Source organism: Lampetra planeri, chromosome 16 (genome assembly GCF_965212315.1).
Source record: "Lampetra planeri chromosome 16, kcLamPlan1.2.h2, whole genome shotgun sequence".
Lineage (NCBI taxonomy): Eukaryota > Metazoa > Chordata > Hyperoartia > Petromyzontiformes > Petromyzontidae > Lampetra > Lampetra planeri.
In genome coordinates, this window is record NC_136122.1 from 2230012 (window position 1) to 2518369 (window position 288358).

Sequence of the window (288358 nt, forward strand, 5' to 3'; positions counted from 1 at the left end):
GAAGGTATAACCGGCTGCTAGAAACTAAACCTTAGGGCAGCACGGCCCCTCAAGCAGAACAGCAACAACAAAAAACAAGACAAATAGACCCCGAAGGCCTCATCCGCCGGATAGCGCCGAACGGGCGCCAGGGGCTGGGCCCGCTGAACGGCCATCAGGGCCGTCACCGGAGCCGCATCCCCCTCGAGCGGGTATGCGCTGCTGGCCCGCTCCCCCGTATGATGTCCGTCTCCCATGCAGGTGGCCCGTCAGCGGGCAACAGGCCCACCGCCGTGGCCTCCGGTGACCGGGGGGTTTCTGTCGGCCTCACTCGGGAGGGGCCTGGGGGCACACACACAGGTCGGACGTCACCTCCGTCAGCGAGACCCGGCCGGTCAGGCACGCCGGACACATCATCAGCCGGCCGCTCCGGAATTGGGGGTGGATCCCCCAGGGTAGATGGAACATAACGTTTGAGCCGGGACGGGTGCACTATCCACTGCCGGCGACCGAACCGAATCCGGACGCATTGCGGCCGGCGGACCTCCACAACCTCCACGGGGCCCTGCCAAGGGCGATGCAATTTGGCCGATGTGCCAACGGGGACCTGGGGACAATGCAGCCACGCTTTTTGACCCGCTATCCACGGGAGGCCAGCTGCCTGGTGTTTGGGCAGCCGCTCATTAGCCGCCTGCCGGCTTGCGGAATTCTCGGCAGCGGCCTGTCGCGCCTCGCGCAGCCGGTCAAGCGCGACCTTCAAAGGGGTCGGCACCGCCGACCCCTTCTTGGAGGAGCCAACGTCTATCTGGACGTGCACCGGGGGCTCCGGTTCCCTACCGTACATCAAATAAAAAGGCGAAAATCCCGTGGAGGCATGAGGGGCCAACCGATACGCCGCCAAGACCCCCGGGACGAACAGGTCCCAGTCTGACTGGGACGTGTTCACCTGGTGGCACAGCATGGACGTAAGGGTGCGGTTCAAGCGCTCTACCATCCCGTCTGACTGGGGGTGGTAGGGCGAGGTGCGGATTTTCTTGGTGCCAAGGAGGTCACACACCTCCTTGAGCAACCTAGACGAGAAATTCCGCCCCTGGTCAGTCAACAATTGTTCCGGCGCGCCCTTGTCAAACACGTACCCCTGGACGAAGGCCTCGGTGATAGAAGAGGCCAACTGATCGACCAAAGGCCATGCCATGGGCCAACGTGTGAGGTACTCAACGCCCACCAAGAGGTATTTGTGGCCCCGTTGGGATGCAGGGAATGGCCCCAAAATGTCGAGCGCCACGAGCTCATTAACGCGAGAAACCCGGATGGACTGCAGCGGGGCCCGGTCCCGGACAACTGGGGCCTTCCTCCGCGCGCAGTCGTGGCAACCCTTTAAAATCAGTGCCACGTCACCTTCAACACCCGGCCAGTAATAGTCCCGCTTAAGGGTCAATAAGGTCTTGTGGTAGCCAAGGTGCATAAGCTTCTCGTGAATGGCTCGGGTTAATTTACCACGCAGGCTAGTGGGCACAACCACACAATAGCGTTCCAATTGGGCATCCCAACGCATGAGTAGTCCGTCATGCACGGCGATCTCCGGGGCTGCCGACGAAGCTGAGCTCCGGGCCTTATGTCCGACACGGCGCCGTAGCTTCAGCAGAGAGGAATCCTCCATCTGCAAGCCGGACCATACCTCCCGGGGAAGTCCAAGGCCGAAATCCGCGGGCGACGCCGCACCTGGAGGGGTGTCCGCCTCGGCCGACGCGACCAACTGGGCCGCGGCGTCCCCTGGGGCCTTGCAACGGCTAGAGCCCAGGGCGCAAGCACACCCACCGCCTGCCGGCAATCGGGATAAACCGTCCGCATTTCCATGCTGTGTCCCCTTCCTGTGGATTACATCAAAGGGGTAATCCTGGAGCACTTCGAGCCAGCGAGACAGCTGACTCGAGGGCTGACTAATCTTCAGCGAATATTGCAGGGCCGCGTGGTCGGTTCGGACCGTAAACAGCCTACCGTACAAATATGGTCTATACAACTGAACAAAATAAACTATGGCCAAAAGTTCCCTCCGGGTCACACAATATCGCTGTTCCGTCGAGGACAGAACGCGACTGCCATAGGCTACCACCCTCTCAACCCCGTCGACCACCTGGGCCAGGACAGCCCCAATTCCCGTGTCGCTGGCATCGGTATCGAGCAGGAAGGGTTTCGTAAAATCCGGGTACCCCAAGGGCGGCGCATCCGCCAAGGCCGTGCGAAGCGCCGCAAAAGCCGCCTCCTCCTCCGCGCCCCAGTGAAACCTTTGGCCTTTGGCGGAAAGGGCGTGCAGTGGCTTCGCAATGGTCGCAAAATCGCGGACAAACCGGCGATAGTACGATGCGAAGCCAACGAAGCTACGCACCTCCGCGACAGATGTGGGAGTCGGCCACGTCCGGACACAAGCCGTTTTATCCGGGTCCGTGGCGACACCTGACGTGCTAACAATGTGTCCCAAATACCTCACCGATGGTTGTAGCAAGTGGCATTTCTGGGGTTTGAATTTCAAGCCAGCAGCACGCACTTTGACGAACACCGCCTCAAGGCGTTGCAAGTGCTCGCCAAACGTACGGCCAAAAACAATAACGTCATCCAAGTAGATTAGACAAGACTCCCACTGCAGCCCCGCCAAGACCATCTCCATGAGACGCTGGAAGGTGGCCGGGGCCGAATGGAGACCCATAGGAAGCCGATTGAACTCGAACAACCCCTGGGGTGTGCGGAACGCTGTTTTGGGTCTAGAGGCCTCATCCAGTGGCAATTGCCAGAAGCCGGAGAGCAAATCTAAAGTCGAAAAGAACTGCGCGCCCGAGAGGGCGTCCAGGGAATCATCCATGCGAGGCAATGGATATGCATCAGCCACCGAGATCTTGTTCAATCTACGAAAATCGACGCAGAACCGGAGACTCCCGTCCCGTTTCTTGACTAGCACAATGGGGGCACCCCAAGGGCTAGTAGATGGGGAGATGATGTCCGCCGCCAACATTTCCTCGACAGCCGAGCGGACATGATCTTTTTCTGCTGGGCTAAAGCGGTGGGAATTAAGTCGAATAGGGGCCGCGTCGCCCGTGTCTATGTGGTGGTCCAAAAGAGTAGTGCGACCCAGATCAAACTTACTTTGGCTGAATACATCGGTGAACCGCTCGATGAGGTCGCGGAGTTGCCGACGTTCCCCGGAGGACAACGAGGCATTCTCGTCGCACAACGTGGCAATCCATGATGCGTCGGGGTCCCCCGTGCGCATCACGCCCGCCACGACCCCTCCATCCGGGGCAGCGCTCTCGGGTGGAGGAGCCGGGGTCGCGTGTGCCAAAACGGCGCCGGCCGGGACTACGACCGGCAAGGGTCCCGAATTGAGGACCTGCAAAAAAAGGTCCTGGCCCCCCGACACGGCTGTCAAGGCGCCCACCAACTCCTTCGTCCTTGAAAAGTAGCTTGACGGGGACAGGAGGATACCCGTCTCCGTGGAGCCCATTTCGAGCGGTTTGCGCAACCTAAGGGGTATCAGGATTTGTGACGCCGGTGGTACGGTCACCGGCACTTTATTCAAGGCCCGTACACCGGCGACCAAGGGAGACAGGACGGTAGGCGATTGTAGGAATTTCAGCCGCCTCCCTGACGGCATTTCCACACAGCCCTGGTCAACGAGAATTCGGATGGGCATCCTAGACAAACGGTCCCCAAGAGGCATGGCACTGCCAAGGTCCTGGAGACCAAAATCGGCCCGGCCAACTCAATCTCGTCAACCCGAACCGACGCTACAACGTGGCCCAAGATGCCCAAACTGCCGCCGTTCGCGGCGACACAAGCCCCGCGAACCGGCCTTAACGGACCCACGCTGCGGGGTAGCAGCCCAAAAATGGCCTCCGAAATAATGGTGGCCGATGCCCCCGTATCCACCAGGAGGCGAACGTGCACCCCTTGCACATATCCTGCCACCGCTGAGGAGCCGGCAGCTGCCGCCACCATCCTATGCGCAAGCGCATCCCAGTGGCGGGTCTGTCTGGGCCATTGAGGGGGTGATGACGATGGTGCACCCGACCCTTCGAGGACAACCCCATGACGATGGGTCCTAGCCCCGCTAGATGCATGAGGTGAAGGGAGCGGCCGCGCAGATGATGCGTCGCGACTCGCCTGGGGCCCCGGACCCGATGCCAAGGAGGGTCTAGGAGAAGGTGGAGTCCCTTTTCCAAAGGCCCCCGGGGCATTCCGGCAGCCCCGCTCAATGTGGCCCCGCTGACCACAGCGGAAGCAGGCCACCGTGTCCGCCTCCTGTGGACGGGAAGGTCCCGGCCGCCCCCGCTGCTCCGGACGGCGACCACCCGCCCCCCTTCCTCGACGATCGGCCACCGCCAGGGCCGCGAGGGTGTCCACCCCCTGAGAGGTGACCCCCCCGTCCGGCGCCGGGACCCCCGCACACGCCGCCATCTGAGGCCGTTGGCGGAGGGAGAGGTGCGCCTGAATGTTTTCGGCGACCGCCAAGGATGTGATCTGCCGATCATTGTTGATCGACAGAGCAATTCCTAGCTCCCTTGCCAGGTCAAGCAGCTTCCCCAAGGCCATAGAATCAAGTGCCCAGCCGTACAGGTCAGGGTATGCAGCCTGTGCCAGGGCCAGGAACGAGCAGCGGAAGGCCAGCGGCAGTTCCCCCTCCTCCCGCCGCCGCAATGAAAACTTTAGCTGCGCGGTGGACGGCGGCTCAAAAACGTTGGCCATTTGGATATAGGCCGCCGGGAGTGTAGCCCGATTGGCCGGATGGATGGACTTGAAGGCCTGCAGAGCCCTTTCGTCCAAGCAGGTCGGAAGCGCTGGCAAGGCCTCCTCCATGGACCAGCCGACCGACATGTATGCCGCGTCGAACCGGTCCTGGAAGGCCGACCAGTCGCCCCCTTGCGCGACAAACGGCGCAACGTCGGGTAACCGGCGCTGCCATTGGCCGCGCGGCGCCGCGAGGTATGGAAGCCAAGCGGCACCTGCGGGCCACCCGGCGGACACGACGTGGTGCGGCGGTGGCAGCATTGCGGCTCCCGCGGGCCACGCCGAAGACGCGGAAAGGTGCGGTGGTGCTGCGGCTCCCATGGGCCACGCCGTAGGCGCAGCGAATTGTGGCTGAGTTGCGGCCCCCATGGGCCACGCCGTAGATGCAGCGAGGTGTGAAGGCACCTGCGCTTTCGCGACCCACCTGTCAGCGGCGGCGTACGAAGCCACGGCGTCGTCCCGCGACGCGGCGAGGGACCACGGAGTTGCCGAAGACGCGGCGGTATAAATCGGGCCTGCAGCGGCCCCCGCGGCCCACCCCGCCGGCGCAGCGAGGTGCGGGACAGCGGCCGTAGCCGCGGCAACCTCTCGCGACGCAGCGAGGCACCACGGAGTTGCGGCCTCCCCGGGCCACGCCGAAGACGCGGCGGTATAACACGGAGCTGCGGCGGCCCCCGCGGCCCACCCCGCCGGCGCAGCGAGGTGCGGGACAGCGGCCGCAGCCGCCGCAACCTCTCGCGACGCGGCGAGGCACCACGGCGTTGCAGCCTCCATGGGCCACGCCGAAGACGCGGCGGTATAACACGGAGCCGCGGCGTCATCCATGACAAGGGACGCAGGCACGGCGAGGTGCAGAGCCGCGGCATCGCCGGTGGCCGGCCCCGTGAGCGCAGCGACAGGTGGAGCCGCGGCAGCACCCGCGGCCCATTCCGGCGGCACGGCGATGTACGGGGCAGCGGCAGCCGCCGCTGCCCACCCCGGCGGCCCGGCGAGGACGGCACGCGCGTACTTACCCGGGGCCCCCCCCGGCGGGCGCAGCTTGATGTAGGGCCGCATCGTCGCCGGCGGCTGGTCCCGCAGGAGCGGCGTGCCGAGAAACCCCGGCCGCGTCGGTGGAGAGACGCGGCGTCGCGGTCGCCATGGCAGCCATGTCCGCCGGCCGCCGCGTCGCAGCCGTAGTAGCGGCCGCATACGTCTCCCGAGCCAACATGGCCGCCGCGGATTGCGTCGCAGCCAACATGACGGCCATTTCCGGTGGAGCGGTCGCTGGGAAAACGGCGGCGCTTTCAACGTTGGCAGTTGACAGTTGCTCCCGTCTCAAGTGCGGGGCGGTTGGCTGCGTCCGTGCCTCCACCTCGGCCAACCTGACGGTCAGCTGCCCCACCGCCTGCAGGAGCTGGTGCAGCAGAGCTGTGGGGACGCTTTCCGTCTCTGGCGGCGGCGGTGAGCTGGCACTCCCCGCAGCCGAATCCTCCCGCTCCGGCCCGCTCGTTTCCATGGGGACCGTCACCGGGGTCCCGGGCTCCGGGGTCACTGCTGGAGCCTCCTCTCCGCCTTCGGCACCCTCCAAGTCATGTGCCGGTGGGTTCTTACGCCGTGCGCCCGCTTTTGACATGTTGGCGACGGTGTAAACTTCTGACACCAGTTGTTAAGTAGTTGTTGCTGTTGTAGACGGAGGTACTCGGAGACGGAGGTGAGTTAGGGGCTTCCGCCAGGGTTTATTAACAGGTATCACTATAAGGGTTCCCTCTTCACCCCTTCCACTATCCCCGTTCCTCCAGTGACCCCGCTTACGTCACGGGGTCTCCCTTAAATACCCTCTGAGGCGAGACGTCACGTGCACTGCCCGGCGCGTGCGACCCCACGTCCCGTGATGTCACAGCACCGGACAGCGCACGCGACGCCACCACTCTCCTCTACTCCTCTACATAGGTTTGAGATGGGTCTAGCCCAAGGGTAAGATGGCGGGTCTAGAGATGGAATTGGCGTGTAAATGTAAAATCGTAAAGCTGATATACCTCCACGACAACGAAGCTGTGGATGTGGCCATTGTATTGTGAGAGATTAGCATGTCAATCTGTTAATGTAAGATTAGCATGTCATTGTAATAAAACCGGGCGCCACCGAAGCTGTGGAGGTGACCATTGTATTGTGAGAGATTAGCAGTTGTTGGAGTGAAGAAGCGGGACCACGTTGGGTGGCCGCCGCGCCATCAGCCACGTGGCAGATGGGGCTTCGGCACACCGTCGGCCAGCGGTGTGCGGAGCGGGGAGGAGCGGAGCGACTGACGGGAGAGCGCGTGCGAGGCGCGCGCGAGGCGCGCGCGAGGAGGAGCTAACGGAGGAGCGTGCGCGGCACGCGGGAGGAGCGTGCGCGGCACGCGAGAGAAGACGCTGGTCGGAGCTAACGAAGGAGTGTGCGCGGCACGCGAGAGGAGCGTGCGCGGCACGCGAGAGGAGACACTGGTCCCTTGTCAGGACCAGCGGTGTGTGAGGACGAGTGGAGGAGCTGAGGAGGAAGCGAGTGCAGGGCGCGCGAGAGACGACGCTGTTCCGCGGAGGAGACCAGCGGGGTGCGGAGAAAGAACTTGAATAAAAGACCAACGGAGACCATCAGTGCTGAAGGAGTCTTTTATTACACATTGACATGCTATTCTCTCACAATACAATGGCCACCCCCACAGCTTCGTTTGTCAAGATTTCTCCGATCTTACATTTACATGCAAATTTCATCTCTAGCCCCGCCCACTGACCCTTGGGCTACACCCATCTCAAACCTTTATAACACCCTGCCTCAGCAGGTCTCCCGCTATATTTTTCACCTGATGACGATTGCTTGTGTTGCGATCAAAACGTCGTGATATTGTTATTATATTCTTAATTTTCTTATTTTTCTATCTACGTGGCTTTATCTAAAGACCCAAAGAATATGTTTTCCAGGTAATTCGCAGCAACCGAGTAGCGTATTGATACAAATTAACGTACATTTATCATGGCCATAATTACCTCCAAAGTCCAGTGTTAGATGGAAATATACATTTATAAATAACTAACAGGAAGTACCCGGCGTTGCCCGGGTGAAAAAGACATACACACACATCGACTTAGACACACACAGATGGCGGCGGCGAGTTGAGCTGCGTAAGTGTGAGCTGTGCGTGAGAATGAGTGAGAATGAGCTGCGTGTGAGCTGCGTGTGAGTGAGCTGTGTGTGTGTTTAAATTGAGATTGGCGGGTGCAGGTGGGTTTAATCGTTTAATTGTTTAGTCGGGTTTAATCGTGTGTTCTTTCTCCATTTGTCCATCATCTCTTTCCTTCATCTCTCTCGTGAGTGTAAATATAAATGTACGTGTCTATATTCATTACAGTATGCATTACAATACAAATGAATTTATCCTATTTGAAGGTTTATTAACTACGTTTATTTAGTGTTCATGAGTTTGAATTTGATTAAGGCCTACTCCGTTAGCGCCTCGCCTAAAGCCCACGGCTTTTTGTATATTATTTTAAAGAGTTTGTTAATTTGTGTAAATTTATGCACTTTCAGATATAAATGTACGTGTCTGTATTTATTCAAATACATCGAACTCGGGTCACCAGGTTCATAATGCAGCAACAAGATACAAATACACGTATATTTATACTGGTAGGAACTTCCTGGTTACACCAGCCCACAGGTGATTATTGTGTCCGTCGTGCAGGGAGGGGCTGGGTGGGGAGGGAGGGGCTGGGTGGGGAGGGGAGGGTGGGGAGGGGCTGGGAAGTTGGGGAGGGTGGGGCTGGGTGATTGAGGGGAGGGGGTGGAGGTGCTGGATGGGGAGGGTGGGGAGGGGCTGGGTGGGGGGTGGGAGGGGTGGGGCTGGGTGGAGTGGGGCTGGGTGGGGAGGGGCTGGTTACCCCGTGGTGCCCTTATAAAACTCAACGTTTAACCTACTCACGCCGGCTTGTGCCCACCCTTATAGTCGGGCATAGTTGCGGAATACACCACGCCGCCGTTGACCCTGGCCATTGACCGAGCAACACAACGTTCCTACCAGCTCCCTTCGCAGGAATGTGTTTCTAATTTAAGATTTATTCGCTTTGTTTATCGAGTTTAAATGTGATAAAGGTCTAGTCTGTCAGCACCTCGCCTAAAGCCCTCCGATTTTTGTATTGTATTTTTTTTGTTTCTGTTAATTTGTGTACATTGATAAACTTTCAAATATAAATGTACGTTTCGATTTAAAGCTTTCGTGACTGCAGGGATTCATCTTCTTGGTTCTTTCGGTAAAGTCACGTAGAAGGGAAGTAATAAAATAATACAAATAAAACATAATAAAATTAAATAAATAATTTACTTTTATTATGTTTCATTTTTATTATTTTATTACTTCCCTTCTACGTGACTTTACCGAAAGAACCAAGAAGATAAATGTACGTGTCTATATTTATAATGTGAGGATATATCCGGGGGGTTGATTGATCACACCTCGTTATGATGATGGCTCTACCGGTCCTGGCCCATAGCCAATGGGGAGAAGTCTAGGGGCGTAGCCCTGACGTAATGGGAAAGTGACATCTGTAAGTAGATGATTGGATCTGCTGGCTTTAGCCACAGCCAATGGGGGGACGAGTCAGGGGCGTGGTCCTGGGATCGTACGATGGAGTCTGGAAGATTCCATGGAGGTTAACCAGGACTGGTGGAAAGGTACCACGTGACCCGAGTATTAAAAGGGGTGGAGAAGGACAACTCGTGGTCAGATCTGGAACGGACGAAGGGTGAGGCCACGCTGGAGCGGGGGTCAGGCCTGCCACGTGGCAGCGCGAGTCTCTCTCTCTCTCCCTCTCACGCTGTCTGTTAGCAGCGTGAAGGAGTAAGACAGGAGTGTTGTGAACGAAAGACAAATAAAGACCGGATTCCAGAAGTCGCTTCCACGACCTTTATTACATATTTATTATAATACAAATGTAAGGATATTTATTCAAATGTAGGGTTTATTTACTTTGTTTATTGACTTATAAATTATCAAGGCCTAGTTAGCCAGCGCCTCCTCTCATGCCTTAGGCTTCAGGCTTTTCACATTGTGTATTTATTATCCAATTAAGGTTTATTAATGAATATGAGGAAGCCACTGGGGCAGATAGAAAAATACTTTCTTTAGAACAGTTCTTTTGGGTGTTTAGTTTGTTGTCCTTCCCCCACACCTCCGATTATCGCAGTCGGCTGTGTATGGTGCGAAAGAAGTTCAACGTAGGTCTGCGAGCTGCTCACACGAGACGGCCTGGTGACACCCAGGACAGGTCGTAGGCAGGCCTCCCGGGACGTTTAAAATCGCGCAGAAACATAACTCAATACTCACAAACACGCACACACAAACAGTAACAACAACAACTGCAATTTGCCGCTAAGTGGCGGTGACGTCACCACGATGCTTGTGCCAGGCTATGTGCACGACCCAGGTGCCACGGGTCGACTGACACGCAACCACACTCAGACGAAGACCTCATTTAGCCTTAACGTGCTTTTGGGGCAAGTGCTGTTCCCGAGCAGCATAAATGGGGGCCGGCATGGCACAGGAGGAGGTGTGTGGGTAGCACCAGGCCCGGCCGCCTTTGTCTCCCGAAGTCACAGGGAGCAGCACCCAGGGCCCTGCGGACCGTCGTGGTGGTGAGAAGTGACGCATCGCTCATGCTCGTGTGAAGTGCATGGAGAGTCTGTGGCGGAGTGCTTGAGCAGACCGAGAGAGCCACGGCAGAAGGACTACGACGCCAAGGTGGAGGTGATGGTGGTGAAGGAGGGCTGGCTCTACAAGCATGCTACAAGCATGCAAGCATATGACTCGGGCGATGAGAAATCAGGCACACAGGCCAACAAAGAGGGAACTGCAGACCACGCTCCGCTCGCTGTCCTCCAAGCTCGAGGATATGAGCACATGCAATGACCTGATCGGCAAGCACGGAGCCGCCCTACAGCGCTTGCTCAATGACCTGGAAAACCTTAAGCTGCCGCTCGAGTGCAGCGAGAAGCTAAAGGCCGTCAATGAGCGCGCCACAATCTTCTGCGTCACCGACAATGCTATGATCAATAGTGATCTCTTGCTCTGATGTCACATTGAGGGCGGTGCTCATCTCCAAAAACTCAAGCACACGGGCGAGAAGCCACGCATATGTGACTGAGTGCGGCAAGACGTTTCTTGTGCTCGGCCTACAAGTATTTTTTTTTCTCTTGTTTGTTAAACTGTATGTACCCTTGATATTTTAAAGATGGCAATTCTCCTGCTGTGTATCCTACTGCTGTCCCTCCCGGCCATATCTAGTGCCACTCAATTCTACCACCGGCAACCCTTGTTACTTCGTTCCTTCCCGTCCATACTTGTTGCTCAATTTGCCACTACACCTGCTAATTAAACAGATTATAGACACTTCTACACCCCATCATTGTATCCTTTTAAACCCTATCTCTGTCCCATTACTTCACCAGCACTCCTTCTAAACTTAATTCTGCTCTTTAAAAAATAAGTAATATTAAGTAATACTTTTTTTTAAAACACGTATTTAATTAAATGTACCGTACGAGTAATGGCAGAACTCCATAACGTAAGGGACCATGGTGATTTACAGCCAACGCCAGTTGAGCGTGGACAATTAGAGCCAAGACGAAACATAATGGTTTAAAAATATAGTTTTTTTTATTTTCAATGATATAATATAGTATTGTCATCAGTATGACATAAGTATACCAAGTTTGCAATCGATACCATATTGGGAAATGGGTTAAAATTGAGTTACAAGATTTGAGGATACGACAACGCCAACAACGACAACAACGACAACAACAACAGGCAGAGTGAGTTAAATAAAAGTGTGTAGTAAAATATCGCCATCTGTGAGCTGCTACTATTCATCCAAGGTTTGCCGCTCTTCATCCTTTCACAGAAAATACATGTGCAAACTATTAATTTTACTTTTGCTATTTCTGGGAGGTATTGAGCTTCTTGAGGGCCTCCCTAAAGGTGAAATAGTTTTAGTGGGTGATCTAAATTGGAATTGGCTAATCCCGCCGGCCGTGGCCACAAATTTTGCAGATGAGTTTAACCTATTTCAATTAATAAATATCCCCACAAGACCCAACCTAAAATATCCGGGACAGTCATCTCTGCTTGACGTCCTATTGACAAATGCCCCTCACAATTTCGCACTGACTGGTGTTCTGGGTAATAACCTTAGTGATCACTCCTTCATATTTGGGGTGAGATCATCAGCCAGACCTAAAGCCCCCCCTAAATTGGTTGAAAAGCACTTCATGAGACACTTCAGCATACAGGCATTTATTAATGATGTGCTTCATTCGGATATTGACAAGGTCTGTGATATCCCCAACCTGACTACGGCTTGGGAGACCTTCAGGTACACGTTTCTCCAAATTCTTAACAAACATGCTCCGTTGGTTAGATTTAAAACTAAAGGCAACTGCCCACCATGGTTTGATCCTTTGATTACTAAGCTCATGAACACTAGGGACAAGGCTTGGGCATGTGCTCAGAAAGGTAATTTGGTCAATGACTGGCTAGAATACAGGATTTTAAGGAATAGATGCGTCAAAAAAATACGGCATGCAAAAAATGCTTACTTTTCCTCCACTCTCCTGGAATCACATGGCAATGCCAGGATCTTCTGGAAAACAATCAAATGTATCGAAAAGGCATCAAGCACAGATAATATGCCTGTTGCGCTTAACCGAAATGGGGACTATTTTTCAGAGCCCCAAAAAATAGTCGACATTTTTAACCTTCATTTTTCTGAAGCTGGTGACCTTTTTGATAATGTATTGTTAGTCACCCCTGCTCATGCAATTTCCTACCCCCTGTCCAAACATTAAACGAATTTAGTTTCCAGCCTATCCACGAAAGTAATGTTCTGAAACAACTGTCCTACCTCAAAGGGTCCTCCTCTACCGGAGCGGATAGTATTCCCGTCTTTGCTCTGCTAACTGTTGGTCACCTAATATACAAACCTGCAGCCCATATTTTCAACCTGTCCATCAAAGAAGCATCAGTACCTCTAGAATGGAAACATTCCTATGTTCATCCACTTCACAAAGTGGGCTCTTAAAGATGATCCAAATAACTACCGAGCTGTCTCAATTTTTTCCCCGTTGATGAAAAAAAAAATTAACTACCAAATTAGCAGTTTTCTGTCCGACAATCTCTTACATCGAAACCAATCTGGGTTCCGAAAAAAATACAGCACCACATCTGCTGCATTAGACTCTCTGAATCACATTTACAGTAGCCTTGATAATAAGCAGTACTGCGCCAGTCTTTTTCTTGACTTATCCAAAGCCTTTGATACAGTGGACCACAACACCCTGCTTAGTAAACTAAGTTGCCTCTATTTCTCCAAACACGCAGTAGAATGGTTAAAAAATTACCTCTTTTCTCACACCCAAACTGTATTCACAGATGGTTGGAGGTCAAACAGTGTTAAGATAACAAAAGGGGTTCCACAGGGTTCCATCCTCGGCCCCCTCTTGTTCTCTCTTTATGTCATTGAAGTGGGCACTGACCTGGATCATTCCAGGGTAAATCTGTTTCCAGATAACATGATACTGATTACTGCTGGCCGCTCTCTGGATGACTTGATTGCTAAGCTCCAGGGTGATTTCAACAAACTACAACATCAGCTAGTTGCTCTTAAACTAGTCCTGAATACCTCCAAAACCAAGGTGCTATGCTTCTCACCAGGACTAAAGCAGGAAGTTATTTTCCCCCAAATTATATTCCTTAAATAATCATCAAATAGAGCGAGTCAAGATCTATAAGTATCTTGGGGTCATCTTTGATTCAAAACTGAATTTTCAAGATCACATTGACTATATTGGTAAAAAGACAAAATTACAAATTGGTTTTCTGTATCGACACAAGCACTGCTTCCCCGCAATGTTCCGCTTGGAATTGATACAAGCTACTATACTGCCTCTACTTGATTACTGTGACATCGTATATAAATCAGCCCCCAGTACTTTACTGAAGAAGCTTGACTCAATTTATCACTCGGCCTTAAGATTTGCATTGAACTGCCCATATAGGACCCACCACTGCGATCTCTGCATTGGGTCAAACTTAACTTCTCTTAATGATCGACGGCTTGTGCATCAGATCTTATTTATTCACGATGTACGTATAAGAAAATCAGCAAACTACCTGCTGGATCTCCTCACTGTTTCGAAGAACAAATGTGACCTAAGGTATTCACTCATTTACCAGCTTCATATTCCTCATTGCCTTGCAAATGTAGTGACAGAGAAAGGTCACTACTGTGTCGGCCCGTACGAAGGCTGGGGGCCCCAAGGGGGTGCCTGGGGGGTCACGTGGTGGAGGGATCCGGACCCTCCCAGAGGTGGGGGAAGTGAGGCGTGTCCTGGGAAGGGAGGCGTGGCCTGAAGAGAGCCAGCCACGCCGGGGCGGAGCCAGCCACGCCAAACCAAATATAAGCGTGGTGTGAACGCAGAGCGAGGCGGCTGTTGTACTGTACTCCAAGGTGAAGACATCTTCGGTCGTCAAGTCCCGAGTCGTCGTTCTGGGCCAGGCAGGCCGTTGCCTGCCTGGTCCAGTCTGTGTCGTGTTCCAGAGTGTTAGTGAGTTGAGGAAGGTGGTCACCACCTCATGTAGAGTGTTATATTATTTACCGTTTAATAAATAGTGTTGCCTCCAAGTTGCGTGTGTGTGCACCTAATTCGGTCTTACTACACAAATACTGGAGTAAGGGCCTTTTCTATTGATGCCCCCAGGGTCTGGAATGCTATCGCCAATAAACTGCAACTTGGATCACTACCTGTGAGATCTTCACTCAAAACTGCTCTCGAGGAGTTGTACACCCCTAGCTGCCACTGCTATTCAGAATGGCCTGAAATCGAATGTATCATTCCGGATGACCGCTGCAAAGTATGATCTTGAGTTTTGATTATAGTCTGCTCATCTTTAAAGGTGTATTGAATTTGTTTTATTCTGCTACTGATACTCGTGCTGTTATGAAGTGACTCATGCAGCCAACTATGGCTGCAAAGTTTGGTCATACATGTTATGTATATCGTTAATTGTTAAATTTTAATTATAGTTCCTATGATCACTGTTACATTGTTTTTATAGCTTTATTTTTGTGATTGTGAAAACTTTTGGTTTAGCCATGTTTGTTTGTTGTAGTACAGAGTTAGCCTGATAACTTTAATCAACATTGTCTTATGGTTGTTATTGTTTGACTTGCATCCCACTAAGATTTTTGCACACAGCGTTGATATACGGTGTTTTTTCTGGAAAACTTTGCTGTTTTTTCCAGGAGTTTTCTGTTGCGTGTAGCCACTTTAAGATGTTTCTTTTTCGATTTAAAGCTTAATGCTTTCGTAAGACAGAGAAATTTGTGACTGACGCCATCCAGACTGCCACTCTACGCCCGACCTTATGGAAGAGGTACGTAGATGACACTTTTGTCATCTGGCCCCATGGCCGGCCTGCTCTAGACCAATTCCTCGACCACATCAATTCCATACACCCAGCCATCAGATTCACCATGGAAGTCGAAAAAGATGGCAAGCTACCCTTTTTGGATGTCCTAATTAAAAGGAGACCTGATGGTTCAATGAGCCACTCTGTCTACAGGAAAGCCACCGATACGGATGCTTACCTAAAACCGGATTCCCACCACCATCCATCCCAGAAGAATTCCCTCATCATAACTCTATACCATAGAGCCCAATGCATCTCCGACCAGGAACACATTGCCAGTGAACTCAAACACGTACGCCAAGCTCTTAAGGCTAATGGTTACTCCGACTACACAATCCGCAAAGCCATCATTCCAACCATCAAGAAGGATCCTGTTGAGGAGCCTTTCAAAACCATCACCTTACCCTACATTGCTGTGGTCACAAAAAAGATCTCGAAAATCCTGATAAAACACAAGATCCAGGTCCGATTCAACACAGTACATAGAATCCGTGATCTGGTCCCGTCTGTAAAAGATGTGGTTCCAGCCATACAGTACCCTGGCATCTACAAACTAAGTTGCCTCTGTGGTAGCAGTTACATTGGAGAAACCAAACGACATGTCTCGGACCGCATCCGTGAACATAAAGCAGACTTGAAACATGGTAGGACAAACACCTCAGCCGTGGCAGATCACTGTTACAATTCAGTGGGCTCACATGATCTTGACTTCTCCAAGACAGAGGTTCTCTGCAAGCCATCTGGCTACCATGAGAGATTCGTTCATGAGGCGACCCACATATACAAACACAGAGACAATTTCAACCAAGAAGATGGATTCTGGCTCAGCAATCATTGGAAGGACGTAATAAACCATTTCGGATCTTAACAGATTGTGTTCACGTTTACGGTCATTTCAGACCGCGTGCCACTCACTGGCATTGACTATATATCTTGTATTCTCCGCAGGGAATGGATTCTTTGCTCCGCTGCAAGTCTCCAACACCACTCTCCCATTGACATATTTAGTTGCTTCCTCTTAGTATCTTTCACGCGACGGTCAATGGTATAGTGTATAGCGGATTGTATAATAATAAATAGTATAAAATTGTAATGTTTAATACAATGTACAAAGTAATACATAGTATCGTAATTGTATAGTGAATATACAGCAGTGTGATATACAGTGGGGTGGGTAGAATAATACATAGTGTAATATTACAATGTATAGTCGAAGGTATAGGGTGGTGTATAGTAATACAGTATATAATTTAATGTAGGGTTTGTCTATGGCAGTATATAGTACGGTGTAGACTCGTGTGATGTAAGAGAATAAAGTTTAGCTGGAAGCATATTATATTTTTTGCGACATAGAATTGTAATGTATTACTTACTGTTAGTAGCTCAGCTTATTGGAGAGTATATTTAGTATACTGATGATACTATGTAGTTTATACTTTAGTTGTTTACGTGGTGGTTTAGTTACTGCAGCTACATGCTATTAACATTCCTTCCCTTTATTAATGCTTCCCCCTATCCCCTCCCTTTGATGCTGCTAATCCTGCATAATACACGGGCAAAACATGACTTTAAACCCCCCGCCAAACCTCCTATGCATTTCACAAGTAGTACTAATCGCATATCTGCATTTTCCATAAATATGCTAAAATTACTCTTGATATGCAAATTCCTTTGTCAAGGTGCTCTTCCTCCCCCCTCCCAGCTTAAATAGACACTCCAAGCCTGGAGTGTGTCATTCAGACTGTCTTATCGACAGACCTGTTCTTCACCTGAGGACGGCTGCTTGCGTTGTGGCCGAAAGGTCGTGAGAATGATTGTATTATGTTTTATTGTTTATTACTTTATTATTTCCATTCTACGTGACTTTACCGAAAGAACCAAGAAGATGAAGATGTTTCTTGTTCATGTTTTTGTTTTGTTGCGGTTGCACCCGAGTCAAGAGCAGTATGGCTCACAGGGTTATACCTAATAAATGAAACTGAACTGACACACACACACATCGACTTACACACACACACATAGCGACTGACACACACATCCACTTACACACACACACACACATGGGCTTACACAACAACAACTGCCATTTGCCACTAAATGGCGGTGATGTCACCACGACGCTTGTGCCAGGTTATGTGCACCTTGAGGCCACGTGAAGTGTCGAACGCCCGCTGGCAGGTCACGGGGTAGACCCTGGTGCCACGGGTCGACTGACTGGGATGACTGGCTGATCCACCACCTGTGCCTCCTACTGTTCCAATTTGCTGTGCTTTAGCCACCAGGCGCTCCGCTCGTTGTTGTGAGCGTCACTCCTCTGCCCTCCGTTGTTGTTGGTGGGCGACTGTCTCCAACTGCCCAGTAGCGTCCTTCACAAGCCTCCTCCACAGAGGCCGATCTTGACACCGCTGGTACCAGTCATCGGCAAGTCCTCTCAGCTCCACATCCTCCTGTACCACATCACTCCATCTCTTCTCCAACCCGTGCCGCGCCAATTTATCCCCCTCGATCTGGCTGAACAAAAGCTGTTTAGGCATGCGGTGACTAGGCATGCGGGCTACATGGCCCAGCCAATGCAGCCTTGCCTGCGGGAGCTCACCGATGGGACTTTGTCCAGATCTTTCAAGGATTTGTGAGCTGCTCACACAATCCAGCCTGGTTAAACCCAGGATGGATCGTAGGCAGGCCAGCCTAAATGTTTCCAACCGGTGAAGATGTGCCATTAGGGGGGTCCACATTCACAAGCGTAGAGAAGGGAGGGAATGACTGTGGCCGAGAAAACCTGAAGCTTCATGCGGAGCGACAGACCAGGTCGCTTCCACACAGCGTTACGCAACCGATGAAAAGATAATGCTGCTTGACTGATTCGGAGCAAGACCTCTACTGTCAAACCGGAGCCGGTCATAAGCACACTGCCCATATATGGGAAACTCTCCACTCTCTCCACAACTGCCCCATCACCAATTGGAAGCTGTGGGGGTGGAGTGGTCGATGGTACAAAATACCCAGGCAGGTGCTTAGTTTTGGTGGGGCTGATGGTAAGGCCCCACCTCTTAGTGGCAAGCTCCAGGCTCAGTAGCAGCGCCTCCAACTCCTCCTCTGAGTGAGCAACGATTACCAGATCGGCATGCATAATATGGTTGAGCAATAGGGAGCCATCCCTTGACCGCACCCGGGCATCGATCGGCCTCCCATTGTATCTGTACTAGATGAAAATTCCTCCGGTACAGCTATTGAAGGCTTCACGAACTACGTGGTCGAAATAGATGTTAAATAATGTGGGAGCCAGAGGACATCCCTGTCGCACCCAAAGGTGTACAGCGAATGGCTCCGACTCCCGGCCACGTAGTTTTACCCGGGCCCACTCACCATCATGAAGGTCCTTAATGATCGTGAGAAGAGGGTCAGGGACTCCGAAAGCACGAAGAACAACCCAGAGCCCAGGCCTACTGGTGGAATTCCCTACACATCTGCTGTAGCAGACGGACAGAAAATATGGCATCCATGCAGGACTGCCCTTTCCTGAAACCACATTGGGGCTCCGCAAGCCTCTCCTCAGCCTGCCTAGCAAGGCGATGTTGAATAATCACACACAGACAGACCAAAAAAATTACTTTTATATATAAGAAGAAAAGAAACAAGAATAGAAAGATCGTATATTTATTTTTCTGTTTGTTTTTAAACAATAAAATAGCACAGTATTTCTGGAATTACAAGGCATTGTGTTAACATTATTATGCCAAACCCCGACCAGACATTGCTTGTATTAGAATCAATATTGATGAAATTATACACTCCTAGAATGCCATACAGCTGATAATTTGGGTAAGAAATACCTTTATTTGTTTAATGTGGAGAGATGGACATCTGAAGGAGATATATTGTTTGCCTATTTATTTAGTTATAAATATTAAAAATGCTTCTGGGATTCAGATACTGATATGATACCTACAGGTATTGCACATCCCAACAGTAAATATGTGCAAGTATGGTCCACATGTCTGGCGAGTGCATTCGGGCCAGCATGTGGTGTCTTTGGGACTGGTGTAGTCTATGGGAATGTGGTGTCGTCCATGGGAATGTGGTATCATTTATGGGAGTGTGATGTCCGTGGGAATGTGATGTCCGTGGGAATGTGGTGTGCGTGGGAATGTGGTGTGCGTGGGAATGTGGTGTCCGTGGAAATGTGGTGTCCGTGGGAATGTGGTGTCCGTGGGAATGTGGTGTCCGTGGGAATGTGGTGTCGTCTATGGAAATGTAGTATCATCTATGGGAATGTGGTGTCATCTATGGGAATGTGGTGTCATCTATGGGAATGTGGTGTCATCTATGGGAATATTGTCGTCTATGTGAATGTGATGTCTTGGGGCCATGTTCTTAGTCATACTCTTAGTTCTTTCGGTAAAGTCACGTAGGTAAAAAATGAAATTAAAATTAATAAAAATAAAACAATAAAATCACGACGTTTCGGAGGCAACACAAGTCTCCGTCATCAGGTGGGACCGTCACAGCCAGATTTGCTGCATCAAGTGAGGGAGGGATTCAAGATGCAAGCTCTTAAGTACCAGTTAAGGGGGAGAGGAGAGGGGGGGAGGGGCTTATCAGAATGTGGTAGCCAATGAATGGAACGTATCGGGAGGGGGGGGCGGGGCTAAAGGAGGGACGGGGTACTCGTGGTCGTGGACGTGTTTGTGCGCAAGTCACTGTGGATGTACATAATAGAAAAGGAAATAAAATGCCCATGTTTATACCAGTGTTGGCTGACAATAAAGAGAGTACTGTTAAACGCTAGGGATTCATCTTCTTGGTTCTTTCGGTAAAGTCACTTAGAAGGGAAGTAATAAAATAATAATAAAAAATAAAACATAATAAAATAATTCTCACGTTTCGGCCACAACGCAAGCAGCCGTCCTCAGGTGAAAACCAGGTCTGTCGAGGCGACAGCGTCTGAATGAAACAGCACACGTGCTTGGAGCATATATATAAGCTGGGTTGCAAGGGGGGGAAAGGGCGCCTTGACAAAAGAATATGCATATCAAGAGGAATTTAGCATATTTATGGGAAATGCAGGTATGTGATTAGTACTACTGTAATAAAAGACTCGGACGCTTCTCTCTGTCCTGTGTCCTTTATTTGGGTTCGATCTCTTTTCCCTCACGGCACTCCCCTATATACTCTCTGCTCTGCAGCCCCAGGCTGCTGTCGCTCACGTAGCCCAACTCCCTCCTAGCAGACCCGCTGCTGTCTCGTCGCGCAGACCCCTGCTGCCCAACTCCTCCCTTGCAGACCCGCTGCTCTCTGCAGCCTCCTCGCTGCTCCTGCTGCCCGGGGGTCGGTCACCGTTGGCCGACGGTGCCGATCCTCGTGGCCCGGGTGTGTGGCGATCTCGCCACTCTCTCTCTCACCCTTCGCCCCGCGTGGCCTCACACTTTCCCAGTCTCCGATCACTCCCCACTGCTTCCGGTTACCCCCTTATAGACCTCTACCCTCTCCCCCACGTGACGTAACTCCTCCCCCCATGATGTCACTTCCGGGAGGTCGTTTACGCCCCCATTACACCACTGTAATAACAGCCATAGAGGGTTCACGTGGGGATTGGCTTGCCGGTCCTGCTTTGTAGCCAATAAGGGATGAGCCAGGGAGCATGGCCTCGGCGTGATCGCGGTGTGTTAGCAGGGGTGATTGGCCTGGCCAATCGGGGCCTCAGCTAATGGAGAGCCGGATCAGAGGCGTGGTCCCAGGATTGACAGGGAATCATCGGGAACGGTCAACGCTGTCTATAGATGATTGGCTGGGGGGTACCACGTGACGAAGGGATTAAGAGAGAGGGAGAGAGGACAGTCGTGAGCAGACTTGGGGACGACAAGAGCAAGAGTCACGCCCGTACGGGGCTCTGGGTGCCACGTGCGCGGTGGGGACTTGGCGAGAAGTCTGCCCTCTCTCCGTTGTCTGCCAGCAACGGGGAGTGTGTGTAAAGTGTAACTGTGGAAGTTGAAAATAAAAAGGACTGATTCCGGAAGCCGTCTCAAGGAGGTTTATTACACTACTTATGCCCGTGCATTATGCAGGATTAGCAGCATCAAAGGGAGGGGATATGGAAAATGCAGGTATGTGAATAGTACTACTTATGCCCGTGCATTATGCAGGATTAGTAGCATCAAAGGGAGGGGATAGGGGTAGCATTAATAAAGGGAAGGAGTATTAATAGTATGTAGCTGCAGTAACTAAAACCACCACGTAAACAACTAAAGTATAAACTACATAGTATCGCGAACACGATCAGAGACATGACGTTTCGTTTCCCCAATGTAACAGTCACCACAGCTGCAACTCAGTTTATAGACTCCAGGGTATTGCAAGTCAGGGATGACATCCTTCACAGATGGAATTAGATCACGGATTTTATGTACTGTACTGAATCGGACTTGGATCTTATGTTTGTTTAGAATTTTGGAGATCTTTTTGGTCACGCCTGCTATGTATGGTAACGTGATAGTTTTGATTGGAGTTTCAAGTGGCTGTTTCTGTATGGTGATGGTGGGAGAAACAGCTTGGCGGATGGTGCGTTCAGAGTATCCGTTCATCCTGAGGGCCCGATGTACATGTCTCAATTCACTGGCCAGGTGGTGTTGGTCAGAAATGCCATGAGCTCTGTGGTATAGCGTTTTGATGAGAGAATTCTTCAAATCTAGAAGCCATGTTCTTAGCTTGACTCTGACTTGGCCTCGAACACAGTTCAAGCTATTCATTTGCTTCCAAAGACACATGAGTGAGTGGCTTAGCCATGGCTTGGCTTCGGGTCAGCTCATGGAATCCCGAGCATGGCTGGGACCATGCTGAGAGCCAGTGGCTTTGAGCTGGCTCTCTTGAGCCAGAGCCAAGCCTGCACCAAGCCGAGACAATAGAACAAAGGTATTTGGTGTGTGTCTGTGTGTGCATCGTGCCAGCTTCCTCAATGCCCCGTCGGCAGCTGTGCCTTGCTGGGCAACAAGGGGGTGAGTCTTGCACCCCCCAGCCTGAACACGCGCTGCCCAGGTGGATGTGGGGGGTCGCCTGTACGCACACGAGCGTCTCCCCGTGACTCCTGTCCACCTCCTCGCACCACTGGTCGATGCGTTCCCCGTACAGCGGCAAGTGGGGTATAGACACTGGAAAGAGACCTGTGCTCAAGCACACACAAAGACAAAGATCCATGTCTACCTATCTAGACTGCTGAGGCAAGTTACTAGCGAACATCTATTAAGTTACACATGGCTGATGTCAGAATCAGAATATTCATTTATCCTGGAAGAATCTGATGAGCTATGAAGCTCTTTTTCATGGCTGATGGTGTATGTATGTTGAACTTCTTTTGCACCGTACGTAGCCAACTGTCCTAATCGGACGTGCGGATTAACATGGTTGTTTACGTTTGAATTTTAACCAAAATACCAAAGCAGAAAAAGCAGAAAACTGACCAAACAAGAACATAATAAAAACGGAGTGTAAAGTAAATTAAACCGTAAAATCCAGAAAACTTCACATGAAGCTAAACTGAAAAAACAACTGCAAGTCACGTAATGTATACATTGCAGACCTCAGAGCTGGGCTGGCTGAAGAAAAACTCTACATTTTGTATGAAGTTTGTGCTTTGTGATTGGGCTGAGACTTTCAACTACTTTGAGAACTTAGTTTAATCAGGGGTGATTGAATGGTGGACTCGCACGCAACATCACAGCAGTGCTAGTTCAGGACTCGGACACGAGCACCTGACATGTATTTCTAAAACAACTGAATATCACATGTTCTACCTCTTACACCTGAAGAATTCCTTTACACTTACTCCACACCTCACCCTGTGGTTACTGAACACTGCAATGTGGCTTTCTCAAGCAGTGCTCGCGAACCTGATAGTGTGCGTGCTGCGTGTTCCAGAGCCCACCAGGGTGAGCGGCTCCCCTGTATGCCTGGGCACAACGACGCCAAATTGCTTCGACGGTGGCGATGTTGATAGTGGCGACGTCGACGGTTGCAATGGCAGTGCCGATAGTGATTGTGGTTGCGGTGCTCTTGGGAAAGCCGTGCCAGCTTGAGTAGTTGATGTCACCCGGCACTTGTCAGAAACCGTCACCCGACCTACAGACACAATCCCAGCACCGAAAACGCAAGCCTGTGAGCCAGCATCTGGAGGTGTTGGTGAATCGTACAGGCATGAAGCCGTTTTGTGACACCCGCCAGCATGGGAAAGAGGTGCCTATAGGGGGCAGCAGATAAAATAGGTGTCCGACATACATGCCAAAAGGATTTTTATAACATGGGCTGGGTAACACACCATGAAAAGTAATTGGCTTCTGACCGAGAGTTATCTCAGTTGGTAGAGCAACAGGACTCCCAATCATCAAGAGGAACGATGCCAACCCCAGCTGCAAGCGATGATTAAATTCTTGCTTGTAACTTTCCTCAGCTAGCCTAGAATAGGCTATTGTGGGTTTTGAATGGAAACCTCGGTGGATGCCCACCACCGTCATGTGCAGCTTACAGATATCAAGCCGATGGTCAGTGGGCAGATCAGTTGCAGGGTAGGTCCTGGTTTCAAGAATTTGGGCCCGCGTTTGTTTCGTCGCTATATCGTACAGAAGATATTCTTGCTTGGACCCGGTGTACATCCATTATGTTGTGTGGATGCACCAATGCAGGAAGAGTGTGTTTATGATTACAAGCCCACGGGGTTGCACAGAAGTCTAGCAGCCTTATATCGTTATTAAGCTGATCTGGCTCAATAACAGGTGCGTGCTTCATGACCTACTTGGGCATTAAAGTCACCCAACAAGATGACTATCTCAAGGGGCCACTTTAGCCAAAACCTGGGATACAGTAGGTAATAGAAGGCATTTCACTCATCAGCCTTGCCTGCATTCCTTCAAACACACACAGACACAAATAGGGACATTGGGAGACAGATTACAGAGGCTCACAGACACGAATACACTCAGTTATGAAAATTCTTGTCACGAATGTTGATAGTATCCCTTGATTTCCTTGTTCTTAGTAAGATACACATAAACGAGGGATTGGGAATTTTCTCTCAGCTACAATGCATTCTCACCCACCCACCCGGATCCACAATGAATTTTTGGTTTGGTGTGCTTCGAAGATCGAGCAAGTTCAAAGTATGCTTTGAAATGAAAAATATTGTCACACCACGACCAGCATAACTACCACTCACACAGTCCAGTTGGAGCACGTGATAGCTCTCGCCCAGATGATTTTGCACATGGTTGGGGGACTGCATTATTGTAATTAATTGATAATCAATTCAAGTCTAGTATTGTTCTTTTTTTAGAATTAGAAAATATAAAGTTTTATTGTATTTTGTTTTCTGATCCACCTGGAAACCTCTTGCAACCCACCAATGGGTGCAGCTTCAACCCATCGGTGGGAATTCTACAAAGCTATGATGGAGGCCAGTCATCAATAAGCTGACCACTGCCAAAGGAACACACTGAGACCCAAGAGAGAACCACCTTTGGCATATCAAGGTGGCTGCAGGAGGTAGAAGGGTTATTAAACTGAGTGAGCATTACAGTTTAATAACCATTGCTACAGTCTACATCAAGGCCGTAATTATAATATATTGGGGGGGATACATATTCAAAAATGCTTAAAATGTCCCCCCCCCAATATATTGCTATAAAATAGATTTCTGTTTATATTATTGTGGTTATGGTTGTACTTTATTAATCCCTAATCTCTGCCATTTCATACAATGAAACAAGAAAAGGTAAAAAAAGAAAAAACAGCAATGTAATACAATACACTATTAGACATTATTGTAAACAATAAATAAAAAGTCCATCCTATGTGCTAGTGAATTTTTAAATATTTAAGGCAGGAAATTATTTTCAAATTTAGATTTTTTTTCTGGGGAGGCACCCCCAGACTCCCTGGATGATTTGGTCCCCCCCAATGTTGATTCCATGGCTACGGCCTTGGTCTACATTATAGACTGCCAGTACACTCACCGAGGTGAAGAACCAGGCTACAGTCTACATTATAAACTGCCACTACGCTCAGCGAGGTGAAGAACCAGGCTACAGTCTACATTATAGACTGCCAGTATATTCACCCAGCTTAATAACCATTGATACAGTCTATATAATAGACTGCCAGTACACTCACCAAACTTAATAAACAGGCTACAGTCTACATTATAGACTGCCAGTACAATCACTCCGATTTAGAACCAGGCTACAGTCTATATTCGTTTTATTATTATTTTAATTTCATTTGTATTCACTTTATTTTTATTATTTTCTATCTACGTGACTTTACCGAAAGAACAAAAAAATATGAATTCCTGCAGTCACGAAAGTTTTAAGTCAAAATGTAAGTACATACACACAGTAGACAGTGTATATTGAACACAAATATTATTGGCCCGTCTAGACATGCCAGCTGCGATGACCTGTGGCAGAAGGTGCGTTCTTGGCAACATCATTGGGGATGCTTGCGTCCCTGCTGGAGCTGCGCCGGGCCCCTGGCATATGGAGCGCCACGAGCTTGCGATTTGGTGGCAGCCGGGGATGCTGGTGAAGCGTGGGAGGGGAGGGGGACTTGGAGGTTCCCACAGAGACGCGGGCTGCCAAGGAAGATGTGGGGCTGGGATCAGAACCTGTAAAGGGCAAATTGGGGATCGATGGAGAATACAGAGATGGGAAGAGAGGGTACATACATTTTTGTCCAACACATTGAAAACAGACATTTCTTATATTAATTATCGATTAGTTTTCATTATTACACTTCTGCAAACTGTGCTTTTAGAACTCACAAAAATTGTCAGTATTTCGGCATTGCCAATAGAAATGCGTATGAACACAGTGACGCTGTTGAATGCACACCACCGAGAGGGCACAGGGGGGCTGGGGAGACGCCCCGATGAGAGCCGCCCTCCGAGACGCTGTCCCCTGAGACGCTGTCCCGCCGATCGCCCTCAGCCTCCCCAACGCTGCTTCTGTTGCTTCTGCTGCTGCTGCACTTCACGTCCCCACCGTACGTAATGCTCAGCACCTGGGGTTTGTGCTTCTGTGCAAATGTCTTCATGTTCCTGTGTGAGGCACGTGCAGCGGTGGTGAGGAGTGAAGAGTGCGGGGGGAGGGTGAAATGTGAGCGTGTGAATTAGGCATAAGTAGTATAAGTGTGTGTATGGGGGTTGATAATTATTTTGTATTCCGTTTTTATACATAATTCATGACAGAGCAACACCCTTGAAAAGTTGTGATGTCATCCTCGTGTCAATTTGAACGAATTTGTTCTGAATGTTTTAACAACCTCAATCCACTGTCATCTCCTTGTACACCACACAAAAGCTGGCGTTATACACGCTCTCGTGCACTCAGCCCATCTTCTCTGGAATGCCATAACCTATACGTTTCTGCAGGCTCCCTTTCTCTTTTTACAAAATACACACTTTTTAGGGATCGACATACAAATCTAAACACACTCCATATATTCCTGGGTCTTCTCTATTAGTTGTCTGCATTTCACATGAATCACCACAACCCCTCCCTATTTAAACCAACAATGGTTTTCCCTTAAGTGCACGTGTATCTGCTTTCGTATTGTATTCAGCAAAATTCTGGTAAACACCTTTAAAATGTTGACTTAAAGCTTTCGTGACTTCAGGAATTCATATTCTTTGGGTCTTTGGATAAAGTCACGTAGATAGGTTCAAAGAAAATAACAAAACAATAACAAAAAACCACGACGTTTCGATCGCAACACAAGCGTTTGCCATCAGAAAGAGGCCCCTATTCCTGACCGCTTGTGTTGCGAACGAAACGTCATAGTTTTTGTTATTTTCTTTGAACATATCTACCTGACTTTACCGAAAGACCCAAAGAATATCTAGAACTTCCTGTATTTCTGAACATGTGCTAACCACTGCCCTCCATAATGTGTACATGTATACATAAATGTTATTGGTGCACTTTTATCTCTGCTCGGGATTTAATAGCATTACTACAAATAAATCACTGCGTGGGGTGTTGGTATCAGCCCTAAGGAGACAGGCAGGTAGTAGGTATGCCTGGCAGTGCCCTCCTCACATGCTGCATGAGATTCACTGCCCTAAGTGATCTTTCGCCTCAACCGTATTTAATTCCGATCCCAGTGCAACTAGGGCGGTGGGGGTGAAGGTGCTGTAGAATGTGAGCATATGGGCACATTGGACATTGTTTATGCGAGCGTTAAAACACTCTATTGCGTACATTATAGTGCACCAGGGGGAGGCCTGTGTGCCACATGCTGCATATGCAGTGTGATGCAATTACTGTTGCAGTGCAGAGCGACCAAAACTACCTGCTGTATTCCTCCCTCCAAGCACTCAGTGCCAGCAGCACATCCTGCTCAAGCTCAAACGTGCAGAGTGGTGAGGGTGGGCTGTCGGGGGGGTCCGGGGTGTGGCAGAGAGCTGGGAGGGCCCCTGCCATCGTGACCGAGTCGCCGGAGCTGCAGGTTCCATCCCGAGAGGGTGGCTCCGCCGTTTCTTGTTTGAACGCAGCCTCCGAGCTGGTTGTCTGACAGCACGGTGTGCCGCACGCTTGTGTTATAATTATTACTACTATGCCTGTTCACCCACGAAATCCTCACTGAGTCTCAAGACTCTGCAGGTCACAGTAGGAGGCGATGTTGCTGTATTCCACTTGAGTAAGTTGCAGGTAATTTTTTAGCATTGGGATGTTTTGTGTTGGTTCACCAAAGTTAAAAAATCCTTCCGGTGGCAAGCATATTCCAGTGCTTGCAGGTTGCCTGCTGCAAAATTTTGCACAGTGCAGGGCACTTCCTCAAGCAGTGTGCAGACCAAGAGATGTTGCATGGTCAGCATTTTGCTGCAGTTGCAGCTCTGGTTTTGGCCAATGCCAGTTGCATTGTTTCGTTGTTTAGCTGTGGGAGGAAACCAGATAACCTATGCAGAACAGGGGAAAACATACAAACTCCACCCAGAAAGATGCTCGAGTGGGGAATCTAGCTCAAGACCTTCTTGCTGTGAGGCACAAGTGTTACCAATGCCCCACCCTGCCATCCAAAGCAGTCGTTGTAGGCAGTCTATAAAGTACCGGGAGCTATGAGCTCAACCCATGCTGGTGGTCTACACATGGTAGTCGTGATGTAAGTTAGTTATGAATGATAGCTATAACTCCCAGTTCACCCAGGATAGTCATGCTTTTTACTTAAAATGCTCTTGAGCCAATATTTACTCTAAAATATGACATCAAATTACCTCTTAAAGGATGAGCATTTATCAGGCGCTTCAATGCCCCAGCGTCTCAAAAACACCTTACACCTCAGTCATTCCAATGCACAATGGTAGTTTTTGTTATTTTTAACCTGATGACAGCTGTCCCTGTATGGCACAAGGTAACACAGGGCCAGCCTGAAAGTGAGCATTAGCCTGTCAGTCAGGGGAAATTGGTTATTACAATTAAGTACCTCACAGCAACAATTTAAATTTCTGACTTGGCCACCTTTCTGTGTGGCATTTGTTCTTCCCTTGTTCTGCGTTTCCTCCAGGTTCTCCGGTTTCCTCCCATAGCTAAACACATACAATGTAACCGGTATCTATGAGAGACACCTTGTGCAAGTATTAAGATGATAATTAAAAATAAGAAAAGGCATTATCCTTTCTGGCAATAATGCAGGTGTGAAGATGTGCAAACACCAATTAAGACACCTATTACAAGGCATAAAATCTACTTTGACCACGCATAAAATGTAAAACATGCCAACAAATACACCAAAACCTTACCTATTGCAAGGGTTCCACGATTGAAAATCACAGCAATCAGAAAATACGAGATCCGCAAACTCAACGGCAAATGGGAAAACTAGGGTTTGGTTCCCAGTACGTAACCCGAACATGAGACAGTAATAAATGTTCACGTAATGTATCAATATTCTCTTTCGTATTATATATAACGTGTACAGTAAATGTATAGAATGCTAAATATTAATGTAGCATACTGTACTGTACACATAAACCTGAAAATAAAGATAAGGTTAATGACATGTATAGTAAATATGCAGTTTAAAAAAATAACAAACTGAAAGTAGTTTGATTTACTATAAATGATGATGGTGTGTATTCTTCCGTGGGAGAATCATTGTGAGCAGTGTACAGTACTTCTTTACGATGTGTACTGTATAGGAATCTTGCGGTCAAAGCCACATATGGTCGAGTCACGGGCGCAATCGGCCAACTGTACCTCAAATTTGGAGCGAATGATCAAATTCGCGATGGGAAAACCCACAATGAGGCAAGGTTTTGGTGTATCCTTTGCTAATGTATTTGTAGTGTAACAGCACCGGCTGTTGGACAACAGCGGCAACTGTGGTGGACAGATAGTACACACGTCGGTGAGCGTGGGCGCGGGTGTGTTGGCAGAGCGGAGGAACTAGGGCAAGGGCACAGAGGACCCCATCTGGAGGTTCCTGGAACCTGTAAGCGGGTTTGAGAAGGGAGGCGCGGTCAGGGCAGAGCCAGGCAGCGCTGGTAGCATAAAAGGAGCCGAGAGCGAAAGCTTGAGGCTGCCCGTTCTGGGAGTGGACTCATCTCGTCATTGCTGTCGTCTCGTCGCCGTCGTCGCTAATCATCTCCGCTAGATATTGCGTTATGAAGGATAGTAGTTGGCTATCTCAGTCAGCACCGTCAGTGTTAGACAGCTAGTGTTGTGTACAGGCTAGGCTAAGCTACTGTGGAGAGTGGACAAGACCATAAAAGTTGTTAATAAAGAAGGTGCCTCCTAGAAACTATGTCTCTGAATCGTTGACACTACATATGCATTCTATTTTTTTGAATTTCAATGTTACTAATATTGACCAAAAATTCCACTGCTAAAACAATACCTGCAGCTGACTCAATCACACATAGCACACAGCAACATTTCCCCGACTATGAAAATGTGGCAGGACACTCCTGAGAAAAAGTCTTGAGACTCGAGGCTTTCCTGGATAAACAAGCATCACAATAACAATAATAAAGATACACTGCATGGAGCTTGAAACTGTGTGTGGGTGTGTGGGTGCACGTGGGAGTTTCATACATTGAGCTTATTTCGCCGTGCTCTGAGGGCCTTCACAGGATTACCACAGATGACGCCGCTGCCTCCTGAAAATAAAAACATTAACACACATACATTAAAATTATTGTGTGAGCACTCAATTCCACAATTTTACATTTTCATGTGTGTATCATGACATTGATAAGGGGTACAGGTACCATTATTTACAATGGCAATGATATTCATGAAATATGTGCATTTCATCTTTTACCGTATCACTCTGAGTGCACCCAATCTCGTCGGAGGGTCAAGCTAAGGAGAGTCAAGCCTGGTTAGTGTCTGAATTGGTGACTCATATGTATGTGTAGTGTAATAGCGCCTGCTGGTAGACAGCAGCGGCGACTGTGGTGGACAGACAGTACACACGCCGGTGAGCTGTGCACGGGTGTGTTGGCAGGGCGGAGGAACTGGGGCAAGGGTCACGGAGGACCCTGTCTGGAAGAACCTGGAACCTGCTAGTGGGTTCCAGAAGGGAGGGGCGGCCAGGGCGGAGCCAGGCCACGCTGGGTAAGATAAAAGGAGCCGAGAGCGGGAGCTCAAGGCTGCCGGTTCTGGGATTTGATTCGTCTCGGCGTTGCTGTCGTCTCGTCGCTGTCATCGCTGCCGTCTTCGCTTGATATTGCGCTGCCAGATAGTAGTTGCCTGTCTCAATCAGCACCGTCAGTGTTAAACGACTAGTGTTGTGTATAGGCTAGGCTAAGCAACTATAGAGAGTGTGTGGATGAGACCGTGAATGTTCTAAATAAAAGGTACCTCCTACAAACCTCATCTTGGAATCACTCACAAGACACATGCATGTATGTTAAACTTCGATTTAAAGCTTTCGTGACTGCAGGGATTCATCTTCTTGGTTCTTTCGGTAAAGTCACGTAGAAGGGAAGTAATAAAATAATAAAAATAAAACATAATAAAACAATTCTCACGACGTTTCGGCCACAACGCAAGCAGCCGTCCTCAGGCGAAGAATGAGAACATTATCAAGCTAGGAGCTTATATAGGTGTAGCGAGGAGGAGCGCCTTAACAAAAGAATGTGCATATGAAGAGGAATTTAGCATACCAATGGGCAATGAGTAGGAGGTGGGTGGAGGGGTTTCAAAGTCCCATTATGCCCATGCATTATGCAGGATCAACAGCACCACGGGGGGGCGCAAGGAACAGCGTTAATAAAGGAAAAGAATGTTAATGATATGTAGCTGCATTTACCAAACAACCACGTAGAAAACCAAAGTAAAAACTACATAAAAAACTAAAATATAAACTGATACTTACTATACTCTACAATAAGCTGAGTTACTAACAACAAATAATAAATTACAATTCTACGTCGTAAGAAGTATATAATATACTTCCATCTAAACTTTATTCTCTTAGCATATACAGTACTATATACTGCCATAGATAAACCCAACATTAAATTATATACTGTATTGCTGTAAACCACCCTATACTTTATACATTTTAATATAACACTATGTATTATTCAACTCACCCTAATGTGTATCGAAATGGTTTATTACGTCCTTCCAATGATTGCTAAGCCTGAATCCATCTTCTCGGTTAAAATTGTCTCTGTGTTTGTATATGTGGATCGCCTCATGAACGAATCTCTCATGATAGCCAGATGGCTTGCAGAGAACCTCCGTCTTGGAGAAGTCAATGTCATGTGTTTAATCAGGATTTTGGAGATCTTTTTTGTGACCCCAGCAATGTAGCCAAGCTCTTAAGGCTAATGGTTACTCCGACTACACAATCCGCAAAGCCATCACTCCAACCATCAAGAAAGATCCTGTTGAGGAGCCTTTCAAGACCATCACCTTACCCTACATTGCTGGGGTCACAAAAAAGATCTCCAAAATCCTGATTAAACACAAGATCCAGGTCCGATTCAACACAGTACATAAAATCCGTGATCTGGTACCGTCTGTAAAAGATGTGATTCCAGACATACAGTACCCTGGCGTCTACAAACTAAGTTGCCTCTGTGGTAGCAGTTACATTGGGGAAACCAAACGACACGTCTCAGACCGCATTCGTGAACATAAAGCTGATCTAAAACACGGTAGGACAAACACCTCAGCCGTGGCAGACCACTGTTACAACTCAGTGGGCTCACATGACATTGACTTCTCCAAGACGGAGGTTCTCTGCAAGCCATCTGGCTATCATGAGAGATTCGTTCATGAGGCGATCCACATATACAAACACAGAGACAATTTTAACCGAGAAGATGGATTCAGGCTTAGCAATCATTGGAAGGACGTAATAAACCATTTCGATACACATTAGGGTGAGTTGAATAATACATAGTGTTATATTAAAATGTATAAAGTATAGGGTGGTTTACAGCAATACAGTATATAATTTAATGTTGGGTTTATCTATGGCAGTATATAGTACTGTATATGCTAAGAGAATAAAGTTTAGATGGAAGTATATTATATACTTCTTACGACGTAGAATTGTAATTTATTATTTGTTGTTAGTAACTCAGCTTATTGTAGAGTATAGTAAGTATCAGTTTATATTTTAGTTTTTTATGTAGTTTTTACTTTGGTTTTCTACGTGGTTGTTTGGTAAATGCAGCTACATATCATTAACATTCCTTTCCTTTATTAACGCTGTTCCTTGCGCCCCCCCGTGGTGCTGTTGATCCTGCATAATGCATGGGCATAATGGGACTTTGAAACCCCTCCGCCCACCTCCTACTCATTGCCCATTGGTATGCTAAATTCCTCTTCATATGCACATTCTTTTGTTAAGGCGCTCCTCCTCGCTACACCTATATAAGCTCCTAGCTTGATAATGTTCTCATTCTTCGCCTGAGGACGGCTGCTTGCGTTGTGGCCGAAACGTCGTGAGAATTGTTTTATTATGTTTTATTTTTATTATTTTATTACTTCCCTTCTACGTGACTTTACCGAAAGAACCAAGAAGATATGTTAAACTTCTTTCACACCGTACATAGAAAACCGTGCTAATCGGAGGTGCGGACTCCAGTGCACATCAGGTGTTGTGGCTGCGAGGCCTGAGCGGTGCTAGGAGATGTCAGTGCAGCAAAGTGGATGCGGTCCACAGATAGATTTGATCCCTATTGAGTCTGTGGATTGGATTTATCCATGTATATCTTTGCAAAATATCCCTTTTTATGAGTGCAGTTTATCCAGGAATTTTAGTTTTACCCAGAAGCCGAACACTCTTTAATGGACGGTAGGAGACAGCAGCCTTCTCGCGGATCACCAGTTAAGTGTTTTCCTGTTACCGTACACATATCTAATACCATCATTTCGGCTCATTAAGGGCCAGAAACTGATCGGACGATGTCTTTGAGTGTAATAACTAAATATTGAAGATCTCTCAAGACCTACATGTGATTTTCTGGCCAAGAACCGACGATAACATTTCTTTGGCATTGCCTTACAGGAGATGTACATTGAGGACAGGAAGAGGATGGCAAGTTCCAGAATAAATGGATACTGTATATCCTCTTCAGCACCGTAGTCGTGAGGAATATCAGGCTCTCCGATCTTACATTTACATGCAAATTACATCTCTAGCCCCGCCCACTTACCCTTGGGTTGCACCCATCTCAAACCTATATAACCTCTTGTTGCAGCAGCTCTCCCGCTATATTTCTCCTGCCTCAGCAGTTTGCCTGCTGTATTTTTTAGCCTGAAGACGATTGCTCGTGTTGTGATCGAAACGTCGTGATTTTTTTTTTATCTGAAAGACCCAAAGAGTATATATATCCTTGTTTTGCAGTCTACCACCCTAAACATGGCTTCACCACCTTCATCAGGCAAGGCTTAAAAAGGACTATGCTTTCAAGTCCACTACAAGGGATGGCAACATCATCAATAACCATCACAGCTGGTCATGTGATAATAATCAGTGTATATGTATATCAGCCCCCATATAAGGAATGGCCATGACCACCTCTGCCGACAGCACAAGACAAATTCTTTATATACGCCTCTAAACACCCAAGCACATTTCACAAAGCCCGATGGAAAAAGCATGATAATCCAGACTTATGCTTCTTCTCAAAGGACAAAAGTGGACGGCCACTTATTGCTTCATGAACAATTACAGGCAATCATCTGAAAAGCAAAAAGATTGACAGACAAGCACATTTCATTACTAATCCTGGGCATAACCTCTACAACCACGGCCGTGTTGGGACTTTCAGTAGGCCAACTGGCCCGGCTACAAAAACGAAATCTTATTAAAGAAACTGGAGCCAAAGTGTAAAAAAATGGGATAGATTAATTAAAATTCAACATGCCACGATGATAAATAGAAACAGAGAGTGTAAATTAAATCTGGTGACCAAGATAAGGTCACTGCACTGTTGGAGTCCCTGAACTCTGCATGAAGAAAACGTTGGGAAGATGTCAGATTTGGACGTCACTCACTCTAGTTGTAAAGCCTGGAACCTAGGTGCCTCAATACCAACAGAGCACAGATTGCCAAAAACCACAGCGAATGCCCTGGCTTCCCACATGCTACCCTCTTCAAAGGCACCAATGTACGAGCTCATCAAACAAGCTGTCCGGAAACAACTCGCCATCGCTTTGAGCCAACTTACCGCAAATAACAGCTCTAACAAGATCATACGTTGTCACTAAAGTGTAAATGGCCCTCAGAGCCACACAATACAGCACGGCACTGGGATATGATGATCTGTATCCTGATTTCCTAAGGAACCTGGAACTATATGGACAACAATGGCATTGCAAACCTCATCACTGTCATGCACAAGACGGGCAAAATTCTGAAAGTAAAACAGCAAGCCAATGTCACCGCCATTCTTAAACCCAGAACGCCGCAAGACTCACCCTCCAGGTACACGCCAATATTCGTATTGCCTTCCACCTCCAAGCTGATGGAACGTGCCATGCTTGCCAGATCCTCATCTGCCATTATCGACCCCCAACTGCCTCCCAAACAAAATGGATATCGAACTGCCCGTAGCTGCTGCGAACAGATCGTTACCTTCACCACCCTCATAGAAGCTGGTTTCCAGCATCAACAGAAAACCGGCAAATAAATAATTGACCTCTCTGCTGACTATGGCACCGATGTGTCATAGCCTGCTACTGAAGATGACTAATGAACAATGGCCTCCTTCAGGGTTCGTTACTCGTACCAAGTTCATATATGCAGATGATGTAGCCCGTACTGCACACGGTACAAACCTTGTGAACATCGCACCTCTGATTAGCACGGTTGGCAACGTACGGTGCAAGAGAAGTTCAACATACATACATTCCAAGTACTCTAACAGCTGATTTCATGTTATTTGAGGAATATATCTGCCACTGGAGACTCTGACCAAATCCCTAGAAAACCACTACAAACGCTTTCCACCTGCCCAATCAGGCAGCAAAAGCTACCCTTCATGTATCCTTCTGCGGTATCCCAGTGCACTATGACCCCACTCCAAAATATCTAGGGGTTATCATGGATAAAAGCCTGACCGTCAAGCTCCACATAAAGCAGATCGGTGAAAAACCAAATCAAGAATTTGCCCTGCCATAGAAACTTGACCTGGGGCACTTCAGCTGAGGTGCTGTTAACCGCTGCCCTCTCACCGATCTATGCCGTGGTAATAGTATTCCACTTCAGCTCCATCTGGGAGCTTATATACAAAACTGCTAGATGCATAAATAACACAATGCACACAATAACCGGAATACTGAAATTGACAACAATCCCCTGATTCCTTGTTATAGCGAACATTCTACAACCAAATATCCACAGAGACATGAAAACTGCAAAGGAGTTTCCACGTTTTATTGCCAACAATAACCTACGAATTAATCAAGACCTAAACAATGCACCTCAGTAATGACTCAAGTCCCAATCCCCCTTCCGGGATTGTAATGTCACCATTCTAGAATATAACCCAGATACAGAAGAATGCTGGCAAACAGAGTGGAACAATGCAGATATCCAGAATAAATACATCATTGGAAACCCAAACTTCACATCTCCTGGCTTTGACATTCTGCGAAGACACGAATGTACCATCAAACGCATCATAACGTCAACAGGCGAATGTGCACATCTTCATTAATATAAAACTCAAGACAAGCCACAGGAGTATGATTGTAGCCATGCAACCCAAACTATTGACAATATATTTAACCACTGTAGTCTGCGCTTCCGGAACAGAGAAATATAAAATTACAATCTTCTTGTTGAATCCCTCTCGTGGATAGCAGACCTCGATATTTAGCCCCTTGAACATATAGCCATAGGAAATAATAGAATTGAATTAATGTAGAACTTTCCTGAAAAAGGCTTGAGGGTCAGTGCATCTGTCATGGATATGTAATAAAAGACTTGACCACGATCTCTGGCTCAGTGTCCTTTATTTGGTCCGTACTGTATTACCCACACGGCTGTCTCCTCTTTGCTCAGTCCCCACAGTACTGACTCCGATGTCTCTCTCTTCTCCACCAGCAGCCCCTCTGTTGGCCTCTGGCGCTCCTGTAGCCCCCACAGCAGCTCCGCTGCTGTTACTCACTCTCAGCCCCCCTGGCTGTATCGCTGCTGCTCTTCTCCCTCTTGCTTACTCCGCAGCGCTGACAGCCTCGTGCTGTCTCTCTCTCTCTTCGTCGCTCCTGCGACTCTCTGCAGCCACACCGCTGCCTCTAACACACAGCCTTCCTGGCTGTACTCTCCGCAGCTTCTCACCACCCTTTAGCTCCCTGCTATTCTCCGGGGTTGGCTCCCGCTGGCCAACGGTGCCCCCTCCTCACGTTCGCCCGCGCGGCCCCACTCTTTTCCATTCACACCCCGACTGACTTCTCTTTCCGGTTTACCCACTTAAGGACCCCAACCTTTCACCCACGTCACCTGGCTCCACCTCCCCGTGACGTCACATCCGGAAGGTCGCTCACGCCCGCATTACACCACCCTCCCCCGTAGAAAAAACCCAGCCGACCTCGGCTGAACAATACCAAAGCGTAATGCGGTGAACCGACCTTCCGCGCTAAAGGACACCAAGCATGCAATATAACAACAGAACAATAACAACAAGTAACATCACGGACGTACAGAAAGCATGCAATAAATACAAGGGTAAGAACAAGAACAACAACACAACATACAATCAACGAAACGTAAGTGATTTAGAGGGTGTGCGGGTCGCCGGCCCGTCCCGGACGGTCGGCGGCCCGCTCGCAGAACGGGAACGCGATGGAACTCGATGAATGACAGGGGGTAATTCTCCTGTTGCGGTTGGAAGTCCACCAACGTCCCGTGTTCCCGAAGAATCAGTCTTGGCCGTGTCCTTTGAATGTGCCTGCGGCGGGGTCGGAAGGGCTGCAGGGCTCGAAGGTCTCGCAGACCTGGCAGGCGCCCTCCGAGCAGGGCCCCTCGTCCCCCTCGGTGTCACGGCCGATCTGTCTGGAACAGGTACGACAGGCGCTCGAGCAAGATCAGTGGACGCAGGCAGGGGAGAGTCGGCAGCAACAGACCCCGGCAAGGCAACATTGGGAGATGACGCATCACGTAGGGGAGCAACATATGGTTTCAACCGCGACGTATGAACAAACCAACGGCGAGAACCAATCTGAACGCGCGCCGACTGTGGATTGGGAACCTCAATGAGGCGCACAGGACCATGCCAAGGTTTGTGCAATTTAGGAGAGGTCCCCGGCCGCACCTGCGGGCAATGGAGCCAGGCCAGGTCACCAACCTTCCAGGGGCACTCCCCCTCGGACCGCCGAGCATACCGCTCGTTCCGGGCCTGGGCTTTGGCCGTAGCTACGCGGGCATTTTCACGCGCCTCCGTGACCCGGCGAACCGTGTCCTGAATGTATTCAGGAAGTGGTTTACGAGGTCCCTTCACCCCAGTACCCAATTGCACATCCACCGGAGGCACGTTTTCCCGACCATACATAAGGTAAAACGGCGAATACCCTGTAGCCGCATGAGGCGTCATCCTGTACGCCGAAAGCACTCCGGGGATGTGCAGATCCCAATCTGATTGCTGTTCACTCACAGTATGGCAAAGCATGGCAGACAATGTCCTGTTCAGCCGCTCGACCATACCATCCGTCTGCGGATGGTATGGGGATGTCCGTATTTTCTTAGTCCCAAGGCCCGCGCACACTTCCGCCAATAATTTAGAAGAGAAATTTCGGCCCTGGTCCGTGAGGAGTCTCTCAGGCGCCCCCTTGTCCATAATATACCCAAACAAAAAGGCGTCGGTGATGGCTGCGGCCGACTGATCGGGCAACGGCCAGGCCATCGGCCAACGGGAGAGATACTCAACCCCTACCAGCAAATATTTATTTCCCCTCGCCGATGGCGGGAAGGGTCCTAATATGTCCAGTGCCACCAATTCATTGACTCGAGACACCTGAATCGACTGGAGAGGCGGCACGTAAGGATGTTTAGGCGGCTTACGTCGGGCGCACTCAGGGCACGCGCGCACGTGCCCTACGACATCTGTCGCCATGCCGTGCCAAAAATAATGACGTTGCAACGTCAACAAAGTCTTCTGCACCCCTAAATGTAAGAGTGTCTCACAATGGAGAGTCCTAATCAACTCGAATCGCAAGGACGTCGGTACCACCACACGCCAGCTTTCCTGGACCCCTTCTCGCCACATAAGCAGACCATCTCGGAGAGCGGTTCGCGGCCCCACAGCCGAACTCGGACTCCCATTGTCCCTCGTAGACCGCTTCCGCATGGACAACAACGACTCATCCATCATCTGTTCCCGAATCCAGACAGACCGCGGCAGATTCAAAACCCCGTCAGTCGGTCCCGGTTCCATCGGAGTATCCGACTTCTCGACGGCCAACGTAAGCGGCTGAGGGGGGTTCAGAATCGGCGAACACCTATGCGTCCCCGACTCACATTTGCAAGGGGCTCGCCGCGGTAATCTGGAAAGTGCGTCAGCGTTCGCATGGCGCACCCCCTTCCGATGTTGAATTTGGAAGGAAAATTCCTGTAGCGTGTCCAACCAACGTGCCCACTGTCCGGATGGCTGGTCCATTTTAAGTGCATATTGCAAGGCCGCATGATCCGTTCGCACAACAAAGGAACGACCGTAAAGGTACGGTCGAAATTGCCGTAGGAAAAAAACAACCGCCAAAAGTTCTCTACGAGTGACACAGTAGCGAGTTTCCGCAGGAGACAAGACTCGGCTACCATACGCCACGACGCGCTCTACACCCCCTTTAGATTGTGATAACACCGCCCCAATACCTGTGTCACTCGCGTCCGTATCAAGAATGAATGGGCGATCAAAATCGGGATAATCCAATGTTGGGGCCGTTGCCAATAGATCACGCAGACTCCGAAAGGCCGCCTCTTCCGGCTGTCCCCAAACAAACTTCCGTCCTTTACCCATAAGGAGATGCAAGGGCCTCGCAATCGTCGCAAACCCCGGCACAAATCTTCGATAATACGAGGCAAATCCCAAAAACCGCCGAACATCCCCCACGGTGGCCGGAGTCGGCCAATCCCGGACGCACGCCGTCTTTTCCGGATCCGTGGACACCCCCTCAGCACTCACAATGTGCCCCAGATAACGGACGGACCGTTGCAGTAGGTGGCATTTCTTTGGTTTAAATTTTAAATTCGCAGAGCGCATCCTCGTGAACACTGTCTCCAGCCGTGTTAAATGTTCCTCAAATGTGCGGCTGAAGACAATGATATCGTCCAAATATATAAGACACGTCTCCCACTGCAACCCCGTCAAAACGAGCTCCATCAATCTTTGAAATGTGGCAGGGGCCGCATTCAATCCCATCGGGAGGCAGTTAAATTGAAATAACCCCTGCGGCGTACGGAAAGCGGTTTTCTCCCGTGAGGACTCGTCAAGGGGGAGCTGCCAAAATCCCGAAGAGAGGTCCAGTGTGGAAAAGAACTTAGCCCCCGACAATGCGTCAAGGGAGTCGTCCATACGCGGCAGGGGGTACGCATCTGCCACCAATATCTTATTCAATTTCCGGAAATCAACACAAAATCGCAAGTTGCCATCCTTTTTCTTAACCAAGACCACAGGAGCTGTTAGATAGCGATATGATGTCCGCAGCCAACATGCCTTCTACTGCCCCCCGAATGTGTTCTCGCTCCGCAGGACTCATCCGATGCGAATTTAATCGAATAGGGGCAACGTCGCCCGTCTCAATGTGATGGGAAAGCAACGATGTGCGGCCCAGATCCAAATCATCGGAGCTGAACACATCCGAATACGTCAACAACAATTTACGCAGCGCATCACGTTGCTCCACGGACAGGGAAGAATTTTCGTCACATAAGTTAGCAATCCAACGATTATCCGAACCCCTCGGCTCGGAAACACCAGCGACCACTCCCCGGCTATGCGGACAATCGTGCGTCGCAAACGCCGTAGTGGCATGTGCCACAACCGTACCGGCCGGAACACGGATGTTTTCCACCCCCGCGTTAAGCACCTGTAAAAACGGTAATTGATCCGGCCGGACAATGGTCTGTGCCCCAACTAACGCCAATCCTGTTGTTATCGTGGCGGATGGCGACAACAAGACCCCTACTGCTCCCAGACGATTAGGCAGGGGCTTCCGATACCGCAAGGGTATAAGCATCTGTGAACCAGGTGGGATGTCCACAGATGCGACGGACAGCGCCTGCACCTGTACGGCCGAAGCAGGTCGCCCCCAGGGCGACGGCAGAAACGATATTTGACGGCCACCCGGCAATTCAATACAATTCTCATTGATTTTGATCAAAATGGGCATTTTAGCCAAAAAATCGGTGCCTAATAAGCAAGGAACCGCCAAAGATCTTGATATTAACACAACACCCGAAGCCGACACATCCCCAATAGAAATCTTAGCATCCACCTGGCCCACGATACCCATGCTACCCCCATTCGCAGCGACGCACGACCCATAAACCGGGCGCACAGCCCCCGGCGGGACGCCCAACAGATGGAAAATGACATCCGATATAATAGTCGCAGACGCTCCGGAGTCGACCAAAATGCGCACGTCCACCCCTTGTATAGACCCCGGTACAGTGGACGAACCCGTAGCGGCCGCGACAACTCTCCGTGCCAATTTGCGCCACTGCGTCACCGAGCGACAAGGCCCCGTCGATGGCCTATCATGAATAACAACAATAGGGTCGCGCAACGAAGGTGATGGGTGAGGTGCAAAGCCTTGCCGGGTGTCTGGTGTGTGCCGACATGCCTGTTTCGGAGGGTCTTTGGGCGGCTTGTCCGGTACTGAAACCTCCCGCTGCGGCGGACCCGGGAAGCGGGCCCAGCAATCCTTGGCGTAATGGCCCCTACGGCCGCAGCGGAAGCAATCGGCATCGTTGCGCCGAAGCGCAGGCCTTGCATTCCGACGGCCCCGTTCCGATGGCGTAGCGCGCGGCCCCGGGCCTCCGCGTCCCGACCATGGAGAGGAGGCGGCCGTCAGCTCCCGAGGACCCCGCTCATCCGGCACATAGACCGCCTTTGTGGGGTCCCACCCCATCGCGCCTCCTTCCTTGACGGGCCCACCCGTCCATGCCGCCACTTGCTTCCAGCGACGGAGATTAAACTGCGCATCCAGACACTTTGCTGCCGCCCGGGAAGTGAGCTTCTCATGCCCACACACAGGCATGGGGATCCCCAGATCCCGAGACAGCTCCAGCATTTTGCCTAATATGAGAGGCTCGAGCAGGTCCTGTGGCGTCTCCGGATAAGCTGCCATGGCCAGCTCCAGCACCGCACCTCTGAACGCCACGGGCGATTCCTCGGGTGCTCGTTGTCGTTGAGCGAATCGCCGATGCGCATCGTCAGGTGGCTCATAAGCGTCGGCCATTTCTTCAAAAACTCCGCGTAAAGTCTTCTTCTTATCGGCCGTTATGGAACGAAAAAATCGAACCGATTCGTCGTCCAGTAGAGTCGGCAACACTTCCAAGGCCTCAGCATCGGTCCATCTTGCTGAACGTACCGCCGCCAAGAATCGGCAGGCGAAAGCGCTCCAATCGCCCCCGATGGAGAATTCCTTAACTGTGGTGAGGTGGCGACTCCGACTCCTCTTCACGTTCTCTTCAATTGTTGGTTGTTCTGGAGGCAAATTCAAAAAGGCGTCGGCCCGCGGCGTGTCCAAGATGGCGGTTTGGCGCCGCGGGACGCGCAAGATGGCGGCTTCTTGCCGCGTGGCTAATGGCGGCGGCAGGGCAGGCAACGTGGCGGCCCGTGGAGCACCTTCAGCTTCCTCCGTCGTCCTCGGCGTGACAAGTTGACATAGCTGCGCCAGGACGTCCTTGAGTGCCTCCAGTTGCACCGCCATCTGTTGCCATCTCTGATCAGCGTCCGATGATGTTGACGGCCCCGCCATCGCGCCGACATCTTCCACACCCATCCCCATGCTCGCTTCAGCAGAGCTCTCCTCCACCACCCCAGCAGGATCCATGGTTGGAGGGAATTCGTCGTCGTCGGACGATGAAGCTGATGCTGGCGGCGGAGTAATCTTCTTCCTCACTTGCTTCGACATGCCGATTCACTTCTGGCACCAGTGTAATAAAAGACTTGACCACGATCTCTGGCTCAGTGTCCTTTATTTGGTCCGTACTGTATTACCCACACGGCTGTCTCCTCTTTGCTCAGTCCCCACAGTACTGACTCCGATGTCTCTCTCTTCTCCACCAGCAGCCCCTCTGTTGGCCTCTGTCGCTCCTGTAGCCCCCACAGCAGCTCCGCTGCTGTTACTCACTCTCAGCCCCCCTGGCTGTATCGCTGCTGCTCTTCTCCCTCTTGCTTACTCCGCAGCGCTGACAGCCTCGTGCTGTCTCTCTCTCTCTCTCTCTTCGTCGCTCCTGCGACTCTCTGCAGCCACACCGCTGCCTCTAACACACAGCCTTCCTGGCTGTACTCTCCGCAGCTTCTCACCACCCTTTAGCTCCCTGCTATTCTCCGGGGTTGGCTCCCGCTGGCCAACGGTGCCCCCTCCTCACGTTCGCCCGCGCGGCCCCACTCTTTTCCATTCACACCCCGACTGACTTCTCTTTCCGGTTTACCCACTTAAGGACCCCAACCTTTCACCCACGTCACCTGGCTCCACCTCCCCGTGACGTCACATCCGGAAGGTCGCTCACGCCCGCATTACAGATATATAAATGTCAAAAAAGCTGTATCATCTCCAGATTGTCTTCTGTCATTCAGAATCATAGATTCCACATGTAACTTGTCAATGCCAGCCATTTTTGATTGTTTTTCTTTGAATGCTATAGGAAAACAAATTAGCCTATACCAAAGAGACATATAGTCTGTTAACTTCTAAGAACATACGTGACAATCCAGTTTTATTTAACAATCAAATAAGTCATGCATGTCTCGTTGTGGCCAAAGAACACGTTGCATGTTCAGCAAAGTATACTGCAACAAAAGCATTTCCACTGCATTACCATGAGTGAGGTCACTGGCATCATCACTGTGCGGCGAGGAGACTCTGGACGCCGGCGTTTGTGCCCGTGAGCCCACACTGTCCTGCAGGATGGCCGTGCGGGGTCGTGTGGGGCCACCTTCATTCCTCCAGGGGAGTGACGCGCAGGCCGAGCGGGGCCGTGCAGAACGGGGCCTTGCTGTGCCTGGCCGTCCCAGCGGAGAGACGGGACTATCTCTGCCACCTGTACACAACACATTATAAGATCGCATTCATAACACACAAATTGTTTGCCACAAATTAACAACAATACCATGCTGATCTCGTCAAGGAGCATAAACCATCACGCGAACATCCGGTCATCTAAGCACACTTTCGGATGCGTTTCTGTGACCATCTGGAAGGCTCTTATATTCGTTATTAGGAAGTCACTCGAACTATAATCTAAATTTTAAATCTGGATTGAAAACCCACTTCTTTGAAACTGCCTTTTCTATCTTGATTTGAAGCTTTCGTGACTGCAGGAATCCATACTCTTTGGTTCTTTTGGTAAAGTCACGTAGGTATAAATTAAAATAAATCACGACATTTCGATTGCAACACAAGCGGTCGTCCTCAGGCGGTAAAAATATAATCCAGCAGTGGAACTGCTAAACTAGCGAGAGAGCAGTTACAACAAGGTTATATATGTGGCGATGGGCAAGCAAGCGGGGTCTGAGCTGGAAAGCAATTCCACCCCCAGACGAAAGCACCTCAGTTGTGTTAATGGGGGAGATTAGGGAGAGAGGGATTAGGGAGGGAGATTAGCATGAATGAGCTTCCGTCGCCACATAAGAGTATCGTGCCCGCATATGCGCACAACAGCAGTGTTAATGAGAGATTAGCACCATGAGAGTGCAATCCAAAGGAAGTGAGCATAAAAGTGCAATCCAAAGGGCATGTGAGCCTGGGAGGTGCAATCCAAAGGACATGTGAGCATGAGAGGTGCAATCCAAAGGACGTGAGCATGAGAGGTGCAATCCAAAGGACATGTGAGGATGAGAGTGCAATCCAAAGGACATGTGAGCATGAGAGTGCAATCCAAAAGACATGCGAGCATGAGAGTGCAATCCAAAGGACATGTGAGCATGAGAGTGCAATCCAAAAGACATGCGAGCATGAGAGTGCAATCCAAAGGACGTGTGAGCATGAGAGTGCAATCCAAAGGACATGTGAGCATGAGAGTGCAATCCAAAGGGCATGTGAGCATGAGAGGGCAATCCACAGGGCATGTAAGCATGAGAGTGTAATCCAAAGGGCATGTGAGCATGAGAGTGCAATCCAAAGGGCATGTGAGCATGAGTGTAATCCAAAGGACATGTGAGAGATCTAAGAGAGAGACACCGAGAGTCGGAAATAACAGCTGACATAGGCAGGTAGGATGGAAACATCACAGTCAGTTAAGACTTTACCTGGTTAATAACGTCCTTCCAATGATTGCTCAGTTTGTACCCATCATCTCGGTTGAAGTTGTGTCTGTGTTTATATATCTGGATGGCTTCATGAACAAATCTCTGAAGGTAGCCGGTAGGTTTGCAGAGTACCTCCGTCTTGGAAAAATCTATTTCGTATGAGCCCACAGCGTTAAAACAATGATCAGCAACATCAGAAGTATTGGTCCTACCGTGTTTCAGATCCGCCTTGTGTTCAAGAACGCGGTCCGAGACATGTCGTTTCGTTTCCCCAATGTAACTGCTGCCGCAACCACAACTCAGTTTGTAGACACCAGGGTATTGCATGTCAGGAATCACATCCTTTACATATGGGATTAAATCACGGATTTTGTGTACTGTGTTGAAACGAACCTGGATCCTGTGTTTGTTTAAGATTTTGGAAATCTTTTTGGTAACCACTGCTATGTATGGCAAAGTGATGGTTTTGGTTGGATCCTCAGAAGGTTGTCTCGCCATGGCTGGGGAGGCAGCTTTGCGGATTGTACGGTCCGAGTATCCGTTCATCCTGAGGGCTTGGTGTGCGTGCTCCAACTCACTAGCTCCAGTGAGGGAAAACAAGTATTTGATCCCCTGCTGATTTTGTACGTTTGCCCACTGACAAAGAAATGATCAGTCTATAATTTTAATGGTAGGTTAATTTGAACAGTGAGAGACAGAATAACAACAAAAAATCCAGAAAAACGCATGTCAAAAATGTTATAAATTGATTTGCATTTGAATGAGGGATATAAGTATTTGACCTCTCTGCAAAACATGACTTAGTACTTGGTGGCAAAACCCTTGTTGGCAATCACAGAGGTCAGACGTTTCTTGTAGTTGGCCACCAGGTTTGCACACATCTCAGGAGCGATTATGTCCCACTCCTCTTTGCAGATCTTTTCCAAGTCATTAAGGTTTCGAGGCTGACGTTTGGCAACTCGAACATTCAGCTCCCTCCACAAATTTTCTATGGGATTAAGGTCTGGAGAATGGCTAGGCCACTCCAGGACCTTAATGTGCTTCTTCTTGAGCCACTCCTTTGTTGCCTTGGCCGTGTGTTTTGGGTCATTGTCATGCTAGAATACCCATCCACGACCCATTTTCAATGCCCTGGCTGAGGGAAGGAGGTTCTCACCCAAGATTTGACGGTACATGGCCCCGTCCATAGTCCCTTTGATGCGGTGAAGTTGTCCTGTCCCCTTAGCAGAAAAACACCCCCAAAACATGTTTCCACCTCCATGTTTGATGGTGGGGATGGTGTTCTTGGGGTCATAGGCAGCATTCCTCCTCCTCTAAACACGGTGAGTTGAGTTGATGCCAAAGAGCTCCATTTTGGTCTCATCTGACCACAACACTTTCACCCAGTTGTCCTCTGAATCATTCAGATGTTCATTGGCAAACTTCAGACGGGCATGTATATGTGCTTTCTTGAGCAGGGGGACCTTGCGGGCGCTGCAGGATTTCAGTCCTTCACGGCGTAGTGTGTTACCAACTGTTTTCTTGGTGACTATGGTCCCAGCTGCCTTGAGATAATTGACAAGATCCTCCCGTGTAGTTCTGGGCTGATTCCTCACCATTCTCATGATCATTGCCACTCCACGAGGTGAGATCTTGCATGGAGCACCAGGCCGAGGGAGATTGACAGTTCTTTTGTGTTTCTTCCATTTGCGAATAATCGCACCAACTGTTGTCACCTTCTCACCAAGCTGCTTGGCGATGGTCTTGTAGCCCATTCCAGCCTTGTGTAGGTCTACAATCTTGTCCCTGACATCCTTGGAGAGCTCTTTGGTCTTGGCCATGGTGGAGAGTTTGGTTTCTGATTGAATGATTGCTTCTGTGAACAGGTGTCTTTTATGCGGTAACAAGCTGAGATTAGGAGCACTCCCTTTAAGAGTGTGCTCCTAATCTCAGCTCGTTACCTGTATAAAAGACACCTGGGAGCCAGAAATCTTTCTGATTGAGAGGGGTCAAATACTTATTTCACTCATTAAAATGCAAATCAATTTATAACATTTTTGACATGCGTTTTTCTGGATTTTGTTGTTGTTATTCTGTCTCTCACTGTTCAAATAAACCTACCATTAAATTATAGACTGATCATTTCTTTGTCAGTGGGCAAACGTAGAAAATCATCAGGGGATCAAATACTTTTTTCCCTCACTGTAGGTGGTGCTGTTCGGAGATGCAATGGGCCCTATGGTGTAGTGTTTTGATGAGGGAATTCTTCTGGGCTGGATGGTGGTGGGAGTCAGGCTTTAGATAGGCATCCATGTGGGCGGCTTTCCTGTAGACCGAATGTCCCAACGAGCCATCAGGTCTCTTCTCGATCAAAACATCCAGGAATGGTAGCTTGCCATCCTTTTCCACTTCCGTGGTGAATTTGATAGACGGGTGTATGGAATTGATGTGGTTGAGAAATTCGTTCAGTGCTGGCAGGCCATGTGGCCAGATGACGAACGTGTCATCTACTTATCTCTTCCACAAGGAAGGACGTAGGGTGGATGTCTGTATGGCATCTGTTTCAAATTTCTCCATGAACACATTCACTACCACTGGCAATAAGGGAGAACCCATTGGGGTAGCCTCATTTTGTTTGTAGAATGTATCATTCTAGGTAAAGTATGTGTTGGTAAGACAGAGCTTTACCAAGTTCAGCAGTTCCACTGCTGGATTATATTTTTTCCGCCTGAGGATGACCGCTTGTGTTGCGATCGAAACGTCGTGATTAATTTTATTTTATACCTACGTGACTTTACCAAAAGAACCAAAGAGTATGCTTTTTTTATTTAGTTTATTGTCCTTCTCCCGCACCTCCGATTAGTGCGGATGGCTACATACGGCGGAAAAGAGGTTCAACATACATACTTCCTAATCGCCTTTGAAACCATTAACTAACAAGACTTTAAAAACATTAACTCACTACTACTGGTATCATTTTTTTTCTGATCTCATGAAGCGGTGTTGGTTCCACAGTCCCACAGCTCACCAATGCAAACTTGAAAATATGAATGCAAAAGCTCTCAGTGTTGGCTAATAGCTCAAGGCAAAGGAACAGCTCACCCAGCCCGTGCCCCAGGCACAGGGTGGCCGCATCGTCCACGATTGCATCTCGTACTAGCAGCCAGTCGGTGCCAGTAGTGGCAGCTGCGGGCAAGGCGTGGCGCTCGTTCGCTGGGCGATCGTCCAGCACAGAGAGCTGGGGCAGGAGGTCGAGCACTGCGCGGCGGTACTCATAGCTGGGGTCCTGCGGCGGACAGCAGGGACAAACGCATGTAAAAAGATCTCATATTTAGCCTTCAACAAATTTGGGGCAAGTGTGGCTTCCCAGCACCTATAAACTAGAAACTCAACTTTTTATATTACCAGGTAAGGCCCACAGAGCTGTATAGCTCTTTTTTAGAAGCGACCTGGCCACAAATGATATCTGAACGAAGTGGCTTATCACGTGGAAATTTATATCAGCCAAATACTCTAAAACGCATGTTTCTAAATGTGGAGGGAAAAAATGGAGGACCAGTAGAAAAGCCACGCAACCACGGGGAGAACATGCAAACTCCAAATACACAGGCATCAGGGACGGGATAGAACCCACAACCTCCTGTATACCAGGCGAGATAGTAACATTTTGCCACTGTGGCACCCACCTACGAAGGCCGACACAGCACACAACATGCCCGGCCACCTTTATACTCCATAGATGATGTTTCTACAGCACACAAGGTACTCATAAAAAACATGCTTTTAAGAGTATTTGGCTGCTTTCGATTTCCCCATGATACGCCACTTTGTTGAGCTATCATTTGCGACCAAGTCGCTTCTAAAATAGAGCTATATAGCTGAGTGGGTTTTCCCTGGTAAAATAACAAATAGTTTAGTTGAATTGTTATAGTAAATTTTTTTTTTTCGATTTAAAGCTTTCGTGACTGCAGGGATTCATCATCTTGGTTCTTTCGGTAAAGTCACGTAGAAGGGAAGTAATGAAATAATAAAAATAAAACATAATAAAATAATTTTCACGACGTTTCGGCCACAATGCAAGCAGCCGTCCTCAGGTGAAGACCAGGTCTGTCGGGGAGACAGCGTCTGAATGAAACACCACCACGCTTGGAGCGTATATTTAAGCTGGGTTGGAAGGGGGGAAGGGCGCCTTGAAAAAAAAATTGCATATCAAGAGGAATTTAGCATATTTATGGGAAATGCAGGAATGTGATTAGTACTACTTGTGAAATGCGTAGGAGGTGGGCGGGGGGTTTCAAAGTCATATTATGCCCGTGCATTATGCAGGATTAGCAGCATCAAAGGGAGGGGGTAGGGGTAGCATTAATAAAGGGAAGGAATGTTAATAGTATGTAGCTGCAGTAACTAAACAACCACGTAAAAAAACTAAAGTATAAACTACATAGTATCATCAGTATACTAAATATACTCTCCAATAAGCTGAGCTACTAACAGTAAGTAATACATTACAATTCTATGTCGCAAAATATATAATATGCTTCCAGCTAAACTTTTTTCCTTAACATCACACGGGTCTATCCCGTACTATATGCTGCCATAGACAAACCCACCATTAAATTACGCACTGTATTACTATACACCACCCTATACCTGTTATAAATCAGTGGGCTCACATGACATTGACTTCTCCAAGACAGAGGTTCTCTGCAAGCCATCTGGCTACCATGAGAGATTCGTTCATGAGGTGATCCACATATACAAACACAGAGACAATTTCAACCGAGAAGATGGATTCTGGCTCAGCAATCATTGGAAGGACGTAATAAACCATTTCGGATCTTAACTGATTGTGTTCACGTTTACGGTGACTTTCAGACCGCGTTCCACTCACTGGCATTGACTATATATCTTGTTTTCTCCGCAGGGAATGGATTCTTTGCTCCTATGGCAGCATATAGTACGGGATAGACCCGTGTGATGTTAAGGAAAAAAGTTTAGGTGGAAGCATATAATATTTTTGGCGACATAGAATTGTAATGTATTACTTACTGTTAGTAGCCCAGCTTATTGGAGAGTATATTTAGTATACTGATGATACTATGTAGTTTATACTTTAGTTTTTTTACGTGGTTGTTTAGTTACTGCAGCTACATACTATTAACATTCCTTACCTTTATTAATGCTACCCCTATCCCCTCCCTTTGATGCTGCTAATCCTGCATAATGCACGGGCATAATATGACTTTGAAACCCCCCGCCCACCTCCTACACATTTCACAAGTAATACTAATCACATTCCTGCATTTCCCATAAATATGCTAAATTCCTCTTGATATGCAAATTTGTTTGTCAAGGCGCCGAGCCCCCCTTCCAACCCAGCTTAAATATACGCTCCAAGCGTGGTGGTGTTTCATTCAGACGCTGTCTCCCCGACAGACCTGGTCTTCACCTGAGGACGGCTGCTTGCGTTGTGGCCGAAACGTCGTGAGAATTATTTTATTATGTTTTATTTTTATTATTTTATTACTTCCCTTCTACGTGACTTTACCGAAAGAACCAAGAAGATGTTATAGTTTAATTTAAGGCAGGGTCAACCAAGGGAAGGCTCAAGACCGTTTTCGGATATCCAGCAGTGATGTTAGCCATGAGTGCGACTCAAACTTGGGTCGCAAGGTTCACAGTGCACAAACCCCTACCCCGTGTAACCACGGTGTCAAGTAGTGGTTAGTGCACTGACATAGCCGAGCACTCATGCTGGGCCACGACACCACCCCAATACAAAATGTTAAGTGAGCATTATGATGATGCAGTGGAGCAAGTCGGCACCTGCGGGGCATTAGGGGAGGCGCGGGAGCAGACAGGGTTTCCCTCGAGCGTGAGGCAGGCGAGGTGTGGGCAGAGTGCCAGCGCGTGCACCTGTGCCATATCCTCCACACCATTCCCCTCCAGATCCAACACCTCCAGCTCCTCCAGCAGGCTCAGGGGGCCCAGCTCATGTGCTCCATTATAGGCAATGTATAGCTCCTGGTACCGGGACAAAAGGAAAGTGTGGGTGAAGTGGGGGGGGCAAAACTTCTTCTATCGTATGGCTGATGTAAATGAAGAGCAACAACTACGATTTCACATTCAGGTGGTCAAGCCAGATAGCCTCGTCAGGAGTATTAGCAGAGTGTATCACTATAATGTCGGCTTCATATTTGTGGATCGGGCACTGCATCGTTCCATGTTCTATGGTCTGTTCTGGATGACCAGTGTGTGAAGTCCAGGCCTTCAACGCACTCAATCCATCGCTGACATCTGGCTGGGTTTAACCAGGCTGGATTGTGTGAGGAGCTCACAAATCCTTGAAAGATCTGGACAAGGTCCCATCGGTGAGCTCTTCTAGCAGGCAAGGTTGCGTTGGCTGGGTCATGTAGCCCACATGCCCAGCCACCACATGGTTAAACAGCTTTTGTTCGGCCAGAAAGAACGAGCTAAACGGGCGCGGCACGGGGTAGAGAAGAGATTGAGTGATGTGGTACAAGAGCATGTGGAGCTGAGTGGACTTGCCGATGACTGGTACCAGTGGTGTCATAATCGGCCTCTGTGGAAGGACGCTATTGGGCACTTAGAGGCAGTCGCCCTCCAGCAACATCGGAGGGCAGAGAAGCGATGCTCACAACAACGAGCGGAGTGCCGGGTGACTAAAACAAAGGGGGCACAGGTGGTGCATTGACTAGTCATCTCAGTCGGCCAACCCATGGCACCTGGGTCTGTCCCGTGACCTCCTGCCAGCAGGCGTTCGACACGCCTTAACGTGCACATAGTGGCGAATGGCGTCACTTAGTGGCAAATGGCGGTTATTGTGTGTAGACTAGTCCACCTTTGTTTTTGTGTGCGTGTGTGTATGTTTGTGGGGAGGGGTAGTGCAGCGGTTAGCACGCTGCGCTACAAACCTGATGATCCGAGTTTGATTCCCGCTCACGGCCAACATCAGTGATGATTATCTGAACCGGTCCTGGACCTCCTGTATATCGACTGAGCCTCAAATAAGTATCTGGTGTGATATGTAAACATCACCATTGGGGAGACAAAGGCGACCGGGCGTGGTGCTGGCCACCCACCCCCTCGTGTGCTGTTCTGGCCTTCATAGGTGTTCGCTAACAGCACTTGCCCAAACAGTCTGTTAAGACAATACAGGGGATCTTTGTCTTTGTGCGTATGTCAAGTTCAGGCCTAGCCTAATGCACGGGAAACAAACATTAGGAAGTGACTGCTTTCTATTCACAATTCATGTTAAAACGTTTCGTAGTATTCATAAACAATTGGATACAGTATATGTTATATTAGTCTAATAATGGGTAGTGCTATGGTAGATATTCTATGAAATAATCATCGGAAGTGGAGAGTGTATATACAGCGATAAGATACAGGTAACGATAGAAAATGGATGATAGCACGATACAGTACTAAAATAAAAAGGTAGGGGAGGCACAACTATTTCTGGCTATGGGAGTTTATCTTGATTTTGGGGGAAAATTGTTCAGTTTCCGACATATGGAAAATTCGGGTTAGGGATTGTTCTCTGAAACCTAACCCTTCTGTAACCCGGGGACTGTCTGTAGTTTGTCACAGACACTGAAGTGGGAAACTGGGTGGTAGTTTTTATTATCCGATGCATCTCTGCTGGGTTTAAGATTGGCTATAATCTTAGCTGCTTTCCACTCTTTTGGTACCACACCTAAGGAAAGTGGCTAGCCATTTTCATGCTCATGCTCCAAAGTTATTGATGAATTCTGGATAAATCCCATCGAAACATACGGCTTTCCCAGGTTTCATTTAAGCAATATGAGCGTTTACTTCCCTCCATTGAGACAAGACCCGAGAATGTGGATGTTTGTTGGCAACAGCCGAGTCTGATAGAGTTATTTTATAAACATACCATCTTGTTTTTTGTTTATCAGTGGACATTAATTGCTGATTAGCTGTCTGGCAATGCTGTCAGGGTTGACTTGGGGAGATTTGTAAGTTGGCGTCACTACTGCTCCCAGCAGCCTTAGTAGGCGCCAAGCTTTTCAGCTCATTTATGTAGAATCAAGCGCCTCTACTGTTTCACGCCTGTCTTCTTGGCGAATTCAGTGACCCAAGCAAGGTGTTTGTGATCTCCTGTTTCTGGTCAGCATTACATTGGCGGAAAAGTTGTCCGCTTCCTGCATCACAGAGCAGGTGCTGGCCTTCTGTCGCTGTCCCTGATTTCAGTTGTTCACCTGCTCGATCATTGGCATTGTAGTCCCACAGGGTGCTATTGAAGTCGCCAGTATAGATGGTAGGGTGGCTTGGTGGTGGTCGCATTGGACACGGCCATTCCATACATTCAGGCTTGTAGATGTTGACCACTATTAAGTCGTGAATTTGTATGGCGATATAGTGTGGTGACTTTTTGGGCACGACCTATACCGAGTACTTCAGGTTAGTCTTTACGCGTGTAGCAAGGCCATCTTTCGGATGATGGCTTGCGGAAATGAGGGTGCAACCATTTAAATTAATCACTCAATAAAACACCGTGTAATTGAACACTGCTATGATCCAAGCTTCCAGCCCTGGGTATGTGTATCTCTTGTTCTGGGGGCTCACAATGGCCATGTCAGAGATGTTGAGGATGCACCATTAAGATTCAACATTACTGCCCCCTAAACATTTACAATACTTGGTCAAAAAAAAATACCAGTATTAAGTCTCTTTTTTTGCTTGCTGGACATTCGAGATAAAAAATATATTGATGTTGACCCGAGTCAGACAGCTTCTCTTAAAAAGTCCACAATATTCTTGGGATATGTCTAGAGAACATTTGGAGTGTAGCTTTCGACGAAGACTCCTGTCAGTTGGCTACTCTAGTAAGTAGTGCCTGTGGCTTTTCTGACTGAGTCTCATCTTAGTAGTAGCTCATGTTGCTTGCAGTTGTGTATTAAACAGTTGGAGACAGGTGCTCTCCGGAAATGAGCTGAGAGGTTCTGTGGTTGTGGTAAAACTCTTTTGCAACATGGATCTACTGCCAGCAGCGATGTTATTTGAGTCTACTGGCAGAATATATATACGCTAGCAGAGCAGATGCTTTGACTTTGTGGTCTGGCACGATTGTTCTGCACAGCTGGCCACTAATTGTCTGATGTCCAGGGGTGTGATGCCAGCCAAGAGGTAGAGATTGTTTACATTGGTAGGCTTGAGACAGCCATTGATGCTTCTGCAGCATTCATTTAACACTAGATACATTTATTTTTCATGTACAAACCTCTCTCACGTAGGGCAAACATTATCTGATGCTGAGTAGTAGAGCCAGCATGGCTGACCTGAATGTAGATGCATTTGCTCCTCATTATGTGTTGGCCGGTTTCCAGATGATATTGTGTGAGCTTGTCTTCGCCGTGGATTTTTGGGCCTTCAAGCTGACAAGATGTCATGACTGCGTCTGGAGCCTAAAACAGGCTATGTTACTGTGAGCAATCTTGTTTGAACAGTGAACTAAGGGGGAATATGGAAAAATCGAAAATGCACACTCAAGGTATCGCGCATCACATCATTATTCCCACCCTGAGGTTGGGGAGGGAGGAGAGTCCATGGAGGTCGACGAGACTACAGCGGCACATCCACAGCACCTGCAGGTGTCTCAGGGAGCCTCCCAAATCCCTGCAACAGCACAACCACACACCAGCACCAACATACAGAAAAAAACGAACGCGGTTTAATTTAAGGTGTGTTTCAACCATACACTCTTTACTTGATGAGGTCTGTTTTCCAAAACACGGGGGTGATGTTTCAGCTATGTGCAGTTTGACGTTGCTAAGATTGTTGTTAGATAGGCTTGTGAGAGGTGAGAGTGCTGCATCCATTGGAAGGTACTATGGTGTGAATGAATCGACTGTGAGAACTATTGACCATGTATGTTTTATATTTTTTGTGTATATTTTTTTCGTGTAAAAATGTAACACATTCCTAATATGCTCACGCGCAATGCAAATGTTCACACACATTGTCGCATACATCTAGCCAACCACTCGTTCAGGACGTCAGTCATACGGAAGCCTAGATGGCAAATCATTAAAGTTCAAGTGACAGTGGTATCAGTGGTATGGGTGAGCGTCTGGCTGGTAATTCAGTGTCAGGGGGCGAGCATTGGGTGTGAGTGCCGCGGTGCGGCAAGAGTAATGGAGATGGGGATTTTGTGTTAAAGTGAAATTGAAAGGGTGTACACACAAAATAAATTGGGAGTGAATCAGCATCCTTAATAACAATTAAGGTAGAAATCATATAGAATTAGTTAGGGGCTGATATTTTTGTACCCAGAAACACAACGCCTAATTTTCCCATGAGGTCTATTATTTAGTGAATGTGATTTTGTCCAACATGGAATATTCCAGGAATGTAACCCCGTATTTGACAAAGTTTTCCTGTAATGGTTAACACAACAATGCATTGTTGAATCATATTGGTACAAGCTTGATTACCATTGCAACTAAAAAAAGTATTGCAAGTCTTGTGTTGATGAATAATGTAGTGTTTTGAAGTGATATACCACTTCAATTACCCTATCTGACTTTAATATTTTTAGAAGGCTTAACATTATTCATTGATTTTTCCGAGGATTTTTTTTTCATCTTAGTTGAGCCTTAGGAATGTGAAACTTTCATCACTGGTTCAGCATCATTCGAATACCATCCTACACTTGAGCAGGAAGAAATTTAGAATGCAGTTGTCAAGTCAAGATATGTTGGATTGTGCCCAGTCTAGTCAATAGTCAAGTTAGTGTAGTGGGTGTTGATAGCGTTATACGCGGTCACCGCTACTTACCTGGTGTAGCGCCAGCCATGGGTCAACAGGGGGCGAGAGCGAGTACGGTCTGTATTAAGTAACGACGTTAGGCCAGGGAACCAGAGGTCGCAAACGGGTTTTGATTCCTTACCCGTACCCGTACCCGGCTGCACCAGGGTCGCAAACGGGTACCCGTACCCGTACCCGGCCGTACCCGTACCCTACCCGTACCCGGCCGGGTATGGATATCGGGTACCTGATTGCGACCTCTGGGATGAAGCCATGTTGCAGGCGCGGGTGGGTTGATTCTAGGAACTTGAATTGTGAGAAGAAACAAGACGTTGGGAAATGAGTGACAAACAGTTACTCACCAGTGACTCACGGTCTACCCGTACCCATACCCGGCCGCACCAGGGTCACAAACGGGTAGCCGGGTATCGGGTAGGGTACGGGTATCGGGTACCCGGTTGCGACCTCTGCAGGGAACCCAGAGGGCGGTTGGGAACCGGAGGTATACACCCCAGGCCCCCAGTGGGGGCTGGGGGATTACACAATAGTCAAGGTCCCTCCAGAAGGTTCCAGAGAGTAGGCGTGGCCAGGGGCGGAGTGACCCTGGGAGCTGTATATAAGGCGGACCCCCCTGAATGGGTTTGCCAGTCGTCGTCAAGCTGAAGACCCAAAGAGCCAGCCTAGAATAGGACCCTGGGAACCCCCGGACCCGCCGTCCTTCTAAGGGCCGGAACTGAGTGGGCGAGTGGTCGGACCCTGGGAACCCCCGGACCCGACGTTCTTCTAAGGACCGGGACCGAGCGGGCCAGTGGCCGGGACCCGAGGACCTTGGCTGGGTCGGGTCAGCTAGCCTCCCCTAGGTCCCCTTAGCCGGAGGGCTGATATAGAGGAAGTGGTCCCAGTGAGTAGCACACACTAGCCCGGAGGCTATACCTTCCCAGGGTATCGGGTGGAGGGGCCGATACCCCTTGTGCTAGGGACCTCGTGTTATAGTCTTTACTGTTACATAAACGTGTTGCCTCCAGAAGAAGACTGTGTTTCCATCATTACCACTACAATAGCAAGAGAGTTTATGTGAACAGCCTGGTTGGTGCAGCATAGTGGGTGTGATGTTCGTGTACCTCATGCAGCTGATGGTGCTGTTGTTGAGCTTGAGGTGCAGTAGCCCAGGCAGATGAGCACCTGAGCAAGATGACATTGGGGATCAGTCTCAGGTATGAGTGAGCAATACTGGGACTAAAAGCTGTATAGTCCCAGAGAGTTAGCCCTCAAGACATTAAGGCTTTTCACATGGGTAAAGAAAGGTCAATCTGATGCATAAGTGGTGATTAAAATACAATCCACACTGCAACGATGGCAAACTTCAATCAACAGTAGACAGTCAACAGTCGCCCCTTATATTCACCTTCTGGCCAGGCAACAACATTTCATTCTGCATCCAATGATGTTCTTTGACTGAATAGGAAATCTCTTTTCTCATGACAGAAGAATATCAACTAATGTCGTAGAAATTGTGATCTTTTCTTAGGTGTGACACTAGTAATAGCAAATTGAATTTGCTGACAAACATCATGTTTGCTGACATGGTGATGATTTTGTTTATTTGGTTGTGTGAATGTGGATTTTGTGTCTATCTCAGCACAGCCAATGCAAAATAGCAACCTGTTATATAGGTGTGTGCTATTAATGTACTGTAATGTGTTTTCATTATCAAGTTTAGTTTTACAAAAGCAGTCCAACCAGTTCTCATCTACCACTTAATTTAATCATTTTGCTCTTGGCTTGCCTTCAGTAACTGCCCTATAAATACATTATCTAATGTGTTTTCCAGCTGCGTCCCTTTTGACAGCTACCTTAAATTGTTTATAAAAAAAATCCACATATCAATGTACCAAGAGAAAATGTTTCAACCAATGTATATTGCCTATGATAAATGGATTAAAAAGATGGACATTGAATATGAAACAAAAGCCAAAAGTGCACAGTGAATCATGGAGAAGTGCATTCTTGGAATCACACTGAGCCACAGAAAGAGCAAAACTTGGAAAAGAGTGCATACATGTTTGAGATTATGTTTGGCTACAGTAATGTAGAAAATGTTGACCAAGTTGGTGCAACGGGGGGTTTCTTAATATAAGGATGCTTTTGATGGTGCGAAAGCTATGAAGACATATGTAGTGACTGTGATTGTCACGGTGTGGTGCCGGACTTACGAAGCCACGACGGATAACGTGTTGGCATTATGTGTAGCCCGCTTACTGGGGGAAGTACCAGCCCAAGCGGGGCTTGGGTGAGCACTGGTCAGGGCGGAGGCACCACGTACAGTGTGCGGTGCGGGCTCCCGGTGAGGGAGCGAGAGGGAGTGTCAGCCAGCCAGGGTTACGTTGGGGCATGATACGCTGGTTACCTGCCGACACGTGACCGGATGATATTGGAGGGGGGCACTGGTAGACGGGGGCCACTGGCCGGTTACGTGGTATAAAAGAGCTCTCGGGGAGCCTTCGGGAAAGAGTTCGACACATCTAGCAGGCAGGCGGGGTGAGGGGCGGAGCCAGCCCCAGCCCAGGCCAATATAACGGGGGCCCCGTGAGCGGCTCGGCGTTCTTCGTGTTGCGGGTGATGAAGATCCACATCGGGTAAAACAAGCCTCTAGCCACGAGGTCCGGGACCCAGCTTGTGGTCCGGGCCGGGATAGCGAACCGTGTCTAGTTCTGCCGTAGCGTGACTAGATGAGCATTCAACACCCAAGTGTAGGTTGTGTTATGTTATTTTGAGTTACTGAATAAATAGTGTTGCTCCAAGACAACGTCTGGAACTCAATTGGACTCACTTCACATACATAGGAAAGATGCTTTTCAATCTTGACCAAAAGGAGTTATAGACCAATAATGGTGTCTAAAATAACTTTGTTCAAATAAGAGAAACTCTGGATCGGTTTTATTTCTTCGTCCCATCATGTGGGTGTGGACCATTAGACGAACGGTATTACATTGCCTGGCATTGTAGGCAAGGACCATTATTCATGAATGCTGTGGGTCCCAAATCACATTCAGCATAACACAGATTTTTTTTTTACAAAATGCACTACTGGGAACATTGGTCGAGAACGCAGATTGGCTGATGGACTCTATATTGGAGGACAAAGAATGGTTTCCTGTTTTATTTATTTTCATTTTATTACTTCCCATAAACTCCCCAAGATGGTAATGCTTTCTCGATGGTGTTGTTGGATGTGCATTTGTGATGGATGCACCAACCAAAGTTCCCCAGGCTGCTCTCACGTATGTCCACACACATCTCCAGAGTGGACACCTCCTGCAGATTCTCCTGTCCCGTCAATGCTTTCTGCAGAAGACAAATTTCAGTTAGCTCACGTTATGATTTCCATTTAATTAGGTGTGTAAGCAATGACTGTCATCAATAACCATTGAGGTCTGGTTCGTGAATGAAGCAGGTCAAAGCTGAGATGCGCATGAGACACACATCCCTTTGTGGCAATTGTGTCTGTATATAAGACATACTATTACTAATGTACATTTTTATTATTTATTATGATGTTTGTTTACCAAGAAAGCCTCACTTGAGTTGCACGATTCTTTTTCAAGAGGGTCCTGCCAAATGTTTTCAGTAGGGGGCGATGTTGCTACCGTGTGTAATCTCAATTGAGTAATTTGCAGGTCATTTTTAGCATTGCAATATTTGTCCAATACCAGTTACATTGTGTGTTTTTTAGCTACCCACAAATTGCTTTTGAGGCCTTCCATCATGTGATATGATGTCCTGCTGAGGGAACTCTGGAAGAATGTGACATGACTCACCCGCTGTGCATTCGCTGCTTGTTTGTAGAGGTTCGTGGTTCTAGACCAGACATGGGTCGTATACGGCCCGTTGGGCTTTTTAATCCGGCCCGCCGAACTTGTCCAAATATTACTATTGAATAAAATTTTACCTTCCTCCTGTAATGCCCCCATTTCCCCCAATAGATGGCGCACTTTGACTGGGAGTGTGGTGTACAGTAGAACATCTGGTCACGACCATAATTCGTTCCATAACTTTGGTCGCAACCGGTTTGGTCGTGACTCGAACCTAATTTCCCCAATGGATTGTATGTAAATACGATTAATCCATTCCAGACTCCTACGAACTGTATATAAATATTGTTTTCTCAAGATTATTAAGCACAAAAATAGTTAATTATGCCATAGAATTCAGTGTAATAGTATACTAAATGTAAAAACATTGAATAACACTGAGAAAACCTTGAACAACAGAGAAAACTAACATTGCCGCATCAAGGTTTAGAATCGTTCAATAAGATGATTGTTTCGTCTGCTACATCAGTCGGTCGATTTTGAGAGAGAGAGAATATTCGTATGAGCAATTCATGTTTCTATTGAAAGTAAGTTAACAGTAATATTTGGGTATAGTATTGTTTTTGGAAGCATTCACCGTAATATCGTATGAACGTTTACTTCACCGCATCATCGTATGAATGATGCGAGAAGAGATTAACGGGTTCTTATGTTAGCGATTTACGTACTCGGCGCTTTCGCTCTCTAAATTACGGCTTGAATGAGGGGGAGGGGTATGACTACACTCACAAAATTAATATCTTACTAGGAATTTTATATAACAAAAGTTATATATCTTCTTGGTTCTTTCGGTAAAGTCACGTAGAAGGGAAGTAATAAAATAATAAAAATAAAACAATAAAATAATTCTCACGACGTTTCGGCTACAACGCAAGCACCTGAAGACGGCTGCTTGCGTTGTAGCCGAAACGTCGTGAGAATTATTTTATTTTTTTATTTTTATTATTTTATTACTTCCCTTCTACGTGACTTTACCGAAAGAACCAAGAAGATGAATCCCTGCAGTCACGAAAGCTTTAAATCGAAAAGTTATATACATAACTGTTACGCTTTGTGTAATTCAACAAAACAAACAAAACTTAACTCCGAGTTCTCTCCGAGTTTCACGAGTCCGTTCTAGACCCCACAGTTTTTTAAAGAGTTTTAAGCACAGAAAACATAATTAAAGTTTGAAAAATCATTAATTATACAAACTTTTCAATAATTTCCTTCTTCACTTCGATTTAAATTTTCTTTAAAACCTTCTCACCAACATTACCATTCATTACCACTTTCTTCGAAGGCAAGTTTGCAAAAGAATGCATGGTACAGACAGCAGACATCTTGTGTCCGGAGATCAAAAGCAAATTTGAAAAAGTCAGTTTATCACGCAGGACTGTGACTCGCCGTGTGGAACTGATTGATAAAAATATAGCCAGTCAATTAAACTAAAAGTCTGATTCCTTTGAATAATATTCACTAGCACTGGATGAAAGTACGGACGTAAAAGACACTGCTCAGCTCCTCATTTTTATCCGAGGCATTGACGACAGTTTTGCGATAACAGAGGAGTGTTTGACCATGGAGTCCCTGAAAGGAACAACGCGGGGAGAGGACTTGTATAACCAGGTATCTGCTGTCATCGAAAGAATGACGCTACTTGGAGTAAACTTGTCAATGTCACAACGAATGGATCGCCAAATTAAACTGGAAAAAATGTTGGGCTGCTGAAAAGAATCCAGGATAAAGTGAAAGAGGAAAAGCCTGTCCAGGATCTTATTTTCCTTCACTGCATCATCCATCAGGAATCCCTGTGTAAGTCTGTATTGCAGCTTAATCATGTCGTGAATCCAGTCGTAAAACTTGTGAACTTTATACGAGCAAGGGGACTTCAGCACCGTCAGTTTATTACGTTCCTGGAGGAAACTGATGCGGATCATCAGGACTTGCTGTACCACTCTCGTGTCCGCTGGTTAAGTTTGGGGAAAGAGTTACAACGAGTGTGGGGGCTAAAAGAGGACATCATCACATTTTTGGAGTTGATGGGGAAATCTGACGAATTCCCTGAGCTAAGCGACAAGAACTGGCATAGTGACTTTGCGTTTGCTGTGGACATATTTTCACACATGAATGAGCTGAATGTGAAACTGCAGGGGAAAGATCAGTTTGTTCACGACATGTACAAACATGTGAAAGCCTTCAAATCCAAGCTCACTTTGTTCTCCGGACAAATTGCGAACAAATCTTTTGCTCATTTCCCCACACTTGCCATGCAGGAAGAGGCACCGCGAAACGCAAAAAAAATATAGCAAATCACTTGAGGACCTGCATGGAGAATTCTGCCGTAGGTTCTCTAATTTCGAAAACATTGAAGTCACTTCAGTTGGTGTCCTGTCCCCTGTCACAAGACCCCGAAACAGCACCACAGGAGCTGCAGTTGGAACTGATAGATCTTCAGTCTGACTCTGTCCTAAAGGAGAAGTTAAACTGAATGACTTTTATGCTTCACTTAACAGAGCCACGTTTCCAAACCTCCGGAGGACTGCACAGAAGATACTGACTTTGTTTGGCTCGACTTATGTGTGTGAGCAGACAATTAGCGTCATGAACGCCAACAAAGCCCGTCACAGATCAAAGTTAACGGATCAGCACCTCAGATCTATCCTGAGAATTGCCACAACCAAAATAACTCCAGACTTGGATGCACTGGCAAAAATGGGAGACCAACAACACTGTTCCCACTGAAACGGAAAGTGATGATGTGTTGCTGCAGCGAGGTTGGAGCCAAATCTCCGACACACAGCCTACGTGGCTGCTGTAACCTGTTCATGTAGATAATAAAGAAGTTCAAGTGAGGTAATTGGTTTGGCGCAGGCCTCAGATGTTTTCATGATGTTTGATCAGTCACGTTACGACATGTTTTTGTATTGTTCATGTTCGTGCAATTTGTTAAATTGCCTTGCAAATAAATGCTTTGCTACCTGTTAAAGGCCAAATCCTTTCATGTAATGATTTTTACATGTCCTTTATATTAGTTCACACAAACACTCCATCCATATGTTCCTGGCCCGGCCCCTCTGTTAAATTTCAGAACCCATTGTGGCCCGCGAGTCAAAAAGTTTGCCCACCCCTGTTCTAGACCAATGTCCAGCTGGGTTGTAACTTCTACGGATGTATCAGAGGTCGCAAACAGGTTTTGATTCCCTACCCGTACCCGGCTGCACCAGGATCGCAAACGGCTATCCGTACCCGGCCGGGTACGGGTAGCCGGGTATCGGGTAGGGTACGGGTATCGGGTACCCGGTTGCGACCTCTGGGATGTATTGACCATGGCATATATGCAATATGCTTCACAGTGGACATTACAGTTTCCCATTCATTATTATTATAAATTAGGCCATTGTGTGGTGTAAAATTACCCATCGTAATCATCGCCCCCTGTTGGCAGACTCATGCCCACTTGCAGATGGGGTGCCCTTTTAAATGTGCCGAGATGAGATATGAAGATAAGTTGCTTGTCTTGTGTAAAGCACTCAGTGACGCTCCGACATAAAGCGTGCTTAATCAAACACAAATCATGATAATTTTTTACGCATATCTGCCACTTGACAACTTCATTGGCAGTATATAGTCATAATTTTTTTCACTATTTACAGCAAACACCGAATACTGCTTAGCCAACTCAGTAGTAATGACACGAAGGCACCAGAGCCTCGAATTCGGCTGAAACAAACAGGCCTCATGCCAGACCTTGTTTATGTTTCATTTGTCAATGGTGTTGTGCATCATGGCCATAATTTAAACCTGGATAGCACGGACAGCTGAGTAGTACCGCTACTCCCCATAACACAATCCCATTAATCGTACAAAACGGCACGTGACATTGTGCCACACTGTAAATGAGACATTGCATCGCATAACCATTAAGAGCTTTCCAAAGATTAACTAAATACGTCAATAAAGAAATTAAAGAATGAGCAAGAATCAATGCACTAGTCTTCATTTTCTCAGAAACCCCTTTAATGCATGCGCGAGACAGCCCATATTGCATTAAAACTCTGGCACAAACTGAGCAATCATTTTTCTCAGAAAGGAATGCACCATTGTGCACGCTAAGTGAATTATGTCTCCAGGGCATGGAGGAACCTGCAGCACCAGGCCACTTTCGTCACTAATCTCCCTGCTGCAACACATCCATTCTCTACCCTCAGCTTACAGCTCGCGAGTTTCCCATGTTTCTATTGTTTCAACAGGCTCAGCTGGAAGATGAAGTTTACATAACTACCATATGTGTATTCAATGCTAAAAAAAGGTTTTACCGTTTCAGGTGGAAATGCAGTGTTAATATGCTCAAACACAAAATAGACACCAATTACAAGGCATCGTAATAACTTTGAACCAGAATTATATTGCGTTGGTGTTTGCATTTGCCTTGTTCTACTCACCTTTTGGTGGCCTTTGGTCTATCACGAGTGAGACAAGCAATAAAGTAGGATTGTCTCTGGTGGAGACCAATCAGTTTCAAGGACGATGCATTCATTATTACAGAATATTAATTCGCATTTTTTACCACGTGTGGTTTCGCAGACTCGATGCCTTATAATTGGTGATATTTGGTGTTTGAACATCATTCATGAAAATTACACGTAAATGTAACTAGTAAATGAGACAATACAAACTAGACAAATAGCAATTCATTTCCTCTTCTTAGGTTTTTTCTGTATTGAATCATGACCCATAATTATGAAAATCCATCAAATCACAGGGAGAAAGGTGAAGTGTGAGATGTGAAATGTGCTGTGCTCCCTAGACACATTTGTCCCATCAGTCTAAAAGGATAATCAGGAGATCTGCGACCGAATTGTGTTGTATTAAAACAGCAAACATCACTTGGCGATAATGCAAAAAAAACACTCTTCAGCTTTTGTTGCATTCTCTTTGTCCATGTTTACAATCCATACATCGTAGCAGGTGTTATAAAAAGATTTTTCTCTTCATGAATGCTTTCATTGACAAATAAAATGAAACAGCTGAAAAATGCACAAAGATGCATGCTTGGAATTAAGAGACAGAAAGAGGAACACATGAAATAAGAGAAAACATGCAGGTTAGAGATATCATAAACATGCATTGAGATTTTTTACATTATCTTGCTGCTGTAAATTTCCACAAACGCCACTTTGTTGAGTTATCATTGATGGCCAGGTCGCTTCTGAAAAATAAGTTAATACCTTAGTGGGCTTTACCTGGTAAGATACAAAATAATTTCGTTTTATTTGTATATTGATTTGTTTACCTTTCCTATATTTTTTTATTGCTTGTTATTACACCACCCTACTCGACATTTGTGAAAAAGAGCTTGAAAGCTCATCAGATTCCTCCAGGATATATATTCTGATTCTGAATGTGAAAATAGCAGTCATCCCTCGCAAAAATTTCGCTAAAACGCAACTTATAAATTAGGGAAATAATTCGATATACGTTAATTTAAATTCGCATTTACGAAATTTAGAATCTCTCAGTTATACATTTTTTGGGGAAAAAGTCGAACCATGTCTGTCGTTTCTCCTTGCGCGCATTTCACACTGCTCCATGTGGTGTGCGTGGCCATTAAGTGAAAGTGGTAGCGGAAGAGCAAAAAGAGACCGTGAAGCAATTACCTTGGATGTAAGTACTGTGCAGTATTTTTAGTTTACAATTTCTTTTGAGAAGTATTAATAATGTATCGATTGTGTTTTGTGACTTTCTGACCTGCCCTGACTGGACATCTGTGAAAAAAGAGCTTTACAGCTCATCAGATTCCTCCAGTATAAATAAATATTATGATTCTGAAAAAAAATCTCGATGTGCTTAAAAAAGGTTTGCTGCATTCTTAAGTGTGATTTTATTACATCTTGGGGGCTAATTTCTTTTCAGTAGGTAAGCAACTCCAATAATATAATGGAAGTCAATGGGAAAATAGGGTTCAATATATGGAATTTCACTTTATGGACAACAATCCCTCCCTTCCCTGGCCTTATTAAACTCCTTCATTAATTTTAAGCTATCCCTTTTCTTGAACGTGTGGTTAGTGTACCCCATGCAATTTGATGTTATATTTCTGTGTTACTTGCCAGTGTTACTTGAATGGTGCATGCAATGAATGTTGTTTTCCTCAAATGTGTCTGCAATTTCGATTTAAAGCTTTCGTGACTGCAGGGATTCATCTTCTTGGTTTTTTCGGTAAAGTTACGTAGAAGGGAAGTAATAAAATAATAAAAATAAAACATAATAAAATAATTCTCACGACGTTTCGGCCACAACGCAAGCAGCCGTCCTCAGGTGAAACCAGGTCTGTCGAGGCGACAGCGTCTGAATGAAACAGCACACGTGCTTGGAGCATATATATAAGCTGGGTTGGAAGGGGGGGGGGGATCGTATTCTCAGCAGGGAATGGATTCTTTGCTCCGCTGCATTGACATATTTTGTTTCTTCCTCTTAGTATCTTTCACACGACGGTCAACGGTACAATGTATAATAACAAATAGTATAAAAATGTATATGCTTAATACAAATTACAAAGTAATATATAGTATCGTAATTGTATAGTGAATATACAGCAGTGTGATATACATTAGGGTGGGTAGAATAATAGATAGTGTAATATTACAATGTATAAGATTTATATTAATACAGTATGTAATTTAATGTTGGGTTTGTCTCTGGCAGTATATAGTACGGTGTAGACTCGTGTGATGTAAGAGAATAAAGTTTAGATGGAAGCATATTATATTTTTTACGACGTAGAATTGTAATGTATTACTTACTGTTAGTAACTCAGCTTAATGTAGAGTATATTTAGTATAATGATGATACTATGTAGTTTATACTTTAGTTGTTTACGTGGTGGTTTTAGTTACTGCAGCTACATACTATTAACACTTCTTCCCTTTGATAATTGGTTCTTTACCCTTCTATCTGGCAACAAAACTGACACCTTTTTACAAGGAGTCATGTTTGCATAGACCGCAATACCTGCAGTCATAATACAAACAAAAGAACATAACTCTGATAATGTGCACTGTCCTTAAAGTTGATTGATCCACACCCGAGACAGCTTTCCTTAGAGCCTAGTCTCATATGGGTTGGACCAGATGACGCCAAAAGGCGCACAACTCAAAGACAATGCACCATCAGAGTATGAGAGCTCGGGGCAAGCATCTACACTATGGTAACCCCTTTATTAATGCTATCCCTATCCCCTCCCTGTGATGCTGCTAATCCTGCATAATGCATGGGCAAAGTAGCACTAATTCACATACCTGCATTTTCCATATCCCCTCCCTTGGATGCTGCTAATCCTGCATAATGCACGGACAAAAGTAGTTCTAATCACATACCTGCATTTCCCATAAATATGCAAATTCCTCTTGATATGCAAATTATTTTGTCAATGCGCCCTTTCGCCACCCCCTTCCAACCCAGCTTATATATATGCTCCAAGCACGTGTACTGTTTCATTCAGATGCTGTCGCCTCGACAGACCTGGTTTCACCTGAGGACGGCTGCTTGCGTTGTGGCCGAAACGTCGTGAGAATTATTTTATTATGTTTTATTTTTATTATTTTATTACTTCCCTTCTACGTGACTTTACCGAAAGAACCAAGATGTGTCTGCAATATTATGATTTATCTGGTGTAAATTATCTTTTTTTCACAAAGGTCCCCCATGGTCATTCATGGAAATCAGCTTAAGGCTGAATGTTTCTTACACGCGTAAACAAATAACATACATCTTTTCAGGAATGTATCTGTTCCATATATCGAGGGATGCACGTAAATTTACTTGGGCAGGACGTGTCGCTATATGGGATGATAGCCAACTGCCGAGCCTAACGATGGAATGGCAGCTAAAGGATGAAACATACCTGAGAGGACAGCCACTGCTGAGCTAGAGCGATGAGATCGGTTTTGGTATAAAAGCTAGGTGGATCGTTACATTCAGAGACCATGAAGTGTGGCAATGGGATAAGCTTCATTGAGCATGTTAGACTTGCATGTTGCTTTTACGTGTGCAGTTATTAGTGTTGTGGGCAAGGTCATCCATGCTAGGAATGCAATGATACATTGACTAAAAAAGTTAAATTGATTAATACGCTCACAATATATGCTTTGAACTGTGGGTGTGATAATAAATAAACAAATTATGAAAATTACATACAAATGATGTGCTCATGTTACATTTGTAGTGAGTCCAACTGAGTCGCAGACGTAACACGAACTACCCTCGGGTCTCGAATGCTCATCTAACCACGCTACGGCAGAACTAGACACGGTTTGCTATCCCGGTCCGGACCACAAGCTGGGTCCCGGACCGTGTGGCTAGAGGCTTCTTCTCCCTGACGTGGATCGTCCAACACCAACACTTGAAGAACCCCGAGCTCCTCACAAAGCACTCATTATTTGCTCCCGGGCTGGGGCTGGCTCCGCCATCAGCCCCGCCCACCTTCCAGGCTTCTCGAGCTCCTTCTCGAATGTTCCCGAGAGCCCCTCGGAACCACGTGACTGCCCCTCGGCCCCCGTCCACAGGTGGCCCCCCTCCAGTATCGTCCAGTCACGTGACAACAGGTCAGCCAGTGTCATGCCCCAGAGTAACCCTGGCTGGCTGACGCTCCCTCTCGGTCCCTCACTGGGAGCCAGCACCGCACACTGCTCGCCGGTGCCTCCGCGCTAACCAGCGCTCACTCAACCACTGCTAGATTTGGTACTGCAGCCCATAACCCGGGCTGCCCGTAATGACGTTACCGGCCGTGACTTCGCAAGCCCGGCACCATACAATGACAAGTACAGTCACTACACATTATGCCAATGAAGCATGCAACACTCTACAAATAGAGAGAAAAATGTGAACACAATCGACATAGTAAACATGATACTATAAAAAAAATTATTGACTCAAATCATGAAGCTGAATCATGACTTCTGGAGGAAGGTGCGGGGGGGCACCTTTATGGAGACAACAGGGCTGCAGGTTCTCACATAGTAGTTGCTTTTGGTTGTACATAGAGGACTGATGCAGGGGTTGAACCAATGCACCAGGGGCTGAGAGTAAGGGCGCTGAACCTCCAGGCAATTCTTCAACATCACACCGTTTCCATAAATCCCTGAGGTCATGCCTACAATTACCGGGTCAAGGAGTGTCCGGATATAGAGAGGACACCCTTCTAAATTACTAGGACAATAACCCACACCATGCTGAATAATTGATGCGGGGGGGGGGCTGCGGTAGGATGAGGTAAGAGATATAACAATATGCTCTCATTGGCTGATGTAGAGCACATTGCGTTAGGGCTTTTAAGGCTGCTCCCTGCGTACTTCGCCCAGGGAGCAACATAAATCCGAGTGCTTTTTAACACTTGGCTCTTTGAGCATCGAGACATTATAAAGCATTTAAAATGCTGTAATAACACTTTGATAATTGCTGCAGAATTCCTGTTTAAGTTTGTTTTGGTGAGCTAAACTGAGAGGGCATGTTTCGAGTGTATCTCAGCATTTCTACATCTAGTGCTGTAAAATACTGGTGTAATCAACTAAGAACATTTGGATTTTCATAATTATTTTAATAGTCCCCCTTCTAAAATCATTGGTTGCTCACCTCCATTGCCAATCCTGAATCAGTGGGGCCAATGATGGAAATTCCATTTTCATACACGTTCCTACATTGGTGAGCAGGTTATGTGCAACGCATGGCTGTACACATATTCTCAAACATTGGGAAGATATTCGTCATTTTTGTTTCATCGATTCAGGGAAGCACTGTTGAAAATGAAGTGTGGTGTTGAAGGTGTTCAACAAAGAAATGGTACAGATAACCTTCTGTGTTGGCAGCCCTGAAGCAATTTTGGAAATTAAGTAACTATTAACATTTTTTTTTATTTTACCAGGTAAGGCCCACTGAACTATATAGCTCTTTTTAAGAAGCGACCTGGCCACAAATGATAGCCCAATGAAGTGGCTTATCATGTGGACATTTATAGCAGCCAAATACTCAAAATGCATGTTTCTAAATGTGTAAGGAAAAACCGGAGAACCAGGAGAAAAATCGATGCAACCACAGGAAGACCATGCAAACTTAAAATATACAGACGTCAGGGTCGGAATCGAACCCACGATCTCCTGGAAATGTGGCAAGATGTTAACACATTCTCATGGCAGAGGCTAGTTTATCCATATGGCTTGCGATGCCAGCCAGTGCCTCTTTATTAAAGCCATCACAACAGAAAGGTGAGGCCAGCATCAGATTTGCAAGACTATGTTTTACCTATTGTTGACGCGGACACATTGCTACTTCACTGATTTAAAATTGCATTAAGTGGGGGGGCATGGTCACCTACAGACACCAATTGACAGTTGTTTCTCATGACCAAGAATTAAACTTGGTTATCAAAGATGTCAGCACAGTGTGTAAACTACTGAGCCAGTGCTCTCCATACACACAGACTCGCACACACATACACGACACAGAACTAGGGCACATAAGTTATAGAAGATTATATTCATGGTGTATAAACCATTTTCTGCAAAGATAGCGTTAACCAATTAATATACTTATCTGTTTAACTAATGAGAACTATTCCTTAAAAACTAAATATTGTTTTTGTGGGAAATAAATTAATATAAATAATGACTGGACTTCCCAACAGGAACTCCACTTAAAACAAGAGAGGCGGCTATCAACAATACCGTATTTTCTCACATATAACCCGCAGGGTATACCACTTTTACAAATAAAACAAGATCCTGCTGGGTAAATGGAGGTACGGGCTATCCCAAAAATATTTTACACGTGTGACATGTCATAACTCGTTTAATTTGTTCATGGTAGGACTATCCACTATGCAACAGTAAACTTTGACTAAAGCACTGCTGAATAAACCACTAATACAAACATTGCAAATGTTATCAGGGTTTTAAATGATTCGAATTGTTTGTACAATGTTTACATTTGCCCGTAAACTACGGTAATACTTTCAGTGGCTGTAGGGGTGTGCGAAAGTTTCAGCTGAGGCTATGGATTGCACAATGGAAATGGCCTTAACAAGCGTCTACCAGACGCGGAATCATAATTGCTGAGTCCCTTAGGCCGCTGCTTACAGCTGAGCACTATACAGTCGTGACCATGAGCTTTGTTTCAAACTTCCAATGGCTTTGTTGCCAAGAGGCAATAGCGTTACCGTAGTGCCGCTATTGTCTGCGCAGTGCACAATCTACCAGTGCTAAAACTGTACAGGGGTAACTACCGGTCCAGTAGCTGAAATATGATGAGCTCAAATGCTGGTAAGCCTAACAGTACGCTTACTTAACTACCAGTTATGTGTTACTTATTTATTGCATATTTACTTGTTACTTATTTACGTTTTTAAGTTCACTCGTTTCCGGTTAGTTTGTTTTCTTTGTGCACATTATGCTTTTAATGTTAACAATTGATAGTGGAATGTATTACAAATGTAAACTTTGTATTAATATTAAGCTGCGGTAACGACGTTAAAGATATGAATGCATGCGTGGTATATGGAGGTGCGGGCTATCCGAAATGTTTTACACAAAACACTATTTTTGCAGAGTATATGCGTCTGCGGGTTATATGCGTATGCGGGCTATATGCGGGAAAATACGGTACTTTGCAAAACTACAACAAAACTGGGAGTAGGGCAGTGCAGTGGTGACGAGTATGCCTCACAGTAAAATTAACCTGGGTTCACATTCCCACTCAGGCGAATTTCTGTATGGAGTTTTTATGTTCTCTCCCTGTTCTTCATAATTTTTTTCCAGGGTCTCCAGTTCCTTCCCAAACCTAAAGAAACACCCCGAGGCTGAAAATATTCCTACAAATTACCCAATTTCAATTACACATAGCAACTTTGCCATCTGCTGAGAAAACTTGGTAGGAATGTCCTGAAAAAGTATTGAGGCTCAATGGGGCCTCCCTGGGTAAATACGTAGAATAATAAGTGCTGAGCACTAAATTGGAGTGGTTTATTAAGCCTGTGAAAGGGACAGCGATAAATACGCGTGACCGGGCACCTTCTCACCAGGTGTGTAGGCGTAAGGCACTCCACGGCCGCCTCCACGGGCTCCAGTGACGCAGCACAGAGTGGATCTGGATTCACCTCCCCAGCGCTCCCGCTACGGTCATCCACAATCCACACACGAGCTGATCCAGGCTGCCTGGAAAGCGGGGCACTCCTGCTGCTTGCATCCATGCTGAACATAAAAACGCCATCAACATCAGAAGGTCACATCTCTGTGTATATAAGGGCCTGGAGTCCTGCATGCTCAATATTATACCTAATTGCATGGAAGCAATGGTTGGATCACTCCAGCAATGAGCTGCAGCACGGGGTCTGCATGCTCTCCCAGTATGGCTACTATCTGCATTGTTTTACCAATCAGCCTCAATGATTAAATGAATCAGGTTAAGACAGTAGTTGCTACAACTATGACTGCTCTATACACCTCTCTAATAATTATTACTACAAAAGCGATATTGAAGGATGGTGTAAATTATTTAATATTTACGTATGTATGTTGAACTTAATTCGCACTGTACGTAGCCAACCGTTCTAATCGGTGCAGGTCAACAAACTAAACACATATTCCAGTAAAAATAAATTTAAAAAAATAAACATGTAAAATATTGGTTCACCCAAATTATTATTGCTATACTGTATATTAGCCGTGAAATTAAATATTTTCCCCTCCATTGCTCTTTATCAATAAGATAATGCAACAATGTTTGGCCAAATATGAAAGGACTAAAAAAGATTGCTCGCCAAGTGTCATTTGTTACACTGCAGGTTAAATAGACATAACCAGAACCGGCCCTAGACCTTTGGGGGCCCTAAGCAAAATTTGGTTTGAGGCCCCTTTGATGTATGATTTTTTTCACCCACGAGCTAGCAGTGACTCTAGGGGGCCCTCTGCTGGCCACGGGGCCCTTTGCAATTGCAAGGATCGCTTAGTGGCTCTGGACATAACACATATATAATTATATATATATATAATTATATATATATAATTATCGTAACAAGGACCTGGCTAACCTCCAGTGTCAGACTCAACAACAATACATTGGGTAGAGTCAGGCATATCTTACGGATGACAAGCCAATGGTCAGTAGGCAGATCAGCTTCCATCAATGCAGATGTTCTTGATTGGACCCTGCGTGCATCCATGATGTTGTGTGGATGCGCCGATTCCGGAACAGCGTATTTGTGATTACAAGCCTATGGGCTGCACATAAGTCTAGCAACCTCCTAGGGTTGTTAATGAGCTTGCCTTCCAATTACTCGAGCCCACTCCCAAAAACAATCGCCGTTCGCCACTAAGTGGCGGTGACGCACTATATCGCTTGTGCCAGGCTACATACACTTTGAGGCCACCTGGAGTGTCTAAGACTCGCTGACAGAGCACGGGACAAACCCAGATGCATAATCTGCGCTCCCTACTGTGCCAACTTGCTGTATTTTAGTCGCCCGGCGCTTCGCTCGTCGCTGTGAGCGTCGCTCCTCTGCCCTCCGCTGTTGTTTGTAGGGCGACTGCCTCTAACTGCCCAGTAGGTTCCTTCACGAGCCTCCTCACCCACGCTCATCCCTGATGCTCAATCACTCCTTCACCCTCACTCTCTTACACTCCCTCCACTCACGCTCCCTCACGCGTACTCATTCTTTCACAAGACCTCACTCACTCATTCACGCTCACCCACCCTCTCACTGACTCACTCCCTATCACTCTCTCACTCCCTCACGCTCTCCCACTCCCTCACGCTCTCTCACTCCCTCACGCTCACCCACTCCCTCACTCTCCCTCACGCCCTCTCACTCTCCCACTCCCCGAGGTAATGTAAACGCCGTCCGTTACCATAGCAACGGCGCGGCGGCTACACCACCACGACACCAAACTCGAGTACAGACAACGCACATCTCCCCCGCAGCGCCACAGCGAGCGGGGCAGCTCACGCGTGCGAGGACAGCGGCGCAGGGAGCGGGAACAGCAACGGGTGGGAGGGAGCAGCGGCAGCAGCAAGGAGACGAGGGGAGGAAAAAGCGGAGCCCGATCCCTCAAGCGCGGCCATCGCGTCCTTACCTCGCACCGCGTGATGACGGCACGCCACCGCGTGATGACGTCACGTCATCGCGCCCGCGAGAGAGGGGGGGGCTGGGCACGTGGTCACGATAAAACCGAGCAGTTGTGAACTCGAGTTTCAAAGTTGATTACCGGTTTCCAGAACCAAAGTAATGTTTACACTGGAGGAATCCGATGAGCTTTAAAGCTATTTTCATAGATGTCCAGGAGGGGCAGAGCAGAACGTTACAACACAAAAACATAATGAGTGCAAAGTAGAGAAAAGGTAAACAAAGCACTTAAATATATACAAATAAAACTAAGCTATTTTTATTATCAGATAAAGCTTTTTCAGTTCCAAAAGTCAAGAACCGGTGGTTGCCCTGCAGTTCCCTCGCCGATGAGCACGGTTGGCTACGTACGGTGCGAAATAAATTCAACATGTACGTACATACTGTTCAGTTCAAAGTTGAAGGCAATTTTTTCATTCGCACCACTGCTGGCGGAGGGAGCTCTCGAGGGAATTGGTCTCCTTCCCTGGAATTGGTCGTATTGTAATACCCACTCTGTCTCACCGCGGCTGTGGTGCACCCAATACAAGTGGTCACGCCATGTTGACATGCACAGCGTGCTGACATTCGTGTTGTCTTTTGCGATTTGATTACACATTTTGCGTGTGTATTGTACAAGTATAAGCACGGCGTAATATACTACATATGCAAATACTATGCGCAAATAACTACTTTCGAATTTCCTATGTGTTGTTGACGGCTTATTGAAAGTGTTTGGCTGCTATGAATTTCCACAAGAGAATCCACTTCGTTCAGTTATCATTTGTTGCCAGGTCGCTTCTGAAAAAAAGTATATCTCTGGGCTTTGCCTGATAAAATACATCCAGTTGTTTATTTTAGATTTATTTCTTTACCTTTCTTATATTTTTCACTTCTATCGTGTTTTGTATTGTAACTTTCTGACCCGCCCCTACTGGACATCTTTGAAAAAGAGCTGCACATCTCATCGGATTCCCCCCAGTTCTGTATCAACAAAGATTCTAATTAAAAAGCGTTTCTCCCCCAGATAAGATGGCCGCTGTGTTTACACGTCGGTTGCGCGGGGCGGGGTCCCGGTGGCCATGTTTCTAGGGGAAGGCTGCCTCTCGCACACGTCACCAACCCGCAACGCGCGACTGGTGAACGCTGGCGGCTTCCCCTCGGCAAGATGGCGCCCCTCGTGTCCGCCCGCAGCACGTGACCCCGCCCGCGGCCTCTCTCCACTCACTACCTGCTGCGATACGGCGCGGCGACAGGCGAGAAGGCGGCGGCGGCGATTGGCGTGAGAAGGAGGAGGCGGAGGAGACTGTGGCGTGAGAGGCAACGGCGTGAGAGGTGAGCGCTCTGCGCGGCGGCTCCAGAGGCGGAGCGCGGTTCTACAAGCCTCTCGTTCGCGCCTGAAAAGGAGCTCGCGCGTCGCGCTGCTGTAAGACAGTCGCCAGGGCTGGCGAGGCGACTTCCAACGCCGCCTGACGTGGGCCGCAGGTGGCAAAGGGAGCGGCGGCTGCGTTATCACCTCTCCCTGCGTGACGCGTACACCCGCGTCTCAACACCCCCACAACCATCACCACTACCGCATCACATAATTACCGCAACACCATGAACACAATCATTACCACCAACACCGCCACATCATCGCCGCCACATCTCCACTTTACCACATCACGATAATCATCACAACTACATTACTGCCACATGACCACCAATACCGTCAATTACACCACCAAGATCTCCATCACCAAATCCTATCTGGCTGAGGGGCCACTTGGCCGCCTCGTGTCTATGGAGTGGGGGGAGTTCCGGGAAGACGCGAGGCGACTCGGCTCCTCACCCTCGCTGACATGCGGGGTTCCTTACAGCCAGCACAGATAAGAGACATGCGTAGAGACAAGCAGACAAAGACAACCATATAGACATACCAACAGCCATCTAAAATACAGACATGGAGGTATACAAAACATTAACTTACGGATAGAAAGACGAAGATGTACAAATATACACGTAAACAGACATGGATAGATGTATGGACATATAAAGACGTATAGACAGATATCTAAACATGCAGGAATATACAACAACGTAAAGATACGAGGCATGGACCTATAGATATACATATACTGTACTTTAATTTATATCTATAGGCTGTAACATTTTCGTCAGTGGAGCCGTATGATATTGCACAAGGATACAATTTGGAAAAAACCTTAGGGCTCATAAAGGTTACACATGTCATCTTGGTCGCATTAAGCAAGTCTTAGGGATATAAAAGCCTCTTCAATGATATTGAAATCCAATTGTATTGTGTTTGCATTTAATTAACAAATGGTGCGGAGATATGATAAATCACGTCATGGGGCAACAGTATATCAAGAGTGAGTTTTGAACCAATTTTGCAATGGAATTGCTGTGCATCTCTGATGTGAGTGGCACTTTTGGTGGATGATACAATTTGAGTAAGAGAGAAGTTCTCATCATATGAGCGACTATAACTTATTTTGTCTGTGATAGTATCCACAGGTAATATGATGAGTTTGCCTGGTAATCTTTAAAAACCCACAGATACTGGGCTGAAGTATTGCTCACAGTGATTTTTATTCGTGGAAGAAATGCGGACGAGGTTTGGTGTCGTGGTACAGCTGCGCAGCTGAAGCAGTATCGGCAGGAACTGAATGAAGCATCGATGTGATAAATGTCCGGGTCGTGAAGCTTTCTGTGACGACCTGATGTCCAGATCCACACAAGCTGACTTGGGGATGAGGACATCGGCACACTTAACCAGTGGGATCATTCTGACCGTGGGTGCAACCTGGTCATGATAAGTCAAAATGTCGCAAGCCACCCTTCCTCTGTTCTTGCGAGGTCAGTCGTACAGATGCCACAGCCTTAGTGAAAACTACTGATTCATTGTCCAAGATGTAATCGAGGGACCTCACTGGAACAACTGATAGGTCACCCTTCACCCATTTACAGGCCAATATCTCAAATAGGACAAAGTCCAGTACATGAGTATCTCTCTTGTCAGTGACTCGTTGTGGCATGTTCCTATCACTGTTCATGCTTTTATCAAAGTTGTAATCGGCTACATTTACGAGAGCCTCCCAGGTATGAGGCTGGTCAGTCACTTTAGTGATGTTGCTGCTAGCCAATGCAAGAACTTCGGCCTGCTAAAGGTGAGTGCTGAGTGAAAATTCTTCACTGAGCTTAATTATTTGATCTGCCTCAGAAGCAGACCATGCTTTCCCACCTGATGACGGATGCTTGTGTTGCGCCCGAAACGTGATTTATTAAATTTTATACCTACGTGACTTTACCGAAAGAACCGAAGAGTATCTTAATTATTTGGTATAGTATATCTTATCCGTATCTTCCACTACAACAACATAAAATCCAAAGCTTGATGTGGGAATCTCCCAGAATTTTGTTGGAGTTGACGTAGAATGATCCAATAGTATTTAAGGTGTTCACGGAGGCTGGGGCGGCTCAGTGGTGTGAATAGCGGCAGTGCGTTCTCGGAGATCCACGAGGTTAAGCGGGCATGGTCTGAATTCACGAGGAGACAATCTTGAAAGGGCGCAATATGAATCCTAAATAGAAGATAATCTCCTAAAAAGGGCAGTATCAGTTGTATGGCCTTAGCAGAGACCAGGTTGGACTTGGTCATGAACACCTTGAAGAAAAATTGGTTGTTTTGGCAACTGTTGGCACACTGCTATTCAAGCTGGCCTCTCTTCTTCCAGGGTGTTATATAGTCCAACATGGACCCCTGCTCGCAGTTTGTCACGAAAATACATTCTCACAACCAACTGCGTTATCCATATTACTACATGCAAAGTCTTCCAGCATCCTTACATTCACACTTCCTACTGACACCTGTGCTAAAGAGGCATTAGCCCTGTTCTTAACAGCTACCATCGGCTTGATTTACACACATTAATTCTCCAATATGCATTCTCACCAAAAACAAAATCTGCAGTGCACCAGCTAAAGTTATATTGTACAAACCTGCCTTCCCCACGTACTCGTCTTTCAAGATTAATTGACCTATTGTGATTGCCGAATGTTTTGCTGTCTTTTACCTTTTACAGTTTTAGAAAATACGATCAAGAATGACATTAAATGAAGTAGCCAACAAACTACACCTTTGCAAATCGCTACTCAACTAAAAATCCTGATACCTCTCACTTAAAGTATCACACAAGTCTGAAGCTCATCGCAAACATAGCTATAAAATAAAGAACAACAATATCAGAGCAGAGCCAGAACAGCAATACGGAGTGGGCTGAGTGGCACAATTTGCCTCATAGCAAGGGTAATTTTCTCCAGTAAAATAATTTTGGCCACTGCAAAAATGGTATGTGTGTATTGAAAACAGTTTTTTCACTCACCAGGTATTTTTTGTAATTATTCTGCTTGTTTACCGAGGAAGGCCTCATTCAGTCGATAGACTCTTTTTCTGGAGGATCCTGCCCAGTTTTTTCGCATTAGTGGACAATGTTGCTACAGTGTGTAGTCCCAATTAAATAATTTGCAGGTAATTTTCCAGCATTGAGATGTTTGGCCAATACCAGTTCCAATGGGCTTTTTTTTAGCTATGGAAGGAAACTGGAGAATCCATAGGAAATCCATGTAAAATAGTGGGTGAACATACAAACGCTCAGGAATCTGACCCAGGGGCTTCCTGCTGCAAGGTCCGAGTGTTACCAATGCACACCCTTAATTAAACACAAGTTTACTTCCCTGCCATGGTTAACATCAACGGTGAATGATATCTGAACAGGCCATGGGTCCATCTTCCTTAAACTAACCCGCACTGACTACCGTGTTGAAGTGTGGTCACGTAACCACCACAACCCACACAATATAAGGAGGCCCTCGTCCGGCAGGGGATTTATGAAGCATGTAGAATAATTGAAGTTGCCATGCTAGGAATACACGTGCAGGTTGCAGGAGGGCAGGCCACCAAGAAGGGCACTGGAGGGGGCAGACATTATCGCCAGATGGTAAGATACTCTTGAGAGTGGACCTTGGGGAGCAGCTGTCAACTTTACAACTGTCCTATAAAGCAAGAGGGAAGAAGGCAATGGTGACGTGTGGTGGCATCAACCGCATTAGCCTTGATCACCTCCCGATCGTAACATTTTTAAGGAGCATTTATTCACCCAGGGAAGTACTCTTCAATACTTTTTTATCTTTTACTGATTGGCTCGGCCATGGCTTGGCTCAGGCCTGGCTCAGACCCGGCTCATGGATATTCTGAGCTTGGCTCGGATTATGCTCAGATCCATAGTGATTCAACTTAACCATAGTTTTGAGCCTGCTCACTTGAGCCAAAGCCAAGCCATTGCTTAAATAAGAGGGTAACGTGTATGCTGTACATACCCGAACTCTGAAATCCTCTGCATCGGCACAGCTCGTGAACTCAGACCTGCTCATGTGAACCCACAGTGTGGGCACGACACAGTAACTTGTGCTTGTCGGGGGCGCCAGCACACCGCAGGACTCAATGGCAGGCAGGCGATTGCCCGCACCATCATTAAGGGGAAGTCACGTGACCGGCTACTAAAAATACTTTAACAGATTGGCATTGCGGTCGAGCCAAGGAGAGGAACTGCGTTCATTTTCTTGCTCCTTACATCAGAGTTGTGGCTGATGCTGTTGGCACCATCGTGGAAATTTAAGACGACTCTGGTACGTTTTTGTTGTGCGCCAAATTCACTTCTTTGATACAGTTTTAAATCGCCATGTCTTCTTTTTTTCTATGGCCTATATAGAGCAACCATCAGATGATCATTTGTGAATGATTTTGCCATTCAATTAATGGTTTGAGAGTTGGTAGAATTGCAGAATCACCCACTGCCATCACATGTATACTTGGGGCAGTGTGGAGTTATAGTCAATGGTTTGGAGTTTAGCACCAGAGTTGCACACAGGTGAGTCTTTGATTTTTTTTTTTACCACTTGTGCATTGGTTGTTTGTGCTGGTTCGGTTAAGCGTTGCCTATCGAAGTTGGAAGCCAGGCAGTGTGGTGGTGGGGTTGGGGATCAGACATTTTGTGGGACTTGTTGCTTGAAGCCCACGTGCTCGTGTCATGCAGAGTTTGCGCGTGGTTCTACAACGGCTTTCAGGATCCCAGACGTGGCCGCGGGATGCAGTTTAGATCGTCCTTGATCGACAGGTTTGGGTCGACCGCCATTTATGCACATTGCCAAAATATAGCCATGGTTGCACAACGCAGGGAAGTGATGTGATCCTTCCGCAGGTGTGATGGATGCACTTGCAAAACGGACACACAAGAAGTAATTGACGTATTTGTATTACAACTACTTTCAGAGAGACAATATTTTTTTAATGAAATGCATGCAGACCATTGCCGTGTGAACAGTGGGCAGCATTTTTTACTGGAGTGAAATTATCCTTGGCAGTGCTGTCAAACTCAAGGTGAAATGCACCCAATAGCAGAACTGTCGCACGTGCAACATTCCTCACCTTCAAGATGTGTTGATAACAATGTGACCAGTTTGTGACTGGAATCCAGCAGACTGCCCTTGTCATTAATCCGATATGTAGTGTCATGGTCCATGTTGCCAAATGTTATAAATTACACGATGATTACTCATTTGGGATGACACGTGCAATATCGCCTCCTACTGTGAAACTGCTTCAGTTTGTCTCAAAAAGTGCCTTAGGGCTGTCCTTGCGCTATAAGCATGGCGCGAATCCGAAATCGTACTAAATCACAATTCTAACAATGTTTCCCATGAGCTGCAAAATCAAAGCGGACATCACTCCCAGTCCTTGGTAACCGAGCCGCTATGAATATGTGGCTTAAATATGAGATGCTACGGCCAATGTGGAACCAGCAGTCGTGGTGGGGTTGTGTCAAACAGCAAGGACCCCACATGCCAAGCTGAACACAGGTGTCTGTCAGCGGTTTTCAGGGGAAATTCGTTAACGTCTGAAAGCAGTTACAGGAGCTATCACTTTTTCACAAATCCAAAGAGCAATGAAAATGAGAAGAACAACAATATCCTTCCAAAAACATTTGAAATCGCATCCATGCCAAACACAACACTGCCAAGTTTCATGTACAGATGCAGTAGAAAGTGAATCTTGTTTCTGTCTATTCACATTCATCACTTGACAGTGAGCAAGCACATATACGTGTTTTTATTTATAATATTAATAACAATGATTGTTTATCTATGGAAACCCCACAGTTTCCAAGCCTTTTTCTCAAAGGTACAGCTTTTGGATGTTATCGTCCTTTAGTATTTTTTAGTGAGAGGGCAAACTAGGATGTCCAGAGAAACCCAATCGTGCAAAGTGATGACGTTCAAACGACGCTGCGCAGAGACGTCGACTGGCTTGCTGTGGCTGTTCTCTGTGCGCACCCCCTCGGTGTCTTTTGCACATAGCAGTCCCATCTAAACAAAAGCTGCTGTCAACGTTGCTTGCAAGTAACTTGGTCGCAGCAATGTGTGATTGTGCGTACGTTTCACTCGCCATGCTGCCTACTATAATTTGTGAAAAATAACCTCAGTGGGCTTTACCTGATAAGAAAGAAAATAGTTCAGTTTTACTTGTATATATTTTAAATCAGTTATTTACCTTTCCTATACTTTGCACTCCTATCGTCTTTATTTATTGTTTGTTGTAACATTCTGACTCGCCCCTAGTGGACATCTTTGAAGAAAGAGCTTTATCACTCATCGAAATCCTCCAGTATAAATAAATATTCTTATACTGGAACGTTCAGCCTTCAGACACGAGCGGGCTTTGGTACTTCCAGTCCTTTGTTACAGAATCCCAAAAGCGCAGTGCCTTCTCATTTCCATGTAAAAGAGACGGCATGTTTACAGTGTTCTGCTGTGATCTGTGGAGAGAATGCGAGCACTGGAGAAACACTTGCTGGAGTATTCTCCGCTGCTTGACACTTGCTCTGCGATCTGCGGTGAGGCCCTGGCCGAGTGAGACGCCGTGTGCTCTCCAAGTGTGGCCCCTGTTCCTGCAGATACTTGGCACACTTGCCAGTTCCTTCTGCGTCGGCACCACTAAACCACCCTGGCAGAGTAAATTTGTAAACAGGTATGGCTTCTTCACATCTGGCCTGCTACATCTGGAATTCCATCCCTGCTTCAAGTCAATATGCTTTTACGCATCCCATCAGCCACAAGGCCATCTGAGAGTGCACAATTTCAGAAGCATTTGTTCAACACTTGCAAAACTCTGGACTGGTTTGGACATTCAGTGTCTTATCAGCAGTCAGGCTTTGCTTGGAACTGATGCTGGTACTGCCAGAGGTTGTAGGCAAGGAACTGAGTCTAATCCACTGCTGTATAATCGTATTTGTTGGATTACATGCCTGTGTGTGTGTGCGGGGCCTCCACCCGCTATTAACTACCTTGCCTGGTATACAGCAGGTCGTGGGTTCGATCCCGACCCTGACGCCTGTATATTTGGAGTTTGCATGTTCTCCCCGTGGTTGCGTGGATTTTTATCCGGGTCCTCCGGTGTTTCCTTCCACATTTAGAATCAACGTGCGTTTAGAGTATTTCGAGTATTTAGCTCCTTTCCACACATGATGAGTCGCTTCGTTGAGCTATCATTTGTGGCCAGATCGCTTCTAAAAAATATCTTTCTAGCTCAGTGGGCCTTACCTGATGAAGTGAAAAATATTTAGTTTAGTTTAGATACCCATGTATCGATGGTATTGATAGTTCAATTGGAATGTGCAATTTTATTGAGGGACTGCATGTTGTCTCCGTGTGGTCTGGCACTGTCTTTGTTTTACTGCCTTGCCCAAGCTTGCATTTAGTGTTGAAAATTCGGCAGGAATTGTACTTTTGCAATTTGTACCAATATACGTTATTCCTATTAATTTATTTTTAGTGACTTATCTTTCCTATACTTTGCACTCCTATCGTATTTTTGTATTGTTGTAATGTTCTGACCCACCCCTACTGGACACATGTGAAATAGAGCTTCATAGCTCATCAGATGCTCCACGATAAATAAATATTCTGATTCTATGGATAACGGTACATAGGACAGATGGGTTAATCATGCAGTCGTACAGATTGCTTGAGTGTTTTTTCATGCGTTTGGTAATTAACTGTCCCAACAATAACTGTCGATTCAATGCCTAGAGAGAGGTTTCATCAATAAAATTTCCAGTGTTTAGCGTCTACATTTATAAAGCATCTTAAAATGCCACACATGTCATTGTATGTAGCATAAATAAAAACGAGGAACATTTAAAATAATTCTAACAAAAAATAACATCACACGTCAGGTAGATGGTACAGTGAAAAGCCGCCCTGACAACCACAAGCTCGCATTGACTGTGAGTGTACTGTGGTGATACATTACTATAAGAACCACAACCTCGCATTAACAGTGAGTGTACTGTGGTGATACACTACTGCAACTACCACAACCTCACATTGACGGTGAGTGTAATGTGGTGATACATTACTACAACAACCATAACCTCGTTTTGACAGTGTACTGCGGTAATACACTACTGCAACAATCACAACCTTGCATTGACAGTGAGTGTACTGTAGTGATAGATTACTACAACAATCACAACCACTCTACATTTACTGCAACGTTGGTTGGACATAAATCCAGGGAAGAGAATAAAGGATTGACTGAGGTGTGAGGCTAGAGAGGTAGGGACGTTGGGGAGAGTGCTACAGTTGTAGGTAAGTATGTGGTATAATTTTTCTTGTTTGCTCAGGAAAGTGTCACCTAGTTTCAAGATTTTCAGGGGGGTACTGCCAAGTTTTTGCAATAGGGGGCGGCGCTTGCTGTGTGTAATCATAATTGAGTAATTTTTTTTATCATTGTTTCGCTTTGGGATGTTTGGCCAATACCAGTTACCTTGTGTGGGTTATTTTAGCTATGGGAGGAAACCAGAGGAAACACATGTAGAAGAGGGGGGATACCATACAGACTTCCCACGGAAAAACGCGTAAGTCAGGCATCGAACCCAGGCCCCTTTTTGCTGCGAGGCACAAGTGTTACCACTGGTGCACCCTGCTGCTGCTACCGTGCGTCTGCGTCCGACGCCCCTCCCCACATGGCGGTTCCATCTTTGGTATTGATCCACCTCCCAGTATTCTCTTACAGACTTCTGATATTACGCTCACTAAGAACATCTGTAACCTTGGTGTTATTATTGATCTAGGGCTGTCTCTCTGCTTCTCTTTAAACTTTGCAGGATCTCTTACCTGCATCTGCATATTCTCTCAAATGCGCAATGTCCTTACCCCATATGTTGCCGAGACTCCAAATCATGCTTTTGTCACTTCTCAGGCTGACCCCACCTACTTCGTCATCTGTGGCTGCCCCAAATCCGGCAATACCTTAGATCCGTGTTCAACCGGTGACATGTCAAACTTTTGCAGAGAGCTCAAGATGCAAGAAGATGACAGAATGGATGTACACAAGCAATACAGATTTAGTGAGATGAGGCAAGAAAGATAAGGACAAGAGCTAGATATGTAATCATAGAGATGGAGATGTAGTACGATTCGATGAGATATACACATACAAGTGATATGTTGTGAGATGAGATTAGAAGGTAATAAACAGAAATGAAGAGTGATGAGATGGCTACATGCGAGATGAGAGAAGATAGATAGTTGAACTAAAGTTGTAGAGATATAAGACCGAGAATAAGATATATAAAGAGATGGCGACAGATACAATTAGGAGACAAAAGAGATAAGGGGTGCATTTAAAAGAGATAGAGATTTTCCGATGAAATAGAGCTGCATTGAGACAAAACAGAATAGATAGGAATATATATGTTCACGATAGGAGAGTGCTGGTCGAATCATTCGGATGCTAGAGGAGCGATGTAGACATATGCCATCATAAGCGAGAGAAGAGAGATTTACTCATAAGGTATTTACGAATAATCTGAGTGAAGAGACATGCACAGGGAGGAGCGCTTGTGGGTGATGGACTCACTGGAGGCTGCAGCCCCCCAGGGTTCCACCTCCACTGCCCCCACAAGTCATGCCGACACAGACCAAGATAAATTAATTATTTTACAGTAATTTGATGTATTTAATTATTATTTTAAATGTATTTACCCAGGAAAGCTTCACTGAGTTTCGCGACTCATTCTCAGGAGGGATCTGCAAAGTTTTCACAGCAGGGGCGATATTTCTTACGTGTGTAATCCCAATTGAGTGATTTGCAGGTGATTTATAGCATCGGGAGGTTTGGCCAACACCAGTTACATTGTGGGATTTTTTTCGCTGTGGTCGGAAACAAACGTATCAACATCGCCTGCACTATCAGGGCATTTCGTTTGGCCTGTTATGATCAATTCCCGGCCATTCCTTTTGCACCCATTATAAATTATCTTTCCTGGTCACAAAAACTTTCCCCAGGATTCTCCTACCCAGCCAGGGCCAGCAAGCATTGTGCTTTTAGAGTTGCAATACTGGTTTTTATATTTCTAACGCCTCTTTCCAGTCCCATATTTTCCCTCCTAGTGCTTAAATTTCGCCAAGTGACACCTCTATTAAAGCAACCTGCCTCTGCCCCCAGAGACCCTGCAAACGACTGCCTCATCAACCATCTCCATAGTGTCATGAGTATGTATCCATGTATATACATACATAAAACCATCTCCAAAGTGTCTTTGAGTGCTTCATCCTTATCAGAAACAAAGATGACTTCGCTTAATACCCCATTGTCTGCCCTCGTGAGTCTGTCGACCACCTGGCCCACTCTACCGAGACTTGACTTTCAAGATCGCTGACGACATCCCGGTCTTTATCGACTCTGGTTCCACCGTCGCTGTCGTCTGCCTCGACATGTTTGCCGCCTTCGTCACTTTAATTCAGAAGACTTTGATTGAGCTCTTGGAATCCGATTTTGACATCAGTTCTTTAGTGGCTCACATCGTATCTCTGTGACAGATGCCTAGACAAGGTCAGCAAGTCCTCAACTATCACATCCACTGCCGGCATCCATCAGGATCCATCCTGGGTCCTTTACTTGGTTCGGGCTATATCTCCCTAAGTGGTCACCTGACCAACAGTCACGGCATTAACTCTCACACCGACACCGGTGACATGCAATTAGACTCCACTTGAACCTCCACTCAGAGCCCACTCAACTTTACCAGTGGTACATCAACATTACATTACTGGTTTTCGTGAAATCAACTATTACACCCTGAGAAATTAATATATTTTTTATGTAGGCACCAACATCTCATTGCTGGCACCACCATTAGTCAAATCAAACCCTTGGTATCACCTTGCATTCTACGTTCTCACTCGACAATCACATCCTCAACACAATTAAGATGTGGAAATTATCATCTCAGGGATTTTTATCACATTCACACAATGTTGACCACAGACACTGCAAACTCTGCGGTTTTCAGCATAGTCGACACTCAACTTCATTATTGTAATGCGTTCCTTACTGGAACATCATAAAAACACCTCAACAAACTACAGCGGCTTCAAAACAACCTGTCAAGTGCAGTTCTGGTAATTAGGCACGGCAATATGGCTTCCACGGCTTCACTAAAAGCGTTTCACTGGCTCCCCATCCAATCACGGATACATTACAACATCGCTATGCTGTGCCACAGAGCTCCCTTTCAAGGTGTCTCTCCACACCTCCCCACCCTTCTCCACCAACTACAACAAACTGCCGCATCTTACAGAGCACGTTTACACATCTACACATCTGCTCCTTGACGCCAGCACCAGGACCGTTCTGGCAGAGAGTTCCAGATAGCTGCTGCAGCTAGCTGCTGCAGCTCTCTGGAACTCTGCCAGAATGGTAGATACACAGCACATCGCACATACACAGCATCCAATCACCACCCAAAGCAACAGGTCAAGCCTCACCTGTTCAGCTTCTCACCAGTTCAGTGCCTCACCAGTTCAGGCTCTCACAGGTTCAGACTTGTTTTACAAGGGATTGTGAGCTCCGTCCCTTCGCCTCCACATTCTCAATGAAACAATGTGTCCGATTTGTGAAATTTGTGCACGTTTAAATTGTGTTATAAGATAGTTATTAAAGGTGATATAGCAAGTAGGGGTTTGCCCTAGCTTTGCTGAATTCGGGTACTCAACCAACAGGCACACCTGAATATGTATGTTGAACTTTTTTTGCACCGTACGTAGCCAACCGTGCTAATCTATGTAATTAGAGGTGAGCTTCAAAACTTCCCTGCCACATTCCAGAATCAAACTGCAAATACTTATCAGAGAAGTGTGTTCATTGGTTTAGCTTCAGGGCGAGATACAGCATCTGATCTGAGGTTAATTTTAATCTCGTTTCTATTTTTTGTAATACATTTAATTTGTGACTAACTTTGCTGGATTTTTTAAAAAGCAAAATACATTTGAGTTTTTTTGGTTTAGGTCGTGTAAATAAAATGTGTGTCGTAAAGACTCTACGACCCCATACAGCCAATTCATATTTGTTTTCAGCACCACTAGTGTGGTTGCTGGAGAGTGATCTCCGGCATCATCTGGTTGTTTACAGAAACTCACATCTCGAGATCTGACCTGTTAAGCAGTAATAATAAAACTGGTATGCTGAAGCAGTAATGAAATAGAAATACATTTGGGCACGTCTTTACGTCACACTTATTAATTGACTGTGTTCGGGTGAAGGAGAGTTTATGACAACATTTTATTTACAAGACCTACCTCAAATTACGTATAATATTGGTGATAAAAGCCTAAGTAAAGCACAATTCTTGCATTTAATCAAAATATTTTTTGAAATATCAACACATTCCAAATGTTTCGTTACATTTTACGCAGCGAGATGCATTATCTCTACGAGCTTTCACCTGTTGAAATCAAGGACGTGATGGCCAATGGAAGGGGGCATGCATGGGGGCATTGAGAGTAAAATTGGGGGGAGGGGGTGCTTTGGAGCGGTGCTGGCTGCCTTGTATGGGAAAGGAATTCTGAATGCAGTGGGCTCATTAGTACCGGGTAATCACTGCAGGGCCTAGTGGCTGTGCTTGCCTATGAACCATCGGCAACTGCTCGTGTCCACAAGTGGAAGAGCCTTGCCCGAGTCGAGGCTCTTGTCAGGCGTGTCTCGCCAAGTTTTGTTTGCTGTAGGGGGCAATATTGCTACGTGCAATGCCAATTGAGTGATTTGCCAGTCTTAGCAGAATTTTCTAGCGTCTTAACCCAGGTTTATATGAATGTAATGGTGGAGATGAGGTGAATACAATAGATGACAGAAAGCAATGGGCAAATCTGTGATGCGTGAATTCGGTGAAAGCGAAATTGACAGTAAATGATGATGAATGGTTTGAATGAATGGGGAATGAGTAATAGCCATATAATGAGAATATGAAGAGGGAACTGTAACGGTGGTGATTGAGGGGGAGATTAAAGGGTTGTGGGGTAAGCTCGACGTAACAATAAGTGAATTTTGAGTGAGGAGTGGAAACTAGTGGGTGGAGAGGTGACTTAATTTGGAGGGGAAGTTTGTTCCAGTGAAGGGCGGTGAGACGAGAGGGGTGAAAGCGTGATTGAGCACAAAGAGGTGGAACAGAGAGACAGCCAATACCGGTTACATTCTTCTTACCGGTTACATTGTGCGTTGTTTTATTTAGCTGTGGGAGGAAACCAAAGAACCCTGTGGAAACAAATGCAGAACAGAGGGAGACCATACAAACTCCACACAGAAAGCCACACGAGTTTGGAATCAAACCCAGGTACTCCATGCTGTGAGGCACAAGTGTTACCACTGCCAAGTTTGTAGGTTTGGTGTCACCTGTACATATTAGGCAGAAGTTATAACATCAATGACAATTTCCATATTTAGCTCTTGATACTGGTTTGGCCTTTCAACATTTTATTTACAGATGTGTATACGACATTGGAACCAAATCCCATTAATTTCTAAGTTGTGACTTATTTTTTTCAAACATCTATCCATTCAAGCTACAAGTGTTTTATTTTTTAAATAGCAAAAAAGAGAATTTGGGATCGAACTATGGTGAAGTGAGGGATGGAGGGGCGTGTTCTAGGAGATCGTATGTCTGCTTGCATCTTGGAGTCTTTTCGGGTGTTTCCTCTTACATGTCTACATTCAATGTCAGAGCGTGGCTCCGTCTGAGCTCCATCAGAGTAAATAGCTTAAGGAAAAGAACCCCATATTTTTTGTAATTCGCCAGTTTTCATCTTGGGATATCAGATGTTAACTACCTCACTTAGTATACAGGAGATCGTGGGTTCGATGCCAACCATGACGCCTGTATATTTGGAGTTTGTATGTTCTCCCCGTGGTAGCATGGATTTTTCTCTGGTTACTCTGGTTTTTTTTCTCCACATTTAGAATAAATATGCATTTCGAGTATTTGGCTGCTACAGTGAGGGAAAAAAGTATTTGATCCCCTGCTGGTTGTGTACGTTTGCCCACTGACAAAGAAATGATCAGTCTATAATTTTAATGGTAGGTTTATTTGAACAGTGAGAGACAGAATAACAACAAAAAATCCATAAAAACGCATGTCAAAAATGTTATAAATTGATTTGCATTTTAATGAGGGACATGAGTATTTGACCCCTCTGCAAAACATGACTTAGTACTTGGTGGCAAAACCCTTGTTGGCAATCACAGACGTCAGACGTTTCTTGTAGTTGGCCACCAGGTTTGCACACATCTCAGGAGGGATTTTGTCCCACTCCTCTTTGCAGATCTTCTCCAAGTCATTAAGGTTTCGAGGCTGACGTTTGGCAACTCAAACCTTCAGCTCCCTCCACAGATTGTCTATGGGATTAAGGTCTGGAGACTGGCTAGGCCACTCCAGGACCTTAATGTGCTTCTTCTTGAGCCACTCCTTTGTTGCCTTGGACGTGTGTTTTGGGTCATTGTCATGCTGGAATACCCATCTACGACCCATTTTCAATGCCCTGGCTGAGGGAAGGAGGTTCTCACCCAAGATTTGACGGTGCATGGCCCTGTCCATCGTCCCTTTGATGCGGTGAAGTTGTCCTGTCCCCTTAGCAGAAAAACACCCCCAAAGCATGTTTCCACCTCTATGTTTGACAGTGGGGATGGTGTTCTTGGGGTCATAGGCAGCATTCCTCCTCCTCCAAACACGGTGAGTTGAGTTGATGCCAAAGAGCTCCATTTTGGTCTCATCTGACCACAACACTTTCACCCAGTTGTCCTCTGAATCATTCAGTTGTTCATTGGCAAACTTCATACGGGCATGTATATGTGCTTTCTTGAGCAGGGGGCCTTGCGGGCGCTGCAGGATTTCAGTCCTTCACGGCGTTTTGTGTTACCAACTGTTTTCTTGGTGACTATGGTCCCAGCTGCCTTGAGATAATTGACAAGATCCTCCCGTGTAGTTCTGGGCTGAATCCTCACCGTTCTCATGATCATTGCAACTCCACGAGGTGAAAACTTGCATGGAGCCCCAAATCGAGGGAGATTGACAGTTCTTTTGTGTTTCTTCCATTTGCGAATAATCGAACCAACTGTTGTCACCTTCTCACCAAGCTGCTTGGCGATGGTCTTGTAGCCCTTTCCAGCCTTGTGTAGGTCTACAATCTTGTCCCTGACATCTTTGGAAAGCTCTTTGGTCTTGGCCATGGTGGAGAGTTTGGAATCTGATTGATTGATTGCTTCTGTGAACAGGTGTCTTTTATACAGGTAACAAGCTGAGATTAAGAGCACTCCCTTTAAGTGTGTGCACCTAATCTTAGCTCGATACCTGTGTAAAAGACACCTAGGAGCCAGAAATCTTTCTGATTGAGAGGGGGTCAAATACTTATTTCCCTCATTCAAATGCAAATCAATTTATTACATTTTTGAAATGCTTTTTTCTGGATTTTGTTGTTGTTATTCTGTCTCTCACTGTTCAAATAAACCTACCATTAAAATTATAGACTGATCATTTCTTTGTCAGTGGGGAAACGTACAAAATCAGCAGGGGATCAAATACTTTTTTCCCTCACTGTATAAATTTCCACATGATAAGCCACTTCATTGAACTATCATTTGTGGCTAGGTCGCTTCTGAAAAAGAGCTATATAGCTCAGTGGGCCTTACCTGGTAAAATACTAAAATAGTATAGTTTAAAATGGTTTAGTTGCTGCAGGATATTATGCCAACATTTCAAGGATGGAAATTAGCATTCTTTCAAGGTGTTTAGGATCGTTTTCCTTGCTGTGATGTATTTTTAACAAGAATCTTTTGCTGTTATTTTTTTCGGTTTTATAGCCCGAAAGGATAGGTTCCTGCCATTTATCCTTTTGAAATGAGATGTTATTTTTGAGAGGAAACTCTTATGTGTGGGTGAGTGAGAAACACACATTCTTCTTTTTGAATAGTGCCTGGAGGTCATCTTGGACAGTCTAGTGAGAACTCGTTGATAAGTTTTGCACTTCTCTGATTTGTTCGGTATGTTCCATGAAGTCATTGTATGGTCCACCAGAGGGCTGAGTATTTGCCTCTACAGATTGAATTCCAAATCTTCCCCATTGCAACTCTGTAAGGGCTGGGTGTGCGACCCCTTCCCAATTTGTATTGGTTGTTCATCTTATTGGGTTGTTGCATGCTAATAATATTTCGTAGACTTTGGATATGTTGTAATGGAGATCTCATAACCTTGTTATAAGCGGTGGCGTTTTTGCTGTTAAGTCTTTTCCCATTAAGTTATAGTATCTCGAACCTGTAAAAAGAACTGTAAAAAGCTAAGAAAATGCGTATTTGGGATATCAGACCTGGATTTTATGTTCTGCAATATATAAAAGTTTCCATTTTTTGTTAACTATTCTTGGTTATATTGAATGCCCACATCTCTCCAGGAGGGACACTCTATCCCTTATTTGATGTATACATCTTGATGGATGTTTTCCAAATGGATGATAAAGGTTGAATGTGTAGTGTCAGTCCAGTTAGTTTTTGGGCAGTTCACCAATGACCACACACTGCATCCTACAGTCCAGACAGGCTTAATCTTCGAGGGTTTGAGACGAAAGTAAACCCTCCAAATTCCATGGCTCTATCCAGGAGTTTTTCTTTTTTCTTTGTCCTGGAGACAGTTTTTACAAGAAAATCAAGAGATCTATAAAGCACTCACGAGTGAGAACACGCAGTGCTGGCCGAGGAGACATACCCACCCCCATGATTCGCTCAGTCACTGAGAGTGACGCACGCTCTGAATTAACCAGACCCCACCCCCTGCGATTCGATTATCACGATTCAATGTCATGATTACATAAACAATTATTATTTCCTTTTTTTTCCCAATGTTAGCTAGGTCAGAACTCATGAGATCCAGGATAGAGTCTCTGGCTCCACTTTTTTTTTTAAAGTTACCCTGTGTATTCAAATATTTGACTGTTATTTTGTCTGATAGATAACGGTTCGGTTCATCTTCTTGGTTCTTTCGGTAAAGTCACGTAGAAGGGAAGTAATAAAATAATAAAAATAAAACATAATAAAATGAAATAATTCTCACGACGTTTCGGCTACAACGCAAGCAGCCGTCTTCAGGTGAAGAATGAGACACTACCAAGCTAGGAGCTTATATATAAACTGGGTTGGAGGTGGAAGAGCGCCTTAACAAAAAAGAATGTGCATATGAAGAGGAATTTAGCATATTCATGGGAAATGCGTAGGAGGTGGGCGGGGGGGGGGTTTCAAAGGCATATTATGCCCATGCATTATGCAGGATCAACAGCACCAAGGGGGGGTGCAGGGAGTAGCATTAACAAAGGAAAGGAATGTTGTTGATATGTAGCTGCAGTTACTAAACAACCACGTAGAAAACTAAAGTATAAACTACATAAAAAACTAAAGTATAAACTGCATAGCACCATCAGTATACTTACTATACTCTACTATAAGCTGAGTTACTAACAGCAAGTAATACATTACAATTCTACGTCGTAAAAATTATATAATATGCTTCCATCTAAACTTTATTCTCTTACATAACACGAGCATATACCGTACTATATACTGCCATAGATAAACCCAACATTAAATTATATACTGTATTACTATAAACCACCCTATACCTTATACATTTCAACATAACACTATGTATTATTCTACCCACCCTAATGTGTATCGAAATGGTTTATTACGTCCTTCCAATGATTGCTGAGCCAGAATCCATCTTCTCGGTTAAAATTGTCTCTGTGTTTGTATATGTGGATCGCCTCATGAACGAATCTCTCATGATAGCCAGATGGCTTGCAGAGAACCTCTGTCTTGGAGAAGTCAATGTCATGTGAGCCCACTGAGTTGTAACAGTGATCTGCCACGGCTGAGGTGTTTGTCCTACCGTGTTTCAGGTCAGCTTTATGTTCACGGATGCGGTCCGAGACATGTCGTTTGGTTTCCCCAATGTAACTGCTACCACAGAGGCAACTTAGTTTGTAGACACCAGGGTACTGTATGTCTGGAACCACATCTTTTACAGACGGTACCAGATCACGGATTTTATGTACTGTATTGAATCGGACCTGGATCTTGTGTTTAATCAGGATTTTGGAGATCTTTTTTGTGACCCCAGCAATGTAGGGTAAGGTGATGGTCTTGAAAGGCTCCTCAACAGGATCCTTCTTGATGGTTGGAGTGATGGCTTTGCGGATTGTGTAGTCGGAGTAACCATTAGCCTTAAGAGCTTGGCGTACGTGTTTGAGTTCACTGGAAATGTGTTCATGGTCGGAGATGCATTGGGCTCTATGATATAGAGTCTTGATGAGAGAATTCTTCTGGGATGGATGGTGGTGGGAATCCGGTTTTAGATAAGCATCCGTATGGGTGGTTTTCCTGTAGACAGAGTGGCTCATTGAACCATCAGGTCTCCTTTTGATTAGGACATCCAAAAAGGGTAGCTTGCCATCATTTTCGACTTCCATGGTGAATCTGATGGCTGGGTGTATGGAATTGATGTGGTCGAGAAATTGGTCTAGAGCAGGCCGGCCATGTGGCCAGATGACAAAAGTGTCGTCTACGTACCTCTTCCATAAGGTCGGACGTAGAGTGGCAGTCTGGATGGCGTCCGTCTCAAATTTCTCCATGAAGATGTTGGCTACAACCGGAGATAGGGGGGAGCCCATTGGGGTGCCCTCAATTTGCTTGTAGAAAGTTTCATTCCAAGTGAAGTATGTATTGGTTAAGCAGTGTCTCACCAGGGGGGGTACCCCAGCATTCAGTCCTTGATGAACCAAGTCTTCAATGATTGCGATGGTGTCAGGTACAGGAACCTTGGTGAATAAGGAAACCACATCAAAACTGACAAGCAGGTCGTCTGGGGACAGGGCAATCCCCTTGATTGTCGATACCAGGTCAGTAGAGTTTAGTACTGCAGAGGTGGTTTTTCCAGTGAAAGGCCGTAGAATTTCAGACAAAAAACGAGCCAATTTATAGGTGGGGGAGTTGATAGTAGAAACAATGGGACGAAGAGGTGTATCTTCTTTATGTATCTTTGGCAAGCCGTATAATCTTGGTGGCCTGGCTGCAGAAGGTTTCAACGAGAACTGTTTGGTCTGATCAAATAATGCGGTTGAATCAGAAATGATTTTGTTGGTTTTAGTGACGAGGCTGTTGGTGGGGTCTCTTTTTATTTTTGTATAGCTGCCATCGTTGAGTAGTTCTTGAATTTTGTTGTTGTATTCTATTTTGTCCATGATGACAGTGGCATTGCCTTTGTCGGCTGAGAGGATGACAATGTCATCCCTCTTTTTTAATTGAGCTAATTCAAAACGCTCATCTTTGCTGATGTTGCTAGCTGGCATCTTAGCGTTTTTGAGGGTTGCAGAGATTTCGGATCTTGCTACGTCTGCAGCGATGTGACTCAAGCCCTTGAGAGCTACATCTACTCGAGCAATTATATCATTAACTGGTATGTGTCTAGGTGTGACTGCAAAGTTTAGTCCTTTAGCTAAAACGGATTTCAAACCTTCAGAAATAGAACTGTTACTGCGATTAATTACGACTTTGTTAACATCTAGCTTTTCAATGTGTGGGTCCGGTTTCTTGTTTGAGAGGCGGTTGAATTTGGAAATCAAGTTGTCCTTACATTTAGTCGACATAGCGGCAGCTGAAGAGGCAGTCATTTTTTCCACATGTTCCCAATCCGATGTGGACATTGTTGCACTCAAAGATCTCCAAAATCCTGATTAAACACAAGATCCAGGTCCGATTCAATACAGTACATAAAATCCGTGATCTGGTACCGTCTGTAAAAGATGTGGTTCCAGACATACAGTACCCTGGTGTCTACAAACTAAGTTGCCTCTGTGGTAGCAGTTACATTGGGGAAACCAAACGACATGTCTCGGACCGCATCCGTGAACATAAAGCTGACCTGAAACACGGTAGGACAAACACCTCAGCCGTGGCAGATCACTGTTACAACTCAGTGGGCTCACATGACATTGACTTCTCCAAGACAGAGGTTCTCTGCAAGCCATCTGGCTATCATGAGAGATTCGTTCATGAGGCGATCCACATATACAAACACAGAGACAATTTTAACCGAGAAGATGGATTCTGGCTCAGCAATCATTGGAAGGACGTAATAAACCATTTCGATACACATTAGGGTGGGTAGAATAATACATAGTGTTATGTTGAAATGTATAAGGTATAGGGTGGTTTATAGTAATACAGTATATAATTTAATGTTGGGTTTATCTATGGCAGTATATAGTACGGTATATGCTCGTGTTATGTAAGAGAATAAAGTTTAGATGGAAGCATATTATATAATTTTTACGACGTAGAATTGTAATGTATTACTTGCTGTTAGTAACTCAGCTTATAGTAGAGTATAGTAAGTATACTGATGGTGCTATGCAGTTTATACTTTAGTTTTTTATGTAGTTTATACTTTAGTTTTCTACGTGGTTGTTTAGTAACTGCAGCTACATATCAACAACATTCCTTTCCTTTGTTAATGCTACTCCCTGCACCCCCCCTTGGTGCTGTTGATCCTGCATAATGCATGGGCATAATATGCCTTTGAAACCCCCCCCCCCGCCCACCTCCTACGCATTTCCCATGAATATGCTAAATTCCTCTTCATATGCACATTCTTTTTTGTTAAGGCGCTCTTCCACCTCCAACCCAGTTTATATATAAGCTCCTAGCTTGGTAGTGTCTCATTCTTCACCTGAAGACGGCTGCTTGCGTTGTAGCCGAAACGTCGTGAGAATTATTTCATTTTATTATGTTTTATTTTTATTATTTTATTACTTCCCTTCTACGTGACTTTACCGAAAGAACCAAGAAGATGAATCCCTGCAGTCACGAAAGCTTTAAATCGAAATTTAACGGTTCGGTTGTTACTGCGTATAGGAGTGGAGAAAGTGGGCAGCCCTGTCTGGCACCTCATTGTAGTTTAACTCTGCCTGATAACACTACTCAATTTGTAGTAACTGTTGCGTACGGATAAATAATTAGTATTTTACCAGGTTAGGCCCACTGAGCTGAATAGCCCTTTTTCAGAAGCGACCAGGCCACAAATGATAACTGAACGAAGTGGCTTATCACGTGGAAATTTATATCAGCCAATACTTTAAAATGCATGTTTCTAAATGTGGTGGGAAACAACTGAAGAACTCGAAGAAAAATCCACACGACCACGGTGAGAACATGCATACTCAAAATATGCAGGCGTCAGGGTCGGGATTGAAGCCATGACCTGAATACAAGGTGAGATAGTTAACATCTCCCCATCGTGGATCATTATACAAGAGTTTACAAATATCTATAAAACATTCGTGTAGACAAAATGTTCCCATTGTTTTAAACAAAAACAGCCTTTTAACTCTGTCAAAGGTTTTATTATCTCCATCTAGCATAATGGCATGCATGGCTTCCTGTCCTCTCTTTGCTAGGTCCAGTGCATTAATCACAGTTCTCATGGGTTGAATCTCTCTGCTTGATGAATCCTATCGTTGCTCTGCCAATGATGGATCACACTTTCTCCATCTTTGAGGAAAAATTTCAGTGAGTATTTTGTAATTGTAGTATTTTGTAATTTCGATTGAGTAAAGATATAGTTCTATTCTAGATTTGAAGCTTTCGTGACTGCAAGGATTCATACTCTTAGGTTTTTTCGGTAAAGTCACGTAGGTAAAAAATAAAATTAAAATTAATAAAAGTTAAATAAAAATCACGACGTTTCAGAGGCAACACAAGCTTCCATCTTCAGGGGGAACCGTCACAGCACGATTTCTGTATCAAGTAAAGATAAATTCTAAGAGACTCGTCCTTGTAAATATACTGTTTGAGGGGGGGAGGAGCCAAGGTAGGCACCTGGATCGAAGTTTTGTATTATTGTGAGGTTGGTGCGGCTGAGGCTGCTGCTAGGAATGAGCCTTTGTTGTGTAGACTGGTTGAACTGGGAGGTGCCAGATTTGTTAAGGTGCGGCTGCTGTAAATGGGACTGAGCCTTGTCTAATAATAGTAAACAATGAACCAGAGTTGTTAGTTGTTATGTGCAGACAAAGATAAATATAGTAATATCTGGCAACGTTTTTTTTTCATAATAGTAAGCAATGAAGCTGATTTTTTTTATCAGCACACAAACATTATTATTGTAATGTTTGTCAACGGATGTGTTTAACAATATTTAACAATGGACTTGAGTTAGCGTAAGAAGCAAGGAAGTTTGTACTTACAATAGCCGTGTTGAGGCCTTGTGCCATGCGTAGCCCCCGTCACGTTGCCAGGCTAGGGGCTGGGCCATTACCCCCCCCCCCCCAGCATCCCCCACCCATGCAAGAATAATGCTATGTAAGCAGTAAAATATTATAATCTACGGAGTCTGTAGTATAAACTGGACGCATCGTGTTGGAGGGGGGGGCGAAGAGAACATGACACTGTGAAGAAATATCGGCAGCGTTATATGTGTATGTATTGCCTGTTAAACGCATAAAGGAAATATCCCCCGTGAGCTCGAGCGAACGCGCATCACTTGGCAGGGTCCGCCCCCCCCCCACGCAATTGTGTCAGTTGGTACGGTCGATGTCGAGCAATAAGTAAATAATTAATAATAGAAACAGGTCAAATGTGTTAATTAAACTGCTTTAAAGTTTGCGGATGGGAAAACGGAATAGCCTATTCCCACCGTGGAGCTTAGGGCGTGCCGCCTGGCAAAAAAAATTCTACATGAAGGCCACTGTCCGAGAGCCAAATCCCCCGCAAGCGTGAGCGTGCGGAGACTTTTATATATTAGAAAGAAAAAATAAAAGAACTAGCGGTAAGTACCCGGCGTTGCCCGGGTGAAAACTATCTTTCAAAACTTCTCTTAAAAACCTTACATATACACACACAGATACTAAGGTATTGTGAAAGCCCGGTGGGCCGTTTGTACATTTCTCCACCAACAAAATTATAAGATGCTTGCAAAAGTCCAAAAAGTTGTAGAAATTGTGGAGTAAATAGTTGATGTAAAAGGTTTCCGAAAATTGTGGACACCCCCCCTCAAAAAATTCTCTTTACCCCCACGTAGGTATATATACCTACACACCCTACATACAACAGAGGAAGTAGAATCCATTAACTCTGTAGTTGTATCTACTGACTGTACAGTAGTATCTACTGAGCCAGTAGTAGCTACTGACTGTGGATTATTTTTTACTGATTGTAGTAACGACTGACCGTAGTAGTATCTACTGGGCCTACACAGTAGTATCTACCGACTCTATAGTAGTAACAACTAACTGTATAGTAGTATCCACTGACTATAGTAGTATCCACTGATTATAGTAGTAACTACTAACTCTATAGCAGTATCTACTCACTCTATATTAGTATCTACTGGCTCTAGTAGCTACTCACAGTAGTAGTATGTACTGACTGTATAGTAGTATATACTGACTGTAGCAGTATTGACTGACTGTAGTGGTATATACTGACTGTTTTAGTATCTACTAACACTATATAGCAGTATCTACCAACTCGATAGCAGTATCTACTATCACTACAGCAGTGCATACCGACTGAGGTGGTACCTGCTTTGATAACAGCAGTGCATACTGACTGTGGTGGTACCTGCTATGATTACAACAGTGCATGTTGTGGTGGAACTTGCTTTCATGAACAGCAGTGCATACTGTGGTGGAACGTGCTATGATTATAGCAGTGCATACTGACTGTGGTGGTACCTGCTATGATTACAGCAGTGCATACTGACTGTGGTGGTACCTGCTATGATTACAGCAGTGGAAACAGCTATGCTGGTACCGGCTATGATTACAGCAGTGCATACTGACTGTGGTGGTACCTGCTATGATCCCATCAGTGCATACTGACTGTGGTGGTAGCTGCTATGATTACAGCAGTGCATACTGACTGTGGTGGTACCTGCTATGATTACAGCAGTGCATACTGACTGTGGTGGTACCTGCTATGATTACAGCAGTGGAAACAGCTATGGTGGTACCGGCTATGATTACAGCAGTGCATACTGACTGTGGTGGTACCTGCTATGATCCCATCAGTGCATACTGACTGTGGTGGTAGCTGCTATGATTACAGCAGTGCATACTGACTGTGGTGGTACCTGCTATGATAACAGCAGTGCATAGTGACTGGTGGTACATGCTATGATCACAGCAGTGCATACTGACTGGGGTGCTACATGCTATGATTACAGCAGTGCATACTGCTGTGGTGGTACCTGCTATGATTACAGCAGTGCATATTGTGGTCCTACCTGCTATGATTACAGCAGTGCATATTGTGGTGGTACCTGTTATGTCTACAGCAGTGCATACTGACTGTGGTGGTACCTGCTATGATTACAGCAGTGCATACTGACTGGTGGTACCTGCTATGATAACAGCAGTGCATCTTGACTGGTGGTACTTGCTATGATCACAGCAGTGCATACTGACTGTGGTGCTACATGCTATGATTACAGCAGTGCATACTGCTGTGGTGGTACCTGCTATGATAACAGCAGTGCATATTGTGGTCCTACCTGCAATGATTACAGCAGTACATATTGTGGTGGTACCTGTTATGTCTACAGCAGTGCATACTGACTGGTGGTACCTGCTATGATTACAGCAGTGCATGCTGTGGTGGTACCTGCTATGATTACAACAGTGGATACTGACTGGTGATACCTGCTATGATTACATCAGTGCATACTGACTGTGGTGGTACCTGCTATGACTACAGCAGTGCATACTGTGTTGGTACCTGCTATGATCACAGCAGTGTATACCATTATAGCAGTGCATACTGCTGTGGTGGTACCTGCTATGATTACAGCAGTGCATACTGTGGTGGTGCCTGCTATGATTACAGCAGTGCATACTGACTGGTAGTACCTGCTATGATTACAGCAGTGCATACTGCTGTGGTAGTACCTGCTATGATTACAGCAATGCATGTTGTGGTGGTACCTGCAATGATTACAGCAGTGCATACTGCTGTGGTGATACCTGCTATGATTACAGCAGTGCGTACTGCTGTGGTGGTACCTCCTATTACAGCAGTGCATACTGCTGTGGTGGTACCTGCTATGATTACAGTAGTGGAAACAGCTATGTTGGTACCTGTTATGCTTACAGCAGTGCATACTGACTGTGGTGGTACCTGCTATGATCCCAGCAGTGCATAATGACTGTGGTGGTAGCTGCTATGATTACAGCAGTGCATACTGATTGGTGGTAGCTGGTATGATTACAGCAGTGCATACTGACTGTGGTGGTACCTGCTATGATTACAGCAGTGGAAACAGCTATGGTGGTACCTGCTATGATTACAGCAGTGCATACTGACTGGTGGTACCTGCTATGATCCCAGGAGTGCATACTGACTGTGGTGGTAGCTGCTATGATTACAGCAGTGCATACTGACTGTGGTGGTACCTGCTATGATTACAGCAGTGCATACTGACTGTGGTGGTATCTGCTATGATAACAGCAGTGCATACTGACTGGTGGTACATGCTATGATAACAGCAGTACATACTGACTGGTGGTACATGCTATGATCATAGCAGTGCATACTGCTGTGGAGGTACCTGCTATGATTACAGCAGTGCATACTGACTGTATTGGTACCTGCTATGATTACAGCAGTGGAAACAGCTATGGTGGTACCTGCTATGATTACAGCAGTGCATACTGACTGTGGTGGTATCCGCTATGATCCCAGCAGTGCATACTGACTGGTGGTAGCTGCTATGATTACAGCAGTGCATACTGACTGTGGTGCTACCTGCTATGATTACAGCAGTGCATAATGACTGTGGTGGTACCTGCTATGATTACAGCAGTGGAAAAATCTATGGTGGTACCTGCTATGATTACAGCAGTGCATACTGACTGGTGGTACCTGCTATGATCCCAGGAGTGCATACTGACTGTGGTGGTAGCTGCTATGATTACAGCAGTGCATACTGACTGTGGTGGTACCTGCTATGATTACAGCAGTGCATACTGACTGTGGTGATATCTGCTATGATAACAGCAGTGCATACTGACTGGTGGTACATGCTATGATAACAGCAGTACATACTGACTGGTGGTACATGCTATGATCATAGCAGTGCATACTGCTGTGGAGGTACCTGCTATGATTGCAGCAGTGCATATTGTGGTCCTACCTGCTATGATTACAGCAGTACATATTGTGGTGGTACCTGTTATGTCTACAGCAGTGCATACTGACAGTGGTGGTACCTGCTATGATTACAGCAGTGCATACTGACTGGTGGTACCTGCTATGATTACAGCAGTGCATGCTGTGGTGGTACCTGCTATGATTACAACAGTGGATACTGACTGGTGATACCTGCTATGATTACATCAGTGCATACTGACTGTGGTGGTACCTGCTATGACTACAGCAGTGCATACTGTGTTGGTACCTGCTATGATCACAGCAGTGTATACCATTATAGCAGTGCATACTGCTGTGGTGGTACCTGCTATGATTACAGCAGTGCATACTGTGGTGGTGCCTGCTATGATTACAGCAGTGCATACTGACTGTGGTAGTACCTGCTATGATTACAGCAGTGCATACTGCTGTGGTAGTACCTGCTATGATTACAGCAGTGCATGTTGTGGTGGTACCTGCAATGATTACAGCAGTGCATACTGCTGTGGTGATACCTGCTATGATTACAGCATTGCGTACTGCTGTGGTGGTACCTGCTATTACAGCAGTGCATACTGCTGTGGTGGTACCTGCTATGATTACAGTAGTGGAAACAGCTATGTTGGTACCTGCTATGCTTACAGCAGTGCATACTGACTGTGGTGGTATCTGCTATAATCCCAGCAGTGCATAATGACTGTGGTGGTAGCTGCTATGATTACAGCAGTGCATACTGACTGGTGGTACCTGCTATGATTACAGCAGTGCATACTGACTGTATTGGTACCTGCTATGATTACAGCAGTGGAAACAGCTATGGTGGTACCTGCTATGATTACAGCAGTGCATACTGACTGTGGTGGTATCCGCTATGATCCCAGCAGTGCATACTGACTGGTGGTAGCTGCTATGATTACAGCAGTGCATACTGACTGTGGTGGTACCTGCTATGATTACAGCAGTGCATAATGACTGTGGTGGTACCTGCTATGATTACAGCAGTGGAAACAGCTATGGTGGTACCTGCTATGATTACAGCAGTGCATACTGACTGGTGGTACCTGCTATGATCCCAGGAGTGCATACTGACTGTGGTGGTACCTGCTATGATTACAGCAGTGCATACTGACTGTGGTGGTATCTGCTATGATAACAGCAGTGCATACTGACTGGTGGTACATGCTATGATAACAGCAGTACATACTGACTGGTGGTACATGCTATGATCATAGCAGTGCATACTGCTGTGGAGGTACCTGCTATGATTACAGCAGTGCATATTGTGGTCCTACCTGCTATGATTACAGCAGTACATATTGTGGTGGTGCCTGTTATGTCTACAGCAGTGCATACTGACTGGTGGTACCTGCTATGATTACATCAGTGCATACTGACTGTGGTGGTACCTGCTATGAATACAGCAGTGCATACTGTGTTGGTACCTGCTATGATCACAGCAGTGTATACCATTATAGCATTGCATACTGCTGTGGTGGTACCTGCTATGATTACAGCAGTGCATACTGTGGTGGTGCCTGCTATGATTACAGCAGTGCATACTGACTGTGGTGGTACCTGCTATGATTACAGTAGTGGAAACAGCTATGTTGGTACCTGCTATGCTTACAGCAGTGCATACTGACTGTGGTGGTACCTGCTATGATTACAGCAGTGCATACTGCTGTGGTGATACCTGCTATGATTACAGCAGTGCGTACTGCTGTGGTGGTACCTGCTATTACACCAGTGCATACTGCTGTGGTGGTACCTGCTATGATTACAGTAGTGGAAACAGCTATGTTGGTACCTGCTATGATTACAGCAGTGCATACGGACTGTGGTGGTACCTGCTATGATCCCAGCAGTGCATACTGACTGGTGGTAGCTGCTATGATTACAGCAGTGCATACTGACTGTGGTGGTACCTGCTATGATTACAGCAGTGCATAATGACTGTGGTGGTACCTGCTATGATTACAGCAGTGGAAACAGCTATGGTGGTACCTGCTATGATTACAGCAGTGCATGCTGACTGGTGGTACCTGCTATGACTACAGCAGTGCATACTGTGTTGGTACCTGCTATGATTACAGCAGTGCATATTGTGGTCCTACCCGCTATGATTACAGCAGTGCATATTGTGGTGGTACCTGTTATGTCTACAGCAGTGCATACTGCTGTGGTGGTACCTGCTATGATTACAGCAGTGCATATTCTGGTCCTACCTGCTATGTCTACAGCAGTGCATACTGACTGTGGTGGTACCTGCTATGATTACAGCAGTGCATACTGACTGTGGTGGTACCTGCTATGATTACAGCAGTGCATGCTGTGGTGGTACCTGCTATGATTACAACAGTGGATACTCACTGTGGTGATACCTGCTATGATTACATCAGTGCATACTGACTGTGGTGATACCTGCTATGACTACAGCAGTGCATACTGTGTTGGTACCTGCTATTATCACAGCAGTGTATACCATTACAGCAGCCCATACTGTGTTGGTACCTGCTATGATCACAGCAGTGTATACCATTACAGCAGTGCATACTGCTGTGGTGGCACCTGCTATGATTACAGCAGTGCATACTGCTGTGGTGATGCCTGCTATGATTACAGCAGTGCGTACTGCTGTGGTGCTACCTGCTATTACAGCAGTGCATACTGCTATAGTGGTACCTGCTATGATTACAGCAGTGCATACTGACTGTGGTGGTACCTGCTATGATCCCAGCAGTGCATACTGACTGGTGGTAGCTGCTATGATTACAGCAGTGCATACTGCTGTGGTGGTACCTGCTATGATTACAGCAGTGCGTACTGCTGTGGTGGTACCTGCTATTACAGCAGTGCATACTGCTGTGGTGGTACCTGCTATGATTACATCAATACATACTGACTGTGGTGGTACCTGCTATGATTACAGTAGTGGAAAAGCTATGGTGATACCTGCTATGATTACAGCAGTGCATACTGACTGTGGTGGTACCTACTATGATCCCTGCAGTGCATACTGACTGGTGGTAGCTGCTATGATTACATCAGTGCATACTGACTGTGGTGGTACCTGTGTTAAGTAGTTGTTGCTGTTGTAGACGGAGGTACTCGGAGACGGAGGTGAGTTAGGGGCTTCCGCCAGGGTTTATTAACAGGTATCACTATAAGGGTTCCCTCTTCACCCCTTCCACTATCCCCGTTCCTCCAGTGACCCCGCTTACGTCACGGGGTCTCCCTTAAATACCCTCTGAGGCGAGACGTCACGTGCACTGCCCGGCGCGTGCGACCCCACGTCCCGTGATGTCACAGCACCGGACAGCGCACGCGACGCCACCACTCTCCTCTACTCCTCTACATCACCCCCCCCCCGTGAAAAAAAACAGCCGACCCGGCTGCAAGCACCCCGCAAGCGGAGCCCCACACCGGACCGAAGACCGAATATTCACGAGTTCGTGTGCCTGAAGGTATAACCGGCTGCTAGAAACTAAACCTTAGGGCAGCACGGCCCCTCAAGCAGAACAGCAACAACAAAAAACAAAGACAAATAGACCCCGAAGGCCTCATCCGCCGGATAGCGCCGAACGGGCGCCAGGGGCTGGGCCCACTGAACGGCCATCAGGGCCGTCACCGGAGCCGCATCCCCCTCGAGCGGGTATGCGCTGCTGGCCCGCTCCCCCGTATGATGTCCGTCTCCCATGCAGGTGGCCCGTCAGCGGGCAACAGGCCCACCGCCGTGGCCTCCGGTGACCGGGGGGTCTCTGTCGGCCTCACTCGGGAGGGGCCTGGGGGCACACACACAGGTCGGACGTCACCTCCGTCAGCGAGACCCGGCCGGTCAGGCACGCCGGACACATCATCAGCCGGCCGCTCCGGAATTGGGGGTGGATCTTCCAGGGTAGATGGAACATAACGTTTGAGCCGGGACGGGTGCACTATCCACTGCCGGCGACCGAACCGAATCCGGACGCATTGCGGCCGGCGGACCTCCACAACCTCCACGGGGCCCTGCCAAGGGCGATGCAATTTGGCCGATGTGCCAACGGGGACCTGGGGACAATGCAGCCACGCTTTTTGACCCGCTATCCACGGGAGGCCAGCTGCCTGGTGTTTGGGCAGCCGCTCATTAGCCGCCTGCCGGCTTGCGGAATTCTCGGCAGCGGCCTGTCGCGCCTCGCGCAGCCGGTCAAGCGCGACCTTCAAAGGGGTCGACATCAAATAAAAAGGCGAAAATCCCGTGGAGGCATGAGGGGCCAACCGATACGCCGCCAAGACCCCCGGGACGAACAGGTCCCAGTCTGACTGGGACGTGTTCACCTGGTGGCACAGCATGGACGTAAGGGTGCGGTTCAAGCGCTCTACCATCCCGTCTGACTGGGGGTGGTAGGGCGAGGTGCGGATTTTCTTGGTGCCAAGGAGGTCACACACCTCCTTGAGCAACCTAGACGAGAAATTCCGCCCCTGGTCAGTCAACAATTGTTCCGGCGCGCCCTTGTCAAACACGTACCCCTGGACGAAGGCCTCGGTGATAGAAGAGGCCAACTGATCGACCAAAGGCCATGCCATGGGCCAACGTGTGAGGTACTCAACGCCCACCAAGAGGTATTTGTGGCCCCGTTGGGATGCAGGGAATGGCCCCAAAATGTCGAGCGCCACGAGCTCATTAACGCGAGAAACCCGGATGGACTGCAGCGGGGCCCGGTCCCGGACAACTGGGGCCTTCCTCCGCGCGCAGTCGTGGCAACCCTTTAAAATCAGTGCCACGTCACCTTCAACACCCGGCCAGTAATAGTCCCGCTTAAGGATCAATAAGGTCTTGTGGTAGCCAAGGTGCATAAGCTTCTCGTGAATGGCTCGGGTTAATTTACCACGCAGGCTAGTGGGCACAACCACACAATAGCGTTCCAATTGGGCATCCCAACGCATGAGTAGTCCGTCATGCACGGCGATCTCCGGGGCAGCCGACGAAGCTGAGCTCCGGGCCTTATGTCCGACACGGCGCCGTAGCTTCAGCAGAGAGGAATCCTCCATCTGCAAGCCAGACCATACCTCCCGGGGAAGTCCAAGGCCGAAATCCGCGGGCGACGCCGCACCTGGAGGGGTGTCCGCCTCGGCCGACGCGACCAACTGGGCCGCGGCGTCCCCTGGGGCCTTGCAACGGCTAGAGCCCAGGGCGCAAGCACACCCACCGCCTGCCGGCAATCGGGATAAACCGTCCGCATTTCCATGCTGTGTCCCCTTCCTGTGGATTACATCAAAGGGGTAATCCTGGAGCACTTCGAGCCAGCGAGACAGCTGACTCGAGGGCTGACTAATCTTCAGCGAATATTGCAGGGCCGCGTGGTCGGTTCGGACCGTAAACAGCCTACCGTACAAATATGGTCTATACAACTGAACAAAATAAACTATGGCCAAAAGTTCCCTCCGGGTCACACAATATCGCTGTTCCGTCGAGGACAGAACGCGACTGCCATAGGCTACCACCCTCTCAACCCCGTCGACCACCTGGGCCAGGACAGCCCCAATTCCCGTGTCGCTGGCATCGGTATCGAGCAGGAAGGGTTTCGTAAAATCCGGGTACCCCAAGGGCGGCGCATCCGCCAAGGCCGTGCGAAGCGCCGCAAAAGCCGCCTCCTCCTCCGCGCCCCAGTGAAACCTTTGGCCTTTGGCGGAAAGGGCGTGCAGTGGCTTCGCAATGGTCGCAAAATCGCGGACAAACCGGCGATAGTACGATGCGAAGCCAACGAAGCTACGCACCTCCGCGACAGATGTGGGAGTCGGCCACGTCCGGACACAAGCCGTTTTATCCGGGTCCGTGGCGACACCTGACGTGCTAACAATGTGTCCCAAATACCTCACCGATGGTTGTAGCAAGTGGCATTTCTGGGGTTTGAATTTCAAGCCAGCAGCACGCACTTTGACGAACACCGCCTCAAGGCGTTGCAAGTGCTCGCCAAACGTACGGCCAAAAACAATAACGTCATCCAAGTAGATTAGACAAGACTCCCACTGCAGCCCCGCCAAGACCATCTCTATGAGACGCTGGAAGGTGGCCGGGGCCGAATGGAGACCCATAGGAAGCCGATTGAACTCGAACAACCCCTGGGGTGTGCGGAACGCTGTTTTGGGTCTAGAGGCCTCATCCAGTGGCAATTGCCAGAAGCCGGAGAGCAAATCTAAAGTCGAAAAGAACCGCGCGCCCGAGAGGGCGTCCAGGGAATCATCCATGCGAGGCAATGGATATGCATCAGCCACCGAGATCTTGTTCAATCTACGAAAATCGACGCAGAACCGGAGACTCCCGTCCCGTTTCTTGACTAGCACAATGGGGGCACCCCAAGGGCTAGTAGATGGGGAGATGATGTCCGCCGCCAACATTTCCTCGACAGCCGAGCGGACATGATCTTTTTCCGCTGGGCTAAAGCGGTGGGAATTAAGTCGAATAGGGGCCGCGTCGCCCGTGTCTATGTGGTGGTCCAAAAGAGTAGTGCGACCCACATCAAACTTACTTTGGCTGAATACATCGGTGAACCGCTCGATGAGGTCGCGGAGTTGCCGACGTTCCCCGGAGGACAACGAGGCATTCTCGTCGCACAACGTGGCAATCCATGATGCGTCGGGGTCCCCCGTGCGCATCACGCCCGCCACGACCCCTCCATCCGGGGCAGCGCTCTCGGGTGGAGGAGCCGGGGTCGCGTGTGCCAAAACGGCGCCGGCCGGGACTACGACCGGCAAGGGTCCCGATTTGAGGACCTGCAAAAAAAGGTCCTGGCCCCCCGACACGGCTGTCAAGGCGCCCACCAACTCCTTCGTCCTTGAAAAGTAGCTTGACGGGGACAGGAGGATACCCGTCTCCGTGGAGCCCATTTCGAGCGGTTTGCGCAACCTAAGGGGTATCAGGATTTGTGACGCCGGTGGTACGGTCACCGGCACTTTATTCAAGGCCCGTACACCGGCGACCAAGGGAGACAGGACGGTAGGCGATTGTAGGAATTTCAACCGCCTCCCTGACGGCATTTCCACACAGCCCTGGTCAACGAGAATTCGGATGGGCATCCTAGACAAACGGTCCCCAAGAGGCATGGCACTGCCAAGGTCCTGGAGACCAAAATCGGCCCGGCCAACTCAATCTCGTCAACCCGAACCGACGCTACAACGTGGCCCAAGATGCCCAAACTGCCGCCGTTCGCGGCGACACAAGCCCCGCGAACCGGCCTTAACGGACCCACGCTGCGGGGTAGCAGCCCAAAAATGGCCTCCGAAATAATGGTGGCCGATGCCCCCGTATCCACCAGGAGGCGAACGTGCACCCCTTGCACATATCCTGCCACCGCTGAGGAGCCGGCAGCTGCCGCCACCATCCTATGCGCAAGCGCATCCCAGTGGCGGGTCTGTCTGGGCCATTGAGGGGGTGATGACGATGGTGCACCCGACCCTTCGAGGACAACCCCATGACGATGGGTCCTAGCCCCGCTAGATGCATGAGGTGAAGGGAGCGGCCGCGCAGATGATGCATCGCGACTCGCCTGGGGCCCCGGACCCGATGCCAAGGAGGGTCTAGGAGAAGGTGGAGTCCCTTTTCCAAAGGCCCCCGGGGCATTCCGGCAGCCCCGCTCAATGTGGCCCCGCTGACCACAGCGGAAGCAGGCCACCGTGTCCGCCTCCTGTGGACGGGAAGGTCCCGGCCGCCCCCGCTGCTCCGGACGGCGACCACCCGCCCCCCTTCCTCGACGATCGGCCACCGCCAGGGCCGCGAGGGTGTCCACCCCCTGAGAGGTGACCCCCCCGTCCGGCGCCGGGACCCCCGCACACGCCGCCATCTGAGGCCGTTGGCGGAGGGAGAGGTGCGCCTGAATGTTTTCGGCGACCGCCAAGGATGTGATCTGCCGATCATTGTTGATCGACAGAGCAATTCCTAGCTCCCTTGCCAGGTCAAGCAGCTTCCCCAAGGCCATAGAATCAAGTGCCCTGCCGTACAGGTCAGGGTATGCAGCCTGTGCCAGGGCCAGGAGCGAGCAGCGGAAGGCCAGCGGCAGTTCCCCCTCCTCCCGCCGCCGCAATGAAAACTTTAGCTGCGCGGTGGACGGCGGCTCAAAAACGTTGGCCATTTGGATATAGGCCGCCGGGAGTGTAGCCCGATTGGCCGGATGGATGGACTTGAAGGCCTGCAGAGCCCTTTCGTCCAAGCAGGTCGGAAGCGCCGGCAAGGCCTCCTCCATGGACCAGCCGACCGACATGTATGCCGCGTCGAACCGGTCCTGGAAGGCCGACCAGTCGCCCCCTTGCGCGACAAACGGCGCAACGTCGGGTAACCGGCGCTGCCATTGGCCGCGCGGCGCCGCGAGGTGTGGAAGCCAAGCGGCACCTGCAGGCCACCCGGCGGACGCGACGTGGTGCGGCGGTGGCAGCATTGCGGCTCCCGCGGGCCACGCCGAAGACGCGGAAAGGTGCGGTGGTGCTGCGGCTCCCATGGGCCACGCCGTAGGCGCAGCGAATTGTGGCTGAGTTGCGGCCCCCATGGGCCACGCCGTAGACGCAGTAAAGTGCGGCTGAGTTGCGGCCCCCATGGGCCACGCCGTAGACGCAGCGAAGTGCGGCTGAGTTGCGGCCCCCATGGGCCACGCCGTAGATGCAGCGAGGTGTGAAGGCACCTGCGCTTTCGCGACCCACCTGTCAGCGGCGGCGTACGAAGCCACGGCGTCGTCCCGCGACGCGGCGAGGGACCACGGCGTTGCCGAAGACGCGGCGGTATAAATCGGGCCTGCAGCAGCCCCCGCGGCCCACCCCGCCGGCGCAGCGAGGTGCGGGACAGCGGCCGTAGCCGCGGCAACCTCTCGCGACGCAGCGAGGCACCACGGAGTTGCGGCCTCCCCGGGCCACGCCGAAGACGCGGCGGTATAACACGGAGCTGCGGCGGCCCCCGCGGCCCACCTCGCCGGCGCAGCGAGGTGCGGGACAGCGGCCGCAGCCGCCGCAACCTCTCGCGACGCGGCGAGGCACCACGGCGTTGCAGCCTCCATGGGCCACGCCGAAGACGCGGCGGTATAACACGGAGCCGCGGCGTCATCCATGACAAGGGACGCAGGCACGGCGAGGTGCAGAGCCGCGGCATCGCCGGTGGCCGGCCCCGTGAGCGCAGCGACAGGTGGAGCCGCGGCAGCACCCGCGGCCCATTCCGGCGGCACGGCGATGTACGGGGCAGCGGCAGCTGCCGCTGCCCACCCCGGCGGCCCGGCGAGGACGGCACGCGCGTACTTACCCGGGGCCCCCCCCGGCGGGCGCAGCTTGATGTAGAGCCGCGTCGTCGCCGGCGGCTGGTCCCGCAGGAGCGGCGTGCCGAGAAACCCCGGCCGCGTCAGTGTAGAGACGCGGCGTCGCGGTCGCCATGGCAGCACCCGCGGCCCATTCCGGCGGCACGGCGATGTACGGGGCAGCGGCAGCCGCCGCTGCCCACCCCGGCGGCCCGGCGAGGACGGCACGCGCGTACTTACCCGGGGCCCCCCCGGCGGGCGCAGCTTGATGTAGAGCCGCGTCGTCGCCGGCGGCTGGTCCCGCAGGAGCGGCGTGCCGAGAAACCCCGGCCGCGTCAGTGTAGAGACGCGGCGTCGCGGTCGCCATGGCAGCACCCGCGGCCCATTCCGGCGGCACGGCGATGTACGGGGCAGCGGCAGCCGCCGCTGCCCACCCCGGCGGCCCGGCGAGGACGGCACGCGCGTACTTACCCGCGGCCCCCCCGGCGGGCGCAGCTTGATGTAGAGCCGCGTCGTCGCCGGCGGCTGGTCCCGCAGGAGCGGCGTGCCGAGAAACCCCGGCCGCGTCGGTGGAGAGACGCGGCGTCGCGGTCGCCATGGCAGCCATGTCCGCCGGCCGCCGCGTCGCAGCCGTAGTAGCGGCCGCATACGTCTCCCGAGCCAACATGGCCGCCGCGGATTGCGTCGCAGCCAACATGACGGCCATTTCCGGTGGAGCGGTCGCTGGGAAAAAGGCAGCGCTTTCAACGTTGGCAGTTGACAGTTGCTCCCGTCTCAAGTGCGGGGCGGTTGGCTGCGTCCGTGCCTCCACCTCGGCCAACCTGACGGTCAGCTGCCCCACCGCCTGCAGGAGCTGGTGCAGCAGAGCTGCGGGGACGCTTTCCGTCTCTGGCGGCGGCGGTGAGCTGGCACTCCCCGCAGCCGAATCCTCCCGCTCCGGCCCGCTCGTTTCCATGGGGACCGTCACCGGGGTCCCGTGCTCCGGGGTCACTGCTGGAGCCTCCTCTCCGCCTTCGGCACCCTCCAAGTCATGTGCCGGTGGGTTCTTACGCCGTGCGCCCGCTTTTGACATGTTGGCGACGGTGTAAACTTCTGACACCAGTTGTTAAGTAGTTGTTGCTGTTGTAGACGGAGGTACTCGGAGACGGAGGTGAGTTAGGGGCTTCCGCCAGGGTTTATTAACAGGTATCACTATAAGGGTTCCCTCTTCACCCCTTCCACTATCCCCGTTCCTCCAGTGACCCCGCTTACGTCACGGGGTCTCCCTTAAATACCCTCTGAGGCGAGACGTCACGTGCACTGCCCGGCGCGTGCGACCCCACGTCCCGTGATGTCACAGCACCGGACAGCGCACGCGACGCCACCACTCTCCTCTACTCCTCTACACCTGCTATGATTACAGCAGTGCATACTGACTGTGGTGGTCCCTGCTATGATTACAGCAGTGGAAACAGCTATGGTTGTACCTGCTATGATTACAGCAGTGCATACTGACTGTGATGGTATCTGCTATGATCCCAGCAGTGCATACTGACTGGTGGTAGCTGCTATGATTACAGCAGTGCATACTGACTGGTGGTACCTGCTATGATTACAGCAGTGCATACTGACTGTGATGGTACCTGCTATGATTACAGCAGTGGAAACAGCTATGGTGGTGCCTGCTATGATTACAGCAATGCATACTGACTGTGGTGGTACCTGCTATGATCCCAGCAGTACATACTGACTGTGGTGGTAGCTGCTATGATTACAGCAGTGCATACTGACTGTGGTGGTACCTGCTATGATTACAGCAGTGCATACTGACTGGTGGTACCTGCTATGATCCCAGCAGTGCATACTGACTGTGGTGGTAGCTGCTATGATTACAGCAGTGCATACTGACTGGTGGAACCTGCTATGATTACAGCAGTGCATACTGACTGTGGTGGTGCCTGCTATGATTACAGCAGTGCATACTGAATGTGGTCGTGCCTGCTATGATTACACCAGTACATATTGTGGTGGTTCCTGCTATGATTACAGCAGTGCATACTGACTTGGTACCTGCTATGATTACAGCAGTGCATACTGACTGTGGTGGTACCTGCTATGATTTCAGCAGTGCATGCTGTGGTGGTATCTGCTATGATTACAACAGTGGATACTCACTGTGGTGATACCTGCTATGATTACATCAGTGCATACTGACTGTGGTGGTACCTGCTATGACTACAGCAGTGGATACTGACTGTGGTGATACCTGCTATGATTACAGCACTGCATACTGTGTTGGTACCTGCTATGATCACAGCAGTGTATACCATTACAGCAGTGCATACTGCTGTGGTGGTACCTGATATTACAGCAGTGCATACTGTTATGTTGGTACCTGCTATGATTACAGCAGTGCATACTGCTGTGGTGGTACCTGCTATTACAGCAGTGCATACTGCTGTGGTGTTACCTGCTATGATTACAGCAGTACATATTGTGGTGGTACCTGCTATGATTACAGCAGTGCATACTGACTGGTGGTACCTGCTATGATTACAACAGTGGATACTGACTGGCGATACCTGCTATGATTACATCAGTGCATACTGACTGGTGGTACCTGCTATGACTACAGCAGTGCATACTGTGTTGGTACCTGCTATGATTACAGCAGTGCATAGTGTGGTCCTACCTGCTATGTCTACAGCAGTGCATACTGACTGTGGTGGTACCTGCTATGATTACAGCAGTGCATACTGACTGTGGTGGTACCTGCTATGATTACAGCAGTGCATACTGTGTTGGTTCCTGCTATGATCACAGCAGTGTATACCATTAAAGCAGTGCATACTGTGTTGGTACCTGCTATGATCACAGCAGTGTATACCATTACAGCAGTGCATACTGCTGTCGTGGTACCTGCTATGATTACAGCAGTGCATACTGCTGTGGTGATACCTGCTATGATTACAGCAATGCATACTGACTGTGGTGGTACCTGCTATGATCCCAGCTAGTGCATACTGACTGTGGTGGTAGCTGCTATGATTACAGCAGTGCATACTGACTGTGGTGGTGCCTGCTATGATTACAGCATTGCATTCTGACTGTGGTGGTGCCTGCTATGATTACAGCAGTGCATACTGACTGTGGTCGTGCCTGCTATGATTACAGCAGTACATATTGTGGTGGTACCTGCTATGATTACAGCAGTGCATACTGACTGTGTTGATATCTGCTATTATTACAGCAGTGCATACTGACTGGTGGTACCTGCTATGATTACAACAGTGGATACTGACTGTGGTGATACCTGCTATGATTACATCAGTGCATACTGACTGTGGTGGTACCTGCTATGACTACAGCTGTGCATACTGTGTTGGTACCTGCTATGATCACAGCAGTGTATACCATTACAGCAGTGCATACTGCTGTGGTGGTACCTGATATTACAGCAGTGCATACTGCTGTGGTGTTACCTGCTATGATTACAGCAGTACATATTGTGGTGGTACCTGCTATGATTACAGCAGTGCATACTGACTGGTGGTACCTGCTATGAGTACAGCAGTGCATATTGTGGTGGTTCCTGCTATGATTACAGCAGTGCATACTGACTGGTGGTAGCTGCTATGATTACAGCAGTGGAAACAGCTGTGGTTGCACCTGCTATGATTACAGCAGTGTTTATTGTGGTGGTACCTGCTATGATTAAGGCAGTACATACTGACTGTGGTGGTACCTGCTATGATTACAGCAGTGCATACTGACTGGGGGTAGCTGCTATGATTACAGCAGTGCATACTGACTGTGGTGGTACCTGCTATGATCCCAGCAGTGCATACTGACTGTGGTGGTAGCTGCTATGATTACAGCAGTGCATTCTGATTGTGGTGGTACCTGCTATGACTACAGCAGTGCATACTGTGTTGGTACCTGCTATGATCACAGCAGTGTATACCATTACAGCAGTGCATACTGCTGTGGTGGTACCTGATATTACAGCAGTGCATACTGCTGTGGTGGTACCTGATAATACAGCAGTGCATACTGCTGTGGTGGTACCTGCTATGATTACAGCAGTGCATATTGACTGGTGGTACCTGCTATGATTACAACAGTGGATACTGACTGGTGATACCTGCTATGATTACGTCAGTGCATACTGACTGGTGGTACCTGCTTTGACTACAGCAGTGCATACTGTGTTGGTACCTGCTATGATTACAGCAGTGCATGTTGTGGTCCTACCTGCTATGATTACAGCAGTGCATATTGTGGTCCTACCTGTTATGTCTACAGCAGTGCATACTGACTGTGGTGGTACCTGCTATGATTACAGCAGTGCATACTGACTGTGGTGGTACCTGCTATGATTACAGCAGTGCATGCTGTGGTGGTATCTGCTATGATTACAACAGTGGATACTCACTGTGGTGATACCTGCTATGATTACATCAGTGCATACTGACTGTGGTGGTACCTGCTATGACTACAGCAGTGCATACTGTGTTGGTACCTGCTATGATCACAGCAGTGTATACCATTACAGCAGTGCATACTGTGTTGGTACCTGCTATGATCACAGCAGTGTATACCATTACAGCAGTGCATACTGCTGTGGTGGTACCTGCTATGATTACAGCAGTGCATACTGCTGTGGTGGTACCTGCTATTACAGCAGTGCATACTGCTGTGGTGGTACCTGCTATGATTACAGCAGTACATACTGACTGGTCGTACCTGCTATGATTACAGTAGTGGAAACAGCTATGGTGGTACCTGCTATGATTAAAGCAGTGCATACTGACTGTGGTGGTACCTGCTATGATCCCAGCAGTGCATACTGACTGGTGGTAGCTGCTATGATTACAGCAGTGCATACTGACTGTGGTGGTACCTGCTATGATTACAGCAGTGCATACTGACTGTGGTGGTCCCCGCTATGATTACAGCAATGGAAACAGCTATGGTTGTACCTGCTATGATTACAGCAGTGCATACTGACTGTGATGGTATCTGCTATAATCCCAGCAGTGCATACTGACTGGTGGTAGCTGCTATGATTATAGCAGTGCATAATGACTGTGGTGGTACCTGCTATGATTACAGCAGTGCATACTGACTGTGGTGGTACCTGCTATGATTAGAGCAGTGGAAACAGCTATGGTGGTACCTGCTATGATCCCAGCAGTGCATTCTGACTGGTGGTAGCTGCTATGATTACAGCAGTGCATACTGACTGTGGTGGTAGCTGCTATGATTACAGCAGTGCATACTGACTGTGGTGGTACCTGCTATGATTACAGCAGTGCATTCTGATTGTGGTGGTGCCTGCTATGATTACAGCAGTGCATACTTATTGTGGTCGTGCCTGCTATTATTACAGCAGTGCATACTGACTGGTGGTACCTGCTATGATTACAACAGTGGATACTGACTGTGGTGATACCTGCTATGATTACATCAGTGCATACTGACTGTGGTGGTACCTGCTATGACTACAGCTGTGCATACTGTGTTGGTACCTGCTATGATCACAGCAGTGTATACCATTACAGCAGTGCATACTGCTGTGGTGGTACCTGATATTACAGCAGTGCATACTGCTGTGGTGTTACCTGCTATGATTACAGCAGTACATATTGTGGTGGTACCTGCTATGATTACAGCAGTGCATACTGACTGGTGGTACCTGCTATGAGTACAGCAGTGCATATTGTGGTGGTTCCTGCTATGATTACAGCAGTGCATACTGACTGGTGGTAGCTGCTATGATTACAGCAGTGGAAACAGCTGTGGTTGCACCTGCTATGATTACAGCAGTGTTTATTGTGGTGGTACCTGCTATGATTAAGGCAGTACATACTGACTGTGGTGGTACCTGCTATGATTACAGCAGTGCATACTGACTGGGGGTAGCTGCTATGATTACAGCAGTGCATACTGACTGTGGTGGTACCTGCTATGATCCCAGCAGTGCATACTGACTGTGGTGGTAGCTGCTATGATTACAGCAGTGCATTCTGATTGTGGTGGTACCTGCTATGACTACAGCAGTGCATACTGTGTTGGTACCTGCTATGATCACAGCAGTGTATACCATTACAGCAGTGCATACTGCTGTGGTGGTACCTGATATTACAGCAGTGCATACTGCTGTGGTGGTACCTGATAATACAGCAGTGCATACTGCTGTGGTGGTACCTGCTATGATTACAGCAGTGCATATTGACTGGTGGTACCTGCTATGATTACAACAGTGGATACTGACTGGTGATACCTGCTATGATTACGTCAGTGCATACTGACTGGTGGTACCTGCTATGACTACAGCAGTGCATACTGTGTTGGTACCTGCTATGATTACAGCAGTGCATGTTGTGGTCCTACCTGCTATGATTACAGCAGTGCATATTGTGGTCCTACCTGTTATGTCTACAGCAGTGCATACTGACTGTGGTGGTACCTGCTATGATTACAGCAGTGCATACTGACTGTGGTGGTACCTGCTATGATTACAGCAGTGCATGCTGTGGTGGTATCTGCTATGATTACAACAGTGGATACTCACTGTGGTGATACCTGCTATGATTACATCAGTGCATACTGACTGTGGTGGTACCTGCTATGACTACAGCAGTGCATACTGTGTTGGTACCTGCTATGATCACAGCAGTGTATACCATTACAGCAGTGCATACTGTGTTGGTACCTGCTATGATCACAGCAGTGTATACCATTACAGCAGTGCATACTGCTGTGGTGGTACCTGCTATGATTACAGCAGTGCATACTGCTGTGGTGGTACCTGCTATTACAGCAGTGCATACTGCTGTGGTGGTACCTGCTATGATTACAGCAGTACATACTGACTGGTCGTACCTGCTATGATTACAGTAGTGGAAACAGCTATGGTGGTACCTGCTATGATTAAAGCAGTGCATACTGACTGTGGTGGTACCTGCTATGATCCCAGCAGTGCATACTGACTGGTGGTAGCTGCTATGATTACAGCAAGGCATACTGACTGTGGTGGTACCTGCTATGATTACAGCAGTGCATACTGACTGTGGTGGTCCCCGCTATGATTACAGCAATGGAAACAGCTATGGTTGTACCTGCTATGATTACAGCAGTGCATACTGACTGTGATGGTATCTGCTATAATCCCAGCAGTGCATACTGACTGGTGGTAGCTGCTATGATTATAGCAGTGCATAATGACTGTGGTGGTACCTGCTATGATTACAGCAGTGCATACTGACTGTGGTGGTACCTGCTATGATTAGAGCAGTGGAAACAGCTATGGTGGTACCTGCTATGATCCCAGCAGTGCATTCTGACTGGTGGTAGCTGCTATGATTACAGCAGTGCATACTGACTGTGGTGGTAGCTGCTATGATTACAGCAGTGCATACTGACTGTGGTGGTACCTGCTATGATTACAGCAGTGCATTCTGATTGTGGTGGTGCCTGCTATGATTACAGCAGTGCATACTTATTGTGGTCGTGCCTGCTATTATTACAGCAGTGCATACTGACTGGTGGTACCTGCTATGATTACAACAGTGGATACTGACTGTGGTGATACCTGCTATGATTACATCAGTGCATACTGACTGTGGTGGTACCTGCTATGACTACAGCTGTGCATACTGTGTTGGTACCTGCTATGATCACAGCAGTGTATACCATTACAGCAGTGCATACTGCTGTGGTGGTACCTGATATTACAGCAGTGCATACTGCTGTGGTGTTACCTGCTATGATTACAGCAGTACATATTGTGGTGGTACCTGCTATGATTACAGCAGTGCATACTGACTGGTGGTACCTGCTATGAGTACAGCAGTGCATATTGTGGTGGTTCCTGCTATGATTACAGCAGTGCATACTGACTGGTGGTAGCTGCTATGATTACAGCAGTGGAAACAGCTGTGGTTGCACCTGCTATGATTACAGCAGTGTTTATTGTGGTGGTACCTGCTATGATTAAGGCAGTACATACTGACTGTGGTGGTACCTGCTATGATTACAGCAGTGCATACTGACTGGGGGTAGCTGCTATGATTACAGCAGTGCATACTGACTGTGGTGGTACCTGCTATGATCCCAGCAGTGCATACTGACTGTGGTGGTAGCTGCTATGATTACAGCAGTGCATTCTGATTGTGGTGGTACCTGCTATGACTACAGCAGTGCATACTGTGTTGGTACCTGCTATGATCACAGCAGTGTATACCATTACAGCAGTGCATACTGCTGTGGTGGTACCTGATATTACAGCAGTGCATACTGCTGTGGTGGTACCTGATAATACAGCAGTGCATACTGCTGTGGTGGTACCTGCTATGATTACAGCAGTGCATATTGACTGGTGGTACCTGCTATGATTACAACAGTGGATACTGACTGGTGATACCTGCTATGATTACGTCAGTGCATACTGACTGGTGGTACCTGCTATGACTACAGCAGTGCATATTGTGTTGGTACCTGCTATGATTACAGCAGTGCATGTTGTGGTCCTACCTGCTATGATTACAGCAGTGCATATTGTGGTCCTACCTGTTATGTCTACAGCAGTGCATACTGACTGTGGTGGTACCTGCTATGATTACAGCAGTGCATACTGACTGTGGTGGTACCTGCTATGATTACAGCAGTGCATGCTGTGGTGGTATCTGCTATGATTACAACAGTGGATACTCACTGTGGTGATACCTGCTATGATTACATCAGTGCATACTGACTGTGGTGGTACCTGCTATGACTACAGCAGTGCATACTGTGTTGGTACCTGCTATGATCACAGCAGTGTATACCATTACAGCAGTGCATACTGTGTTGGTACCTGCTATGATCACAGCAGTGTATACCATTACAGCAGTGCATACCGCTGTGGTGGTACCTGCTATGATTACAGCAGTGCATACTGCTGTGGTGGTACCTGCTATTACAGCAGTGCATACTGCTGTGGTGGTACCTGCTATGATTACAGCAGTACATACTGACTGGTCGTACCTGCTATGATTACAGTAGTGGAAACAGCTATGGTGGTACCTGCTATGATTAAAGCAGTGCATACTGACTGTGGTGGTACCTGCTATGATCCCAGCAGTGCATACTGACTGGTGGTAGCTGCTATGATTACAGCAAGGCATACTGACTGTGGTGGTACCTGCTATGATTACAGCAGTGCATACTGACTGTGGTGGTCCCCGCTATGATTACAGCAATGGAAACAGCTATGGTTGTACCTGCTATGATTACAGCAGTGCATACTGACTGTGATGGTATCTGCTATAATCCCAGCAGTGCATACTGACTGGTGGTAGCTGCTATGATTATAGCAGTGCATAATGACTGTGGTGGTACCTGCTATGATTACAGCAGTGCATACTGACTGTGGTGGTACCTGCTATGATTACAGCAGTGGAAACAGCTATGGTGGTACCTGCTATGATCCCAGCAGTGCATTCTGACTGGTGGTAGCTGCTATGATTACAGCAGTGCATACTGACTGTGGTGGTAGCTGCTATGATTACAGCAGTGCATACTGACTGTGGTGGTACCTGCTATGATTACAGCAGTGCATTCTGATTGTGGTGGTGCCTGCTATGATTACAGCAGTGCATACTTATTGTGGTCGTGCCTGCTATTATTACAGCAGTGCATACTCACTGGTGGTACCTGCTATGATTACAACAGTGGATACTGACTGTGGTGATACCTGCTATGATTACATCAGTGCATACTGACTGTGGTGGTACCTGCTATGACTACAGCTGTGCATACTGTGTTGGTACCTGCTATGATCACAGCAGTGTATACCATTACAGCAGTGCATACTGCTGTGGTGGTACCTGATATTACAGCAGTGCATACTGCTGTGGTGGTACCTGCTATGATTACAGCAGTGCATACTGCTGTGGTGGTACCTTCTATTACAGCAGTGCATACTGCTGTGGTGTTACCTGCTATGATTACAGCAGTGCATATTGTGGTCCTACCTGCTATGATTACAGCAGTGCATACTGACTGGTGGTACCTGCTTTGATTACAGCAGTGCATATTGTGGTGGTACCTGCTATGATTACAGCAGTGCATACTGACTGTGTTGATATCTGCTATTATTACAGCAGTGCATACTCACTGGTGGTACCTGCTATGATTACAACAGTGGATACTGACTGTGGTGATACCTGCTATGATTACATCAGTGCATACTGACTGTGGTGGTACCTGCTATGACTACAGCTGTGCATACTGTGTTGGTACCTGCTATGATCACAGCAGTGTATACCATTACAGCAGTGCATACTGCTGTGGTGGTACCTGATATTACAGCAGTGCATACTGCTGTGGTGGTACCTGCTATGATTACAGCAGTGCATACTGCTGTGGTGGTACCTTCTATTACAGCAGTGCATACTGCTGTGGTGTTACCTGCTATGATTACAGCAGTGCATATTGTGGTCCTACCTGCTATGATTACAGCAGTGCATACTGACTGGTGGTACCTGCTTTGATTACAGCAGTGCATATTGTGGTGGTACCTGCTATGATTACAGCAGTGCACACTGACTGGTGGTAGCTGCTATGATTACAGCAGTGGAAACAGCTGTGGTTGCACCTGCTATGATTACAGCAGTGCATATTGTGGTGGTACCTGCTATGATTAAAGCAGTACATACTGACTGTGGTGGTACCTGCTATGATTACAGCAGTGCATACTGACTGTGGTGGTACCTGCTTTGATTACAGCAGTGCATACTGACTGTGGTGGTACCTGCTATGATTACAGCAGTGGAAACAGCTTTGGTGGTACCTGCTATGATTACAGTATTGCATACTGACTGTGATGGTACCTGCTATGATTACAGCAGTGCATATTGTGGTGGTACCTGCTATGATCCCAGCAGTGCATACTGACTGTGGTGGTAGCTGCTATGATAACAGCAGTTTCTACTGACTGTGGTGGTACCTGCTAAGATAACAGCAGTGGAAACAGCTATGGTGGTACCTGCTATGATTACAGCAGTGCATACTGACTGGTGGTACATGCTATGATTACAGCAGTGCATACTGACTGTGGTGGTACCTGCTATGATTACAGCAGTGGAAACAGCTATGGTGGTGCCTGCTATGATTACAGCAGTGCATACTGACTGTGGTGGTACCTGCTATGATCCCAGCAGTGCATACTGACTGTGGTGGTAGCTGCTATGATTACAGCAGTGCATACTGGCTGTGGTGGTACCTGCTATGATCCCAGCAGTGCATTCTGACTGTGGTGGTAGCTGCTATGATCCCAGCAGTGCATTCTGACTGTGGTGGTAGCTTCTATGATTACAGCAGTGCATACTGACTGTGGTGGTACCTGCTATGATTACAGCAGTGCATACTGACTGTGTTGGTGCCTGATATGATTACATCAGTGCATACTGACTGTGGTCGTGCCTGCTATGATTACAGCAATACATATTGTGGTGGTTCCTGCTATGATTACAGCAGTGCATACTGACTGTGGTGGTCCCCGCTATGATTACAGCAGTGGAAACAGCTATGGTTGTACCTGCTATGATTACAGCAGTGCATACTGACTGTGATGGTATCTGCTATAATCCCAGCAGTGCATACTGACTGGTGGTAGCTGCTATGATTATAGCAGTGCATAATGACTGTGGTGGTACCTGCTATGATTACAGCGGTGCATACTGACTGTGGTGGTACCTGCTATGATTACAGCAGTGGAAACAGCTATGGTGGTACCTGCTATGATTACAGCAGTGCATACTGACTGTGGTGGTACCTGCTATGATCCCAGCAGTGCATTCTGACTGGTGGTAGCTGCTATGATTACAGCAGTGCATTCTGACTGTGGTGGTAGCTGCTATGATTACAGCAGTGCATACTGACTGTGGTGGTACCTGCTATGATTACAGCAGTGCATTCTGATTGTGGTGGTGCCTGCTATGATTACAGCAGCACATATTGTGGTGGTACCTGCTATGATTACAGCAGTGCATACTGACTGTGGTGATACCTGCTATGATTACATCAGTGCATACTGACTGTGGTGGTACCTGCTATGACTACAGCTGTGCATACTGTGTTGGTACCTGCAATGATCACAGCAGTGTATACCATTACAGCAGTGCATACTGCTGTGGTGGTACCTGATATTACAGCAGTGCATGCTGCTGTGGTGGTACCTGCTATGATTACAGCAGTGCATACTGCTGTGGTGGTACCTGCTATGATTACAGCAGTGCATACTGCTGTGGTGGTACCTTCTATTACAGCAGTGCATGCTGCTGTGGTGTTACCTGCTATGATTACTGCAGTATATATTGTGGTGGTACCTGCTATGATTACAGCAGTGCATACTGACTGGTGGTACCTGCTATGATTACAGCAATTCATATTGTGGTGGTACCTGCTATGATTACAGCAGTGCATACTGACTGGTGGTAGCTGTTATGATTACAGCAGTGGAAACTGCTGTGGTTGCACCTGCTATGATTACAGCAGTGCATATTGTGGTGGTACCTGCTATGATTAAAGCAGTACATACTGACTGTGGTGGTACCTGCTATGATTACAGCAGTGCATACTGACTGTGGTGGTACCTGCTATGATTACAGCAGTGCATACTGACTGTGGTGGTACCTGCTATGATTACAGCAGTGCATATTGTGGTGGTACCTGCTATGATCCCAGCAGTGCATACTGACTGTGGTGGTAGCTGCTATGATAACAGCAGTTTCTACTGACTGTGGTGGTACCTGCTAAGATAACAGCAGTGGAAACAGCTATGGTTGTACCTGCTATGATTACAGCAGTGCATACTGACTTTGATGGTATCTGCTATGATCCCAGCAGTGCATACTGACTGGTGGTAACTGCTATGATTACAGCAGTGCATACTGACTGTGGTGGTACCTGCTATGATTACAGCAGTGGAAACAGCTATGGTGGTACCTGCTATGATTACATCAGTGCATACTGACTGTGGTGGTACCTGCTTTGACTACAGCTGTGCATACTGTGTTGGTACCTGCAATGATCACAGCAGTGTATACCATTACAGCAGTGCATACTGCTGTGGTGGTACCTGATATTACAGCAGTGCATACTGCTGTGGTGGTACCTGATATTACAGCAGTGCATACTGCTGTGGTGGTACCTGCTATGATTACCGCAGTGCATACTGCTGTGGTGGTACCTTCTATTACAGCAGTGCATGCTGCTGTGGTGTTACCTGCTATGATTACAGCAGTATATATTGTGGTGGTACCTGCTATGATTACAGCAGTGCATACTGACTGGTGGTACCTGCTATGATTACAGCAGTTCATATTGTGGTGGTACCTGCTATGATTACAGCAGTGCATACTGACTGGTGGTAGCTGTTATGATTACAGCAGTGGAAACAGCTGTGGTTGCACCTGCTATGATTACAGCAGTGCATATTGTGGTGGTACCTGCTATGATTAAAGCAGTACATACTGACTGTGGTGGTACCTGCTATGATTACAGCAGTGCATACTGACTGTGGTGGTACCTGCTATGATTACAGCAGTGGAGACAGCTTTGGTGGTACCTGCTATGATTACAGTAGTGCATACTGACTGTGGTGGTACCTGCTATGATTACAGCAGTGCATATTGTGGTGGTACCTGCTATGAGCCCAGCAGTGCATACTGACTGTGGTGGTAGCTGCTATGATAACAGCAGTTTCTACTGACTGTGGTGGTACCTGCTAAGATAACAGCAGTGCATTCTGACTGGTGGTAGCTGCTATGATTACAGCAGTGCATACTGACTGTGGTGGTAACTGCTATGATTACAGCAGTGCATACTGACTGTGGTGGTACCTGCTATGATCCCAGCAGTGCATACATACTGACTGTGGTGGTACCTGCTATGATTACAGCAGTGCATTCTGACTGGTGGTGCCTGCTATGATTACAGCAGTGCATACTGACTGTGGTCGTGCCTGCTATGATTACAGCAGTAGATATTGTGGTGGTACCTGCTATGATTACTGCAGTGCATACTGACTGTGTTGATATCTGCTATTATTACAGCAGTGCATACTGACTGGTGGTACCTGCTATGATTACAACAGTGGATACTGACTGGTGATACCTGCTATGATTACATCAGTGCATACTGACTGGTGGTACCTGCTATGACTACAGCAGTGCATACTGTGTTGGTACCTGCTATGATTACAGCAGTGCATATTTTGGTCCTACCTGCTATGATTACAGCAGTGCATATTGTGGTCCTACCTGCTATGTCTACAGCATTGCATACTGACTGTGGTGGGACCTGCTATGATTACAGCAGTGCATACTGACTGTGGTGGTACCTGCTATGATTACAGCAGTGCATGCTGTGGTGGTACCTGCTATGATTACAACAGTGGATACTCACTGTGGATATACCTGCTATGATTACATCAGTGCATACTGACTGTGGTGGTACCTGCTATGACTACAGCAGTGCATACTGTGTTGGTACCTGCTATGATCACAGCAGTGGATACCATTACAGCAGTGCATACTGTGTTGGTACCTGCTATGATCACAGCAGTGTATACCATTACAGCAGTGCATACTCCTGTGGTGGTACCTGCTATGATTACAGCAGTGCATACTGCTGTGGTGATACCTGCTATGATTACAGCAGTGCGTACTGCTGTGGTGGTACCTGCTATTACATCAGTGCATACTGCTGTGGTGGTACCTGCTATGATTGCATCAGTACATACTGACTGTGGTGGTACCTGCTATGATTACAGTAGTGGAAACAGCTATGGTGGTACCTGCTATGATTACAGCAGTGCATACTGACTGTGGTGGTACCTGCTATGATCCCAGCAGTGCATACTGACTGGTGGTAGCTGCTATGATTACAGCAGTGCATACTGACTGTGGTGGTACCTGCTATGATTATATCAGTGCATAATGACTGTGGTGGTCCCTGCTATGATTACAGCAGTGGAAACAGCTATGGTTGTACCTGCTATGATTACAGCAGTGCATACTGACTGTGATGGTATCTGCTATGATCCCAGCAGTGCATACTGACTGGTGGTAGCTGCTATGATTAAAGCAGTGCATACTGACTGTGGTGGTACCTGCTATGATTACAGCAGTGCATACTGACTGTGGTGGTACCTGCTATGATTACAGCAGTGCATATTGTGGTGGTACCTGCTATGATCCCAGCAGTGCATACTGACTGTGGTGGTAGCTGCTATGATAACAGCAGTTTCTACTGACTGTGGTGGTACCTGCTAAGATAACAGCAGTGGAAACAGCTATGGTTGTACCTGCTATGATTACAGCAGTGCATACTGACTTTGATGGTATCTGCTATGATCCCAGCAGTGCATACTGACTGGTGGTAACTGCTATGATTACAGCAGTGCATACTGACTGTGGCGGTACCTGCTATGATTACAGCAGTGGAAACAGCTATGGTGGTACCTGCTATGATTACATCAGTGCATACTGACTGTGGTGGTACCTGCTTTGACTACAGCTGTGCATACTGTGTTGGTACCTGCAATGATCACAGCAGTGTATACCATTACAGCAGTGCATACTGCTGTGGTGGTACCTGATATTACAGCAGTGCATACTGCTGTGGTGGTACCTGATATTACAGCAGTGCATACTGCTGTGGTGGTACCTGCTATGATTACCGCAGTGCATACTGCTGTGGTGGTACCTTCTATTACAGCAGTGCATGCTGCTGTGGTGTTACCTGCTATGATTACAGCAGTATATATTGTGGTGGTACCTGCTATGATTACACCAGTGCATACTGACTGGTGGTACCTGCTATGATTACAGCAGTTCATATTGTGGTGGTACCTGCTATGATTACAGCAGTGCATACTGACTGGTGGTAGCTGTTATGATTACAGCAGTGGAAACAGCTGTGGTTGCACCTGCTATGATTACAGCAGTGCATATTGTGGTGGTACCTGCTATGATTAAAGCAGTACATACTGACTGTGGTGGTACCTGCTATGATTACAGCAGTGCATACTGACTGTGGTGGTACCTGCTATGATTACAGCAGTGGAGACAGCTTTGGTGGTACCTGCTATGATTACAGTAGTGCATACTGACTGTGGTGGTACCTGCTATGATTACAGCAGTGCATATTGTGGTGGTACCTGCTATGATCCCAGCAGTGCATACTGACTGTGGTGGTAGCTGCTATGATAACAGCAGTTTCTACTGACTGTGGTGGTACCTGCTAAGATAACAGCAGTGGAAACAGCTATGGTTGTACCTGCTATGATTACAGCAGTGCATACTGACTTTGATGGTATCTGCTATGATCCCAGCAGTGCATACTGACTGGTGGTAACTGCTATGATTACAGCAGTGCATACTGACTGTGGTGGTACCTGCTATGATTACAGCAGTGGAAACAGCTATGGTGGTACCTGCTATGATTACAGCAGTGCATACTGACTGTGGTGGTACCTGCTATGATCCCAGCAGTGCATTCTGACTGGTGGTAGCTGCTATGATTACAGCAGTGCATACTGACTGTGGTGGTAACTGCTATGATTACAGCAGTGCATACTGACTGTGGTGGTACCTGCTATGATCCCAGCAGTGCATACTGACTGTGGTGGTACCTGCTATGATTACAGCAGTGCATTCTGACTGGTGGTGCCTGCTATGATTACAGCAGTGCATACTGACTGTGGTCGTGCCTGCTATGATTACAGCAGTACATATTGTGGTGGTACCTGCTATGATTACTGCAGTGCATACTGACTGTGTTGATATCTGCTATTATTACAGCAGTGCATACTGACTGGTGGTACCTGCTATGATTACAACAGTGGATACTGACTGGTGATACCTGCTATGATTACATCAGTGCATACTGACTGGTGGTACCTGCTATGACTACAGCAGTGCATACTGTGTTGGTACCTGCTAAGATTACAGCAGTGCATATTTTGGTCCTACCTGCTATGATTACAGCAGTGCATATTGTGGTCCTACCTGCTATGTCTACAGCAGTGCATACTGACTGTGGTGGGACCTGCTATGATTACAGCAGTGCATACTGACTGGTGGTACCTGCTATGATTACAGCAGTGCATGCTGTGGTGGTACCTGCTATGATTACAACAGTGGATACTCACTGTGGATATACCTGCTATGATTACATCAGTGCATACTGACTGTGGTGGTACCTGCTATGACTACAGCAGTGCATACTGTGTTGGTACCTGCTATGATCACAGCAGTGGATACCATTACAGCAGTGCATACTGTGTTGGTACCTGCTATGATCACAGCAGTGTATACCATTACAGCAGTGCATACTCCTGTGGTGGTACCTGCTATGATTACAGCAGTGCATACTGCTGTGGTGATACCTGCTATGATTACAGCAGTGCGTACTGCTGTGGTGGTACCTGCTATTACAGCAGTGCATACTGCTGTGGTGGTACCTGCTATGATTGCATCAGTACATACTGACTGTGGTGGTACCTGCTATGATTACAGTAGTGGAAACAGCTATGGTGGTACCTGCTATGATTACAGCAGTGCATACTGACTGTGGTGGTACCTGCTATGATCCCAGCAGTGCATACTGACTGGTGGTAGCTGCTATGATTACAGCAGTGCATACTGACTGTGGTGGTACCTGCTATGATTATAGCAGTGCATAATGACTGTGGTGGTCCCTGCTATGATTACAGCAGTGGAAACAGCTATGGTTGTACCTGCTATGATTACAGCAGTGCATACTGACTGTGGTGGTACCTGCTATGATCCCAGCAGTGCATTCTGACTGGTGGTAGCTGCTATGATTACAGCAGTGCATTCTGACTGTGGTGGTAGCTGCTATGATTACAGCAGTGCATACTGACTGTGGTGGTACCTGCTATGATTACAGCAGTGCATACTGACTGTGGTCGTTCCTGCTATGATTACAGCAGTACATATTGTGGTGGTACCTGCTATGATTACAGCAGTGCATACTGACTGTGTTGATATCTGCTATTATTACAGCAGTGCATACTCACTGGTGGTACCTGCTATGATTACAACAGTGGATACTGACTGTGGTGGTACCTGCTATGACTACAGCTGTGCATACTGTGTTGGTACCTGCTATGATCACAGCAGTGTATACCATTACAGCAGTGCATACTGCTGTGGTGGTACCTGATATTACAGCAGTGCATACTGCTGTGGTGGTACCTGCTATGATTACAGCAGTGCATACTGCTCTGGTGGTACCTGCTATTACAGCAGTGCATACTGCTGTGGTGTTACCTGCTATGATTACAGCAGTGCATATTGTGGTGGTACCTGCTATGATTAAAGCAGTACATTCTGACTGTGGTGGTACCTGCTATGATTACAGCAGTGGAAACAGCTGTGGTTGCACCTGCTATGATTACAGCAGTGCATATTGTGGTGGTACCTGCTATGATTAATGCAGTACATTCTGACTGTGGTGGTACCTGCTATGATTACAGCAGTGCATACTGACTGTGTTGGTACCTGCTATGATCCCAGCTATGCATTCTGACTGGTGGTAGCTGCTATGATTACAGCAGTGCATACTGACTGTGGTGGTAACTGCTATGATTACAGCAGTGCATACTGACTGGTGGTACCTGCTTTGATTACAGCAGTGCATACTGACTGGTGGTACATGCTATGATAACAGCAGCTATGATTACAGCAGTGCATACTGACTGTGGTGGTACCTGCTATGATTACAGCAGTGGAAACAGCTTTGGTGGTACCTGCTATGATTACAGTAGTGCATACTGACTGTGGTGGTACCTGCTATGATTACTTCAGTGCATATTGTGGTGGTACCTGCTATGATCCCAGCAGTGCATACTGACTGTGGTGGTAGCTGCTATGATTACAGCAGTTTCTACTGACTGTGGTGGTACCTGCTATGATAACAGCAGTGGAAACAGCTATGGTGGTACCTGCTATGATTACAGCAGTGCATACTGACTGGTGGTACCTGCTATGATTACAGCAGTGCATTCTGACTGTGGTGGTCCCCGCTATGATTACAGCAGTGGAAACAGCTATGGTTGTACCTCCTATGATTACAGCAGTGCATACTGACTGTGGTGGTACCTGCTATAATCCCAGCAGTGCATTCTGACTGGTGGTAGCTGCTATGATTATAGCAGTGCATACTGACTGTGGTGGTAACTGCTATGATTACAGCAGTGCATATTGACTGTGGTGGTACCTGCTATGATCCCAGCAGTGCATACTGACTGTGGTGGTAGCTGCTATGATTACAGCAGTGCATACTGACTGTGGTGGTACCTGCTATGATTACAGCAGTGCATACTGACTGTGGTCGTGCCTGCTATGATTACAGCAGTACATATTGTGGTGGTACCTGCTATGATTACAGCAGTGCATACTGACTGTGTTGATATCTGCTATTATTACAGCAGTGCATACTGACTGGTGGTACCTGCTATGATTACAACAGTGGATACTGACTGTGGTGATACCTGCTATGATTACATCAGTGCATACTGACTGTGGTGGTACCTGCTATGACTAAAGCTGTGCATACTGTGTTGGTACCTGCTATGATCACAGCAGTGTATACCATTACAGCAGTGCATACTGCTGTGGTGGTACCTGGTATTACAGCAGTGCATACTGCTGTGGTGGTACCTGCTATGATTACAGCAGTGCATACTGCTGTGGTGGTACCTGCTATTACAGCAGTGCATACTGCTGTGGTGTTACCTGCTATTATTACAGCAGTACATATTGTGGTGGTACCTGCTATGATTACAGCAGTGCATACTGACTGGTGGTACCTGCTATGATTACAGCAGTGCATATTGTGGTGGTACCTGCTATGATTACAGCAGTGCATACTGACTGGTGGTAGCTGCTATGATTACAGCAGTGGAAACAGCTGTGGTTGCACCTGCTATGATTACAGCAGTGCATATTGTGGTGGTACCTGCTATGATTAAAGCAGTACATACTGACTGTGGTGGTACCTGCTATGATTACAGCAGTGCATACTGACTGTAGTGGTACCTCCTTTGATTACAGCAGTGCATACTGACTGGTGGTACTTGCTATGATAACAGCAGCTATGATAACAGCAGTGCATACTGACTGTGGTGGTACCTGCTATGATTACAGCAGTGGAAACAGCTTTGGTGGTACCTGCTATGATTACAGTAGTGCATACTGACTGTGGTGGTACCTGCTATGATTACAGCAGTGCATATTGTGGTGGTACCTGCTATGATCCCAGCAGTGCATACTGACTGTGGTGGTAGCTGCTATGATTACAGCAGTTTCTACTGAATGTGGTGGTACCTGCTATGATAACAGCAGTGGGAACAGCTATGGTGGTACCTGCTATGATTACAGCAGTGCATACTGACTGTGGTGGTACCTGCTATGATTACAGCAGTGCATTCTGACTGTGGTGGTACCTGCTATGATGACAGCAGTACATACTTTGGTGGACCTATGATGACAGCAGTACATATCGTGGTGGTACCTGCTATGATGACAGCAGTACATACTGTGTTTGTACCTGCTTTCACGACAGCAGTGCATACGGACTGTGGTGGGTTCCTGCTATGACTACAGCAGTGCATATTGCTGTGGTGGTACCTGCTATTACAGCAGTGCATACTGCTGTGGTGGTACCTGCTATGATTACAGCAGTACATATTGTGGTGGTACCTGCTATGATTACAGCAGTGCATACTGACTGTGGTGGTACCTGCTATGAATACAGCAGTGCATACTGACTGTGGTGTTACCTGCTATGATTACAGCAGTGCATACTGCTGTGGTGGTACCCGCTATGATTACAGCAGTGCATACTGACTGTGGTGGTACCTGCTGCTTTACTTAATAACCAGGCTACAGTCTGCATTATAGACTGCCAGTACACTCACCCAGCTTAATAGCAATTTCTACAGTCTACGTTATTGACTACCAGTACACTCACCCAGCTTAATAATTATTTGTACAGTCTACATTCTAGACTGCCAGTATGCTCACTTTACTTAACCAGGCTACAGTTTACATTATAGACTGCCAGTACACTCACCCCGCTTAATAACCATGCTACAGTCTGCATTATAGACTGCCAGTATACTCACCCAGCTTAATAACTGTTTGTACAGTCTACGTTCTAGACTGCCAGTACACTCAGCTTAATAAGCAGGCTAACGTCTACATTACTGACTGCCAGTACACTCACCCAGCTTAATAACCAGGCTACAGTCTGCATTATAGACTGCCAGTAAGCTCACCCAGCTTAATAACCATACTACATTCTGCATTATAGTCTGCCAGTACGCTCACCCATCTTAATAACAATTTGTACAGTCTACATTATAGACTGCCAGTACACTCACTTTACTTAATAACCAGGCAACAGTTTACATTATAGACTGCCAGTACGCTCACCCAGCTTAATAACCAGGCTACAGTCTGCATTGTAGACTGCCAGTACACTCACCCAGCTTAAAAACAAATTGTACAGTCTACATTATAGACTGCCAGTACACTTACTTTACTTAATAACCAGGCTACAGTCTACATTATAGACTGCCAGTACACTCACCCAGCTTATAACCAGGTTATAGTCTACATTATTGACTGCCAGTACAGTCACCCAGCTTAATAACCAGGTTACAATCTACATTATAGACTGTCAGTACACTCACCCAGCTTAATAACTATTTGTACAGTCTACATTATAGACTGTCAGTACACTCAGCAAACTTAACCAGGCTACAGTCTACATTACTGACTGCCAGTACACTCACCCATCTTAACAACTATTTGTACAGTCTACATTTAAAGAATCGAATCTTGGCGCGCATGGGTTTCATTTTAAGTAATGAGTTTACTTTTCATTTGTATATGTATTTTTCCCCCGGTCAACGTCGGATATTTCCCGTTAGTAGCAGTTTATATCAACTCTATAACCAAATTATAGTAAACGGGAATCGGCTGATTCTAAAGGAATCTACAACCTTCGATTCCTTTGCGCGATCAAATAATCGATTCTTGGCGCGCTGGGGGTTTAATTTTTAATTACATAGTTTTATTTTCATTGGTATGTTATGTTTGAAAGTTTTCAGAAGATTTTAAATGTATTCCCCCCCCCCCCCCCCCCCCGGGCAACGCTGGGTATATCGACTCTAGAGCACAAAATTTTCGCCTGATTGCCTGCCTCGCCTAGATTGCCCAGCCGGCCGAAGCTGGGGGCTGGGCCGCTACCCCCCCCCCCCCCCCGCGCGCTACAATAATACTGTCTAATAGCTGTCTACTGACTCTATAATAGTAATTGCACACATTGGGGTGGGGGGGGAGAGAAGAGGACGTGAAACTTTGATGAATTTACCTTAGCGTCGTGTGTTAATGCGTGCGCATATTTTTAACGCGAGTGAGAAATCGCGTCCGCCCTCCAGCGACAGCTTGCCAGGGGCAACTACATGTCAGCGTTTCGCGCATGCGCAACGGCGTGCTTTGTCACGCGCCGGTCGGCAAAAGTAAGTAAATAAATCAAGATAAATCGCACTAAATCGATCATCAAACCGCTTTAACGTTTAGGGACGAAGAAACGGAAATGTATATTCCCACCGCGGGGCTCGGGGCGTGCCTCCCGGCAAAAAAAATTCTCGGTACACCCCACGGTCCGAGAGCCAAATCCCCTGCAAGCGAGCGTACGCAGACAGACAGACGGACAAAAATGCCTTTTATAGGTTAGATAATAATTATACATTAATGGGGTTGTATAAAATAATTTAGACACTAATTACTCAAATGCATACAGAAGCCATGTGACCGCGCTGCTGCCAGCTGCGCTGGTCACGTGGCGTGCCTCAACCCGCACGTCGCGCGCGCCTCGACCCGTGGCTCCACCCTCCAGGGGGTCAGCCCCCCACGCCCCCTGCCCCTCTCCCCCACGCCCCCCGCCCCTCTCCCCCAAGTCCCCCGCCCCTCTCCCCCACGCCACCCCGCCCCTCTCGCTTTGTTTCAGTCATGAACGGGGCATACACGGGTACTGTACGCTGTGGCTCATCCCAACCCATACAAGTTCTAGCAAACGCGTCGTATCCCAAGCAAGACGTCGTATCCCAAGACATTTTTTCTCGAAAAAACACGACGTATACCAAATTCTACGTATTCCCAAGCGGTCGTATACCGAGGTTCCACTGTATAGGCTTTGAGACAAACAGATATACTCACTGACTGAGACCAAAAGTAAGACAGCCCCCCAGATCGTTATGTAATTACAGGCGTCCCTCACGTAACGCGTTCCTGAAAAACCGCACGTAAGTCGAACGGCGCTGTATGAAGCCTATTTTCCTATAGACAATGTACATGTTATACAGGGGGTACGTTACCAAAGAGCTCTGTATTTCCGACCATGAACACCTGACCGGTGAACTCAAACACGTGTAGGGGATCTGCGAGCCACGCACACGCACCACGCAAACATAACGTCACCCGGACCAAGGCGTGCCAGACGGGAATGTGTATTGGAGATGGTTTAAAGGGCGCAGTGGGACTGTATTCGGGGGTTGGTTGTGGAACGAGTGTAGCTGTGCATTGGTGAATGAAAGAGGTGCTTCAAACCATTCTCGACTCCTCTTCATCTGGTGGCAGCGGTGGGATGTCTCACCTCACCCGAAGCAAGAATCTAAGGGGGGAGACACAGCAAGAAGACGTTCTGGGTGCCCAGGACGAGATCTGCTCCGAAACGGAACGGACGAGTCGGGATTCGTCTCCCGGCTCATCGACGAGATCCGTCGCAGCTGCTCGTCCCGTGTGGCCACCTTCCTCCACCAACCCGGCGGTGCAGACACAGCGCCGTCGCCGCCGCAGATCATCCTTGAGGAATCGGAGGATGGATCTGCTGCTGGAGGCAGTCACCGCGCTGCTTAGTCGGCTGGGTCCTGAGCTCGAACGAGCGGGGGGAACTTCAGCCGCAACACCTCCTCAGGGAGGAACCGGGGGTGTCGGGTCAGCCTTCCCGACCAGGCACTCCTCAGCATCTCTCCAGGGATGGAGCAGCATCAACGAGGCTGCTGACCGTGCGTCCCGCGTGGGACCTGGGAGAACACTCGAGTCAGTCCTCCCGAGATCCTCCGATAGCAGCGACAACCGGGGGCGAGATGCAGCCAGAACCTCAGCCGAGGCCCGCGGAGGAAGGATCAGGATGGGAGCCGCCAGCTGGGCGCGATACAGAAGTTCGCATCCAGATCGGGAGAATGGCGCGCTTTCGTCTGCCGGTTTGAAACTGCCGCCCGGGCAATGAGGTGGACGGAGGAGCAAGCCCTGACGATGCTGCCCACCGTGTTGGACGACCCCGCACTGGTGGTGTGCAACCGGATTCCGGATGAAAAACGAGGAACCCTGCAGGGTGTCTACAAGGAGATGGCTGACGTGTTCGATCCTCCGTCTGGAGTGCGCCAGAGGTTTCAAGACCGCCAGCGTGAAGCATCCGAATCGTTCCTGGTCTTCAGGACGGAACTGTTGGCGATGGCAGAAGCCGCATTCCCGCGGTTCAACGAGCCGGCCCTGGACTCGCTGGTGGCGGAGCGGCTCCTTGCCATGGCACGGAAGGTGGGAGCGATGCTGTCGGTGGTGGAGGAGGAAGTCCGCACCTCGCTATGGGTCACACACCATCTCTGCGCATACGAGGAGATGGCGGGACCCGCGCGAGCTGTGGCACATGTCGCATTTGATTGCGGTGACGTCGAGGAGCGGCCACGGCCTCCAACTCGAGACGCTCCACCGGCGGAGGAGGACGAGGGAGAGACGGTGGCGGCCCTGCGGCAGTCCCCGAGGATCCCGCGGGAAGCGGAGCGCCGACCCCGGCGATGGGCACCTCGCGAGGCAGGAGATCATCCTCGGGTCAACGACGACATCATCTGCCACCGCTGCGGCCGGGAGGGACACATCGCCCGCGAATGCCGCAGCAGGATGAGTGCGCCGGGGACGACTACCCGGGGTTGTCAGCCTCGGTCTGCGGCCGTTCCGACTCAGGCGAGTGCTGACACCTCGAACAACCGGCCAGAACCATACACGCCATGTTCACCCCATCACGCATCTCATCACTCGGGGGCGCAGGCTAGGATTTCTGCTGACGGTCCGGGCCTGTGGCCGGACACGGTTAAAAAGTGGCGTCGGTTGGCCAGAAGGATGGTGGCGGCCACGGGGGGGACGTCCGTGTTAGTAGGCTCGGTGGCAGGGGTTAGCGTCCGTGTGTGGGTCGACACGGGTGCGTTGGCCAGCATCATATCCCTGCGTATCTTTGACTTGTTACCGGAGGGACAGCGTTGTCTCGCGCCGGTGCAGGCCAGATACATAGCCGCAAATGGGGGAAGTATGGGGATTGTGGGCCAAGTGGTAGTGCCGGTCCGCATCGGGGAGCTGGAGGTACGTGCTCCGGTACTGGTCTCCAGTGTGCTCACGGTTCCCTGCTTGCTGGGCACGGACCTGTTGGGGCTCATGCCCCTTCGCATTCTGACAGACGAAGGCTGCGTCGAGACCCCGTCGGGGGGTCGCTTGTATTTCTTGCGCCCAGACGGGGAATCAAAGCAGCTTCCGCGAGTTCAGGTGCTGGTCAGGACTACAGTCTTGATCCCGCCTGGTGCACAGGTCTTGGTGCCGCTCCAATATTGCACCCCGCTCGTCACTTCCCGGTCAGATGCGTCGGTGGTGGGTCGCCATTGTTTAGCAGCAGCTGACACGCTTGTGCGCAGGAATCGGCCTCTGTTCATGCAGGTCCTCAACACGGCCGACACCCCCGTAACAATTCAGGAAGGGACCTTGTTCGCAAATGTCAGTCCCATGCATTCGAACCCTGAGGCGCACACCATCAACAATGTGCAATTGGATGGTCCGTCGGTCGGCGCAGAGGACAAGGCATGGATAGACCGATCTGTTGGCAAGGGAATCGGGAGAGCTCAGAACCTTGTTGAGTGACTTCGCAGACGTGTTCAGTCAGGGTCCCTACGATGTTGGTCGCACGACGCTCGTGGAGCACCACATCGGCAGGCAGTGCAGGAGATGATGGAGGCAGACATCATATCGCCATCGACGAGTCCGTTGGGGGCGCCGGTTGTATTGGTTAAGAAATCAGACGGATCCTTGCGTTTTATGCATAGACTTCAGGCGGCTGAACAAAGTTACCTTGGCGGATGCCATTGGATGCCCTCGCAGGAGCAAACATTTTCTCCACATTAGACCTTTTGGCAGGATTCTGGCAGCTACCACTAGATGCCGAATCGAGACCGAAAACGGCTTTCAGAATGCCTCAAGGTCTCTCATTTCAACTGTTTGCCGATGGGTCTGGAGACGGCTCCTGCCACTTTCCAGCAATTGATGGAGCTGGTGCTCGCTGGATTGCCTCATCTATCTCGACGATGTGATCGTGTTCGCTCGCACATTTGAGTAGCACTTAACCCGTTTGCGACAGGTGTTATAGAAAATCCGGGACGCCAAGCTAAAATTAAAACCCTCCAAGTGCTATTTGGTTCGCTCCTCCATTAAATACCTGGGGCATGTCGTAAATGCGTCGGGGGTCGCGACAGATCCCGACAAAACGGCGTGCGTCCGTCATTGGCCAACACCCACGTCCGTGCCTGAAGTCCGCAGATTCGTAGGGTTTGTTTCTTATTATCGCCGTTTCTTTGACAACTTTGCAACCATCTCTAAGCCCTTGCATGCGCTCACGGCAAAGGGACAGTTGTTTCATTGGGGTCAGCCAGAAACCGACGCGTTCTTGACATTGCGCCAGCGGTTGACAGAAGCGCCGCCCCTGGCATACCCCGATTTTTCGATTTCCTTCTTGCTGGAAACGGATACGAGCGACGTGGGCATCGGGGCCGTTCTCTCCCAGATTCATGAGGGGAGAGAGATTGTCATTGCCTACGGAAGTCGCGTCTTGTCGCAGGCCGAGCAGCGATATTGCGTCACGTGCCGCGAGCTGCTTGCCGTCGTCCACTTTGTGCAGCAGTTTTGGCCCTACCTGTACGGCTGCGAATTCACTGTTCGGACGGATCATGCGGCATTGCAGTACTCGCTCCGCATTGACCAAGCGACCGGTCAGATGGCCGATGATTGGAGCGGCTGCAAGAGTACACATATCGAGTGGTGCACCGGAAAGGAGTCAGGCATACAAACGCCGATGCTTTGTCCAGACTCGCAGCCCCCGAGAAGTGCGCTTGCGGCGACGGATCTGCGCGCTGTAGACCGCCGGCCGCGACGCAACCCGAGATTGTGGCGTCGATTTCCGCCAGGGACACGGACTGGCCGACGGTATCGCTGGATAGCGACTTGGGGCTCAACATGCGGGAATGGAGGGAACGGCAGCAGGCAGACGCGTTTTTGGCACCGTTTCGCCGGCTGGCAGAGACGGCACGCGCTGACGATCTCCCCACGTCAGGGAAGTTTTTCCTCATGTGGGAGGGGTTGTTGATGCGCTGGGACGCGACGGTGAACCATAAAGTTCTGGTGGTGCCCTCTTCCCTGCGGGGTCAGCTATGCTCCGATGTTCATGTCCAACAGTTGCTCCATCTAGGTAGCCTACGCTATTTTTGGCCGGGCATGTCCGCCGATATCCGCCGCCGGGTATCGGCGTGCGTGGACTGTGCACGCAGGAAGCCCCGCCGGTTGTGCAAACCACTCCCCTGCAGTCAATTAAAGTTTCCCGGGTAAACGAGCTCGTGGGCCTCTATCTTGGGCCCCTTCCCCGCCACCCCTCGAGGGTGTAGATACATACTGGTGGGGATGGAATACTTTACATGATGGCCCTTTGCCTGCCCGTTGCCCGACCAGACGGCGTCGTCCATAACGGACGCCTTTGTAAATGGCTATGTCGCTGACAAGGGGGCTCCAGAGCGGCTGCTGACGTACCAGGGCAGGAACTTTTCATCCAAACTGTTGCAGGAGGTGTATGCCATGCTGGGCATCAAATGTGCGAACGTCCCCTTACCACCCACAAACGGACGGGATGGTGGAATGCTTTAACTGCACCATCTCGGAGATGCTGTGTCACTTGGTCAGTGACCAGCAAACGGACTGGGATTTACACATCCCTGGGGTTTTGACGACCTATCGCTTGGCTCCACATGTATCAACGGGATATTCACCATTTTTCTTGATGTATGGACGCGAGCCGAGCCCTCCAATTGAGGCACATTTGCGCCCTATCCCGTCGTCAGCGGGAGATTGGCCAGTCGCGTTCCGCCACTCGCTCAAGTATTTGCGCAAGGCTCGCGAGGCGGCCTCGGCAGCATCCGCGTCGGCACAAGCTGCGAACGTGCGCTTGCAGGCTAAGCCGCCGGTCGCGGATCCCTTTGCAGTGGGTGACTTGGCTTGGCTGCACTGCCTGCAGGTACAGTTGCGGACGTCAGCGAAGCTGCACCGGCCCTGGCAGGGCCCGGTCACAGTGCTGCAGGTATTGCGACCTCGGTGTGTTCGCATTCAGATGGGAAAGCGTAGGTGGTATGTTCACCCTTCGAGGCTCAAACGTTACGTCGCGGCCGAGCCGCCCCTAACAGCATCATCACCTTCACCACCTTCATCGTCAGTTCGGCCGGGTGGGAAGAGGTTGTCACACTCACGGCCTACTACGCGACCAACTGACAATGCAGACACTGTCCATCCTGCAGGACTACAGGTGACCGGAACGCCAGCATGGGTCCCGTCGCCATCCGTGGCTAAAGACACAGCCGCAGCAGAGGACTTGGCCACAGGACGGGAGCCCGTGACCCGCTCACGCCTTGTCGCAGCCGTGGACACGGACATCCCTGCAACCCTGTTGTGTTCGGTCGAGGGATCAGATCGTGGGGGAGGTCGGCGACAGTGGCGGCACTCGTGTTAACAAGGAGACAGAGGGCAAATTGTGTTGTGTTTCTTTTGCTTATTGCACTATTATTTTTGTTGTTGGATTGCACGCGCCCAGTCGCAGTTGGCTTTGAACGGCCGAGGCATACATTTATTGAGCCGAGAACGGCTTGGTCTCAAGGGAAGGGGGGGGGGATGATGTAGGGGATCTGCGAGCCACGCACACGCACCATGCAAACACGACGTCACCCGGACCAAGGTGTGCCAGACGGGAATGTGTATTGGAGATGGTTTAAAGGGTGCTGTGAGACGGGTGTTCGGGGGTTGGTTGTGGATCGAGTGTAAAGAAGTGCTTCAAACCATTCTCGACTCCTCTTCACACGTACACCAGGCTCTCAAAGCGAATGGATATTCTGACTACACAATCCGCAAAGCCATCACCCCAACCGTGAGGAAGGAGCCATCTTAAGATAAAATCAAAACCATCACCTTAAGTTACATAGCAGGGATAACCAAAAAGATTTCCAAAATCTTGAATAAACACAAGATCTAGGTCCGATTTAACATAGTGCATAAAATTCATGATCTGATCCCATGTGTGAAGGACAAGATTCCTGACATGCAATATCCCAGCGTCTACAAACTAAGCTGTATCTGCGGCAGCAGTTACATTGGGGAAACCAAATGACATGTCTTGGACCGTGTTCGTGAACATAAGGCATATCTGAAACACGGCAGGACAAATGCTTCTGCCGTGGCTGATCATTACTTTAATGCGACTGGCTCACGTGAAATTGCTTTCTCTAAGACGATGGTACTTTGCAAGCCGACTGGCTATCAACAAAGATTTGTTCGCGAAGTCATCCATATATACAGACACAGACACAATTTCAACCGAGACGACGGTTTTAAACTCGGCAATCATTGGAAAGATGTCATCAACCACTTTGGGTCATGACTTGATTTGTGTTTTCTTGTCAACCTCCACCGTCAGCAGTGTGTGGGTGTGTGGAGCGAGACGCAATGCTTTGATTGATGTAGACCTACTGCCGGTGTCGAAGCCCTCTCCCACATTAACATTAGCTGCCCCGCCCATCTCTAAACCTTTGTAATAAACCTAATGTAATAAACCTTCTCGAGACGGCTCTTGGAATCAGTCCTTTATTTTCACTTCCACAGTTACACACACTCCCCGTTGCTGACAGGCAACAGGAAGCGGGCAGACAACCAGCTAAGTCGCTTGCGCACGTGGCACCCCGAGCCCCGTACGCCCGTGGCTCCTGCTCTCTTCGTTCCTAGGTCTGCTCCCGACCCCTTCGTCTCTCCCCCTCTTCATCCCTCGGTCACGTGGTACCCCTAAGCCAATCCTCCGTAGTCAGCTTAGCCCGTTCCAGATCATTCCCCATCAATCCCGGGACCACGCCTCTGATCCGGCTTCCCATTAGCTGAGGCCCAGATTGGCCAAGCCAATGACCCTAGCTAACATGCCGTGATCACGCCGAGGCCATGCTCCCTGGCTCTCCCCTTATTGGCTACAAAGCGGGACCGGCAAGCCAATCGCCACGTGAGCCATATATGGCTCTTATTACATCTTTATAAACAGCTTGCGCTCAGAGGCTAACCTCCCTGTTCCTGATCACGACCGCTTGTGTTGTGATCGAAACGTCGTGATATTTTTATTATTTTTACCATAGAAAAATAAAAGTTAAGATTAAAAAAATTACTCGGACACAGATATAATTAATAAAGAGTAACTTCAGGCCCTATTTTATACAGGTAGGAACAACAGTTCCACACTGCCCACCAGGGATTATTCGTTGGTTCTTTTGGTGAAGTCACGTATAAAGATAAAATAGTAAATTAAATTAAATACTAGCATACGACGTTTCGATTGCAATACAAGCAATCATCATCAGGTATAAATTAAATATAAACACAAATCTAGTATACTTTAGAAATGTAATGTAATACAACAGAGAGTCGGATAACATAACAGTCAACACCCTATCTGGTTGATTACGTTCTTCCTGAGAATGCTAAAATTTTAGAGAGAGATAAAACACAGAACCAGAAACATATAGACAGACATGTAAGCAGACAGATATCACAGAGATACATAGAGAGAGCACAAACATAGGAATACAGAAACTACGCCTCTGTGTCGAGGCCTTAAATAGAGAGAGCGGGGGCGGAGAGAGAGGGAGGGGTTAGATAAATTAACATGTCCATGAGTGGCAACGGTGAGTGGCAAGGTGTAAAAGCTTGAGAGAGGGGGGCGGGGGCGGAGAGAGATGGAGGGGGTAGAGAAATTAGCATGTCAATGAGTAGCACGATGAGTGGTACGGTGCGCGAAAGCTTGAAAAAATTAGGAGCGAGGGAGAGAGAGACACTGAATTAAATAACCTAGCAAAAATTTCGAAATGTAATGCAATGCAACACAGAGGGTCGGTCAACACACCATTAACCCATAGCCTGGTTGATTACGTTATTCCAATGATTGCTCAATTAGAAGTTAAGTGTTAAATTTGAAAAATCACAGACACGAAGACCGATACACAGGCAGAGAGAGACAACGAAAAACCCAGAGAGAGAGAAAACAAACTTAAAACTTCTCTGTAGAAGTGGTTCAAACTTTATTCACCAGGGATTATTTGTCTGTCATGCAATCGCCCCTCCCAAACATGTACGCTCCCGGATTGGTTGAAGTGCGTCATGTGACCGCGAGCTTTCTATCGTGCACGAATGCTCTGTCCAACCAAGTTCCTACCTGCCCACTCCGAAGGAACGTGTTGCTTCCGTGGGCTTCTTGCAGCAGCAGCATCAGCACGCGTAATGCAAGCAAAGGTGGCAGATTTACGACGGCTACGCCCAGCCCGTGACGCTGGGCCCTGCCATGATGCGGTGACCCCATCAGAAATATTTTAAATCTTGACTTAAAGCTTTCGTGACTGCAGGAATTCATATTTTTTGGGTCTTTCGGTAAAGTCACGTAGATAGGTTCAAAGAAAATAACAAAAAAATAACAAAAAAACGACGTTTCGATCACAACACAAGCGATCGTCATCAGGAGGAAAAAAGATGACGATTGCTTGTGTTGTGATCGAAATGTCGTAGTTTTTTGTTATTTTTTTGTTATTTTCTTGGAACCTATCTACGAGACTTTACTGAAAGACCCAAAGAATATAATATTTGACTTAGAATTTGTATTTTTTTGGGGAAAAATTTGACAATTATTAAAGTTTTTTTTCTTGCGTGGGTAACTGAAACGCAGAGCATAAGTGTGAAGTATGCCCCTAAAAGATTACGGTAATCGCGTTGCTGAGAATTCGTGCTATGGGGGAGGGAGGGGGGGTCATGGGGGCAGGCGCGTTACACGAGGGATGCCTATACATCGTGGTCATCATTGAGTTTATGTATGTATGTTGAACTTCTTTCGCACCTCCGTAGCCAATTGTACTCATTGGAAGTATGGAGGAAGGATAACAAACTAAACACAAAATGCAATTCTAAAGAAATTGCATTTCAATCTAGATTTAAAAGTGCATAGCTCACTTGGCTTCCTAATATCAGAAGGAAGAGCATTCCAGATGGCCATGGAAGCGCATATGAAGGCGCGTGATGCAGGCACCATTTTTGTTTGATGGCTTGCCAAAAGTCGCTGAGAGGATGAATGGCCTTTCTGTCATGGTTTATGCTCCTTGACAAGATCGGCAAGATATTGTGGTTCATTTGTGGCAAGCACTTTGTATGTGAAGAGTGCAATCTTAGAATGTATTCGTTCAGCAACTGGAACCCAATTCAACTCAGCGAGCACCAGGACATGGTCGGATTTTACAGTACCCGTCATGACTCATGCCAAAGCAGTTTGTACTTGCTGCAGCTTGCTAATATTTTTTCCAGACGTCCCGTAGAGTAGTGAGTTGCAATAATTGAGCCTTGTCCATTTAAGTCCTTGAGGAGCCCCTTGCTGTCATGTGGATATGATGCAGCAGCACATTCAGTGTTTTGCCAGCAGCAAGGCAACCCCAGGGTGGGCAAGGAGGTTCCTGTGTGGACGTGTGCCTGCGTGTGTGCGCATGCCTGTGTGTGCATGTCTCCGAGTGTGGTGGAGTGCAGCGCTGGTCACACTGCCTCATCTGCCATGCCAGCCTTCGGTGCTACCTAACAGCACTTGCCTCAACAGTAGAGTACAAGGGGGATCTTTGTTTTTGGTGGTGCGTAGGCTGTCCGCAACGGAGTGACTGAGCACACGCAGGCCGGCGGGCACGATGACGGAGTACAAGTTGGTGGTGGTTGGCGCAGGAGGCGTGGGCAAGAGTGCCCTCACCATCCAGCTCATCCAGAACCACTTTGTGGACGAATACGACCCCACCATCGAGGTGACGTCCCCCCCGCTCCCTGCCTCCGCTGCTGCAGCAACACACGATGTCCACAAGGGAGGAGCTCCGAGTGCTCACTGCCGTGACTGCTGAGGTCATGGGATTCATCTGGCAGGGTGGCGCAGCAGTCAAGAGGCAGAGTGGTGGTGCAGTGGTCTAGTCACACGTGCCTCACAGCAAGAAGGTTCTGGATCAGAATAATGACTTGGGTGCCTTTCTGTGTGACGTTTGTATGTTCACCCCCTGTTCTGCATGGATTTCCCTCTGGGTTCTGCAGTTCCTGTCAAAGCTAAACAACGATTTAAATTTCTATTTAAAGCTTTCGTGACTGCAGGGATTCATCTTCTTGGTTCTTTCGGTAAAGTCACGTAGAATGGAAATAATAAAATAATAAAATTTAAACATAATAAAATAATTCTCACGACGTTTTGGCCACAACGCAAGCTGCCGTCCTCGGGTGGAGAACAGGTCTGTCGAGAAGACAGTCTGAATGACACACCCCAGGCTTGGAGCGACTATTTAAGCTGGGATGGAGGGGGGAAGAGCGCCTTGACAAAATAAATTGCATATCAAGAGGAATTTAGCATATTTATGGGAAATGCAGAGATGCGATTAGTACTACTTGTGAAATGCGTAGGAGGTTTGGCGGGGGGTTTATAGTCATGCCCGTGCATTGTACAGGATTAGCAGCATCAAAGGGAGGGGATAGGGGTAACATTAATAAAGGGAAGGAATGTTAATAGTATGTAGCTGCAGTAACTAAACCACCACGTAAACAACTAAAGTATAAACTACATAGTATCATCAGTATACTAAATATACTCTCCAATAAGCTGAGCTACTAACAGTAAGTAATACATTACAATTCTACGTCGCAAAAAATATAATATGCTTCCAGCTAAACTTTATTCTCTTACATCACACGAGTCTACACCGTACTATATACTGCCATAGACAAACCCAACATTAAATTATATACTGTATTACTATACACCACCCTATACCTTATACATTGTAATATTACACTATGTATTATTCTACCCACCCTAATGTATATCACACTGCTGTATATTCACTATACAATTACGATACTATATATTACTTTCTACATTGTATTAAACATTACAAATTTATACTATTTATTATTATACAATCCGCTATACACTGTACCATTGACTGTCACGTGAAAGATACTAAGAGGAAGCAACGAAATATGTCAATGGGAGAGTAGTGATAGGAGACTTGCAGCGGAACAAAGAATCCATTCCCTGCGGAGAATACAAGATATATAGTCAATGCCAGTGAGTGGAACGCGGTCTGAAAGTCACCGTAAACGTGAACACAATCAGTTAAGATCCGAAATGGTTTATTACGTCCTTCCAATGATTGCCGAGCCAGAATCAATCTTCTCGGTTGAAATTGTTTCTGTGCTTGTATATGTGGATCGCCTCATGAACGAATCTCTCACGGTAGCCAGATGGTTTGCAGAGAACCTCTGTCTTGGAGAAGTCAATATCATGTGAGCCCACTGAATTGTAACAGTGATCTGCCACGGCTGAGGTGTTTGTCCTACCGTGTTTCAAGTCTGCTTTATGTTCACGGATGCGGTCCGAGACATGTAGTTTGGTTTCTCCAATGTAACTGCTACCACAGAGGCAACTTAGTTTGTAGACGCTAGGGTACTGTATGTCTGGAACCACATCTTTTACAGACGGGACCAGATCACGGATTGTATGTACTGTGTTGAATCGGACCTAGATCTTGTGTTTTATCAGGATTTTCGAGATCTTTTTTGTGACCCCAGCAATGTAGGGTAAGGTGATGGTTTTGAAAGGCTCCTCAACAGGATCCTTCTTGATGGTTGGAGTGATGGCTTTGCGGATTGTGTAGTCGGAGTAACCATTAGCCTTAAGAGCTTGGCGTACGTGTTTGAGTTCACTGGCAATGTGATCCTGGTCGGAGATGCATTGGGCTCTATGGTATAGAGTCTTGATGAGGGAATTCTTCTGGGATGGATGGTGGTGGGAATCCGGTTTTAGGTAAGCATCCGTATGGGTGGTTTTCCTGTAGACAGAGTGGCTCATTGAACCATCAGGTCTCCTTTTAATTAGGACATCCAAAAAGGGTAGCTTGCCAAACGTTGGCTATCTCCGGTTGTAGCCAACGTTTTCATGGAGCAATTTGAGACTTACGCCATCCAGACTGCCACTCTATGCCCGACCTTATGGAAGAGGTACGTAGATGACACTTTTGTCATCTGGCCACATGGCCGGCCTGCTCTAGACCAATTCCTCGACCACATCAATTCCATACACCCAGCCATCAGATTCACCATGGAAGTCGAAAAAGATGGCAAGCTACCCTTTTTGGATGTCCTAATTAAAAGGAGACCTAATGGTTCAATGAGCCACTCTGTCTACAGGAAAGCCACCCATACGGATGCTTACCTAAAACCGGATTCCCACCACCATCCATCCCAGAAGAATTCCCTCATCAAGACTTTATACCATAGAGCCCAATGCATCTCCGACCAGGATCACATTGCCAGTGAACTCAAACACGTACGCCAAGCTCTTAAGGCTAATGGTTACTCCGACTACACAATCCGCAAAGCCATCACTCCAACCATCAAGAAGGATCTTGTTGAGGAGCCTTTCAAAACCATCACCTTACCCTACATTGCTGGGGTCACAAAAAAGATCTACAAAATCCTGATAAAACACAAGATCCAGGTCCGATTCAACACAGTACATAAAATCCGTGATCTGGTCCCGTCTGTAAAAGATGTGGTTCCAGACATACAGTACCCTGGCATCTACAAACTAAGTTGCCTCTGTGGTAGCAGTTACATTGGAGAAACCAAACGACATGTCTCGGACCGCATCCGTGAACATATAGCAGACTTGAAACACGGTAGGACAAACACCTCAGCCGTGGCAGATCACTGTTACAATTCAGTGGGCTCACGTGATATTGACTTCTCCAAGACAGAGGTTCTCTGCAAGCCATCTGGCTACCGTGAGAGATTCGTTCATGAGGCGATCCACATATACAAACACAGAAACAATTTCAACCGAGAAGATGGATTCTGGCTCAGCAATCATTGGAAGGACGTAATAAACCATTTCGGATCTTAACTGATTGTGTTCACGTTTACGGTGACTTTAAGACCGCGTTCCACTCACTGGCATTGACTATATATCTTGTTTTCTCCGCAGGGAATGGATTCTTTGCTCCGCTGCAAGTCTCCTACTACTACTCTCCCATTGACATATTTCGTTGCTTCCTCTTAGTATCTTTCACGTGACGGGCAATGGTACAGTGTATAGCGGATTGTATAATAATTAATAGTATAAAATTGTAATGTTTAATACAATGTAGAAAGTAATATATAGTATCGTAATTGTATAGTGAATATACAGCAGTGTGATATACATTAGGGTGGGTAGAATAATACATAGTGTAATATTACAATGTATAAGGTGGTATATAGTAATACAGTATATAATTTAATGTTGGGTTTGTCTATGGCAGTATATAGTACGGTGTAGACTCGTGTGATGTAAGAGAATAAAGTTTAGCTGGAAGCATATTATATTTTTTGCGACATAGAATTGTAATGTATTACTTACTGTTAGTATCTCAGCTTATTGGAGAGTATATTTAGTATACTGATGATACTATGTAGTTTATACTTTAGTTGTTTACGTGGTTGTTTAGTTACTGCAGCTACATACTATTAACATTCCTTCCCTTTATTAATGTTACCCCTATCCCCTCCCTTTGATGCTGCTAATCCTGCACAATGCACGGGCATAATGACTTTAAACCCCCCACCAAACCTCCTACGCATTTCACAAGTAGTACTAATCGCATATCTGCATTTCCCATAAATATGCAAAATTCCTCTTGATATGCAAATCTTTTGTCAAGGCGCTCTTCCCCCCCTCCATCCCAGCTTAAATAGTCGCTCCAAGCCTGGGGTGTGTCATTCAGACTCTGTCTTCTCGACAGACCTGTTCTCCACCTGAGGACGGCTGCTTGCGTTGTGGCCGAAACGTCGTGAGAATTATTTTATTATGTTTTATTTTGATTATTTTATTATTTCCATTCTACGTGACTAAACAACAATGTAACTCGTATTGACCAAACATCCCAGTGCTGAAAAATTACATGATGTACCATCACACCCTGCTGAAAAATCTTGTCAGGATCCAACTGAAAAACGGTCTTTAGACTCGGGATGGCTTTCCTGGGCAATTAAGCCATAATTGGACACCTGGTGACACATTTTGTACTTTTAACAACATTGGATTCTGACAATACATTCATCCAAAATGTAAATAATAACCCCTAATTGGACTAGGCAAAACTTATTATGAGAAGCATTTTTACATGATGGGTTTTATTCAGCCCATTGGTGACCAAGCTGACAGTGCCTCAATACACTTTGAGACCCTAGTTCATTCATAGAAAGGATTTCCATGCTGTATTTAATCGGCACTGTTTTTGTCATCTCAGGACTCGTACCGCAAGCAGGTGGTGATTGACAGCGAGACGTGTCTGCTGGACATCCTGGACACGGCCGGGCAGGAGGAGTACAGCGCCATGCGCGACCAGTACATGCGCACGGGTGAGGGCTTCCTCTGCGTCTTCGCCATCAACAACTCTAAGTCCTTCGAGGACATCCACCAGTACAGGTGCGGGTGGCTCACTGCATGGGGGTCCTGTCCGCCCGATCTGCTGTACAATTATATGAGTAAATGGCTGTCCGAGCTGATGATTGAGTGTGTGTCTGACTTTGAATGGAAATATAATGCCTCACTTCAGTGTTGTCATAAAGTGGGGGGGTTGTATGTGGTTATGTGTTTATTGTCAGCAAGGCAAACTATCATATGCTGAGAATAAACAAGGGGTTCTTTGCATACTTTTTTTTACTTAAAGAAAACATTTGGATATGTTTGGAGAAAATGGTTGTGGGAATCCTGGTAAGAAATGCCAACAGCTTAAAATGTAGGGTTGTTAAAATTGCTTTCTTTAATGCATATTTGCTACTCATGAAGAATGTCTCAAAAAACTGCATGGGTAACACTGGACTTGCTCTCCAGAGGCCACCGGTTCCATTCTGTCCCTCAACGCAGCAGTCGATTTATGGTCCAAGTTTCCTGAATCCCTTCGCCTATGTCCACCCTTTGGTATATATCGGGACACCGCGTTCGATGGGCAGGTCACGTGTGGTGGGGTGAAATGCGAGTATGCCCACCCCTTTCGAGACGTCTGGTCTGCATTGAAGAGTTGATCAAATACCCTTTGGAGCTGCACGTCGTGAAGGCCTCTCCACCGCCAGTGGTGTGAGAGATTGCAGGGTTAACTGAGGTATGGGGCACAGGTACCACGCAGGCTGCCATGCTGTTTGTACGTTCGCACACATTAAATGGTGCAATTATGAGTCAAGCTGCACTGGAAACGATTACTGAGTCCTCACTTTCTGCACCGGTAATCGAGTGTGGAAATGGTTACTGGTTTTTACTATTCTTGGGGGATTGACCATGCTTCACCACTTATGTTAGCCGGGCACTATGGAACAAACCACTAGCTTCAATTCGCAGCCATGGTTAACTGCAGTGGCGAGCGATATCAGAAATGGTCCTGGGGATCCCTTTCACCAACCTGCACTGACCAGCGTGAAGTATGGTCAAACAAACACTGAGATCACCGTGGTGGTTAGAGCTCTTAACCCAGCCATTGGCTTGGTAAAGGGCTGGATGACGATGATGTAGGTGTACCTTTGCCTGTTGAGTTTCATACTGCCATCGATCGGCTGCCCACCCTCCACCCCCACCGCACACTGCAGGGAGCAGATCAAGCGTGTCAAGGACTCGGACGACGTGCCCATGGTGCTGGTGGGAAACAAGTGTGACCTCCCAGCACGCACAGTCGACACCAAACAGGCGCAGGACCTGGCGCGCAGCTACGGGATCCCTTACGTTGAGACATCCGCCAAGACGCGGCAGGTACGGCCCTCGGCCACCCCTGGGGTCATGGGCATAGAGAGCTGTGCTGGGACCGGCGTGCGAGAGTCTACAGCCCAGCAGTCATGGCAGCTTGAGTGTGGTGCCACCCACTGGAAAGTTCGAGTAGTGAGGCCACTTCGAGCAGCAACCGTCATCCATTGTTCACGCAGAAAAAAAGCCTCACCGTCTCAAGACTGTACTGTCTAGTCTTACATAGTAGGGGGCTATGTGTGCTTGATTTGTGTAAAACTGATGCAGTCATTCATGGTTTCACAAACTAATCTTCTTTGGTATGGCAGGAGGGAAAAGAAACAGTTTTTAAATGTGGTATAGTTGAATGCCAATTTCCTTTAACCAATCCAAGGAAGCAGGAGCCGCTTATTTATTGCAGCAACACAGCCAGGATGCGCATGGATGGTGCATAAATCGGTAGCCGGGTTGATGGTTCTGACTTCACCACAGTTGCAGTTTGGCAATTCTTTGATTATTACTTTGTGGAAGGTGTACGCATATCTCCCATGTTGCATTCGAGCATGGTTTGGCGAGTTCCATCATTGTCGTGGGAGAGAGAAGCCCGGTACTTCCACAGTCGGGTCCTCAACAAAGTTCGTGTTTATTGCAAAATCCATAGCCACCCACGATTCTCCATCCAGCGAGTGCCGATGTCTTGATTCTTGGCCGCAAGAGTAGAGGCGTAGATCCAGAAAGTTTTGCTAGATTTTAGCATATTGTTTGGGAGTTCTTTTCGGTCTTGATGAAGCAGCAGAGCGATGTCCATAAGATTGTGGTTCTCCCGAGTCATCGCAGCACAGGAGCGAAGTTGACTTCAGCGTGTCGCTGATAATATGAAATGCGGTGTTTATTTCGGTATCGATAAGATTTGTGTGTGAGGGCTGGCACCCCACATTTGTGCACCTACATACGACTCTGTGGTAGAATGGACCAGAGCTTGCATTGATATCAACGTGTGGGTTTCGCTTTCCCACGTTTTTCATGCAAGTTTCTGAATAATGTTCACTCGTGTTTTTGTTTTCCTCTTGGCTTGTTCAAGGTGGTGGTGGTCAGTACCAGGGCTAGTGGTCATGTGTTATAGATATTCCAGTGAAGTTGACATTTAATGTTTTTGTGGCTTAGCTGTTGTTCAGGTGGAAGACAGATGACACTAGTAAATGTTTTTTACCCTTTTATCTGGCACCAAAACTGACACCTTTATGCAAGGGATCATGTTTGCAATAACCACAACACAAGTAGTCAAAATGCAAACAAAAAGAGATAACTCTGATAATGATATGCACTGTCCTTTAAATTGATTGGTCCACACCCGAGACGGCTTTTCGTAGAGCCTAGTCTCCACTGGTATTGGACCAGATGACGCCAAAAGGCGTACAACTCAAAAACAGCGCACTATCAGAGTATTGAGAGCTCGGGGTAAGTATTTACATTATGGGACCTCCTTTGCCAGTCGCAAGATATAGTAATAGGTTTTTTACCCTTTTATCTGGCACCAAAACTGACACCTTTATACAAGGGATCATGTTTGCAATAACCAAATGACACTCTTGGAGGGGTTTGGCTGAAGGCGCCAATTCTTGAAGTTCACCTCTAGGGCCTTCAGATGGGGCTTGGGTTGCCAGCACGATGTCATCCGAGTACATGAACTTGCGGGAGGGTGTCGCCGGTGTAAATATTGCAAAGCACTGGAGCAAGAACGGATCCAGCGGAAGTCCATTGTAAAATTTCCATGGGCAGCTGGCAGCTTCACCAAGGTGGAGGTTGAATCATCGGTATTTTAGCGACGAGACGGATTGTTGGGCAGCAAGGTATTGCTGCCACAAGCTTTAGCAGGAAACCATTCAACCGTACAGTATCGTATGTCGAGGAGACGTCGATAAATGCTGTTTTTAGCTGGCATTTGAAGTCGGCCTCAATGTGGCTCATTAAAGCAAACACTGATCGCAGCTATTTTGGCCGATTCTTAACCCGGAATGTTCCTTGGCGACTATATCCTCAAGTGTAGGTATCAGCTTTTTGGAGTTGGAGTGGCTCCATCAGCTTGTAGCAGACACTGACTGGGGAAATCAGGCAGTAGTTTTTAACATTTGATGCATCCTTGTCGAGTTTAACAACCACGATAATCTTAGCTGCTTTCCATTAGTTGGTTCCTTGCCTACGCAGTGGATATCGATGAGGAAGGTGGCGAGACATTTTGCTCGTGATCTCAAGTTCTTAATTAATTCCGGATAAATCCTATTGAGACCTCCGGATTTCATCTGGGAAATACGAGTGTCTACTTCCCCCCCCCCCCCATTGAGAAAGGGCTGGAGAATGTGGAGGCATGTTGGCAGCAGTTGAGATTGCGGTCGAGTTTTTTTTTGTTGGCCATCCAATGTTGTTTGATCGGTGCTTGTGAATTGCTGATTTACTTGTCCGGCAATGTTTTTGGGTTTAACTTGCGGAGGTTTATTAGTTGGTGTCGCTGTTGCTTCCGGCAGCCTTAGAAGGTGCCAGGTTTTTCGGCTCATTTTTGTAAAGTCAAGAGCCTCTGCTGCTTCAGTCTACCTTTTTTCTTCTTTGCCGAGTTCAGTGACTCAAGCAATGCTTTTGCGGTCTTTTCCGATCGGCATTGAATTGTCACAAAATTAGTATTTTATTTTTGGAGACCAATAGGGAGTGAAGGCTTTTCTAAAGCCTCTTGCGACATTGGCCTTTGTAGCTGCCTGGATGAAGCCAATGAAGTGATTGAAGCTGGTAATTCGTGGGGGAATCATTCCAATAGATTTCTCCATAGTTGCAGTAATTCGGCAATCCAGTCGTTCGCAGGTGTACGAGTGGAATCTGAAGGCCAATAGGATCACTACATGTCTACGTTGCCTATTTGGAAAATCGTCGAGGAAATTTCTCATTGACTTCATATAATTACCATTCTTTTCTCATGAAACAAAACAAATCGGGCGTGTAACATTTTTCCACCGAGCTGACTTGAAAGTACCGTTGTCTTTTGGTCTTCTGCCGCTGTCCCCGATGTCAGTTGTTCACCTGCTTAATCGTTGGCATCATAGGCCCCACAGGGTGTGGTGGGTATTGAAGTCGCCAGCATGGATGGATGTTCGGGTGGTTTGGCAGTGGTAGCAATAGACACGACCATTCCATATATGGAGGCTTGTAAACGATGACAACTGTTAAGTCGTTGATTTTGATGGCGACGTAGTGGGGTGAATTGTTGAGCACGACCAGGTCAATCTTTTCATGTGTTGCGAGGCGTGTCTCAGATGGTGGCTTTAGGAGACGAGGGTGTAGCCGTTTATATTCGAGTGAAGGCATTCGTGGGCCAGATGGATTTCTTACAGCACGAGGACATCAGTGTCTTAAAACTTGAGCATCTTCACGATATAATCACATTTTGCACCAGAGATGCCCTCTGGTCAGTTGCATTATTCACGACGGCAGCCGACGTTCACCTTTCTTTGGCCTTGAGAAGAAGGGCCATTTCTCCCGTTACTTGTCAGGCCGGGATACCTTTGTCGGGCATTCGGCTGCCAATTTGATGACATTTGTTTTGCTTTCGCACGTGGAGTGGAAGTGGAGACGGCCAGCAGGCTGTCATCTCAACAAACCATTCGTTCTGCTCAATTGAAAAAGCATATGAAACCGAATTGGCCACGTACATCATCAGTAACAGGTGGTGTTTGAACCAGGACTTGGCTTCCTTATGTAAACTCAGCCTTCAATTAAGTGCCTTCTGCAATGTCTAAGTATCAGCAGTGGGGAGACATGGGTGGTGGGTCTTGCACTTGCCATACCATTCCTCCTGTCCTGCACTACCCTCAGTACGCACTCATTAAACTGCCACGACGTACAAGGAGGCTAAGCGGGGAATGTGTGCACGCGTACCAGGGCGTGGAAGATGCGTTCTACACCCTGGTGCGTGAGATCCGGGACCACAAACTGCGCAAGATGAACAACGCCAACAACAAGGACGAGTGCAGCGTGTGCAGCTGCGTGCTCTCCTGACCCCTGGTGAGGGCATGGTGCGCGTCGAAGCAGCCACAGCAGCAAGCACAGCAGCAGCTACAGCAGCAGGCGCAGCAGCATGCCAGCATTGGGAAGCACCGAGCCCTGGGCACGGAGCTGTATGCGCAGGGCATGTGCCATTGGGTTCCCTGATATCCTCCTCTGCTGTACTGGCACTTTGCAATGTCTCTAAACCGTAGCTTGTCTACAATAATCCTTTCAACCGCTGGTACAAGCTTTGTCACATACTCTCGCTATCCTGTTGCTAATGACATTCCCTGTTGCCTGATGCTTCCCATCGTTCCTCCCACTGTACCACAGAGCCTGACCTGTCAAGCCATATTTTATTATTATTCCTCTTATTTACCCAAGAAATCCTCACTGGATCTGATGACTTTTTCAGGAAGTTCCTGCCAAGTTTGGCATAGTAGGTGGGCGATGTTGCTGTGTGTAATCCCACTTGAGTAATTTTCAGGTAAAATGTTTTGCATTGGCATAATTTGGCCAAAACCAGTTACATTGTATGGTGGGGTTTTTTTGGCTATGGCAGGGAACTGGAAAAAACCCATGTAGAACAGGGGGAAATTATACAAACCCAGGCATATCTTTCTGCGAGGCATTCGCCTTACCACTGCACCACTCTGCCACCCACCTAGTTTCACTTCTACAAAGTGGAATATTATAACGTGTCAAATCAGCGGCAAGGTTGGTGCATGTCCTGACATTTCAATGTTCATGTTTTGCTGTTTCTACTCCAGCTTTCCCCATGGGTCTACTTCCTCCTTCGGTTACCTTCAGTAGCCATGCCACCCTCCAGCAGTGGTCCTAAAGCTCGGGAGGCACAGGACCCGCTAGCCAGCTTCTCGCAGCTACCACGGTTGGTGCCAATGGCACAAACATTTAGGCGAAGGTTAGGCTGGCATGTAAGTTTATTGTGTGCTGATTCTTGGCCAACATACCAGATTGTTCCAACTCCTTCCCAGAAAGCTCATCTGCATTTAGCCATCAGCAGGTTTTCAGACATGGCATTGCACTGAAATATCTGCACCATCCCTGATTTGCTAATTAAACAATCACAGCATGACAGTCCCTCGTGAAATAATCTGCTGTGTGTGTGTGTGCGTGTTGCAAGGTGCTTGTGCATGCGGAGATGCCGTAGAGTGCCACTATGCGGCCGCCGCCTGCATTCGAGCCCCGAGGTGCTGGTCTCCGCCGACATCCCGGGGCTGCGAGACCTTCCCGAGGGGCCGGGGGGAGCTGCAGGCGGCCAGTCCAACCCAGCCTCTCCCTCCCTCATCTCCCACAGCCATGACCACTCACTCTTTAATGCTGGCCATGTTTATCAACGGGCGGCAGTGCACAGCGGCCCGCGGGCTCGGAGTGCCGAACTCTTAACGCTGCCGTCGACGCCGCCACCACCACCACCACCACAGCTACGCTGACGCGCTCTCCCTCTGGGGCCGGGACCCCCGTCTTGTTGCTGCTGTAGGAACGTGACACACTGCTCCACGTCTGTCCCGCTGTAGGAACGTGGCGCGCTGCCCAGCACCTCTGGTGTGCAGGGACGGCGGGCGCAGCCAGGGCAGTTGGTTGGTTTCTAGTGGCATGAGCCGTGAACTCGAAAGGGAAATGCCTAACAGGTTGTACCACGTGCGGAGTTGCGATGATTTCACTGCACATTTGAATTTTGAAAATTATTTTGTTTTTATTTAGTCCTGTTGTCTAACACAGTTGTTTTGAGTAGATGTGCGGAAGTGTGTTTTACTGCGTATAACTGCATGTGTGTGCATGTGTGTGCGCATGTGGGGAGTGGTGGTGGAGTGGTTCACACACTGATTTTTGGCCATGCTCATGTAAATGGGTACTGGAACCGTGCCTGTGCCTCCTCTAGGTTGACTCGGTCTAAACACGAGTACCTTGTGCGGTGATGTGTCAACATCAATACTGGAGAGATGGGTATGCGTGGCGCTAGCCAGACAACCCCCTCTTGTGCTGTGCCAGCCTGCATAGGTGCTCACCAACAGCGTTTGCCCCGCAGTCTATAAGGCTGACCTATATGTATATAAATGTAAACGCAGTATATAATTGTGCGTGTGTGTATAAAGTACTCATCGAGAAACCATTTCAGAAAACCTAAAGCCAAAAATGTGGCGATGTGAATCTCACGTTAGAGCAGTTGTGTGTTATTTGTTCATCGCACTTCACTTCGATCCCCTCTTTCCCATTTAGCTGGCTCATGACTGGCACCTCTATGACAGGGCTGTGTGACAGAAGGAGCTTCCGCCGTGTCGAGACGGCAGTGGGAGGGAGCTCGTGCTCCCAGCCGCGGGTGCAACCGCTTTGTCACTACAGACACTGGGACATTCTTGGATTGGTAAATAACCGGTAACCATTTGAGAATTGGTTACCAGTCCGGAGAGTCAGGAGCCGGTAACCGTTTCAAACAAAATGTTAGCATTGAATGCGCTGATTGGCACGGTGCAAGCATACAAACGGCACGTTTACCCTCGTAACTCGGCTAGACAGAGCTCTCGAGGGTATTTGGTCGACCACGCTGATTAGACATCTCAGAAGAGATGGGCATACCCACACTTTACCCCACTGCATGCGACCTGCCGATCAACTATGGTCAACCGATATATTCTGCCAGGTGGACAGACGATGGCAAAATTTTGGACACTTGCCCCATTTTATCAGCTGCCACGTCAAGAGATTTAATCAAACCACCAGCGAACTCTGGATTGCAAGGCTAGTGTGCTCACCATTACAACGTGGCAACGGCATGCGTTGCTCAGTTAAAAAAGGTAAACGTTTCATGTATGTGGCACACAGGTGACTGGTGTTTTTTTCCAGATTTATTTGAATGTGGTTACCGGCAATACAAATTGATTTTCACGACCCTGGAACGTCCCCCTCGCAGGGCACAGAAGCCGCGAGTGGCGGGGTGGGCACACCTTGCCTTGCCAGCCCCACTCGGCGCGCTTGGCTGGCGAACCCACGTGTGAAGAAACGTAACGCTGCCTTTTTGACTCGTAAGGCGGGCCTTCATAGTGCAGAGCTTGTCCTCAGCCAATTCACTTGGTCGTGACATTTTATGCATTTGCAGCCAGGTGGTGTGTGACTTGCCACCGTGCGCCCATTGCACAGGAAAATAGGGCTCGGCAGAAGTCGACCCAAAGCCACCGATTCTGCACAGGCTGCCACCCTCTTCAGAATCGCCACTGTTGTACAGTGACCAGCGCAGTGGGATGGTAAGAGGATATGTTCATCTCCGTAGGCTAGAATGCTCGATGAGGGTACTTTTTTATCCATTTTCTGATCAGTAGCTGCCTAAAACATTAACTTAATTAATGTATAACTTGTAGGTGCGGTGGTAATGTGGTCCCGTAAATCGGCGGTGTGGAGACGGCTTGTGGCTTGCGCAGGAATCTGAGCCATGATTATCAGCATGAGACAACCACCTGAGCAACTTGATGGTGCCTGCCAAAGGCAGTATAGCAAGTCGGTTGCAGCTAGTTTCATCTTTTTAGTCGAGATTTGAGTGTTCTCTTGTATGCCTTGGTTTTCTCCAGTCTCTGGTTTCCTCCCATGTGTAAAAATACTCGACAACAGACTTAACACCACTGGAAGAGGTCATTCTTGAAACTGCCTTCAAGACTTGCTGATGCTTTCCTGGGTGGAGACTTTCCATTGTTGCTTTGGTTATTTAAGGCCATGTGCAAGGCCTTGCAATTTAAGTGTTTTGCTTCGTAAATTACCTATACTCGAGTCAAGTTCAACGTGCGATGTTTTAAACGTGGAGACACTGGAGAGCCGATCTTGGTGGAGTCCGAGTGTTATTACTGTTTTTGAATGAAACACCCTTCGTGTTCAGGCTTGCCTCGTATGAGGCTTATTTGAATCACTGCTGGATAAGCAGGGCTTTCATTTTGTGTTTGAAAGGCAGTGGTGAATCTCTGCAATCCATGGAAATGAATAATTGGTCGTTGAACGCCTCTGCTCTGGTTGTGGTTATCCAGAACTACATTTTTACTGTAAGTGGCTTCACAATTGCAATGCACACAAGGAATGTGATGTGTTTGTAGATGTGGCTCACAAACATTGCTCATCACAGCAGGACATTGATAGAAGTACCCGAGGTTGTAGTGATTGACTTTAGTTCTGCAAGGGAGGTGATTGCAGTGTATTGGGCTCCATATGGCAGGGTGGTGGCAAAGGGGTAACACTCGTGCCTCACAGCAAGAAAAACCTCCGATGAATTTCCAACTCGGGTGCCTAAATGTGTGCAGTTCGTATGTTCTCCGGTTCTACATGGGTTTCCTCTGGGTTCTGTGGGTTCCTCCCATAGTTGAAAAAGAGTGTCACTGATATTAGCTGAAAATGTACCTGCAAGTTACTCAATTGAGATTCCACATAGCAACATCGCAAAAACTTGGAAGAACCCTTCTGAAAAAGGCATAAGACTCTACAATGCTTTCCTGGTTAAATAAGCAAGATACTAATTCATAACATGTTGCTCTGTACCTCGATAAGCTTTGCAACAGTCCGCAATTTCCAATGTAATGTTGCTAACTTAAATCAACTCAAGGATTTTCATACACGTGCCATGACCCAAAATTAACTCCTGGCAGCAATGACGAATACGCAGCCCCAGAATAATGTGCAGGCCCCGAGCCACGTGCGGGCCACGTGCGTGCGGGCCACGTGCGTGCTATGCGAGGGGTGGGACGTTAAAACGGCTGTTGGGACTCTGCCACGAGCTTGTTCGTTCATGATGCCACATGGCCATGGAGTGTGAATTAATGAGCTTCCATACATAGTGTTATATATATTCAGTACTCTATAACAATATATTGTAAATGTTATTCTCATTACTAAAATCACGTAATGATGGAAAAGAATTTGCAAATGTAACTGGGTAAATTATCCAAGACTTGGGCGCCAAACTAAGGCATATAATGTTTAGGGTTCATTGAAAATCAAATCTGTAAATTACAAAAAAATCCAATCGCCACAAATATTACTGGAGGTTGGAAATGAGTTCAACAACACACACGGGTGTGTGCAGCATTACAGGTACAAAAGCTCCTGGCCATATTCAGACCACCAGCTCGAAAGAACTGGCCATTTTGCTCCGAGGTAGTAATCTCCATATATATAAAAGGCAAAGTTGTGAATACGTGTGTCTGCTCCAAATGTTTAGCGTACTTCCCGACATGCAACAAACTGGAAATTTGCCATGTGGGTACTATCCAGACTGTCCACCATGCAAAAATTATAAAAATATACTTTTTTTTTTTTGGGGGGGGGAGTTCAATAATGCAATTATTTTTTGCACGGCAAGTGAGCTGTGACATCAAATCTTTCACGTGACCCGCGCATGTGGAAGCGTAACGCATTGTAGTGTAGTGGTTAGCGCACTGCGCTACGAACCCGGCGAGCCGAGTTCGATTCCCGCTCACGGCCACCACCGGTGACGATTATTTTAACCGGTCCTGGGCCTCCCCTAGGTCGACTCAGCCTCAAACGACTAACTGCTGTGGTGTGTGAACATCGCCACTGGGGAGACAAAGGCGGCCGGGCGTGGTGGATCCAAGTCCCGGGCGAAGCCGGGTAGTACAGCTAGTCTAAATGATAATTTCCACAATTATTTTGAGCTGGTAATATAGATAAGACTTTTGTACATTCAATGCAGCGCACTGTTGTATGTTTTAAAATCAATTTGTTCATTAAAATGCTTGAAACACAGCCAAACTGATATTTAAGATTTAGTTTTCAGTCAAAGTGTTGCATACACAACCAGCCAAAAGCAAGTTATACGTAACTGCCGAAATGTCCAGAAAATCATCGCGTGCTGGCTTTAACAGCTGTCCTGTTGGTCCTTGCATAATCACTTTTAATCTTTTGTGCTGCAGCCACTCGATCTTGTGTGTTTTACGGCAGGTGGAGCCAGTGCTTGTAAAAATAACTTGGCAAAACGTGGATAATGAAAATGGTGGAAATGTGAAGTAGTGTTTGTGTGTGACACGAAGTTCAGGAAATACTACGTGCACCATGGTTTAGCCAATTGGGGCAGCAGTCTTACCTGGACCTCCAAAACTCGCATGCAAGAAATGTAACCAATTTCTAACATGAAATGAAGTTTCATAATTATTTAGGTTGAACATCATTCATTTCTACTTCATCACATTGGACCAGTTGCAATGGGAATTTCATATAACCAATGTGGAAACAGATACTTGATTTTGAGACTGTAGACTGGTTCATTCAACAAGAACCCCGTGTACATTTGTAGAGTATTTTTTTCGTGGAATCTTGGGAGAAATTTTCAAAGAGTTACTACTGTGTGCATATTGTTCACCTTGTAACCCTATTCACCAGGTCATGAAAGCAACCAGCGCTGACTTGGATCTATAACTTTGGTTTAAAAATCATTTCACATTGTGTTTTTGTGTAAATAAAATACGGTATGTATTAAATGTCTTTAATTAGGGGTTACATAGAGTACCTGTGTAAAAAATATATATGAATCTTGAACTCGTGAAATCAGGAACATGGTTTTCCTGTGCTTTCTTTGAACATGGAATGGAGTATTGTGTGCCCAGTTGTTGATTCATGTCGGTGGCATTTAGACAATTTTAGGTACAAGGAATGGAATGTAAACTCATATATAGCTTTTGTTTCTTGTTCTGAGGTTCAGAGACTCAAATCTGAGTTTGACAAATGCCAAATATTTACCAGGAAAGCCTCATTGAGTCTCAAGACCTTTTTTTCAGGAGGGTTCTGCATTGGGATGTTTGGCTTATGCCATTAACTATGTTTGATTTTACCGAGGGACAACATATATCCCAGTTGGCAGCCGGTTGAACTGGATGTGATCCACCACAAGTTCGGTGGAAGCGTGCTCTGCTCCTATGCAGGCCCATCCAAAGTTATCCTCAATTTCACTCATTGTGATCACGTCCTCCGTGAATGTTTTTTCACCGACGGGTTAACGAGCAATTTGGAGGTGGGGTTGACATAATGCAGGAATGAGAGTCACCCGCTGCTGGGCAATAGGCCTATAGTGACATTGAGTGTTCTATTGTGTGCCTAGACTCGAGCCGTACCGCTGTGTTCCTGAACATAAACAAAACAATACTTTATTAGCCTGAGCAAAACCCTCCTGAAAAAAAAAATGTTCACTGATAATCTATGTTTTCATTGAGGCCATGGGACTGGTGAATCGTGAATTGTTTAGGGAAAGTGCATTGCAGGAGGTAAGTAGAACAATGGAAGGACCTGGGCATTGAGGACGTGATGGTGGGATTGGATGAGGTTAATAACGGTCTTTTTGAAAACATCTGTTGGGGTGCATTTTGTTGTAATGGAGTTTTCGCTCAAAGCCCCACTCCCCCACATGGGGTCTCGTTTAGCTGCTTTATCCCAGATGACCAAGGGCCCCCGACATAGCCCCCATGTCCGAGTCATTTTCATTATGACTTAAGGATTTTTTTTAAACTACCCTGTGTGGGAATCGTATAGTATAGATATGAATGCATTTTGAGCTTTCAATTATGCAACTCCAAATTGTGTTTCATTGACACATTTCACAGAAAATATGATTCATTATTGATGTTTGGCTCCGGCCACGTAATGATCTGACCAAATCTTTGTTGGTCAAACCCCCTTCAACGGACATGGCCAAACAAAGCAACCGGCACGTGTAGGACCGTTTAGCACACCAATTATTGTTTCAGTTCACTCCGCATTGAGTTGAAAAACAATCCTCACAGCCACATTTGGTATCAAATAGACGTAACTATCTGATTGATAAATATGCGTCTTTAAGTTCCTCCACCAGATACTAGTCTCATTGTAAGTTTGGATGAAGATTGTTCAACTTACCGTTGAGCAGAAACAATCATTTGTACGTTAAACGCAGAACACGTGCCAATTTGGCTCTTGGGTGGTGGAGGGTAATAAGGACGCATTCGGTCAGACCGTTGTGGCCTAACCAGAAATATATTATGAATCAAATGTGTTGTGAATTTGGATGGCATTTAAGGCAAGACCATTCACATCTGCATCTTTTCTTTGTCAATATTTTAATCCCGATTCGTGGCGTCGTCCCTCCGTTATATTGGATTTGGAGAGACATCTGCCTCTAGGAGCCCAGTTCTCTGTTACAGGAATCAATGCCTAATTTACTTTCATATTATATCTGGCACAATTTTATTCGTTAGGATTGGATAAAAAGTAAGGATTTTAAGTGCTTGCTAGCTTTTTACTCAGCGGGCAAAATCAATGGGCTAGTGCCTTGTCTACTTGGCCGTTAATAACGGTGATGAATATAGTTGATAGGGGCCCACATTAATCGTGTAAGATGGGGCCCTGGCAGTCAATAGCTGTGGCAACCACTCCAGTAGCATCTCGGTGCTAGAGAGCTTTGTCAACATTTTTGCAGGAGAGGCTAATTCATATTTTCACTGTGGTACATCACATTTGGCTTATTTCACCATAGGTGGTGTCATTAGGTTCTATTCAACACATTGGAATATGGGGTGTGGTGGTGCCGCACACATGTCACATGAAGTTAAAGACTGGATTGATGGACTGTGCAGAGAGGCGCATGAGGTTGCCACCTGTTGGGCAATGAGGTGGCCATATCTCTCAAGATGGCAAATCAAAGTTTTGACCTGTGTGGAGATTCTACTACTTTTGTATGAGGTGGGGTTTGTCCAATCATTGCAAACAGTAATTGGACATTATCCAAAACTAGGACCCCCGTGAGAAAGTATTCATCTTCAATAACATTTGATAAGAGGAAATATCTACATTATATTGTTATCGAAGTTATTTGTTGATTTACAAAATTCACTGTTCATACAATGTCACTTTTGTGAGCCAAGTCAGTGCCTCTTGTTAACATTTCCCAAAATGGTGGCTCAAGCTGTTGCAGGACTGACCCTGTCATCACAAGCTTGAGGATTGTACTGAGAAGATACAAGCCGTTTCAATGAAGATTAATTCGCTGTATAAACTGTCTCGTGTTTAAAAAAACACATTTGCAGGGATACATCAGTCGCTCCCTAAAAAACCTTAGTTTGTGTGATACCACAGTAATGCTCATTGACAGCACCGGTACCATGGTGAGCAAAACAATGGATTATTGTGAATACATGAACTGAACTCTACTAACCCCACTGGTGTCGCCTGTCTTTCAGAAATGGTACTGCAAATAAGACTGGAGGGCTTCAAATGTACCTTTTATTAAGGTATACTAGTATGTCATTGTTACGTTTAAATAAATGTAGAGGATGCATGGAACTTGGCATCGTCTTCTTTTTATTAGAACGATTATTTCTGTTCTCCCAGCATCAGGTGGATCAAAAGGGTTCATCGTTGTGGCAATGGGGAATGGATTGTGCTGGGTTATGTGGAGTCAGTTCTGCTCAGCCATAAATAAGTATAACCCGTAAAAACAAAGTTTTTCACTATAAATCCTTTATATGCGTGGCAGCGAACTTAATATAAAAGATTTAAAAATATATTCGCCTGTGGAGGACGCGGGGATCGATCCCGCGACCTTTGGCATGGGAAGCAAGGGCACTACCAACTGCGCTACTCCACGGCCTGTGGAAGGGTTACGCTCTGGGCTCTTATACTGTGACGTTCAGCCAAAGCCATGAATGAGTTCTATTTGAATATATGTAAAATAATCACGAACATTAATTGTCTCGCACAACGAGTCTGTGGAAATGTCAGCTCGATTGGATCACGGGAAGTGGGTTAAAAAACGACCGAAAGATTTGCACGGTCGTAGGCAAGCAAGCACGCAAGCACGCAAGCAAGCGAACTTAATATAAAGGATTTAAAAATTAACCACCTCTTTCTGTTGTCTCCGAATAATCTGACGAGTGGCGTCATTGTTTGATAATTTTCCTTAGCTGGAGGCAGGTTGATATTTCTATAAAATAAAATGTGTTTTGTTAAAATGAGTTATTTACGCAACCAAAGCAAAGCCATGGCTATCTCACACTGATATTCTTAGGTTTTTTCGGTAAAGTCACGTAGGTAAAAAAATTAAATTAATAAAATAAAAATCACGACGTTTCGATTGCAACACAAGCAATCATCATCAGGTATAAATGAAATAGCAACAAAAAATTCTAACCAGAAAAACTATAGACAGACATATAAGCAGACAGATATCACCAAGATACATAGAGAGAGAGTAACACAGGTACAGAGAGGGAGATCGTCTCTGTTGAGTGGCCTTAAATAGGCAGAGGGGGCGGGGGCAGAGAGATGGAGGGGGTTAGATAAAAAATTTACATGTCAATGAGTGCGGAAAACGCGTAACAAATTAACATGTCAATGAGTGCGGACAACGCGTAGTAAAGAAAGCAAGTTTGAACATTAGGAGAGAGGGAGAAAGAACACACTAAATTAAATAACCTAGCAAAATATCGAAATGTTATGTAATACAACACAGAGAGTCGGTCAACACACAACGCATAGCCTGGTCGATTACGTATTTCAAAGATTGCTAAGTTAGAATTTAAGTGTGAACATTCAAAAGAGAGACAAAACATGAAACAAAATAAACGGAGACACAGACAGAGCAGAACATAAGAACGACAAAAAACGAGTGTAGAAAGAAAAAAGTACACTAAATACATAGGCAGATAGAGAAAACAAAAACCCAGAGAGAGAGAGAAAAAAAGGTAAACTTGGAACTTCACCATAGACATGGTTCAATTCTAGATTTGAAGCTTTCGTGACTGCAAGGATTCATATTCTTAGGTTTTTTCCGGTAAAGTCACGTAGGTAAAAAAATAAAATTAAAATTAATAAAATAAAAATCACGACGTTTCGATTGCAACACAAGCAATCATCATCGGGTATAAATGAAATAGGAACAAAAAATTCTAACCAGAAAAACTATAGACAGACGTATAAGCAGACAGATATCACCAAGATACATAGAGAGAGTAACACAGGTACAGAGAGGGAGATCGTCTCTGTTGAGTGGCCTTAAATAGGCAGAGGGGGCGGGGGCAGAGAGATGGAGGGGGTTAGATAAAAAAAAATTAACATGTCAATGAGTGCGGAAAACGCGTAACAAATTAACATGTTAATGAGTGCGGAAAACGCGTAGTAAAGAAAGCAAGTTTGAACATTAGGAGAGAGGGAGAAAGAACACACTAAATTAAATAACCTAGCAAAATATCGAAATGTTATGTAATACAACACAGAGAGTCGGTCAACACACAATTAACGCATAGCCTGGTCGATTACGTATTTCAAAGATTGCTAAGTTAGAATTTAATTGTGAAAATTCCAAAGAAAGACAAAACATAAAACAAAAGGAACGGAGACACACAGACAGAGCAGAACATAAGAACGACAAAAAACGAGTGTATAGAGAGAAAAAAGTACACTAAATACATTGGCAGATAGAGAAAACAAAAACCCAGAGTGAGAGAAAAAAGGTAAACTTAGAACTTCCCCGTAGAAGTGGTTCAATTCTAGATTTGAAGCTTTCGTGACTGCAAGGATTAATATTCTTAGGTTTTTTCGGTAAAGTCACGTAGGTAAAAAATTAAAATTAATAAAAGTAAAATAAAATAAAAATCACGACTTTTCGATTGCAACACAAGCAATCATCATCAGGTATACATGAAATAGCAACAAACAATTCTAACCAGAAAAACTATAGACAGACATATAAGCAGACAGATATCACCAAGATACATAGAGAGAGTAACACAGGTACAGAGAGGGAGATCGTCTCTGTTGAGTGGCCTTAAATAGGCAGAGGGGGCGGGGGCAGAGAGATGGAGTGGGTTAGATTAAAAATTAACATGTCAATGAGTGCGGAAAACGCGTAACAAATTAACATGTCAATGAGTGTGGACAACGCGTAGTAAAGAAAACAAGTTTGAACATTAGGAGAGAGGGAGAAAGAACACACTAAATTAAATAGCCTAGCAAAATATCGAAATGTTATGTAATACAACACAGAGAGTCGGTCAACACACAATTAACGCATAGCCTTGTCGATTACGTATTTCAAAGATTGCTAAGTTAGAATTTAAGTGTGAAAATTTCAAAGAAAGACCAAACATAAAACAAAAGGAACGGAGACACACAGACAGAGCAGAACATAAGAACGACAAAAAACGAGTGTAGACAGAAAAAAGTACACTAAATACATAGGAAGATAGAGAAAACAAAAACCGAGAGAGAGAGAAAAAAAGGTAAACTTGGAACTTCCCCGTAGAAGTGGTTCAATTCTAGATTTGAAGCTTTCGTGACTGCAAGGATTCATATTCTTAGGTTTTTTCGGTAAAGTCACGTAGGTAAAAAATTTAAAATTCAAATTAATAAAAGTTAAATGAAATAAAAAATTAAAATAAAAATCACGACGTTTCGATTGCAACACAAGCAATCATCATCAGGTATACATTAAATAGGAACAAAAAATTCTAACCAGAAAAACTATAGACAGACGTATAAGCAGACAGATATCACCAAGATACATAGAGAGAGTAACACAGGTACAGAGAGGGAGATCGTCTCTGTTGAGTGGCCTTAAATAGGCAGAGGGGGCAGGGGCAGAGAGATGGAGGGGATTAGATAAAAAAAACTTAACATGTCAATGAGTGCGGAAAACGCGTAACAAATTAACATGTCAATGAGTGCGGAAACGCGTAGTAAAGAAAGCAAGTTTGAACATTAGGAGAGAGGGAGAAAGAACACACTAAATTAAATAACCTAGCAAAATATCGAAATGTTACGTAATACAACACAGAGAGTCGGTCAACACACATTTAACGCATAGCCTGGTCGATTACGTATTTCAAAGATTGCTAAGTTAGAATTTAATTGTGAAAATTCCAAAGAAAGACAAAACATAAAACAAAAGGAACGGAGACACACAGACAGAGCAGAACATAAGAACGACAAAAAACGAGTGTAGACAGAAAAAAGTACACTAAATACATTGGCAGATAGAGAAAACAAAAACCCAGAGTGAGAGAAAAAAGGTAAACTTGGAACTTCCCCGTAGAAGTGGTTCAATTCTAGATTTGAAGCTTTCGTGACTGCAAGGATTCATATTCTTAGGTTTTTTCGGTAAAGTCACGTAGGCACAAAATAAAAATTAATAAAAGTAAAATAAAATAAAAATAAAAATCACGACTTTTCGATTGCAACACAAGCAATCATCATCAGGTATAAATGAAATAGCAACAAAAAATTATAACCAGAAAAACTATAGACAGACATATAAGCAGACAGATATCACCAAGATACATAGAGAGAGTAACACAGGTACAGAGAGGGAGATCGTCTTTGTTGAGTGGCCTTAAATAGGCAGAGGGGGCGGGGGCAGAGAGATGGAGTGGGTTAGATAAAAAATTAACATGTCAATGAGTGCGGAAAACGCGTAACAAATTAACATGTCAATGAGTGTGGACAACGCGTAGTAAAGAAAGCAAGTTTGAACATTAGGAGAGAGGGAGAAAGAACACACTAAATTAAATAACCTAGCAAAATATCGAAATGTTATGTAATACAACACAGAGAGTCGGTCAACACACATTTAACGCATAGCCTGGTCGATTACGTATTTCAAAGATTGCTAAGTTAGAATTTAAGTGTGAAAATTCCAAAGAAAGACAAAACATAAAACAAAATGAACGGAGACACACAGACAGAGCAGAACATAAGAACGACAAAAAACGAGTGTGGACAGAAAAAAGTACACTAAATACATAGGCAGATAGAGAAAACAAAAACCCAGATTGAGAGAAAAAAGGTAAACTTGGAACTTCACCGTAGAAATGGTTCAATTCTAGATTTGAAGCTTTCGTGACTGCAAGGATTCATATTCTTAGGTTTTTTCGGTAAAGTCACGTAGGTAAAAAATTAAAATTAATAAAAGTAAAATAAAATAAAAATAAAAATCACGACTTTTCGATTGCAACACAAGCAATCATCATCAGGTATAAATGAAATAGCAACTAAAAATTCTAACCAGAAAAACTATAGACAGACATATAAGCAGACAGATATCACCAAGATACATAGAGAGAGAGTAACACAGGTACAGAGAGGGAGATCGTCTCTGTTGAGTGGCCTTAAATAGGCAGAGGGGGCGGGGGCAGAGAGATGGAGGGGGTTAGATAAAAAATGTACATGTCAATGAGTGCGGAAAACGCGTAACAAATTAACATGTCAATGAGTGCGGACAACGCGTAGTAAAGAAAGCAAGTTTGAACATTAGGAGAGAGGGAGAAAGAACACACTAAATTAAATAACCTAGCAAAATATCGAAATGTTATGTAATACAACACAGAGAGTCGGTCAACACACAACGCATAGCCTGGTCGATTACGTATTTCAAAGATTGCTAAGTTAGAATTTAAGTGTGAAAATTCAAAAGAGAGACAAAACATGAAACAAAATAAACGGAGACACACAGACAGAGCAGAACATAAGAACGACAAAAAACGAGTGTAGAAAGAAAAAAGTACACTAAATACATAGACAGATAGAGAAAACAAAAACCCAGAGAGAGAGAGAAAAAAAGGTAAACTTGGAACTTCACCATAGACATGGTTCAATTCTAGATTTGAAGCTTTCGTGACTGCAAGGATTCATATTCTTAGGTTTTTTCCGGTAAAGTCACGTAGGTAAAAAAATAAAATTAAAATTAATAATATAAAAATCACGACGTTTCGATTGCAACACAAGCAATCATCATCAGGTATAAATGAAATAGCAACAAAAACTTCTAACCAGAAAAACTATAGACAGACATATAAGCAGACAGATATCACCAAGATACATAGAGAGAGAGTAACACAGGTACAGAGAGGGAGATCGTCTCTGTTGAGTGGCCTTAAATAGGCAGAGGGGGCGGGGGCGGGGGCAGAGAGATGGAGGGGGTTAGATAAAAAATGTACATGTCAATGAGTGCTGAAAACGCGTAACAAATCAACATGTCAATGAGTGCGGAAAACGCGTAGTAAAGAAAGCAAGTTTGAACATTAGGAGAGAGGGAGAAAGAACACACTAAATTAAATAACCTAGCAAAATATCGAAATGTTATGTAATACAACACAGAGAGTCGGTCAACACACAATTAACGCATAGCCTGGTCGATTACGTATTTCAAAGATTGCTAAGTTAGAATTTAAGAGTGAAAATTCCAAAGAAAGACAAAACATAAAACAAAAGGAACGGAGACACACAGACAGAGCAGAACATAAGAACGACAAAAAACGAGTGTAGACAGAAAAAAGTACACTAAATACATAGGCAGATAGCGAAAACAAAAACCCAGAGAGAGAGAAAAAAAGGTCAACTTGGAACTTCCCCGTAGAAGTGGTTCAATTCTAGATTTGAAGCTTTCGTGACTGCAAGGATTCATATTCTTAGGTTTTGTCGGTAAAGTCACGTAGGTGAAAAATTTAAAATTAAAATTAATAAAAGTTAAATAAAAATAAAAATCACGACGTTTCGATTGCAACACAAGCAATCATCATCAGGTATAAATGAAATAGGAACAAAAAATTCTAACCAGAAAAACTATAGACAGACGTATAAGCAGACAGATATCACCAAGATACATAGAGAGAGTAACACAGGTACAGAGAGGGAGATCGTCTCTGTTGAGTGGCCTTAAATAGGCAAAGGGGGCGGGGGCAGAGAGATGGAGGGGGTTAGATAAAAAAAAATTAACATGTCAATGAGTGCGGAAAACGCGTAACAAATTAACATGTCAATGAGTGCGTAAAACGCGTAGTAAAGAAAGCAAGTTTGAACATTAGGAGAGAGGGAGAAAGAACACACTAAATTAAATAACCTAGCAAAATATCGAAATGTTATGTAATACAACACAGAGAGTCGGTCAACACACAATTAACGCATAGCCTGGTCGATTACGTATTTCAAAGATTGCTAAGTTAGAATTTAATTGTGAAAATTCCAAAGAAAGACAAAACATAAAACAAAAGGAACGGAGACACACAGACAGAGCAGAACATAAGAACGACAAAAAACGAGTGTATAGAGAGAAAAAAGTACACTAAATACATTGGCAGATAGAGAAAACAAAAACCCAGAGTGAGAGAAAAAAGGTAAACTTAGAACTTCCCCGTAGAAGTGGTTCAATTCTAGATTTGAAGCTTTCGTGACTGCAAGGATTCATATTCTTAGGTTTTTTCGGTAAAGTCACGTAGGTAAAAAATTAAAATTAATAAAAGTAAAATAAAAGAAAAATCACGACTTTTCGATTGCAACACAAGCAATCATCATCAGGTATAAATGAAATAGCAACAAACAATTCTAACCAGAAAAACTATAGACAGACATATAAGCAGACAGATATCACCAAGATACATAGAGAGAGAGTAACACAGGTACAGAGAGGGAGATCGTCTCTGTTGAGTGGCCTTAAATAGGCAGAGGGGGCGGGGGCAGAGAGATGGAGTGGGTTAGATTAAAAATTAACATGTCAATGAGTGCGGAAAACGCGTAACAAATTAACATGTCAATGAGTGTGGACAACGCGTAGTAAAGAAAACAAGTTTGAACATTAGGAGAGAGGGAGAAAGAACACACTAAATTAAATAGCCTAGCAAAATATCGAAATGTTATGTAATACAACACAGAGAGTCGGTCAACACACAATTAACGCATAGCCTGGTCGATTACGTATTTCAAAGATTGCTAAGTTAGAATTTAAGTGTGAAAATTTCAAAGAAAGACCAAACATAAAACAAAAGGAACGGAGACACACAGACAGAGCAGAACATAAGAACGACAAAAAACGAGTGTAGACAGAAAAAAGTACACTAAATACATAGGCAGATAGAGAAAACAAAAACCGAGAGAGAGAGAAAAAAAGGTAAACTTGGAACTTCCCCGTAGAAGTGGTTCAATTCTAGATTTGAAGCTTTCGTGACTGCAAGGATTCATATTCTTAGGTTTTTTCGGTAAAGTCACGTAGGTAAAAAATTAAAAATTCAAATTAATAAAAGTTAAATGAAATAAAAAATAAAAATAAAAATCACGACGTTTCGATTGCAACACAAGCAATCATCATCAGGTATACATTAAATAGGAACAAAAAATTCTAACCAGAAAAACTATAGACAGACGTATAAGCAGACAGATATCACCAAGATACATAGAGAGAGTAACACAGGTACAGAGAGGGAGATCGTCTCTGTTGAGTGGCCTTAAATAGGCAGAGGGGGCAGGGGCAGAGAGATGGAGGGGATTAGATAAAAAAAACTTAACATGTCAATGAGTGCGGAAAACGCGTAACAAATTAACATGTCAATGAGTGCGGAAACGCGTAGTAAAGAAAGCAAGTTTGAACATTAGGAGAGAGGGAGAAAGAACACACTAAATTAAATAACCTAGCAAAATATCGAAATGTTACGTAATACAACACAGAGAGTCGGTCAACACACATTTAACGCATAGCCTGGTCGATTACGTATTTCAAAGATTGCTAAGTTAGAATTTAATTGTGAAAATTCCAAAGAAAGACAAAACATAAAACAAAAGGAACGGAGACACACAGACAGAGCAGAACATAAGAACGACAAAAAACGAGTGTAGACAGAAAAAAGTACACTAAATACATTGGCAGATAGAGAAAACAAAAACCCAGAGTGAGAGAAAAAAGGTAAACTTGGAACTTCCCCGTAGAAGTGGTTCAATTCTAGATTTGAAGCTTTCGTGACTGCAAGGATTCATATTCTTAGGTTTTTTCGGTAAAGTCACGTAGGCACAAAATAAAAATTAATAAAAGTAAAATAAAATTAAAATAAAAATCACGACTTTTCGATTGCAACACAAGCAATCATCATCAGGTATAAATGAAATAGCAACAAAAAATTATAACCAGAAAAACTATAGACAGACATATAAGCAGACAGATATCACCAAGATACATAGAGAGAGTAACACAGGTACAGAGAGGGAGATCGTCTTTGTTGAGTGGCCTTAAATAGGCAGAGGGGGCGGGGGCAGAGAGATGGAGTGGGTTAGATAAAAAATTAACATGTCAATGAGTGCGGAAAACGCGTAACAAATTAACATGTCAATGAGTGTGGACAACGCGTAGTAAAGAAAGCAAGTTTAAACATTAGGAGAGAGGGAGAAAGAACACACTAAATTAAATAACCTAGCAAAATATCGAAATGTTATGTAATACAACACAGAGAGTCGGTCAACACACATTTAACGCATAGCCTGGTCGATTACGTATTTCAAAGATTGCTAAGTTAGAATTTAAGTGTGAAAATTCCAAAGAAAGACAAAACATAAAACAAAATGAACGGAGACACACAGACAGAGCAGAACATAAGAACGACAAAAAACGAGTGTGGACAGAAAAAAGTACACTAAATACATAGGCAGATAGAGAAAACAAAAACCCAGATTGAGAGAAAAAAGGTAAACTTGGAACTTCACCGTAGAAATGGTTCAATTCTAGATTTGAAGCTTTCGTGACTGCAAGGATTCATATTCTTAGGTTTTTTCGGTAAAGTCACGTAGGTAAAAATTTAAAATTAATAAAAGTAAAATAAAATAAAAATAAAAATCACGACTTTTCGATTGCAACACAAGCAATCATCATCAGGTATAAATGAAATAGCAACTAAAAATTCTAACCAGAAAAACTATAGACAGACATATAAGCAGACAGATATCACCAAGATACATAGAGAGAGAGTAACACAGGTACAGAGAGGGAGATCGTCTATGTTGAGTGGCCTTAAATAGGCAGAGGGGGCGGGGCAGAGAGATGGAGGGGGTTAGATAAAAAATTTACATGTCAATGAGTGCGGAAAACGCGTAACAAATTAACATGTCAATGAGTGCGGACAACGCGTAGTAAAGAAAGCAAGTTTAAACATTAGGAGAGAGGGAGAAAGAACACACTAAATTAAATAACCTAGCAAAATATCGAAATGTTATGTAATACAACACAGAGAGTCGGTCAACACACAACGCATAGCCTGGTCGATTACGTATTTCAAAGATTGCTAAGTTAGAATTTAAGTGTGAAAATTCAAAAGAGAGACAAAACATGAAACAAAATAAACGGAGACACACAGACAGAGCAGAACATAAGAACGACAAAAAAAGAGTGTAGAAAGAAAAAAGTACACTAAATACATAGACAGATAGAGAAAACAAAAACCCAGAGAGAGAGAGAAAAAAGGTAAACTTGGAACTTCACCATAGACATGGTTCAATTCTAGATTTGAAGCTTTCGTGACTGCAAGGATTCATATTCTTAGGTTTTTTCCGGTAAAGTCACGTAGGTAAAAAAATAAAATTAAAATTAATAATATAAAAATCACGACGTTTCGATTGCAACACAAGCAATCATCATCAGATATAAATGAAATAGCAACAAAAACTTCTAACCAGAAAAACTATAGACAGACATATAAGCAGACATATCACCAAGATACATAGAGAGAGAGTAACACAGGTACAGAGAGGGAGATCGTCTCTGTTGAGTGGCCTTAAATAGGCAGAGGGGGTGGGGGCAGAGAGATGGAGGGGGTTAGATAAAAAAATAACATGTCAATGAGTGCGGAAAACGCGTAAGAAATTAACATGTCAATGAGTGCGGAAAACGCGTAGTAAAGTAAGCAAGTTTGAACATTTGGAAAGAGGGAGAAAGAACACACTAAATTAAATAACCTAGCAAAATATCGAAATGTTATGTAATACAACACAGAGAGTCGGTCAACACACAATTAACGCATAGCCTGGTCGATTACGTATTTCAAAGATTGCTAAGTAAGAATTTAAGTGTGAAAATTCCAAAGAAAGACAAAACATAAAACAAAAGGAACGGAGACACACAGACAGAGCAGAACATAAGAACGACAAAAAACGAGTGGACAGAAAAAGTACACTAAATACATAGGCAGATAGAGAAAACAAAAACCCAGAGAGAGAGAAAAAAAGGTAAACTTGGAACTTCACCGTAGAAATGGTTCAATTCTAGATTTGAAGCTTTCGTGACTGCAAGGATTCATATTCTTAGGTTTTTCCCGGTAAAGTCACGTAGGTAAAAAATTAAAATTAATAAAGTAAAATAAAATAAAAATCACGACGTTTCGATTGCAACACAAGCAATCATCATCAGGTATAAATGAAATAGGAACAAAAAATTCTAACCAGAAAAACTATAGACAGACATATAAGCAGACAGATATCACCAAGATACATAGAGAGAGAGTAACACAGGTACAGAGAGGGAGATCGTCTCTGTTGAGTGGCCTTAAATAGGCAGAGGGGGCGGGGGCGGGGGCAGAGAGATGGAGGGGGTTAGATAAAAAATGTACATGTCAATGAGTGCTGAAAACGCGTAACAAATCAACATGTCAATGAGTGCGGAAAACGCGTAGTAAAGAAAGCAAGTTTGAACATTAGGAGAGAGGGAGAAAGAACACACTAAATTAAATAACCTAGCAAAATATCGAAATGTTATGTAATACAACACAGAAAGTCGGTCAACACACAATTAACGCATAGCCTGGTCGATTACGTATTTCAAAGATTGCTAAGTTAGAATTTAAGAGTGAAAATTCCAAAGAAAGACAAAACATAAAACAAAAGGAACGGAGACACACAGACAGAGCAGAACATAAGAACGACAAAAAACGAGTGTAGACAGAAAAAAGTACACTAAATACATAGGCAGATAGCGAAAACAAAAACCCAGAGAGAGAGAAAAAAAGGTCAACTTGGAACTTCCCCGTAGAAGTGGTTCAATTCTAGATTTGAAGCTTTCGTGACTGCAAGGATTCATATTCTTAGGTTTTGTCGGTAAAGTCACGTAGGTGAAAAATTTAAAATTAAAATTAATAAAAGTTAAATAAAAATAAAAATCACGACGTTTCGATTGCAACACAAGCAATCATCATCAGGTATAAATGAAATAGGAACAAAAAATTCTAACCAGAAAAACTATAGACAGACGTATAAGCAGACAGATATCACCAAGATACATAGAGAGAGTAACACAGGTACAGAGAGGGAGATCGTCTCTGTTGAGTGGCCTTAAATAGGCAGAGGGGGCGGGGGCAGAGAGATGGAGGGGGTTAGATAAAAAAAAATTAACATGTCAATGAGTGCGGAAAACGCGTAACAAATTAACATGTCAATGAGTGCGGAAAACGCGTAGTAAAGAAAGCAAGTTTGAACATTAGGAGAGAGAGAGAAAGAACACACTAAATTAAATAACCTAGCAAAATATCGAAATGTTATGTAATACAACACAGAGAGTCGGTCAACACACAATTAACGCATAGCCTGGTCGATTACGTATTTCAAAGATTGCTAAGTTAGAATTTAATTGTGAAAATTCCAAAGAAAGACAAAACATAAAACAAAAGGAACGGAGACACACAGACAGAGCAGAACATAAGAACGACAAAAAACGAGTGTATAGAGAGAAAAAAGTACACTAAATACATTGGCAGATAGAGAAAACAAAAACCCAGAGTGAGAGAAAAAAGGTAAACTTAGAACTTCCCCGTAGAAGTGGTTCAATTCTAGATTTGAAGCTTTCGTGACTGCAAGGATTCATATTCTTAGGTTTTTTCGGTAAAGTCACGTAGGTAAAAAATTAAAATTAATAAAAGTAAAAGAAAAGAAAAATCACGACTTTTCGATTGCAACACAAGCAATCATCATCAGGTATAAATGAAATAGCAACAAACAATTCTAACCAGAAAAACTATAGACAGACATATAAGCAGACAGATATCACCAAGATACATAGAGAGAGAGTAACACAGGTACAGAGAGGGAGATCGTCTCTGTTGAGTGGCCTTAAATAGGCAGAGGGGGCGGGGGCAGAGAGATGGAGTGGGTTAGATTAAAAATTAACATGTCAATGAGTGCGGAAAACGCGTAACAAATTAACATGTCAATGAGTGTGGACAACGCGTAGTAAAGAAAACAAGTTTGAACATTAGGAGAGAGGGAGAAAGAACACACTAAATTAAATAGCCTAGCAAAATATCGAAATGTTATGTAATACAACACAGAGAGTCGGTCAACACACAATTAACGCATAGCCTGGTCGATTACGTATTTCAAAGATTGCTAAGTTAGAATTTAAGTGTGAAAATTTCAAAGAAAGACAAAACATAACACAAAAGGAAAGGAGACACACAGACAGAGCAGAACATAAGAACGACAAAAAACGAGTGTAGACAGAAAAAAGTACACTAAATACATAGGCAGATAGAGAAAACAAAAACCGAGAGAGAGAGAAAAAAAGGTAAACTTGGAACTTCCCCGTAGAAGTGGTTCAATTCTAGATTTGAAGCTTTCGTGACTGCAAGGATTCATATTCTTAGGTTTTTTCGGTAAAGTCACGTAGGTAAAAAATTTAAAATTAAAAATAATAAAAGTTAAATGAAATAAAAAAATAAAATTAAAATCACGACGTTTCGATTGCAACACAAGCAATCATCATCAGGTATACATTAAATAGGAGCAAAAAATTCTAACCAGAAAAACTATAGACAGACGTATAAGCAGACAGATATCACCAAGATACATAGAGAGAGTAACACAGGTACAGAGAGGGAGATCGTCTCTGTTGAGTGGCCTTAAATAGGCAGAGGGGGCAGGGGCAGAGAGATGGAGGGGATTAGATAAAAAAACTTAACATGTCAATGAGTGCGGAAAACGCGTAACAAATTAACATGTCAATGAGTGCGGAAACGCGTAGTAAAGAAAGCAAGTTTGAACATTAGGAGAGAGGGAGAAAGAACACACTAAATTAAATAACCTAGCAAAATATCGAAATGTTATGTAATACAACACAGAGAGTCGGTCAACACACATTTAACGCATAGCCTGGTCGATTACGTATTTCAAAGATTGCTAAGTTAGAATTTAAGTGTGAAAATTCCAAAGAAAGACAAAACATAAAACAAAATGAACGGAGACACACAGACAGAGCAGAACATAAGAACGACAAAAAACGAGTGTGGACAGAAAAAAGTACACTAAATACATAGGCAGATAGAGAAAACAAAAACCCAGAGTGAGAGAAAAAAGGTAAACTTGGAACTTCACCGTAGAAATGGTTCAATTCTAGATTTGAAGCTTTCGTGACTGCAAGGATTCATATTCTTAGGTTTTTTCGGTAAAGTCACGTAGGTAAAAAATTAAAATTAATAAAAGTAAAATAAAATAAAAATAAAAATCACGACTTTTCGATTGCAACACAAGCAATCATCATCAGGTATAAATGAAATAGCAACTAAAAATTCTAACCAGAAAAACTATAGACAGACATATAAGCAGACAGATATCACCAAGATACATAGAGAGAGTAACACAGGTACAGAGAGGGAGATCGTCTCTGTTGAGTGGCCTTAAATAGGCAGAGGTGGCGGGGGCAGAGAGATGGAGTGGGTTAGATAAAAAATTAACATGTCAATGAGTGCGGAAAACGCGTAACAAATTAACATGTCAATGAGTGTGGACAACGCGTAGTAAAGAAAACAAGTTTGAATATTAGGAGAGAGGGAGAAAGAACACACTAAATTAAATAGCCTAGCAAAATATCGAAATGTTATGTAATACAACACAGAGAGTCGGTCAACACACAATTAACGCATAGCCTGGTCGATTACGTATTTCAAAGATTGCTAAGTTAGAATTTAAGTGTGAAAATTTCAAAGAAAGACAAAACATAAAACAAAAGGAACAGAGACACACAGACAGAGCAGAACATAAGAACGACAAAAAACGAGTGTAGACAGAAAAAAGTACACTAAATACATAGGCAGATAGAGAAAACAAAAACCGAGAGAGAGAGAAAAAAAGGTAAACTTGGAACTTCCCCGTAGAAGTGGTTCAATTCTAGATTTGAAGCTTTCGTGACTGCAAGGATTCATATTCTTAGGTTTTTTCGGTAAAGTCACGTAGGCACAAAATTAAAATTAATAAAAGTAAAATAAAATAAAAATAAAAATCACGACTTTTTGATTGCAACACAAGCAATCATCATCAGGTATAAATGAAATAGCAACAACAAATTATAACCAGAAAAAACTATAGACAGACATATAAGCAGACAGATATCACCAAGATACATAGAGAGAGTAACACAGGTAAAGAGAGGGAGATCGTCTTTGTTGAGTGGCCTTAAATAGGCAGAGGGGGCGGGGGCAGATAGATGGAGTGGGTTAGATAAAAAATTAACATGTCAATGAGTGCGGAAAACGCGTAACAAATTAACATGTCAATGAGTGTGGACAACGCGTAGTAAAGAAAGCAAGTTTGAACATTAGGAGAGAGGGAGAAAGAACACACTAAATTAAATAACCTAGCAAAATATCGAAATGTTATGTAATACAACACAGAGAGTCGGTCAACACACATTTAACGCATAGCCTGGTCGATTACGTATTTCAAAGATTGCTAAGTTAGAATTTAAGTGTGAAAATTCCAAAGAAAGACAAAACATAAAACAAAATGAACGGAGACACACAGACAGAGCAGAACATAAGAACGACAAAAAACGAGTGTGGACAGAAAAAAGTACACTAAATACATAGGCAGATAGAGAAAACAAAAACCCAGAGTGAGAGAAAAAAGGTAAACTTGGAACTTCACCGTAGAAATGGTTCAATTCTAGATTTGAAGCTTTCGTGACTGCAAGGATTCATATTCTTAGGTTTTTTCGGTAAAGTCACGTAGGTAAAAAATTAAAATTAATAAAAGTAAAATAAAATAAAAATAAAAATCACGACTTTTCGATTGCAACACAAGCAATCATCATCAGGTATAAATGAAATAGCAACTAAAAATTCTAACCAGAAAAACTATAGACAGACATATAAGCAGACAGATATCACCAAGATACATAGAGAGAGTAACACAGGTACAGAGAGGGAGATCGTCTCTGTTGAGTGGCCTTAAATAGGCAGAGGTGGCGGGGGCAGAGAGATGGAGTGGGTTAGATAAAAAATTAACATGTCAATGAGTGCGGAAAACGCGTAACAAATTAACATGTCAATGAGTGTGGACAACGCGTAGTAAAGAAAGCAAGTTTGAACATTAGGAGAGAGGGAGAAAGAACACACTAAATTAAATAACCTAGCAAAATATCGAAATGTTATGTAATACAACACAGAGAGTCGGTCAACACACAATTAACGCATAGCCTGGTCGATTACGTATTTCAAAGATTGCTAAGTTAGAATTTAAGTGTGAAAATTCCAAAGAAAGACAAAACATAAAACAAAAGGAACGGAGACACACAGACAGAGCAGAACAATAGAACGACAAAAAACGAGTGTAGAGAGAAAAAAGTACACTAAATACATTGGCAGATATAGAAAACAAAAACCCAGAGTGAGAGAAAAAAGGTAAACTTGGAACTTCCCCGTAGAAGTGGTTCAATTCTAGATTTGAAGCTTTCGTGACTGCAAGGATTCATATTCTTAGGTTTTTTCGGTAAAGTCACGTAGGCACAAAATTAAAATTAATAAAAGTAAAATAAAATAAAAATAAAAATCACGACTTTTTGATTGCAACACAAGCAATCATCATCAGGTATAAATGAAATAGCAACAAACAATTCTAACCAGACAAACTATAGACAGACATATAAGCAGACAGATATCACCAAGATACATAGAGAGAGAGTAACACAGGTACAGAGAGGGAGATCGTCTCTGTTGAGTGGCCTTAAATAGGCAGAGGGGGCGGGGCAGAGAGATGGAGTGGGTTAGATTAAAAATTAAGATGTCAATGAGTGCGGAAAACGCGTAACAAATTAACATGTCAATGAGTGCGGAAAACGCGTAGTAAAGAAAGCAAGTTTGAACATTAGGAGAGAGGGAGAAAGAACACACTAAATTAAATAACCTAGCAAAATATCGAAATGTTACGTAATACAACACAGAGAGTCGGTCAACACACAATTAACGCATAGCCTAAGAATATGAATCATTGCAGTCACGAAAGCTTCAAATCTAGAATTGAACCACTTCTACGGGAAAGTTCTAAGTTTACCTTTTTTTCTCTCTCTCTGGGTTTTTGTTTTCTGTATCTGCCTATGTATTTAGTGTACTTTTTTCTGTCTACACTCGTTTTTTGTCGTTCTTATGTTCTGCTCTGTATGTGTGTCTCCGTTCCTTTTGTTTTATGTTTTGTCTTTCTTTGGAATTTTCACTCTTAAATTCTAACTTAGCAATCTTTGAAATACGTAATCGACCAGGCTATGCGTTAATTGTGTGTTGACTGACTCTCTGTGTTGTATTACATAACATTTCGATATTTTGCTAGGTTATTTAATTTAGTGTGTTCTTTCTCCATCTCTCCTAATGTTCAAACTTGCTTTCTTTACTACGCGTTTTCCGCACTCATTGACATGTTAATGTTTTTATCTAACCCCCTCCATCTCTCTGACCCCGCCCCCTCTGCCTATTTAAGGCCACTCAACAGAGACGATCTCCCTCTCTGTACCTGTGTTACTCTCTCTCTATGTATCTTGGTGATATCTGTCTGCTTATATGGCTGTCTATAAATTTTCTGGTTAGAATTTTTTGTTGCTATTTCATTTATACCTGATGATGATTGCTTGTGTTGCAATCGAAACGTCGTGATTTTTATTTTTATTTTATTTTGCTTTTATTAATTTCAATTTTAATTTTTTACCTACGCGACTTTACCGAAAAAAACCTAAGAATATGAATCCTTGCAGTCACGAAAGCTTCAAATCTAGAATTATCTCACACTGAATTCAATAGTAAAAAAACGTGAATATTTGGCTTAACTTTACATTTACTGGTCCTTGAATTCTGCATTTGATATTACTCGCTGTGTTTAGCCACTGGAATTGTTTAAATAGTCGGGTTTTTCAAGATTAAAAGGTGTCTATATGGTCAATTTCTCCTGCCATAAAATGTGGCATCATCCAGATGTACCTATATTCTCAGGCCAGAATCTATTTTATTGTTGCTTTGTCAATCTGACACTTGTACTCGTACACTATTAGACTTCACTCTGGCCTCTTGTAAAATGTGTTATACAGACCATCAAAAATTCCCCATGCCAATGCAACAACAACACCTTACAGTTGCAATGTGCCCATAATGTAAGAAAATGTCTCGAAGCACAGCATTACAAACGAACAGTAAAATGTGAGCACGAAAGGAAGCAATTAAGTGGTCGAAAGGTTCGAAGGGGAGCATTTTCAGGAGAAACTGCTGCTGTCATGTAAATACCAACATATACAAGGCTAGTTCGAGTTTAGATAGCGAGCCAAGAACATTGGATGTAGAATGATCGTTTGTTGTGTCGCCAGGAAACAATATGAAGTTGCATATGAACTGTTCATATTGAACTGTCCATATGCAACTTCATATTGAACTGTTCATATGCAACTGTTCATATGCAACTGTCCATTAGCAACTTCGTATTGCACTGTTCATATGCAACTGCTCATATGCAACCGTTTATATTGAACTGTTCATATGCAACTTCATATTGAACTGTTCATATGCAACTGTTCATATGCAACTGTTCATATGCAACTGTTAATATGCAACTGTTCATATGCAACTTCGTATTGCACTGTTCATATGCAACTGCTCATATGCAACTGTTTATATTGAACTGTTCATATGTTCACCGCAGCTGCAGTGCGGAGGTTAGGCCGTTGGATTAGCATCGGGATCCTGTTTTTGAGGTCTTGTGCTGCTCTACTCGTTCCACCACTTTTCTTCAGGAGTGGCGTTCGATTCCAGTGGCCATCGGCATGCCACCCTACCTAAATATTTGCTTTGAACAAAAACAAGTTTTGAACTTGATTTCAAAAACATTTAAAGGTAAAAACAAATATTTTAAGTATTCTTAAAAAACCTAACATGGCAAATTTATGTCAATTGTTTATGCTTTGTAAACAACTTGGATATACAGAAATCCCTGGCAAACCTTTTTTCGCATCCGCGGTATTTATGTATCCACGGATTTTTTTCGGCATACCAAGTTTTGTGTATCTGTGGTTTAGCACGGCTCATCTCCCAGCTACCAACCACCGCTCTCTTCCCGCCATCAACGCTCTCTCGCATCGTGACTCTTGTAGTTTGTGGACGTTGTCGTATTGCTACGCATTATTCCACGTTTATTGGCCTTTAATTATTGTTTGCATTAATTGTGCCTAAGTGTGTAGCCGGTGTGAGCTTGCCTGTGATGAATCGCACGTATAATTGTGCAGTCTGTCACGTGTTACTGTAATTGGTACGGAGGGCCAGGTGCGCTTTTTATTTAAATATTATAATGTGTAGGCAATGATGTTTAGAGATCGGACCCCAAGCCTCATGTGCACAACAGGCCATGTCCAACAGTGTGTCGCCTATTCAGAGGACAGGGCATGCCCCCCCAATGTAGATTTGGGGTGGACTGCGCACTGAGGGATTGAGCTGAGGTGTTGTTGTGTGACGTGGAAGGCGATAGGGGTGCGTCTGGTCATGATTGCAGGTACCAAATGCTCCTCAGAAGAAGACTTTGAAATAAAGCATTGCTATTTCACAAGCCTTTGGTGCTCATCTGTTCTGAAGTTGCCCACTTCTCGTTACGATTCACGGGAGGAGAGTGGCAGGGCAGGCCGGCTACACGTGCAACCAAGAGGGTGGGAAAAGTCCCTCTTCTGTTATAAGGTGGTGAGACTCAGTTAATTGAATCGGCCACAGCAGGTTCGGTATCCACTTTTTTATGTTAAAGGTCTAAAGCAGCTCAAAATATAGCAGCGCGCTACCTCTCGGCACCGAAGGCACCAGCTCGCCCATCCCCTAAAAGCTTTTTGGTCTTTGGCTGAGCTCCCTTATACAGTGATACCTCGGTTCACGAACTTAATTCGTGAACTGACTCTGGTCGCGAACCGAATTGGTCGCGAACCGAATTGGTCGTGAACCGAGGCACATTTTCCCACAGGGTTCAATGTAAATCCGGTTAATCCGTTCTGACATTTTTTTTTGGTTTTTGAAGCACAAAAATATGAAACAAATTACAATACACATTATTACTGTACAGTATAGTAATGTATAAAGAGAGAACACTAACCTTGCTTGAGATGACTTCAGTAAGCACTCAATCGGGTGAACTGTACAATACAGTAAGTACAGTATTGTACAGTACAGTAGTACAGTACAGTACTGTATGTGCTAAAAAGCACACCAAAAAGCAAAAAGTCACTGAAAGTGTCTTCACAGTACTTCACAGTACTTCTTTCTGTGTCTCTTCTTCTCTCCACGATCTTCCTACAGGAAGTCACGACCATGTGACAGCCTGGAAATAGCATTAAAATGGCCGCGGCTCCTGTTCGTGAACCGAAGCGGAGTTCGTGAACCGGAGCATATTTTTATGAATTTTTATGTTCGTGAACCGAGTTGTTCGTGAACAGAAGCGTTCGTGAACCGAGGTATCACTGTATAGGCGGAGAGCTCTAAATTCAATATTCCATTATTAAATCCAGCTGTTCCCCAATTACCTCACTCCCAGATGAGTCATCACACAACCCAAGCAATCATACTGGGTGTGCATCCACATACCCAACAAACTGTCTCGCCCCTCCAACCCCATACAATATATCCCACCCTCAGCCATCTCCACACAGGCGTGGGCACATCACAACACTTCTAAACCACTTCCCCCATTACTTCATCCTCATCAACGTCATCACCATGGACTTCAACCATCAGTATTAAAGTTGAATAACATTTTTTTAATGTTATTTGAAGATTTGTGTTTTTATTGTAATTCCTGCCGGGGAGTCGACAATTTTTGGAAACTTGTTAGATCAACTTTGTGCCCCCACATCAGGGGAGGGGAGGGGCACTTGTGATGCCGCCGCCACGAAGCCGTTCAGCAGGCGCCCCATCCCCGACCTCGCCACCACCAAGCAATGGAGCCAACCCCTCGTCCCCCTCACCTCACCTCACATGAACACACCCGCGCGCATTTCCCCCCCCCCCCCCCCCATAGAGCTGGAAGGGGAGGACACCTGATCGACCGGTTTTTATCCGAGAAACCCTTATCGGGATTAACTCACACGGTTTCCGGCGATCAGGGAATTGGATGACCTCCCCCGACGCTACGTTGCACCGCGGCGCTGCGACCGACCTTAAGATGGTATGGTTGCGGCGTGGGGCATTCGGCCACCGCGGTTGAGGCGCATTTCCCCCCACACACACCCCCACGGGTCGACGGGGCAAGCAGGGGAGGGACGGGACAGCATGAATAGCGGGGCCGCAGGGGCTCTTGCGCATAGTCATGGAGGGTTGGGATAATTACGCTTGAGCGCGCAGGCCCCATTGTTAGGGAGGGTAAGGGATTAATTAGGATTTACGCCGCGCATGCCGCACACTGATTAGCATATCAAAAGTGCCCGGAACCGCCGTGCGCGTGCCAGAGGGGCGCGAGCCCATTGTTCAGAGCCGCATCCCTTTGAGGTAGGGAGGATAAATAGGGGGCGCAAAGGGGAAATCGGCCCCTTGTCTCCAGCGCCAGAGGACCAGCAGCAGCTCCAGCCAGCGACCCGGACGTCCGTGCGACGCACCGAGGTACGCTGTTAGCACAAGGATCAGCGGACCGCCGTGGACACTTGACGGTGAGTGGGGAGGTGAAGTAGGATAATAGCCGATAGATAGGGAATAGGTACAGGTTTAGTGGAACAGGCCAGCCTCGTCGACTCACTGATTTAACATCAATTACCAGGTAACAGATAATAAATCATTAATAGCGAAGCGTGGCCTCGCGTGATCTTGTCGAGCAGTGTGAGCGTGTGGGTGCGCGGGTGTACACAGTGGTTCGCCACGTGAGTGAGCGCTGCGCGGAGCTGAGCGCGCGGGTGCGCGTGTGTACACAGTGGTTCGCCACGTGAGTGAGCGCTGCGCGGAGCTGAGCGCGTGGGTGAGCGTGTGTACACAGTGGTTCTGTAGTGCTGCGGCTCGCCTCGGGGGAGCGCTGCGCAGAGCGGTGCGAGAGTGGGTGTCGCGTGTGTTCACTCCGTGTGTGATACAGGTGCGCGATCATAACGCGAGTATTCAGTGGTGAGTGAGTGCCGCGGAGAGCTGTGTGCGTGAGTGCGCATACGTTCGGTACGTGTCGGATACGGATGCGCATTGGTAACGTGGTTATTCGACGTGGAGGCGAGTGCCGCACAGGGCTATAGACGGGCACACACTCGCAGTGTGCGAGAGCTGTACGTAGCGGTGTAAAGAGGGGGAGTGTGGCGTTTGATTGATGATGCTGTGCGCACGTATGCTCGCAGCGTGGGAGCGCGGCGCGAGGCTATAACAGTAGGGGCGTCGCGTTCGAATGCCGGCGAAACCCTAGTGGGTATTAGGGAGGTGGGGTAACATAAGCGGAATAGGGGATGATGGCGGGGGGGATCCCGGGGGTCAACGGCCTCCACATATTGGTGTCAGAAACGGGACGATCCCCCGCGCCCCCAAGGGAGAGAGGCCCCCTAACCCAAGTTTAAGTAAAATGCACATTTACGGGCAAAGGAATTCCATCATGGAAATCGTTTGCCCGCAGCATCAGGGGGGCTAAAACGGTTAATGGGTGGTCAGATGAGGAGGCGTTGCAGCAGTTAGAGCTACATTTAGATGGGCGGGCAGCTGACTTTGTGGAAGCTTTGCCCGCAAGCGCACAAACTCAGTGGGAAGAATTAATGTGCGAACTCGAACGACGCTTCGGCGCCTATGACGAGGAGGAGGCGCAGGCAGCATTAGAGGCACGCCGTCGCCAACCCGGCGAGGATTTGGAAGATTACGCTGAGGACGTGCGCACGCTGACCCAGCTCGCGTACCCGGAGTACGAGTCAAAAATAATTGAGGGCCTCGCCGCCGGGAAGGTCCAGCGATATTTGGCACAAACCCCGTGGTGGCAGCCAAATGTCGACGGTGCACGCCTCTCCTTTAACACCCTCGTCAAGCGCACGCGCAAATGCGAGAAACTCTCGGGTGAGCGCGCGCAGCCTCGAGGGAGGGGACGAGAGTGCGCCGTAGCGAGCCTACTCTCCGACAATGAGGAAGAGCCCGCATTCGCAGTAAGGGGACGGGAAAGGGAGCCCCAGAGACCCAGCGAGACCACCCCGGGGTGGGTAGCCGAGTTACAGGCCGGTATGGGAGATATGATGAATCAAGTAGGTGAGAGGGTAACCCAAGTACGCGAGGAAGCGAATAAAAGACCATCCAGTCTGAGATGGGTGAACTACACTCCACAGTAGGGGGACTGGCCGGGAAGGTATCTCAATTAGAGTCCGAGTTGGAACAACTGCGTACAGGGAGAGGGAGCGGGCAGGGGCCCCACTACGGAGCCGCCACCCCTCCCAGGACGTGTTATGTGTGCGACCGTCGAGGGCATCTCATGAGGGACTGCCCTCAGCTCGCCCGTGCGAGGCCGATGCATAGGTCAAACACTAAGGGCCCCCTAGAGAGGGGACCACCGGGGGGTGAAATCGACGTCGCCCCGACACAAACAATCTGTAGTGATAATGGCGAGCGAGTGATCTCCACACAGGTTCCAGCAACAACGCCCACGGAAACGGTGACTCCTGGCGACTGGCTACGGGAGCTGGTGGCGGGGATCACGGGGGCCACGTCGCTGGTGGAAGGGGAGGTAAACGGAGTGCGTACCCGAATTCTGCTGAACACGGGGGCGGTTGCCTCGCTCGTGAGTGCAGCGCACTGCAGCGCGATCGGGGTCGACGTGCGTCACCTGCAGGCCCCGGACCGCGCGCTGCACACGGCGAGCGGAGCCGGAATGGGGTTGCTGGGGAGAGCCACCCTAGAGGTCCGCATAGGCAGTCAGGTGTGCACCCAGGAGTTCTACGTGTTGAGTGCGTTGTGTCACGAGTGTATCGCAGGTACCGACCTCTTAGAACGGCTGGGACTCAACGTGCAACCCCGCCAGCGATGCGCCACCATGGAGAGCAACGGCGAGCGGATACCGTTCCTGGGACGAGAACCGTCGCGCCCCCGCTTCTCACCTGTGGCCGCTATCCTGGCGACGGCAGTCACCATCGGCCCGCTCACCGAGATGCTGGTACCGGTGGCAACATCCCCCACCGACCCCGCGCTCCGACCATCAGGGGAGGTAATGCTAACTCCTCACCTGGAGTTGGCAAAACGGTATGGGATAGTGGGATCCGCCACGTTGGTCAACGCAGATGGGGACCGATTGTTTATGCGGATGTTTAACCCCCACAATACCCCAGCGATACTGCGACGGCGCACCCCGATAGCCACAGTACACCCCCTGCACGCACGCCACTCTAACGACTCGGTGTTCGCACTCTGGGCTGAGGACCCCGGTCGTCCTGAGGGTGACCAGGACCTGGCCTGGCGAGTCGGCCCGACTCCCCGAGCTGAGGTCGTTCCCCTGCTCGACGCGTTACATGTACCATGGGCGGACTTACCTAAGGGAGAGGCCGATCGGCTGCGCGAGTTACTGCAGGAGTATGCCGACGTATTCAGTGAACACGACTCGGACGTGGGTCGGACCGACCTTGTTAAGCACCAAATTGACACCGGTGCAGCCCGACCCATCAAACTCCCTGCATACCGAGTGGGCGCACCCGAACGCACCCAGATCAAAGAGGCGGTTGGGGACATGCTTCGCGATAACATAATTCAGCCCTCGGCGAGCCCCTGGTCAGCCCCGGTGGTACTAGTAACGAAAAAGGATGGGTCAACCCGGTTCTGCGTCGATTACCGTAAACTGAACGCAGTCACGCTCGGCGACGCCTTCCCCATACCTCGCATCGACGACACTTTTGACAGCCTCGCCGGAGCGCGATATTTTTCCACCCTCGATCTCGCGTCTGGGTACTGGCAGGTGGAGATGGCGGAGGAGGATCGGCCGAAAACCGCCTTCACCACCCCGATGGGACTATTCGAGTTTCGAGTACTCCCGTTCAGACTCACCAATGCGCCCGCGACGTTCCAGCGGCTGATGGAGTTGGTGATGCAGGGCTTGCAATGGGAACAGTGCCTGATTTACCTGGACGACGTGATAATGTTTAGTAGATCTTTGTCTGAGCATTGGTCTAGGTTACGAGAGGTGTTCCAGCGACTGCGAGCGGCTCATCTCAAGCTCAAGCCCCGTAAGTGTTACATCGCACAACGCGAGGTGGGGTACCTCGGGCATCGCGTCAGCGAGGCAGGCGTGTGCACCGATCCGGAGAAGGTACGCGCCGTAGTGGAGTGGCCACGGCCAAGGAATCTGACGGAGATCAGATCATTTTTGGGGCTCGCCACCTATTATCGTCGATTTGTAAAGGGATTCAGCGAGATTGCACGCCCCCTCACCCAACTCACCTCCCCTAAGCACCCCTATCAGTGGACGGGGGCCTGCCAGACGGCCTTCACCACTCTCAAAGACCACCTCACCCACGCCCCCACCCTCGCTTTCCCCGATTTTACCACCGATTTTATTTTGGACACCGACGCCTGCAGCAGCGGGCTGGGCGCGGTGTTGTCACAGGTACAGGATGGGACGGAACGAGTCATTGCGTACGCCAGCCGGACCTTGAGTGGGGCCGAGCTGAACTATTGCGTGACCCACCAAGAGTTGTACGCAGTGATTTTCGCATGTAAACAGTTCCGGCCGTATTTGTACGGCAGGAAATGTCGCGTACGCACTGACCATTATGCTCTGCAGTTTTCTTCTTATATTCAAGGAGCCGCGGGGGCAGATGGCCCGGTGGTTGGCGCAGTTGCAGGAGTACAACCTGCAAATCGAGTATCGGGCTGGCCGGACACATGCAAACACGGATGCCTTGTCGAGGCGGCCCACGGTATACGCCGAGACAAGGGCGGAGGAGGCCTGCCCGTGTTTCATGGGGGGACGCTGCCGGCAGGCAACGGACCCCCGAGGGGCCGCGGCCACTGACCCCCCCCCCAGCGAGAGAGAGTGCAGTGTGCGCCACAGAGACCCTCACAGGTGGCACCGAGGATCCCTTCGACCGCCCGGCAAGCGCGGGACCCACGGCTCGGGACCCGGCGGATCACCCCGCCCCGATCGGACGGATCCAGGAGGACGTCGGCTGCGCCTTCCCGGGCCTGAACGACGAGCAGCTGAGACAGACCCAGCAGCGGGATCCCGATCTGGCGGCAGTGGAGGCGGCACTGCGGGGGGAAAAGAGCTCCCTACCAGGACCCTGGAGCGGTTTGTATGCCCGGTTGTGTGTGCAGAACGGAGTGGTACGGGAGTTAACCGAGGCCGGCCAGCCGGGGTGCATCTGTGTTCCTGCCCAGGTGCGACCCCAGCTGCTACGGCTGGTGCATGACCACCCACTCGGGGGCCACGATGGGGAACGACGCACTCGAGAGACCCTGCGTCGCCAGTATCTCTGGCCCAAATTGGCACAAGACGTGGCGGCCTGGGTACAGGGCTGCCGCGCCTGTCAGCAGTGCGGGACGAAACCGGCACGATACCAGGTACCCCTAAGGCCGTTCCGCGTCAGCCGCACGAATCAGCTGGTCGGGATCGACCTACAGGGGCCATTCCCGCGATCCCATCGAGGCAACTGGTATATCCTGGTCGCAGTAGAGTATTTCACCCGCTACCCCGTGGCAGTGGCCATCCCTGATAAAACGGCCTTGGTGGTGGCCCGGGCATTTGTGGAACATTACGTACTGAAGCACGGGATCCCAGAACGAGTCCTCACCGACCAAGGTAGCGAGTTCGAGGCCGAGCTGTTCCAGGCACTGTGCCGAGAATTCGGAATCCAGAAGGACCGAACCACAGCTTACCACCCCCAAGCGAACGGTATGGTGGAGCGCATGAATCAGACCCTAGCGGGGAAACTCAAACGTATGGCGGCCGCAAATCAACGGGATTGGGACGAACACCTCCCCTACGCCCTTTTCGCCTACGCCACCACCGTACACACGTCGACGGGACAAACCCCGTTTTTAATGATGTTCGGCCGTGAGTCTCGTTTACCCGCAGATCTGCTATTCGGCGTTCCTTCCCCCCAGCCGGAGGAGGGAAGCCGCCCGGTGGAACACCTGTTGGAGACCCTGCGAGAAGCCCGAGGCCGAGCATACCCGCAAGGGGAAGCCGCGCATCGGCGGCAGGAACAGGGCACCCGACCCCGCATGGAACCCCCCTTATTCCTGACAGGCGCTAAGGTGTGGCTACACACCCCTCGCGTCGGGGCCGGGCAGGTGGGGAAACTGACGACCTACTGGCGGGGACCCTGGACCGTGGTGCGACAGATCTCCCCCTGGACGGTACTAATTTATGGCGGGGAGAGGGATCGAGAGACGGTGGTCAACGTCCGCCGCTTAAAACCGTGGAAAGCGGCCCCGGCGAGAGAGAACCCCGTCACCCGAAGGCCCCGAAATCCCGGAGTACCCGCACCCCTCGTGTTGGGGGGCCTCGCACCCTACATGGGCCCCGCCGGGCCCCCGAGACGCCCCGATCCAGTCAGGAGACGACGCGGACGACGGCTCCTAAACCCTTCCGCTGCTGAGTTTCTGCCCCAGCCCGCAGGTACCGAGGGACAGGGAGAGCCACTGGAGTGGAGGAGGAGGCCACCGCAGGAGCTACAGAGGACGGAACCACCCACCCCAGAACCAGCCACCAGGTCCGGACGGATCCCCCGGACCACGCAACGTTTCCTCGTGGGCGCGGCCCAAGCGAGGTGCTCCAGTCAACCCGGGACGGGGACTGGCACCTCGGGGGGCTATGTGATGCCGCCGCCACGAAGCCGTTCGGCAGGCGCCCCATCCTCGCCCTCGCCACCACCAAGCAACGGAGCCAACCCCTCGTCCCCCTCACCTCACCTCACATGAACACACCCGCACGCATTTCCCCCCCCCCCCCCATAGAGCTGGAAGGGGAGGACACCTGATCGACCGGTTTTTATCCGAGAAACCCTTATCGGGATTAACTCTCACGGTTTCCGGCGATCAGGGAATTGGATGACCTCCCCCGACGCTACGTTGCACCACGGCGCTGCGACCGACCTTAAGATGGTATGGTTGCGGCGTGGGGCATTCGGCCACCGCGGTTGAGGCGCATTTCCCCCCACACACACCCCCACGGGTCGACGGGGCAAGCAGGGGAGGGACGGGACAGCATGAATAGCGGGGCCGCAGGGGCTCTTGCGCATAGTCATGGAGGGTTGGGATAATTACGCTTGAGCGCGCAGGCCCCATTGTTAGGGAGGGTAAGGGATTAATTAGGATTTACGCCGCGCACGCCGCACACTGATTAGCATATCAAAAGCGCCCGGAACCGCCGTGCGCGTGCCAGAGGGGCGCGAGCCCATTGTTCAGAGCCGCATCCCTTTGAGGTAGGGAGGATAAATAGGGGGCGCAAAGGGGAAATCGGCCCCTTGTCTCCAGCGCCAGAGGACCAGCAGCAGCTCCAGCCAGCGACCCGGACGTCCGTGCGACGCACCGAGGTACGCTGTTAGCACAAGGATCAGCGGACCGCCGTGGACACTTGACGGTGAGTGGGGAGGTGAAGTAGGATAATAGCCGATAGATAGGGAATAGGTACAGGTTAAGAGGAACAGGCCAGCCTCGTCGACTCACTGATTTAACATCAATTACCAGGTAGCAGATAATAAATCATTAATAGCGAAGCATGGCCTCGCGTGATCTTGTCGAGCAGTGTGAGCGTGTGGGTGCGCGGGTGTACACAGTGGTTCGCCACGTGAGTGAGCGCTGCGCGTAGCTGAGCGGGCGGGTGCGCGTGTGTACACAGTGGTTCGCCACGTGAGTGAGCGCTGCGCGGAGCTGAGCGCGTGGGTGAGCGTGTGTACACAGTGGTTCTGTAGTGCTGCGGCTCGCCTCGGGGGAGCGCTGCGCAGAACGGTGCGAGAGTGGGTGTCGCGTGTGTTCACTCCGTGTGTGATACAGGTGCGCGATCATAACGCGAGTATTCAGTGGTGAGTGAGTGCTGCGGAGAGCTGTGTGCGTGAGTGTGCATACGTTCGGTACGTGTCGGATACGGATGCGCATTGGTAACGTGGTTATTCGACGTGGAGGCGAGTGCCGCACAGGGCTATAGACGGGCACACGCTCGCAGTGTGCGAGAGCTGTACGTAGCGGTGTAAAGAGGGGGAGTGTGGCGTTTGATTGATGATGCTGTGCGCACGTATGCTCGCAGCGTGGGAGCGCGGCGCGAGGCTGTAACAGTAGGGGCGTCGCGTTCGAATGCCGGCGAAACCCTAGCGGGTATTAGGGAGGTGGGGTAACATAAGCGGAATAGGGGATGATGGCGGAGGGGAACCCGGGGGTCAACGGCCCCCACACACTTTCTATAACTTTTTGATCCAAGCCTTCTGAAAGGCTCTAATAATTTAGTTGACAGGCAAACAAACGGACACATGGAACGCTGGGCTTTTATAATAGACTAGCAGGAAGTACCTGGCGTTGCGTGGGGAAAAAGTTAATTTCAAAACTTGTCTTTTTAAAAACATAACATATACATACACATACTAAGCTATTGTGAAAGCCCGGCGTTCCGTCTGTCCATTTGTCAACAAAATTATTAGGGCCTTTCCAAAGTCCAAAATCAAAACGTTATAAAAATTGGTTGGGGGGGGGGGGGTTAAATAGTTGATCTAATACGTTTCCAAAATTCTCAACCCCCCCCCCCCCTGTTCAAATATTTCCCCCCCCCCCCCCCATATATACCTAGCCCTACATACAAGTAGCATCTAGTGACTATAGTAGTGCCTAGTGACTAGTAGTATCTAGTGACTCTATAGTATCTGTCTCTACAGTAGATTCTACTGACTAGTAGTATCCACTGACTCTACAGGGGTTTTCCCCACCCTGCGAGGGGCCGGCCAGAGGGGGCCCGCCCTCTCCGAACCCCTCGCTCATGTGAGAGCTGCTGCTGCGAAGGTCCTCACTGGCGGGAGAAGGGCTGCCGCTCGCCGGCTCTTTTCCCTGGGCCGCACCCCCGTGAGTCCGCGGATCCAGCCTGTGAGGCGCACGGCCGCCTGAAATCACCCTGTCACTTCTCAGCCAATCAAACGCGATGTCTCCGCTCGCACAACCCCGCGCACCAATCACACGCGCTGAACGGGGGGGAGGGTCAGAGGTCGGAGGGCAGTGACGTCGCTTGCACACGCGCGGCCGCCGTGGGCGGTTGATAGCACTCGTTTAAATGGCCGTGGGGGCAGGTGTTCGCGGTGGGTGTGAGCCCGCACGCAGTACGGGTGTCCACAGCCACAGAACAGAGCGTGCACCCGCGAAAACACCGACCACACACGTTACGAGCACGCACACACACTTCCACGCGCCTCGTAGAATTCACACGAGGCTGTGATCAATTACTAACAATTTATTCTCGGCGCGTCTGCGAGTCACTCTCACCAAATCAGTCGGAATCAGCAGGGCAGAACTAACCTATCGATCGTCTGAACCAGATTTACCCAGTCTGTTAGGACTTAAACTCCTTTGGCTATTAAGCTAAATCCCAACTCTCTCTCTTACTCACGGTTTGATCCCTACGGCGCTCCGGCGGGCCCGTCCTCCCTGCACACCTCGACTCGTCTCACGGACGTTCGAGTGGCTGAACTGGAGAGTCGTCCGTCCCGATGCTGATTTGGGGAAAAGAGACCTCTTTGCCCTTTCTACGGCCCTTTTATTGTTACCTACATCAAAGATAACCCGGCGCCGACCCGCTGGCCAATCAGCTCGCTGGGATTTCCCGCTGTGGGTCGTTGCTTTCCAGCTACGTACTTCTCCCGGTTTGTGTGCCGAGCGCCCGACCAATCAAAGGGACGGCCCGTTTTCCGTGTGTGTGGTGTGTGTTTTCTATCCACGGTGGCTGCGTAGCCTCGTTGTGATCGTGCGTTAATTCACGGCGCCGCAGTGTAAATCAGCCTGGGGAAAGCCTCAGTCAATTCCCTGGCCTCAGGGAAAACCGTGGAGAATGTTCCCCCTACGAGGAGGCTCCTGGGTGAAAACCTGTGGGCCAGGTGGCTTCCCCGCGAGGCTTTATGTGGGGGTGGGTGTGTGTGTGTTTGTGTGGGGGGTTGGTTCAAGTTCAAGTTCATTTATTAGGTATAGCCCTGTGAGCCATTCAGCTCTTGAATCGGGTGCAACCGCAACAAACAAAAAACAAAAACATGAACAAAAAAACATCTTAAAGTGAATATGTGACTAAGTGCAAACAGAAAATCCAAGAAAAGACAGCAAAATATTGCAGAAAAAACACCGTACACCAACGCTGTGTGCAAAAATCCCAGTGGGATGCAAGTCAAACAACAACAACAACAACAACCACAAGACAGCTTAAATTAAGGCCATCAGTCTAACTCTGTACTACAACAAACAAACATGGCTAAACCAATACACTTTTCGAAATCACCAAAATAAAGCCATGAAAGCAATGAAAAAGCAATCATAGGAACTGTGACAGAATTTTCACAATAAATGGCATAAACAACATGTACTACCAAAACCCTGCAGCCATAGCTGGCTGCATGAGTCACTCCACCTTTAAGATCAGCACACTAAATCAAAACACAGGTCATACTTTGTAGCGATCATCCGGAGCGAAACATTTTATTTTAGGTCACTGAATAGCACTGGCAGCTAGGGGTGTACAACTCCTCTAGAGCAGTTTTGAGTGAAGATCTCATAGGTAGTGACTCAAGTTTCAATTTATTGGCAACAGCATTCCAGACCCTGGGGGCATCAAGAGCAAAGGCCCTTCCTCCAGTATATGTACGGCAATAGGGAATATTAAGCTGGTAAATGAGTGTAGACCTTAGGTCAAATTTGTTCTTTGAAACAGAGATGAGATCCAGCAGGTAATCTGCAGATTCTTTTGCAAGTACATCATGAATAAATAAGATCTGGTGGACAAGCCGTCGAACATTCAGAGATGTTAAGTTTGACCCAATGTAGAGGTCACAGTGGTGAGTCCTATATGGGCAGTTCAATGCAAATCTTAAGGCCGAGTGAGGGGAAAGCAGCGTCGGCCCCGTCGCTTGGTGGTGGTGAGGTTGTAGGTGGGGCGCCCGCAGACCGGCTTCGTGGCTGCGGCATCACATAGTATCTACCAACTCTATAGTAGTATATACCGACTCAATAGTAGTACTTACTGACTATAGTAGCATCTCCTGGCTCTATAGCAGTATCTAATGACTACAGTAGTATCTAGTGACTCTATCTTAGTATGCTTTGGGTCTTTCGGTAAAGCCACGTAGATAGAACAAATAATATAAATAACAACATCACGGCGTTTCGATCGCAACACAAGCAATCATCATCAGGTGAAAAAAGAGGGGGAAAGCTGCTGAGGCAGACTGTTTATAAAGGTTTTGCGTCTTTTAAAATCACTCAGACTGACACATTATTACAGGTCACCTGCTTCCACTTTATTAGCCTATTCTTGCACCAGCTGTAGGCACTCCTATCACTGTCGCTCCGGTCACTTCTGTTAAACAATTCCCACTCTTATTTATACTCCACCTCGCTACCTTGCACACAGCAGCCCTCGCTCTCAGCAACTCCGCACTCAAGGCTCCGCACACAGAGGCTTGCAAACAGTATCTACCGACTCTACAGTAGTAACTAGTGACTCTATAGTCGTATCTACTGAGACGAGTAGTATATATTAACTCTATAGTAGTATCTACCGACTCTACAGTAGTAACTACCGACGCTACAGTAGTAACTACCGACACTATAGTTTCTATTGACTATTTGGTTCTTTCGGTAAAGTCACGTAGAAAGAAAAATGTACCCATAATGTAAGAAAATACGACATTTCGATTGCAACACAAGCAATCATAATCAGGTACGAATGAAAGAGAAGACACACAGAGAGAGACACACACATAGGCACACAGAGAAACAACGCCTCTGTGTCGAGGCCTTAAATAGAGAGAGAGGGGGCAGAGAGAGAGAGGGGGGTAGAGAATTTAACATGTCAATGAGAGATTTGGAGCTTTCGTGACTGCAGGAAATACTAGAGTGACAACACAAGAACACAGAGAGAGAGAGAGAGAAAACACGCTTAATCAAACAAACTTAGTAAAATTTGGAAATGCAATGCAACACAGAAAGTCGGTCAACATAGAATTAACGCACAGCCTGGTTGATTACGTTCTTCCAAAGAGTGCTAAATTAGAAGTTAAGTGTGAAATTTTGAGAGAGAGACAAGACACGGAGACACAAAGGCAGGCAGACAAGCAGAGAGCGACAACACAGATGAAGTACCGTTGATGACTCTTGGACACCGTTGGTGAGGCACACGTATTTATTCCGTACAAGTAGTCACAACTGTGGACATACAATACTAGAGGGGGTATCGGCCCCCTCACCCGGCTAGCTGGGAATACACTGCTAGATATCTCTGACCTACCTCCTAGTCCTCCACTAACGGGCTAGGGGAGGCTGTCTGGCCCGACACTGGTAAGTCGGGCTACGGTACCCGGAGTCCCAGAGCACTAGCTCTGGTTCTCGGGACCACGCCGCTGGCTCGGTCCTGCGCGGCCCTGACAAGGGCGGCGTCCCAGGGGAGTCCAGGGCTCTAGCTAGACGATCTTCGGTCTTCACTGGTTTAGCTTTAACATTCTGCCCCGAGCCCTCTGACACATCCCCCTTTATACTCCACCCCCGCTGAGGGGTGGGGCCCCGGGCTGCCTGGTGCGGACGTCGTTGAGAGCACCCCCCCCGTGCACTCACGTAGCCCCGCCCACTGTGTTTGTTTCCCATAAGCTGCCATGCATAACGGCTCTCTCTCTAACACCCCTACATCACCCCCCCCCCCTCCCGCATAGCTTGCAGCCGTCCCGGCTGCCAACATACAAAAAAAACGACAATAAAAGTGCATTTACCCCCTGACCGCGCGTGTGCCTCACTATTTTTCAACATAACGTGAAGAGAACAACAACAAGAACCAGAAAACCCCGAAGGGAAAACAACCCAACGCACCCCCCCCCCCCCGAATAAATACGAATTCCGTAAAAGCAACGTATATACAAATCGCAAGAAACCCCCAACACACACACAACACAACACAATGTGCCAGGAGCACACCACCGACGCAGCGCACAGTAACCATACACGTGAAAATAAAAAAAAATAAAAAAATGTCTTCTTTTTGTGCATCACAAGAGTCTGCGCATTCTTGCGCGCGTCCTTGCCGCAGGCCCGTCACACGGGGCAACCCCGGATGGCGGACCATCCGGTGGCAGCTGTCCATTTCGAAGTGAGTTTGCTCTTGATGTCGCGAGACCCTCGGCATCCCCAGTAGGGGTTGTTGGGCGGAAGCCCGTCATTCCTGGTGCACCTGGGGGCGGGACAGCCGGCAACACGTCAGGCGAGAGCAGCAGAGACAGACCCTTTGAGTCGGCCGACCCCCCACATGTTTGGCCACGCGTGTGTGGAGTGGGGCCTCGCACCGCAACGAAGGGTTTCAGCCTAGAGGGGTGCACAAACCACCGGCGCTTCCCCCATTTGATGCGAACGCACTGAGGCCGCAAAACCTCGACCACCTCGACGGGGCCCCGCCACGGCCGCACTAGTTTTGAGGAGGTCGCGAGTGGTACCTGGGGGACAGTGCAGCCATACCCTGTCCCCCGGCTTCCACTGTAGCACGTGCGCGCGACCCAGTCTGAGGCGCTCATTCGCTTTCTGACGCCTGTCGGAATTTAGTATGGCAGCATCCCGTGCCTCAGTCAATTTCGCAAGGTTAAATTTAACATGGTCGGCCAATTTAGTTTTTCCCAGCGGCGCGGGGATCTGCAGCTGGGCCCGAACAGGTGGGTCAGGTTCGCGGCCATACATGAGGAAGAAGGGTGAAAATCCCGTCGCAGCATGGGGGGCCAATCTGTATCCTGCCAGGACCCCTTGAATTTGCAAGTCCCAATCGGTCTGTGAGTCCGAAACTTGCTGCGACAACATAGACGTGATGGTTCGATGCAGACGCTCGACCATCCCGTCAGTTTGCGGGTGATAGGGAGAGGTACGAATTTTTTTCGTTCCCAGGAGCTCACAGACCTGTTGGAGGAGTTTGCCGGAAAAATGTTTTCCCTGGTCGGTCAGCAGCCGCTCCGGAGCACCTTTGTCCATGACGTAACCTTGGACAAAGGCCTCCACGATGGCTGCTGCCGACTGGTTGGCCAGGGGCCAGGCCATAGGCCAGCGCGTAAAGTATTCCACCCCGGTCAACAAATATCTATTGCCCCTAGGGGTGGCGGGAAATGGCCCCAGAATATCCAGCGCGACAAGTTCGTTCACTCTGGAGACTCTGATAGACTGCAAAGGCGGGTTTGACTCCCGTGCTGGTGGTTTTGGCTGCGCACACCGAGGGCATGATGCCAACAGATCTGCGACATCCCTCGTCATGCCTGGCCAAAAAAAATCAAGCTGGAGCAAGGCGAGGGTCTTTTGGGTACCCAGGTGGAGGAGGCGCTCATGAGCAGCCCACACCACCCTACCCCGTAACCCAAAAGGGACCACCAGCCGGTGTCGATGGGATTTCCCGTCCCAATGCATCAGCAACCCCGCGTGCATTTCCCATGCGTCGGCATCACCCGTCCCCCGCCCCGCCTCCCCGGCGCGACGACGCGACGCGAGGAGGGAGGTATCCTCCATCTGGAGGCGCCCCCATTCATTAACAGGCAAACCCAGCAGGGAATCTTTTCCCTGTTGTGCGATAGAATTTGGAAGCAATGTTTCGTCGGCGGCGGTGGCCGCCAGGACCGGAACCGGCATGTCCCCTGCTGGCTTGCAACGTCCCGACCCCAGGAGGCATGCACATTCGGAGGTGGTTGGCATGCGCGACAGAGCATCCGCGTTGGTGTGGCGAACGCCCTTACGGTAGGTGGTTTCGAAATCAAAATCCTGGAGGATCTCCAACCATCGGGACAATTGTCCCGATGGCTGTTGAACTCGCAGGGCGTACTGCAGTGCCGCATGATCTGTGCGGACGGTGAAATGCCGACCGTACAGATATGGGCGATACTGTTGGATGAAATAGACAATTGCCAACAGTTCCCTACGGGTGACACAATATCTTTGCTCCGCTGGAGACAACACCCGACTGCCGTACGCAACCACCCGTTCCACGCCGTCAACCACCTGGGAAAGCACGCCCCCAATACCCGTGTTGCTCGCATCGGTGTCGAGCAAAAATGGTTCCGAAAAATCGGGGTAAATCAAGGGAGGAGCTTTTACCAGGGCGTCCCGAAGGGAGCAGAAAGCAGCCTCCTCCTCCTGACCCCAGTGGAACCGAACCCCTTTTGATGTTAAAGCGTGTAGGGGTTTGGCAATCGTCGCAAAATCAGCGACGAACCGTCGGTAATACGACGCGAAGCCAATGAAACTCCTGACCTCTCCCACCGAGGTGGGAGTCGGCCAGGAGCTGACACACTGCGTTTTGGCGGGATCGGTAACAATACCTGAGCGCCCCACGATGTGCCCCAAATAACGCACCGAATCGCGTAACAAAAAACATTTTTGGGGTTTGAATTTCAAATTAGCAGCCCGCATCTTTAGGAAAACCGCCGGCAACCTCTGGAGATGTTCGTCAAAAGTTTTACTAAAGACGATAACGTCATCCAAATAAATCAGGCACGACTCCCATTGCAATCCAGCCAAAACCAATTCCATCAAACGTTGGAAAGTTGCCGGCGCTGAGTGTAAGCCCATCGGCAACCGGTTGAATTGAAACAGGCCGTGCGGTGTACGGAAAGCAGTTTTAGGCTTTGAATCATCGTCCAGAGGAAGCTGCCAGAATCCCGAAAGTAAATCCAGTGTGGAGAAGAATCGCGCTCCCGCCAAGGCGTCCAGCGATTCGTCCATCCGTGGGAGCGGGTATGCGTCGGCAACCGAAATTTTGTTAAGGCGCCGAAAATCAACGCAAAACCGCAACGAGTCGTCCTGCTTTTTAACCAGGACGATCGGCGCTCCCCAAGGGCTGGTGGAAGGAGAAATGATGTCGGCGGCTAACATGTCATCAATAGCCGATTTGACATGGTCCTTTTCGGCGGGACTTAACCGAAACGGATTCTGGCGTATTGGCGCGCTGTCACCCGTGTCAATATGGTGACGCAGCAGATGAGTGCAACCCAAATCGTATTTGTCCCGACTGAAAACGTCGGAAAATTCCCGCAGTAGCGTTCTAAGCTGTTGGCGCTCTGAATTTGACAGGTCCGTCGATCCCGCACAAAGCGCATCGAGCCACCCTCCATCGCTGTCCGAATGTGGGTGCGGCCGGGGAGCAGTGCCGACGTGATTCGCAACAGGTTCCTCGCAGGGCACCGGCGTCGCGTGAGCAAGCACCGTCCCTTGAGGAACTACCACTGTCTGCGACCCCACATTGAGGACCGCGATGAAAGGGTCCCCGTCCCCTCTTACGACGGTCTGGGCCGGAATCAAATGAGGTCCACTAACCCCGGCCCTAGATGGTCCCAGCAGAATTCCCTGGTCCCCAATGCCCTCAGCGAAGGGCCGACAAAGTTTTAGATGCACCAACATTTGAGCTCCCGGCGGCACACGAACTGTTTTAACGACGAACGCTGGTACTGTTACGAACGCCGTCCGAGCCGCAATAGGGGAAGGCAGGAACGCCATGCGTCGTCCCGACGGGAGCTCAATGCATCCCTGGTCTATTAAAATACGAATCGGCATTTTGCCCAAGAAGTCCGTCCCCAGCAGGCACGGAACCGCCAGCGAGGAGGAAACAAAAATCGGGCCCGACAATTTGATATCCCCGATACAAATTTGCGCTCGAATCTGTCCAATGATGCCAAGAGAGCCCCCGTTAGCAGCATAGAATGGGACGTTAACCGGCAGTAAAGGACGGCTCTGGACAGGTAGAATATTGTAAATGAGTTCGGAAATGATGGTCGCCGATGCCCCCGTATCGACCAGGATACGTACCTCCACCCCGTCAATGTGTCCCACCACGGCCGACGACCCCGACGACGCGGCCACAACGCGATGGGCCAACATGGACCACTGCCTGGGTTCGATTTGAGTCCCCATAGTGGTGCGTGTTGGCCCGTCGCAGCGCAATGTCCGCCCCCCGTTCGTTGCGGTGTGCGAGTGTGTGACAAGTGTGTGCTTGGGCCAAACATGAGGGGTGCCGCGACTCGCCGGATTATGTTGATGGAGCTTGGGAGGAGGAGGGCCGGCGTCCTGTCGAGGCGTCGTCCCACGCTTCCGAGGAGAGCGGCACCCCGAGGCGACATGGCCCCGGACGCCGCAGTTGAAGCAACGCGGGAGCGCCGGCGGCGATGACGGACGGTCGAAGCGGCTCGACCCATCTCGGCCCGACCGTGCTCCCGTCCCCTGCTGCCGTCGACGGTCGACGGCGTAAACCTCCTCTGCCAGGAGGGTGGCTGCAGCCACCGCACGCCCGGCCGCTGCCCTGCTGGCTTTCCGACGCTGTGACAGCAGGTTGGCGTGGAGGAGCCGCGCAGCCTGGAGGGAACTCATCTCCGTGTCCTCCTGTGCAACGACGGCGATGTCCAGGTCGTCTGCCAGCAGGAGGATTTTTTCTGTGACCATGGCGTCCACGCCGTCGTCGTCCATTCGAGGGAAGGCCGTCTTCGCCAGTGCCAGGAGACTCGTCCTGTACGCCAGGGGCGACTCCTTTGCACCCCGCTGGCGATCGTAAAACTGCTGCCTGCATTCCGCTGAAGGTCCGTAGACCCCGGCCAGCAACTGCAGCGCCATCTGTAGCGTGGAGCGCTTCTCCCTCGGCGCCGATGTAAGGGCGGCGAGTGCGTCGCTGTCGAGGAGCGCCGGCAGCGCGCAGAGAGCCTCAGCATCCGACCACCGTGCCATTTCTTGGTGGGCGAGGAAGCGTCGCTGGAAGCCGCCCCAGTCGCCCTCCGCGCCAACAAACTCTTTGAGCGGAGGCAGCCGTTGGTGCAGCGCAGCGGTCGCCATGGAAGCTCGCAGGCTGCTGTCCCCGTAACTCGGCTGCGCTTCGGCGCGAACGGCAGATGGTATCGCCTGTCGCAGCCGTGATGACGCTCCCTCCGCTGGCGGTGACGCTGCAGCCCCAGCGAGAGCGATGTTGGACCCGAGGTTCAGGCCGGCCACGCCCTCAGCAGCTGCTGCGGCGATGGCGGGAGATTCAAAGTTTGAATCCGTTGAGATGGCCGGAAGGCGCATCGGACGTCGGTTCTCCTCGCCCCGTGGTGGTCCACCAGCCCCCAGCCGCGTGATGTGTTCGAGTGTGGCGGCAGCGGCGTAAAGCAGCTCCGCCAGCCTCGCGTGAGCCAGCCTCAGCCCTTCTGATGGCGGCTCCTCTTCATCCTGATGCCCCGGTAAGAATGCGTCCGGCCCCGGCTGCACGATGTCTTGTTGAGCCGTCTCGGGCTCGACAATTTCAGCGGTGTCCTCCACCTGCGGTACTCCGGCTCGAGCTGTCCGGCGCGTGTCCATGTTCGTAGTTGTTCTGACACCAGATAAAGTACCGTTAATGACTCTTGGACACCGTTGGTGAGGCACACGTATTTATTCCGTACAAGTAGTCACAACTGTGGACATACAATACTAGAGGGGGTATCGGCCCCCTCACCCGGCTAGCTGGGAATACACTGCTAGCTATCTCTGACCTACCTCCTAGTCCTCCACTAACGGGCTAGGGGAGGCTGTCTGGCCCGACACTGGTAAGTCGGGCTACGGTACCCGGAGTCCCAGAGCACTAGCTCTGGTTCTCGGGATCACGCCGCTGGCTCGGTCCTGCGCGGCCCTGACAAGGGCGGCGTCCCAGGGGAGTCCAGGGCTCTAGCTAGACGATCTTCGGTCTTCACTGGTTTAGCTTTAACATTCTGCCCCGAGCCCTCTGACACATCCCCCTTTATACTCCACCCCCGCTGAGGGGTGGGGCCCCGGGCTGCCTGGTGCGGACGTCGTTGAGAGCACCCCCCCCGTGCACTCACGTAGCCCCGCCCACTGTGTTTGTTTCCCATAAGCTGCCATGCATAACGGCTCTTTCTCTAACACCCCTATACAGAGACAGAGAGAGAGAGAAAACAAACTGCAGGAAATACTAGAGAGACAACACAGAGAGAGAGAAAACACACTTAATAAAAACAAACTTAGTAAAATTTGGAAATGTAATGCAATGCAACACAGAGAGTCGGTCAACACAATTAACACATAGCCTGGTTGATTACGTTCTTCCAAAGATTGCTACATTACAAGACACAGAAACGGAGACACAAAGACAGACACACAAGCAGAGATACAACACAGAGACACAGAGAGAGAGAGAGAAAACAAACTTCAATCTTCCCCATGGAGGTCGTGGTGGTTCAAACTTGATTTGGAGCTTTCGTGACTGCACGAATTACTCTTTGGTTCTTTCGGTAAAGTCGCGTAGAAAGAAAAAGAGTATCGATTGACTCTATAGTAGTATCTACTGAGTCTACAGTAGTATTTACCGATACCATAGTAGTATCTACCGACACAGCAGTAGTAACTACTTACCCTACACGAGTATCTATTGACTATAGTAGTATCTTCTTAGTCTGCAGTAGTTCCTACTGACTGCAGTAGTATCTACTGAGTCTACAGTACTATTGTAATAAAAGACTTCGTCAGGCACTGCTGGTCTCCGTTGCTCTTTTATTTAGTTTCCTCCTCGCACCCCGCTGGTCCTGACCGCGGACCAGCGTCTTCTCACGCGCGCCCACGCGCGCTCCTCCAACAGCTCCTCCGCTCCCCCACTCCGCACACCGCTGGCCGACGACGTGCCGAAGATCCTTCAGCTACGTGGCCGATGGCGCGGATCCCCTTTGGCCACCCAACGTGGCTCAGCCTCTTTACTCCAGCAACTGACCCGGATCCCTTCTGGGCTCCCACCTATATCCTCTTTACCACGTGACCCTGACTCCTCCCCTTCCGGATCGTCAGATCCGGCCTTCCCATACTGCCCTGCTGGCTCCACCTCCATTCACCTCGCTTCCAATTGGACCCGAGGTGAACGGCGGCCCCTCCCACACGCCCCCCATACTGGGCTCCGCCCCCCAATACCCCAGGCCGTGTGATTGGGCCAGAGCCCAGCAGCAAACCCCGTTTACGCTCGCATTACACTATCTACGGACTCTACAGTAGTATCTGCCGACTCTGCAGTAGTATATACCGACTCTATAATAGTGTAGGGGCGTGTATGGGCTATGCGTAGCGACGTGAACGGACTGGGTACACTTACCTGTAGGGGCTAACACAGTCCAACAGGGGCAGTCGCAATATCCCTAGCCTCGGAGCAGGAGGGGGCTGTGCAGTGTTCTGTGATCTCCCGTGGCCCCTCCTGGGGGGAGCGGGCTGCGGGGTGTTCTGTGATCCCCCACCACCCCTTCCAATGGGTGGGGGGGCTGCGGGGTGTCCTACGATCCCTCGGGGCCCCGTCCCTCGGTTCGGAGGTGTATAAAAGGAGGACCTCTCTGCAGGCGTGGGGCCAGTTGAAGACAGAAGAAGGAGCAAGCCAGTTAGGACCCTGGGACCCCTAGCCCCGCTGCCCTTGTCAGAGCTGGGACTCTGTGTGGCTCAGTGGTGAGACCCTGGGAACCCCCGGTCCGATGTCCTTATCAGGGCTGGGTCTGAGCGGGCCAGTGGTTGGGACCCGTACTCCAGCTAGGTCGGGTCAGATAGCCTCCCCTAGGAAATACATAGCTGGAGGACCTGAGAGCGTAGCCGGTGTCAGGCATGCTATCCGTAGGCTGTGTACCTAGACTGTATAGCTGGCTGTTACTGTTGTGTGTTATAAATAAATAAGTGTTGCCTCCAAGATCGGTCTCCAGAATCTGCAACACTACAGTAGTATCTATTGACTCTATAGTAGTATCTACTGAGTCTACAGTAGAGTCTGCTGACTAATAGTATCTACTGACTCTATAGTAGTATCTGCCGACTATAATAGTATCAACCGACTCTATAGTAGAAACTACTGACTCTACAGTAGTATCTAATGACTATAGTAGTACCTACTGACTCTACAGGAGTATTTATTGACTCTGTAGTAGAGTATCTATTGACTCGATAGTAGTATCCACTGACTATAGTAGTAACTACTAACTTTATAGTAGTGTATGCTGACTCTAAAGTAGTATATACTGACTCTATAATAGTATCCAATTACTCTACAGTAGCATCAGGCTCTACAGTAGTATCTACTGACTCCATAGTAGTATCCACTGACTCTAAAGTAGTATATACTTACTCTACAGAAGTATCTACTGACTCTACAGTAGTGTCTACTGACTATAGTAGTATCTGCTGACTGTATAGAAGTAACTACTGACTGTATTAGTACCTACTGTCCGTCGTAGTAGTATTTCCTGACTCTACAGTAGTACCTACTGACTCTATAGTAGTATCTACTGACTGTAGTGGTACAGTGAGGGAAAAAAAGTATTTGATCCCCTGCTGATTTTGTACATTTGCCCACTGACAAAGAAATGATCAGTCTATAATTTTAATGGTAGGGTTATTTGAACAGTGAGAGACAGAATAACAACAACAAAATCCAGAAAAACGCATGTCAAAAATGTTATAAATTGATTTGCATTTTAATGAGAAAAATAAGTATTTGACCCCCTCTCAATCAGAAAGATTTCTGGCTCCCAGGTGTCTTTCATACATGTAACGAGCTGAGATTAGGAGCACACTCTTAAAGGGAGTGCTCCTAATCTCAGCTTGTTACCTGTATAAAAGATACCTGTTCACAGAAGGAATCAATCAATCAATCAGATTCCAAACTCTCCACCATGGCCAAGACCAAAGAGCTCTCCAAGGATGTCAGGGACAAGATTGTAGACCTACACAAGGCTGGAATGGGCTACAAGACCATCGCCAAGCAGCTTGGTGAGAAGGTGACAACAGTTAGTGCGATTATTTGCAAATGGAAGAAACACAAAATAACTGTCAATCTCCCTCGGCGTGGGGCTCCATGCAAAATCTCACCTCGTGGAGTTGCAATGATCATGAGAACGGTGAGAAATCAGCCCAGAACTACACCGGAGGATCTTGTCAATGATCACAAGGCAGCTGGGACCATAGTCACCAAGAAAACAGTTGGTAACACACTACGCCGTGGAGGACTGAAATCCTGCAGCGCCCGCTCAAGAAAGCACATATACATGCCCGTCTGAAGTTTGCCAATGAACATCTGAATGATTCAGAGGACAACTGGGTGAAAGTGTTGTGGTTAGAAGAGACCAAAATGGAGTTCTTTGGCATCAACTCAACTCGCCGTGTTTGGAGGAGGAGGAATGCTGTCTATGACCCCAAGAACACCATCCCCACCGTCAAACATGGAGGTGGAAACATTATGCTTTGAAGGTGTTTTTCTGCTAAGGGGACAGGACAACGTCACCGCATCAAAGGGACGATGGACGGGGCCATGTACCGTCAAATCTTGGGTGAGAACTTCCTTCCCTCAGCCAGGGCATTGAAAATGGGTCGTGGATGGGTATTCCAGCATGACAATGACCCAAAAATTAAAATGCAAATCAATTTATAACATTTTTGACATGCGTTTTTCTGGAATTTTTGTTGTTATTCTGTCTCTCACTGTTCAAATAAACCTACCATTAAAATTATAGACTGATCATTTCTTTGTCAGTGGGCAAACGTGTTTACTGACTGTAGTAGTATCTACTGACTCTATAGTCATCTACTGATTCTGCAGCACAACATAGTGACTGTAGTTGTATCTAATGACTGTACGGTAGTATCTACCGACTGCACAGTAGTATCTACCGACTCTATATTGGTATCTACCAACTCTATAGTAGTATCTACTGATACTACAATAGTATCTGATGACTATAGTATTATCTACTGAATCTATAGTAGTGTAGTAGGTTCAAATTAGGTGCACACACACACGCAACTTGGAGGCAACACTATTTATTAAACGGTAAATAATATAACACTCTACATGAGGTGGTGACCACCTTCCTCAACTCACTAACACTCTGGAACACGACACAGACTGGACCAGGCAGGCAACGGCCTGCCTGGCCCAGGACGACGACTCGGGACTTGACGACCGAAGATGTCTTCACCTTGGAGTACAGTACAACAGCAGCCTCGCTCTGCGTTCACACCACGCTTATATTTGGTTTGGCGTGGCTGGCTCCGCCCCGGCGTGGCTGGCTCTCTTCAGGCCACGCCTCCCTTCCCAGGACACGCCTCACTTCCCCCACCTCTGGGAGGGTCCGGATCCCTCCACCACGTGACCCCCCAGGCACCCCCTTGGGGCCCCCAGCCTTCGTACGGGCCGACACAGTAGTGACCTTTCTCTGTCACTACATCACCCTCCCCTGTATAAACACACAGCCGTCCCCGGCTGTAACACAACTGTGAAACATCGAAAAGGTGTGCCTCCGAACCAACAACATCAATAAATGACCGGCGACCGATAAGAAATACAATCACGTAATATATACAGAATCGACGAGGGTAAAAGGGAACCGCATAGAAAACGGGGAATTAACAACAATTATACATGAAAACTGGCTAACCCACTTACGCTCCAGCACAGCCCCCCCCACCTTTCCGACGTGGCGTCACAACTAGTAGCACGCGTCGGCCATATCGGGGGGGGAATTTCCATGTTACCACCCCACCGCCTTTCCGACGCGGCGTCACAACCAGTAGCACGCGTCGGCCATATCGGGGGGGGGGATTTCCATGTTACTACCCCACCGCCTTTCCGACGCGGCGTCACAACCAGTAGCACACGTCGGCCATATCGGTGGGATTTTAACCCAGTCTCTCTCCAAGACACGCATCGCAGCATATAGCTGTACCGACCGAGCTGAGACCCAGTCTCTCTCCAAGACTCGCATCGCAGCATATAGCTGTACCGACCGAGCTGAGACGACCCAGTCTCTCTCCAAGACTCGCATCGCAGCATATAGCTGTACCGACCGAGCTGAGACGAGCCAGTCCCTCTCGAAGACTCGCATCGCAGCATATAACTGTACCGACCGAGCTGAGACGACCCATCGTTCACTCATTGCACAACATGCACCCTAACAACTGAGGGATACAGTCCCAACGTAACAGGACAACTCCACCTGAACCTTACGAATCTCCAGCCCACTGTTTCAACGCACCTCCGAGTGTCTCACTCTCCGGGCCGTCAGGTCAAGCCGTCAGCCATTGCATGACGGGACCACAACGTTCATGTTAGACACGCAACACTCACTGGGCCATCCTGGTCAGGACCTGCGCCCCAAGATAGGCGACAGCCAGCAGCACAATTACAAATCCCTGGCAGCATGTCGCCATCGCAATTTAACACCATCACAACACATACAATTTGAATTATGATCCCCCACAGAACTGATCCAATGCCGAACAGGTACGCACAATTTGTGACGATCCCGAATATTCAATGGTCCCAACAATACACCTCACATCCCGTATCCGTACACATCATCTCCGAGACTCGCATTGCAGCATGCAGCTGTACCAACCGAGTGGAGAGAGCAACGCAATTTGACGGCAATTAACGGAAACGCACCCCCGATCCATATAGAACACAAGGAGCATTCCCGCACAAAAGACATCATCTGTGCAACAACGGACAGGAACCAACCAGCGAGTTTGAAACAAACCGAACCTGTCATTTCTAAATCCCCTTCAACATTAACCATGGGACTCAGGGCATTCGAATTTTGAGAGCAAAAAAACTATACACAAACCCCAAGAATCGCCGAATTGATTAATACAGTATATGCAGTATACGAAATTCGTACAGTAAATCGTTTGGCGCAATGCTCCATCCAGTCCCCACATGGCAACACACACAATCAATACTCCAGACAATCCGTACATAGTAAACAATCACAAGCAAGTACCCAACATTCCATACACTGTTAACAATTCCAAGCAAAGCTCCATACGGTCTGTACCTTGGCAACAATGACGATCAGTTTCTTACAGTTACACGTGGCAATCACGAGCGAAACTCCATACAGTATACACAATAACAACGGCGATTTCGCAACAAAACGATGTAACAACACGAGTCATTAACACGGCAACATACAGGATATCAACGGAGCTCGGGACACCAACACGAATTAATCATTAACTACACCCAGAAGATACCGATCTCGACGCCGTATTTAACAACAACACTTGTTACAAGCAGAAACCCCCCATGGTCGCCGCGTCAATTTATCACGCACACAACCGGACGAACACGCTCCGCAACCCAGCGAGTAAAAAAAACACCCGCGATCGCAACCCGGCGCACGCAAGATGGGTGAAGTTATTATTTTTCTTGGGGACGGGTGCTTGTCATGTGACGACTCGCCTGGCAACCTTTAAATAGCGGAGCGCGGCAAGGTGGAGCACGGGGACGCCCCAAAGAATCTTGCATGATGAATACGGCCTGCTCTTGCGAACCCATCCACCCTCTCGTGCTCGAGCAGAAGACGGGGGCGCCACCCGAACGTGTGGAACTCCCCCTTCGCAGGCGTTGATGTCGGCGGGAGCGGCATTTCAGCAGCAGGAGCGGCGTTCCCGCCGCCGAAATGGCGGGAGCGGCGCTTTGGCGGGAACCGCGCCCCGACCAGCCGCCGAAATGGCGGGAACCCCGTGGCCCGCATGGCCGGGCCTCCCCTGCCAGCCCCCGCAGCGACGATGGTGTCCTCTCCCCGCGGCTCCGTCGCTCCATTCCCGATGGCGGCGAAGCAGCAGTGTGGTGACAGTCCCGCCGCTCCGCGTGCAGCGCCATCTCTCTCTCTCTGTCACCGGGGCTGCCAGAAGGATGGTCGTCACACCGTCCCCGTTGTACGAAGGCGTCCAGGTGAGTTTTATATTTGTTTTTCGTGTGCCCATTTTACTTCCCTAGGATAACACCTAGCAATATTTATTTACCCCACTTCTGACACCAGATGTAGTAGGTTCAAATTAGGTGCACACACACACGCAACTTGGAGGCAACACTATTTATTAAACGGTAAATAATATAACACTCTACATGAGGTGGTGACCACCTTCCTCAACTCACTAACACTCTGGAACACGACACAGACTGGACCAGGCAGGCAACGGCCTGCCTGGCCCAGGACGACGACTCGGGACTTGACGACCGAAGATGTCTTCACCTTGGAGTACAGTACAACAGCAGCCTCGCTCTGCGTTCACACCACGCTTATATTTGGTTTGGCGTGGCTGGCTCCGCCCCGGCGTGGCTGGCTCTCTTCAGGCCACGCCTCCCTTCCCAGGACACGCCTCACTTCCCCCACCGCTGGGAGGGTCCGGATCCCTCCACCACGTGACCCCCCAGGCACCCCCTTGGGGCCCCCAGCCTTCGTACGGGCCGACACAGTAGTGACCTTTCTCTGTCACTACAGTAGTGTAATACATGACTTCCATGATGGTTGTTGACTGGTGTTTTTTCTTTATTTGTAGAATCTCTGCACGACTCCGCGCTCTCTCTGTGGATAATTTCCCTCTCTCTCTCTCCCTCTACTGCCGTTGACGAGCCACTCTCTGTCCACCGTCCAGCGCGCCTCCCTCTCTCTCCACTCGCGTCGCTGGCTGGCGGCGCGCTGGGAAGAGAGGCTGAGGCTGCTTCGCTGGGAGTTGCCACATGGTCACTGGTGAAGAGAGGTGGAGCGGTGATACAGCCTTGACCGAGGCTTCCCACACTGACCTCGAGTCCTTCTCTGCCTCCCCTAAAATCCCTCTCGGCGGAGCAAGCTCCGCCCTCAGCCACGCCCCCTTGTGGAACCCTCTCAATGGTTCCCGTATATTCTCTGTAGCTCCGCCCGTTACCTTTGGCCCAGATGTAATCCCTGCTTCAGATTGGATACTGGTTACCCAGCGGTGGCCATGCAGATATCCCCTTTTATTCTCCAGGTGGCGTCCTCTCATTACAGTAGTGAAGTGACATCGGGGATGTCACTATGGTGCCGGCCTAAAAGGGTCTTGCCGTTCGATGTTCCTACATCGTGGACAGCACCATGTGGGTGGCTGTGTGTAATACCAGCCCTAGCGGGGCTTGGCGAGCACTGGGGTAATGCGGGCACCAAGTACAGCGTGTGGTGGGGGCTCCCCCGAGGGAGAGGGGGTGAGTGTCAGCCCAGGGGCAGGGGTGCCATGGGCCATGGCACTCTGGTTGACCCCGTAGACACGTGATCCAGAATGTCCATACAGGGGACCCCAGGTGGGGGGACTCAGGGGTGATCACGTGTCCGGAGAGAGCTCTTGAGAAGGATCGAGAGGGAACGAGAATGTTCGAGAAGGCGGGCAGGGCCGAGGGCGGAGCGGCCCCGACCGGAGAGGGATATAAGGCGGGTCCCTGAGAGGGACTGGGATCATTGCATTCTACAAGCTGTAAGCTCAACATCTACAAGCGGGAAGCTCTACGTCTCAAGCTGAAGCTCTCCGTCTTATGAGGCAACCACATGGTCGGAAACCCGAGTGAGGGATCGACCCTTCGTAGCAGTAACTCGCTGTAGTCTGGCAAAGATGCAGTTACCCCTTTGTGTTACGGTGTTACGGTGTTACAAATAAAATTGTTGCCTCTAAAAGGAAAGCCACCCACACGGATTTATATCTAAAGCTTGATTCCCACCACCATCCGGCCTAGAAGAATTCCCTCATCAAAACACTACACCATATGGACCGCTGCATCTCCGACCAGCGCCACCTAGCCAGTGAACTGGAGCACGTACACCAAGCCCTCAAGATGAATGAATACTCAGACTGTACAATCCACGAAGCTGTATCCCCAACCATGGGGAGACAACCATCTGAGGACCCAATCAAAAGCATCACCTTGCCATACATGGCAGGTGTTACCAAAATATTTCCAAAATCTTAAACAAATGCAAGATCCAGGTCCGATTCAATACAGTACACAAAATCCGTGATTTGATCCCATCTGTGAAGGATGTCATACCTGACATGCAATACCCTGGTGTCTACCTAATAAGTTGTGTCTGCGGCAGCAGCTACATTGGGGAAACGAAACGACATGTCTCCGACCGTGTTCGCGAACACAAGGCAGATTTGAAACACGGCAGAACCAATACCTCTGCCGTGGCTGATCATTGTTATTACGCAGTGGGCTCGCACGATATTGTTTTTTCCGAGACCAAGGTACTCTGCAAACCTTCGAGCTACCATCAAATATTTGTCCATGAAGCCATCCAGATATCTAAACAGAGAGACAATTTCAACCGAGAAGATGGGTGGAAGCTGAGAAATCATTGGAAGGACGTTATTAATCAAGTAAAGTCGTAACTTGCTGTGGTTCTTCAATCCTTCCTGCCGTTTGGCTGTTATCTCCGACTCTCTAAGTTGCATTGCCCTGTTGGGTGCCGCTGCATTAACGGGCTGGGGTCTCACTAACATGGCCACCTCTGCTCCCTTAGCCTCGATGTATCGATGGTGTTGGCTGTGTGATGGGCTGTGTGTCTCACTGGAGCGACGACCGTTGCGGTGGTTATCTTGCGTTGACGCGCTTGAGAGCACAGCGCAGTTGGCAGCGCTGCAGCTTGTGTTACACATAGACATGACATTAACTTGCTAATCTCTCTGCCTAATCTCTCCCATCAACATAGTGCTAATCTCCCATTAACACTGCTGTTGTGTGCATATGTGAGGACGATACTTTTATGCGGCGATGGAAGCTCATTTCATGCTAAACTCTCTCCCTAATCTTTATCTCCCTAATCGCCCCCATTAACACAACTGACGTGCTTGCGTGTGGGGATGGAATTTCTTTCCAGCTCAGACCCCGCTGCTTGCCCTTCGCCAACATGTATAACCTCTTCTTGTAACAGCTCTCTCGCTGTGTTGCAATCGAAACGTCGTGATATATAATTTTTTATTAAATTTTTCTACCTACGTGACTTTACCGAAAGAACCAAAGAGTATGGATTCCTGCTGTCACGAAAGCTTAAAATCAGGATTGCTAATTCAAGTTATACATTTGTACATTGTGTAAAGTGGTTCAGTGATTCCATATCCTATGAAACACAAAGCATGGTCCCTGGACATGAAGGTGAACTCGTTGTGTCTGCCTATCCATTGCACAGCAGCTGTGGTAATTTCCTCCACAGCAGCAGTGATAATGGGAGCCAGGGGACGCTTTTCGGTGGAAGGTTTTCTAGCTTGGAGACCCATTTTTACACGCATGTAGTTGGCTGCAGTGCACTTAGTCCACGCATCTGGTGCCACTCCGGGCTATTATAAGGCATCATCAATAACAGTCCCTGGAATCTGCTGATGGACAGGAAAGCTGAGCTACTGCCATGAGCTCTCTTAAGCATCTGACAGTTTTTTTTACTTGCACACGTGTGTGCATTTTTGCACAAGTTCACGTATCAGCAAGCGGCAGGGTGGTGCAGCGGTAACACTTATACAACACAGCAAGGAGGCGCAGGGTTAGATTCGCTATGTGGGTAACTTTCCGTGTGCAGTCTGGACATTCTCCTCTCTGGTTTCCTCCCATAGATTGAAAATTCATTTATTTATAAAACTGCTTTTTTGTGTTCAGTTTGTTGTCCTTTCCCCGCACCTCCGATTAGCGTGGTTAGCTACAAGTGGTGAGAAAGAAGTTCAACATGCATACATACAGTGCCGAGAAAAAGTTTGTGAACCCCTTAGATTAAGATCTAATGCATTTTTGTTTTAATATGTGAAAATCCTATGTCCAAATAATACATAAAGATAACCTCATTAAACAAATGCCACGTAAACATGATACTCTTTCAACATTTATCTATCCTCAAATGATTTTACATTCAATAATCACGTGTGAAAAAGTATGTGCACCTTTAGATTCAATAACTGGTGAGACCCCTTGAGCAGCAATGACTGCAACTAAGCGTTTCCGGTAACCGTTGGTCAGTCTCTCACATCAAATTTGAGGAATTTTGGCCCATTCCTCCTTACAAAACTCCTTCAATTCGGTGAGATTTGAGGGTTGCCTTGCATGAACAGCTCGCTTCAAGTCCTTCCACAACATTTCGATGGGGTTTATGTCCAGACTTTGACTTGGCCATTGTAAAACGTTAAATGTGTTCTTCTGTAGCCATTCTTTTGTGGATCTACTTGTATCTTCAGGCTAATTTTCTTGCTACAAGACCCATTTTCGGTTCAGCGTCAGCTCATCGACGGATGACCTGATATTCTCCTGTAGAGTCTTCTGCCGTCATTGACACAACCATGAATAATGGTTGTGTCAATGACGGCAAGCCGTCCAGGTTCTGAGGCAGAACAGCAGAACAGCAGCCCCAAACCATCACATTGCCACCACTACGCTTGACGGTTGGGATAAGGTTCTTCTGTTCGAAAGCAGTGTTTGGTTTTCATCAAACATAACGTTTGGTGAAAACCTTTAAATCGTCTGTCGAAAGAATAATGTTCCATAAGTCTTGTGGATCATCTATGTGCTCTTTGGTAAACTTCAGGTAGACAGTAATGTTATTTTTGGAGAGCAGAGGTATTCTCCTTGCTATCCTTCCATGAACATCATTCTTGTTCAGTCTTTTTCTGATAGTTGAGTAATGAACAATCACATTAGCCAAGGCGAGAGTGGCCTGCATATCCTTGGGTGTTTCTCTGGGGTTCTTTGTGACTTCCTTAATGATTTTCCAGTTTGTTCTTTGAGAGCTTTTGGTAGGACGACTGCTCCTGGGGAGAGTGACTGTGGTTTTCAACTTTCTCCATTTGTAGACTATCTGTCTGACAACGGAATGCTGGAGCCTCAAATCCTTAAAAACAATTGTAACCCTTTCCGGACTGATGAGAATCAATAATTATTTTTCTGAGGTCCTCGGAGATGTATTTTGATCGTGGCATGACTTGTTTCCACACACCTGAAACAAGGTAGGTCCTTCCAAACTCACCCCTGAAGATCTACCTAATTTTAAAACCTGATTCTAACTATTCTGTTAATTGAGCTATGAAACCAGGGGTTCACTTACTTTTCAGATACCCGAACTTTAATCACTCATTGTTTGTTTAATTCATACATAATTTAGTTTCAAAAGACGTAGAATTGGCTAATATCAACCCTATTGTATCTATCGTCTATCTATATATATCTTCTATCTATCTTCTATCTATCTATATCTATCTTCTTCTTCTTCTATATATATAAAAAAGTCAAAAATTGTGGGTTTGTGGGTTTGTGTGTGGGATTGTGTGTGGTCACGCGCTTGGCTCTCCAACGGTGGGGTTCTCGTAAAAAAATAGCCAGGTACCATGCCGTAAGCCCCGCGGTCAGCAAGCGCTATTCCTTTTCTATATCCGTCAACTTTAAATTAGTTTAATTAGTGATTTTGTGCGATGTTTGTGCGCTTCACTATTATTTATTCATTCTCTTAGGTTTTTCGGTAAAGTCACGTAGGTAAAAAATAAATAATATAATTGAAAAAATAATAGAAATAAAATAATAAATCACGACGTTTCGGAGGCAACACGAGTCTCCGTCATCAGGTGGGACCGTCACAGCTAGATTTACTGTCTCAAGTGAGGCGAAATTCCAAGAGTCAAGCTCTTAAATACAAGTTAAGGGGGGAGGGGCTTATCTGAATATGGTAGCCAGGGAATGGAACGTGGGGGTGATTGTCGACCTGTGCAAGAGTACAATCGGTATACCTCGACCTGTGCAAGAGAGCAATCGGTATGCCTCGACCTGTGCAAGAGAACAATCGGTGTACCTCGACCTAAACAGGTGTTGGCTGAAAATCCAAATACAAAAAGCAGTACTGTTAAACGCTGGGGATGTTAACACTCGGTAAAGTAGAAAAGTACCTGTCGAATAAGATGGTACAAATATGTGTAGTTAAAACTTTTTTACATGGTTAATAACATCTTTCAAATGATTACTCAGTTTGTACCCATCGTCACGGTTGAAGTTATGTCTGTGTTTGTATATCTGGATGGCTTCGTGTACAAACCTTTGATGGTAGCCAGGAGGTTTGCAGAGCACCTTGGTCTCGGAAAAGACAATCTCATGGGAACCCACAGCGTTGTAGCAATGATCGGCAACGGCAGAAGACTCTTATTAATTTATGACGCGTGCATTTCCATACCAACTCACGTGCCTTTGATGGGGGGAACGGCCCATGCCAAGTCACACGCCTTCGGTGGGAGTCAGGGGGACATTTTCTTTCGCGTTAAAATGCTATAAAAATGCAGCATTAAAAATGCCAAAAATACACTAAACGCTGACGTAAATTATTCACTGTGTCATGTCCCCCCCACCCCGATGTGTGCAGTTACTAATATATACAGTCGCTAGATGCTAGCACTATAGGCAGTATACCTTTTTAAATCCTTTATATTAAGTTCGCTTGCTTGCGTGCTTGCTTGCTTGCTTAGGACCGTACAAATCTTTCGGTCGTTTTCTAACCCACTTCCCGTGATCCAATCGAGTTGACATTTTCCACACAGACTCGTTGTGCCAGACAATGATTGTTCGTGAAAAAAAATTCCCAAAATTTTACACGTTTTAGGCAAAACAAAAATATTTTACATATATTCAAATAGAACTTATTCATGGCTTTGGCTGAACGTCAGAGTGTAAGAGCCCAGAGCGTAACCCCTCCACAGGCCGTGGCGGAGTAGCGCAGTTGGTAGCGCCCTCGCTTCCCATGCCAAAGGTCGCGGGATCGATCCCCGCGTCCTCCACAGGCGAATATATTTTTAAATCCTTTATATTAAGTTCGCTTGCTTAGGACCGTGCAAATCTTTCGCTCGTGTTTTAACCCACTTCCCGTGATCCAATCGAGCTGACATTTTCCACACAGACTCGTTGTGTGTGACGATTAATTTTCGTGAAAAAAAATCCAAAATTTTACACTGTTTAGGGAAAACAAATTAAATATTTAATTACCAATTGCTTAATGGTGGCAGACAATCATCTGACCCATAGGTGGCAGCCATCTCAAGCCAGAGGACGAGAGGACTCTAGCCGCCACGCATATAAAGAATTTATAGTGAAAAACTTTGTTTTTACGGGTTTACTTGTTATTCATTTATTTATCATGCGCGCACGACCATACCAACTCACGCGCCTTTGGTGGGGGGGGGGCATTTTCTTTCGCGTTAAAAATGCTATATAATACACTCAGGTAAATTATTCACTGTGTGATGTCTCCCCCACCCCGATGCGTGCAGTTATTACTACTATACAGTCGCTAGATGTAGCAGGTACCACCACAGTCGGTATGCACTGCTGTGATCATAGCAGGTACCACCACAGTCAGTATTCACTGCTGTAATCATAGCAGGTACCACCACAGTCGGTATGCACTGCTGTAATCATAGCAGGTACCACCACAGTCGGTATGCACTGCTGTAATCATAGCAAGTACCTCCACAGTATGCACTGCTGTAATCATAGCAGGTACCACCACAGTCAGTATTCACTGCTGTAATCATAGCAAGTACCACCGCACGGGACTAGGCCTCACCACGCAACTCTGTCAGGTGACTAATTTGTGCTATATTGTTGATAAATATTGCTATAGAGTCAGCATGTACTACTGTAGTGATAGCAGGTACCACCACAGTCGCTATGCACTGCTGTAATCATAGCAGGTACCACCACAGTTAGTATGCACTGCTGTAATCATAGCAGGTACCACCACAGTATGCACTGCTGTAATCATAGCAGGTACCACCACAGTCAGTACGCACTGCTGTTGGATTTTTAAGAGTAGTTTATTATTATTTTTAAGACCCGGGAAACGCCAGGTACTTCCTGCTAGTATATAATAAAAGACGGTTTTTATTCAATAAATCTATCATGGTAAAAAACTGGAATTTCCATAATTGTAATTGGGGTTCACAAACGTTTTCTCGGTACTGGAGCTAAAACAACATACAATGGAACTGGTGTTGGCCTAACAACCCAAAAGACTAAAAAAATTACCTGACAATTACTCAGTTGGCAGTTCAACATACCAACAAGCCTCTCGACTGCAACAAAAAATAATTGTCAGGACCCTCCTCAAAAAGAGTCATGAGTAGGTGAGAGGCTCACCTAGCTAAACAAGCGTCATAATAATAAAATAAATTAGGCCCAGGGCCACGTGGGTAAACACGTGAAGGCTGGAAGCCTCCCCCCCCCTATTCCAGCCTCCCTGTTGTCTGAGCAGTCCAGAGTAGTCCAGGAGGCCCGGCAGATCATTTAGACAAAGATCGTCGTCTGTCTGTTTTTACGGCCTGTGAATAAAAGTGAGAATCATTTTCATTCTGGTACAAATGAGAAAATATACCCAACATATCCAAAGTGATTGTTATTTACCTTTGTTCCTCTGCCAGTCTGCTTCTAGCCACTTTCCACCAAAATAAATACGACACAACATGATGCAACACGATACACCACAATACAACACGCCATAACACAGTACAGTATGATGCACTACAATACGACACAATGCAACACAATATATCACAATACAGCATAACATAATCCAGCACAATGCCTCCAGATCTCGGTACAAATGTATTCCTGCCACCTGAGGCCAGAGGCAAATTCCCATACTGATCAGGTCAAATTGAATCTAATTTCTATTCCTATCGCGGACAAGGGACGACCGAAGCAATGACGGTGGGTGGACTGCCACCGTCGCTGTGATCTGCAGTTTGCGTGTCTCAGTGTCGCCCTCCACCTTGGCCCGCAACTTGCCTGCCTTTCGTCTACTGGAACCATAAACACGGCTGCAGCGGTGGCAGAAAGCGATCAGTGAACACCCTTTCCTTCTCACTGCTTCACCAGCCGCCTCTTAAAATCCCATCCCTTTTCACCATAAACAACAATGTCGATCCTGCAACACCAGGCATTACAATTGGCCGACCAAATGCACATTCCACCGTACACAAAGTAGTCTTCATCCACGATAGCATCATTGACTATGCTTTTGACATATTCTTATCGCTGAAGCGTGGTGCTTCAGTAACGGCGCTGAAATCCCTGATGTAGCCCTTTGGCTGGTGGTGGAGCAACTTCTGACGTGCGAATTAGCTGCAAACTTCGCTTTTATCACGACACAAATACGTTGAATACTAAAATCACTTCATTTTCGGAATTAAGATTTTCTGTACTCAGGCCTTTGGTCCTGGATAACATGAGCAGAGGCACGAGCACATAGCAAACTACAATTACTAAAAGGCAGTGGAAATTAGTATAAAAATCTAAGCAGGGAGTGATTTGTGTACGCTACAAAAATGCGTAGTGAGGAAAAGCGAAGTTCCTGTGCTCGGTGCAAGCGATTCGCAGACACGGGCTGCATGTCAGCGGTTGGCAGTGATGACATCACTCCAGCCAATTGGCTGCAAAATAGATTTTTGCGCTCATTTTCATGGACGTTAAATCTATAGCAGCTACAGGACGAACAGAGAACTTAATGTCTGATATGGTGGATACCCTCGTTTATGATGCGGGTGGTATCCGCCCCCGTGAAATTAAACCCAGCGTTTAGTGGCAGCAGCAGGGGGAGGCACGCAATAATGGAGCGTGCCTAACAGAGGTGAACGCAGCAAGGTTGTTGATGTTATAACAGTTTATTGTATCGTTATGTTAACCGTGTTAGAAAGGTTATCGATGTTTATATAGTAAAATGCAATGTTGTTAATGTTGTAAGTTATTTCGTGACTTTACCGAAAGAACCAAAGAATATGAATTCCTACAGTCACAACAGTTATAAGTCAAAATTTAACCACCTCTACGGGGAGGGTTTACTCATTTGCCTGATGACGACCGCTTGTGTTGCGATCGAAACGTCGTGATATTTTTATTCACTTTATTTTTATTATTTTTATTTTCTCTATCTACGTGACTTTACCGAAAGAACCAAAGAATAGGCCCCAGCCTTGCTGCCAGAGATTGACGAATGGTGGCCTGTCCGTGCATATGAGAGAACGTGTGGTAGAGTCGAGCAAATATCCTGTTGCGCTCTAATTAAGCAAGTTCAGGGCTGTGCCTTAACCTATGAAGTATATTATTATACTCTTAAACCGACCGCAGTGCGATGCATACATTTAAGCGTGCCAATCGGTGCTTTCATAGCTGGAATTTCACTGGAATCGATCACTGGTTCCTGACTTTCGAAATCTGGATTTGATTCTGAAATGGGTCACCAGTTTTCTGTCGCAACACCAACATTCACATTAAACAACATAAAAAAATATATTCACCAACATGACAATTAAAAACATTTGCTTCAGTTGAACATTTTCTATAGAGTAGCAAGCATCTCGCCCTCCTGCATCTGGTCTGTCTCGTATACATTACTACTGCATCCCTGCATAATCTACTAACCATAAATATGTCTCCAAATTACTGGATCACAATTCTACTTGATCAATAAACTCAGAGCTGCAGACACTTCTTTCTGTAGAAAGACATTCAAGAGCGGTAGCCACGTTTTCTTCCAAACCCTTTCCACTTGAAGGATACACAGCTGGTGTTACTGTATGTTGCTGCATTTTGTGCACTATAAATAGCGACACATGGGTGTGTGCACTTTTACATTCAAGCTTATCAGTGCCTATTTTGTATTCGATATTAATTGCTTTATTTTCAACCTCCAACGAAAAAACTGAACACGTGTGAAGCCCGAATAAGAAAATGTCTTGCCATACACCCGAGTTGCCTCACGTTTGACGGTGGCAGGAGATGGCGTCGGCTGACATAGGTTAGGGCACTGAGCCAGGGCTACTCAGATCCTGGGCATTGCATCCGGGTTTCAGCCATTTTCAATTCTACTTGGGCATTGAGGTAGACGATCTGATGGAGTTGGTTGTTGTGGGTTTGACCACGAAAGTCGGCGCAAATATTAATTGGCTTAGCACTGAATGCAGCCCAGCACTGTCTGGGATAAAATGTGGGGGGCTGTGTATCAGATTGCTGACAGGTGGCATACATAATGTCATCTAAAGTTGACGATGTCAAGTTGCAAAAAAACAACATTCACCTTCCACCATCAAGATTCACACAGCTCCCAAAGCTGTTAAGGACAACAGGCCAGACTGCCTTGCTATAAATATGAAATCTGCCTCCTTCACGCATCTATCACTCAACATTACAAAAACAAGTATTTTTAAACATCAAATCAGCCACACAGCCTTCTGAGAATGCATAATTACAACATCATTGTTACAATACAAGCAAACTCTGGTCTGGTTTTGACGTACAGCAGAAAGAGGCTTGAACCAATTATAGTAAAGTTCTAGTTGTTTATAAGCAAGGACCCTCTCTTAGATATGGATCCGAGTTTGACAGAAAACTATATAATACATAGGAAAATAATCAGTAGCTTTATTGACAATGTTGATCCATACCGATGATTAACAAGACATTATGATAACGTCAAGTGATAAAGCAGCTAGCAGTATACAGTGAGGGAAAAAGGTACTTGATCCCCTGCTGATTTTGTACGTTTGCCCACTGGCAAAGAAATGATCAGTCTATAATTTTAATGGTAGGTCTATTTGAACAGTGAGAGACAGAATAACAACAACAAAATCCAGAAAAACGCATATCAAAAATGTTATAAATTGATTTGCATTTTAATGAGGGAAATAAGTATTTGACCTCCTCTCAATCAGAAAGATTTCTGGCTCCCAGGTGTCTTTTATACAGGTAACGAGCTGACATTATGAGCATACTCTTAAAGGGAGTGCTCCTAATCTCAGCTTGTTACCTATATAAAAGACACATGTTCACAGAAGCAATCAATCAATCAGATTCCAAACTCTCCACCATGGCCAATACCAAAAAGCTCTCCAAGGATGTCAGGGACAAGATTGTAGACCTACACAAGGCTGAAATGGGCTACAAGACCATCGCCAAGCAGCTTGGTGAGAAGGTGACACCAGTTGGTGCGATTAATCGCAAATGGAAGAAACACAAAAGAAGTGTAAATCTCCCTCGGCGTGGGGCTCTATGCAAGATCTCACCTCGTGGAGTTGCAATGATCATGAGAACGGTGAGGAATCAGCCCAGAACTACACGGGAGGATCTTGTCAATGATCTCAAGGCAGCTGGGACCATAGTCACCAAGAAAACAGTTGGTAACACACTACGCCATGAAGGACTGAAATCCTGCAGCGCAAGGTCCCCCTGCTCAAGAAAGCACATATACATGCCCGTCTGAAGTTTACCAATGAACATCTGAATGATTCAGAGGACAACTGGGTGAAAGTGTTGTGGTCAGATGAGACCAAAATGGAGCTCTTTGGCATCAACTCAACTCGCCGTGTTTGGAGGAGGAGGAATGCTGCCTATGACCCCAAGAACACCATCCCAACCATCAAACATAGAGGTGGAAACATTATGCTTTGGGGGTGTTTTTGTGCTAAGGGGACAGGACAACTTCACCGCATCAAAGGGACGATGGACGGGGCCATGTACCGTCAAATCTTGGGTGAGAACCTCCTTCCCTCAGCCAGGGCATTGAAAATGGGTCGTGGATGGGTATTCCAGCATGACAATGACCCAAAACACACGGCCAAGGCAACAAAGGAGTGGCTCAAGAAGAAGCACATTAAGGTCCTGGAGTGGCCTAGCCAGTCTGCAGACCTTAATCCCATAGAAAATATGTGGAGGGAGCTGAAGGTTCGAGTTGCCAAACGTCAGCCTCGAAACCTTAATGACTTGGAGAAGATCTGCAAAGAGGAGTGGGACTAAATCCTGCCTGAGATGTGTGCAAACCTAGTGGCCAACTACAAAAAACGTCTGACCTCTGTGATTGCCAACAAGGGTTTTGCCACCAAGTACTAAGTCATGTTTTGCAGAGGGGTCAAATACTTATTTCCCTCATTAAAATGCAGATCAATTTATAACATTTTAGACATGCGTTTTTCTGGATTTTGTTGTTGTTATTCTGTCTCTCACTGTTCAAATAAACCTATCATTAAATTTATAGACTGATCATTTCTTTGTCAGTGGGCAAACGTACAAAATCAGCAGGGGATAAAATACTTTTTTCCTCACTATAAATCGAAGCACTTTGCATAGTCATGACCCAAGGCAACAGGACATAAGATACTCGGTCTGGACCCGAGCCTGATTTTCAAGTCGCTGGTAGAGTGTGGATGCTGTATGAGATCTTGAAGAGCCTACAAAGGTCTGGTGCACAGATATAGGCACACATATGAAGCACAATGACTGGAACCACAAACATTAGAGGAAATAGGTTTGTATTGTACGCGGTGTACATCATGCACTGTAACTCAGATGTTTCATCTGGCCGTTAGAATGAATCACGATTGGTGACGGTGTTTTATATTTATTATCAAGCGTAGAAATATTTGCAAATATGAGCCAAAGAGGTTTGTCTATTGTGGCATTAGTATGTTGGTACTATTGTCAAACTAACCATAAGTTACTGACGGGCAATGTAAACACCACTCAGTCTTCCTGATATCCTTGTTTAACTAACGATAGGAGCTGTATGAATCTTGACTTGAAGCTTTCGTGACTGCAGGAATTAATATTATTTGGGTTTTTCGGTAAAGTCACGTAGATAGGTTCAAAAATAATAATAAAAAAATAAACAAAAACCACGACGTTTCGATCGCAACACAAGCGACCGTCATCAGGTGGTCGGTCGCTTGTGTTGCGATCGAAACGTGACTTTACCGAAAAACCCAAAGAATAGAAGCTTTATGACTTTTATCTTATTTTCTGCAATTACCATGAGACGATTTTTTGGGGATGACGAGCTCTACTTATCCCGCACCTCCGATTAGCACGGTTGGCTACATACGGTGCGAAAGGTCAACATACATACACACATACTTGCTAATTCGCAATGGGGATGCCATTTTATCGCAGTTAATTGGCGTTTCATTGCATCATATATCCATATTGAATCATCTGCAGTTGATTTGTGAACACAAAACACATCAAAAGTTAGAATGTAGCGTCATTTTCCTCCGGATCGTTCACCAATGCGATTTTTAGAAAAATTCTGCCAGCAGAAGAATGCAAGCCTGAAGAACCCATGTCTTTCAGTGTGACCTCACTCTAGTGGATGTGGATAAAATGCAACGATGTCAAAACGGCATAATGTAACTCCCAGTGTCCACAGGTTTTTGACTGCTGCTCACACACAGCAGCCTTGCCATGGAGTATGGACGAACTCGAAATAAACGCGCATGTCGGATGCATGGAAGCGGCTATTATTATCTGCGTGCTTATGACATTCAGCCATGGCCCCTCACGTGGGGAGGGAGGACCCCGTTGGAGCACGGCAACGTGTGAGGGGGGTTCAAGAGGCCCGTGTGCTGAGCTGGGATGCACACAGGCGCCTGAACCTGCGAGCACGAGGCACGGCGCAGGAGCGGTTCGACTCATCCACACGCACCTGGACGCAAACGAGAGACGATGTTCCACTCAGCCGGTAGGGTCACGTCGCTCGATTCGGGCGCCCAACACAACATGGGTGGAATATTTGTAGAGTTATAAATAGCGCAAAATTTAGACCGTCTGTAACTTTCAGTGTGTCTGACTTTTCATCCATGGCATGCGACAGTGGAGTTGAATATGAACGTACAGTTCAAGATTGGGCAGTACTGCTCACCACCCCAATACTAAATACTCCATAACGTGTCCTGAATTGCACTGCACTCTATACGTGGCGTGATGTGTTTACCTCCGCCAAAAAAAGAGTAGATGCGTCACTGGACATATCACAGCAAGCTGCGAGCAAAGTAATTTGCGTTCACTTTTTTTTATGAACGCTTCCGTTAAAATTCAGACGCAATATTTTCAGCTTAATTTAACGGAATGGTTTAAAACAATTGATTGTTAATCCCAGAGCAGTGTAAGACACGCCTGCGTTGTGATCATGGTGCGATATTTTAAGTTAATTACCCTACCAATCGGATGTTCTTATGTGGAACTCAAATGGCTAAATATGTATTCCCAGACTTACAAACATCCACACTTATCATACGAGCTTTCATAAGATAGGACAGTCATCAAGTTACAATCCCAATTCGCTCCTGGGACCCATTCGTACATCAAACGGTTCGTAAGTCGGAACACAATAATGCACTTTATTTAAATGCACATACGGTCAGTGTCATGGCGTGTGTTACGGTTCTACAAAAAGGGAAGCATTGTTAAACTCTTTTATAATAAATATTGTACATTTGCATGTAAAACTGAAATTATATATACTGCATAGTAAATAAAACGTAAAATAAAGTAACATAAATAGAAAAAAGCTGTTTTATATTCACTTACCTTGAGTCCTGATGCGAGCTTGTCGTCGGAAGGGGGGTAATGAGCCACCACAATTGTTCACACACGGGAGCACGAACACAGACAAAGACACACACACCCCAACTACAAAGATCCCCCGTGTAGCCTTAACATGCTCTTGAGGCAAGTGCTGTTAGCGAGCAACGCCTATGAAGGTCAGCACGGCACATGCCTGGCCGCCTTTGTCTCCCCAGTAGCGATGTTTACACACCGCACCAGATACTCATTTGAGGCTGAGTCGGCCTAGGGGAAGCCCAGGTCCCATTCAGACAATCGTCGCTGGTGTTGATAGTGAGCGGGAATTGAACTTTGGTCGCCAGGTTGGTAACACAAAGACCCCCGTGTAGCTTTAACAAACTGGATGAGCAAGTGCTGTTAGCGAGGAGCACTTATGAAGGCCGGGACGGCACATAAGGGTGTTGTGGGTGGCCAACACCACGCCCGGCCGCCTTTGTCTCCCCAATGGTGATGTTTACACCCCACATCATGGACTGGTGTTGGCCGTGAGCAAGAAGCGAACTCGGGGTTGCCGCTTTGTTCAATATTTTCATGAGCAAGAATAGAGGATTAATAACCCGCCGTTATGTTATTAAATTTCATCATTATGAGCTCCGTATGGGGGTGAAAGCAAAATTCGAATTTAATTTTAAAGTGGTTCAGACTCGCCAACTTTCACTGCTTCAGAAAAACTTTGGGGATGGACAACAACAACAACTTGCATAATAAAAACCTTTTGTTTGTTTGTTTTTAAATAAGGCTTAAAAGTTCATTTTTCCTTTGTCTGCCGATCCATCAGGAGAAGGAGCGGGGGCCCGTGAGCCCCACAATGCCTTCCCAAAGGCCGAGTCGCAGAAGCTCGGGCAGCAAATGCGCGCCCGCGCCGAGCACATCTTCGCCTCGGCCTTCGGAGCAGAGGACACAAAGGAGGAGATCTCTATATTTGATGTCCCTGAGCACTGCCCGATCGGTCACCGCGAGGCCAAGGAGAGGCAGCTTCTGAAGGAGAGCGACCCCGATGCCGTGGGAAAGAGGTGCAAGCGCCGCATGAGGGGACGCGGCTTGCGTCCCATAGTTCACCTCCGCTGCGAGACCTTTTAAAGCATCTGCTCTTCACATTCAGGCTTTTACAAAAATACATCCATTCCTTGTGTGATATTTAAATAGGCAGTAAGTATTACACTCGGCAACCATGGAAATGTTTTGGCCTCAGCATTATGATATTGTTTTGACTATTTAACACGATATTACTGAATTTTTGAGCCTCAAATTGTCTGTGGGTGATATTCGCTTCACTTGCAAGCAAATGCGCATGCTTTGGTTTACGGAACAGTTTGTAAGGCTGAATTGTTCTCTGCTGCAGAAAGAAGAGACTTCTCCGGACCCACACCATCTCAGTGACCATTGTTGGCGCAGATGGCGTGGCCCGGCCTGTGTCGCCCAGCAACTTCCCCCACTCTCCGATCTCTCCCTTCCCTCACTCTCCCGTCTCTTCTGCCGCGCACTCCCCCGGCACGTCTCCGCACTCGCCTGCGAACGATGTGCCACAAATGCTGGCCATGCAACCAGCCTACTCTGACGTGCCCGACTTCCAACGCATGATTGTCATGGGGGACTACGCTGCAGGCGTGAGTTCTTTGCGTGGTCATGTGTTTCTTATTGGCTGCGTGTGGGGTTTTGTTTCTCTCAAGGGGCTCAAAATCCCTGCGTTAATCTTTGAGCCATCGCATTCACAGCATGGCTTTGAATCTACGCAGATACAATTATATATACAGTATGTGAGTGGCTGGCACTGATTGTAACAATTGCATTTACAGTAAATCCTTTTGAAGCCAGAGTCGAGAATTTGGAGGAACACATAGGGCAGTGGTGGGCAACCAAAATAACAACAATATAATTTTTTTTCGAATTCGGTGAACAAAAACCTGAATATTTCAAGAGCCGCAATGGACCTGAATACGCGACAGTGCTCCTTAATAAATAACGTGACAAAGCGATCATTAAAGAGCTGCATGCGGCTCCGGAGCCGCAGGTTCCCGGCCCCTGCCACAGTTCTAATTTCGTGGTTCTGCCAAGTTGCATGAAATTCACAATGGCTGATTTTTTTTGTTGCAGCCTGCAACACCTAGGCACTAACAAGCCGAGTGGTGGGGGGCTAGGGGGCAGCGTTTTGGGAAACGAGGCAGGGGGAGACGGGAGAGAGGCGGGGGAGACGGGAGAGAGGGTGGAAGAGGGCCGGGGGGGTAGCAGGCGCACGGCGGAATTCTAGTTTGGCATCCCGTGACGTGAGGCCGAGGGGCCAGTGAGAGGTGACACCGCCGCCTGCCGTGCTGGGCGAGGGCTGTGGCAGCACAGTCGGGGGAGTGATGCCATGCATGGCACCAGCTGTTGTTGTTGGTGGTGTTGCAATGGCGGTGGTGATGCAGCCGCTATTTGAACCGATAACAACTCGTCACTTGCACACCACGCATCGAGAATCCACTTTATTGTCGCTATCGCACCTGCCAGGATATTGAGAATCTAGGACGTTCGTTCGGCGAGTCTGGACCTCTCTGGTATAGCGACACCCAATCGAGACCGATGGTCCCCAACTCTCACTGCCGTACCCCTTCATGTGAGCCCGGCTCCCAGTGAGCCATTGGAACCTCTTCTCTCTTCTCCTGCCCCATTTGCTATTCATGGGCAGTTAGCCTTATCCAAAATTGCTAAGTCGGACTTATACAATACGCAGTTTTTAATTTACTTTTAGTGACTTGCTTACCTTTTTCTCTATTCTGCACTCCAATCGTGGTGTTCTTGTTGCACTCTCTGCTGTTGTAACTCGCTGCACCACCCATACTGGACATCTGTGAAAAAGAGCTTCATTACCTCATCGGATTCCTCCTGTAACCTAAATGCCGATTCTGATCTGTATGAGCTCGAGAGTTTTAGGACTGACGTCAAAGTTAATCTGCCTCCTTTCAAGTGGGGGATAGTGCAAGGGGCCTGTTCGTTTCGAGGATAATCGATGGTACTCTGGAGCTCGAGACACTGTCTCTTAGCGTCCCTTGTGCAAATAAACCCGGATGTGCCGTGCAATTAGTGCCTTCTCGCGGTGGAGGTTTCAGGGTCTACGCCAACTCTGGTGGTGGTTTCGCTTCGATATCTACGTCACTAAAATGTAGGAACCAGATGAGATCCAGACATCTACCAAAGTTTTTCTTTGGTGTGGCCAGACGTATACTCAATATGTGGGTGCTGCCAAGCTAATGCACATCAACTTTAACATTAATCATGACATGTTTACCCTTCTAGTGCTCACGTGCTGGGACCTGCCCTCACCGCAGTCTTATCCCAGGCCCAATGGACCTCTGTTCCATGTGCGATGCAGGTGACTCTGGAGGACCTGGCAGAGGCAGGCCAGGGCCTGTACCGCGCACTGCTCATCCGTGAGAAGTATATGCGCCTCTCCTTCCAGCGCTTCCCGTGCACCACATCGCGTTATTTGCGCACCATAGAAGGAGAAGCATGGCACGACAGTGACCAGGTTCTGCCCGGTGAGTTATTGTGGTGGCCCCTGTTGGTTCCTTTCTATCGGATTGGGAGAATCGTGGCTCTAGGCCCTGGCATATGGCACTGGGACTACACAGGCAGGGGCATCGTGACTCTGATACAGCCAGCGGATGTATGATTCCCACAACACCGCTCAAGCATCCCTTCTCACGTACAGAACGAGAGTTTGTATCATGGCTGCTGAGCACGTGACGAAATGCCCAAAAAATAATTTGCGGCCAATAACAAACAACACTACATTCATTACACTGAGCAAGGTTCTAAAAACGTAGGAAAATATACAATGGGAGGGAATTCTAAAGGGAAGCAAGGAAGAAAGAAGCAGTGCGGTGGTTGAGCATAGTGTAGAGGAGACAAACCAGGCAGTCTGGTTGATAAAGTCCTCGGCATATAAGAGAGATAGGGAGGTGACTGGTGTGCATCCGTGAGTGCTGCACCATCAATCACAAAGACTGCTTTACATTCAAATCCATTGTGTTCAGTGTGGTAGGAACTGGGTGCTCACCCCACATATGACGGCAGCGGGATTCCGATCTCGGCTGAGTTTGTGTGTTTTACTAGAATAATTATTGTTCAGTTTTAAAGAAGACGGCTTTGGCATTGAAAGGAAAACCAAGCTTCTTCAATGCCTCTTCAATGCCTCCTCAGATTAGTAACACAGCTGATTCATGGCAGCTAAAATGACATTGTTGTGCCAAGCATATTCGTGGTTTTACTTCTCCATTCGAATGCAGCTCAACTTAAAAGCAGCCCTTTGACTTTGACTGTCACTCTGGAATTGCCCTTTACTCCTGGCTGATGCTGATGATTCAAATATCAAATCTCAACGTGTTTCATCATGTAGTAGTGATGGAATATCCACAACCATAGTAGGTAACAAATCGGTACTGAACATTAACAAAATAGCGACTATTATTTGGCGGGAAATTTTTTATTGAAATGTATCTTTAAAAAAACCTCAGGCTCCAAACTTAGAGCTGCAAGCAGTACAACTTAGATTCGGTGTACTGCACAGTCGTGTGGGTCGATGGGATATGGATGCTGGAGCAATTGCATGGTAAAGTGTGGCCATGAGGACTGGCCTTGCAGAATTTCCACCCTTAGTCGAGGCCAAACCAGCCACCAACTTGTCCCACCCACAGTGTTCACTGCTCCGCCCAAGAAGGGAGAGGACCCCCTGTCGCTGGGGGGCATCCCGGAGGACCTGGGCTACAAGGTCACCTCGCGGGACGGTGTGGTGCACGTTTCCAGTGGCGGTGCTGGAGATAAAGAGGCACTGCACCCACTGCCCTACCCGGACATTGACACCTTCATCGACGACATGAACTTCCTGCTCACGCTCATCGCTGACGGGCCAACGTGCGTCCAGCTACCATCCCACTGTGTCGTATGGCAGCTGCCCCTCTCACGAGAACCACATCTTTCAAGATAACTGAAATTATTTATCCATGATAAAGGGGGTTTCATTTTTGGTTACATCGCATAAATATGAATGTGTCGTTAAACCCGCCACCAACCGACACAGCCAATTTAGCAAGGTTTGTCACTTAAACAAAACGTGAAAATTAGTTACTACTTCAGCACACCGATGTGTTTGAGAGTAAACCCATAACATTTACAATTCGAGTACGACGTGTTTCTGGTGATTACAACCAGCGTCATTGGGCGATAGCAAGAATTGTGAAGAAAGTCCAATTTTTAAGCAATAATAACCCAAAAACATGTAATTATGGATAATATTTGTCGTGAAAGCCTATGTGTTAAACTAAAATTATATACAGTGAGGGAAAAAAGTATTTGATCCCCTGCTGATTTTGTACGTTTGCCCACTGACAAAGAAATGATCAGTTTATAATTTTAATGGTAGGTTTATTTGAACAGTGAGAGACAGAATAACAACAAAATCCAGAAAAACGCATGTCAAAAATCTTATCAATTGATTTACATTTTAATGAGGGAAATAAGTATTTGACCCCCTCTCAATCAGAAAAATTTATGGCTCCCAGGTGTCTTTTATACAGGTAACGAGCTGAGATTAGGAGCACACTCTTAAAGGGAGTGCTTTATTACCTGTATAAAAGACACCTGTTCACAGAAGCAATCAATCAATCAGATTCCAAATTCTCCACCATGGCCAAGACCAAAGAGCTCTCCAAGGATGTCAGGGACAAGATTGTAGATCTACACAAGGCTGGAATGGGCTACAAGATCATCGCCAAGCAGCTTGGTGAGAAGGTGACAACAGTTGGTGCGATTATTCGCAAATGGAAGAAACACAAAAGAACTGTCAATCTCCCTCAGCCTGGGGCTCCATGCAAGATCTCACCTCGTGGAGTTGCAATGATCATGAGAATGGTGAGGAATCAGCCCAGAACTACACGGGAGGATCTTGTCAATGATTTCAAGGTAGCTGGGACCATAGTCACCAAGAAAACAGTTGGTAACACACTACGCCGTGAAGGACTGAAATCCTGCAGCGCCCGCAAGGTCCCCCTGCTCAAGAAAGCACATATACATGCCCGTCTGAAGTTTGCCAATGAACATCTGAATGATTCAGATGACAACTGGGTGAAAGTGTTGTGGTCAGATGAGACCAAAATGGAGCTCTTTGGCATCAACTCAACTCACCGTGTTTGGAGGAGGAATGCTGCCTATGACCCCAAGAACACTATCCCCACCGTCAAACATGGAGGTGGATACATTATGCTTTGGGGGTGTTTTTCTGCTGAGTGGACAGGACAACTTCACCGCATCAAAGGGACGATGGACTGGGCCATGTACTGTCAAATATTGGGTGAAAACCTCCTTCCCTCAGCCAGGGCATTGAAAATGGGTCGTGGATGGGTATTCTAGCATGACAATGACCCAAAACACACGGCCAAGGCAACAAAGGAGTGGCTCAAGAAGAAGCACATTAAGGTCCTGGAGTGGCCTAGCCAGTCTCCAGACCTTAATCCCATAGAAAATCTGTGGAGGGAGCTGAAGGTTCGAGTTGCCAAACGTCAGCCTCGAAACCTTAATGACTTGGAGAAGACACTATGAGATCTCCTTTACCAGTGGCAAAATATAGTAATACGTTTTTACCCTTTTAACTGGTACAAAATCATCATGTTTGCAATAACCTCAACACAAGAAGTCAAAATGCAAACAAAAATAAACAACTCTGATGATGATAATGATATGCACTGACCTTGAAGTTGATTGGTCCACACACGAGACAGCTTTCTTTAGAGCCTAGTCTCCATTGGTGTTGAACCAGATGACGCCAAAAGGCGTACAACTCAAAGAAAGCGCACTATCAGAGTATTGAGAGCTCGGGGTAAGCATTTACACGATGAGATCTCCTTTACCAGTGGCAAAATATAGTAATAGGTTTTTACCCTTTTAACTGGTACAAGGCATCATGTTTGCATTTTGACTTCTTGTGTTGAGGTTATTGCAAACATGATGCCTTGTATAAAGGTGTCAGATTTTGTACCAGTGGAGGGAGCTGAAGGTTCGAGTTGCTAAACGTCAGCCTCGACACCTTAATGACTTGGAGAAGATCTGCAAAGAGGAGTGGGACAAAATCCCTCCTGAGATGTGTGCAAACCTGGTGGCCAACTACAAGAAACGTCTGACCTCTGTGATTGCCAACAAGGGTTTTGCCACCAAGTACTAAGTCATGTTTTACAGAGGGGTCAAATACTTATTTCCCTCGTTAAAATGCAAATCAATGTATAACATTTTTGACATGCGTTTTTCTGGATTTTTGTTGTTGTTATTCTGTCTCTCACTGTTCAAATACACCTACCATTAAAATTATAGACTGATCATTTCTTTGTCAGTGGGCAAACGTACAAAATCAGCAGGGGATCAAATACTTTTTTCCCTCACTGTACATGCCAGTGTTACGCTACGTGGAGTCATATACGTTGGTATTTTTGCCCATTTTTTGCACAATTGTGAGTTTCTGAATGCATCGCCCTAATTACAAACCTCTGTTTCTACGTTGACAACGCCCAACAGAAAGACCTTTTGCCACCGACGGCTCAACTTCCTGGGGTCAAAGTTCAACTTGCATGAGATGCTCAACGAGATGGCGGAGATGAAAGAGCTGAAGGAGGTGGCACACAGAGACTTCTACAACGTCAGAAAGGTGCATCGTCCATATCCACGGGCTCGGGTGGACCTGTACAGTCTGTTGTCCTGTAATGCCGCATGTTGTTTTCATAACGCGAATTGGATACAACGTTACCAATGTTTATGGAACACAATTTTTATGACGTGGATACGAATTGGATATAACACAATCGAGAAAATGGAACTACGTCGCACGCGTAGGAATAAGCAGTCGTACGACCGCCTCTGTGTAGCATCATCACACAAGGCGTGATGCTGCTGGATGCTTCTAGACACTACTCACGCGCCTCAGTCTTTGTTCAGCCTGCATACGCATCTTACGTTTTATCGCAGACTGTTCTTTACCCTATATTATATTATTTATTATAACGCGATTTTTACACAATGCGGTGTTCTTCAGGAACGCAACTACCGCGATATAGAAGAACAGACTGTATAACTATGACAATTTGTTTCTGATAGAGCGCCCTCCTTTATCCTGGGGAATCCCAAGAGCTCTCGACGTGCCATAAAAGACTTTATTCTCTAACAAATTCGAAGAGCGCCCCCAGTGGCAGCTGTCCCAAGTGGGCACAAGGTCACTCAACACCTGGTCTAATATACCAGTTACCTGGAGACTCAGGTGAAGGCACCGCGTGACGAAAGACACCTCGAGAGTGGAATACGAGGAGGAAACTCCACGGTACAAAATCATCGGTGCCATAAATTGGGCAAAATATGGTGTGAATTTTTTTTATTGCGGAATAACAATGAGAAAAATAACTTTCATGCAAGACTCGGTAAAAGAGCATCACACGAATGATTACATACCAGGGAACATCCGAACTCGAACTTGCACAGCAGTTGCCTTGGCGTTGTTGCCGATGAACGGCCGCGCGCGCATATTTACGTATGTTGAACTTCTTCCGTATTGTACATAGCCGGCCGTGCTTAATTGGAGGTGCGGCTGCTGCGCGCAGGTGGACACGCACATCCACGCCGCAGCCTGCATGAACCAGAAGCACCTGCTGCGTTTCATCAAGCACTCATATCTGGTTGACCCAGAGCGTGTGGTGCGCGTCAAGGACGGCGTGCCCGTCACCCTGCGCCAGCTCTTCGAAAGCCTCAAGCTGCACCCTAACGATCTGACGGTCGACTCACTGGACGTGCACGCGGTGAGGCTCGCCTCTCGCCGCACTGACGCCTCTGCAACGTTCTCCCTCGGGCCCTCAAAGGCCTACCGTTGGGAGTGGCGGACAGATAAATCGAGCGATCTTCCTCCACCCCCCGTCCGTCTGTCGTGTTACTCTCTGTGTAGAGTTGTCTCACAATTGCCTTAGCGAGTGTGTGTCTACTCGTGTGCGCTTGGATGACTGGCTCGATGCGTCGTGCCCACGTCAGCGAATTCGGCTCCCGTTTTCCAGTGGCATTCCCCAAGCTACTGATTGGCTGCAGAGTTTCTTTGCGGAAGGGGGTCCATTCATTATTCACGACAAAGCGGGATAAATGTTTATATGTGGCTTAAGTGCGTAATTTTTTTCTCGTTCCAGCACTAAATAATGCATCCCTAATAATAGTTATTTGGTATTCGTGCCATTCTTATAGCACAGGGCTATCACAAAGACGCCGTGTTTCACAGATGCATATACGCTACCAGTAGGGAGTAATGTTACTAATTTGGAGTAATTTGCGGGTCACCCCGTGACGCCGGCAACACAATTTCCTACTCGTTGTGAATACAATCAGACGTTGTTTAATGTTCATTGTGCAGCAGGTGGTGCATACATTATGGTCCGTAACCCAGTGTGAACCAGGGCGGCCTGCTGGTTTCGAGCCAGGAATCTGTGCAACAAGCGGCAAATGCGGCTACTCATGGACCACGTCACCCCTGCTAGGCAGACATTGTGCAAAAGCATCAACTAACGCCGAGTCGAAGCCATGGTGTCTTTATAAAATGGGCAATAGCGTTGTTGTCCATCTGTACTGATGGACCGGAGCGAAGCCCCTAGTAAACATTCCACCGCTTGACTCCTTGTATAGCGATGCTCATTCTCTTTATTCTGGACGAGGGTTGAAAGGTCAAGTCAGCCTCCAAAGCGCACCATCACTTGGTTCATATTACAGCTAATGAACATAAATAATAAACACTTGGTGCAAGAATTAATCCCGAGCGGCTGTTTGGAGTCGAAAGAAGAATGTTTGCAGTGCTGGCTTGGTGTCCTGAGCTACCGGGCCACCTGCTTTGTCATTAAATCAAACGAACATTGGATTATCATCTATTGCGACACATAAGCCGATCAGCCTTAAGTTGTTTGAAATGCTATCTGATCCACAACTAAGAGTATGATCATCACCGTATGTTGTTCCACTTTTCAATCTCCGCCCACTCCAAGGGCCGTCAAACATTTCACCGTTTTGACAAGTTCAACTCCAAGTACAACCCAGTGGGGGCCAGCGAGCTGCGGGACCTCTACATCAAAACCGACAACCACATCAAGGGAGAGTACTTCGCCACCATCATCAAGGTGCCACCGTCGCGTCCCCCCCCCCCGCACGTCTCTCCATGGCCACGTCTCAGTCGCTGCCTCTGAACAGCGCTTCATGGCAGCTGTTTTGCAGAAGCTACAAACTCCGACTTATAATTTCCTAGTTTAAGTGAAGACAGGATTTCTCCACAACTCTGGATATCACCTGATGTTGCTTATTGTAATTATCGGTGAAGCGTCATATTCGAATTGTAAATGTTGTGGGTTTACTTTCCAATACGCCGGAGTGTTGAACTTGTAACAAATTGGCATGCTGTTTACGTGACAAACCTTAATAATTGGCTGTGTCGGGTGGTGGCAAGTTTAACGACACATTTAACTCAAAAACATATTTTATGGATAATATTGGTTGCGAAGGCCTACGTGTTAAACTTAGGTGAATCGGTTCACTGGAATGTTATGGAAGCTGCTTCAGCAATACTTTCTCCATCACGGGCGGGGGGGAGGAACGCGGTCCATGAACGTGCAGTTAGAATAGTAGGGGGTTGCAAGAACGGGCCCTAGGTTCGATTCCCGACTCAGGCCCCTTTCTGTGTGGAGTTTGTATTGTCCTCCCCCTGTCCTCAGAATGTGTGCATGAGCGTGTACGTGCTCACGAACAGCACTTGCCCAACAAGTCTTTGTAAAGTTTGAATGTTGTCGCCAAGTTTGGCCTGGGTTTCCACCAGGTTCTCCAGTTTCCGTCCATAGCCAAACACACAATCACACACACAATTTATTGGCATTGGCCAAACATCCCAATGCTGAACAATTATTAGAAAATCACTCAATTAGGTGAAAATTGAGGAGGATCCTCTTGAAAGAGTCTAGAAACTCAGTAAGACCCTCCTGGGTGAATGAGTATAATAATAAAATCATCTGTTTTGAAATGAGACGTTCCCCTTGTGCTGCTGGCAGGAGGTGGCATCGGACCTGGAAGAAAGCCGGTACCAGCACGCAGAGCCGCGCCTCTCCGTGTACGGAAGCAAGAGGGACGAGTGGCACAAACTGGCCGACTGGTTCATCCAGCACCGCGTCTACTCGCCCAACCTCAAGTGGATGATTCAGATGCCACGTATTTAGTAAGTGTCACGTCGGCCTGGGATGGGTTTAGGAGGGCAGTGGTTGTGGTGAAGCTGTGCTTCCAAACCAAATTATGTTACCAGGAGAAGCCGTTTCGCTACAAGCCATGCCCACTTCAATCTCGGTTTCCAAACAGCCTCATAGACGAGTCTGTGTTAGTTGAAATAAATAGAAAGATCAGCTGGGCACTTTAAGCAGAATATGCTACCTGTTGATCCGTTATTGACTTATGGGTGAGGCCACAATTGTCTGACCACATCTGTGTCGTTAAATGTTGTGTCCGTGATCAGTGACATCTTCAGAGCGAAGAACCTCGTCTTAAACTTTGGCACCATGCTGGACAACATCTTCCTCCCGCTGTTCGAGGCAACGATCAACCCAAACCAGCACAAGCACCTGCACGTCTTCCTCAAACACGTACGGAGCTCGCCAATGAGCTCATACACACGCGTGGGGAAACAGTTTGAAATTACTATGATTCTGTCATCATTCAAACCAGGCTTGAGCATCTGTGGAAACACATCCAGACATCCAATACGTACACGTGCAAGTGGAGTATGCATAAAATACAGAGATCCTCCGTATAGCCTTAGCAGACTGTTTGGGCAAGTGCTTTTAGCGAGCACCTAATAAAGGCCGGAATGGCACACGAGGGGGTAGGTGGCCAGCACCATGTCCTGCCCATTTTGACCTAGGGGATACCCAGGACCGGTTCAAATATATGCCACTGTTATTGGTCGTGAGCAGGAATCGAACTGAGATCGCTGGGTTCGGAGCACAGCGTGCTAACCACTACACTATCACTCCCCGCTGTACCGCCCCCCACTGTACCTGGTGCAGTGTGTGAACATCGCCACTGGGGAGACAAAGGCGGCCGGGCGTGGTGTTAGCCACAGTTAGCCTCCATAGGTGCTGGTTCGTAGCGCAGCACACTAACCACTACGCCACCGCTCCTCAAAAGTACGCACGCACGCACACACATTGGAAAGTGCAGGCCCACATTGTGTATGCAAGCTTGTGAGACGGCTCAGGCACCACCTTCGGCTTGTGTGGAAAAGTGTGCACAAATGCATGGTCTTCCTCAGCTTCTTGTAATTATACATTTTTCATTCAAAGACATTCATATTCAATATTTTAGTTTTCTCATTACTTGTCCAACGAATCTTAACTTGCCTTTTCTCAATTTTTTTCTGGTTAATTTTATTCTTATACCCGCTATTCATAATACATTTACATTGCTCATCTTTGTCTGTCCATGAAATGTTTAACATCCTTCTTAAAATGCACATTTATGTTGCTTATATTGCTTCATAGGGTCTTTGTAATTGTCCAGCTTTCACATCCATACAGCACAACAAACCTGCATGTGAAACACTAAAGTATTGTTATTTTTCTTCTTGGTTCTTTCGGTAAAGTCACGTAGAAGGGAAATAATAAAATAATAAAAATAAAACATAATAAAATAATTCTCACGACGTTTCGGCCACAACGCAATCAGCCGTCCTCAGGTGAAGACCAGGTCTGTCGGGGAGACAGCGTCTGAATGAAACACCACCACGCTTGGAGCGTATATTTAAGCTGGGTTGGAAGGGGAAGAACGCCTTGACAAAATAATTTGCATATCAAGAGGAATTTAGCATATATATGGGAAATGCAGATATGTGATTAGCACTACTTGGGAAATGCGTCAGAGGTGGGCGGGGGGTTTCAAAGTCATATTATGCCCGTGCATTATGCAGGATTAGCAGCATCAAAGGGAGGGGATAGGGGTAGCATTAATAAAGGGAAGGAATGTTAATAGTATGTAGCTGCAGTAACTAAACAACCACGTAAAAAACGAAAGTATAAACTACATAGTATCATCAATATACTAAATATACTCTCCAATAAGCGGAGCTACTAACAGTAATACATTACAATTCTATGTCGCAAAAAATATAATATGCTCCCAGCTAAACTTTTTTCCCTTACATCACACGGGTCTACCCCGTACTATATACTGCCATAGACAAACCCAACATTAAATGATATACTGTATTACTATACACCAGAGGTGGGACAAAGTCATTGTTATGCAAGTCCAAGTCGAGTCGCAAGTCATCAAATTCATGACTCGAGTCTGACTCGAGTCCAAGTCACATGACTCGAGTCCACATCTCATAGGTGGGACAAAGTCATTGTTATGCAAGTCCAAGTCGAGTCGCAAGTCATCAAATTCATGACTCGAGTCTGACTCGAGTCCAAGTCACATGACTCGAGTCCACACCTCTGCTATACACCACCCTATATCTTAGAATAATACATAGTGTAATATTACACTATGTATTATTCTATCCACCCTACTGTATATCACACTGCTGTATATTCACTATACAATTACGATACTATATATTACCTTATACATTGTATTAAACATTACAATTTTATACTATTTATTATTATACAATCTGCTATACACTATACCATTGACCGTCGCGTGAAAGATACTAAGAGGAAGCAACGAAATATGTCAATGGGAGAGTGGTAGTAGGAGACTTGCAGCGGAGCAAAGAATCCATTCCCTGCGGAGAATACAAGATATAAAGTCAATGCCAGTGAGTGGACTGCAGTCTGAAAGTCACCGTAAACGTGAACACAATCAGTTAAGATCCGAAATGGTTTATTACATCCTTCCAATGATTGCGGAGCCAGAATCCATCTTCTCGGTTGAAATTGTCTCTGTGTTTGTATATGTGGATTGCCTCATGAACGAATCTCTCATGGTAGTCAGATGGCTTGCAGAGAACCTCTGTCTTGGAGAAGTCAATGTCATGTGAGCCCACTGAATTCTAACAGTGATCTGCCACGGCTGAGGTGTTTGTCCTACCGTGTTTCAGGTCTGCTTTATGTTCACGGATGCGGTCCGAGACATGTCGTTTGGTTTCTCCAATGTAACTGCTACCACAGAGGCAACTTAGTTTGTAGACGCCAGGGTACTGTATGTCTGGAACCACATCTTTTACAGACGGGACCAGATCACAGGTACTGTACCTGGATCTTGTGTTTAATCAGGATTTTGGAGATTTTTGTGACCTCAGCAATGTAGGGTAAGGTGATGGTTTTGAAAGGCTCAACAGGATCCTTCTTGATGGTTGGAGTGATGGCTTTGCGGATTGTGTAGTCGGAGTAACCATTACCCTTAAGAGCTTGGCGTACGTGTTTGAGTTCATTGGCAATGTGTTCCTGGTCGGAGATGCATTGGTCTCTATTGTTATTAATGTCTTATTTTTCAACATACATCCCATTTTCTGAAATATATATTTTGTCGGCGCTATTTTTCTGTTACACACCTTCCACCTCCTGTGATCACACGACCTCGATGATTATAATTCTCCACCTACTTCACGTTGGTGTCACTTACTTTTACTTGAGATTCAGCTAAGATTTCTTCTTTTATATGACCATGCAGACACTGGTTTTACAGTTGATTGTTCATGCGTTCTTTTAGCCATCATATTTATAGTTTGACCACTAACTGCTACTCCATGCAACTCCTCTGTCTGATAATTATGTCACGATGCTGTACATAGAAAACAAATGAGGTGCTCATAAACACCCTCATCTCACTCCTCTCCTGAAGCACGGACACTCACTCACCTCTCCGTCAACTCTAATGGCTGCCGTTTGCTCCCAATTTAGATGCATTATTACTCTAAGTCCTTTTCCATGTATATCAAAGTTCCCCAGCACTGTCATTCACGATGTATCACTTCATGGAAAGCATTTGTTTAGTCAATATAACATAAAAATGTTTCGGAATTTATATCGCCAATTTGATGTCAATGTGGCCTTTTAGTCCCCTTGTCTTACACAACGCTCTTTGCTATTTCTAGATTTAATTTACTCCTTACTCTTTCCATTGACACTCTTAATATCATATAAGTAATGTGATTCACCTGATGTATTGTTCCATGTGATTAACATTTTGTTGTACCATGTTCTTTAGCAAGGGCAATGAACATTGACTTACCCAGATCTTCTGGTATACATTCCACGTAATAAATTGCATTTGGTAATTCTCCACATGCTTACATAGTTCACAAACACTAGCTTGTGAATACGCACGTTTGCACGCGCAAGCGTACAAATGTGTGGACATTCAATGTACGAGTGGAGGCGCACTTGGTGCACTCATGTGTGCGTAATTCCACGATCTGCACTACATAGTGACCATATAGTATACTACACAGGGGTATACTGTGATGACTAAAATGCAGCTCAATCCCTGGGTGGCAAAGCAATTATTCTACGCCAGGAATAAATATTTTCAGACACTGAAAATTATTTTAGTAGCATCCCAGAATACTTTGTGACCAAGTTTGAACTTGGCCTGTCATAGGTTTATCTTCAGCCCAGACACTGCATACTCCAGGGGTGAGAGTGTGCGATATACTTGGCCCATGGGTCAGCAACCTTTCAAAGAAGAGGAAGAGCCATTTTTCTAGTTTATGGCTTTGACCAAAATATTTCTAGAGCCACATCACACGCAGAGCAACTTGTACACAAACACAGCAGTGGGTATACAGCAGATGACAAATTTTGACGAACAAAATAGGTGGTGGAATGAACTGCGTCTATTTACTTTAACTCCCCCCCCCCCCCTTAGTTATTTTGTAACAATACAGTTTGACTGTTGTACATTTTGTTGTTACCTAGAGGCCCATTCCCTGCCACATTTAATCAATTATTTTTGCGTAAAATTATGTTAAATATAAAACAAAAATTTACGGCTGCCCGCAAGGGGGCCCGAAAGGGGGCAACCAAAGAGCCACATGCGGCTCCGGAGTCGCAGGTTGCCAACCCCTTAGCCTCTTAACACTCTGCTGGACGCTAAAGACAGGACAATAATCACACAATCAAGCAAAGAAGCACATGTTGCTACCTCAATGTGAGGAGGCTGCATTTGCTTTTAATAATTAAACACGAAATTGTAACTAGTGGGTTAATTACGGCAGCATTGTAAAATAATTTGACTTATGAGGGCATCCGAGTGTAGCAATGGTACTTTGCAGGCGGCAGGGTGGTGGAGTGTTAACACCGGTGCCTCACAGACAGAAGGGTCTGCGTTCAATGTCTGTCTCGTTGCGCCTTGCTGTGTGGATTTTGTATGTTGTCCCCCTGTTCTTCATGGGCTTTCCTCCGGGTTCTCCACTTTCCTGACATGATCAAATGTTTATATATATAGTGGTGTTAACTACTCGCTGTTCGCAAACTGTGAGAGAGCGGATCGTAAACAAGATTTTCCCGCTCAATCAAACGGTCAGGGTCAAAGGGGGTGAGGTAGGATCCAAACGCCAGATTGGGAAGGACCAATCGGAGGGTCCCACAAGGTGGCCGGGGATTGGACAACTCGGCCACGAACAGGTATAAAAGCCAGCGCGCTGAGAGCTCTTGGCCAGTTCTGCTACACGAAGACCCAAGTCGGCCGAATACATCTAGGACCCTGGACCAAGCCCTCCAGCCCTTATCAGGGCTAGGGCTCAGTGTAACCAGTGGTCAGGGAGAGATCCCCTAGGTCCAGCCAGAGGACGCTGGTTATAGCAGGGAGATTAGATAGCCTGCAAGGTCCGGAGGCTGTGTCTCCTCAGGGTAACGGGTGAGGGGACCATATACCCCCTTTGTGTGATAGGGACTGTGAATTAAGATAATAAACAGTGTGTGCCATAAATAAGTTTAGAAGTCTGTCCTTTACAACACTACATATATATACAATGTAACTGGCATTGGCCAGACATCACAATGATTTAAAAAAATACCTACAAATTATCCAACTAAAATTACACACGGCAAAAAACAATTGGCAGGACCCTCCTGAAATAAGTTATTGGGACTCAGTGAGGCTTTCTTGGGCAAATGAGCACAATAATAAAAATACATGATGAAAAAATCATAATAGGTTTTACCATGTCTGGCAATAAAATAGGTGTTAAGATCTTCAAACACCAAAGAGATACCTTTTGCAAGGCATCAAGTTTGCATTAACCACACATACTTGTGGTGAACATGCAAACAAATATGCTCTGATAACACTATGTAATACAATTTTTGGCCCTGGGTAGTAAGTGTTATTTTTTTATTGCTTATGCCTAAAAAGTATTTTTAAAATGGCTATTATTCCCCACATACTTTGCTTTTGTGACCAGGACAATGATATTTGAAAATGTACCTATTTTCAATGAGAAAACGGGCGAATTTGTGTCTTTTCGTTCACATTAAGTCAGAAGAAAAAACATATTAATCAAAATTAACATGTATTTATATTGAAGTAATACAAAAATTCCTACAAAAGATTTAGAAGTGAGTAGTTTTTAGAGATTTACGAATATATTGTAAATCACATTCACGAATCAGACCCCAAATGTAGTCTCTCATCATGTTCTCATTATACTGTCTTTGGTAGCGGCGTTCAAATTCCAGTATATCCTGGTGGAAGCGCTCGCCCTGGTCCTCCGTGTATGCTCCCATGTTTTCCTTGAATGTATCAAGATGAGCATCAAGGATATGAACTTTGAGGGACATCCTACAGCCTCTTGTGCCATAGTTCTTCACCAGAGTCTCAACCAGCTCCACATAGTTTTCGACCTTGTGATTGCCCAGGAAGCCCCGAACCACTGTGGCAAAGCTGTTCCAAACCACTTTCTCCTTACTAGTGAGCTTTTTGGGGAATTAATTGCACTCCAGGTTCTTCTTTATCTGTGGTCCGACGAAGACACCGGCTTTGACCTTTGCCTCAGACAGCTTAGGGAAAAAGTCTTGAAGGTACTTGAAGGCTCCCGACTCCTTATCTACAGCTCTGGCAGTGGTGGCATCAGCACCTTCCAGGGGTCCACCAATGGCTCCCACTTGACGTTGTTCCTCCCCACAGAGAACTCTGTGGCCAGTCCCGCCTGTGGTAGTGCGCCTTGGTGTCCCGTGATAGCAGGTGAATTCTTGCCAGTCCGACGTTTGGATGGGTCCACCAAGCATACGTAGCAATTGCTTTAGTGATCAGTGGGTTCCCGCCAAATTCTTGGGATGGCGAACTTCATTGCTCTCTTTTCCCCTGTGTACCATCCTACAAAAATAAATGTATTTCACCCATGATTAATGTGTAAGAGATCCTCGCAACATTTTTAACATATTATATATATTTTTTAATAACATTGAAAATTGTAAAACATTTTAAAATTAAAAACTTTTACAATTAATATGTTTTTAACAAATTTCATAACATAAAATTCCGAGCAACAATTGTGCATCTTACCTTCCAGAGTTTTTTTGCATTTCTCACAGGTGAAATGAGGTCCCCAGGGATTGTCTTGATCCCCAACAGGCATGCCGAAATATGCCTTGTAGGCCTCACACATCTTAGCAGATGCTTCCACATAGTACTTTTTCGCTCTTGTCTTGATAAATTGGCCACAGACATAGCAAAATGCGTCTGCCGGATGTTTGCAGCCTCTTCATGCCATCTCAGAAAAATGCTGATATGTATCCACTTAGGCAGCTGGAACTAAACTGAATTGGTGGGCTTAAGGCCCCTGTATTTATACTACTATTTATATTAGTGGAAAGTTTTAGAATGTTCTAGAAGTTACTCCAAGTTTACTCAGCACTGAATCTATCAGGAATTTTCATTGAAAATAGGTAAATTTCAAAATATCACTGTCCTGGTCACAAAAGCAAAGTTCGTGGGGAATAATAGCCATTTTCTGTACTTTTGAGGTATAAGAAATTAGAAGATACCACCTACTACCCAGGGACAATTTTTGTTGTTACACAGTGTAATATATGCATTGTCTTTGAAACTGATTGGCCTACACCAAAGACAGCCTTATTTATGGCTTTGTCTCACCATGCTAAGACTGTCAGGTACCTGTGTGTGTGTGCCATGGGAAGTGGTGGTTTGTGCCATGAAGAGTGGCAAATATTTGAACCCGTCCTGGGCCTCCACTAGGTCGTCTAAGCCTTAAATGGGTAGCTGGTGCAATGGAGACAAAGGCAGCTGGGCGTGTGCTGGGTGTTGGTCATCCATCCCCCCGTCTGCTGTACTGACAAGAATAGATGCTCACTAACAGCACTTGCTCCAAGTCTGCAAAAGGCTATATGAGAGAGGTTTGTCTGTGTTGAGCACACGTGGGGAGCAGATGGAAGTGTAGTAGTTAGCGAGCACCTATGAAGGCCGGAATGGTACACGAAGGGGTGGGTGGGTGGCCAGCACCACGCCTGACCGTTTTTGTCTCTCTAGTGGCGACATTTACACACCAAACCAGGTACTCACTTGAGGCCGAGTCAACCTAGGGGAGGCCCAGGGCCGGTTGAGATGATCGTCACAGGTGTTGGTAGCCGTCAGCGGGAATTGAACCCAAGTCGCCGGGTTCAGTTGCGCAGCGCGCTGCCCGTTGCTCTACCGCTCCCCGCTATGGACGGCCCCGACTTCTGCATACGGGGTGGTTCTCGCTAGGCGGAGGTTATCATGCACACCAAAGGCAACCTTTACAGACTGTTGGGCCAAATGCTTTTTGCGAGTAGTACCTATCAACGCCGGCACGGCACACTACCACCACCCTCTCACCGCAGTGCTCCGGCCACACTTGCACTGCCGCCGCTCACCCCAACATTATGGCAGCGACTTTGACCACAGCGCTCCATCTCATTGCCTGCTCCATATCTGTCTCATTCCCCGCTCCATCTCCGTCTCGTTGCCCGCTCTGCATGGCCAATCACCGCGAGCGTTTCAGAGCTTGGCCAATCTCGACGTTCATTTAAGTGCCGGGTTTTCATCTGCGCAGCATCACCAAATAATGAATTTGGTCAAATTTATACTCCATATTAACGATTTCAAATTAATTCATACAAATTTCATCATAATTAAATTTGGTCCAGTGATTAATAATACGTAGAATATTCATTATAAATCACTCACGAATATAGGAGCCTGTGGTAGGATGGCAATGCAGCGGTGCTGGGGGATGTGGACCCGGGTCAGGGATTGAACCCAGCAGGGTAAAGTGCGCCGTGGGGTAAAGCGCGCCGCTCGCTAACAACATTGCGGCCTCCTCTGCGTCTCTGCCGTGCAGGTGACCGGCTTCGACAGCGTGGACGATGAGTCCAAGCACAGCGGACACATGTTCAGCAGCAAGAGCCCCAAGCCGCAGGAGTGGGACGTGCAGAAGAACCCTTCGTACACCTACTACATGTACTACATGTACGCCAACGTTATGGTGCTCAACAACCTGCGCAGGTGGGCTGGGGGAGCACCACGGGCATCTCTCCACACTGCCCCTCTTCGCCTAGCTTGTCTTCGCACGATGGGACATTGATCATCGTTCTCGTTTCCCCCAGAGTTGTGGACCCACTTGTGTGTCCGCACACACCAACAGTTATTCTTTAACAATAAAGTGAATAAATTCTGTTTACGTTAAATTTTCTTTGAAGATTTAAGTTTTTTACAACAGCTGCCCGCAAAGGGGGAAGTCAAAGCGCCACGTTCGGCTCTAGAGCCGCAGGTTGACGACCCCTGTTCTAGTCAAATGACTTTCCTCTTCTACTTCACGCATGCCTCGTTTTCCCCTCTATTCCGGAACCTACGCGATTGCATGGTTCCTTTAATCATCTTATCACTCTTACATTGCTACTGCCATGGTTACCGTTTGCGTAAACATCGCTCGTTCGATTCCTCTACCCATGTTGAAGACTCAAGTCTACCAGACACTCACTGGCTGTTTTATCTTATCCATACTGTGTTCAACCACCACTGCCGATCACAACAACATGCTCACCCACTCACTCACTCACTCATCCACCCACTCACTCACTCACCCACTCATTCACGCAGCCACCCACTCACTAACCCACTAATACACCTACTCACCCACCCACAAACCCACCCACCTACTCACCCACCCATCAACCCACCCACAAACCCACCCACCTACTCACCCACCCATTAACCCACCCACAAACCCACCAACCCACCCATCAACCCACCCACCAATTATCCTACTCATGCAGGTCACCACACTTCTATTTCTACTTCCTCCATCGCTCTGCTTTGGAATTCCCTCCCGTGGTCTCTTTTCTCATGTTCTTTTATCCTTGCTCTAGTCAAGAAATGTGTTAATTATTATTTATTCAAACTGTGAACGTGCTTTTTGATAATGGCCGCTTGACGTTTTCGGGTCTGTGCTCAGCAACGGTCTTAATAAATAGAACATACTCCCACGCATCTCATATGGCCCTGCATCACTCCTCCTTAAGCCCATCACTCTCGCCCTACCCAACGTTTCCTATATTGCGATATTGCGCTTCACCTTTCGTTCAGAATTAATTATAGGGTTTTCAAAAGTCTAAAATGCATCCTACAGCAGAACCCCATCTTATCTCCTCCTACTATTGCTCCCTCCCATCATTGTGCACACGCAGGGAGCGTGGCATGAACACGTTCCTATTCCGGCCGCACTGTGGGGAGGCTGGCGCTGTCACCCACCTGCTGGCCGCCTTCATGCTCGCCGACAACATCTCACATGGGCTAAACCTCAAGAAGGTGGGGGGGGGGGGGGCGCCTTGGGCACGCGGCCGTCTCTTTCGCGGTCGCAGCGTGTCCCTGTACCCAACTGTGCCTTGGGTGGTGGTCACCCCATTGCCAGTTTTGAGCCAGTGGTGAACATTTCACATTGCTATCGTGGAGGTCAGTCTAGAGCACAGCCTATATTGCCTTCCCTGCAAGTGTTTATTTACCCGACAGAGATTATCATCAGCAGCAGCATCATTCCTCTTGAGAATAGGTTTTCCCCTTTTATCTGGCAACAAAACAGGTGTTAAGTTGTTAAAACACCAAACTGAAACCTTTTACAAGGAATCATGTCTGCATTAACCACAATACTTGTGGTCAAAATGCAGCACGGGGCTATCAGATTAATGAGACTTCGGGGGTGAGCATCCACATCATGGGACCTGCACTGCATGATGGACATTCAACAGTTGGTCATCTTGTGGCTAGATGAGTTCACATCGTAGGAATGTGGAATTTTCACTGATCTGATGGGAGATGGTCATGTCAGGAATGATCATGCTTAAGTTGGTTTTCGAGCTGAGTGGTTTTTATCCACATCTTCATAGATCCTATCTCTCGGTGCCAAAATCTAATCCCGATCACCTATCTCGTTGTGTGCCATGTCAGCCTTAATAGGCACTCGCTAACATCACTTGCCAGTCTGTTAGAGGTTGTATGGGGAACTTTGCTTTTGTTTTTTTTTATTTCCAGAGCCCCGTGCTGCAGTACCTGTACTACCTGACCCAGCTCCCCATTGCGATGTCTCCACTCAGCAATAACAGCCTCTTCTTGGAATACGCCAAGAATCCACTACTGGAGTTCCTGCAAAAGGGCCTCTGCATCTCCCTGTCTACTGATGACCCGATGCAATTCCACTTCACTAAGGTGCAAAACACTCGTTAAAAATAGTCACTAGTTTTTATTTTACCAGGTAAGGCCCACTTGGGCGATATAGCTCTTTTTCAGAGGTGATCTGGCCACAAATGATAGCTCAACGAAGTGGCTTATCATGTGGAAGGGAATTACCGGAGGACCCAGAGAAAAATCCATGTGACCACGGGGAGAACATGCAAACTCCAAGTATTCTGGCATCAAGGTCAGGATCGAACCCACGACCTCTTGTATACCTGGGGAGGTAGTTAACATCTCGCTACTGTGGCGCCATGGTGCCATCTAATTGCGCTACAACAAGCAGACTTCACAGGGCAAAACACGCAGTAAAGCTACTTGCTAACGTATGTGTTTGTTGCAAAATAGCATAATCCACAAGTTCAACTCTGGCATGTAAAATTGCAAGCTCTCTATAACCAGCGAGTACGATTGTTTGTTTCAGTCAATCTAAAGTACAGATCCAATGGACAATCATCTGATCTGGTTGATTTATTTGTAAAATCAATCTATCAGAGCTGACAATACAACATTTAAACTTAACAAATGGCATTGATAGCAATGCACTTATTGTTGTCCTTTTTGCAATAGAAGTCCAATGCCACTCAGACGCTACTAGATTACGCAGATGCTGATGCTTGTGGTGAAGCACCGATTCAATACCACCGACACCAGCGTTTTGAACTGAGGTTTCAGCCACATCGATCACTCAAGTTGATCATCCCGGTGGCACGTCGTGTCCTTTAAAACAATATACATCTCCGGATGCCAGGGGGCACAGCAGTGAGGAGATACGTGGTGAGTACTGCTTGCTATCATTCATTTTAAGCAACATATTTATTGGCTAGCTTTGGATTTTGGCCTTCTCGCCTATTTGTTAAGATAATGAACACAAGGTGTAACGCGAGGCTCGTGTTCCTCGCAATGGTTTGGCTCAAGCTCAGTTGAGCAGGGCTGGGACCACGCTCAGAGCCGGCTCACTTGAGTGGGAGCCAAGCCTGCGTCGAGCAGCGGTAAGAATACGGCCGTCAATGTTGGTGCGCCGTTCGGTTGTGCGCTGTGTGGTTGTGCGGTTGTGTGGGTGGTTCATGATGAACGTGGCTCTGCAGGAGCCGCTGATGGAGGAGTACGCCATTGCGGCACAGGTGTTCAAGTTGAGCACGTGCGACATGTGCGAGATCGCGCGCAACAGCGTGCTGCAGAGCGCGTATTCACACGAGGTGATGCACATGACGATATTGCGACATCGCTGCACGCTCACACGTCTGAGGGCTTCAACTAGTTTTCTTCTTTTGTCTGGCTTATATAGAGTAACTGTGAAGAGATGCCGTTGTAACTGATTGAGTCATTCAGTTGCTTTGTCTAAGAGTTTATGAATTGCAGATGCACTCACCCACTGCCTTCACATATGTACTTTGGGCAGTGTGAAGTTACTTGGGTCATGGTTTTTGTATTTGTAGCCAGTCACACACGAGTCTTCGAATTTGCACTTGTGCTTTCGGTATCCATATCTTCTGTGGTTCTGCGGATCCGGTTAAGCACTGCCCATTGTTTACGTGAAAGGTGGGATCCGGGACTGTGTGATGGTCGTGGTGGAAGTTGCTGATCACGTGTTTGTTGGGAACGTTACCAAATGCTCACAAAATCTTGCCTTAAAGCTTTCGTGACTGCAGGAATTAATATTCTTTGGGTCTTTCGGTAAAGTCACGTAGATAGGTTAAAAGAAAATAACCAAAAACTACGACGTTTTGATCGCAACACAAGCGGTCGTTATCAGGAAAAGGGGGTTCGCCTCTAAAGGCAAACTATTTATAAAGGCTTAAAATGGGCGTAGCCCAAGTGTCAGCAGCATGGGCGGGGCAGCAAATGTTAATGTAAGTGATGGTCCAAGGCGGCGCTCGTGGTGGGTTTCCACCAATTATAGGGTATAAACTTAGCAGTCATTGGAAGGACGTTATCAACCAGTTTAAGTCATAACTGGCTGTGATGTTACTCCTTTCGATGTTAGTTATTTTTTGCTCTCCGATTTTACATTAACAGGTTAAATTGATCACACTAACACAGCCATCTTTGCACGCCGACCTAGAGGTGGCAGCGGCTCTGCGATCTTACTTTTTTTTTTTTGCATGGTTAATCACATCTTTCCAATGATTAAAGGTGCGGCTTGAGACTATGAATAGACTGCATAACAAAAGACTGAGCCTTTATTATGGAGAGGTTCGGTTTGTGACTACGCCTAGCCTACATAACAAAAGTGTGAAAAAGAAAGCTAAACCTGGTAGAAAGCTAAACCTGGTAAAACAAAACTGGCTGTCTATCAGTAACTTGTAATAGTTTTCTGTCAAATAAGATGGTCCAAATAAGTGTAGTTAAATCTTTTTTTGCATGGTTAATCACATCTTTCCAATGATTAAAGGTGCGGCTTGAGACTATGAATAGACTGCATAACAAAAGACTGAGCCTTTATTATGGAGAGGTTCGGTTTGTGACTACGCCTAGCCTACATAACAAAAGTGTGAAAAAGAAAGCTAAACCTGGTAGAAAGCTAAACCTGGTGAAACAAAACTGGCTGTCTATCAGTAACCTGTAATAGTTTTCTGTCAAATAAGATGGTCCAAATAAGTGTAGTTACATCTTTTTTGCATGGTTAATCACATCTTTCCAATGATTACTCAGTTTGTAACCATCATCACGGTTGAAATTATGTCTGTGTTTGTATATTTGTATGGCTTCGTGTACAAACCTTTGATGGTAGCCAGGAGGATTGCAGAGCACCTTGGTCTCAGAAAAGACAATTTCATGAGAACCCACAGAGTTGTAGCAATGATCGGCAATGGCCGAAGAATCAGTTCTGCCGTGTTTCAGATCTGACTTGTGCTCGCGGACACGATCAGAAACATGACGTTTCGTTTCTCCAATCTAGCAATCACCACAAATGCAACTCAGTTTGTAGACTGCAGGATACTGTAAGTCAGGAACGACATCCTTCACAGATGGAATCAGATCACGGATTTTATGCACTGTACTGAATCGGACTTGGATCTTATGTTTGTTTAGAATTTTGGAGATCTTTTTGGTCATGCCTGCTATGTATGGTAACGTGATAGTTTTGGTCGGAGTTTCATTAGGCTGTTTCTGTATGGTGGGAGAAACAGCTTGGCGGATGGTGCGGTCAGAGTATCCGTTCATCCTGAGGGCCCGATGTATATGTCTTAATTCACCGGCCAGGTGGTGTTGGTCAGAAATGCCATGAGCTCTGTGGTATAGCGTTTTGATGAGAGAATTATTTTGAGATGGGTGGTGGTGGGAATCCGGTTTCAAGTAGGAATCTGTGTGGGTGGCTTTCCTGTAGACAGAATGTCCCAAGGATCCGTCAGGTCTCCTCTCAAACAGAATATCCAAGAATGGTAGTTTACCATCTTTCTCCACTTCCATGGTGAATCTGATGGATGGGTGTCTGGAATTGATGTGGTCCAAGAAGTGGTTCAATGCTGGGAGGCCATGTGGCCAAATGACGAAAGTGTCATCCACATACCTCTTCCACAGGGAAGGACGCAGGGTGGATGTCTGGATGGCGTCTGATTCAAACTTTTCCATGAACATGTTGGCTATCACTGGTGACAAGAGGGGGCCCATAGGGGTACCCTCATTCTGTTTGTAGAAGGTGCCATTCCAGGTAAAATAGGTATTGGTGAGGCAATGCCTAACCAGCGCAGGTACATCAGAATTCAATCCATGTTGGACCAAGTCCTCAATTATTGTTAGGGTGTCCGGTACTGGGACTTTGGTAAACAGAGATACTACATCAAAACTTCGATTTAAAGCTTTCGTGACTGCACGGATTCATCTTCTTGGTTCTTTCGGTAAAGTCACGTAGAAGGGAAGTAATAAAATAATAAAAATAAAACATAATAAAACAATTCTCACGACGTTTCGGCTACAACGCAAGCAGCCGTCTTCAGGTGAAGAATGAGACACTGCCAAGCTAGGAGCTTATATATAAGCTGAGTTGGAGGTGGAAGAAGAAGAGAGCCTTAACAAAAGAATGTGCATATCAAGAGGAATTTAGCATATTCATGGGAAATGCGTAGGAGGTGGGCGGGGGGGGGGGGTTTCAAAGTCATATTATGCCCATGCATTATGCAGGATCAGCAGCACCAAAGGGAGGGGGGGGGGTAGCATTAACAAAGGGAGGGCATGTTAATAGTATGTAGAAGCAATGAAACATGCGAATGGGAAAACGGTGGCAGGAGATCTGCAGCAGAGCAAATAATGCATTCCCTGTGGAGAACACAAGATACACAGTTAATGACAGTGAGTGGACTGCGGTCTGAAAGTCACCATAAACGTGAACAACAATCAGTTAAGATCCGAAGTGGTTTATTACGTCCTTCCAATGATTGCTGAGCCAGAATCCATCTTCTCGGTTGAAATTGTCTCTGTGTTTGTATATGTGGATCGCTTCATGAACGAATCTCTCATGGTAGCCAGATGGCTTGCAGAGAACCTTCTCCAAGACAGAGGTTCTCTGCAAGCCATCTGGCTACCATGAGAGATTCGCGTTCGTTTTTGCTGTTACTAGTGGGTTTCTTAGCATTCTTAAGAATAGTGGCTATTTCAGCTCTAAGAATGCTAAGAAACCCACTAGTAACATCAGCAAAAACGAACGCTCTGAACTCGCGGACCTAAAAAAGAGAGATGATATAGTCATCCTCTCGGCAGACAAGGGCAATGCCACGGTCATCATGGATAAAGATTCATACAACAACAAAATCCTGGACCTACTTAATGATGGGATTTACTCCAAAATTAAAAACGATCCCACTAAAAGCCTAACGACAAAAACCAACAGAATCATCACGAGTTCGACTTCCCTAATCGAACCAAGCAAACGTCCCTCTCTAAAACCATCGGCGGCAAGACCTCCCAGACTCTATGGTCTTCCCAAGATCCATAAAGAAGGCACCCCGCTACGACCCTTCGTTTTGACGATAAACTCTCCTACCTACAAACTAGCCCGGTTTCTATCAGATACTCTGCTTCCCTTCACAGGCAAGACCTCTTCGGCAGTACTCAACTCAACCCAATTCGTCTCTATGGTTAAGGACATGGTACTATCTCCTGATGACATCCTCGTCAGTTTTGATGTAGTATCTCTGTTTACCAAAGTCTCAGTACCGGACACCCTAACAATAATTGAGGACCTGGTCCAACATGGATTGAATTCTGATGTACCTGCGATGGTTAGGCATTGCCTCACCAACACCTATTTTACCTGGAAAGGCACCTTCTACAAACAGAATGAGGGTACCCCTATGGGCTCCCCCTTGTCACCACTGATAGCCAACATGTTCATAGAAAAGTTTGAATCAGACGCCATCCAGACATCCACCCTGCGTCCTTCCCTGTGGAAGAAGTATGTGGATGACACTTTCGTCATTTGGCCACATGGCCTCCCAGCATTGAACCACTTCTTGGACCACATCAATTCCAGACACCCATCCATCAGATTCACCATGGAAGTGGAGAAAGATGGTAAACTACCATTCTTGGATATTCTGTTTGAGAGGAGACCTGACGGATCCTTGGGACATTCTGTCTACAGGAAAGCCACCCACACAGATTCCTACTTGAAACCGGATTCCCACCACCACCCATCCCAAAATAATTCTCTCATCAAAACACTATACCACAGAGCTCATGGCATTTCTGACCAACACCACCTGGCCGGTGAATTAAGACATGTACATCGGGCCCTCAGGATGAACGGATACTCTGACCGCACCATCCGCCAAGCTGTTTCTCCCACCATACAGAAACAGCCTAATGAAACTCCGACCAAAACTATCACGTTACCATACATAGCAGGCGTGACCAAAAAGATCTCCAAAATTCTAAACAAACATAAGATCCAAGTCCGATTCAGTACAGTGCATAAAATCTGTGATCTGATTCCATCTGTGAAAAATGTCGTTCCTGACTTACAGTATCCTGGAGTCTACAAACTGAGTTGCAGTTGTGGTGATTGCTACATTGGAGAAACAAAACGTCATGTTGCTGATCGTGTCCGCGAGCACAAGTCAGATCTGAAACACGGCAGAACTGATTCTTCGGCCGTTGCCGATCATTGCTACAACTCTGTGGGCTCTCATGAAATTGTCTTTTCCGAGACCAAGGTGCTTCTGCAAACCTCCTGGCTACCATCAAAGGTTTGTACACGAAGCCATACAAATATACAAACACAGACATAATTTCAACCGTGATGATGGTTACAAACTGAGTAATCATTGGAAAGATGTGATTAACCATGCAAAAAAGTTTTAACTACACTTATTTGGACCATCTTATTTGACAGAAAACTATTACAGGTTACTGATAGACAGCCAGTTTTGTTTTACCAGGTTTAGCTTTCTACCAGGTTTAGCTTTCTTTTTTCACACTTTTGTTATGTAGGCTAGGCGTAGTCACAAACCGAACCTCTCCATAATAAAGGCTCAGTCTTTTGTTATGCAGTCTATTCATAGTCTCAAGCCGCACCTTACCATAATAATAAAAGTGGGCCATTCCTGCCCCCCCCCCTCAACCATTATATATACGGAGTGGTATCTCTTGGAATCTCTCATTTACTTGATACAGCTGTCGGGCTGTGACGGTTCCACCTGAAGACGGAAGCTTGTGTTGCCTCCGAAACGTCGTGATTTTTATTTTACTTTACTATTATTAATTTAAAAAATTTTTACCTACGTGACTTTACCGAAAAAACCTAAGAATATTACTTCTATGTGTTGCACAATTGTTCCGTGGTATTTTACAAGTGGTTTATTCTTGGCCAATTGCAAATCACCACAACCTTGTCAACGCTTTCTACCCTCTGCCAAATCCCACAGCTGCTGCACAATAGACACATTCCCTCTAAGATCTCTCCTGAGTCTCCTGCAATCTAGCCTCAGGCCTTCCTCTTAGATGCTGGACTCGTGTGAGACCATTCCAATGCCCGTCTCCCTCCCCAATATTGCAAACAACTCCAACCATATTATCTTCAGGACCCTATGCATTGCGTATCCTGTCTTGCCATGGCATTCTTGGTGTCCATCTCAAGACACCTGAGCTTAAATGCCAACTTCTTTTTGAGGTTACGGTCCAGCTCTGATCCATGCACCACGTCCTTTACACTCAAACTCATATCACCTTTTCAAAGTGGTTCCATCGGCCATCAAAAGCCTGCATCGCTGCTGTACCACGGCTGCGATTGTGAAATCACACCGCCATTATCATCGGTACCGCACAATTCGACAAGGCCCGACTTCTCCCCACCCAGGAGCCGCGTGCTGGTGCTCATGTGTAATGCCTCGCTGCGTGCGTACGTGCTCGTGGGACGTCCCCCCGTACACCCTCTTTTACCCATGTGCAGGAGAAGAAACATTTCTTGGGAAACAACTACCTGCAGGACGGCCCAGCGGGCAACAATATCCTGAAGACAAATGTGGCGCACATCCGCCTGGCGTACCGCTACGAGACCTGGTGCTACGAGCTCGACCTCATTATGGACGCCATGAAGGCCACCTCCGAGTGAAGCGCTCACACGGCACCTTCACACATCAGTATTCGTAGGATTAGCGCGATGGCTGGCTGTGTCAGTTTGGGTTAGGGTAAGAGAGGTAGCAACAGCTTATAAAGGCTTTCATCCAGCATTGGATTAAATATGGCTGGTGATGATGAAGTGTTCAATAGTATTTCATTAGCATAATTCTACGTATGCTAAGATTGAAAACCTGTTCGACAATATCAATAGAGTACAGCAGATCCAAGTGGTGAACCCTCACTGGTATACAGCCAACTGTTTTGGAGTAACTGCAGTGATTGCTTACAGTATTAGTATGTGCCTAAAGGCATACAGGCATCTTGATACGCAAATTGCTCACTAAGCAGTTTATAATTATTCATTCATCATGCAGTCAGCGAAGGACCGTTGCACCAAATTTGCGACCTCTTGCGACAGCATTCATATAAACTGCTCTTGCTGCCATACAGCGATGTCTCGAGTGATTTATTTGATTCACGTATGACAGGGTACAATCGCGGGGGCTGTGTCATTTCTTTGCGGGTCGCAGTCCACTTCAATTATCAACCGCCAACTTAAGTGCACAATTTATTGGAGTTTGCGCATCAAGACAGGGCAGTGTCCAGAAAGTGACAGCCGACTCCCGGGAAAGGAGCTCCCAATCGCTAGTCGCAAATGCAACGATGACATTTCTGATTAAATCAAACCATCGGATGCCAAGGCGTCTTTGGCATCACATTTGGAAAGACTGCAGCTGATCCACATCAGCTTGAAGCAACATCCAGGCCTCTGCACCATACGAGAAAACTGACACAGCACTGGTACTCTCAATTTGGTTCTCAGACTTAAACGTTTCTGGGACTAAATGCGGTTGAGGACCATTCATTATTCTTGAGGCCAGGCCGATTCGGCGCATGACATCAGGTCTGCATCGTCCATCAGTGGTCATGTAGGGAAATGTATCCACTGCTTCGACAGCTTTGCCGCTGATTGCACAGGGTGCTTCTGGAGGTCCGGAGCCCAAGTTCTGGACTTCTTTTCTGCCATGAAACAGTCCCATTTTTCTTGCATTGTTGTGGAAATGTTGGACAGGTGTGACTGTATTAGGCTTCTCAACATAAAAGGCTTTAATTATGGACTCATTTTTTTTATTTGTCTGAAGCAATCAAAAATACACTGGAGTGCAACTCCGATGAATGGTAATCCAGGGACATGCGGTCAGGGGAGACAGGGGATGCAGAGCCTCACTTGTCATACTCCAATGAAAATAGCTGTTACGAAAAAAACGAATAATCAAATAAAATAAATAAAGATTTTCCACTGATCTGTGTTATAATGTCATTTCTGTACGATTCCAATCATTTGTATAGTCAAAATCACCAAATTTGCGGAGCTTCGCTGAAAATACAGGAAGAGACGAGAGGTGAGGCAGCGACGAGCTCAGCCTCCCCTCTGATTGCGCAACTCCTCAGTAACTGGATGGAGCGTGGGCAATAAGCGCGTGCCTGTTACTATCTCAGTATGTCACCAATGTAATGTTTGTAGACCCCTTTATTTCATGCCCTCGCCTTCCATACTCCAGGTAACTTATTTCACGTATGTGTATAAAGATATTTAGGCTCGCTGGTCTCGTCATGAAACTGCAATGAAAAAGCACCGGGGGAGGCAGCTATCACATCCGCCTCACAGAGGAGGACGAGTCTAACACGCCCCCCTCAGTGAGGCCACGCCCCCCTTAGTGTGTGAATCTGGCTCTGACACTAGCCAGTGCCTCCCCAGCCATTGACCTCACCGCACGTCACTGTGGTAATCATGTATGGTGGTGATGTGGATTCGCAGATAAAAGGAATTGAACTGCTCTTATCAACTAAAACAGGTAAAACTAAATCTGTACATCTTCTTGGTTCTTTCGGTAAAGTCACGTAGAAGGGAAGTAATACGTGACTTTACCGAAAGAACCAAGAAGATGAATCCCTGCAGTCACGAAAGCTTTAAATCGAAATTTAAATCTGTACAGTGTGACAGTAATAATATTCTGAAGCAATGCCTTAAATTAACACCAAAATAAAGCTACACAATTCCACACTTCCTGTTGTACTGGGTACATGTGAACTATACTGGCCAACACGAGACAAACAGTGCATGCAGTTCACACATCGACACACCAGCACGAGGATTTCTACATTGCCATCACAATGCCAGTGCTGTTGGAGAGCAAGTATAATACACAGCCCACCAAGGGGGCGACTGACCAGCACCATAGACGAGGACATCGGTGTCCCCGGTGATTATATTCATAACCACACAAGAACAGGACTCACTGCTCCTGTCTAGACACTGCCTGCTGTGAGTGTTATGTAAATGGGAATCGAATCCACGTCACTGGGATCGTATGGCAGTGAAGGAACTGCTACAGGGCTCTCACATACCCCAAAGCATGCACACATATTTTTAGTTTGTCGTTAAAGTTACTAAAATAAGCAATTTCGGAATTTATTTTCCCATTTTAAAAAACTCTAGGATTGTTCACCAACAACTGGTAAACCGGGAACCGTTTGAGAGCCGTTAACATTTGTGAAAGTCAGGAAGCGGTGATCGTATCCAGTGGAATGTTAATGAATGCACCGATTGGCACATGCGAACGTACAAACCACCTTGTGGAACAGGGAAAGGTGCAAGCTTGATCCCTCCAATGCTGGCAGAAGAGCCTACACTAGATGGAGCACGAGGGAGTACTTGGTCTACTCTCTCACGCTGACCAGATGTCTTTGAAAACGCGAAAGCACTCGCATATCGCCCCACAACAAGAGACCAGCCAATAAACTCAATGACTTGCCCATTTACACAGCTGAAGAGATTGTAAAGTCTATTGTACTAACCAATATACCAGGGCAGAAAACTTAATTTCTCATTTAATAGGTACATATTTTATCTGCTTGACACTTCTATGTATGTGGCAAACCACACGTATGCAATTATCAGAAAGTACACTGCAGTTCAGCAGGTGCATTTCTCATAAATATAAATCACAGCTCTTGTAAATATAGAGCCAGGGCTAGGGGTCTTGTGCCATGTCTATGCTAGGGTGCAACATCATACAAGCAGCACAGACCTCGCTCAAGGCTCCGTGCCACCAGTGCATGGTGAAGTGAGCAGGGAGCAAGGTGCAAGGTGGGGGCTGCTGGCTCTGTGAGGTGTTCCCCGGGTACCAGGGGCAGCTCAAGGCTGATGCGACGTCCCTGCCGCATCGGCCAGCGTGAGGATGTAGTTTGCAACATCCTCATCTGTAGGGGCGTCTGGCAGGAGCCACGACTCCTCTGGTCCCTCCACCTTGAGTCGACAGATTGGGCAGTTCCTGTTCTGCCCACTCCTGTGGATCCACAGAAAACCAAGCAGGGCAAGAAGTGTAGTGCTTGATACTTATACAGTATGTACACATCACCGTTTGTCTTGTGCTCCATGCTTTTCCTAAGACAGGCATGGGCTCTTTCTACCCACTTTGATTACATCTCACCATCTGCACTACTAAAATAAAATGTGAACTTATAGAGTATCAGAATAAAACTGCTTCTCAAAATGCTGTAAATAATTTAACTACGAATGCTTCCAAGTCCATGACTTCCTGTTGGACCTGAAAACTATGGAAGACACTCTTAAATTGACATATTGCAAGCATTTTAAATTGTGTACAATCTAAATCACGGTTCTCCCTCAATGTTTTTCAGAGCACGGTGTTACATGCTTTTGAGGGCACCTGCAGCGCGCTGTTCCATGTTGTTAGGGTCAAATCGTCACCAGTGAGCAGTGTAGCAACATCCATTATACTGTTGTAGTGTGGTGAAATATGTGGAGCACCCTGTTGGCCGAGGGCAACCGAGGACAAACGCGTGCGAGTGTGCAACATAACGTTGCACGGGCAAACCGCCACCTAAATTGGGAGAGAAGCAGGTGCAGACCGGGTCGGCCCGGGGTTGCACGCTGACACCGCAGGTGTTGCCAGGGAGAAGTGCGATAAGGGGTAATTGATTTCCTGACAGGCACCAGCCTGTCTGGCCCTAAAGAGACACAAGTGAGGAGCTGGACAATTGGGAGGGGGAAATAAGGACGTGTGTGAGAGCGGAGCAGGCGTTCGTGTTGCGGGGAGCAAGAGGGAGAAGACGTCTTGCCGCTGCCGGGAACGGACTTCAACCCTCACTAGTCGCCGGGCGGGTGATGGTTGCCCCCCCCCCCCGCCTCGGTCGGAAGAGCGAGTGGGTCTGAGGGATCGTCGGCTGCGGGAGCGCTGCTGTGTGAAAGCCTCTGTGTGAGCGCTGCTGTGTGCAAGCCTCTATGTGAGCACTGTTGTGTGCAAAGCCTTGAGTGCGGAACTGCCAAGAGCGAGGGCTGCTGTGTGCAGGTTAGCAAGGTGTAGCGTAGCTAAGAGAGGGAATTGGTTAACAGAAGTGACCGTAGCGACATTGATAGAGGTGCTTACATCTGGTGCAAGAATAGGCTAATAAAGTGTAAGCAGGTGACCTGTTACAACGTGTCAGTACGAGTGATTTTATAAGACACTACACTGTTGTTGTATGCTCCAAAGTCTGCCTTCAACCCCCACTGACCAATATGGTTAAGTACTGTATAGTCAAATAACTCTGACAGCCCACAAGGCAAATGTATATCCGTGTGGTTGGGTGAGGGTGAGTATGTTAGTGGGTGTAAAAAGATGTGTGTATGTGGAGCGTGGTAGTGTAGTGGTTAGCACGCTGCGCTATGAACCCATCGACCCGAGTTCAATTCCCGCTCATGGTCAACACCAGTGGCGATTATTTGAACTGGTCCTGGGCCTCCCCTAGGTCGACTCAGTCTCAAATGAGTACCTGTTGTGGTGTAAACATCGCCACTGGGGAGACAAAGGCGGCCGGGTGTGGTGCTGGCCACCCACCCCCGTATGTTCCGTTCCTGCCTTCATAGGTGCTCGCTAACAGGACTTGCCCCTTAAGTCTGTTAGAGGCTATACGGGGGATCTTTGTATGTACACAGCGGGTGTGTAATTTGTGCTGGTGTTAGCTTATTGAAGATGGACATCACTGGAGGAATGCAGGTAAGGTTGATGAATCAAGGTGCCTTCCATGACCTGTCCCATCCTGTTGAGTGCTATCCCCATGAGTGACTTTAATGCCCGAGTGGGTCATGCAACTGGGGCTGACATCGTCCCCCGTCCTCCTGATGCCGAGGGGAAATGGGTGAGGTTCAGGACTGTGACTCATGCAGCTGAAATGACTGCATTAGGTAAGCAGTCCAGACCCCCCAGAAACCCTGGCTGATGGAGAAAGTGTTCCGGCTAGACTCCCACCGTCTACAACATTCCATGTCGGAGAATTAAGAAAGAAAGGCACTTTCAGCGCTACATCAATTTCCAACATCAAGGAAGAGAATGTGGTCCAATCTTCGACCCTCAGGAAGAGGTCTGCAGGCTTGCTGAGCATTTTGTGAGGTCTTGGAAGAGGGGAAACCCCTTAGCTCAGATAACACCATGGAGTAAATTTCAGTTAACCGTGCTGGGGCTGCGATGCCTTAAATTTTCGTATTTTGTATTTGATGGTTGATGGTGAGGGAATTCACACCAGATCCATTCCTAAGAAGCTCTGGAACAGGCTTCTGAGCCGAGATATTCCTCAACGTAAATAGACCCAAATCTGGCGGGCCCCTTAAATCGGCCAAAGATCGCTACAACTGAAGCTCATCCAATTTAAATTCATGCACAGCACCTATTTAACCAATGAGAAGAGAGCTAAATTTACAGATGTCTTACTGGATTGCCCTTCGGGCACGGTCCAGATGCACCTCCACGCCTTCTGGTCATGCCCAGATAAAAATACCTTTTACTTGAATATTATGGACTCTCTTTAATAATATCTGAGGCACAAAACTCAGCCCCTCAACTGAAACAACTCTGTGGGGGTTGAAACCAGACACTGCATCAAATCACCAGCAAAATCTACTGTAAACCTTTAACATCATGGTCAGGAAGATCATTCTAGAAAAATGTAAGGACCATGAACCCCCCCCCCCCCTCATGGAAACGGTGACAAAGTACCCTCCTCGCCCTCGCGGGAATAGGCTAGATGGTCCCCATTCCGACAGAGCCTGATGTGAGGCACGCACGCTGGGAGGTCGGGGAGAGGGGATGGGTGTAAGGGGTGGTGCCTCCCCTCCTCCAGGGATGGACAGGAGTGAAATACTGCTCTGCGGGACTTTGACTGGTGATAAGTTCACCGAGTGCATGCAAGTTACTCCTCCCCCCTTCCTGTTGAGGAACAGCGCAGGGCGACCCAGAGCCTGAGATGAGGTGAAGCACTGGGGAGAGACAACCTTTCAAGATAACTACTGAGGGAGGGTGGCATTTGCATGCAGGCTGCCCTATCTGACATCATTACCATCGTCAGGTCTACAGGGTGAGTTCTGCAGGATTAGGATGCTTTGGTGGTCTCCAATTTTAAGGGTGACCACACATTGATTGCACCAACTACCAGGGCATCTCTCTCCTCAGTGTACCAAGGAAGGTCCTGGCAAGGATTATTCAACATAGCCTTGCACAGACACCATATTCTCTATACGTCTGCTACAGCAGAAGTGTGGGACATTTCAAAAGGGACCTACATCTCTGCTTTATTGACCTGGTCAATGGCTTATGATACCATCAACAGTTCAGGGCTCTTGGTTATTCTTCATGCCTTCGGGGTTCTTAACCCTCTGCTCACAATCATTAAGCACCTTGATGGTGGGCAGGCCCAGGAAAAGTTGTGTGGCCCAGAGTTGGTGCCATTTCCTGGTCACCTTGGGGTGTAACAGGCAAGTCCTCTAGTCCCTACACTATTTAACATCTTTAACCACGTAATTCGATGGATTTATCGGTGAAATTTCCATTTGGTATCAATACAATGGGAGTGACTAATCCCATATCTGCATGTGTCATCAATATGCTAAATTCCTCTGTTGATATGTAAAATCCTTTGTCAAGGCACTCTCCTCCTCCCACCCAGCTTAAAATATGCTGCCAAGCTTAGCAGTGTTCATTAGGACGCTGTCTTTCCGACAGCTCTGTTTCTTCACATGAGGACGGCTGATTGTGTTGTGGCCGAAACGTCGTGAGAATTTTATTTTATTATGTTTTATTATTTCCCTTCTACGTGACTTTACCGAAAGAACCAAGAATATGGAGGAGGTTCGTGACGGACGCTACTGGGCAGTTCGGGGCGCCGCCTTTCAGCAACAATGGAGAGCAGAGGAGTGATGCTCACAACAATGAGCAGAGTGCCGGGTGTCTAAAACACAAGTTGGCACATTGGGGAGCACAGTGGGTACATCTGCCAGTCATCTCAGTCAGTCAAACCACAGTACCTGGGTCTGTTCCATGACCTGCCAGCAAGCCTTCAACACTTCACGTGGCCTCAAAGTACACCTGGCCTGGCACAGACGCCACAATGACGTCATCGCCACTTAGTGGCGAACGGCGGCTGTTATGTAATGTATGTGTAGTGACATAGAATCGGTCACTTAGCAGCATAGCGCTTGTTGCTGGCAGGGAAGGGGATCTGCAGTTACAGCAGCCCTGACTGACAGCAGGTCACGTGATAGACCAGAGAGAGGGATGTAGGGGAAACATTACGGAAGAGGCACATCCAGAACCTGCTAGTAGGTTCCAGAAGGGGGGCGTGGCCAGGGCGGAGCCAGGCCACGCTGAGGGGACCTCGGGGCTGTCGTTTGGAGTGGGATCCCGTCGTGCTGCTGGAATCTTCGTCGCCGTCACCGTTTTCACCATCTCGGCATCGCCAGTCAGGCAGTCTGCCAGCTGTCCTGACTGGGAACCGTAGTTACTAAGTGTGAACTGTTAAGGCTGTTAATAAACAAGAGTGCCTCCTACTCTTAGTGTCTCTGAGTAAGTCACTACATATGTACAAAGTGAGTGTATGTTTTTCTTCAGTGGGTGAGCGAGGGTGTGTGAAGTTGTATGTTCACACAGCGGTACCAGCGGTCAATGCAGCTGTGGCAGAAACTGTGTGTGCAGGGCAGGATGACATCTGAGCGTCCGTCCATGCAGATGCAGCATTCCTCTTCATCCGTAAGCTGTTTGATCCTGATTGACGGTGCGAAGAGAGCTCATATTCAAAATAGAAAATAAACTGTATATCGCATCATAATAATGCTAAGAGACAATATTGTATTCTTTGGGTCTTTCGATAAAGTCACGTAGATAGAACAATTATAAAAAAGTGAATATTTTTATTATTTTGTATTAACTTTATTTTCCTTTTTTTATTTTTTATTTTATTGTTCTATCTACGTAACTTTACCGGAAGACCCAAAGAAAATGAATTCCTGCAGTCACGAAATTTTTAAGTCAAGATTTGAGACAATATTGTGTTTAATATTACGATTATTATGCTTATTACCGAGAAAAATCTTACAGAGCCTCAAGACTTTTTTTAGGAGGGTTTTGACAATTTTTCTCAGTAGGGAGCGATGTTGCTGCTGTATGATCCCAATTGAGCAATGTTTTTGCAATACCGCTTAAATTGTACGATTTTTAGCTATGGGAAAAAACTAGAGAACCCTGAGGTAACTCATGCAGAACAGCGGGAGAACGTACAAACTCCCCCCAGAAAAGTGTCCCGAGTCGGGAATCAAACCCAGGCTCTTCCTGCTGTGAGGCATAAGTGTTACCGCTGCGGCATCCTGTCGCCAATATAGGTCTACAATGTCAGCGGTTTGCTTTGTTGGAATGCGTCTTTCTTCAAAGTGTACACCGATTCAGCATGAGCAGTAGGGCGAACCTTCCCATCCACAGAGAGGCGTGGCAGGCTCCCCCATCTTCCATCTCACAGTCCGCGATGCTCCCAGCCTCCTCCGCTTTTGATACATCTTCTGCATCCTCCGTCTAGTGTTACACAGGATAACAGAAAATGGGGCAAACATTATTGTAGGTTGTAAATCCAGAAATTTGGAGCTCATATCACAAGTTGGAAATTATAACAATCATAATTTAAGTCTTGACTGCTCAACCCCGGTTAAACAGGTCAACCATATTAAACACAAAATGTAACTATTTTTATTTTACCAGGTAAGGCCCACTTGGGCGATATAGCTCTTTTTCAGAAGTGATCTGGCCACAAATTCTAGCTCAATGAAGTGGCTTATCACGTCGAAATTATAGGAACCAAATACTCTAAACGCATGCCTCTAAATGTGTAGGAAAAAACCGGAGGACCCCGAGAAAAATCCACGTGACCACGGGGAGAGAGACATGTAAACTCCAAATATAAAGGTATCAGGGTCAGGATTGAGCCCACGACCTTCTGTATATCAGGCGAGGGAGTTAACATCTCGCCACCATGGTGCCCCCCCCTCTGATGACTGCCTCTCTACCAAATAAATATTCCCACATTTTATGTACATTGGCTCAAGATGTCGTAAGGTTTAGATGCTAAATACATCTATATTGTATTGTATGATAACCTTCTCTCCAGCCAGGGATAAATGACACCCGATTCCCAGCCGCCGAAGAACTTAATGACGTTGTACCATGGGTTTCACTGCGTCTGCGATGCCCTGTTCCGGCGCGAGGTCACTTGTCGGATGGGGCAACCGTAGGGGAACCGGTTCTGCTGTGGCAGCAGCATCCATAGCAGCAGCACAGTGAGCCTGGCCCATCACCTCGTGGTAGAGCAGGGTGAACTGATGCAGGTTCATGATGCGCGACGCCTCGATGAGCCCCGTCGAGCGCGTCACCTGCACAAAGGAGCTCTCTGTCTCAGAGCAAAGAACAACCGAAAACTACAAGCGCACGACCGTAACTGAAAAGAAAGAACTAAATACATTTTCCACTCGGATACGAAAATCGTAAGACCAGACTTGGGTTCCTAGCATCAGAGTTGGATTTAAGAATTTTTACATCCAAGTCGATGCCAGAGGCGTAGCTAGGATATTTTGCGCCCAGGGACGAACTATAAAATTGGCGCCCCCCCCCCCCCCCCCCCGGTTTAATCACATTTTCCTATTACATCGAAAAAGGAATAACAATTTTAATTTTAATGAAACATTGTATTTAAAGAAGCAAATTTATAGAAATTATATTACATGGCTCACTCAGTCACTGTCGTAGACTGGTTGACATAGTCTACAAAAGATTAATTTTTCTTGATTTCACTGTCGCAAACTGGTCAATCACGTAATCAAAATCTGTTTTTTCCAATGTTTCTCTTTCAACGCTAAGAAGAGCAAGATCGCTGAGACAATCTTGTCCCATTGAAGCACGCAAATACAATAAAATAAGTTTCAATTTGCTGAACGACCGCTCACAGCTTGCAATTGAAACTGCTATTGTTAATAAAATTTGCAGTGAAATTCGCAAATTTGGAAATGTCGTCTCCATAAAACACAATAAAACTAAGAAGATCCAAAGAAGTTTCTGGTAGAACTTCATTCCGGTTACTGAGCAGCATTTTGCAATCTCCAATTTCTGTGAAAAGTTCGTGGCCATTGATGTCGGTGTCATAGAAATTTCCAAAATCTGCAATTTCGGCGAATTGCATCGACATCTGTGTCGGATAGAAGAGTTTTGACGTCCAGCAGAAATCCATATTTTGTGTTCAGGTCTTTTAGTCGTAAAGACCGTGTTGACATCTCCTGTTGAAGTCGATAAAGTCGCTCTTCATAACGAGCACAATTTCTTCTTCTGCTGAAAGTCCTGCATCTCTTGCCAGTTTTCATGGCATCTTCTTCTGTCCACATCTATCCCCCAGGCTGTGCATCTTGTTTTGGCGTTTTCTACAGCAACTTGGCTCAAATCATCACGAAGCTTGACAAATTCATGCTCCAAAGATTCAAGATCAGTTGCTGCTTCCTTGAAGTTCATAGTAGGATCCTGTTGTATCTATGCCCCGTTTTCCAAAAATTCCTGTAAGCGCTTCTGAACACGATACATTTTTCCAAGAATGACATTCTAGAAATGTAATAAAACTATGAAGTTAAAATTTAATACGCATGCCTGTAACTGTTTTGCATCGCTTCTGGTTTCAGGCGTCTAGTTACGTCCTCCGATAATTTGTCTAGCAGCCCTACTAGTTCATCCAGTCCTTCATAGATAGCTTTAACAGCTTCGGATCGTGCACTCCAGCATGTTTCAGACTCCCGCTTTACTGTGATGGGCACAGCTTTTTTTAACTCTTCCCAACGAATTGTTGAACGAGAGAAAAACAAATATATACTTTCAACTGTTCCAAAAAATGTGACGAAATGTGGATCCTGTTTAGCTGAGTGTACTCCTGCTAAGTTTAAGCTGTGGTTGTCACAGTTGACAAACAATGCTCTGTGATTTTTGTCACATATTCGTTGTTGAAGGCCGGATATATGCCCAGTCATCACAGCAGCATTGTCATTACATTGTGCCCGACAGTCGGCTAGAGGTATGTTGTCAGATTTCAGTCTTTCGACGATGACTCTTTCTAGGCTTGCTGCATCTTTTGCATGTATATCGATATAACCTAAAAAAAATTATTTGATAGTTACTTTTTTAGTTTGAAAATCCACATCCACAAATCTTATGACCTGAGAAAGCTGTTCCCGATGTCCTAGATCAGGAGTTGAGTCAAGTAAGATACCGTAGTACTTGTTTTTCCTGATATCACTCAACAATTGGTTCTTTACAGTCGACGCAAGTATGTGGATAAATTCATTCTGGATTTCCGGTGACAAATAAGAAACTGATCCCGGATTTTCTCCTGCGTGCTGTACGTGTTTTGCTAACAATGGGTCATACTGCGCAACGAGTTTGATCAGCGCGATAATTTTTCCAACATTTTTATCCTCATCCGCATTCAAATTTTCCTCATGGCCACGTAGTGCCTAATTTTGTGAAACCAGAAACTTAATACAGGTGAGTATTCTTTGCAATATATCTCGCCAACGTTGTTTTTCCAAATGAATCTGAGCTTGAACCACTGCGTCAATTCCAGTACCATCAATTATCCTTCGTTCGGCTTCCTTCCATGCAGTAAAAGCTGTGCGGTGGCTAGGATTGTTTTCATGAAAATTTAGTTTTTCTGGCTTTCTCCACTTGTTGAAACCGTTTGTTAACTCAAATGAAGCTCGTGAGTTTGAACTCGATGATGTAAATAATAGACAACAAAAACAGTAAGCAGCTTTATTGATTGGTGAATATAATAGCCACGAACGATTCACTTCCTCTCCGTTCGCTAGTCGGCGTTTAAACCATGATGATGTAATTGAACGTGCGTGGGCTGCTGCGGCTGCTGCAGCCGCCTGGAGCGTGGTGTCACTAATAAGAACTAAAAATAGGCCGTCGTAGTTTCTGCCACCAAAAAACAGGCCAGTGACTAAGGCTGAAAGACTGCGCCTGTCTGTTGTTTGGGACGTTCTTCCATGTAAGTTCTTAATAGGCGCGCGTACCAAAATGTAATTACGTGAAATGTAGGCTGTGTGTAGCGGCATATATAAACTTTTAGGTTGAGGTGTAGATTTGTGCAGTAGTTTCAGGCTGCCGCGCCCGCCGCAATAAGTTATAATGTAACGTTGTAAGCCTCATTTTGGCGCCCCTTTACCTTGGTGCCCGGGGACATATGTACCCCCCTGCCCCCCCCTAGCTACGCCTCTGGTCGATGCTCCCCAGCAGCGGTCGTGTCAGCCATGACTGCTTCCTACATGCCACTCGACATGTGAAGACGAGCAGCATCTGAGGCACAGAAGAGTGCAAGTTCATGCTTATTTTGATGTTAGTTGCTTCCAAAATGGTTTCGACTGGTTCCTACCGGATTGTTATACACGTGTTGATTCCTTCGATGTTTAAAAATGTTCAGACATACCAGTCATGAAGTGGCCCACTGTGGTGGGGGAGGGGTCATGATAATTGCCTCACCCATATAGACGGTGGTTCAGATAGAGACAACATTCTCAGAGGAGGATATATCGCCGCAGCCGAGACCTCTCATTTGAACAGGGCAGAAAGCATAAGTGATAACGTTTTGTCGTAACATTATACTGTAATCATGTATATAATACAGATGCTTAGACATATATATGTAACGTTATTTTTCTATTCAAAGCAGACATGGTTATTTACATCAGTGTTAATAGCCTAGATCAATGTAAATATTTACACTGAGAGTGAAAGTGTTAGTATTCATTTTCATCAGCCCCATTCTGCAGCTGTGACGACAATCGTCTGATCCGTAACGAGATTAAACTAGCAGACTAATGATGGCGCTGCCACTACCAAGGCATTATTTGTGATTGTGTGGAAGTTGAACACATGGGAACGAGCGTAATGGTTAGCGCATTGCACTACTTCCCGCTCAGAGCCAACACCAGTGACGATTATCTGAACCAGTCCTGGGCCTCCCCACTGGGGAAACAAAGGCGGCCGGGCATGGTGCTAGCCACCCACCGCTTCATGTGCCACAGCGCCGGCCTTCATAGGTGCTACTCACTAACAGCACTTGCCCCAACAGTCTGTTAAGGATATACAGGAGATATTTGTCTTTGTTGAACATGAGATCAAGTAAGGGTCAGGGTGTTGTCTACAGCGTGAGACACAAATGTGGACTCTTTGACACGCAAGTAACAGCACCGCGGTGCTAACAGCGACACACACGCACACACACACCTGTATTTCGCGGAAATGTTGTTAAGACGTGTTTTGCTGTATGTCGCTTTGGTGCTAAGTAAATACTGCACTGAAAGCAGCCATCTCTTTTTGTGTCCAATCTGTCGCCGATACAAAAAAATGAGGTGCTCTGCATCACCGCTGTCTCCCAGCGAATTAAATTTTCCTCATACGTGACAGTATCCAGATATCATGTATCATGGCAGTGACATGGCTCCAGCAGTAGCCACTCTGGCCACTTGTTACAGAGGCTCGTAGTTAAAAACGGGCAGGCTGCCCTGGTTATTACTGCGGGTATTTAAACCGTAACATACACGACAGTAGTTCAATGTCCATCGAAACAAATAGGCTATCGTATGTCGGTGTCACGGTCCAATTTTGCCAAATGTGAAAAGTTACCCGCAAATGACTCAATTAGGATCACACAGTGATATCACACAGACTGTGAAACTAAAGTGTAACATCGCCTTTATTATAGCCTCGTGCTATAAAAATGGTGCAAACACCAAAACGCACTAAATTATTATTAATACTTTGCCTCACACACACGTGTACGCACACATACATGTACGCACACACACGTACGCACACATACATGCACAAATATGATGGCAACCCTCACCTTGGTGCACAGTACACGCACTGTGATTTTCCAAAGTGGTGTGGCATCAGAGCCAGGCTGCACCTCAAACAGCAGGTGCTTGTCTTGGCCCCCTGTTAACCTGCGTGCACTGCACAAACCAATATCCCCCATATAGCCTTAACACACTTTTGGAGCAAGTGCAGCACTGCACACACAAACACACATGGAAATACGAACATGCATGCGCAAGCCTAGATGAGCATAACGAGTCTTAAGAGAACCTTACAGCATATTAAATCTTTAAAATCCCAATAAAATGTAGAAATTAATGTACCAATTGCATCCTTCTTTATAATACAGTACAATATTACTTAATACTGGGCATCTTGATGCCCATCAAATACAAAATGTAGAGCTACCAGCCATATCTATACTTGGGTTTCCAGGATTGTTGTAGCGTAACACACAGTAAACAAAGACAAAAATCCTCAGTATAGCCTCAATGGGCTGTTGGGGCAAGTGCTGTTCGCGAGCACCTATGAAAGCCGGCATTGCACACGAGAGGGTGAGCGGCCAGGACCATGCCTGGCTGTCTTTGTCCCCTAGTGGCGATGTTTTACATACCGCAGCAAGCACTCATTTGAGGCCGAGTCGACCGAGGGGAGGCCCAGGACCGGTTCAGATATTCGTCACCAATGTTCGCCGTGACCAGGAATTGAACTCGAGTCGCCGGGTTTGTAGCACTGCGCACTAACCACTATGCTCCCGCTCCCCACAGTAAACAAACAGGCATGAAAATAAATATCATGTGTATCCTTATAGAACCTCAGAGAAATGCTATGAGCTAGCACCTATAAAGGACACCACAGGACACAGCGGCTTATGTGGCCAGTAGGGCACCCAGCCATCTGTGTCTCCATACACACCCACACATTACTGTCACTCATTATCCACGCACGTATCATTGATGTCACCGATGCGGCCGAGGAAGTCTTCATAGGGGAGGCTGGCGATCTCACGCAGCAGCCATGCCTGCTTGAGCATCTTCTCGGACAGCCTGGCAGCCCCGCCCTGAGACACTTGCTGCCCCATGGACCCCGTCTGCTTTTCCTGCAATGGAGGCTTCACATGGCTGCCTCACCTACACATAGCAGCAGCAGGGCACAATGTCAATCCATATGAAGCACAGCACTACCCATTATACACTCATAATAAAGGGTTTTTTGGGTTAGATCGTGCAAGTATAAATGTGTAATTAACCCGCCACCACCCGACACAGCCAATTACTAAGGTTTGTCACGTAAACAAAACGTACTAATTAGTTACTCGTTCAGCCCACCGGCGTGTTGGAGAGTAAATCCACATGTACAATTTAAGAACTGTGACGTTTCGCTGGTAATTACATCCAGCATCATCGGGAAATTTTGCCAGAATTGTGCACTTCTTAATTTGTATGGGTTATAAACTAAAAACCATAAATCGATGTCTTGGTTATAAATCCAGCTGCTGGCTAAAGAGGATGAGTGAATCCCACTTGTGCCCTTGGGGAACGCTTGTAGTGGACAAGAGTCCAAGATGCGTTCTGCTGATTGCTGCGCCACAGTCGCACGTGGGTGATACTTTTATTTTCCACTTGTGAAAAAGGTGATTTTACCTGCGATGGCCAATTTGGATACGATGTAAGGCAGTACACTGCTCGCAGGGCAACGAGCTGATACCCTCAATGAAGCCCTCATATATTGCTCATACAAAAGAAATAACGCTGTCGGGAATGTATCGCCATATATGTAATGGTATGACCCCTTTTAGTGCCGATTCAATGAGTGCTCTTTTCTCCAGGAACACTGTGAGACCTGTGAAAACGCAGTGCAAAACACTTGATGGGGAAAAATACTATATTCTCCAAAATATAAGTTTGGAGTATTTCTTGTCACGTAGTATGTGGCATGAAACCTGGTACCTCGACATGCAAGCTACAATTGCAATCTCTATGCCCTCAGTCTACCGAATAGACTTTAACCCATGCTTGAAGACAATGGTTTGCCAGTACTGTACACAAGCTCATAATAATGTATATGTGGAGACAAGAGAAGGGAATTCTTCCTATATTGTATATGCTTTTACTGGGGCTGTAACAGTTTTGAGAGTGCAGCGTTGTACACCACGAGTAACACTGTGGTCCGTACCAGCTAAGGTCACAATTCTCACCATCTGTATTGCGTTCCTGTACATTTACTCACATCGTATATAACTGTACGCTGACTTTGTTACTCCAGGACCCAAAAGTCGGGGGTACATCTGTAGTGACTGGGAATGTCACTGTGTGGTGCCGGGCCTGCGAGGCCACGGCGGGATGTATACTGTTGTATGTACAACACGGACACGGGGTGTAGTACCAGCCCTAGTGGGGGCTTTGGCGAGTGCTGGTTAAGCGCGGTGGCACCACGCACAGTGTGCGGCGCGGGCTCCCGTTGAGAGAGTGCGCTAACTTCACGGTGGCAGCATCTCTCTTGCTACAAAGACTAAAAACATCTTAAACATTTACAACACAGGATAACTACTACCGTTCACCACTGCTACATTAATGCAAGACAATGAAACTGATATGTAGGCTTTCACGACCAATATTATGCATTCAAAAAACATTATTTGGGTTATATCTCGTAAATATAAATGCGTCATAAACCCACCTCCACCTAACACAGCCAATTAATAAGGTTTGTCACGTCAACAAAACATGGGAATTAGTTACTTCATATTTCACCAACCACCACTGGTGTGCTGGACAGCAAAACCACAAAATTTACAATTTGATTTAAACGAAGTTTCGTTGGTGATTACAGCATCATCATGCGATTGTCAGAATTGTGAATAAAGTCTTCCTGTTTCCGGTATCGAGGAAGGCGATGTCATCACTGCGCCTAACACGTTAGAGGGGCCCAGTGGGTTAATGTATTCTTACACATTATATTACTCTGATAAACAGTTCATCCATTTTGCCTGTCTGACTTTCTGTCTGTCTGCGAACGCCTATCCGTGCAACACTTTTAACTGACAAACTGTTGGTTCTACGTTTAAACAAAGTACACAGATACAACCCACTATGCCCCCAGACAAAAACGTGCTATTTGTTTTTCTCCTTGGTCCAATGTAACTAATAAAATCACACTTCATAACAAATTACGCTGATCATAATGATAACTTTGAGCGCATGCCAAAGTACGCAACTGCGCATACGTAGAAACGCCAACTCGCGGTTGTCCCGAGCAACGCAAACGAGCTTGCTGAGCAGCGGGAGCGAGGGTCTCCTTCGTGGCAAAAATGCCAAAAAAATATCAAGCCACTCCAAGAGAAAAACAAACACAAAGCGAGTGGCGCTGTGGCACGTAAAACAAACAGTTGAGGAGCAGCGGCTTTCTCAACAGGTAACAAACAACGAAGGCACCTCAGCAGCACAGCCTGAGGAAACTGAAGAGCAGTGTGCATGGAGACAAGCCAGATACTGCAAAGTCACTGCAGCAGCCCAAGCTGAGGATAATCCTGAACAGCGTGCATGGAGACAAGCTACAGACTGTACAGTTACTTCTGCATATGCAGACACCGAGGTAAATCCTGAACAGCGTGCATGAAGACAATCTACAGACTGTACAGTTACTTCTGCAGATACACACACGGAGGTAAATCCTAAACATCATGCATGGAGACAAGCTAGAGACTGCACAACCACTTCTGCAGCACGGGCTGAGGAAACACGAGAACGGCGGGCAACTTGAAAAGCCAGGGACCGCACAGCCGCTGCAGAGGTACGGGCTAAGGAAACTACTGAAAAACGTGCATCTCGACAAGCTAAGGACCGCACAGTCACTGCAGCAGCACGGGCTGAGGAACCACAACATTCAAATAAGTATAACCCGTAAAAACAAAGTTTTTGACTATAAATCCTTTATATGCGTGGCAGCGAACTTAATATAAAGGATTTAAAAATATATTCGCCTGTGGAGGACGCGGGGATCGATCCCGCGACCTTTGGCATGGGAAGCGAGGGCGCTACCAACTGCGCTACTCCGCCACGGCCTGTGGAGGGGTTACGCTCTGGGCTCTTATACTGTGAATGAGTTCTATTTGAATATATGTAAAATACATTTTTTTTTTGCCTAAAAAGTGTAAAATTTTGGGAATTTTTTTTCACGAACATTAATTGTCTCGCACAACGAGTCTGTGTGGAAAATGTCAGCTCGATTGGATCATGGGAAGTGGGTTAAAAAACGACCGAAAGATTTGCACGGTCGTAAGCAAGCACGCAAGCAAGCAAGCAAGCACGCAAGCAAGCAAGCAAGCGAACTTAATATAAAGGATTTAAAAATGGAACGCCAGAGGCAAGTCCATCATGCTGCATAAAGAAGAAATAACCCGGACTGGAACACAGCAGCTTTAAATTACCAACCTGAGATTGATCATCAGTCCATGGTGATATTAGGCTCTATGTCAATTACTTGCAAAGAATGTGGTGCTAAAAAGTGGAAAGGAGAATCCAAGGGAATGTGCAGCAGTGATGGAAAAGTCAAACTTAGCTACGTGCAGACCCCCCCGAGCCACTGAAATCCTTGATATCTGGCCATACCCCTGAGTTTTAACACTTTCTGATCAACATCAGGAAGTACATTTTTTACTTTCAAATGACTTATTTTGGTCCAACAAAGGAGATAGTGGAGCCAGGATGAATGCCCACCTTCAAAATTCAAGTCTTTCATCGAATTGGATCCATTCAACCACTGCCTGGCAAAAAGCACAAGTTTATTCAGATATACTTCATGGGAGATGAAGGTCAGCAAGGCAACCAGCGATGCAGCAATGTTTCTAGTGCCAGACTAAAATTGTTCTCTCCCTCCAACGGATGTTCAACCAACACAAATTAATGATCATACGTTTTAAACATGTAGCACAACAAGTCACCTCCAATGAAAATTATCAGCAGTGCATCCAAGGTCCCAAGGGGGGAGCACGCATGCAGGTGCAATGCCCCAACTTGTGGCGAGGTTGCTGTTTTTATGGTGGTTGAAGGACATGGTAAGCGAGACATTGTGCTTCGATACCAAAGAAATACCATCAAACTAGTTCCTGAGACAAACAAAGCATATGATGCCCTACAATACCCCATAATACTGTGGCAAGGGCAAGATGGTTACCACTTCCAGATGCCTCAAATTATCAAAGCAACGGGCCAAAATCATCCTCACAAAACCGTCTCCTCTAAGGACTTCTATTCCTTCATGATCATGGACAAAGAAGGAGGAAACCACATATTAAGGTGCGCCAAACTCTTTCACCAGTATGTTGTGGATGAGTATGACAAAATTGAGAGTGAGCGCCTTCTTTACATTCAACTCAATAAAAAACGTCTGCGTGTAGAACAGTATGTTCATCTCAGGGACGCTATCAATGCTGACGGGGATGTAAACGCTCTGAATGTGCAGAGATTCGTTATTTTATCCTCATCCTTCACAGGTGGACCAAGATACATGCATGAGAGGACTCAAGATGCAATGACCTATATCAGGAAATATGGCAGGCCTGATCTCTTTATCATCTTCACTTGCAATCCAAAATGGAAGGAGATCCAGGTTGAGCTTTATCAAAACCAAAAGCCAACAGAGAGACATGACATCATTGCAAGGGTGTTTAAACTCAAAGTTGATCAACTCATGAGGCTTATTATGACAAAGGAAGGCGGCGTCATTGGGAAGACAATATGTAACTTGCACACCATTGAGTGGCAAAAACGTGGTCTTCCTCATGCCCACATATTGGTATGGTTAAGGGAAAAATTTATTCAAGTGACATTAACACATTTATCAGTACTGAGCTACCCGACCCCAAAAAAGACCCTGCCCTATTTGATGTGGTCTGCAAGCAAATGGTCCATGGCCCATGTGGGGTGCTCAATCCAAATGCACCATGTATGCAAGACCGCAAGTGCACCAAAAAGTATCCAACAAACTTCTTGAAAGAAACTCAGGCAGGGCAAGATGGCTATCCTCTCTATCGTTGCATAAAAACTGAAGATGGTGGATTTGAAACAACGCTCAGACCAGGCACTAACTCTGCCCTCTCTTATGCAAGATATTTGAGGCCCACGTTAATGTGGTATACTGCATTTCTGTGAAAGCCATCAAATGTTTGCAAATACACCAACAAAGGATCTTACATGGCTGTTTGCCTCACAAAAAGAGGGGGAAAGTGTGGATGAAGTTAAACTTTTTGTCAAAAGAAGTTACATCAGCAGCAATGAGGCCATTTGGAGAATTATTGGCTTCCCCATCCATGAGCATTCCCCCACAATGGTCCATTTGGCAGTTCACCTTGAAAATGATCAATGCATCTACTTCACCAAAAGAAATTTCCAAGAACAGGCCCTGGCTCCACAAGATACAACCTCTATGGCGTTTTTTTGTGCCAAAGTGATCAATTTTCTGCCAACCTGTTCTATCATAAAGTTCCCTCCTACTATACCTGGTCTGCTAAAAAAAATGGAAGTGCCGTGCTGGTGACGGTGAATCTTATGCCTTAGGAAGAGTCTACACAGTTCATCCCAACAATCAGGAGTGCTATTTTCTGTGAATGCTTCTCCATGTTGTCAAAGGGACAAAATATTTCTAAGACCTAAGAACAGTGGAAGGAGTCATCTGTCAAACATACAGGGAAGGTTGCAATCTTCATGGAATTCTTGAAGATGATCAGCATCTTGATAAAGCTATGACAGAAGCTTCTGTTACTAAGTCCCCTTCTCAACTGAGATTGCTCTTTTGCATAATTCTTTAAGTTTGCAGCCCTTCTAACCCCATGGGACTTTGGGAAAAATACAAGGAAGGCAGGAGTGAGGACATCCTCCGCAGAGCTCAACGAGAAAATCCCAACCTCGAGGTGAACTTTTCTGATGCCATCTTTAACCAGGCCCTAATCCTCCTTGATGACAAACTTTATTCCATTGGTGGAAAAGACCTCAAGTCTATTGGACTACCAACACCCTCCAGGGACAACCAGCATGCTCTTGCCCAAGAGATCATACGTGAAATGTCCTATGATGGTTTAGAGATTTTCAACTTTATTGAGGAAAATGAACCAAAGCTGGTGGATGCAGAAAGAAGCCTACATAAAAAAATCTTGGAAGACATTGAGTCTAAAAATGGAGGTATATTGTTCCTTGATGCACCTGGTGGTACTGGGAAGACCTTTGTCCTCAACCTGCTCCTGACTAAGTTTCACCAGAGGGAGACAATTGCTCTGGCTGTGGCATCATCAGGGATTGCGGCAACTCTGCTCCCTGGAGGAAGAACTGCCCATTCCACATTCAAGTTTCTATTGGATCCATCCCGACAAGAATCCCCTGTTTGCAATATTTTGCACAAGTCCTGGTTAATAGTGAATTCATAGTGTGTGATGAATGCACCATGCTCCACAAAGGAGCATTTGAGGCTGACAACACAACTTTGCAGGACCTTTGGCACAATTCCAGGATTATGTGTAGTGTAACTTTTATCAAGGCTGGTGACTTCTGACAGACCTTACCTGTAGTACTTCGAGGAAATAAAGCTGATGAGTTAAATACCTGCATCAATCATCATTCCTCTGGAGACACGTGATGAAATTGAAGCTAACTACAAACATGCGCGTAAATCTCCATAGAGACCAAGAGGCAGGAAACTTTTCTGAATCTCTTCTTGATATTGAAAATTGCAGTATTCTTGCTGACGACACAAATGGACTTATCACCATGTCTAAAGGCATCCTTACCACTTAAGAAGAGGAAATGGAGGAAAAAGTGTACCCAAACATGCAAAAACATTTTCAAGATGTTATCTGGCTACGGGAGAAGGCTATTTTAGCTCCAAAAAATTATGCTGTTGACAGAATCGTCATCATTTCAGCTGACAAGGGCAATGCCATGGTCGTCATGGACAAAACCCTGTAGCTACACAAAAATAAAAAAAGATCCCACCAATAGCCTCGTTACTAAAACGAACAGTATCATTACTGATTCAGCTTCATTAATTGAACAGACCAAACGGCTTTCCTTAAAACCTTCTGCTGCTAGACCACCCAGATTATATGGCTTACCAAAAATCCACAAAGAAGGTACACCCCTCCGTTACATCGTCTCCACCATTGGCTCACCCACCTACAAACTGGCCCGATATCTCTCTGAGACCTTGCAGCCATTCACTGGTAAGACCACCTCTTCTGTACTGAACTCAGTTCACCTGGTATCATCAATTAAAGACATCGCACAGCCCCCAGGTGATGTTTTCGTTAATTGCGATGTAGTTTCTTTGTTCACCAAAGTTCCTGTGCCCGATACCATTGCAATCATTGAAAATTTGGTCCAACAAGGATTGAATGCTGATGGCGAGACACTGCCTCACAATACATACTTCACCTGGAATGGATCATTCTACGAACAAACTGAAGGTACCCCAATGGGTTCTCCCTTATCTCCGGTTGTAGCCAACATTTTCATGGAAAAATTTGAGACGGATGCCATCCAGGCATCCACTCTACACCTGTCTTTGTGGAAGAGGTACGTGGATGACACGTTTGTCATCTGGCCACATGGTCGACCGGCTCTGAACCAATTCCTCAACAACATCAATTCCATACACCCAGCCACAAAATTCACAATGAAGGTAAAAAAGGATGGAAAACTACCTTTCTTGGATGTCTTAATCAAAAAGAGACCAGATGGCTCAATGAGCCATTGTCTACAGGAAAATAACCCATACTGATGCCTACCTAAAACCTGAATCCCACCATCATCTATCCCAGAAGAATTCCCGAATCAAAACGCTACACCCATAGAGCCCAATGTATTTCCGACCATGAACACCTAACCAGTGAACTCATACGCGTACACCAAGCTCTCAAGGCGAATGGATATTCTGACTACACAGTCCGTAAAGCCATCACCGCAACCGTGAGGAAGGAACCATCTGAAGATCCAATCAAAACCATCACCTTGCCATACATAGCAGGGGTAACCAAAAAGATTTCCAAAATCATGAACAAACACAAGATCCAGGTCCAAAGTAACACAGTACAAAAAAATTGTGATCTGATCCCATCTGTGAAGGACAAGATTCCTGACATACAATATCCCGGTGTCTACCAACTAAGCTGTATCTGGGGCAGCAGTTACATTGGGGAAACTAAGCGACATGTCTCAGACCGTGTTCGTGAACATAAGGCAGATTTGAAACACGGTAGGACCAATAGTTCTGCCATAGCTGATCATTATTTTATTGCAGCTGGCTTACACAAAATATATTTCTCTAAAACGATGGTACTTTGCAAGCCTACTAGCTATCAACAAAGATTCGTTCATGAAGCCATCCACATATATAGACACAGACACAATTTCAACCGAGAAGACGGTTATAAACCCAGCAATCATTGGAAAGAGGTCTTCAACCACTTTCGGTCATGAGTTGATATGTAATTTCTTGTCAACCTTCGTCAGCAGTGTGGATGTGTGGAGCGAGGTGCAATACCCACCATCTCTACACCCTCTCTCTCCCCCTAGATCTGCTCCCTTCTCTCTCCCCCTTTGTCTTCTCCTGCATTTCCTGCCCCGCCCATGCTGCTAACACACTTGGACTGCACAGCTCGACGCTCAGGGCTGGCTCCACGGCTCTTGTGCCCCGCCCACTCACAGCTTTGGCTCGTCCATTCATGCTGCCCCGCAGCACTTGGCCCCGCAGCACTTGGCCCCACTCCTTCTGACACTTGGGCTATGCCCATTTCAAGCCTTTATAAACAGTTGCAGTTGGGGGCTTGCCCCCCTTTTCTCTCTGCCTGATGACGACCGCTTGTGTTGCGATCGAAACGTCATGAGTTTTTGGTTTTTTATTATTATTTTTGTTTTCTATCTATGTGACTTTACCGAAAGAACCAAAGCATATGAATTCCTGCAGTCACAAAAATTTTAAATAAAAATTTAGGGAGCTACTACTGTAGAGTCGGTAGATACTACTATAGCCTACGTGTTAAACAGATCCAACTATAGTCAGTAGATACCACTACAGTCAGTAGATACTATTATGTTCAGTAGATACTATGTCAGTAGATAATATTACAGTCAAAAGCACAACTGTAGTGTCAGTAGATACTACTGTAGGGTCAGTGGATACTACTGTAGTGACTTAAATGGTGTCATTATGATGTTAGTGTGGTGACTGAGTTGAGTCACTTTGGTGGATGGCACCACCTGCTGTGTGCAAGCTCCGGATTGCCATGGAAACGGACCCTGGGGGATGTTTCTGGTGAGGGTTGGAGGTGAGCAGGTGCGAACGTGCTGCCCGGTGTGAACCGGAGAGGGCACTTGACCGGCACGGGGTAGCAAGGGGACCCGAAGGGGGACCCCGAGGGGTATGTGATACAAGCCGGGAGCCTTCTGGCAAGATCGAGAAGAGGGCAGGGCTGAGGGCAGGGCAAGGCCACACTGAACGGGATAAAGGGGAAGCCCTGACAGTGATCGGGGCTCGTCTGTGAAATCAACCCTGGGTGCTAAGTATTCGCTCGGCATCGTGGGTCAGGCAGCATGTAGGCTGACGGACCCTTTCGTGTAGTTAACGCGCTGTCCACATAGATAACGGTCTAGCTAACACATAGCAGTAGAACCAGTGTACGTTATAGTTCCCCTGTTGGGATGTTGAAATAAACGTATTGCCTCCAACTCCAGTGTGTGCCTCCGTGAAGAACACTACACTGATGAAGTGTGGTAAAATACGTGGTGCGCACTGATGCCCTAGGGCAGGAGTCGGCAACCTACGGCTCCGGAGCCGCATGCGGCTCTTTACGGGCTGCTTCTTGACGATATGTACGTATGTACAGTATGTACTCAGATGCATTGCGGCTCTTGAAATACTGAATTTTGTACCGAATTGGAAAGAAATGGCTCTTCTTGTTATTTTGGTTGCCGACCCCTGCCCTAGGGAAACCGAGGGCAGGCAGGTGCGCGTGTGCAACGTAAGGTTCCACGTGCAAACCGCCACCTCTTTAAGGGGAAATTCAGTTGTGGACGGGGTCGGTCCGGGGTCGTACGCTGGCACCAGAGGTATCGCCTTGGAGATGTGCGATAAGGAGTGATTGATGGCCTGACAGGCGCTAGCCTGTCGGGCCCTAAAGAAACACAAGGGAGGAGCTGGATAATTGGGAGGATATAAGGGGGTGTGTGAGAGCGAAGCGGGAGTTCTGGTTCTGGGACCAAGGTGAAGACATCTCGCCGCTGGCGCTCAAGCCAGGGATGGACCTCAACCCTCACGAGTCAACAGTCGGGTGATGGTTGATCCCACCGCCCAGATCGGACGAGTGAGCGGGTCTGAGGGAATGTAGGCGAGGGCAGCGGCGCAGAGGGAGAGCAGCTGTGTGCAAACTATGTGCGAGCGAAGCTTCTGTGTGAGTGAAGCCTCTGTGTGAGCGCTGCTGTGTGCAAGCTCTGTGTGAGCACGACTGTGTGCACGCTCTGTGTGAGCTGCTGTGTGCGGAGCTGTGAGTGCGGAGCTGTGAGTGCGGAGCTGTGAGTGCGGAGCTGTTGAGAGGAACAGCTGCCGCAGGCAGGTCAGTGAGGTATAAAGTAGATAGGGGAAGTTGGTTAACAAAATTACGGTATAGACAGAGATAGGATCGCCTACAACTGGTGCGAAAGAGTAATAAAGTGTAAGCAGGTGACTTGGAACAACGTATCCGACTGAGTGATTCTACACGACACTACTATAGAATCACTAGATATGACTGACACTATTGTATGTAGGGTGTGTCGGTATATATGACGATAAAATTAAATTGGCTGGGGGGAGGGGGGGTAAAAATATTTTTTGAGGGTGGGGGGTCGACAATTTTTGGAAACCTTTTAGATCAACTATTTACCCTCCACTTTCTATTAATTTTTGATTAAGGACGTCTGCAAGCCTCTTATAAGTTTGTTGATGGACAAATGGACAGACAAATGGAACGCCGGGCTGTCACAATAGATTAGTATTTGTGTATGTATATGTTATGTATTTTAAGAGAAGACAAGTTTTGAAATATATTTTTCCCCCGGGCACAGCCGGGTACTTCCTGCCAGTATGACATAAAAATACCTGCAATGAACTGTGTGTTGTGTGTAGGAACTGCAGCGTGCGTGTTGATGTGGTTTTGTGTTGTGTGCAGGGCACAAAACAAAGTTGATTGAGGTTTTTGGGTTAGATCACATATTTACGCGATCTAACTAAAAAAAACCTCTATTATGGATATTGGTCGCGAAAGCCTACGTGTTAAAGCTATAAATGTACATACAGATTACTCAGTTGGGACTTCATACAGCAACGACATCGCTCCCTTCTGCGAATACTTAACAGAGCCCCACTGTACCAGCGCTGTACTCTCACTGTACCAGCGCTGTACTCTCACTGTACCAGCGCTGTTCTCTCACAGCACCAGGGCTGTTCTCTCACAGCACCAGCGCTGTTCTCTCACTGTACCAGCGCTGTTCTCTCACTGCACCAGCGCTGTTCTCTCACTGCACCAGCGCTGTTCTCTCACTGCACCAGCGCTGTTCTCTCACAGCACCAGCGCTGTTCTCTCACAGCACCAGCGCTGTTCTCTCACAGCACCAGCGCTGTTCTCTCACAGCACCAGCGCTGTTCTCTCACAGCACCAGTGCTGTACTCTCACTGTACCAGCGCTGTTCTCTCACAGCACCAGCGCTGTTCTCTCACTGTACCAGCGCTGTTCTCTCACAGCACCAGCGCTGTTCTCTCACTGTACCAGCGCTGTTCTCTCACAGCACCAGCGCTGTTCTCTCACTGTACCAGCGCTGTTCTCTCACTGTACCAGCGCTGTTCTCTCACTGTACCAGGGCTGTTCTCTCACAGCACCAGCGCTGTTCTCTCACAGCACCAGCGCTGTTCTCTCACTGTACCAGCGCTGTTCTCTCACTGTACCAGCGCTGTTCTCTCACTGCACCAGCGCTGTACTCTCACAGCACCAGCGCTGTACTCTCACTGTACCAGCGCTGTTCTCTCACTGTACCAGCGCTGTTCTCTCACAGCACCAGCGCTGTACTCTCACAGCACCAGCGCTGTTCTCTCACTGTACCAGCGCTGTTCTCTCACAGCACCAGCGCTGTACTCTCACTGTACCAGCGCTGTTCTCTCACTGTACCAGCGCTGTACTCTCACAGCACCAGCGCTGTACTCTCACTGTACCAGCGCTGTTCTCTCACAGCACCAGCGCTGTTCTCTCACTGTACCAGCGCTGTACTCACTGTACCAGCGCTGTTCTCTCACAGCACCAGCGCTGTTCTCTCACAGCACCAGCGCTGTACTCTCACTGTACCAGCGCTGTTCTCTCACAGCACCAGCGCTGTACTCTCACTGTACCAGCGCTGTTCTCTCACTGTACCAGCACTGTTCTCTCACAGCACCAGCGCTGTTCTCTCACAGCACCAGCGCTGTACTCTCACAGCACCAGCGCTGTACTCTCACAGCACCAGCGCTGTTCTCTCACAGCACCAGCGCTGTTCTCTCACAGCACCAGCGCTGTTCTCTCACAGCACCAGCGCTGTACTCTCACAGCACCAGCGCTGTTCTCTCACAGCACCAGCGCTGTACTCTCACTGTACCAGCGCTGTTCTCTCACAGCACCAGCACTGTTCTCTCACAGCACCAGCGCTGTACTCTCACTGTACCAGCGCTGTTCTCTCACAGCACCAGCGCTGTTCTCTCACAGCACCAGCGCTGTACTCTCACTGTACCAGCGCTGTTCTCTCACAGCACCAGCACTGTTCTCTCACAGCACCAGCGCTGTACTCTCACTGTACCAGCGCTGTTCTCTCACTGTACCAGCGCTGTTCTCTCACAGCACCAGCGCTGTTCTCTCACAGCACCAGCGCTGTACTCTCACAGCACCAGCGCTGTACTCTCACTGCACCAGCGCTGTTCTCTCACAGCACCAGCGCTGTTCTCTCACAGCACCAGCGCTGTTCTCTCACAGCACCAGCGCTGTTCTCTCACAGCACCAGCGCTGTTCTCTCACAACACCAGTGCTGTACTCTCACTGTACCAGCGCTGTTCTCTCACTGTACCAGCGCTGTACTCTCACTGTACCAGCGCTGTTCTGTCACAACACCAGCGCTGTTCTCTCACAACACCAGTGCTGTACTCTCACTGTACCAGCGCTGTTCTCTCACTGTACCAGCGCCGTTCTCTCACAGCACCAGCGCTGTACTCGCCTGGGGATGACATCGGTGTCGATGGAGCGGAACCCTCCCCGCACTCTCCCCGCCTTGAGTCTCGCGGAGCCGTGGGCCGCAAAGCAGTGACGTCAGGTAACCAGCGGCATGGGCAATGACGTCAGGTAACCAGCGGCATGGGCAGTGTCATCTAACGAGCCACGTGGAGCGAACGTCGTATAACCAGCGGTGCAAACGGTGACATGACGTCATCGTACATTTTGTTTATATTTAAAATTAAATTAACTATTTTTATTTTACCAGGTCAGGCTCTTGTTCAGAAGCGACCTGGCCACAAAAGATAGCTCAACGAAGTGGTTTTTCATCATGTGGAAATGTATAGCAGCCAAATACTCTAAACGCGTGATGTTGACTCTAAATGTGGACGGAAAAAACGGAGAAAAATCCACGCAGTTTCAGTTCAGTTTATTTTGAAGTACGGTAACCTGTGAGCTATGAAGCTCTTAAGTTGGGTTTCATCAATAAAAAAAACCCACACCGTGTCTGTGACAGGCATAACAGAGAAAAATAAATGAATACAAATGAATACATAAAAAAGGGTAAGAAGTTATATAATTAAAAATATAAAACATTTCTTTGAAAAGTTTTGAGCAAACTAATACATTTAAAAAGTGCAAGATTGGTCGTAAAAAGTGCCAGGGGTAAAACACAAAATTTGCCAAGAAACACTACATTAAATCTCCAATGAAATTTACAGATCTCTCTAAAATATAAATGTGCCATCACCAACAAACACATACACCGAGCAAAACACAGCAGCGTAAAAAAAGTAGTATTGCAAACAACGCGCAAGACAAGGAGGTTACTTGCAGGTGTAGTGGATTCAACTGAGTCGCAGACGTACTTCTTGGAGGCAACACATAATTATTAACACCAACACATAACACGAAGGGGTTACTGCCCCTTTACCAGATAACCTATGGTGAACTACCAGGCTAACTACGCTAGTTACTGGGAGTAGCTACAACGGGCAGGACCCTAACTTGGGTCCTCGTCCACGTGTTGGTGACTTCTTCTTGGACGTAGAACGTAGATTGTATATCTTCAGATGAAGACAGCAACGCTGAACCCCGGTCCCTGTGCGGACCCGGTTTTAATACGCCTGGGTCGTGGTTGGCCCCGCCCTTGGCCACAACCACCGTCTAAAAACCTCCTGGCGTTTCTCGACCCTTCCCATAGGATCTCACCCTGACACGTGACCACCCCCTAGCCCCCACTTGGGGCCCCTGTGTAGATATTACTGGTCACGTGCCTTCCAGGGTCAACCAGAGTGCCATGGCCTAGGGTAGGGGTCGGCAACCTGCGGCTCCGGAGCCGCATGCGGCTCTTTTGAACCTTGACCGCGGCTCCGGGGCGGATGCTAGCGAGGGGAGGAGGCGCACTGTGACACCTGCTCTGGCGTTGCCGCTGCTGACAGGTCGCCGCTCCGCTCCACACTGCCCGCCCGGTGACAGGCAATAACGTTGCCGTTGCTTTGTCACATGTTTGGAAGAAGTAAAAACCTTCCTGGGCAGCAAAGAGCTCACCTTTGCTGAGCTGGAACAGCCAGAGTGGCTGGAAAAATTACATTTTATGGTAGACATGACAGCACATCTAAACACGCTAAATACAACCCTTCAGGGGAAAGGAGGCACAGCCCTGCACATGCTGGAGGAGGTTTTGGCATTCGAGCGCAAGTTGACAGTGTTTGTCAAAGATTTACAGAGAGGTACACTGTCTCACTTTCCCTCTTTGAGAGAGTTCAAACAAAGTCATGATACGATAAATTTGGAATATTTCAAGTCTGCAATCACCACAATGCAAAGTTCGTTTGGGAAACGATTCTGTGAGTTCAGAGAGGAAAAAACGACATTATCCTTCCCTGTCACTCCCCTGGCGATCGATCCATCCCTATTGAATATGACTGCATTTGCAGGTGTAAGTCAACCTGATCTTGAGATGGAACTGGCCGATATAGCCGACAAAGATATATGGGTGTCCAAGTTCAAATGCTTGACCGCTACTCTTGAGGATGTTGCCCGTCAGAAGGCCATTCTGGCTCAGAATCATAAATGGAGTGATATTGAAAACCTTCCCAAACAGGACAAACTTGTATTCGAAACATGGAATGCCATCCCCAACACTTATATAAACATGAAAAAGTATGCATTTGGAGTCCTGTCGATCTTCGGCTCCACATATGTATGTGAGCAGGTCTTCTCCAACATGAACTATATTAAAAACAAACATCGATCACGCCTCACAGATGACAGCTTGCAAGCCTGTGTGAAAATGAAGGTGACGTCTTACAGCCCTGATGTGCAGACACTGTGCACTGAGGTTCAGGAGCAAAAATCCCATTAACCAGGTAATTTAGCTATTAATTTGCCAAAAATATATTTTACATTGTTAAGTGAAAAGTCATTTTTTTATTCAGATTGACAGCTGACTGCACGATCCTATATATATAGCAATAAGGTAAGAAACAATATATGCAGTGTTATATTTGTTTTAAATGTTGCAATGGTTTTGCGGCTCCCAGTTTATTTTTTCCTTCGGAAACGGGTCCAAGTGGCTCTTTATGTCTTAAAGGTTGCAGACCCCTGGCCTAGGGTAACCTCATCCCCTGGCTGACACTCTCACACTCCCTCCTGTAGGAGTCAGCACTGCACGCCACGCGTGGTGCCACTGCGCTATTCCAGCGCTCACCGAGCCCCCTCTAGGGCTGGTACTACACCCACCTACAGGGTGTCCGTGATGACAATGCATCGCACGCCATGCCTCGCTAGAGCCGCCATTACACATTGACATTCAGGATGTCGCTACATAAGTGATGTCCGCGATGTGAGTACATCGCACTCCGTGCCCCGCTAGGGCCGGCACCACACAGTGACATCCGCGATGTCCACATATCGTCTAGTTATATAAAGTGGCAGCTAGGCAGGAATTCACTGGAAAGGAGTGATTCAAAGTGATTGGTTGATAGTAGGGAATGTAGATCTAATCTTGTGGCAATATGATTCCAGAGACAAAGAGCAGACACGCGACCACGGTGAAAACATGCAAACTCCAAAATATACAGCAGGCGTCAGGGTCGAGATTGAATCCACGACATCCTGTATACCAAGCGAGGGAGTTAACATCTCACCACTGTGGCACTGCCAGCCACATGGCTGTCAGCAGCATGGGTTCAACACAAGTGAAGTGTCTCACGGCCGTGCGATGGATTATCTGCTGTTGTTGTTTACCTGTTGTAAACAACCCACTCGGCCCTATTTACAAAAACAAATATCCCGCGAATACCCTTACCAAACTTTTGGGGCAAGTGCTGTTAGCGAGTAACACCTATGAAGACCGGTACATCACACGGGGGTGGGTGGCCAGCAGCATGCCCGACGCCTTTGTCTCCCTGAGTGGCGATGTTTACACACCGCACCATGTACTCATTTTAGTCTAAATCAAGTTTACAGGTGGAGGGATGGCTGATGAGAGTCTAAATCAAGTTTACAGATGAAGAGGCGGCTGATGAGAGTTTGAATCAAACTCTTTGGTTCTTTCGGTAAAGTCACATAGAATGAAAAAATAACTAATAAATCACGACGTTTCGATAGCAACACAAGCCATTGTCTTCAGGTGAAACAATACAGCAGGCGGACTGCTGAGGAGGAAATGTAGCGAGAGAGCTAATGCAACCAAAGGTTATAGACGTTTGTGGTGGGTACAACCCAAAGGTAAGTGGGCGGGACTAGGGATGAAATTTGCAAGTAAATGTAATCGCAGAGAGGGTAGGAGTGGGTGACCTCGGCTAATCCGAGGAGGGGGGAGGGGGGCTGCCGCAACGGGCGAGAGGGTGGGGGTGACATTTACAGAGGGAAAAAGGTGATAGAGAGGAAAAATAAAAATATATCAAACTTAGCAAACTTAGAAATGTAATGCAACTCAGACAGTCAGCCAACAGAACAGTTAAGAGTCTAAATCATGTTTACAGATTAAGGGGCGGCTGATGAGAGTCGAAATCAAATTTACAGATGAAGGGGTGGCTGATGAGAGTTTAAATCAAGTTTACATGTCAAGGGGCAGCTGATGAGAGTTTAAATCAAGTTTCCAGATGAAGAGTCGGCTGATGAGAGTCGAAATCAAGTTTACAGATGAAGAGGTGGCTGATAAGAAT

At 47.0% G+C, this 288358-nt stretch overlaps 4 protein-coding genes across 10 annotated transcripts; 2 read left to right on the top strand and 2 right to left on the bottom strand.

Annotated features, from left to right (window-relative positions):
• Positions 1-21255: 21255 nt before the first annotated feature.
• LOC144722918 (leucine-rich repeat-containing protein 56-like) lies at positions 21256-74101 on the bottom strand. 4 transcript variants are annotated; one of them, XM_078601337.1, is made up of 14 exons: positions 73909-74101; positions 71856-72027; positions 59192-59279; positions 57056-57116; positions 54707-54803; positions 50967-51164; positions 48243-48426; positions 43733-43954; positions 30313-30377; positions 27572-27789; positions 26113-26318; positions 25680-25886; positions 23122-23350; positions 21256-22395 (listed from the first exon to the last, which is right to left on the bottom strand). In XM_078601337.1, exons 2-14 carry the CDS (start codon positions 72024-72026, stop codon positions 22188-22190), a joined length of 2154 nt encoding a protein of 717 aa, XP_078457463.1. In that variant the 5' UTR covers position 72027; positions 73909-74101; the 3' UTR covers positions 21256-22187. The 4 variants fall into 4 exon arrangements, with proteins under 4 accessions (XP_078457463.1, XP_078457462.1, XP_078457464.1 ...); XM_078601336.1 differs by lacking the exon at positions 73909-74101 and adding an exon at positions 72920-73899; XM_078601338.1 differs by lacking the exons at positions 50967-51164; positions 73909-74101 and adding an exon at positions 72920-73899.
• Positions 74102-75020: 919 nt separating this feature from the next.
• Positions 75021-163409, top strand: LOC144722919 (GTPase HRas). 3 transcript variants are annotated; one of them, XM_078601340.1, is made up of 6 exons: positions 75021-75272; positions 143919-144075; positions 148597-148775; positions 149930-150089; positions 153984-154106; positions 155233-163409. In XM_078601340.1, exons 2-5 carry the CDS (start codon positions 143965-143967, stop codon positions 154098-154100), a joined length of 567 nt encoding a protein of 188 aa, XP_078457466.1. In that variant the 5' UTR covers positions 75021-75272; positions 143919-143964; the 3' UTR covers positions 154101-154106; positions 155233-163409. The 3 variants fall into 3 exon arrangements, with proteins under 3 accessions (XP_078457466.1, XP_078457468.1, XP_078457467.1); XM_078601342.1 differs by lacking the exon at positions 75021-75272 and adding an exon at positions 75340-79625; XM_078601341.1 differs by lacking the exon at positions 75021-75272 and adding an exon at positions 88355-88669.
• Positions 163410-224334: 60925 nt separating this feature from the next.
• Positions 224335-256142, top strand: AMPD1 (adenosine monophosphate deaminase 1). The gene is made up of 15 exons (XM_078601344.1): positions 224335-224529; positions 226192-226426; positions 226756-227020; positions 228763-228928; positions 230087-230303; positions 232953-233082; positions 234026-234220; positions 235439-235570; positions 236489-236652; positions 236944-237070; positions 245752-245915; positions 247097-247217; positions 247938-248111; positions 249224-249334; positions 255526-256142. Exons 1-15 carry the CDS (start codon positions 224514-224516, stop codon positions 255685-255687), a joined length of 2379 nt encoding a protein of 792 aa, XP_078457470.1. The 5' UTR covers positions 224335-224513; the 3' UTR covers positions 255688-256142.
• A 2010-nt stretch (positions 256143-258152) lies between these two features.
• Positions 258153-284306, bottom strand: RNF141 (ring finger protein 141). 2 transcript variants are annotated; one of them, XM_078601345.1, is made up of 7 exons: positions 284188-284306; positions 270880-271062; positions 269961-270069; positions 265240-265446; positions 264492-264595; positions 263687-263794; positions 258153-259045 (listed from the first exon to the last, which is right to left on the bottom strand). In XM_078601345.1, the coding sequence occupies exons 2-7, from the start codon at positions 271011-271013 to the stop codon at positions 258895-258897; spliced, it is 813 nt and encodes a 270-aa protein (XP_078457471.1). In that variant the 5' UTR covers positions 271014-271062; positions 284188-284306; the 3' UTR covers positions 258153-258894. The 2 variants fall into 2 exon arrangements, with proteins under 2 accessions (XP_078457471.1, XP_078457473.1); XM_078601347.1 differs by having other exon boundaries at positions 258755-259045; positions 265372-265446.
• Between the last annotated feature and the right edge of the window lie 4052 nt (positions 284307-288358).

Coding starts and splice junctions, on each gene's coding strand:
- LOC144722918 (XM_078601337.1), bottom strand. CDS start 72,026: ATGGATGCAAGCAGCAGGAGTGCCCCGCTTTCCAGGCAGCCTGGATCA. Junction 26,319..27,571: donor TGGAGGGAGGAATACAGCAG/GTAGTTTTGGTC, acceptor TGCCTCACACAG/GAACATGAAGACATTTGCAC. Junction 23,351..25,679: donor GAACGCACCTTCTGCCACAG/GTCATCGCAGCT, acceptor TTGTGTCTGTAG/GTCGGGTGACGGTTTCTGAC.
- LOC144722919 (XM_078601340.1), top strand. CDS start 143,965: ATGACGGAGTACAAGTTGGTGGTGGTTGGCGCAGGAGGCGTGGGCAAG. Junction 148,776..149,929: donor GAGGACATCCACCAGTACAG/GTGCGGGTGGCT, acceptor CGCACACTGCAG/GGAGCAGATCAAGCGTGTCA. Junction 150,090..153,983: donor CATCCGCCAAGACGCGGCAG/GTACGGCCCTCG, acceptor CACGCGTACCAG/GGCGTGGAAGATGCGTTCTA.
- AMPD1 (XM_078601344.1), top strand. Junction 228,929..230,086: donor CAGTGACCAGGTTCTGCCCG/GTGAGTTATTGT, acceptor TCCCACCCACAG/TGTTCACTGCTCCGCCCAAG. Junction 245,916..247,096: donor GTGCTCAACAACCTGCGCAG/GTGGGCTGGGGG, acceptor GTGCACACGCAG/GGAGCGTGGCATGAACACGT.
- RNF141 (XM_078601345.1), bottom strand. CDS start 271,013: ATGGGGCAGCAAGTGTCTCAGGGCGGGGCTGCCAGGCTGTCCGAGAAG. Junction 270,070..270,879: donor ATCGGTGACATCAATGATAC/GTGCGTGGATAA, acceptor TGGTTTGTGCAG/TGCACGCAGGTTAACAGGGG. Junction 264,596..265,239: donor CAGACGCAGTGAAACCCATG/GTACAACGTCAT, acceptor GTGTAACACTAG/ACGGAGGATGCAGAAGATGT.